General features: G+C 42.2%; 2 protein-coding genes across 14 annotated transcripts; both read right to left on the reverse strand.

The window, feature by feature from the left end:
* Nucleotides 1-69,238: 69,238 nt before the first annotated feature.
* On the reverse strand, nucleotides 69,239-184,183 carry LOC147615224 (uncharacterized). 12 transcript variants are annotated; one of them, XR_015262780.1, is made up of 19 exons: nucleotides 183,981-184,183; nucleotides 183,804-183,887; nucleotides 183,587-183,686; nucleotides 182,851-182,905; nucleotides 182,719-182,761; nucleotides 182,418-182,564; nucleotides 135,869-135,927; nucleotides 108,217-108,324; nucleotides 108,047-108,118; nucleotides 106,232-106,374; nucleotides 105,878-105,974; nucleotides 105,693-105,757; nucleotides 96,696-96,800; nucleotides 96,525-96,600; nucleotides 72,367-72,479; nucleotides 71,826-71,885; nucleotides 71,413-71,557; nucleotides 71,274-71,308; nucleotides 71,056-71,177 (listed from the first exon to the last, which is right to left on the reverse strand). XR_015262780.1 is itself a non-coding variant. In XM_086779269.1 (18 exons), exons 1-17 carry the CDS (start codon nucleotides 184,111-184,113, stop codon nucleotides 71,452-71,454), a joined length of 1,566 nt encoding a protein of 521 aa, XP_086635395.1. In that variant the 5' UTR covers nucleotides 184,114-184,183; the 3' UTR covers nucleotides 69,239-69,686; nucleotides 71,413-71,451. The 12 variants fall into 12 exon arrangements, 8 of the variants coding, with proteins under 8 accessions (XP_086635395.1, XP_086635394.1, XP_086635396.1 ...); XM_086779269.1 differs by lacking the exons at nucleotides 71,056-71,177; nucleotides 71,274-71,308 and adding an exon at nucleotides 69,239-69,686; XM_086779268.1 differs by lacking the exon at nucleotides 71,056-71,177 and having other exon boundaries at nucleotides 71,229-71,308.
* Nucleotides 184,184-235,678: 51,495 nt separating this feature from the next.
* LOC147615225 (pentatricopeptide repeat-containing protein At4g39530-like) lies at nucleotides 235,679-243,809 on the reverse strand. 2 transcript variants are annotated; one of them, XR_015262784.1, is made up of 4 exons: nucleotides 243,116-243,809; nucleotides 237,021-243,018; nucleotides 235,909-236,757; nucleotides 235,679-235,797 (listed from the first exon to the last, which is right to left on the reverse strand). XR_015262784.1 is itself a non-coding variant. In XM_086779276.1 (2 exons), the coding sequence occupies exon 2, from the start codon at nucleotides 242,960-242,962 to the stop codon at nucleotides 239,018-239,020; it is 3,945 nt and encodes a 1,314-aa protein (XP_086635402.1). In that variant the 5' UTR covers nucleotides 242,963-243,018; nucleotides 243,116-243,809; the 3' UTR covers nucleotides 235,886-239,017. The 2 variants fall into 2 exon arrangements, 1 of the variants encoding a protein (XP_086635402.1); XM_086779276.1 differs by lacking the exon at nucleotides 235,679-235,797 and having other exon boundaries at nucleotides 235,886-243,018.
* Between the last annotated feature and the right edge of the window lie 44,549 nt (nucleotides 243,810-288,358).

A 288,358-nucleotide genomic window follows, 5' to 3' on the forward strand; every position in this document is an offset into this window, starting at 1 on the left:
TAATTCACTGCACTGGCTTGGGCTCGCATAACTAGACAGCATCATAATCACATGTCCACCCTCACGGGGTGGAAATCCAATTCCTAGTGGCATAGGAGGGGATTACCGTGGGCCGATTCCCGAGCTTGCCGAGATGTCCTCATCTTGCGAGTTGGGGTAATCTCTAAGTAAATCCTACTCTCTCTCTCTCTCCCCCCCAAAGTGGTGTCCCCACTGGGTAGAAATCTTCTTTTATCTAAACATTGTTCCTAAGAGTCTCTTCTTTCATGTGTCTAGCTCATTTTGTTGAGCTCACAAAATGTCTTCATTATTCCAAAGTTAATTGGCCTTATTATCCTAAGTTCATGCATCCATATACACTCTCATATAATATGAACCTATTTTTTATTATCCCTAATCCTACCTTATGAATTCCTTATTCCATACACCCATGTAATATGGTACTTCACAAATTGTCATGGAAAAATGTAAGGGGATCAATCATCTAACCTATGATAGCAAGATGCATAACCTCAGCATCGTCTCCTAGAATACCTCTATTCATCATGTACATTACTTCACATGAATCTTGCACCAATCCTCTTCTATTTACTTACATAGAAACACTTGTTGAATTCGGCTATCTTTAATCCATAATATGTATAATCGTCTCCTAGAATACCTCTATTCATCATGTACATTACTTCACATGAATCTTGCACCAATCCTCTTCTATTTACTTACATAGAAACACTTGTTGAATTCGGCTATCTTTAATCCATAATATGTATAATCTATATCAAAATTTCTAACTTAATATCTCATTTATAATCCTATCATAATCTCTATAATACTTCCTAACACAATCCCTATGTTAATCTCTAGCATACTTCCTAACATATTCTTAATTAAACTTTGATTAAGAATCAATGATCTCTAGCTTAATTCAAAATAATCACAACTTGGGAAACTACTTCCTATTTTGGATATTCTAGGCTTCGTACTACTGGCCTCATTCTAGCCTCTTGGATTATTCTTCTAATGTGTATTCTTGTTTAGTTGACGGCTTGGTCGTCCTTACACCCTACGGTTATCATTCATGCAATATGTTCTTTATCTATAGAGCACATAATTAGGCTTATATTAGGGAAACAAAACTTTTCTTTATTTATATACAATGGAGAAATCCACCTACAATAGCTCATACAATGTAGCTCATATTTCCTTTTCTTTTATTGCATTGAAAGAATACCAGTTTCTCGACGGTTAACTAGATATAGGACCATTCTATTGGGTTTCCTCTTTCCATGATTTGGGAAGAGGAGGGTCCTTGGTTAGTTAGGGAATTCTTTCCTCAGGTGGCCATGTTGTTTACACTTGTTGAAGCATTTGTTCTCATGGAAAAGCTCATTGCATTGTCTCACAGATTTATTCTTGATATATACTTGAGGGAGAGCTCTTCTTTCTAATCTTGTTGTCTGAAATATTGGTCTTTCTTTTGATCTAGCCAGGCGATCTCGATAGGAAAGGGTAAATTTTCCCTTGACGACCTTGTTGTTGGGATCTAAAACATATTCTTTCTTGAAAACTCATGATGTGATATTTACGAGTCGGAGATTTGCTCTCTAACCTTGTTATCCCTATTTCTTGACCTTGATTTTTCTCTAGCTCACGATTCCTCTTAGCTAGGGGTGGGCTTGACGTTCCTCTTGAATTAGGGGACCTCTTCTTCCTGATTAACATGGAAACTCATGTCCTTCTGGAAACTTTCTATATAAAAAACTTTATCATAGTCTTTGGCCATAATTATGGCTTCTGAAATGGAGGATGGCATTGAGATTTACTGTTGGCAAATGCCAAGCGTTGGATGTGTGGAGATTTACTTTCAGCCTCCCCTCAAAACCATGTTACTTCTGAAATAATATTCAAGCCAGGTCAACTTGCGTATATGGCGCATCTGCCCACTAGGCCCTCCCCACACCCCTGTTACTACACAATGGCTTAGACCGCTCGTCATGTTTTCAGAACATCATATGTACACCTGATCTAAGGTATCATATGCGCCCCCCTTATTGAGAATCTTTCCCATCAAGAAATTTGGTCTAAGCTTCCTAGGCTCTATGCTGTTGGGAAGAGCAAACTTGGAGGTGAAAGGTGATCAGATAATTGAAAGGTGATCTCTTCACCTAGGCTTCCTTCGAGGAAGCCCTTCACTTCACTTGCCAATGATCACTATGGATTCCGAGGAACAGTTTGTTGATCCACATTTATTTAGTCAATTGTTTTTGCATTGCAAAAAATTTACTTGTCAAGCTTGTGTGAATCTATCGGTAAGGGCAATATTGCCTTTGCCGACAAAAAATTGAGTAAATGGAGATACCTATTCTTGTGAGTCATAAAGAATATACGCTTTGGAACTTGCCAAACAGTTGCCTCCTCGACTTGTACACTGTGGTGGTATAAGCCCTAGACACAACAATGTGCATAGGCTATACTTCCCCCAAGTGGATGGTTATGGTTGACTTGCTAAGCAAGATGCGCTGCGATTCGATTCCCCTGACGCATCAAAGGAGACTCACTATAAGTCTTAGAGTAATAAGTGTGGTAAGGTAAGGGTGAAAGCATGATAAGGTGGACTAAAAACCTATGTCCTGGACAATGGTTTACAACTAGTTTGTGAAACACTTTTATGTAGAGTTATAGAATTAAAACATGGTTGTTTAATCTTGTTTCACATTTATTATATCTAAAAGGCCATCTTGGATATATGTCGTTATTCACTAATGGGTTTACCCTTGAAAGGCTTAATAGTATGTTTTTGGGTGAAATCTCTCCATAATCAGGAGGGACAAAGTTGGACTAATTTGAAAACATTAATAATTTACTTTATACCAACTATCTGGTTCCGTTCTTGCTGTCTAATCTGATTTTATTAGTAGCCATGATCGGGGCTATAGTACCAACTATGCATAAAATTACTAACATCAAGAGACAGGATGTGTTCTAGCAAAATGCTATAGATTTTTGGTGGACCATTGGAAAGATGCGCAAAAGCAAATACAAAGTCTTGCTGCTGCCAAAGCCTCATTTTTTCCGGTCTCCACCATAACTTCCATGGGTACTGGTTTAGTCTCCACACCAACTTTCATAGATATCAGAGGCTAGTACCCGAATGTTCATAGTGTGCCACCCATTTGATAAATATGTTTTACTCAATAGTGGGTTTGGAAAGAAGGACTCATCAAGTATGTGTAGTGTCATTGATAGCACTATCGGATAGTTTGGGGATTGACATGACAGGGAGGTAGAGCACGCATTAAGAAAATCTAGTATTTGTAACTATGAGTTTGATAGAATACCACCTTCCATATCAATTTTGATTCCATGTTAGTTGCAACTTCTTCATTTCTAATTTCTTCAAGGGGTTAGATGTCATATCCAAGGGCCTATCAAGCAACATTATTTCATTGACTACTTCTTCCCTTTCCTAAATCATAGAGGGAGAGGTGATAGGGCTAGGGATCTAACTAAATGATAGATTTCATGAAGTTGCACATATTGGCAGAATACAAATGGATATAAAGAATAGATACGTAAGGATGGATAGGTAGCGATAAGGCATGTAGAAAAGCAATGGGAGTAGCAACAATCAGAGTTCTTACTTACTGTTGGGAAGAGGGAAGGATGGAAAGATCTATATTCTTTTTTATGTCAGACAACTAGGGGGGATGGTTCACGGAGCAGGAATGGAGGAAATCACCAAGTTTCTATCCTAAAATTAACCACTTTATAACTTGTAAAAAATTATCATAAATAAGAACAAAAATCATTTACTAGTGCTGCAGGTAAAGTGGCGGAGGTGAAGTGACTGAACAAAGGCAAGGTATGATGATGAAAATTACTTAGATCATTTACTAGATCATTTACCAAAAAATCAACCACAAGGTGCAATACATAAAGATAGACGGTGTTGCAACATCGGTGCACTTTCCACTTTAATAGCGTACCTTTTGCATAATGGGTCAGCGAGTGAATGGGAACAACGGCCTAAGCCATTGGGTGTAGGTGCAACGAGGTTGAATCTTTGGCATTGTTTCTATTTGATCCAAAACCGATTGATCTAGCCATGAGCAGGTTGAATCGAGCTCTCCGCAGAGGCCTTGGAAGACTAAACCCACATATATGGCAAAATACAGGGATGACTTGTGGCTAGGGGTAAATTAAAGAGCTACAACTAAGTTCCTTTTTTTTTAGTTCGAAGGACCACAAGAACCTATGGGCAGAAAAAGGAGTCCTCCTTCAGCCTTTCGCTCCACAAGCATGTGAATGCTTTTTCAATACTGGCTAATAATAGATGTGTCTCCACATCTCTCCCCCATTTTGTCCTTGGTTTTTTAAATCACATTATTTAAACACTAATTAATAACATTTTAAAAAACACTTAATCACTTAAAACATACAAACACAAAAAAATATTACAATACAATGTCGTGGATTATATTATAAATTACATAGTTGCAAATTACAAAAGTTGAAGATGACTACGAAAACTAATTAAATTAATGCATCATCTTCATCTTCATCAAGATTCTCCTCTCGTATCTTCACCACGTGTACCACCACCTTCATCAATGCCACTTTTAACATCGTCTTCCTGTGTGAAATAGTGAAACAATGCAAAAAAGTTAGCCACAAGTAAAACAACATAAGAACTGAGACACTTGGGTGATAATGAAAATTCAAGTTCAACTACTCACTAAGTTTCCCTATTGAGCTTTTTGGATGTCAGCATTGGTAAGACCACTCCCTCATGTTTTAGCCACTCCCAAGTCTTGGCTTCATTGTGATGCTTGTAGTACCTATTCTCGTGAGCCATTGCGGGGCGACCTACTACCCTTTCCTACAACAAATTACAACATGCATGAGATATGAAATTTATGAGGACAAATGAACTAAACTTAGTGATGCATGGCGAAGAAAAAACTTACAAATTGTGCGAGCCAAGATGCCTTTCCTCTGAATCCATACTTTGTCTCATCGTACTTCTATGACAACAGAGTTGGCTCGCAGCATTGCCTTTTGCTGAGGGTGTTGAGTACTCTTCTTGGATTATTTCTTTGCCTTATTTCACTCCTTAATTGTGAAATTGGAGGGCATTTGTGAACCATCTTTTGTGCACCTCCTTGCATGAGACCTCCTATTATTGAGAATCTTTATTATGCAATTCCTCGCCCACTCATTGAAAAAATGCATATGCGGTGGGTTTGAGAACCACTCATGTATGCATTGAACCACATACATAAAATCTCTATCCTTGTGCTCTCCCCATGGTTTGAAGGCATCTTTATAGGTTCGGTTGGCTGATTGATAGAAGGTATAATAAACCTTCCGCCCTGTTTCATCCATAAAAGGCCCGCTCTCCTCATCAAGGGTATAGCCTTATGCAAAAGCCTTATGCATTAAGCTCATGCATAAAACTTAATGCATAAGCCATTTCATTAAGATTCATGCATTAACATGCTCTATACATAAACATATGCATACATAGCTCACATAGAGCATGTTTATACTATATGCATGCTCTATATGCTCACATAGAGCATGCATAGAGCATACATGTATGCATAGAGCATACATGTATGTCCGAAAACCTTAAATCATAAAACTTATACATAATGCATAATACACAAGCTTATGCATTATACATATGGATAAGCTTAATGAATTATGCATAATGCATTAATGCATTATGCAAAAGCTTAATGATTTATGCATAATTCATTAAAGCTTTATATTCATTATGCATACTTCACAATGCATAAAGCTTTATGCATTTAAGGATTTTGTAGAAAGCTTATTTAAAGCTTAAGCTTAATGCATAAAAATATAAGCTTTTACATAAAGCCTTAATTCATAAAGCTTAATGCAATGGCTTATGCATAAGGCTTAATGCATAAGACATGCATAATTAAAGCTTAATACATAAGCCTTATGCATTAAATTTTATGCAAAGGTCTTATGCATAAATCTTAATGTAAAAATCATTAAATTAAGCTTGTGCATAAATCTTAATGCAAAAACCATTAAATTAAGCTTATATATAAAGCTTAACTAGTATTGGACCCGCGCGTTGCTGCGGCCGGCAGGTAGAGTTCTAGAAAAAATAAACTCAGTTTTCCCAATTTAGGTCATGTTTTAAGTAAACACAATACATTATTTCAAGTGACTTCATATATACATATCTCAAAATAACATCCATGTCTCATAGATTTATGGCAAAAACAAAAATATCATAGTAATGTAGCATACGAAGATGCAAAAAAGGACCAATATTACATATTCTCAAAATGCACCACAAAATACGTATTCTCAGTCAGTGATGTCAGAATCAACAAAGTGAATTCTTCTCTTGTGAGAAGGATCATTCAATTGTCTCCTCATTATTGACATGCCAAATGCGAGCCGCACGGGAAACTGTCTCCGCCTCATGGTGAATGGTAGTTGGGCCTCGCTGCATATAAAGGTAATCCGTGGAAGAAATACTCTTTCACCAACTTTAGTACCAGTGATGATTTCAGTCTCCAAGACTTTAGAGTGAAAGGCCTTACATATCATCCGTGTACCATTACAGAGTCCACATCTTGGATCCAAGTTACGAAGCAAAATAACAGGAGCTTCTAACTTTAAAACCAAGCAGTGAGGTGGATATCCGCCCCGAAGGTCGATTGTGTTCAAAAATTTTGTGGAATATAGGAATGAATTTTTATCATTTTCAAGAATTGAATCTGCACTGAAATATTGCTTAGGCTCACTAGGCATTGCATCCAAAGCTGTCTTATTCACAATATCCACTTGACTATTTATCGGAGCAAGAATAGCACGCTCACTAAAGTATGAAGCATATGTCGTAGTGATAGCCAATTCAGAGTATACCCAATGTACCAAGTCTTTAAGAGTCGATCTTTGCAATACCATATTACTTGGTAGTGTCACCATCGTATTATCATCGCTACAATCCACTCCATTCCCAATATTCATGACCCACTGTTTAAACTCATTGCATCCATTAGTATTGCTTGATTGAATACGCATATTTCCAGTTAACTTTAGAACTTTGATAGAGTTCCATAGAAAGGAACGACACAATGCTGCATTAACAATATCCTCACGTCTTCCCTTCATAATAACAGGCAAGATTTGTCTAAAATCTCCTCCCATTAATACAACCTTTCCACCAAATGGCTTATCTGAGAATAATACATCTTGTAAGCTCCTATCCAATGCTTCAAAAGCATAACGATGAATCATTAGGAACTCAATGGAGTCTTTTTGGGCCCTTTAATTTGCCATGAGATTATGGAAACGTTTAACTTTTTGACAAATAGGAGCCCGCCATGTAAGCAAAAACCAATGGTTTGTAAGAGAGGTGTAAGAGTGGTCAAAGGGTGCACTTTTTCCCCCAAAAGGGGAGGGGGCAATTTTACAATTTTCGGACCTCCATAACTTCTACATACAAGCTCCGATTTGAGCGGAGATTACAGATCCGTGATCTACGCATCAAGAGCTTTCCATAGATATGTTACATGATATGGTTTTATCCGCTAGATTTTAAATTCCATTTTTCCCCCAAAATTCAAATTCGAATAAAGTAGCCGTTTTGAAGCTTCAAATTAGAAAACGTTTCTTCTTAAGAGAAAAGGTTTGACTCCCTTAAACTGCCAAATAAAAGGGCCCAAGAAGACTCCATTGAGTTCCTAATGAATTGGAGCCTCATCCCAAATAATGAGCTTACAAACTCTCAAAACCTCAGCAAGTTGTCCATGTACAGGGATTTTGCAAGTTGAAGAATTGTTTAGCTCCAGAGGTATCTTGAATCTAGAATGTGCAGTACGTCCATTCGCCAAGAGTAGAGAAGCAATACCTGACGATGCAGTGGCCAAAGCAACATACCCTTGTCCACGTACTCGCGCAAGCAAGCAATTATACAAATAGGTCTTGCCCGATTCCCCCGGACCATCCAGGAAAAAAATGTCACCTGCATCTGACGCAATTGCATGCATTACAGCATCGAAAGCAACACGCTGGCTATCTGTTAATGTTGACTCCATAGCACTTGACAGGTTATATTGTTCCACAGTATCAAAAGATCTCTCTTCCAAAAGCAATGTATTTTCACCCAAGACTTCCAAATCAGTTCTGTTTAGTTCAGGCATTCCTTCAAAATCTACCAATGTCTGTCTCTGAGCACGAAGAATTTCTTCTAAATGTAGTAGTGCATGAGTTTCAGCTAATTGTTCAATACCAATAAACTGACCCCTGCTTCTCGATAACTGGTATAGAAAATCTTCTATCATTTCTTCTCGAAATCTCTTCCACAATATTCCTGGACAAGAAGGCTCACAAAATAGCAATATAGTACCAAAAAGACATCTCAATTGCAAGGCATTTTGCATAGATGATTCTTCCTCCATACATGCAACCCATTCAGAATCATCTTCCAGTATCCCTCTGGCAATGCAAGCTGCCTTGAAAGAAGGATAGATGTGACCATTGAGCGAACGCAAATCTTCAAATGACTTAGATCCTTTACATATTGTAAGAAGTAGGCGGACATAGTATGCCTCACCTGCCAAAGGAGCTACAAAGTACATGCGCCCTATAGTGTTTCCAATCTTTCTTTTGGTCCATTTCTTCAACCTGGAGTTCCAAACCCATTGTTGAGGGAAATCACTATACAATGTATTGTTTGCTTCAGGATGTTGTTGATTACAGGTAAACCATTCAGTCATAGTAGTCTTGCCCACATTTTCCCTCCGAAAAACATCTGCAATATTATCATCATCTCTGAAGATAACATTATGACCCCCATCTAAGTGTACCTGCAACCGTTGCACATCAGGCTTCTCATTGTGTAAATCATACTCAAAGTCTAAATCATACTCAAAGTCTCTCCAACATGCCTCTGATGCAGAGACGTAACGTGCATCCAAATACCTCTAAATCTCATCGACTACCATTAACATCCCCACCTTGTACAGTGCTAAATCTTATTGTTGCTCTGTCATGCCCCTTGTATATGTACTTGTAAAGATATTTCACTGCTGCTATTGTTGAGCATATTTCCACATTTACATGAGCATTATATGTGACTGAAAGATAAGGGTTATATGGAACAACCCATCTATTATCAACATTACACTTTTTCAATGCCACAGTTCTTCCATCATTTCAACGCATATACACGGGGTAACCACTCTCATCCACAGTAGTCTCTTGTGCAAAGCTTGTGGATAGTTCCTTGTACATTTCCCTTTATCCATACAAATTGCACTTGGATTGAATGGCCCACAGGGCCCATGGATATTGCAATGCAACAAGACATCATGCAGAGCAGGAAACATTTGCTTATCAGGCAATTCGGCACATACTAATCTGTCATAGTCTTGGAGAGTCTTAGGTTTATGGGCACTATCCATAACGTGTGTGAATGAGGCAATCCTCTTTTTTGGAACTCAATGATACTCACATATCCAATCACCTTACCAAAGAGCTCCTTCTTCACGATATTTTTCATCATATCTGAATGTTTTTGGTGAAATACTCTAGTAGTCAAATCAGGCCGGTCACATGCACTTTGCCCCGGGAGTAAAGCATCTAATACCTCTGGCCACTTTGGGTTACAGGTGAAAGTAATGAATAAATCGGGCTTACCCTTTGAACGAACAATTGCCATGGCATCCTGATAAAGTTGATACATTTGTCGTGGCCCACCAGTAAAACTGGAAGGTAACACTATTCTACTTCCCACTGTCCTTCCTGCAATACCACTTCCACTTTCTTCCACATGAAGCATGTCTGCTAAACTACTATAAACCTCTGAACGCAAACTTTTTTGATTATGGCGTAGCCAAGATAATCGTGACTCTTCAACACTGCAATAGGCATCAACCATAAACTGTTGCAACAACCTTCCACCATGTAGCAAGCATGCATTTGTATCTGGGCGAATTTGCAATCGATAAGCATAGTATTGTCGTTGAGTCACACAATGACCATTTCTCAATGCACTCACTTGTGCATCAGCATAAGGGATTCTCAAGTGCCATCCATCCTCCTCTCTTGGAAATAACATGACGTACAAAAGAGGCATATAGCACCTATGCAAATTAGAGATGTGTTTGCATGTGCCTTCTCGAGTATGCAATAAAATATCACGACGACCAACATTATGATCATCACCTTGACCAATCATGATACCAGCAATCTCGGAAGCTGTTGGCATTGAGTACTGCCTAGATGTGGATTTCGTCTCACATATAGTCATTTTCAAATCCAAACTTGGATTGTCACTCAACATTCTTCCCACATACTTAAAAGCTTGTGCAAATGGATTAGAAGTGTGCATCATCGATTGAAGTGCTTCTAGGGTTGTGGATTCCAATCCATTCATGACACCTAGTCGATTTTGTAATTCGTGCTCAGTATCAAACACATACAACTGTGCAAACTGTGGCTTAGGATTATACATATTATTGGGAACCAAGGACCCAATCCGATGATAAACAGTCCCATGCACCTTGAAAGTATAGACACTACTATTGTGAAAGAGAGAGTCACCAATTTGTGCACCCAATGATGAAAAAGCCAACACACTATTATAAGCCCTGATGTTTTCTCGAAATTTTTTACTTGTAGTGTCACTACCAATCAAAAGAGACCTTAATGGCTCAGGTGGTTCAGCAAGTGAAGGAACAGACACACGCCCATGTTTACAACAATATTTGCCAAGAACCTGTCCACAACTCATCTTCTTTTCACTTGCCCATAACTGTGCTCCACAAAACCGACACTCATGTGTCATCCCTCCTAATGAGTGACTTAAAGTGCACGAATATACCAAAGGCCAAGTAGCTGCATGTGTACCTTGTACGGGCGGGAGTTCATGGAGGATAGACAAAATCCCTCCCTTTCTTTTTTCAAATACATAAGAGGGAATTTCTTCGATACTCTCCCTTCTTATTGTATTAGCAAATGGTACTTCTCTCTCTTCATGGGCAAAAAAGGAAGACATTGTAATTGCATTACCCTCATTTACTCTTCTAGCTGCATTATAAGAGGTCCTATTTCTAGCGATGAAGCGACGGTACCTTCTTGTAAGTCTCAAACTTTGAACCAGTGATATCCCTGAATAAACTCCACTTGCCATTTCCCTTGTTATTTCTTTCAAAAGAGTCCTATTCCTAGCAATTTCACGGTGAACACTTCTAGTACTCTTGTTAGATATCCTTTTATCTCCACCCAGGGCAATTTGAGACCTCTTAGTGCTAGATTGAGGTAAATACACCAAAGTTTCTTTTGCTGTAACTTGTTTTTGTGCACAAAACGTATCGTTTTTTGCAAGAATCCTATGAGTCTCTTGCATCAATACATCACCAGTATTACAGGTAACATTATGCATCCTTGCATCACAACAATGAGGTTCACTATCCCTTGACTCCTGTGCACATTTTATTTTTTCATTTCTTCTTCTTTTCCTTGGAGCATTCAAGGAAATGGTCTCAAGAGGACACCTCAAACTACGTGTCTCTACCATTCTTGCTATAAACCTAATTCCATCATAAAATAGTAAAGTCAGTTTCTTTATTATAAAATAGTAAACATTGAATAAAAATAACAATATTTTTTCTATAATATTTGTGTATACACATAATATACATTCCCTCATGAGATTTTCTCCAATCTTCACATACATACTAAAAGATTATAAAGCTCTCTCTCTCTCTCTCTCTCTCTCTCTCTCTCTCTCTCTCTCTCTCTCTTGGGATGGCATTTACCCACCTGGGTTCCCCATCGATTGGGTAGAAATAACCCTCTAAGTCGACGTTAAGCGGTCTAGTCTGAAGTGGGTATATACACATGTATATGTATGTATATACATGTATATATATATGTATAGATATATATATATATACATGTATATATATATATATATATATATATATATATGTATATATATATGTATATATATATGTATATATATATGTATATATATATGTACTGTTGCATGACGAATGAAGATCAATACAAGGATGCAACAAAAAAAGACACTTAGGGCTCTTGAAAAGAGTTCCAAGTTGTAGATGAATGTGGGAGAGGGCTTGACAATAATCCCACATGGGAACTTTTGGGAGTTCTAGAGTTTTTGTATAAAAGGTGGCCCATTTGAGAGCTAGAGGGAACTCTTTGGTCATTTGGTTGAGAGGCTCATAGAGAGAGCTTGCTCCATAGCTCCTTCTCATGTGCTCTCCCAAGGCTCTCCATCTCCATTCATGCTTCAATCTTGTACTCTCTATTCTCTACATTTTCAATGATATGAGGTTATGGTCTACACACTTGCTAATCTAGATTTCTTAATAATGTTTTGATGCTAAAATCTGATTTGTAGAGTGCATGTGATGAAGCTTGTGCATGAAATGATGTGTAGTTGAGGCTTGTGTGATAGCTCTTTGCATGTTAGATTCTTTGCATAAGTTACATTTTTATGCTTAAGTGTAGCCTAATCTTGATGCTTTGATTATGTAAGATTGATTGCTTGAGTGATGAAGAAGGATTGAGTAGGACTAGAAGTCATTAGTGTGTGGTTAACTCATCTTCTCCCATTCGGGATAGCCTCTATGCGCTAACCGGGTTGCATTCACGGATTGACAGTGTGTGGGTTGGAGTGTAGCCTCCGCTATGCTATGATGTCCCTAACAATGGCGTCGCTGCCGGGGAACACACACCTAAGTTAGTGAAGGGTGTTAACCATTACTTCATACTAAGTGCTCCATTGATTGCAAAATCGTGGATTAGGATAGATTAGAGTAGAGTTTGCAAGGGCATTGAGTGTGTGATCTCAAGGGCGCCTTGTGTGTTTTCGGTTTTTTTGATTAGAAGCAAAAAAAAAATTAAAACCCCATTGCGGTAGAGTAATCCCGCCATTAATTAGGTTCAAGTGATTTCTGTTTTTGTATTTTCTGACGTAGGGACTGTAAGAGGTGTGTCGTTGGAGGCGCAGCAAAGAAATATATATATATATATATATATGTATATATATATATATATGTATATATATATATATATGTATATATATATATATGTATATATATGTATATATATATATATCTATTTATACACATATATATACCTTGTAGCGGTTGGGCGGCCGGCTTATATATATATTTAAAGCCACCTCCAATGTTCTACCTCCTCGCTATAAGCCGGCCGCCCAACCGCTACAAGGTATATATATGTGTATAAATAGATAGATATATATATCTATTTATTTTTCTTTGCTGCGCCTCCAATGACACACCTCTTACAGTCCCTACGTCAGAAAATACAAAAACAGAAATCACTTGAACCTAATTAATGGCGGGATTACTCTACCGCAATGGGGTTTTAAATTTTTTTTTTGCTTCTAATCAAAAAAACCGAAAACACACAAGGCGCCCTTGAGATCACACACTCAATGCCCTTGCAAACTCTACTCTAATCTACCCTAATCCACGATTTTGCAATCAATGGAGCACTTAGTATGAAGTAATGGTTAACACCCTTCACTAACTTAGGTGTGCGTTCCCCGGCACAGCGGCGCCATTGTTAGGGACATCATAGCATAGCGGAGGCTACACTCCAACCCACACACTTTGTCAATCCGTGAATGCAACCCGGTTAGCGCATAGAGGCTATCCCGAATGGGAGAAGATGAGTTAACCACACACTAATGACTTCTAGTCCTACTCAATCCTTCTTCATCACTCAAGCAATCAATCTTACATAATCAAAGCATTAAGATTAGGCTACACTTAAGCATAAAAATGCAACTTATGCAAAGAATCTAACATGCAAAGAGCTATCACACAAGCCTCAACTACACATCATTTCATGCACAAGCTTCATCACATGCACTCTACAAATCAGATTTTAGCATCAAAACATCATTAAGAAATCTAGATTAGCAAGTGTGTAGACCATAACCTCATATCATTGAAAATGTAGAGAATAGAGAGTACAAGATTGAAGCATGAATGGAGATGGAGAGCCTTGGGAGAGCACATGAGAAGGAGCTATGGAGCAAGCTCTCTCTATGAGCCTCTCAACCAAATGACCAAAGAGTTCCCTCTAGCTCTCAAATGGGCCACCTTTTATACAAAAACTCTAGAACTCCCAAAAGTTCCCATGTGGGATTATTGTCAAGCCCTCTCCCACATTCATCTACAACTTGAAACTCTTTTCAAGAGCCCTAAGTGTCTTTTTTTGTTGCATCCTTGTATTGATCTTCATTCGTCATGCAACATATACATGTATATATATATCTATACATGTATATATACATGTATATATATATCTATACATATATATATACATGTATATATACATGTATATATATATATACATGTATATATATATCTATACATATATATATACATGTATATATATATATATGTATATATATATATGTATATATATATATACACACACATATGTATATATACATACATATATATATATATATCTATATATTCGTGTGTATATATATCTATACATATATATATACATGTATATATATATATACATGTATATATATATATATATATACACACACACATATATATACATATATATATATATATATATATATATATATATATATATATATACATCTATATATTCATGTGTATATACATGTATATATACATCTATATATACATGAATATAATATATATGCATATATATATATACATATATATATATAGATATATATCCATCCCTTTGACTCAAGCTAGATTGTGCTTATATGTAGGTAAGTAAATGTCATAAACTTATTTGATCTTTGCCAAGTTTCATCTTTTCTCATGAGCATTAAAATCCTTATGCTCATGAGCATGAGCATTAAAATCCTTATGCTCTTATCAAACTATATTGAACTATTCGTATTTAAAAATCATAAATTCTAAAAATAAACATACAATTAAGAAGAAAAACAAAAATAAAGCAAAGTTTTGGTAGCTTACCTCAAAAGACTAAGGAAGACCCAAACTATATGACAAATCAACAATATGGAAGTCCTATGAGCTAATGTACCTACATTGATCCACAAAGTAGAATAGATGAGAGCTCTTTCCATCCCCTTAACTTCATTTCACATTTTTCCTTAAAACTTACATATATAAAAATAACAGACAAAATCTATAATCCTAAAACATTACATATATACTTATAAAAAGATAATAACAATGTGACAAATATTACAAAAACATTATAAAATCAACATCCAATGTCTTCCAATGACCAAACCAAGCTTAGAAATCTCTCTCTCTCTCTCTCTCTCTCTCTCTCTCTCTCTCTCTCTCTCTCTCTCTCTCTTCCCCCCATGTACATATAAGAGACAAAAAGCCATAAAAAGAGAATTTTCTATAAAAAACCATTAAAAGAGACATTCTCTATAATCTCCATATAAATACTAAGAGATTATATCCACATATATAAATCAATCTCTCTCTCTCTCTCTCTCACACACACACACACACACACACACACACACAAACACACACACACAATGATATCTGAGAGACAAAAAGAACCATCATTATCATTCGAGTACTTAGAGCCCAAAGTTACAAAAAGAAAATACTATCATAAGCATTACAAAAGGATCATAACATCAACTTCTAATCGGTGAACCAAATGAATAATTACATTCCACGTGTTTGCAATCTATAACTCATTTTGGTAAGTAAAGGACCATCATTATCATTAGAGTACTTAGAGCCCAAACTTACAAAAAGATAATAGTGTCATAAGCATTACAAAAGGATCATAAGATCAACTCCTAATTGGTGAACCAATTGAGTAATTACATTCCACGTGTTTGCAATCTACAACTCATTTGGGTAAGTAAAGCCCCAAACCTATTCAATGTTACTTTAAGGCTTGATACTTCCATTCCAAGCCTATCAACATGGGCACTTAACTTGTCTTGTTGCTCTTTTATAGCATCAATTGTCTTTTGACAACCAATATCACAAAGGTGTGCTCCGAAAGCACCACATGTATCCATTATGTGGAGGTAGGTAGCTTCGACAATATCCTTGATCTCGTGATTGCCACTTATAATGGCAAAAACTGATTATCGAGTTGAACTGCTCTCCCCAATCCATGATTTCTTATGCACTGACCAAGTCCAGCAATCAAGCTCTCCACATTTAACACATGGGAGTTTGTGTCGTTGACCAAATGGAGTATATTCTCTGATGTTACATTTATTGTCTTCTTTCCATTTCGAGTCTTCTTACCATGGTTACGTCGCACCCACTTAGTAGAGGTTTTTAGTTTCCTCTGGCATTGCTTAAAAGCATGCATTATTCGTTGAGTCTTCTCATTATCTTCTCTTACCTCAGATTGTTGAGGTCTTGAATACTCTGCACAATGGCTTCTATCCTGAACGTCCATGGAACACCTCACAATTTTTCCCTCGTTATCCATACTGTACATCATTAAGAAATATATTAATGAAATATTTTTTAAATTTTATTTAATCTAGAAGAAATTATGGATTATGAAAATAATCGAAACGGTGAATCAAAAACTAAATCACACGTACGTAGAATAGATTAAGACCCAACTACGCTGAAGTGAATGAATGGTAAAAAGGTATCCACATGATGTATATGTATATGTATCTATATGTATATGTATATGTATATGCATATGCATATACATACATATATGGTTGTATATGTATTTGTATATGTATATATATATGTATATGCATATACATACATATGTATATGTATATGTATTTGTATATATATCTATATATGTCTGAAGGCAGTTCACCTAATTTTAGCTTTTAGGAAACTCATTTAAAAAGATGGATGAGAGTGTGGGCCCAAGGGATTCACCTAGGAATATGTAAAATATCATGTGAGTTAAACAAAAGGAGCTTACAACTTTATCGACTTACATAAAGTTTTACATACATCCTCGATTTTTTAAATACAAAGAATGAAAAAAGTTGTAAGTTTAACCGTAGTTTATTACCTTGAAGTTAACAAAATGGGTATATTTAAAACATCAAGCTTCATAGATCAAAGAGTTTTAAACTACTCCTTTAGTGAACTCCCTTACACTTATCGTGAGAACCACTCTCTTTGTCTCAACAACATGCATGTTCCCCATGTAGAGGACACATATTGTTTGAACAACATGCATGTTCCCCATGTAGAGGAGACATACTATGTCAACTTTCATAAAGAAATCTGTTCTTGAAGGCGTTCATGTCAATAATTCGAGCATAAGAGGTATGAGGGGCAATGCAATGCAGAAGGGATTTGGTCCCATGGGCTTCTCAGGTATCACAACAAAAACCAAGACAGTGATCGATTGTTTCCTTCTGCCATGGCGAAGGGGCTACCGTTGGCCGCACCGTTGACATTAAGCCGTTCATGAATAATATGTAGAGGACACATATTGTTTGAACAACATGCATGTTCCCCATGTAGAGGAGACATACTATGTCAACTTTCATAAAGAAATCTGTTCCTGAAGGCGTTCATGTCAATAATTCGAACATAAGAGGTATGAGGGGCAATGCAATGCAGAAGGGATTTGGTCCCATGGGCTTCTCAGGTATCACAACAAAAACCAAGATAGTGATCGATCGTTTCCTTCTGCCATGGCGAAGGGGCTGCCGTTGGCCGCACCGTTGACATCAAGCCATTCATGAATAGCCTCCTCTCCCATCCATGAATGCATCGAGTTCAAGGTATAGATAAATATATATAATACATTTTGTTTGAAATCTTGAGGTAGTCCTCTCTCTCTATATATATATTCTATATAAATAAATCTTTTATTTAAAACAAAACAATCCAAATTTTTATCAAACATTAATCAAAAGTCATCGGTCTTTGACTTTTTAGGAAGGTTTTGAATTGATGTTTATATTAGGTTGAATCATTAATTATAAAACAATTCATTACAACACTCATGTATACAATTGCATCGAGTTCAAGGTAATAGCGGGCCCAAGGGATTCACCTAGGAATATGTAAAATATCATGTGAGTTAAACAAAAGGAGCTTACAATTTCATCAACTTACATAAAGTTTTATATATATCCTCGATTTTTTAAATACAAAGAATGAAAAAAGTTGTAAGTTTAACCGTAGTTTATTACCTTGAAGTTAACAAAATGGGTATATTTAAAACATCAAGCTTCATAGATCAAAGAGTTTTAAACTACTCCTTTAGTGAACTCCCTTACACTTATCGTCGTGAGAACTACTCTCTTTGTCTCAACAACATGCATGTTCCCCATGTAGAGGACACATATTGTTTGAACAACATGCATGTTCCCCATGTAGAGGACACATACTGTGCCAACTTTCATAAAGAAATCTGTTCTTGAAGGCGTGCATGTCAATAATTCGAGCATAAGAGGTATGAGGGGCAATGCAATGCAGAAGGGATTTGGTCCCATGGGCTTCTCAGGTATCACAACAAAAACCAAGACAGCGATCGATCGTTTCCTTCTACAATGGCGAAGGGGCTGCCGTTGGCCACACCGTTGACATCAAGCCGTTCATGTGAATAGCCTCCTCTCCCATCCATGAATGTGTCGAGTTCAAGGTATAGATAAATATATATAATACATTTTGTTTGAAATCTTTAGGTAGTCCTATATATATATATATATATATATATATATATATATATTCTATATAAATAAATCTTTTATTTAAAACAAAACAATCCAAATCTTTATCAGACATTAATCAAAAGTCATCAATCTTTGACTTTTTAGGAAGGTTTTGAATTGATGTTTATATTACATTGAATCATTAATTATAAAACAATTCATTACAACATGCATGTTCCCCATGTAGAGGACACATATTGTTTGAACAACATGCATGTTCCCCATGTAGAGGACACATACTGTGCCAACTTTCATAAAGAAATCTGTTCTTGAAGGCGTGCATGTCAATAATTCGAGCATAAGAGGTATGAGAGGCAATGCAATGCAGAAGGGATTTGGTCCCATGGGCTTCTCAGGTATCACAACAAAAACCGAGACAGTGATCGATCGTTTCCTTCTGCCATGGCGAAGGGGCTGCCGTTGGCCGCACCGTTGACATCAAGCCGTTCATGTGAATAGCCTCCTCTCCCATCCATGAATGCATCGAGTTCAAGTTATAGATAAATATATATAATACATTTTGCTTGAAATCTTTAGGTAGTCCTCTATATATATATATATATATATATTCTATATAAATAAATCTTTTATTTAAAACAATTGCATCGAGTTCAAGGTAACAATGCAGTACCAGTTCTAGTTTGCACTTGGAGGAGGCAAAGGCGGTCGAGGAGCTCGAGGAGGTGAAGGCACGACCACTTGGAGCTCAAAGCTAGCAGACTGAGGTGCCTAGCATACATAGAATAACCAAAATTTTTAAAAATTTGAAGGCTAGCCAAAATGCAACCACTTTTTCTCAATCATTTTTTAATTAAAAAACCCAAATTATTCTACACTTTCTCTCTCTCTCTCTCTCTCTCTCTCTCTATATATATATATATATATATATATATATATATATATATGTGTGTGTGTGTGTGTGTGTGTGTGTGTGTGTGTATAACAAAACAAATCATTTTTTATTTAAAAAGTCCAAAATCATTTTACAAAATACACTTTTAGAACTTTTAGGAAACTAATTTAAAAAGATGGATGAAAATAAGTCTGAGGAATATGTCCTTTGCCCACGTGGAGGGAGGTGGGGTTGTCCAAAAAAAAGAAAAGAAAAAGCGTGCCCAAGATTGCTTTTGCACGTGGAAGCTTTTTGGCAGCCCGCCATGTCAAAACAGAGTTGGACCACCTTGCCAATCCACGTCATACAACATAGACCCCACACGACGGCAGATTGAACGGCTATCTTGCCACATCACCATTCTAGAAAAGGAACTTGCCACATCATCACATGCCTCTCTTGCCATGCTGTCTCGTGAAGGAGCAGGCTGGCGGCTTTCGCAGCACCGACTATCGCCCATAAAGGGTGAAGACCCCGGATTAACAGGGGGGTATTTCATTTTTGTGTGGTCGCTCGTGCCCTACTATTTTATTGGCGTAAATTTATTTTTTCAAAAAACACGCGCTCATTTGTCTTGCCATGTTGTCTCGTGAAGGAGCAGGCTGGCGGCTTTCGTAGCACCGGCTATCTCCCGTAAAGGGTGAAGACCCCCTCGTTAATTTTGATTAACGGGGGGTTATTTCGTTTTCGTGTGGTCGCTCGCGCCTTACTTTTTTGGAACCTTGGTCGGCCGCCCGCAGCAATGCGTGGGTGCAATACTTATTTTTTCAAAAAACACGCGCTCATTTGACTTAATTAGGGATTGTGGATGCTCTAATCACTGCTTTAATTTTTGACTTAGTCGTGGTTTGAACTTTGATTCGTCGGGAAAAAAACGCATGAGATAGTCAAGAAAAAGGCTATAAGAAGGAGAGAGCCTCCATTGTTGTACACCCAGACAGCAAGCAAATCTTTGATTTCTCTTTCTAATTCAGCAGAAAACCCTGGGAAATTCGCAGGTGACTCTTGCTTAGCGGCAATTATCACAATTAAACGCTTGCTTAACAGAAATTTCTCTCCATCGAGCACTTGCTTGGCATAGTAGGAAGAGATTTGTGCATTTGGGCACTTGCTTAACAGGGATTTTTGCGGTATCAGGCGTTTGCTTAAGCAGAGCTAGCCTAGAGGTGATGAAACGACTACCACAATAGCAGGATGCTTTTTTATTGATGCGCAAATTTAAAACAAATTTAAAAAATCTATTGCTACTTTCTTTGTGTTTCTCCTGGTCTCTTTTCTTATTTTTCCCGTTTATATAAAACAAAACAAAAAACATTTCTTTTCAGACAAAACAAAAAAACATATATTTATTTAAAACAAAAGCAAAAATAAATCTTCTCTCTTGAAAATAGTTTGCAAGCAAAGTTCGCCTCCTCGGCTCAAAGGAATTTGGAGTGCTTTTTTAGAAAAGAAAAAATCAAAAATTTAAAAAAAAAATACGAAAAATGTGCGGAGAATTGCCAACCTACGAAAACCCATGTCTTCGTTTTGCATAAGAAAATTGCAGTTGCGCTTCTCTCTCTCTCTCTCTCTCTCGGTTAGGTGTAGGGCAAGGTTGCAAGAACGACGGCACGCTTAGGGTTAGCAGGTTTGCGTGTGTTTTACCTTCGTTGTTAATTTTTCATTCTGCTGCTGGTCTTTCGTCATGTTCTACTCTCACTTCATTGGCCAAGAAGTCCCTTTGGCCACCGTATGGATTGCTGCTCACCTTGAACGCCACTACCAGGCAGTAGCCATGGAAGCATTTAGGAGCAAGCATCAACAAAGGAGGCGCTAGTGAGAGGAAGGGGGCCGGGACAGGGGTAGGTGCGCCCGTAGCGGATGCCGCTGGTGGTCGGAGAGGGCTCATATTATTTCTCGGTGTGCTTTGTACACCTGGCAGTTACCTCAACTGCCAGATGGCGGTCATGCCTTACGCACACACAAATACACGCACACTCTTGCTAGGTGGCGGTCATGCCTTACGCACACACAAATACACGCACACTCTTGCAGCTCGCACGTGCTTTTTTTTTAGTGGAACTTGCAACTCGCACATGCACAGTGTTGCATGCGCTACAGAGGCCACGTCTCGAAGGTTTGGCCGTGTAGATACATGCACACTCTTGCAGCTATGCACAGTGTTGCATGCGCTACAGAGGCCACGTTGCGAAGGTTTGGCCGTGTAGCAGCCTGCGCGGGCTACTCGGACCACACGATTCCCATCGGAGAACACCAACACAGTGTAGAGGAACGATCCGTTAGTGGATAGCTCGAACTTGGAGTGAGATATAAGCTGTTACACAGTGTGATGATAGCGATATTGGAGACCCCTTGAGATGAACGAGATGCGAAAGGAAGCTGTCTCCGCTTGAGAGGCCACGATGCTGGCTTGGTGGAAAAAATGAAGATGCCTTTGTGCTCCACCAGTGCCCAGAGATATGGGATCCAAGGATCGGTGAATGGTCGATGGCGCAGCTTGAGATGTGGAGGGCAGAATGGGAAGGCCAGTCTCGGCTTAGTTTTGCTGTGGTTAAGGGAAGACTGTATGTTCTACCAACTCCACTACAACGACAGCCACAGGAAATCAAGTGGTATGATGAGAAATGCAAACTATGGAAGTCTTTGGGATGTGTTCCAACAGAACTCATACACCGTTGTGCTTCTGCCACTCACTTGATAGGAGTGGGTGAAGAACTCACTTGATAGGAGTGGGTGAAGAACTCTGGGTGATTGTACAGAACGCCTCCAAGCAGGAAGTAGTGGCTCGTCTACCATAGGTAGAAGGAGAGAGAAGGTTTGAAAACAGTGAAAGTAGCCGGCGCGGGCTACTCGGACCTGCCATGGTAACACACGATTCCTTTGGACGCATCGGAGAACATCTGCAGTCGTTAACTATTTGCTATATCGACCTCACAAATAGACAGAATCTAGTGGGTCCATCACCTATATCTTGATTACGTGTAGCAATACATCTCACAGCAATCTGACGCAGTCGTTAACTATTTGCTATCTCGACCTCACAAATAGACAGAATCTAGTGGGTCCATCACCTATATCTTGATTACGTGTAGCAATACATCTCACAGCAATCTGACGCAGTCGTTAACTATTTGCTATCTCGACCTCACAAATAGACAGAATCTAGTGGGTCCATCACCTATATCTTGATTACGTGTAGCAATACATCTCACAGCAATCTGACGCAAGCTTCACAAGAATCAGATTCTGTTGTGGTATCTGTACGCTGAGAGAGAGGTGCAGCCAGTGTGCAGAGACGCAAGCTTCGCAAGAATCACAGCGATTCTATTGTTGTTGCAGTCAGTTGACTGGCGTCGTCAGCTCCGGCTCGAAAACATTAGCTTTACAAATCACATAAGGTTTGCTTACAATGGCAGAAGAAACATACCATGTGGAGCTCGAGGTGGAACGCCAGGCGTGGAGCAGCAGGGAAGCGTGGAACATAGCTGACACTGATGGAAGCATGGAACTGACACTGATGGAAGCGTGAAACCAAGCGTAGCGTGAACATCACGCTTGCAGGAGGGGGAGGTATTTTGAAATAAGGCCCCCTCCTTTGCCCACGTGGAGGGAGGGCCAGTCTCCCTTAATCTTTTATAGATAGATGCATAAGCCATATGCATTAAGCTTTATGCATAAGGCTTTTACATAAATTCTTACGAAAAAAAAGCGTAATAATCATACATAAGCTTAAAGCCAAAATGTATGAGCCTTATGCTTTATTTATAATAAATAAAAGGCTCACAAGCACCTGAGGGTTCACCATAAACAAGTAAATAAATGAATTATGAAAGACAAGTACTCTTACCTTAAGAAGAAGATAAGCTAAGTTTGCATTGTGAAGTTGAGCTTATGATGCAAAGACAATCTGCAAGTTTAAGCAAATATATATGTTAATAAATTACATATTTATTTATGCAAAAGCCTTATGCATTAAGCTTTATGCTAAAGATTTATGCTTAAAGCTTTATGCATAAGGCTTAATGCATAAGCCTTATGCATAAAGCTTATGTATTTATCTTAAGCTTTAAGCTTTATGCAAAAGCCTTATGCATTAAGCTTATGCATAAGCCATTGCATTAAGCCTATGCATTAAACTTATGCATAAGCCATTGCATTAAGCCTTATGCATTAAGCTTATATATAAAACTTAATGCAATGGCTTATGCATAAGCCATTGCATTAAGCTTATACATAAAGCTTAATGCAATGGCTTATGCATAAGCCATTACATTAAGCCTTATGCATTAAGCTTATGCATAAAGCTTAATTCATAAGCTTGCTTAATGCTTAATGCAATGTCTTATATGCATTAATCTTTACGCGCTTATAAATGCATACGCAATAAGCATAAGCCTTATATATAAAGCTTAAAGCTTAAGCTTTATGCAAAATCCTATACATTAAGCTTAAACTTTATGCATAACCTTTTATATAAAGCTTAATGTAAAAGTTTTATGAGTCACATGCCTAAAGCTTAATGCATATGGTTTTATGCATAAGCTTAATTCATAAAGCCTTGTGCTTAAGGTTTCTGCGTGAGCCTTATGCTTTATAAAAATGAATCTAATGCATAATGAAAAAAATGCTCCCAAGCACTCGGGGGTGCTTCATAAACAAGTAAAGAAAGGGATTAAATAAAAGACAAGTACTCTTATCTTGAAGAAGATAAGTAGAGTTTGTGTTGCGAAGTTGAGCTTATGTGTTGAGCATAAAACTACAAGTTAAAGAAAATATATATGTTAGAAAATATGTATGCATAAGCTTAATTAAAACAAAAGCTTTGTGCATACACCATATGCATTAAGCTTATGCATGAAGCTTAATGTAAAAGCATAAGCATAAGATTAATGTATATGGCTCATTGCATGCATATTAGAGCTATGCATGCTTTAATTTACACGTGTAGAAGCCTCTATGCATGCATATTAGAGCATACAAATAGCATGCATAGAACATACATAGGCTCTATATATACATATTAGAGTTACATATGCTCTAATATTAGAGTTACATATGCTCTAATGCATAAAGCCTCTATGCATGCATATTAGAGCATACATAGAGCATGCATATTAGAGCATACATAGGCTCTATACATGCATATTAGAATTATGCATGCTCTAATTTGCATGGATAGAGTCTCTATGCATGCAAATTAGAGCTATGCATACTCTATGTACGCTCTAATATGCATAGAGCATACATAGGCATACTAGAGAGAAATAAACAATTAAAACTAAGAAAAAGAGAGAGGAAAGAAGTATACATAGAGCTTGCATAAAAGATTAAGAGAAAAAGAGATTTTACCTTCTTGTTACAAATAAAGCCGAACAAGCAAGCATCAAAAACCCTAAACCTACAAAACAAGCACACACAATAAAGGTAATTAACAAAATAAATAGAAAAGTGAAAAGACAAGTGAGAAGAAGAAGAAGACAAGAATCAAGACCTAAGTATGCACATAGAGATTGAAATAAATGTGAGAGAATAGAGAGAACAAAGCCTTACCTTCACCATGAAACTTATGCTTTTGGAGATGAAAGCACACAAATGAAGGAGAGCATGAGTTTTATGCTTGAGGTATGGGAGATAAGGAGAGGAAACGAGTTTAACACAAGTTTTGGGAGAAAAGATGGGTAAAGAAAATGAGAATTATTTTGTAATGGTACGTATGGCTATACACGAGGCTATAGCCATGATAGTAGTTGCGTGTATAGCCACATATTGGAAAAAAAATCCTATTGCATGCAGCCACCACTCTCTCACTACTTTCTCTCACTATGTCGCATGGCTACATCACACGATTTGCAGCCATCAAGGCCATTATATGCTACATATGGTCTACATGGTACTTAGAGTTACATTCCATTTCATGAGCTAAATTTTTATGGTTTCGAGGACTAAACCAATGGGAAGGGATGGTTTGTAACATAGTTACTAATGTCATGTATCTAAATGGTATGGGCCAAAGGCCATGGCCATTAACTGAAAAAGGACATTAATAAGTATAGTGTGGAAAGGGACCCAAGTATATATGTCCATGGACATATTTCATTTATTAACTTTTGGAATATACAATCTTCTCTAAAAGCTAATTGCTCAAGGATCCATGGTGGTATGTCTATCCTTGTGTGCATTCCATGTAATGACTGCTAGGATGTATGCACTCCATCCTAATTGAGTGCAACCCTTCTTGTATATGTCTACCATTGTGTGTGCATTCCATGTAATGAATGCTAGGATGTGTGCACTCGTCCATACCAATTAAGTGCAACCCTTCTTGTAGTGAGGTACCTCCTACTTAGGGTAATGATAACCCAATAATCACAACTAAGGCCATCAGGTCCATATCTATGCCAACACAAAGGCCATGATTATATTCCCAGGCTCCATTGCATTCATGCTTTCATTAATCTGTTTATCTTCATGTAGCCTTTCTTTTTCTCATTTTTATATTGTTAAACATAGTTACTAGATAAGCACAAGACATTATGAGCATGTGTGAGCTATGTGACGCAACATAAAGAGGTATGTGATGTAGTTGGCCTTGTCTCTAGCAGAAACCTAGTTAATGTGGTTCTCATTGCCATCAAATCCAGAAGATTTTTATTGTCTTTGTATTGTATGATCATGTATAGTTCTGTCTATGTCCAGCTTTTATTTGTTGGCTTTTAAGTTTTTTCTTAAGTAAATTACATGTAAAAAAGCAAAGTCTTTCATTTTGATGTATTGCAAGTCGGTCAAATTTGAAAATTTGATGTATGAAAAGCACTCTAAAAAAAGTGCATGTCTATGTAGATTTTGGCCCTGATTAGGTGTGCCGTTGAGATTAATCTTCCAGGAAATTGCACGTTGCTCTAAGTTGGAATTACAGGAGGAGACTGAAGAATAAGTACCACGCATTATCACAAATTCCTTGAGAAGAGCAGGAGACTGAAGAGTAAGTACCACCGATAATTGCAAAGGAATTTGTGATAGTGAAGACCGGCACGGTCAGTGGTGAGCAAACTTCAAAACGATGGACGGGCCAATCTCCGCGCATTGCACTATGTGAAGGCGAGGTTAAGTGTATTTATGATCAGGCTTAATTTACCGTGGATTATGAATCTTGGAACTTGGATTCAAAGTTCAAACCCTTACAACTTCCATTACGGCACTGTACTAGCGGTTCGATATGCATCGTCGATAAAACGCATGGCTGCTGCCACCTCTCGACTTCACTGCCCAGTGACCACTGTTTGTTTGTTTGCTGCTGCAACAGTCCATCTACGCATTCTGTCGTAGTGAAACATTTGATCAGAACAGTAACCATGGAGGGAGAGCGGCAGCCGGCAGAGCCGGCCTGGACACCGCCTGTGCCGTTTAGAGCAGCAGCTCAGTATTCCCGCCCAGCTCACGAGCTGCAGCAGCCCCTGGTTGCCCACCACCACAGAAGCGCCGCCCACAACAGCAAGCGGGCGGTCTGCAGCACGGGCTACCGTGGCGTGCGCCAGCGCAGGTGGGGCCGCTTCGCTGCTGAGATCCGCAACCCCGCCACCAAAGAGCGCAAGTGGCTGGGTACGTTCGACACCGCCCTGGAGGCCGCCTTCGCCTACGACCGAGCGGCCCTGGCCATGCGCGGCCGCGACAACGCCCGCACCAACTTCCCCGCCTGGCTCTACATCAACAACTCCGCCTCTCTCTCCAATCCGAACGCCACCTCTGTTTCCAATCCACCTCATTTCAACACCTGCACCACCCAACAAGGTATGAGCTCAGAGCTTCCTCAAACGGCCACAGAGTGTTCTAACAACATTAGCGTTCCCTCTCCGACTAATTATGAAATGTTTTTAACTCATCACCACGCGCTCAGCTGCGTGCATGATCACCATAACCCTATTCCTAACCCTAGCCCTAACCCTAACCCTAACCCCAATCCCTTCTTCTTTTCTTCTCCGCCGACTACCGGCCACCTCGGACAAACTGTCATCTCACCATTCATCCCCCCACCTTACTACAATCTGCAATCTCCCCATTTCGCAACAAACTGCCAACAAGTACCATTTTTGCATGATCAAAATAAATTGCCCCCTCAACCCATGATGAACGACATCACTAGTAACCATGGCTACCCAACTCCTGAACCCTTCGTTAGCCCTCCTTCACATTTGGGATACGGGTTTTCAGAGGCTGAGGGTCATAGCTTCACTAGCACCTTCTGTGAGGGCAGTTTTGCAGGTGTGACTATAAATCATAAGAATTAGGAAATCAACGAGAGCTAGAACAGAGACATTAACAAGCATTTGAAGCAGTACAGGTTCTGCGATTCTCTCAAAAGACAGATGGTATTTCTTGAACGGCAGCTCTACGTCGCCAATTATGGTTGTATCGTTGAATATATCAATTGTTTTTGTGCTGTAATATTATTCATTGTATAATGAGTTGATTTTTGTCTTAATTAAGCTTAAAACTGATTTGATTTTTGCGTTAATTAAGCTTTCGATGAATGATCATAGTATGCTACACTGCCATTGCGTGCTCTTGATGAGGACACTGACGATTGAACAACTGATATCTTTCTCTGATCTTGATGAAAATGAAATCCCAGAACTAATTAACGATGCATCTCGTATCTGATTTGCCTTTTGCATGTAGATTTTCTTACAACTAGCGTCGCCAGGAAGCCAAAAGCAAGAGCCAAGAATACACTAGCTATGAAATGAACTTGCCAACACGCCAGGAATACACTAGCCAAAGGAAGTCAAAAGCCAGGAGCCCAGATCTGAAGATCAACTAATTTGCTTCCTTGATTGTTTGTAATGTGATTAGAGTTAATTGACTGCTAAAAATAAGCTCAAGTAATGTGTTGGTAAGCTACATACAAAGTTTGGTAGGATAATTCCTTACTGCTATGCCAACTACCCCTGAACTTTCAGGAATTGTCAATCACACAAATGGTGCCTAGTTATCCGCCTGCTATGCCTAAACAATGAGATATTTCGTAAAGTGTTGAGAATTATGGCCGGTGACCTAGCATCCACTTACCCTTAGTGTGTGAGTCTTAGTAAAGGTTGCATATTGCTAAGGTTAGTAGGGCCTTGATTTATTATAGTAGACTTAGTGAAACTCCAGGTGGAATCTCTATTGATGTAGGAGAGGGGGAGGAGATTGTGGATCTAGGCACCTCCTTGTAGGTGGCCTATATATGTCTAAGGTTAGTAGAGCCTTGATTTATTATAGTAGACCTAGTGAAACTCTAGGTGGAATCTCTTGATCTTAGGCACCTCCTATTGATGTAGGAGAGCGGGAGGAGATTGTGGATCTAGGTGCCTTCTTCTAGGTGGCCTATATATATAGCTATGTACGCTCACTTAGGTGTGTGAGAGCTTAGCTCATATGTAAATCCCTTGGTGATCTTCTTTGTGGTACTTTGTGAAACTTGATCTTGCCCCATATTATGCTTGTGGTTAAGTATGCTAATGTTTTTATGCTTCATCATTAGCCTAATCCAAGTTTGTTTGCTTGTTCAAGTTAGTCTTAATCTTCTTTATTATTCATCTATTAATTGTATGTGAGCATCATCTATGTAGAGTGTAGTGGTCTATGAATCATCTTGATTGGATCATTACCATTAATCATGAAGTGTAGTGAATCATCTTGATTGGATCATTACCACCATGAATCATCTATGTGAAGTGTAGTGGTCCATGAATCATCTTGAGCGGATCATCACTCACACTTAGTGAGATTAATTCTTAAGTGGGAGAAGGCTTTGATAGCTTGTTACTATTTTTAAAAAGATCAATGTATTCATTCTTTCATGAAAGTCCCTTTCTAGGGCAAGGACTAATAAATAAGAGATGCTTTGTATTTAAATTCTCCACCACAAACGGACATGCTTCTAGGGTAAGGACTAACAAATAAGAGATGCTTTGTATTTAAACAGAAAGGGAAATGCTTCTAGCGTAAATCTTATGAATCAAATGAGACGAGATGGAAAAGACAACCTATGTAAATCATGGTCCTGGTTTAATCACACTCACAAAGTCCTACAATGGCTTATCATGTATACGATCCAAGGTAGGCAATTCATCCTCATTGTACTATCTTGTGTAGAAAATTTTGATGATAACATATATGTTGGGATGTCGTGATAGTGTGCAATAAGAAATGTGTGAAATGAAAGAACAAGACATAGTAAGTGAAATACTTTTATGGAAAATTTTAAATGGTATCATGAACCAATGTAGCTTTGAGAATGTAGATTCCCATAGATTCATAGCAGATGAGGCATCACAGGAGCAATGTATAATGATAATCATGACAAAATTATGAGAGATCTAGAACTCTCTTGTCTCTTTCATTGTTGGTAGTAGAGTCTACAAGAACACGTCAAAAAATATAATGAAGAAAGTCATGTTTCACTAATATGTGAGAAGTGGAGAATGTGTAGGGCCAAGTATGATGCACTAGTTTAGAATAGGCTTATAATGATAGTTTAGAATAGGCTTATAATGATTTGGTGGAGAAGAGGAGCAGTGAGAGATGCTAACATGCTTGCAATGGAAATCCAGTTGTGTTGGTGGTGGAAAGTGAAAATCACGCTTTCCACCAACACTACAAGATCCTTATGACTATGGTGTTAATAACTATTTCCCTTTATGATCCAAGAAATTATGTTGCCAAAATGTGAGCCTCTACCTTGTAACTATGATATTAACTATTGTCCCTTTATTCAAGTAATTCATGTTGTTAAAATGTGAGCATCTATGTATATTTTGGTGCTGTAATTTATTCAATGTAATTGAATAAATGTGACAATCTACTTATATTTTGGTGCTGTAATTTATTCAATGTAATTGAAAAAATGTGACAATCTACTTATATTTTGGTGCTATTCTTTTTTCAATGTAATTAAAGAATGTAATTAAAGAGTATAATAGACAAATCTAGTAAAGAGGATGCATGGGAGCTGATGTAGGCTTGGCATGGTTGGCTCGGCAAGGATACAAGATAAAGATCACTTTGTATAACCCATGTGTGTCTTGATATGGCCAATGCATTGCTACTATAAAGTACAAAGCAACATGCTTACATAATGGGAAAGTATGTGGGAGAGGGCCCTACTTTGGACACCTTGATTAAAGAGAGAATCGAGGAACATACCAACACCACCATAAGTGGCTCATGCTATTTACATGTAATTGCACGAATGCCTATGTACGAGGAGCCAAGAGACCATATCAAGGGGATAGGGAGATAGTTTAGAGAAAGAGGTGTCTGTCAACAATAGAGATAAATCTAGAAAATAATAGCTCCCATCAACTTGGATATATGAATAGGGACCAAAAGCAAAAAGGATGGCTAAGACATATTAACTTTGTTTGTCCTAGACATGGAATCTCCAAGAGAAACACATGAGAGGGCAAGAGCAGAATCTAGACATGGATGCTTCAAGAGAAACACATGAGAGGTCAAGTGCACAATCAATCATAATTGAATAGGCCATCCAAAGAGCCTAGACATATTAACTTTGGTTATCCTACACATGGAAGATTCAAGAGAAACACGAGGACAAGAGAAGAATCAAGCATAATTAAATAGGCCATCCAAAGAACTTTCTAGGCTATACACGTAGAACTCCGAAGAGCTCCAAAATAAAATAGTTTGGTTAGTCATAGGGAAAGAGGAGGCCTAGCCAAGCAAGATTAAGTGTAGTCTCACTACAACACAGTGGAGGCGTGACCGGGAAAGATTGATGAGCTAGTAGTCGAGCACGTTTAGCCCATCTATCAGACCAGCATAGTAGTGGGCTAGCACTTTTAGCTCGTTTATCAGCCCGACAACTACCAAGCGTGACTATTGTTAGTATAATAGTGGCCTAGCAACAATCAGGCCATAACAATATACAACAAAATGGAGGCCTAGTCGAGCATGATAGACAATCTAGTAGCAAGGCATGTCATTAGGGGAAATATTATTTATTGCTTTACTCTAGCTTTATTCCCCTACTAACCTTAATCACATCACCTTTTTTTATCTAATAGCACCCTAGTGCCCTTAATAGGGGTCACATCCACCTTTTTCACCTCCCTTGGGCCCCATAATATTTTCTTGACTAAAAAGTAACCAAGTCCATATTAGGGAGTTTGGGAAAATCCCAATTTCCATTTTTCAAGATCTAAAAATGGGGGCACGGTAAACCATTTTAAAATTTTGTCAAAACCCCTCATGTGATATATCACTGTTAGAAAGCTCTTGAGGAGTAGGTTCTAAATACACATTCTCTGACAAATTTGGAATTGGTATGTATAAGATACACCAAAAAGTAGATTGAGAAAAAAATTTCCAAAGTAATGGATTTTTCCAAACTCCCTAATCTGGTCCTATCCTAAAAATTACAAGTTTTAGTTCCCCTCCAAAAAAGTAATTTTACCTCCAAAAAGGCAAATCCATATTATTCTATAGTGAAAAAAGAATTTTTCAAGCTCTTTAGCCCCTTTCTATGCTTTATAACTAATTACACATGTAAATATTGCCTTTAGTCTTTCTAGAGCTCTCTAATCTCTCTCTTATCTTTATCTAATCTTCTAACCTCTCTCTAATATTCTTGCTCCAACTTTCTAACCTCTCTCTAATCTCATCACAAGAATCTAACCTCTCTCCCTAATCTTGGCAAGTTTCTAACCCTCTTGCAAGCTTCCATATCTATCTAAACTCTCTAATTAATCTCTAGTTATTTCTAAATCTATTTATAGGTTTTCTAAGGCATCATGGGGTCAACCACTATGATACACCCTGCCTGTGAAAACCCCACACAAAACACTCCAAACATATGAATACCAAAATATGAAAAGGAAAGAGAAGGAGGTTCCAAAACCAGGGCTCATTGTGTGTGAAAAGGGGTTCTCAAACCCTAAACTTAGGGGGTGTGAAAGGCTAAGGAGTACAAAAAAGGTTAAAAGAAAAAAAAACCTAAAGTTTGATGCAAATGAGCGCCCTTATTTTTTTTATTTTGGTTTTTGCTCAAGAATTTTTCACATCTCCTTTTTCCTTCTCCTCTCGGTAGCGGCCACGCTTAGCTTACTATTGGCATGGCCAATGATCTTCCCTCTGTTGTGCTTCTATGCTGGCGTTGGTTACCACTATGCTGCTAGTAGTTGCGTCACTTCTTAGAAGCTAAGCGTTGAAGAAAGGCGATGAAGATTTTGTTGTTTTTTAAATTAGAACTATTTGCGTGCACAACGATAATACAAGCATCAGCTAAGCTTGCATGCAAGTGTTGAAACACACTATGATGTCTTACCAAGTCTCTCTGTGCTAAGCCACGAGGATGGGCGATGAATCCTTGGCCTTCTCTATGGTTATGTGATGTCTTGCCAAGCCTCTCTGTGCTGAGCCCTGAGGACGGGTGTGAAGCTTTGGCCTTCTCTACACTTGTTGGTGATGATCCACAATATTTTTTTGTTTCTTCTTAGCACTTTAAACATTTGGGTTTTTGCTTCTGTGCACATGTTGACATTCCCACTCAATGCCACATTGACCAATGCTTGTTTCTCTATTCGCATGCCATGGGAGATTCTCCAACGCATGGGAGGTACCCAAAATTGCCTTCACCTAGATGAAAGTACTCAAGATCAAGAAGTCAAGTGAGGTGTTATGCCTCTAGAAGCTGTGAGGGGAAAGGTCACTTAGTGTAGGCTAGTGATGGATCCTTGGTCTCTTGAATCTAGGGGTGTTGGATCCTCGATCTTTTGAATCTGGGGGTTTTGGAACCTCGGTCTTGTGAATCTGGGGGTTTTGGATCCTTAGAACTACCATAGATTTGCACCTTGCCTCTGACGTAGGGTGTGCTCTCTATTTGCTTAAGTGCTTCTTTAGTAGGAACACCTTCTTGTATTTCACAAAGTCACTCACTCAGGCTTTCCAAAACCATGGGTTTCCCATTGGCTAAGAAGGCATCCCTAAGTCTCTGACGACCTAATGCACCTTCATCTAACACATAGACTTTGAGCTCTCGATCTTTATTGGCATTCTCATTAGCAATGTAAGGAAGCGCTCCACTTTACCTCTGACCTAGACAAGGCTATTTCCATGACAATCTTTTATTGGATAACAAGCCATCTACTTCTCTTACGATGATCTTACTGTGATTTTATTATATAACAAGCCATCTATTTCTCTTACTATGCTTTTATTGGATAACAAGCCATCTACTATGCTCTTCACTACTGTTACCCACAAATCTGCCCTCTTGTGCTGTTGTATACTATGGCTTATGTCAATGTGTTGATGTTGTAGAACTATAGTGTATTTGATATTATTGATGACTCCTTTTCTCATTGCTCACTCTGTTTACTATTAAGCTTTGAGAAAAATTTGCTTTTACAATTTGTTACTAACAACTTGTGTGTAGGTAAGGGACTCGGAGAACCAATTGAGCAATGGTGCTTACACTATTAACCCATTCCTAGGGTTAACAAGAGCTACCACCATTATGTTACATGAAGGATTCAAGGTAGATACACCAAAAGGTCATACATTCAAGATATGAAGCGATAGTGTCCAAAGCTATAACTTGGACGGGCGTCCGTAAAATGATGTGGCTGAATACTTAAGGTAATTCCCGCTTCAAGAGTGGGTGGTGGTAAGTAAGGATGAAGTCCCAAGTGATGTACTTCATGGATATATCATGAGAGTAGTCATTGTTATAGCATTAGGCCTCTTATGCGCCTAAAGTGCCTGGCCGGCTATAGTTTAAGTGAGTGCCAACACTTATGGCCATATATATAAATGAATTTCTCTCAATACAATATACTCTCCCATTGTGCAATTGAGTCTTGCTATTGCTAATGCTAATATCTCTCCCTAATGCATGCTAGTGAGTGTGTGTGAGTGACGTTAGGTGAGAGGAGGGACAAGTACCCGTAGTGCAATGTGACGGTATGACAATGCTCGCGGGAGGTGTGGTGGAATTGCTTCTCAAGGAGTTGTAGAAATTGGAGACCTTAAGGGTTACGAGGTCGGCCATTGGAAAGATCCTCATGATAGTTGCGGTTCACCAGGTAATCTCTTGTTGGATGTGTTTTAAGGGGGGTTAGGATGAACCATAACATTTTTGGTGCCACTATCGTGGAGACATCCCTTGGCTTTTTCCATCGTTTTTCCTCTAATCTACAAATTACTCATTGCCCATTATCTTGATTAATGGTTTTTCATGAAAAAGATGTGGATTTGATGGAGATTTGTGTGTGATTTTATGAGAAATAGCTCTCTTTTTTGTTTTGTAAAGAATGTTTTTTTAATTTAATTTTAGCTTAATTTATTATTTTTGTTGTTGTTAATGTGATTTTTAATGTTCTTAGGGCTCGCACCATATAGTTTGTATTAGGCTTAGTTTGCATCCATTGCATCAAACAATGCAATTTTTAGTGAATGTTAGCTCTCTTTAATGTTAAACATAGAACTAAAATCGTTAATTATAGCTTAAAAATAGAACTAAAATCGTTAATTATAGCTTAATTTGTGTATTTTTTTGTTGAAACTGTTTGCATTAGAGTGTTAGTAAGCATTAAGAGTAACTTAATGCTTACTAACACTCTTTAATGTTAAACATAGAACTAAAATCGTTAATTATAGCTTTAAAATAGAACTAAAATCGTTAATTATAGCTTAATTTGTGTATTTTTTTGTTGAAACTGTTTGCATTAGAGTGTTAGTAAGCATTAAGAGTAACTTAATCCTTCAAAAAATTTCTCAAAACCATCAAAAAAATGCTTGAATTCAACTGATTTCTCTTAATGGACTGGTTTTTGTCATTAAGGGTGATTAATCTTATTCAAGAGGTAAAAAGTTTAGAAAATGTGTTAATTGGGGTCCAAATTGATTATGTAAGTAGTTGAAATTAGTATTTTTAAGTGTTTTGAGAGCATTTACATACTTCAAAACACCTAATTACATTAATTTCTTCATCAATTGGAAGAATTTAACTCTCTTTTGCTTAATTTTGCCTTAAAAGAAGAGACCAAATTAAGAGTCTAATTAATCTCTTATTTTAGATTAATTTACACATTTGTTGATGCACATAGCTTAGCATTCCCTTACTCTATCCAATGATGTGCTCAGAGGTTAATTAGAGTCCTTGATTAGTGTAAAAGAGGAAAAAATTATTGAAAAGATTAATCTTTGATTAATTCTTAATCACTTTTTTTATATAACTCATTAAGGCTAATGAGCACTCAATGAGTAGATGCCCATGAGTTGTCAAATTGTCCATTTTGGGGGTCATTTATGAAGGGTGTAAGGGGGTGTCATAAAAAAGATTGACTTTTTTGATTCCCACGTACCTTTTTGGAAAAATGTCCATATCTCCTTAATTTAAAATTTAAAAAATATCCCCCCCAAACAAGGAAATTCGAATTTCCCTCTAGACTCCAAAAAAAAAATCAAAAACATGGTTCACGCAGCATGAACCATTTTCTATACTCACACCCCTTAAGGGTTCACGCCTTTAAAAAAAAACAAATTTAATTTTTTCGTGAAGTCCTCCGGGTCACGGCGTGGAACCCTAAGCATTTCACGGTGTGAAACACTAAGTATCTCATGGCGTTCAAAAAAAAATCAAATTTATTTTTTCCATGAAGTTTGGTTCACGGCGTGAAACAGTCCCAAAAAATAAATCAAATTAAAATTTTCCATGAAGTTCGGTTCACGGCGTGAAACCCTAAGTATCTCACGGCGTGAAACAGATAAAATCCATGAGGTCCGCTTCACACCGTGAATTGCACCCTGCTAGTTCATGACGTGATAGGGGGTCCGTCGGCAAACAAAAAAAAAAACCCTCTGAAAAACACTCTTGTTTGAAGGCTCGTTATCTCCTAAACTGTGAATCCGATGAAGGCGCTCTAGTGCTCATCGTTGGAAAGTTGACATCGAGCTCTTCAAATTTGGACTTGACCATCCAAAGTCAAAATCGATCGTTTTGGCCTCTAACCAACAGTCTCAAAATTCGACCCGCTAATCGAGGCAAAAAACGGTCCGAAAAGCACTAAAAATCGTAAAAAAAAAAGCACGAAAACGACTTCAAACCATATTCCGGCTACTTTTTGAGGGTCTAAACGACAAAATCACGAATGACTCAAACAGACAAAGTTGTAGTACTCCAAAAATACTACAACTGTCTTATATAGAGTTTTTTCAAATTCTTTTTGGAACACCCTAAAAAATGTGATACGAAAGAGGGAAAAAATTCTCGAAAAAAGAATTCATCTTGAGACAGTAATGGAAAGTAGGTTTTAGAACCTCCTCTTCCATCTGGAAAGTTACTAGCATCATGTACTTTTTTTCAGAAAAATATCCCTAAGGTCCATTAGGGAAAAAGGGAGCTCATTTTGGGGCCTTTTACGGTTTGGAAAAATAAGCTCTCAACCAATGAACAGAGGGCCAACATAACGTTGGAAATTCACAAAAATAAGAGAAAATAGATAAAAGAAACAATATTTTATGTAGATACAAGCGTGCTACATTAATGTGGAGATTGGTTTTTTATTCTCACAAGATCTTTGGACATGAAGATAGAATCTAGTTTGACATTTTCTCTGACAAGGGCCTTCCCGCTTCCACCTTCCTTTGAACTTTGAAATGTTGTGCTGCCTTTCCTTCGAAAGGTCTACCATTCTACACCACTGCCTCATTGTGCAGCAGCCTCTTCTTTTCCAAAACTGCTCCCTTGATCCTGTTTGGCTTAGAGTAAGATGTTTCTTGTCAACTGTCTGTCTGCCCACTTTCTCTTTCTTGAAACTTCACTTTGTTATCTTGTTTACATTACTTTGCTATGGTTACAGATTCACAAGGTCTCCATGGTGAATAAAAACTATGGCCGTTCTTGTGGAAGACGCTCTATGGATGATAATGCTATGAAGGCAGAATTATACCACACATCCTTACCCCGTCGACCTGCTTCTTCTATTTCTTCGGTAGAGAATTCAAGTACAGTCAAAATGGAAGGAACTTGGGAAAGGTTTAGTGTTTCAAAAGGAGCATGGGTGCTCATGCAACCTAGCAAAAGAAAGAGACCCCAGACAAAAAACATTTTCTTGGCATCATGGAAGGGAAGAGTACGAGATTTTAAAATCACCAGAGGGAAGATATCGGTGAAAGAAGTTTTGATTCAGCATGTGTACATGCATAAAGAACTTGTCTTGTGAGACTATCCAAATGATCTTCCGTAACACAGGCCTAATTGTATATTTTTCTATTGTGGTTTTGTTCTTTATGAGGTGTATGGATTTTTAAGATAAAGCTTTCTTTCTTTGCTTTGACATTCTTGTGTTATTTTATTTTAGATTTATACCCTTCATCGTATGCTCGACATGGCAAAACATCGATTGTATTCTGGGATTTATAGATGTTTTGCATGGATCGATAGGAGAACAACAATACCAAGGTCGATGTGCAACAGGAGCTAGCTCAATCCGGTATATTTTTTACTGATCATTTTTATCAGTTGTTGGACAATGCAAACACACATGGTGTGTTAAGAAAACAAGACCTTCCGGCACGGAATTCAGTGGATTGGCCTCTCCCACATTTTAGTGTTACAGAGGCATATAGGGCCAAGCTTTTCAAAGAAGTACAGAAAGCTCTGAGGCCCAATATTGCCACAAGGATAATAAAAATTTCTTTATGCATGCCTCTCACAGTTTTTGTAGACTTGTTTAATACCTTTCCAGTGAAGGTTTCAAAAACAATGTTCATAGTTAAAGCAACAAGTCTGGCATGCATGCCACAATTTTTGGATAAAGGTTGGGATAAGAAGACAAGTAGTTCAGTGTTTTGTGAGGTTGTCCAACCTTCTATGCAACTGAAGTACATGGTTGCATCACAAAATTTCATTTTTTCTTTTTATTATAAGCGCAGTCGAATGCTAGGTACAAAACTAGTCCCAATGGATCAAGATGAAGATTCTTTTGGTGCAGAAAATAAACTTCTTGATATTGATGTTGTTGAGAATGGTGATGTGCTAGTCAATATCTCATTAAGACAATGTTGCTCCCTAGCTCAATTGCGCAATGACATTCTATTTGAGACAGAAGGTTCTATTTCAAAGGACTTTTTATTTATCTACAACAATAAGAAGGTATACCATGTGACTTATCCTAGTCTCATTAAGCACTGCTATTAGTTTACTTTACCCTATTGTTTCATATTGCTTTTTTGCAGGTGCTCAAAAGAAGAGAGAGTTTAATAAAATGCAAAGACATTGAAAATTTGAAAATTGAGATAACACAGACTCTATAAACAAAGGTATTATATTCAATAAAGTAAAATTGTGTACAGAAGTGTTTAATTATATATGTAGAACATATTCTTGACAATAATTTTCTATTTATCTACAGGCTGATCTAGAGGCTGCTCTACATGGTCCAAGCTCACCGTATCATCTTTATTTGGAGAATCTATTTTCTGCTGCTCCATCCTGTCGTGTACAGTCTCTTGGTGCTGCTCCATTGTCTCCTCTACTGTCCCTGGAGCATCTGTTTGCTGCTGCTCCATCATCTCCTCAATAACATCAGCAGCACAGCAGCAGGTCCTTGTTCTTGTGGCTTCTCCTCATCAGCACTAGGTCCTTGTTCCTGTGGCACAACATCTGCATCATCTGTGTCATCAAGGTGTATGACACCTTCTCGGACTTTAGAGCTCTCACCCAACTCGACAGTAGTAGCTGGTACAATAGGTTTGGGGGAGGCATACTTCAAAAACTTCCAAATTATATCAGCTCTGAAACTATATACATAGTTCGAGCTAAAGCTATCTTCTCTCATCTGCAATGAGATATGATGATTTAGAACACTTTGTACCAATATCAAATTTTTTGAAGCTAAATGAAAATTATTTTTTCTTACAAGCTCTGGCTGTCCTATCTCAAAATAGCTTGAAAGTATATATTTGGCACTAATCAGCACTCTCCAGCCTCAGCTACTTGAATCATCTTGTTGTGGTGTCTGGATAGTTGGAAAGATATGTTAGAAACTGTTAATATCTGAACAAAATAAAATTATTCAATAAGTTCAAAGGCATAGCATGAAATAGACATCAGTAGAGGGAACAACTTTCTACCTCTAAATCTATTGGCTCTATTGAATCCAAAAGATTGACATTAGGAGGATAGTGATCCAATGCATCTAGAAGCCTTCTAATACAACTGCAATACATATAATTCAGTTAGTGTGCATTAAATCCAAATGATGAAGTTTAAAGTTAAAAATAGCACACAAACCACTTACAATTTGACCTCTCTGTGTGTGTTTCTAAGAGAGTTAAATAAAAAGCATTGCTTCTGCTGGATGTCAATAGAAGCAAAGCTCCAGTGGTCACTGCATAAGGAAAAAAGCATTAAGAAATCAAAGGCTACAAGAGTTCTCAATCTTGAAGAAAAATCCCAAAAGAAGCAGTCACCCACATACTTGTTATGGTATGGAAGTAGCAAAATATCAACATGATCAAAATCACAGTGTCTGAACCAATTAGAAATATCCATGGGAGTTTCCTTTGGATCTCTTAACATGAAGGAAATTGCAGGATCAATAATATGAACTGTATGCTGTACAGCATGGTTCAGCCAGCTTCTCATCATGCTACATTGGACAAAACAATAATTAGGGTAAGGTGTAAAGGAGGAGGTACAATAAGAATTATTTTGTAAACAAATGTAAAATAAAAGACACTTACTAGGGCATTGCAAGAATGATAGTATTTGAGCAATACTCATTCTTATGAGCCAATGCTGCCAAGCATGGTTTTGTCAAGTCAAAATTATTCTCTGAAGTTTCATCTTCAATATGGACAACTATGTTAGGGCCCAACTCCTGCAACCTTCTCTGTATTTGTAGCTCCATCTGTACAGTCTCCACATCTATAGCAGATTTGGATTCTTCTATTTGCTGCTTCAGTGACTCCTCATAAGCAGCTTTCCCTCTGGTGCTCTTTGAGTGGGTTACTTCAACAACCTTCACCTTATCTACCTTCAATTTCCTTGTAGGTGGAATTAATAATATGTCTCTCATTTTTATGTCCTGCCATTCCACAAGATGGACCAGCTTGTCATACCTCTATCTCACTTTGGACAAAGTTTTGAAGTCCTTGGCCATCAGAGTTACCCTGTGAGCATGGACTACTATAAGCATTGCAGCTTCAAAGTATTTCTCCAAGTAATCCTCTGCCATTTCCTGTAAGGAAAGAATGGCAGTTCTGTTCCACCTGAAACCAAGGTGCCAACTATCACATATTTCTCTCACTAGTCTCTGAAAAGGTGCCTTAGGGATTGCAAAGCCTATAGCTTTTTGTTGCTTTCTGATCTCCTTTAGCACACCTGCAGAATGTTTTAATCTCTTGGACTTTTGCTGGAGCATGCTCATTGGCTTCCCCTTCCTGCCATGTGCAACTCTTCCCTTTGGAGGCACACTAGATTCCTTGATATCTGCCCTAGCTGTTGCTGCTGCAAGCCCTGGCCCCTTGCCAGCCCTCCTTGCAGTTGCCTTGGTTCTTGCCATCACTCTGAAAAGCTGCATACAAAGCAATGGAAAAAGATTACAACCATGGAGAACATGGAATGATAAAAGAAGGCAATGACAAATTGGATAAAGCAAAATTTAATAATTTGTAACAAAATGCAATTATGATAATTTGAAATTTCTAACAGCTCATTATCGCGCTTTCTCCAAATACTTGAAACAACATGCTATTGCATTCCTACAGTGAATTCTCTGTCTTTACAACTACAAACAATATGGATTGAGTTTATGCAAGGAGTATACAGCCTTGAATAGCCTAGAAAGACACAAAATCACAATGATAGGGGTGGATGAAGCAGTAGTTTCAAATTTGCAACAAAATGCGATTCGGGCTGTTTGAGATTCCTAAAGCCCCCTCCTTGCGTTTTACTGCAAATTCTTGAGGCAGCATGCTAGAGCATGCCTTCAGTTATTTCAGTGTGTTTACAACTTGGTGCAAGATGGATTGAGTCTATAAAAGGCAAGAAGTGATCAAGCTCTCACTCAACAAGCCCAATTAAAAAGTCTTCCTGCTTCTCCTTGCAGTGGAAAAAGCTAAGGAATGCATATAATATTTATCATAATATCTAAGCTACATCACATCAATCAGTACCTTACCCTAATATACTATTAAACAAGAAGAGAAGGAAATAGAGTGTCTTACTGACCTGGAAGCTATCTGTAGGTGTGCTGTGCTGGTGATGAGTATCCTGTGCTGGGGATGAACCTGTGCTGCTGGTCAGGATGCTGATGGTGTAGAGTAGGGAGGTAGAGAGGCAAGAGAGCTGAGTTAGGAGAGATTAAACAGGAGTGAATAGATTATTGCAAAATACAAATAAAGTAGCTATTAAATATCACACGTGTGAAATGTAGTCGTTTTTTCACACGTGTGGGTCCCACCCAGATCTTTTGGAATTTGAAATTTGACACGTGTGAAAGTCACTTTTTGCCTTGGAAATTGTGCCAATCATGATTTCATAATCAGATCCATTAACACTCTTCCCTCCCCGTCTTCCATCCCTGCCAGCACCCTCCCATCATCCTTTTCCTTCCCCCTCTGATCACTTCCTACCCAACACACTCCATCCACTTTGGAACCTGTCTGAAGACTACTACCACTGCCAGATCTCCAGGTTACCTAGGCTGTAGCTCAAGTTTGGAAGAGAGCAAGAGAATCACCAGGGAAACTCCAACAGTATGGAAGAGGAAAAGAAAGGTCAGAGATCTATATTCTTTTCAATGTTTTCTGATATATATTTCTTCCATCTATAGAATTCTTGAATCTTACTGCCTTGGAGTCTGGTACATCACCCTAGGATTTGATTAGAGATGGATATGAATAGGACTTAGAATTTTGCAACAAAATGCGAGGAGAGTGCTTTACATTTTTCAAATGGTCCAAATCGCGTTTTCCTACAAATACTTATATTAGATTTAGTTTTTATTTCTTCCTCTTTGTTATGCTCTCTTTTGCCCTGGGGAATTCCTCCTAGTATCATTTACTGTCCAGAACATTGTAAGGTGTTCCTAGCATTTGATTGGAGATGGATGTCAATAGAAATGGAGAATTTGCAACAAAATGCGAGGAGAGTACTTGACATTTTCCAAATGGCCCTGCATCGCGTTTTCTTGCAAATTCTTGTGTCCCTTCTGGTTTTCACTTCTTCCTCATTGTTTTGCTTTCTATGTCCCTGGGGATTTCTTTCTTGATGATGAGAAATGTTTTTGCTTTGGAACAGTTGATTCTCAGGCCCCTCCTTTCAAGAGGAAGCTAGACTTTTCTGCTGCTATACTCAGACCACAGCAATCACCAGGTGATTCATGTGTGCTCATGAAGAGAGTTGTTTGGTGATATCCTATACATTCCCTGATTGCATATGTCAGCATATAGAATTCATGATATATAAATTTTTGTTTAGGCAAAAGCAAGAGATTGGAGCAGAAAGGTGAGTCTTCCCTTTCAAAACAAAGGGAACCAGAAGAGGACAAATCTCCAGATTTGCTCCTATTTGACTTTCTTCACAAGTGCAAGGCTCAGAGGAACTTCCACATATACCACAGTATTTTCAACAGGGAGTTCACTATGAGCTCTATTTTGGAGCATCACAGAGTTTTTCTTTCATACCATTGGGATACCTTCAAACAACTGACAGAGGCAGGAAGAATTGTGGAAGGTGAAAAGGTTTTTGTGCATATAAATCATATTGTCTCCATTGTGACAGGCTGAGGTACCATGTGAATAGAAGATTTGACAGCCTGCCTGAGGAATATAAATTCAGCTGTAACTTGCACACCAGAAAGTGTAGAGTGCTTGAGGAAACCATGGCATTCCTTATGTACATTGTCTTCCATCAGCAATCTCTAGAAGAGCAAGGGCAGGAGGCTGAAGAAGAAGATATATCTGTAGAGCAGAGGTAAAAGAGGATATTCCTGTGGCAACACATATGGCAGAGCAGGAAGAAGATATCAACCTCAAAGATGAGGGGCTGCAAGTGGCTGCTCTTGACCTTGTTCAACTGAGGACTGAAACTCTTAGGGCAGCACAGCCAGTTGAAGATTTTGATGTTCAGAGCAGCAACTATGCAGTGCCCATGCTTCCAGGTGTCTTGATTGGTGGTAAAGATTATGTTTTCCTCCATGATATAGAGTGTATGTTCAATTTGAGGGAGGACTATGCCATTTCCCTTATTGCGCAGGCTTCAAGGCTTGACAAGGAGGTTGGCATAGAGGATGACCATTCACTACTGGCTTTGGAAACAACTTTTGATCCTGCAGAGGCCCTTACTATTTGTTTCAAAGAGGCTGAAAATTTCCAAGAGCCAGATGAAGCTGCCTTCCAGCTCACCCAGGAAGCTATGAATCTCTCAGCACTTCATAAGGAAAAGCTTAAAGAAGAGGCTGGACTGGAGGGGAGAGGAATAAATCTTTGGAAAGATGAACTTCTTGTTGTGTTGATGAAAATGAGAAGGTATGATATTATTACTTCAAATCAAATACTTTATCTTGTGTTTAAATGTTTTGTAGTTATGTATTATTGTCTCACTCCAATCTTTTGATACGTGGCAGCTACAAATTGAGGATGACACATTCCTCCAGAGAACAAGTGGAAGCAGGCCGGCTAGGTTTGGCAAAATGTCAAGCCTAGCTCATTATATTCATGATCTAGGCAATGCTAAGATCTTGATTTACCATAGGCAGTTGAGCAACAATGGAGAAGCCATTGTTTACTTCTTTAAATGTTTGTCTAGGCTTTTAGGTGGACATGATCTTCCATGGCAAAAGGAAAAGATCATTTTAATAGAGAGGTTGTCCGCCACCATAGATATATTTGGGGATTATGTGAATAAGCAGGCCTCTAGGGCCTCTTACTTTTTGTCTTACACTTCTTATGCATTAGCATGTGGTGTTAAGGAGCCCAAATGTCTGGAGGGCTATGGAAAACACAAGCTCATAAGGTTTCAAGAGCCACCCATGATTGCATCAGGCCACACAATCCAAGAAGAAGAACACATGGAGATAGCTGAAGACAAGCAACAGAGGCAAGCATTGATAAACAGACAGTCGACATCAAGCCAACAAGGAAGAAAAAGAGTCCAATCAAGTTCAAAAAGAGAGTTCCGACTGGCAGGCCTTGGGAGTAATAGGATTTAGTCATCAAATATAGCACAAACATTATGTTGGAGTTGAACTGATTTGTACAAAGTCTTTGATCCTCATCAGCTCCTTGTCCGTACGGACGATCAGTACTCTTTTGCATTTGTCCCATCACCGTACGACACTTCAGTACTCTTCCCACACTCATTAGCTTCTAAAAGCGTTTAACACACTCAGTACCTTATTGGTAAGGATCAATAGTGTGTCTAGCATAATTAAGTAGTATTGATTGAATTTTTTGTGTGTAGCTCATGGATGTATTGATGCTTGTCAATATAGATCACATGTTTCACAAAAGAAATACTTTTGATGGAGTCTCAAAACATATAGGCATAACACCAAGAGTCACTTGTTCCACAGAATAAAACTCTATTGATTGAGTTTGAAAACATGTGGACATAACACCAATAAGTTACAAACTGCTATTCATGTTTACTTGTCCATTTATGGTTTCTAAATATCTTCGAATCCCTCCATTGTCTATGTCTCTCTACTGCCATTGAATTGTCCAAAGTTTGTCTTCGTCTTTGCTTTTGGGCTAGAATAAAAGCAAGCTTGACTTTGGAACTAGCAACTTTTCTTTTAGCATGCAGCCTTTGTAGAATGCCTCGGTAAAACCATTGGAAGACTTCCTTCAGACTATTTGCCTTTTGACTCTCTCCATAGTGTTGTGTGTGTCTGAAAAATGCATTACGTGCCATGTAGTGAGACTTCTCCATGCCTTGGGTAGACCAAATTGCTGGGCATCCATAATTTTTGACAAAATAGGGAAGGTGGTTGTAGATGATATGCTGTTTTCACAGAGACATAAGAATGCATAGTAAGTTATAAAAGAAAAGAGGATCACACTTAAGTAAAAGAAGAAGACATCACTTTACCATGTAGTGAGTTATATTGCAGGCTGTCCACGCGTCTTTCATTGACTTCCCAAAATATTTAATTGTCTCTTCAAAGTTCTTGTAATCACTCTTTGTCCATGTTACATTGTCACAGAACATGAAGAGTTGATCAAGAGACCTCCACACCTCTGCCTTCACATTTCGTGCTTCCCCATCTGCCTCATGATCTTTCACGGCATTATGGACTTGCTTCCACAATCCATAACTAATCCTTGAAACTGTTCTACCTTGCCTTACTTGCTTACTACTGTGTTTGGGTCGAGACAAGAATCTTCTTGCCTTAACACCACCAATAGAGGGCTTGATTGGTACCTCCTTGCCATTGGTAGACTTTTTAAAATCCTTTGTGATATGAACATCACCTCCATGCAGACCTATATAGGATAACACTTTTTCCAATGCATGAAGAGCATCCTTTCTATTTCTTTCGGGACGGAGTTTCCAAGCAAATCCAATATACAAAAATACCAATTTCTCAATAATTCGACATAGAGCATGCAATGTGCATATGTGAACATTACATAGTGGAATGTCAAGAATGGCCTTGAAGTCAGGGTCAACTTTATCTCTATTAGGTGCTCTCTTCCACCATTTGGAATCCATTACTTAAGCTGATTCTTTGCAGTAAAGACAAGGAGACTTTGAGTTACTTCCTTTACTAACGTTATACATGCACTTAAGTGTTTTAAGATCCCCCGCCATGTGCCACTCTACTTGAAAATCGCCTTTTCCTGCAACATGGAGATTCTCTCCTTGCACTTGTCTTTTAATTATTCTTGGTATTTTCGTGTGGTGAAACACCCAATCTAGTGTTTCATGGTCTTCTGTCTTCACCTGTGATTATACAAAACAAAAGTCTTACTATAAAAGATTTGAAAACATTGACTAAAATCAAGTGCGAAACAAAAAATGATCATACCTGGAACGAGCCTAACCACCATATGTGTTTCTCTGACTGCACACTAAAATACTTCGAACTCGCTTCAGTCAATGATGTATCAAGTGCTCCATTCATCAATGTAATAGTAATCCTTTCCATTTTCTTTTCCTTTACAACCTCACACTCATCCAGTTTGATAACAAATTTCAAAATGCCTTTGCACTCTTCAAATGTTATTCCATAAAACTCGACCATTCTTCTTTGAAGTTGTTGTAGATCTACAAATATATTGTTCCAAGGGTCATACACAGTGGTTCCTTTACCACCATGAAATTTTTCTTCAATATGGATATATTGTCCAATAAACTCATCTATACTTTCATTCAAATGACCTCTTATCTTCCACACGGTTGCTGGATTTGGCAGTAAAACTCGTTTAATCCTTTGATCTCTCAAAGTTGAGGATATCGCATGGAAAATCGAACTATATCCCTTCCTGCTAACTCCACTAACATCAAGAGCCTCTTGGATTGTAGTACTATCAACTTGATTATTGGATATAAAGTCCTCTACAACATTGCGTTTGATTGTTTTGTATTTTTTTCTTCAATCAAACCTTTTGCTACACCACAAGAAAGCAATCCTTTCATTTGTTTAACTGGAAGAAGGTTGGGATCCATATTTTCTTTTGCAAGCTCCAATAGTTTCCTATAGTAACAACACAATATGCCTATATTATTCAACACTTCCAATCCTGTTTTGCGTTAATGGACAAAATAGATATAGTCATTTGAGAGCATTTTTTAGTATAAAAAATAAAAAATTACAAACTAGCCTTGCTTCCTGAATTCTTCGCTTGCATCCACCAGTCCCAGCCTTCAAATTTACAATGTTTTTAATCTTCCTACTTCGTTGTCTGTCTCCAAGCACGGTTCTCTTCCTTCTTGATCTTGTCAACTCTTTTTTACTCTTTGAATGCTCCTTAATTTCATTCTGCAACTGCTGCTCCAATTTTGCACGAATAGCTATCTCTTGAATCGTGGCCCCCTTTTCTTGTAGGTACATTGTTTTATATGTTTCTGCAAATGTAGATTGTGCTGAAATATAACCAAGAAGTCCATTTTGTCCATCGCCCGTAAACCTCAGTAGTGTGGTTGGATTGACAAATAGAGGTGTAGAGTTTTTTACTAGACATTTTGGATATATGCTTCCATCACACCATAAGTCAATATGTTGGAGCCCTTCTCTTCTCATATTTTCCCGTTGTTGAGCATTCAGCACCGTATCCTTTCGTCTTTTTTGTGCTGGAGCATATTGTTCTTCTAAGTCGATGTGAAGATGGTGTAATCGCTTCTTCGGAGATTGTGACTCACTAGTATCGGCCATTTTTTGTGCTTCTGAGGTTGCAAAGTTTGCTTGTCAATCTCATAGTCTTTTTGTAACATGAATCGTGGAAGTGTGGCGGTATCCATACAATCATTAAGTTTAGTGATGGATTCTTTATGAGAGGCCTGCACACGTCGTCAAAAGAGATGCGAAATCTTCGGGAAACAAAAAAAAACTAAGGAGATATTTAATGCAAAATCGTGTTAGTTAGACAAGAGATTATCTTATTCTTTTCTGAACTGACAGTTCGGTAGTCCTTACTGACAGTTCTGAGCCACGTTTCCATATTTTATTATTTTTGAGGTCTTTTAGGAGAGAAATAAATCGAAAAATAGTGAATTTCTTACAGGGCCCCAAAATGAGCTCCCTTTTTCCCTAATGGTTCACATCGTGTAGCGTCTAAGCTAATTAGGAAAAATAGACACTTGTTTGACCCAACGACGAGTACGCCATGCCTCTTGAGGTTGTAACCGACTGTGAAAAAATATAAAAAACAAAAAGAAACAAAACAGAACACACGTGTGCTTGCTCATTAAGGAGCAATTAGTATGTAATCAGACATGGCAACGGTAGAGGGACTACGTGGGCTGACACCTTTACTGAACCCAATGTGGTTGACATCTTCGAGCCATTGAGATCTATGCCCCAACTGCAACTCCTAATACCATTTGCATGCCAACAATAAGCATGTCATCGAGTTTTACACCCCTTGTCACTTCAATCTCACCAGGCTTTGGTCCTTTACCTAACACTCCCACCAATCTTATAGGCACCAACCCTTTTCAACCCCTGGATACCCACACCTTAGACATATTGACTAGTCTAGGAAGGGTAACCCAAAGACTCAGTGAGTCCCTACCATCAAGAGCACTCACACAGAGATGGCCTCAGTGAAATTGATTCAAAAATATGATCGTACACAGATCTCCAAAATTATGGGCAAATACGACAGAACAACTGATCCTGTTCAATTCATTCAAATGTTTGAATAGAGATGTGAATCCTTTGGAAATCCAAACTGCCCCACCAAGGTACATGCGTTGAACCTATGCTTAGAGGGAAAAGCTAGTCGAACCTTGAAGTCAGCCTTTATCCATAGCTTTTCAAGACAAGGTGATCAATGGAGTGCAACGAAAGAACTCTATTCAATTGAGCATAAACCAAACAAAACCATTAGAGACTTTATCCTTTGGATAAAACTCTTGGACTCATGATGTGAGTCATGGGAAAAGTTAAACGATTCTTAATTGAAGAGATGTTTCATGATGGGCTTAAAGAATAACAACTTACACAACTTGATCATTGTATCTAACCCGGAAACATTCGATCAATGTTGTAAAAAGAAGCAATACAGTTTCCAAAATGAACTGGCTCACACAGTCCAAGATACCCTATTTTGATGCACTTTCCAAGGCTCCAAATTACAATGTAGTGGTGCAATCAAGTATGGGTAACTTGCATTGACACCTAAACAATCTCAATGTTGAATATCAACACCATCCGATGTGTGTACATATCAATTTTGTCAAACCACCTTCTGTGTTATGAGAAAAACCAAAAAAACCAGTAGTAATTTTGCTCTAATTTCTTCAATCCTTGTCCAAATTGAGCAACCAAGCATTCATTAGCTTATCAATGGTGTCCACTAACTCCATGTAAAAGGAATTAGTCCAATTGTTTAAGACCAAAGAGTAATTGATCAATTAATCACACTCTGTTTCTCTGCAACCAGTAGACAGCCTGTTTAATCAGCTCAATTGATGATAATTGCTCAATCCAATCATATAGCCTTCTTCTCAAGTGTGTGTAGCAACCAATTGCTAAGTCAATTTTGGAATATGTCAAGCATCCAAGTGGAATTTGACCTCCTCGTATCAAAAATATCAAAATTCTACCCTGTTTCTTTGTTCAGCCTGCGCCGCCTGCTTCTGAGGAATTTGGGAGTGTTTAAAGTGCTAATTGATGATGTATACAAGTACCCAACACACTAGGTATGTGTGCAATCCATCAATGCTTTGATTTTTGCCAAAAACTTGCTCCAAATGCATCAAAATTTGACTTCCTTTTCTCTGTTTTGTGAGCGCTCAAAAACCAGTAAATTTCACTCATTCAAATGCATGTAAAATGCTCCAAAATCAGTGTAGAGCTTGTACATGAGTTGCCAATACATTCTTGCTTGTCACATACATGTGTCTTTGCTAGATTTATATCTAATTTCACCATACATCACCGCTTCCAAGCTTCAATGGAAAGATTCCAAAAACCAGAAATTTTCTTTGCTTTGGGTTGCCCTAATTTGCTTTGTTTTTGCCTGAATCACCTGCAATCCACTCAAGGATGTTTAGTAGACCTTACCCGATAGGCCAAGCTCTCAGATCTGATAGAAATCGGTGTGCTCCAAGCTTCACAGCATCAATGGCAAGCCATAATCCATAATACACACAACACACAATGAGTTGTGTCCACACACATCTAACCCTAGCTAATGTCCACACACTATGACCAGCTGGACGCAGTCATTTATGTCTCACACATGCTGCTACCTAATATGCCAGCACATAGCATAGCTGGCTCACACTGACATCGAGCTTGAATCTCAACAGCCCCTCTCAAGCTCATGATATACTGCCATAGATGAAGATGTAGATGAGCTTGGGATATCAAAGCTCTCAACACAAATCACTTAACAACTCTCATGCATTCAGCACCAACACAAGAGCTTGTGTGTTTGACCAAACAATCAACAGTCTTTCCTACTGCCTCGACAACACCTGAGCAACAAATTCCAGAATCAATATCCACATCTGCAAAAAACAGAGACTTATGAGCGCATCAAGGAAAAAATAACAATGCTCTTGTGACCCCTCTGGATGTGAGAAAGTGATGACTTAGCTGACCCATAAAACTATCGAGGGGTCAAAACCTGCAATCTCACGAGTCTAGGTTTCTCAAGAAATACAGCCTCACGGCTTACATACCTGTACTTTCACGATTTAAGCCTCATCACATGGATTAAGCCATATCACGCAACAACACTTTCCCAACAATCTTCAATAGCCATTATATATTTGTTAAGTTTATTGCTTACTATTCTTTTGGCTAAATTAATGTAGCAGCTGCTCCATGAGTACATATCCATACTCATGCACTGGAGAACATTTGCACCAAAGCCTCACCATCGACAACTTTTAGATACATCCCTGGATGGGGGGCCATGGTGGGCGAAAGCCTAGTCAATGGTACAACCCATCGCTTAGAATTTTCCTTTAAATTAGAAACCTTTCCAAACGATGCCACAATCTTCACAACTCAATGATTTTCAATCCCTAGTGAAGATCTCTATACTAGCCTTGCAAGTCGACGTAATTCTTTTAATCCTCACAAAACAAGTGGCTACTTCAACATAGAGCAGTTCAATAAGAGTCTATATGACTCAATTCTTGTACTTCATGTAAATCTACTTCTTCATAAGAGCACTTCAATATACATAAAATCATAAAAAGCACATGGGTAGAAGAAGATAGAAACATGTCCTTCTCAACAACATTTGACAAGAATCCTGCCACACAAAGGGACATCAAGAAAGGCCAAATTCTTCAAATGATGAATGTCGCTTTCAATGAATCAAATGAGAAACTGAGAATCACCATCTCGTTCTGACGATTAAGTCTACATTCCTCCGGATCCTTCTCTCTCTTCTCTCCCATTATTAACATCTCTTAGTGTCTCCACTAACAAAAATCACGTGTAAACTTGTCGATGATTACCAAAAACAAATTGAGTCTAAAAAAAAAAGAGGGGCTCACACAAATATAAAAAGGAAATCATTCGCAAAAACCCCACCCCCCACCATATTAGGAATTCCCAATACACTTAACCTCTTCATTTATTAACTAGATTTTCTTATTCCTTCCGGAGGAACAAAGACCATTGAATGTCACTCATCATCAATGCCATTGACAAAGCTTGTTCATTCTCCCCACACAAAGGTCTTCAACGCGATCATGCGGACGTGATCGCCATCAGGAAGGGGGGGATATTAATCCAATTCTAGAATTAACAAGAGAGCTACTGCCATTATCTTACATCAAGGAGTCACGGTAGATACACCAAAGGGTCATACATTCAAGATATAAAGCAATAGTGTCCAAAGCTACAACTTGGACAGGCGCCTTTAATGGTGTGACAGAGTATTTATGGTAATTCTAGCTTCAAGAGCGTGTGGTAGCAAGTTAGAATGAAGTCCTAAGTGATGTACTTCATGGATATATTATGAGAGTAGTCATTTTAATAGCATTAGGCCTCTTATGAGCCTAAAGTGCCCGGTCAGCCACAGTTTAAGTGAGTGTGAACACTTATGGCCATGTATATAAGTGAGTGTGAACACTTATGGCCATGTATATAAGTGAATTTCTCTCATAATACAAGATGCCCTCCCATTGTGCAATTGAGTCTTGCTCTTGCTAATCCTCTTGCTAATCTCTCTCCCTAATACATGCTAGTGAGTGTGTGTGAGTGAAGTGAGGTGAGAGGAGGGATGAGGACCCGAAGTGCAATGCGACGGTGTGACAACACTCGCGGGAGACACAGTGGAATTGCTTCTCAAGGAGTTGTAGAGCTTGGAGACCTCAAGGGTTATGAGCTCAGCCATTAGCACGATAGTTGTGCTTCACCAAGTAATCTCTTTTTGGATGTGTTTCAAGGGGGGTTAGGGTGAGCCATAACAATTTTTTTAAAGATTGGCAATATCTTGATTTGTGTGGATTAAAATTGAGATTAGTGTTATTCATTTTTTAATCTATGCTAGTCACCATTTTCAAAAATCCTATTCTCTGAGTTTAGTGCACAATTTCTTGATTAATGTTCTTTCTTGCTAGATTATCCATAAACCCTATTTTCTTCAACATTTACCTTTTTTTTAAAAGATTCTTAGTAGTTTGCAATGGTAGTTTACAAGATAATGGTGGTTACTGTGAAAAGCTTGGTGTAAAGTTTATCAAGAAAGTGTGAAGATTACAGCTCTTAACAGATTTAAGGAGATCTTTGTGAAGATTGCAATTATGTTGAAGATTTGATGTAGAAATTTATGTGTAGCTAGTGATTCTGTTGTATATTTATGACAAAGTTTACTATGCAAAGTGTTCAGCTTACAAGAATCTGGGTGTAGAAATGCAAATTTTACAAAGACAAGAGTGCAAAAATCAAATCTTGGTGCAAAATATAATACAAAAAAGACTAAACATTTTCTTGAAGCTTTTTGAAAGAATATTACAAGAAGAAAGCTGTGTTGTACAAGGTTTTGATGGAAATCTTAGTGATGAAGTGCAACAGAAAGTTCAAGAAGATTTTCTTAGTGTTTCTTGGATTTTTTCTACAAATCTTGAAGAGAAAAGTCAAGAAAATAGATATTGTGTACTTCACAATAGTTTTAGTAATGAAAAGCTTGATCAAGTTACAAATCTTTGTGTAGATAGAGGGGTGCAAATCTGAAGTATATGATCAATTTATCTCTTTCTTTTGTAGTTCTTGTTTATTTCTTTGCAAGACTTCTTGTACAAGAAGAGTTTTCAAAGAAAGATTTATAAAGGGAAAAAACAACGAACAATCAGTGTTTGGTACATATACTCAATCACAAAAAGTGTAGAATATACAGTTTTAGTGTAGATTTATGCAAAACTACTATGCAGAATGCATTTCAAAGACATTTTGATGCAAGTGTGTGGAGTATTGACATTTTAATACAAGCGTGTAGTATTGAAAGATTTAGTGCAAAAATAGCTGACAACCGTGAAGGGTTGGGAGATGAACCCAACCCTTTTGGTGTATGTTATGGTTCATCCTAACCCCCCTTGAAACACATCCAACAAGAGATTACCTGGTGAATTGCAATTGTCGTGAGGATCTTTCCAATGTGGCTGAGCTCATAACCCTTGAGGTCTCCAGTCCTACAACTCCTTGAGAAGCAATTCCACTGCACCTCCCATGAGCATTGTCACATCGCCGTGTTGCACTATGGGTACTCGTCCCTCCTCTCACCTCACATCACTCACACACACTCACTAGCATGCATTAGGGAGAGAGATTAGCAAGACTCAATTGCACAATGGGAGAGTATGTTGTATTATGAGAGAAATTCACTTATATACATGGCCATAAGTTTTCACACTCACTTAAATTGTGGCCAGCTAGGCACTTTAGGCTCATAAGATGCCTAATGCTATTACAACAATGACTACTCTCATAATATATCCATGAAGTACATAACTTGGGACTTCATCCTAACTTGCTACCACACGCTCTTGAAGCGGGAATCGCCTTGAGTATTGTGTCACACCATTATGAGCGCCCGTCCAAGTTGTAGCTTTGGACACCATTGCTTCATATCTTGAATGTATGACCTTTTGGTGTATCTACATTGACTCCTTGATATAAGATAATGTTGGTAGATCTTGTTAACCCTAGGAATGGGTTAACATTCCCCCCTTCTTGATAGCGATCATGTCCTTGTAATCGTGTTAAAGACCTTTGTGTGGGGAGAATTGACATGCTTTTAGATTGCTTTGATGTTGATTGACACTCAATGGTGTTTTGTTCCTCCAAAAGGAATAAGAAGGTCTAGTTAGTAAATGAAAAGGTTAGTGGTTTATTGGGAATTCTTAACGGGTTCGCGGGGGGTGGGGGGGGGGAGGGAGCGAGGGAGGGAGGGAGGGAGGGGGGGTTTGCGAATGATTACATTTCTATATCTGTGTGAGCATTTTTTGGGGGGTTTTTTGCTCACTTTGTTTTTGGCAATCATAAGCAAGGTTACATGTGATTTGTGTTAGTGGGGATGCTAAGAGATGTTAATAATGGGAGAGAAGAGGGGGAATTATCTGGAGGAACGTAGACATAATCATCAGAACAAGATGCTGTGAGGACCATGGCCACTCCAAACTTGTGGTGGTCAAGTTTGTGTACATGTTGTGGAGTTTGTGATGGAAATGGTTGGCCTAGTTCACTAGTAAACCATGTTTAAGATAGGAGAGGAGAGGGAGAGGTTACACCTACTATACCTTTCTATCCATCTGAGGTTGGTCAACATGGTGTGAACTTGGGCTGGGGCAAGTAGGTCAGGTGGAGAAATATCTTCCAATTCGACTCCATCCTTGTTGATTGACCCCTAATGATGTCCTTGACAATCCCTTGTGCTCTATAGCTCTAAGCAAGTGCAAAGCCAAGTGCAAGGCTTCACTGACAACATCCATAGTGAGGGCCAAGGTCAAGTTAGCACCTATAGAATCTCGGACTATGCCAGTACTGAGGTGGGTGTCATAAGAGGAAATCAATCGCGGAAGCATGTGCTAAGGTTTGGTTTCTTAAGTCTAAAGAGTTGCTAGCCCATTGAGTCTGAGTCTATCCATGTGTTCCATGACTTCTAGTGTTTTGGCAAACCTGGCAGCACTCTTGTGTGTGATAGGCGATCTTGTGTGTGATAGGCAAACCTGGCAGCACTCTTGTGTGTGATAGGCGATCTTGTGCCCCACCTTCTTCTTATATTGCATTCCATTTTGGATCATGTGGTTGTCGATGATTACACAGAGCAACTCCACTCCCAGTGGAGAAAAGTCAATGGTGGCTACCTAGTATTCTAAGAGCTTGGTGACCTTTGTGACCTTCCTCTTCTTGGTGGGTGTGAGCAACACTATATCTGAGGAGGTCTCTGCACTGCTACCTGGTATTCCAAGAGCTTGGTGACATTTGTGGCCTTCCTCTTCTTGGTGGGTGTGAGAAACACTATATCTGAAGAGGTCTTTAAGGCCCCTCTTGTGCACCTACCATGATGACATTGAGGAAGACAGAGAGCTAGGAGGCAGGGAGAATTCTGGATAAATTTAACAAGAGTTTGGCTAGCTAGAGAGTAAATAGTGGAAAATGAGAGGAGCGCCCCTTGTTTATATAGTTTTTTCTTGGAAACATACGTATGTAGGTTGGTATGTATGTTTATAGACCGTTATTGGGAACGTACATACGTAAGGCAATGTACGTGCATTCGTAGCTTTGAACATACTTGTACAAAAGAGATGTGAAAACATGCCAGCACAGATGTAAACATGTATACGTAGATGAAACATGCATGTGCATCTTGTAAAGGAATAATTTTGGAGATTTTGTATGAAGTTCGGCCCTTAGTGTATGTGTAGGTGCAGTGTGGGGTTGTGCCTAATGAAGTGCCTTTATTGATGTTATTTTGATCACTAGCAATTAGGGTGATGCATTGTCCCATGGACTAGGTTTTCACCCACCATGGTCCCCATTCTAATATGTATCCAGAAGGTTAGTGATTAGAGAATATTTTTACATAAATAATATTGGCTTCCTTGCAGACTCTCCTTCATAAGTCTCCATCCCTCTGCTTTCTTCTTTATTCCATCTCAATTGCTTTCTTCAACTCTTTTTATTGGTTTTTCTAATTGGCATTGGCAAGACTGAGGTACCTATTTTTGGCCCATCTAGCGAGCTTAAGAGGGATGTCGGTTGCACAAGGAAATTAGAGGTTCAAGGCCTTCAAGTATATCATAGAATTATGAGCTTAAGGTGGAAGGAGTATCATGTTCATGGTGTATTTGGCAGTGGTTATGGGGCTCCATGAATTCTTTAATTTTTATCTTACCCTTTACTAGGGTTGCACATGGGGTTTCCGTGGTGGTCAAAGCTTTGTCTTGCCATTTCCATCTCTCCTTAGTTCTTTATGTTATGGTTGAAGAGGTTGGGGGTAAAATTGTTGTGTGACTTTAGGGATCCAAATTCTTTCGTTAACCTTCATAATACCCTTAGGCCACCGACTCCTCCTTTTTTACAAACCATGTTTTTAGTTTGGGTTTGGGGTTCAATGTTTTTCTATGTGTTCTAGTTGGTAGCATGGTTGTGATGTGTATGCTCGACTTTCCTCTTGGGTACCCAAATTTTCCTTTTCCTTTTATTAATAACCTTGTGCTTGGAGCATTACTTTTGGTATCCAACACTTTTCACCCTTATTATCATGGAAACATTGGTGTTACTGGTGGGAATTGATGGGTGGCTCCGCGGTCATGATTTTGCAAGGTTATAAATGCTAGCAATATTAGTGTTGTTAGCTAGGTTAGCCTTTGGAGAGAGAGGCCACTTGTGTCGCGGGGGGCTACTTGATGCCAAAGGTCGACCCTACGTGGACGAGGCTTTAATGGAGCTTGGTTACTTACCCCTGCTGCGGATCAAGTATAGAATAAGCCTCTTTTTAAGCGGCATGGTCATCAAATGTGAGCTATCTTTGGATGTTCGATGGGTTGGGCCACTTCTTTGATGGGAGAATGGTTTTCTGGTATTGAAGTTTGACAAGAGATGGGCTCCTCATCTATCACTACGCATCGATTGTGCCCCATCCATCCACGTCCAAGAACTTCACACACATGGTACCTATAGGCATAACATAGAACTTCCCTTCCAAGGTGTTATGTCCAATGTGAAACATAGTAGTGAGAAAACCTATGCATGAGGTTTTGAATTCGTTTACTCCTTCCATTCTCTCTTTTGTGGATGACAACGGTTGTTGTATCACACACCAAGTTGCATGGAACATTACATTACGTCTAGTACCTGTGTGGACAAGCACGAGCTTTTGTTCTAGACCATTGTTTGTGGTCATGCCTAGCCATAGTCTAGCAAGCTTCACTAGTCAATGGGCCATGTTAATAGAAATGTGGTGGTTATGCAACTTTTCTTATCTAACCTTGGCTTCTTGCTAGGCCTCTCGTTTTATTGCAACCTTTTTATTTTCTCCTCTTTCTTTTGATGAATGGCCTTCAAGGCATTCGTAGTTAAAGGGCCATAGTAACATGTAAGTTTGATACCATTGAAGAATCCTTTTGTTTCCACATCATCAAGTGTTTCAATGTGTGTGGATCACAGAGTGAGTTCGCACACAAGGAATGATCCCATTCCTTTGTATTGTACCTTAGGCTTTTGGTTCTTTGTGCTATACATGAGAACCATGTCCCCAATTTTGATATCTTTAACTTTGAGCTTTTCATCGAACCACTCCTTGTGCCTTAACTTTTCAACTATCACTACCATAGATGACACGTAGTCTGGCTTCTTCCAAGCATCAAAGCTCAAATAATCAGTGAGTCTAGACATTTCTTGTCAACATTTCCTTGATGATATTTTTTAGTCTTGGTACTAAGGATTCCATGGCCATGATGGCATTTGTTCTGTATGTCAAGTTAAAAGGTGTAGTGTGGATGGCTATCTTATAGTAGGCGATTCAGTAAGCCCAAAGAGTAGATCTGGTAACTTCTATTCTTAGTCATTACATGAGGCTTCCACTGTCTTGGTCAAGATAGCACAGATAATATTATTGGTGCTCTCAACCTGGCCATTGGCATAGAGGTAGTAGGTGAGTGTTTATGGTGTACTACCATGAATTCACTCAGCAAGAACTTGATTACATCATTTTGATGAAGTGAGACCCTCTGCCACTTATTACTAGTTTGAGTAGGCACCCAAATCTAGTAGTTATATTTTCATGAAGAAATTTTGATTGTTGCCCTAGCACCGGCCTTTGTTTTTGATGACAAAACTTCTGAAGAAGAGAGAAGACCTAATCCTATCCTACAATACACACGTGGAGAAAGATAAAGAACTACACTGTGTGACAGACTTGGAAACCACACAAAATAAGATTAAATGCTTGTTACACTTTCCATTAGCAAAAGGCCTTTTAAATAGGAAAAAGTACATCTTCATTCTATAAACTCATTATCTCATCCTTTTATCCCTTGTTCTTTAGGATTACATTAACATGGGTTCGTGCGCCTTTAACAGTATTCACTCCTAACCCTTCATGCTCTTCTTCAGGTGCTCATTGACACTTTACCTATGCATGCATCTTTGGCACTACCAATTTTTTAACACCCCCTTGGTGGTGGTGCCTTGTCTTATCTTTGAGGCCTAGAGGTCCCACACCTAAGAGGAAGGTCTTACAATAGGCATCTTTGACCTCTTTTACCTTGGCTACATCATCGATGCTAGAAGGTAAGTACATACATTCATGACATAGGTTAGCTTAAGTCCTTTGACTGTATTTCCAACCCACTGAAATTGATTTGCTCAGGTCCTTTTGGCCATATTTCCAACCATACATGACATATTTCAATTTATCTAAATGTGAGCTCAGAGGTTGGCTTGGAACATAATCCGTTTGGGAAACATAACATGATTGGGACGTTGACATGGACACATGAACATTTTTGGGATGTGACATAGGCACTTGGAATTTTCCTTTCATAGGCATATGATACTTCCTTACATACATGACTTTGGCTACTTTGGCCAACATTGTTCTTTGGCATACATTTTTGGGCTTTAGACTTTGATAATACTAGCCTTGGCCGCCCCTTGCTCATACAAAGTGGCGGGTAGTGCAAATGGTCACATTAGGGAAAATTTAGACTCAAATTGGGTCCTTTAAGGATTTGTATACATTCTCTCTCTACAAAAATGGACTCATGGTAAAGTTTTTGTAAATCAACTCAAAAGTGAGCGGAGTTTGGGCATTTGGAATCTACTCTTCGAGCCCTTTCTAATGATTTATAGCATGCCGAGCAATTTTGCATATTCAAGAAGTCTCCAATGTGGTACACGTACTACATGCCACGTCATCGCTAAATTTGGAGACTTCTTGAATATGTAAAATTTTTCGACATGCTATATATCATTGGAAAGGTCTCAACGAGTAGATTCCAAATGTCTAAACTATGCTCAATTTTGAGTTGATTTGTAAAAATTTTACCATGAGCCCATTTTTGTAGAGAGAGAATGTGTGTAAATCCTTAAAGGGCCCAATTTGAGTCCAAATTTCTCCTAATGTCATTTTTGAATTACTATCTCAAGGAGGAGATGCACCCACCTAGGTTTGAGATACCCGGTTCAAAAACCAAAGTGTGCAGACTTTGCAAGGTATTGTACATGCTAAAATAGGCCCCTCAAGCATAGTACCAATGTGGACAGATTCTTTCTTTGTAAAGTATTGGTCATTCTAATAGCCCATCATGCAAATTTCTATATTTTCTCTTAGCGGAGAAGGTACATAATCAGCCTTAATGTGGAAAACCTCATAATGATGGGAAACCATGTACCTTCTTTGAGCAAGGAAGGTACATGATAATTGTCATAATGTGGGAAACCTCATAATGATGGGAACCATGAAGAGAGGCGACAAATAGTTTAGAATTTGAAATAACTGACCTTAGGCGTATGCATTTTTGTTTAGGGATTGAAGTTTTGCAAGATTCAGATGGAGTCCTCCAGCCTAGAGGTACTGCTCTTTGTGTTTCTTCATGTTTCACTAGCAATGCCACTCTCCCCCCCCTTACAAATACCTGCATTGTGACAAGTGGAGTCTAGAGTATGCATACTCTAGGGCTCGAACATAGTGGCTCCACATGGAGGCCAATATTTGTTCCCATCTGGTGCGGCTTCGCCCCATCAAAATCCATGCCCAAGACTCTTCGAGTGGAGGGAAATTCAGACATTTTACTTCCCACTAATCTTAGTTATGTGGACTGTATCATGGAACATCTAGGGTTTAGGGGGCCAACAATGCTTTTAGAGGCATGGTGCCCTTAGAGAGGAGATCCACAAAGCAACAGTTGGTGGATCCATTGACATTCTCTTCATTCAAGACGCACCATCTTTCATAGGGCGGCAGAGTATGAATTTATGTCAATAAGTAGCTATTGTTAGAGTAGTGATTGACTCAGGCACCATTGTCACTAGACAAGCTCAGTGGGTGACCATCAAGATTGGAAAGGATTGTGTGGGCTTCCTAAATGTATATGCGCAAAATGTTGCAGCAAGCAGGGCCACCTTCTGGAGTACAGTTTACCAGCCCCCATAAGTGGATTTTTTGGTGTATGGTGGGGATTTCAACGTGCTAGAGTCAACAAAGGATAGACTCGGAGGTGGCAAAGCTACAGTATTGGTACAGAGTCCTCACCTTGGGAGGAGTTGATTTTGGCTCTCAGGGGACACAGGACCCTTTACATCTTCTAGAGTTTGGACATAACCCTAAGAGTCCATATTTCCCCACATCTGACTGAAGGAGTACTAGCCCTAATCTATCAAGTTAGGCCGATTCTATGTAGATGAGTGGGCTTGTGGCCATGGTGGCATGATTAGTATTTTAGCTAGGACTACTTTCTCTAATCACACATCGATTATTCTCTCCCTGGATGACCTCAGGAGGCAGGATAGACATTTGAGTAATCAGATCCTAGATAGCCATATCTAGGACCCTGAGATTTGCAATAGAATAGAGGTAATTTGGGAGAGGCTAGATTTTCACTCACAAGAAGCCCCCACAGTCGCCTAGGCGCTCGATGTAGGCCTTTGAGAGATTAGCAGTCTATTATAGAAGACAACACATAGCAAATTGGTTGGCTTCCAAGAGTAGGAGAGGAGCATTCGCAAGGGTCTTACTTCTCTAGGCTTCAAGAGAGTGCACCAGATAGGCTATGGATTGAGAGTCAGTTGTGGCTGCTACCCAGAGCTCAGATCCATAGAGGCCTAGTGGGTGGAATAGAGATACCATGTTAGAGCCTCTTTTTAGACATAGGCGGGAGATAGGGTCATTAGGGATTTTTTTAAGATTGCAAACCCACACAGGCAGAGAGAGGATCTGCAAGTTGCGAGGCCAAGATGGATCCATTGTTATAGACCCCCCTCATGTGAAAGCCATCACCATAGATTTCTTCAGCACTCTTCTCACAAGTGTCCCCATTTCCCCACAAGTGTTGGATGCGCGTGAGCAGGTTTGGCAGCATATGAGAGAGGTGGTCCCTCATGGTCTCTGGCCTTTCCTCATAACCCCCTTTACACCTCAAGAACTGGCAAAGGCTATGATGGCATTACCTAGGGACAAATGCCCGAGTGAGAATGGTCTTCCAGTCTCCTTATTTCTCCATTATCTCTAGGATCTCATGGAAGGCGGTAGTTGCCTTCAATGAGATAATATTTATGAGAGCCATGCCGGAGAGGTTATTTGAGGGATTGATCCACTTGACTCCCAAGGAGGGTGGTTGACAGATTGGAGATTCAACAGGCGGAGACACATCACCTGCCTAGGGACTACCTACAAAATTTTGGCCAAGGCCATCATCCGAAGACTACAACCTTTTCTCCTTGACTTAATTCATGGTACACACAGACAGGTTCCGTTCAAGATTGGAGTATTGTGGATAACGTCTTCACCTTATGAGAGGTAATCGCATGTCGGTCAAGATATGCATCAACAAGATTTGATTGTTCTCTCCTTCTTGATTTCGAGAGAGAGCCTATGATAGAATAGATTGGGGATTTCTAGAGGGGACAATGTAAAGGATGGGTTTCCCATAAGAGCGGGTCTAAGGTGTTTCGGGACTCTCCTCGGCTTCACAGAGCCAGTTCTTATTCAGGGAGTGAGAGGTGATAGATTTCTGCTTTCTTGCTCGGTATGGCAGAGGTGCCTTGTACCAACTTATCTCTTCCTGTATGTCACTAAGGCCATGAGTAGTTTTCTCTCCATCTAAGAGACCACACTCCAAGGACTGTGTCTTCCAATCAGCGTCCAAGAGGAGCTTGATTTTGAGTTCACCGATGACACGACAGCATACCTCTCAAGGGACGAGAAAATTTGCTGAGGCAATCGAGATCTTCTATCATACATCCAAAGCACAAATCAATTGGCACAAGTCGTGTGGATTTTGGGTTGGCTCATCACCCCACCCCGACTTGGCATCTGGTTAAGGCTTTTCAGTGGGTCCCGAGGGGCACTCCAATTTGTTATCTTGGATGCCATGTTGGCATCGACATCCCCAGTGAGCAAGAGCAACAGTTAGCTCCTCATCTTCTGAGCGTTTGGAAGAAGCTACTATACTGGAGTTCTACCAAGCTTTTCTTAGCTACTCGGGTTGTGGTGGCAAACCAAGGTATTCTCGCCACCTTGTGGTACATCACTTCCTACTAGTTTTTCTCTTGGGCTTGTATTGGTCAAGTTCAGCATTCGATCTAGAACTTTCTGTGGGATGGGAATGATGGGAGACCTGCCTGGGCCAAGGTGGCCTAAAGAGTGATCATTCAGTTGTGCGCAATGCAGAGAGGGTTTGGGCATCATCGACCCCTACATTTAAATCCGTGGCATATTGGGCGAGTTGATTGTTCAAGGTATTCTTTCAGGTGGTGGGCCTTGAAAAGACTTCCACCTGGCTAGGATCTTCGCCTGCATCGCAATCCTGGGAGGCCCTTAGCCTAAGGGCACGAGATGGATTTTTAGAGAGATGCGGGCATGTGGCTTTAGCCCAACATTTGAGGATAGATTTGCAGCCAGTCGCTTACTTTCTTGGGATCATCTCAAGCCGGCCCTTCAGCAGTCACCTCTAGTAGCCTCCAAGGAGCGTCTCTGATAGTAGCCTCTAATCCAGAACAAAACCATGGTCCGACCGTCTTCCTAGTGGTCACATGCTCATGGCTCACCCGCACGTATCTTAGGGAGCTTTGAGCATGGGCTCTGGTAGGTTACTTGGAGATTGTCTTACATTCAGATAGCTACCTCGAGAGGCCCAAGAGAGGGGCACAGACATACTTAGCCTCATGACATCAATTCCTCCATCCCTCCGGAGTGGTTGGCCCCAATATCGGACCCTCCTCCCTTGCATTGTGGCTGGTAGTGTTCACCATGCATGATATACCTCTTGCAATTCTTGTCGGCACAAATGAGAGTGCCTTTATTTCTCAACAAAAGTATGCATGAGAAATTTTGAAGGCATTTGGCATGGCTAAGTGTAATTAGTAGTTAAACCCATGGAGATTGCTGCACAACTATATATGGAGGATACTTCTCCACTTGTGGATATGAGAGGGTATAGTTAGTTGGCGGGCGGGGAGTTTGATCTTTTCGTGCAATACATTGCCTAACACAATTAGTGTCCTTACTAGTAGGTTCAATCCCGAGAGAACCACTAGAAGTAGAGATGTGGGTATTGAAATACATCACAGGTATTGGCTTATGAATTTTTTTTTTGGGATTAAGGTCTTGCAAGATTCAAATGGAATCTTCACTTCTCAATAAAAGGTTACAACAAGAGAAATTATGAAGGCATTTAGCATGGCTAAGTGCAAATAGTGGTTACACCCTTGGAGGTTGATGCAAAGCTACCTATGGAAGATATGCTTCTCCGCTTGTGGATATGAAGGAGTACATTAAGTTGGTGGGGATTTTGATCTTTCTGTGCAATTCATGGGTGTTAGCCGTAAATTGTGTGCACTCCATGTGAACCACCCTTAACCGCCATAACCCTTCACCTACCCTTAACTGCCCCTACCTTTCACCTACCTTACGCCTTCACTTACCTTATGATGTTTTGTGGGCAATCACGACTATGGATTCTGAGCTGGAATGGAAATCTCTCTCTTCTTTCTTCATCTCTTTCTTTTTTGTGTTTTCTCTTCTTTTGCAACTAGTTCCCTGATTAAAAATCTCTCTTCTTTAAGAAAGAGATGAGTTCCTTGATTAAAGAAAGAGAAAACACAGAAAAGAAAGAGATGAAAGAAATTCCATTGCAGCTCAGAATCCATAGTTAAAAATCTCTCTTCTTTAAGAAAGAGATGAGTTCCTTGATTAAAGAAAGAGAAAACACAGAAAAGAAAGAGATGAAAGAAATTCCATTGCAGCTCAGAATCCATAGTTAACAGGGAACTAGTTGCAAAAGAAGAGAAAACACAAAAAAGAAAGAGATTTTTAATCAGGGAACTCATCTCTTTCTTAAAGAAGAGAGATTTTTAATCAAGGAACTAGTTGCAAAAGAAGAGAAACACAGAAAAGAAAGAGATGAAGAAGGAAGAGAGAGATTTCCATTGCAACTCAAAATCCATAGTCATGACTACCTACAAAACATCATAAGGTAACTGAAGGCCTAAGGTAGGTGAAGGGTGGCCCCAAGGGTAGGTGAAGCGTAGGGTAGGTGAAGGGTGGTTCACATGGAGTGCACGCACTTTACCGCTAACACTTGGCACACCCATTGGGTCAGATTCCCAATCCGACAACTTGAACCCACAAGCATAGGGTCATGCACACAACATGTATCTAGAGCAAGTAGAGTGCAAGGCAACATGCCAGGGCTGGGAACCCATCAAATACAGTGCCATCCACACATGATCATATAGAAGGAAAACATAAAACCATGTTTCCACAAGTATGTCCACACTCCAGTGGCACGGAGTAGACCATGTACCCAGCATCACAACCATAGGCTCAGATCAGCAAGCATTGGCATCCTCCTTAACACACTTCTACCATCTTGAAGTCCCCTGCACGTCCAAGGAGGTCCAGCATGATCATGGATTCAAGGCACTCACAGCCTTCCATGACAAGGCCAGTATGACAGCAAGCTGACAGAACTGCAGTGAATGTTACTTTATCGGGCTCACAAGCTTGCTGACTGCAAACAAACGTGCCAGGGTCTAGATGCACCCCCTCACATGGCAGTTGTTCCAAGCAATCGAATGCTTCCTTACTGAGCCCTTCATTAGCATATGCAGAGATCAAATCATACTGAGCCCTTCATTAGCATATGCAGAGATCAAATCATTGCAAGAGACTGCATCTCGGACTAACAGTTTATCAAACACATCTTGTGCTTCGACAAGTAACCCACATTTGATGAGAACCTTCTCATCACTTGAAAACGGATCATCTTGACTGTCCACCCCATGAGGGAAATCCGATGAAGGGTTACAGGCATCCAAGGGCATCACTGGCTCTTCCGGCCTTCTTGTTCCTTCCATGCTCCCGCAACCCTCCTCATAATCATCCCATCATCATGGCTAGAAATATTGTCTGGATCATCCGTAAGTCCCCTACTCAACATCCGAGCATAAACTGCATACTGGTAATCCACCTGCTCATTCATCTGAGGGGTCTCGACATGTGAGGGGTGGGCTCTCTCAGCCACAGCTCCTCCACTCCCTCACCCTTTTCCTCATCCATGGGTGCATGCTGCAACCCTTCCTGCTCATCTATCCGAGCATCCTCAAAGCAAACATCCTGCGCATTCATGCGAGCATCCATCAGGCAAACAAGCTGCTCCTCGATCTGTGTCTTTGGGATCATGGGGCTGTCCAGCCACCTCTACTCATCTAGAGCGGCATCATCTTCAATCTCAAAAAGAGCTTGCTGCTCCTCAACCGGTTCAAGATCCCATATAGGCAAATCTGCCTTATCATGCTGCTCCAAGGCAGCCATAGCATCCGGTGTAAAAAGAGAATCCCCTCCATGGCCATCAAGAGCCACTGTAGAAAGGATCACAGCCTCATCATCATTTACATTATCTTCATCCTCACCATTGGAACATTGTCCAACTCCACCCGACAACACTTGCTCCAAGGCTAGACTGAAACCCAATCCGGATTGATCATACGGATGTCGGTATGGAGGAGGTACAAAGCCGAAACCTGGAAACATCGCAGCAAAAGTGTTCATGACCTCTACTGCCCAGCTTGGCGAGAGCATGTGCCATACATCTAGTTCATGAGCTTCTTCCTCAAGTGATAAATCAAGAGGAGGGACATGCTGTTCGTTCAGCTTATGCCATTGACCATCATTGATATGTAGGATATAATCAAATTGTTGCTGTTGATCATCACCATGAACTGTAAGAACATTTGGATACTCAATCACAGCCATATCTGCTCCATTATCATGGCAAACATAAGTGGCATCCGGATCAGCATCAGAAGCTTCAGAGTCGCTCTTCGACCTGCTCTCCGAACTACTGTCCTCATCTTCGAAGTTTGCAATTGCATGATTTACATCGGACAACAGCTATCCTGCTGCATATGCTGCCCACTCAATATCCTACAACAAAGCATCTCCTCTTCGAGGGTGTTGGTAGTGCCGTTCCACTGCTTGGGCAGCATCTTTGACAAACTACTTTAGCTCCTTTTTACTCTTCACAAGGCGGTCAATATTGCGTGCATATTCCTTCGCTTGAGCCATCGCCGTTGCACATCATCAAACTGATCCAAAAATGCATTTGGGCACACATGAGAGCTGTGACCCTAGAGTCTGCATTGGCCACATACCTGGTACATGCAGTCATCGGTTCCATGGCCATCTTGGCCACAATGCCGGCAGGTCACACATTCACTAGACAGATGCTCCTTATTGCCACAATGCTTGCATGCTCTCCGACCCATCACCCAATTCTACCCCACTTTACAGTTCAGATCGCAGCACATACTGAATCCACAGAATGTCACACGGATGTCGGACTGGACTCGGATTAAATCAGCACCATCCGACTACTAGGCCGTAAACTCGGCATCCGGATCCGGTCCAATCGGGTTGTCCACCTTTATGGCAGCTCGATACAGCTTTTGGCTTGTTCGGATCTTGTAGGCTCCTTGTCACTTTTGTTGGACAATTTATTGGCCTCAAGGGTAATCCTATTTAGGTAAGCTTCCCACTGTCTAGAGTAGGTCTCATGTGAATCCACGGCCTCAACATAGCGAAGCTAATGAAGCCTCCATAGGGAGAAGATACTTCTTAGGCTTCTTGGTTTTCTCTTTAGCTAAGGAGCTAATGTGGAATTGGCTTCTTCCATGCGAGAGTCATCGCTAGATGAATCACTAGCTACCCTTGGTTCAAAGTCATAGTTGTCTTACAAAAGGGATGTTGCACTAAGAATGAACAATGAAGTTATCTTCATCCCTCATTTTTTCTCCCCAAAGCTTCTCGCTTGAGGTAGATATGAAGGAGACTTGCCTTCTTAATAGGAGAGAGCACTCTATTGAGTGTCGGTTGTTTGATGGGACCGAAGGCTAGGTAGGTTTGAAGAGGTATGATTTGATGAACTACAGTTGACTAGATTGTCATTTCCCATTAGTTCAAAATGATTTTACATCAAAGGGATTCACTCTTTGTGAATCGGTCTATAGCACATATGTTTGAATGGAATCAAACATTATGTTCTACTCAAAGTTACAAAAAAACTAATACTTCTTTTTGTTTTCTAGTTTAAGTTTTTTTTTTAAAAACCCCTTCTTTTCCTAGGCTCATGTCTGTGGGCTCATGTATGTAGGATCACGTATGTGGGCTCACATATGTAGGCTCACATCTATGGACTCATGGCTCACTCTTTGTGGACTCACACATATGAACTCATACCTTTTTTTATGAAATAGGCTCACGCAGGTCTAGTTATGTAGACACGCCTAGCACTCATATCTTATATGGACTCACGTTGATGTCTAATGGCTCACGTCTTATAGGCTCTCACGGTTCACGTCTTATAGGCTCTCACAGTTCACTTCTAGATGGACTCACATAATTATGTAAAACAAACTCAAGAACTTCGATTTTTATGAAATATGCCTACTTAGGCATGGATTCCAATAGTGCACGGAGCTCTGAACCTATGATAGGATTGGTGAGCAATTATTGAATTATTGAGCAAAGATCTTTAAAAAAAGGTAAGAATTTTCCTTGAAATTTGCTGGTACACATTATATAACAAGAAAAACCTTTTTGTGATCGTGTCCTTATAAGCCTTCAAGGCAATATTAATTGGCTTATACAATATTAGGTTTACCTCCCTTTAGACTCATGGCTTACATCTCCAAACTCACGGCTCATGTCTACAAACTCAAGACCTGTCTCCAAGCTTACGTCTTTTTTTCACAAGACTATGGTCTCACATCTCCCAATGTTCAGCCTAGTTTTTAGAGATTTTTTAGACTCGATGAGAAATGATTAAGATTATTGATCCTAATTAATCATGTTAATGCCTGTGATTGTGTTTTTTTATTGTTTTTCGTTGACTTTATACCAATTCCAACAAATGCATAAAAATTTGTGAAATGCAAACAAGAATCAACTTTCTCACTCTAATCCACACTAAATAGAGCTTGTAGCTTAGCGGAACACACTCCTAATCACAAATGCTAACCTATTTCATGATTCAATGCAACAAAATCAAAGCCTTGTGGGCTTCAAAATCGTGCAAATGCTTGGAAGGATAAATTAAGTTTTTTTCCTTCCAAGTATACAATTAGAATGACTGATATTTAACATGCTTCAAAACAAAATAAAAACAACAAAACTAATATATCCAAAGCTCCAAAACCATATGTTTTTTAGGGTGTGACCTCCTAATCAACATCGGGCAATTAGAATTAGAATGACTGATATTTAACATGCTTCAAAACAAAATAAAAACAACAAAACTAATATATCCAAAGCTCCAAAACCACATGTTTTTTAGAGTGTGACCTCCTAATCAACATCGGGCAATATTGGATGATCTCAATGACTTGTAATGGACAAAAAAAATAAAGCAAGTCTTAAGCTAGTTCCTGTCGACATGATGCCAAATATGTTCAAGTTAAGATCTTAGCTTAGCCTTTGCTGAATCAAGTGTCATTTGGTCTTGCCTTCTTAAAGTCACAAATGCAACTTCTCAATGTAAGTGCACTAGCTCGTCGTTCACGTCCTCACTCCATTGTCACACCCAAAATAGCAAAGGGAATGAAGGTAGAGCTTCCTTGCCTCGATGAAAGCAAAGAGGAGATAGCCTTCGTGGTGGTTTTCTCACAAAAGGTGGTAGAGAAGAAGCTCAAGAGAGGGAGAATCCTACACTCAAATCAAATCACATCAAAGCAAGCAAGCCGTTAAGATATGCAAAGATCCAGTACAATAGAGTAGAGAAGAGAGAGAACGCACAAGTATTCTATTGCAAGGAAATTAATGTGTTGCTCAATATTAAAATTGACTTAAATACAAATGACTAGCTTTCAGACTAGGCTTGAGAAAACTTAAAAACAGTCACTCGACACTAGTTTTAGTCTTAAGCAACTATAAACATGAAGTTATCATTTGGTATTTATCTCAAGGTAAGATTGCTTTTACAAAGTAATGTACCATCTTACGAGAATTGGGCTTCTATTACATGCAAGTAAGATGTCAAATCACTTTATGGTGGTAGGTCGAGCGGGTGAAACTATATTAACCTCTAAAGTGGTTAACAAAGACACAGGAGGTGATTATTACCTAATCCTTATCGTAACTTGGGGTTACAAGGACTACTTTCCAATCAATCCATTGAGAGACAAGAACCTTCTCTAGAAAAAGATTGGATCAACAATGGAGAGCAAGGAACTTTCTAATGTAAACCTCTCCAATATTTATGATAAAAACATAAAAAAATAAAGAATTGGGAGGGATAATTTCCTCTCTCAATTAAGTGGGCAATAACTTGATTAAAATATGAATATTTTATCATTTTAGAACTATTTATCAATTACATTATTTGATTAATTTAAATTTTGGCATATATTATGAAAAGTTATGCACTCTCAAGAGAGCCCCACAAAAAAAAAACACAAAGATTCTCAAATATAAAATTGAAGCATTGTGAGTCAGCTCAAAGCCACTCCTACTACTCCACATGGTTGCATGAGGCCTTTTCACTCAATCCAATGATCAGTAATCTTGCATACAAAACCACGAGTTTAACATCCAAAAATTATGTGTACTGGGCATATTTTCTAAGGTGACTTTTAATCCATGCAAGGCCCTCCAGGGAAGAAGAATGCCCACTAATGGTGTCATAACCAATCAATGAAAATGTTGTGTATATTGTTAGTTCACAAAATCAACCTAGATTATTGATTGGAGAAAATCAACATAAAAGATTGAGGCTTTGACCAAAACTAAGCATTGCAATGAAGAGCCTCTTCACAACTATCTTAAGAGCACTTGAGCAAGGACGTGGAATGAACATTCACAAAAGAGTTGCACTACATAGTATGGTGGCTACCTGGCCACTTTCTAAGAACACTTGAGCAAGGACATGGAATGAACATTCACAAAAGAGTTGCACTACAAAGTATGGTGGATACCTGGCCACTTTCTTCATTTTTAAACACAAGAGTTGCACTACATGGTATGGTGGAGAGAGAGAGAGAGAGAGAGAGAGAGAGAGAGAGGGGGGGGGGGGGGGGGGGGGGGGGGAGGAGGGGAGGAAGAGGAAACTTTTGAAATTGTTTCGAGCCATCGGGAGGGCTCACACGTGGGTGGGTGGGTGCGTAAGAATCTCTCCTAAAAAGCATAGGTAAAGCCTGCCTGCTCACGAGGCATAAAAGAAATAATAAGAGCCATATAGCATGCTTCTTTAAGATCTTCCAATATTATTATTTTTTGAAGATTTATTGCACAAACCTATGAGTGGGACCTCCCCCGCTTGACGCATCCAACTGCAGGACGAAAAATCAAAGTACTCCAACTCTCTTGCCATTAAAACCTCTTAAAATAAGTTGACATATTTTATATATTTTACAGACTTGAGCCATCATCTTACTGGTATTATGAAGAATGGAAACAGATGTCTCAACGTTACTCAGAACAAGAATTCACTAAACTGGCTCCTTGCAAGGTTGGACTTGTTCTTTTGAACAAGGCATGCACTATCTCCAGCATCTGCAAAAGGGCAATTTGTCCTATGCCTGCATAAAAAGAATATGATACATAAGGTCTACAACTATTTAGGGAAAAATCAAATTTTTACCACAAGGGTCTTTACAGACAGATGCCTTGCCCAACTGATAGGTGGGATTGGACAAGGGAGACACCCCCCCCTTTCAGCCCCACATCATGAGGGATCAGTGGGTGAGATCTCCCATTTGTATGGGCAGGAATTGTTCCTGCAATTTGGCTGCAAAGCCCCTAAGATATTGGATTCTTAAGATGTATGTGTTTTGACTTGTTAGATACCATGTAAAATGCTCATCACAACAGACTGAATTCCGAATGTACTTGAGGCCCATGCCTTTCCTGCAACCAATGCAAGCATAGCAGTATGTCAATAGAGCTTTGTACAGTCAAATAAAAAAATTACTTCTAGATTATGGAAGTGGTGTGCCCTACGAGCAAACACCTGCACCCACTCGCACATGCACCCACACAGATTTATGCATAGATAGGTAAATAGATAGATATATACATACATACATGCATAATATGTATTCCACTTTCCGACTACAAGTTGTAACACCGTTGGGGCAGGACGTGTACCAAATTGCGACTACAGAAGGATCTACTCAAAAATGTGTGTGTGTGTGTGTGTGTGTGTGTGTGTGTGTGTGCACGTGCATGCCTGTGTGTGTATCTGTGCCAAATTGCAACCACAGAAGGATCTACTCAACAATGTGTGTGTGTGTTGTGTGTGTGCATGGGCGGGTGTGCGCCCCACAAAAGAAAAAAAACATGAAATTATAACCCTTATAAAATGCCATCACAAGGAGTAGAGCTTTACCAGGTGGCCGTATACATGTTGTAATACTTATCAAATGCCTTGTCGAAACAATACTGACAACACAGCAATTCCCGGATATCTGTCACGTTACAAGTGGACTTGCAACATTTGACCTGCAACAACAGGCAAAAGGCGTTGTGAACACAGAGGAACCAAAAAGTTTGCGATTTCAATGTAATCTCTCCCTCTCAAATTGGGTTCAACAACAGGCCCCAACCGGCCATAGGCACTAGTAGCAGTCACACCCACAAATGATGCTGCATGTGATCTCAGCTTGGTGAAGCTAGTGGTTCCAGCTTGTGTGAAGAGAGACCTTCATGGTTTTCATTTTGCACTGGTCCAATGGGTCAATTTCGGTTTTCTGCCCTGTTTTCCCACCCAACCTTGCTCAGGCCCCCAAGGCAGCAACTAGTAGGGGAAAACATGTCTCAACCCCTAGAGGGGGAACAGGATGGTGAGACAACCTTTCACACCCCCACGAAGGCACCAAATGCCTACCACAGAAGACTGAGGGAAGGAAACATGTCCCCTGGCTCACGAAGGATTACGAAGATGGCCCGACGAGATGAGGCCCTTTATGAGGAGCTACAGCTTCACATAAGGACAAAGATGAACACCATGCGACAGGAGCTTGAAAAGGAATGGACCGAGCAGATGCATGCCCAAAGGAAAGTGATATACGAAACGCTGAAGGAAGAGATATATGTCCAATTGAAGGGAGAAATGCAAGCCCAAGTACGAGTTGAGATGGAATTAGCCCAAGCCTTGATGCACACGGAAATGAAAAAAGAGATGCAGAAATGGAAGGATGACATGCTCCGAGAGATTGGCACAATAGTTGCATCGTACGAAGGCACTTTGAAGACATGTATGGCTGACCGCGAAAAAGACATCACAGAAATGCAAAACACTTTGGAATCATGTAAGGCAAAAGTGGCTGCATGTGAGAAGGAAATGCATTCATGGGCTGAAATTGCCAGTGCCACAAAAAAACAAATTGAGGAAGTCAACCCATGGATTGAAGTAGTAAAAAAATAGAAGGATACACCAATCAATAAAGTAGAGGTGATGAATGCTTCATTGGAAGAGGAAGCCAAGAGACGGGCACAAGCCTTACATGTACGTTTAGTTGGGTGGGAAGATAAGGGAAATCCCCAAGAGGATGCAAAAGCTCTTGCAACAAAAATTGAAGCCACTGATGTACCCATTACCGGAGCATGGCGAGTAGGCAGGGTGAAGATATTGATCATCAGGTTTGGTGACTTGGAGAAGAAGAAGGCCTTCCTCTCCAAAAGGATGGCCCTTAAGGGGGAAAAGATTTATTTGGATGAGGACCTTACACTGTGCCCCACCAGTAGTAACCGAGGCCCTATTCCATGTAGTTACCTTTTTACAACGGCTATGGGAGCTCCCTCAGCAGAGGTACTCCAAATTGGCATTGACCTCATCCATACAGTTGGCAGAGGATGGAGATTCTCATTGTTGGTACGCTCAGATGAGATCATGGTTTGACCTACATGGTTTGCGGATAGAGGCACTACCACCCTTTCAGTACAGTCTGGATTGTCCATTTTTGGATCTCACCTGCTCAGAGCAAAACCGCGTGATCAAGATGGATATCATCAGAGTGGACACAAAGAGGACATGGACTAGCCCCTTTGAGCCCTGGGGCACGAAAATGGCTCATTACAAGAGCCATTTTCTACACCTCTCACCGGATGCTTTTATCACCCGCCCAGCATACATGGATGTACACCTATCACATGGGAAACATTGTGCCATTGGACAGATCCAGACCTCATCACACCAGTTGCGGATTGAGACAGGGCGAAATGTGCATCAGATCGTGGATGACCGCATTTGTCAGCTATGCTACCGGGAGGTAGAGACAGAGGAACACTACATGTGCCAATGTACAGTCTATTATGAGATCCGAGGGAGATATCACTGCCTCTTCCGACAGGGGTTTTGGGCTGTTAGGAAGGGTCATGGAGTTTGAGGATCAGAGATGCCTAGGATTGTTTCTACTTGAGCTCAGGAGACACAAAGAGACCCTCTTGGCAGACAGGAGGCCGAACCATGATGTACCGAGACAGAGCACCCTGACAGATTTCTTCGGTACCAACACCAGCAACCCAGCCCACACACCTCCTGATACCTCCTCCATTGGGCCATCAGGGCACCGACCACGCTCCCAGGGAGTCACCACTGATAGAGCAGTTATCTTATGTCGTGCCCATCGGCCACGCCCACCAGGATCCCAACCACGGCATCCTCACCATCGCCAGATCAGAGCCATTATTGCTCGGCATCGGAGGCGCCTACCTCGCTTCTACGACCTCTCCATTCTAGACAGCCCCATGGTGGAGATACTTGATCTAAGGAGAGGGCAACACTTCAACTGATTAGCATACATGGATCTACCTGATATACATTTTTCAGTATTTTCCAATATTTTCTACTCAGTATCATCTCAGAGTCTTACAGTTCTGTTCTTATAACTATAGGACAATCAGTTTATTGTACTTTTTAGTCTCATTTAGTTGTTCTCTTTGATGAGACACCAACTTCAGATGTACTCTCAGTTTTGGTCTCATAGGCCACTATGGCCTTTTAGAGACGTTAATATATCATTTCATTTCTCTCTTTTTTTTTCGTGAAATGGTGTTTTATATTATATGTAAAAATGTACATCAGCCACATGGCTCACACAGAACCTATGGCCCCCCAAAAAAAAACCCCCCACAAAAGATCCTCTAAAGGATCATGACCATGCAAACCTGTACACTAATAAGAAAGCCTCCTAGCCAAATAAGCATCCCAGGTAAAAGCATCAAAGATGAGCCAGCCGAGCCACCGTAGACCATAACGAAATAACATCTGCATCCAGTAGCTGAGCTGAGAGAAGAGAAGAAAACTGCCAAAGCAGCAAACCGCGGATACGTAGAATGTGCCCATGTATTCCAGACAAGGAATCAAAGATGAACCCATTCCGTGTAGTCCAAATATGCCAAAGTCCTGTCCATCTAAGGAAATGGAATATCACAAGGTGACTGTCCGTAGTAATGACTTGAGGACAAATCCCAAATATCCACTGATGAGCCGAAACAGTAGACCTCTCTACGGCCTCCCAAACGCGAGAGACAAAAGACCAAATCTGACGGGCCACTGGACAACTCATGAGCAGATGCATAGCTGTTTCAGTGCATGTCGTGCAGAAGAAGCAAGAGGCCAATGTAATTTTACGACGACAGAGCTGATCCCGTGTAGGTAACCCTCCCACCAACATCCTCCAAATGAAAACCTTACCTTGGTAAGGGAGTTTAGACTGCCAACCACGCATAAGAGTTTTCTGCCACCATGATTTAGACTTGTGCAATCCCCACACCTTATTGGCCTTGGCTGAAACCCAATCTTTCTCTGATACGAGCTTATGATAGACCTGGTTAGCTGAAAGTGATATCAAGTCACCAGATTTACATAGTGCCCAATCAAGCCAAGGCTGATCTGCAGATGGCCGAGGCAATGGAGTAAAAGGCTCAACTGCATGCATGATGTCAACCCATAGTGGCTGAAATGTCCGAGGAACCCTAAAGTGCTGCCGAATACGATGAAACGAATATGGCCTGTCACGACCAGGTATCACAGCATCTCGGATTCTAACCAAGCCTAACCTGACCATGCGGTTGAGTCGTCTGGGTGAAGCATCTCTGTCTCGCCAAACAATGACACGCGACTCCACAAATGTTTCGAACTGCAAAGAGTTCAAAAGTAGTCTTTCATGACCAGGATCCCACCGAGCCAATAGTAGAACTTCATGCCAAGAAAGGAGAATATGCGATAAAATGTGAGATGAGCGAATACGGACAGGATGAGCCGCATTCACAATGTCCCACCATGAAGCCTGCACACGTGTCCGTCCATGTGACAATCCCTCCAACTCAATCAAGTCATGAGCCATGAATACCCAAGGTTGCTCCTGCAAACACATATCCTGAAAAAGCGCCCACCCACGCGCCACCATATGCAAGCAAACATCCAGTAAAAGCAGCCCCACCCATTCTTTTGGGCGTCGTAATGTGATTCCAAGCTATCCATGTTTGACCCATAATATTTCCTTGCCTCTTCCAGAGCATAAACCGAATGGGAGCAACCAAACGGAGAAGAGATTTGTGTGTCCAAGGTAGCAAAGGCAAAAAATAGGAAATCATGCTAAGAATAATAACCTGAGCTACCTTAACCCTCACGTGCATAGGCCACCCTTGAGCTTTCCAATACACAAATTTATTCGAGATCCGAGCAGAAATCCAAGCAAGAAGCGCTTGGGGGTCCACATCTACACCCACCGGATACCCAAGATGACGAACAATGTCTCCTGTATGCACCACGCGGCCTTGCCACCCTAATGCCTCAAGATCAAATTCCGTGCATACAATGAGGGCTGATTTTGTTGAATTTATTTTCAGCCCAGAACCCAATGCAAAATTAGTCCAAGCTTCCATTGCTCGATCTATATTGGCTTTTTCGGCCCTGAGAAACATAAAAGTGTCATCCGCAAGGGCTTGAGCAACCAATTGCTTGCCATGAGGGAGATGCAAACCAACCACTTCACCATGCGATGCCATAGCATCTAGGCGAGATAACATAGGATGAGTGGCGATGGCAAAGAAAAGAGGGCTAAGAGGACAGCCCTGCCAGAGAGAACGGGTGAGAGATATACCATCCGAAAGTCCTCCATTGAGCATAATCCGCGTGATAGAGCCAGAGCCAAGTAAATGCACCAAATTAGCCATTTTGGGACCAAAGCCCATGGCTGTCATTAACTGAGAAAGGAAAGACCAGCTGACATGATCAAAAGCTTTTTCAAGATCCAGCTGCACCATCACAATCTCTTGCTTCTTTGCCTTGGCATAATCCACTCCAATTTGAACATTAAGAATATTATGCAAAATATAATCCATATTGATATGGATGAATAAGAGTAGGAAGCACCTTCTACAAGCGATTGGCAAAAATCTTTGTAAAGATTTTATACATAATACCCATAAGTGAGATCGGGCACCATTGAGCCAAAGAAGTAGGCGAAGGGACTTTGGGCAACAAACGAAGTATGCCCAACTTCCAATCGGCAGGCATATATCCCTCATCCCAAACCCTTTGACAAATAAGCGTCAAAGGCTCTGCAAGCTGATCAGCATATTTTCGGAAAAACTCATTTGTCAAACCATCCCAACCAGGGCTCTTTCCCATGGGAAGTTTGGAGAAAACAGTTTCCACTTCCCCTTGAGTAACAGGAGCATCAAGCTGAACCGCCAAATCAGGGTCAACTTGATATCGTACTTCAACAAACAATGACTCCCTTGCAGGCAGGACAGCCGGCGAGACATCCTCTCGAGGGGCAAGCAAATCTTCATAAAACCTGATGCAATGCTGAATAACCTCAGAAGGTTGAGTAACAAGGTTGCCTTGGGCATCCATCAGCCTAACAATATTCTCACGCATATGTTTTTGATGCAGCTTATCATAGAAGCGATGAGATTGACAGTATTTCATTTCTCTCTCTCTCTCTCTCTCTCTCTCTCTCTCTCTTTCTTCTTTCTTTCTTCTTTCTTTCTTCTTTCTTTCTCTCTCTCTCTAATATGGCACTGTATTGACACCTAGGATTTCTTGCATAGTTTATGTGCGTTTGACTGTGAGATTTCTTGGTACACATTTTGCCAGGAACTTTGGCAATTATGAGAGGAGACTAGCAAGACTAGGAATGGCTCCTCCTTTTGAATGGACAAGGGTTTGAGCTCTCTGGTCACTTTGGACTACACGCAATTTGCTGGCTTTATTGCTACTTCTGTCAGCCCCGATTGACAAGTATTACTACTTCCGTCAATCATTGCACCAATCCTTATATGACTGCCATCGGCTCCAACAGCTAGATCAGATACATCTGGATTTGTTTTTCCATTGTTTTTAGTTTTGTGAATTAATGTGAAACACTCTCATGAGGGTGCTTCTCTCTACACAGTAAAATAATAGAACAGTGGTAGCAAGTGCTGGAAGGTCTCATTAAAGCATGAACACCTTGGGCATTGAGCAGTAGTAATTTTTCTTTTTGCCAAAGTTTTACCAACAGGGGGTACTCCTGCAACATCTCCAAAAGAATACTCGTTGTTTTAATGGCAATTTGCTTTTAAACACTTTCTGCAAAGTTTGTGTCCACCATTTTGCCAACTTATTCATACGCCATAACATGTTTGCCTGCTCTGAGAACCCAAGCTGCGGAATGATCAATCTGTAGACTCTTACTGCTGTGATTTGTGAGAAAGAAAATTTTACTGAAATAAGTCTCCTGTCTTTGTAGTTTCCAATCTTTGCGTCTACTGAGTTGAGGGTCATGTAACACATTCTCAAAGAGCAGCAGTTGGGTTCTAGTTTGTTGCCATGAAAGTTTGTAATGCATACCCAAACCCCATAATCTTTGAGACTCTGGGAAAGATAAACCATGCCCCCTAGGGAATATGACATCTTGCTCAATACATATTCCTTTAATAGACAAGAAATTGTTGGGTAGGAGGGCAACTAGCCTGCACACACACACACACAACCTCAAGCACAGAGAAACGTGAGAGTGCTGGAAAAGATGTACTCAATAATGATATGAAATGAAAGTACAAGTGAGTACTAAAAAGCCTAGGGCTAAGTGCCCAACACACATAAGTGTGTTCACACGGGGAAAAAACCTGTGTCCAGTCACACGGAAAAAGTGACCGTGAGTAAGCTGGGTTCACACCTGAACTAGCCGAGAGTGGACATGACCAACAAATCCCCCTCAAGTGAACGGTGTGAACAGGTAGCAGCAGGGTGATAAAGCTGTGAATGCTGCCCTGCACTATGCTCCACAGTAAGAGTGATCAAGAGAGATCACGATGGCAAAGATGAACTGCAGCGCCAATGGGAAAAGCAAGCACTATATGACAAGGAAAAGGAGAATCCCCAATGTCATAGTGCTAATGCTAGAGCACAGTAGTCCATAAATGCATGTCAAAGATCATGTGGACATCAACTGCATCAAATCAAGAGGCATCACACAATACCTCCCTGAAGGCAAGCATCCAAATGCCAAGCTGAACTGCATGTAATCCACATCAATGACAACAAGAGAGCAAAGCTTAGCTCTGTAACTGCACCAGTGATAAGAATAAGAAGAGGTAGCAGATATACGCATGTGTAAAAGCAACAGGATCCAGAAGTCATGCCTATGAGACATGCAATGTAAGCTGCAAGATAGAAACTCATCAATGGAGGATCCGATGAGGAAAAATCAGCAATGGTAGGGCTGATAAAAGTAAAAATTCAGCAATGGGAAAAGCTGAAAAATTGGGAGAAAAAGTGGGGGCTCGAGGCGGGCATCAGCCAATGCTATTAGAGGATGGGTAAACTCTCAACGATGCCATGATCAGTGGCATGTATGGCAAGCGTAAAGATGCATAATCCCACAATGAGTAGTATACATGTGACATGTCAAAACCATGAGGGCAAGCCAACACTGGCCAAGTGTGTAGAAGACACTCCCAGTAAACATTACATGTGAGAAAGTGACAATGTCAACACTGTAGAAACAATCCCGCTGCAAGGGAAAACAGCATAAAAGGTATCTCTAGTAGACATCACATAAGAGAAAGCGTCTAGCATAGACAAGCATAAGAGTCAACAAGCATAAGTGACCATGACGCATCACCAACTGCATGTGGGCAAGTAAAATCCCCCCCTGAAATGCATCTGCCAGACAATGCATACCAAGGAGTATAGACTATAGAGCATAGTCATCAAAAGCAACGGCATCAGAAGACATCTCTGCAGGTGATGAAGATGTAAGGGTCAAGGTTGATACATGTGTAGCCAAATTGGCATGATCTGCACCTGTGGAAGAAGATGCCAGCTGCTTCTTTTTTTCACTCTCAATACGCTTCCTGCATTCCTCTATGGTGTGCCCTATTTTCTTGCAATAATTACAGCGCTTTTTCTTTTCAGGCTTGTCCTCTGTCTTGGGAGGATCCGATGGGCTAGGCTTAGGCCCAGATCTATTCCCACGAAAGGGAGCAGCCATTGCTGACTCAGCAGACATCATGTTGTTCCTGTTGAAACGAGATTGCTCTTCACTAAGCAAGGGAGTCACAAGGTTGTCAAAAGTGACCGCATTAGGTGCATTGCCAGCCAACAACCGCAAAGTGGTGCCAAATGTCTGATAAGAGTCGGGCAAATTACGCAAAACTGTCTAAACAAGATAGCCATCTGTAACTTGGTTGAACACAATGCTAATCAATACACTTAAATACACTAAGATTTGATGGACACTTCCTCAAATACAAGAAGTAATTTTCTGAATTGACAAGAGACACACAATGAGCCGGAATGGCCAACCCCTCTCTCAAATAAAGTATATTGATCTTGGGAGAATCAAGTACATAGTGTCATGGGCATTTCTGACCAGATTTCCATACCAATGTATATGAATACAGTATTGCAAACAAGTGGTTGTCGATGTAGACTTGCAATCCACACTACCCTCTCAAGTGCCCATGTTCCCTACCATCTGCTCTCTATTGTTCCACCAACACATGGTAGCAACAATGTGCAAGAGAGCACGTAAGACAAGAGCACACTACACAGCGTATGTGATCTTGTAATCCGGTTCCTCCTTCTTGCTACTTGCTTCCATATTAAAGCATAAAGCTTACCAATTGCAAGTAGAGTCGATGACAGCGGAAGTCTTCGCGATGGAAGTCCTTGGAGTGATGAGATCTTCGATTTGTCGCATTTCTTCACGACAAAAGTCTTCAAGAGGATGAAGGGAACCTTGGAAAAGCTTCCCCTATGGTTCAACTTGAGAAAGGAGGACTGAAATTAGGGTTTTCAGCAAAAAGACCAAAAATTACAGCAATAAAGAGAGCCGTTTTGCTGAATTTCAGTCATTGGGAGCGTGTAAGAGAGTGATTAGCATCCGGAAACACTCTTGGAAGCTTGAGAAACTCCTTAGCAAGCTTGGAAATGGAGTTGGGAAGGAGAAAGTGCAGAAAATGCAGCCCAATAGCCCTCATGAAGGAGGCGCCAATCTCTAGAGAGAGAAATGAGGTGGTGAGTTGTCTAGTGTAGGTGGCAGGTAGGTGCTTTGTGGAGCAAGCTAGAGTGGACACATGGCTGGTTACTCCCTTTGTACAAAGGGGATAAGGTGTGGGCGGTGGACATTGGGTTATGTCCACCTCGGGACATCAGTGTGTGTGAACACCGGGCTGGTCATAATTTATAAGTGAGTTTTGGTCGCCCAAAACTTTTAATGAAGTGTGTACACACTCACTTATAAATTAGTGCTAGCTCCTAAGGCTAGGTTTATGACCAGTACTTACCACCTGTCACATGCCACATAACCATGTCAGCAGATAGTTTCACACGCACGGTTCGCCGGCGGACGTCCCCTTACCCAGAACTACACATTAGTCAAGCAAGCATGAAAACAGCATGCAATTTCAATTGCAACAAGCAAGCACATAAAGATGCTATGCAATGCAGCATTGGTATGGACAATCCCCGTTCATGAGACTATACCAAAATAGACGTACTCCAAGCAAGTACACGAGGTACTTGACCCAATGGAACAATCCACCAAGCATTTCCGGGCATGTACACAGGCACAAGTTCCAACGGAAAGCCAAGTCCACAGTATCACATGAGTGGCATCAATCCCCGGCATAAACAAATGCCATGGACACCAGTCCAATGTACATACATGATAAGAGCACGGGTGGACCAATTGGGTGGCCAAATGGTGACATCCCCCCCGGCTTCTAAACAGTTGTCTGCAACTGAAAAGCATCCAAATATGTCTGAAGCACATGCGGGCAATCTCTGAAGAACTCTTCATCTACCCATTTAGCATCAATGGGAAGATAGTTCTTAAACTTCACAAGGTAACGCCTGACAACTTTGCCTGCAGCAAGCTTGCGTTCCTTGTGATACACAATCTGCTCTAGCTGCAAGATCTCCTCAAGCTCATCCACTTCTAGTGGATCCTCAATGACCGTTTCACTGGGCTCCGGCCCTACATACTTGCGAAGGAGACTCACATGAAAAGCATTGTGTAGCTGCCAATGACTAGGTAATGCCAATCTGAAAGCCACTTCATTGATCTTCTCGATCACTCGAAAAGGCCCATAGTACCTGGTTGCAAGCTTAGGATATGCACCCTCTTTGCCAGGCCTCTTTGCAAGTCTTGCTTTCTCAAATTTCAACAATACCCAATCATTCTCTTTAACATCCAATCACCTTCTATGCTTGTTGGCAGCCTTTTTATGCTTGTCTTGTGACCTTGCAATGGCTGTCTACACTTGAGCAAAAGCAATATCGAAGTCTCTTACATACTCATCAGCTGCAAATATCTCATCCTTTGTGCTAAGGATGGGTGGCAAAACCACCTTACCATAAACAATCTCAAACGGGGCCTTTCCCGTAGATGCATGCACCGTGTGGTTGTGTGCAAATTCCACAAGCGGTAAGTGATCCGCCACATAACATTTCAAGAGATCCAACACGGCTGAATTTGCAGCCTCACTTTGCCCATCCGTTTGAGGGTGATAAGCTGATGAGAAGTCCAATTTGGTGCCCATATTATCAAATAAGGCCCGCCAAAAGAGACTTGTAGTCTTGGGATCTCTATCCCCCACAATGGACTTCGGCATTCCATGATGCTTGAACACTTGTGCAAGATATATTTTAACCATATGCTCAGCTTTGATGGTCTTTTTGACCGGCAAGAAGTGAACTTGCTTGCTAAACCTGTCCACAATTGTCCAAATTGCATCATTACCCTGTTGGGTCCGTGGCAAGTCCATAATGTGCCCATGTTATCAAAGAAAGCTCTCCAAAGTAGGCTCGTGGTCTTGGGATCTCTATCCCCCACAAAAGACATGCCATGATGCTTGAATACTTGTGGCAGAAAGGCCTTCACCATATGCTCAGGTTTGATGGTCTTCCTAACAAGCAAGAAATGTGCTTGCTTGTTAAACCTGTCCACAATCGTCCAAATAGCATCATTACCCTGCTGAGTCCTTGGCAAATCCATTATGAAATCCATAGCAAGGCTTTCCCATAGGAAAGGCTAAGGCAATCCGCGGGCCTTTTGTCTATCAAACTTTACCTTTTGACGCGTAACATAAGCACGTACATATGCTTCTATGTCATTGCGCATACCTAACCAATAGAAATAGCCCTCAATCATACGGAAAAGAATTCTATCGAAGAAGACTTTCAACAATACCCCGTCACTCACTGGAGAGAAGCAAACGCGTCTCTGGTGTTCTGGGGTCACACACGACACTGGTGTGCTTATACTAGCGCCTGGCTTGCCCTCTCACAACGCAGGAATGCTGAAAATGGAGAACTCGCAACAGTGGACACTTCCAGGCCCGATTTCAATGAATTTCTATCGAAACCGCCCACGAGCACAAACAAGCACTATGGACGCCCAGAACAGCCCCAAAACAGCACAACCAACCCCTGGAATGGCTTGACCAGCTCAAAACAGGGTATCCAGCAACATGGGCAGATCAGGGCAGCACACAAAAGCCGAACAGCAGCAAAACCAGCCGTTGATGATAACATGGCACCCACACAAGCTGCCCTGATGAAGTAGTCAGAAAGCTAACATGGAGGGGTATAGCAAGACGTTTTTATGATGCTGATAGAGATATGTGCTCGAATTTGCAAATGGATGAGTGTAACACCTGCAACAATGAGCAAAAACAATGAAGATGTAGGCGTGAAGGTGAAAATGAATCGTGCATGGATTATTAGTTTCTCACACCAAACTTTGGCTACATGGGAGGTCACCCCTCACGTATGGCCCATGGGGTGCCCAAATTGGGTGCCCACTAAGTTGGGCCCCATGCACTTTTTAAAAATGTCCACTCATTTTTAAATGAATGTGAACCTGCAAAGGTTATAAACATTACAAAGCATTTCCATAACTAATACAAGGGTTTTTAAGTGCACTTACTACCTTTTCAAAGGCCACAAAACACGTAAACTAAACCTTCATAGCAAGCAAATACATGAAAACAGTTCACACAAAAAATGTTTCAAGCATGCAAACATGTGTACATGTGCACTTTGTTATGAGCACATCTCTCAGATATGGAACAAGTACAGCACTAGCATTTCCGGGCACAAACCTCGCACATCGGAAAGCGCAGAACTAGAACCCCGGGCACTCGGATCCACACACTGGCCATAAACAGACACAAGAAACTGGGATTTCGAACAATTGAATCCACAAACTGGCCATAAACAAGCACGAGAAATTGGGATCCCAGACACTCAGATCCACAAACTGGCAGGCATGAGCTACATAGGTCAGTCTCCAAGCCATAGAGATCAGTCTTGAGTAAGTCCTCATAACCCACTTGGAGAACCCTGTCAGATGAAGTGCATGTAGCACTTAGTCATAGCTTAGGTTTGCATCAAAAGCATTAACAAGTGCATTGCATGCCTATGGGCCAACCAAAGGGCCAGCCCATGGCTACAGCAGCCTGTCAAGCCCTAGACAGCATCTAGGGCCAGTCGACAGCAGTAGGGAGCACCATGCTCCAGTCGGCCAGCATAAGGCAGCATCTAACGTTTATAGGCAACAGTCGGCTAACAGAATACAGTCGGCCAGCAGCATTGAAAGTGGAGGCAATAACATATGTTGCCAGCACTAGCATTAAATGCTATTTTATAGCGTTTTTTGTCCAAGAAGAGCTGGCCGACAAGGCTTCTACTGGCCAACCAACATCCCCAAGCCATATATAAACAAATCGCCTAGCCTACAATAAATCATTCCTCATTCCATCAGGTATTCAGGCATCAAGTCAATCATTCAATCTTCATCCTCTCCAGGCAGCTTCTCTTCAACATTCAGCCAACATATGTGCAGTCCTACAACTATCCTAGACTTGCATAAGTGGCCAAGAAGAGTCTTCTACAGTGCCCCTTGGATTGGTGAATTCTCAACCGACGTACGGTCTTCCTCATCCTTGCGTTGGACAGTCTTACATCTTGTTCTAAATCAATATCAGCCTGCATGCTTTGTAATTTGATTGTTCCACCCTTAAGCACATCAGCCCACAACATCCCAGCATTAACATTTGAAGAGGTGGATGCTTTATCCTGAGATGTAGATGCAGATGACTCTGTCCAAGTGCGTAATTGCAATGTTTGCGGTCTGACATTGATTACTTTTCTTGGAGTCGGGGTCTGAGCCTTGAGGTGCCTCATAGCGTACTTGCAGATGGGGCTGCTGCACAGTTTTGCTTCTTGTCTGCACACCCAATGTGAGAGTTGGACATTCTGAAGCTAAATGCCCAAACTTATGGCATGTGAAGCATGCACCTGCAAACACACCCCATTTCAAGTCAAAGCATTTTTCATCTATCTCAACAGCAATAGACGGAGGAGTGGGTTTATTAGTGTCCCACAAAATGCAAAAACGATAACAATTGCCCATCACACATGGGGTGCAAATTACAGTTTCCAACTATTGAGCCAAGCCTAGCAGTGTTGTCACATGTGTGGAACCTCTGTGTGTCTTCTTTCAGCTCTAAGCAACTTAATAGGAACCTTAATGCAAGTCACCAACAAAGACAAAGAGAGAAGGGAGAGAGATAGCTGTGTTTTCGATATATTATATAGTACACAAAGATGTACAACAAGACTATGTGGCCTTTGGCCTTCCAAAAGAGGAAATAGAAAACACCTCTATCAAGACTCTTGACCTCCCCCAACTATGAGGGGATAGATGAATAATCAATGGACAAAGCCTTTCCTTTTATAGGCTCAACAAATGCTGGTCGGTCTGCCCTTCTCCCTGTCGGCCGCTAACGAACTAAATAAACAGCCTTCAATGAGGCGCCTTCACACATGTGAGCATCCTCCTATGTCAAATCCCCATAGGATCACCTCGTAGAACGTTCCTGGTACAAGACTCAAAACCTGCAAACAAACAAGCAAACGTGAAGGGGGTGCAAGCCTGACTCACCTCCCAACCTTGACAGCCGTGGGCAAGCCCACAAGTCTTGGTTGTCCCCACCGAGCCACGAGATGAGCTAACTAGATGGACGTACCGGCCAATCTCTACCTCATGACGTCCCATACCGCCACAAAGCTACCCTCGCGGGCTCGAGACTGCTGTCGGCCTCGGCTGCATGAAGCAGGTGCATGTCAGCACTAGATCCACGCTCCTAACCATAGAGCTCTCACAAAGACACGCGAGACTCTATGAACTAATGACTAACCTTGGCCACCCTTTTATAGGCTCTTGGCTGGTCATCAAGCGTCCACACTTGGGTGCCCGCCCGTCCATACTTGGATGCCCGCCCGTTAGTCTATCCCTAACTCAGCTCGCCAATCAGCCTGCCTAGCTCCAAGCTTTCCCAAACCTCGAAGCTAGTCTTGTGTGCGTGTAGCACACGGTAGATACACACTGTGCACATGACATACTCCCCTTCCTCTAAAAGCTCACTCCTGAGCTCACTAAAAAGCCAAGGTAATCTCTCTGAAGTGTAGTCAATGTCTCCCATGTAGCGTCCTCCTCAACACGATCCTTCCACTTGATTTTGTATTCCGTGATAAGCATATTACGTAATCGTCTTTCACGAAATCCAAGAATCTTTTCAGGTTCGTGTGGAACAAATGTCATATCCTCGATATCCATGATTTCTTGAGGAGTAACTAACTGGTCTATTCCACCCGTACTTCCTTAAGTCTACTGACATGAAATACGGGATGAACTTTCACATGAGAAGGCAAATCAAGTTCATATGCGACTGAACCAATCCGTCGTGTAATACGAAATGATCCACAGTATCTAGGGGATAATTTCGGAGATCGACGTGTCCGTAAAGTCTCGGAATCTTTCAGAACTCGTAAATACACCATCGTTCCTTCAAAGAACTCTCGAGGTGAACGATGTCTATTAGAATAAAATATGTCTCTGTCTTGAGCACTTCTAATAGATTCCTTCGCAACTTGTAACATTTCTTGCATATCTTGCAAAAAATTACATGCTGCATCATGCTGAAGTCCTGAGAATCCCACTGTAATAGGTGATCGAGGTTGAAAACCATACATAAGCATGAAAGGACTAAAACCTGTACTCGTATGCTTAGTACTGTTATATGCAAATCTAACATAAGAAGATAATCCTCCCATGAACTCTGTCTTTTGGATACATATGCTCGAAGCATATCCTCCAAAATCTGATTCACTCTTTCAGTCTGGTCATCAGATTGAGGATGATCTGAGGAACTCAAATTCAAAGTTGTTTCCAACTTCTCAAAAACAAGTCTCCAAAAGTCACTTGTAAACTTAAGAGTCCCTATCACTGACTATGTCCTGCGTACAATCTAAACAATTGCTCGATAAACTGCCGTGCTAATTGCATAGCTGTAATGGTCTTCCCTGTCGGTAAAAATCTAGCCATTTTTGTCGAGCGATCTACCACAACCCAAATAGCATCGTGGCCTTGACTTGTTCTTGGCAATCCGGTAGTAAAATCCATGGAAATACTTTTCCATTTATTAACTGGGATTTACAAAGGATGCAACAACCCAGTCTGTCTAAAGCGTTCAGCTTTATTTGCTTGACAAAATTGACACTTGAGAACATAATCTTCTACATACCCTTTCATCTTCGGCCAATAAAAAGTGTGTTTCACTAATGATAATGTCCTGTGTACCCCAGGGTGTCCAGCAGAAGGGGCGTCGTGACACTCCTTAAGAATCTTGGACCTAATGTCCGGCATCTGTCGTACACAAATTTTGTCATTACGGAATACTAAACCATTCCGAATCATCCACTGACCTCCTGCAGCCTGAATGGTAGGCTGCTCAGTCATCAAGTCTTGGTCAATCAATGAGCTCCCATCCTGGATCTTCTGCCAAAATGGACCAAAATAACTATCAGTCTTGCAAAGCCCTCGCAATGACTGAAATAAGTCAGTAGAAATCTCGGTGAACGACAAAGTATTCATCTCTCTAATTCGACTAAGTGTATCTGCGACACTATTCATGGACCCTTTTCAATAACGAATCTCAAAATCAAAATCTTGCATTAATTCAGCCCATCGAGCTTTCCTTCCTCTCAAATCATCGGCATCACACACATACTTGATTAACTGATGATCAGTCAATACCACAAACTTGGAGCCATATAAATAATGTCTCCAAACCTTGAGAGCGTGAATCACAGCATAAAGCTCCTTCTCAAGGGTTGGCCAACGAAATTGAGTGTCATCTAGCTTTTTACTTTTAAAAGCAACAGGTCTACCTTCTTGCAATAGCGCAGCCCCGATTGCATAGTCATTGGCATCAGTTTCAAGAACATAAGGCCGACTAGGATCAGGTAATGCTAAGATAGGTGCTTCTTTGACTTTATCTTTCAAAAGTATGAAGGCCATATCCAGAACCTTATTCCAAGTGATACGCTAATTCGACTTACGTCCACGACCTTTCAACAAGTCAGTCATCAGTAGTGTGAGCTGAGAGTACTCCCGCACAGATTTCCGAAGAAAAACAACAAAACCAAGAAAAGAACGAAGTTGTTTCACTGTCTGCGGTATAGGCCAAGCTAGAACCTTCTGAACTCGGTCATAGTCAATGCTCAATCCATCTCTAGTGATCTTGTGTCCTAAGTAAATAATGTCTGTCATGAAAAACTCACATTTACTTAATTTAGCATACAGTCGATTCTGTCTTAAAATAGTTAAGACAATCGTGAGGTGTCTAATGTGATCCTCAAGAGTACGACTATATATCAAAATATCATCCAGAAACACAACCACAAATTTTTCCAAATGTTCACGAAAAAGATCGTTCATCATTTGCTGGAAAGTGGCCGGAGCATTGGTTAACCCAAAAGGTAATACAAGAAACTCGTAATGGCCATACCTAGTCCGAAGGGCGGTTCTTTCGACATGCCTTTCATGAATACGTATTTGGTGATAGCTAGTATGCAAATCTATCTTTGTGAAATACTTTGCTCCGTCTAACCGATCAATCACGTCATTTGATCTAGGGAGAGGATAACGGTTCTTAATTGTCAGCTTGTTCAATCTCTTGTAATCTATACACATTCTCCAGGTGTTGTCCTTCTTTCTCCTAAGCAACACAGGTGCACCCCAAGGTGATTTACTTGGACGGATCTGGCCCATTCTCAAATAATCTTCGAGTTGTTTGGCCAACTCATCTTCCTCAGCTTGGCTCATCTTGTAAGGTGAAATACGAACAGGGTGAGCATCAGGGACCAAGTCAATACGATGATCTACTGCCTTTTCAGGTGGTAAGTCCGATGACAGTTCCTTAGGAAATACAGCTTGAAACAAATCAAGTATCTTCTTTTATTCTTTGCTTTCAAACACACTTAATTCATTGACATCCATAGAAGGTATGAGAAATGAAGAAAGTGGAATCAAGACACAATGGAAAGCAGTATAGAAGGAAGAATCCATTATATTTTCAAAATCAACTGTATTTACAAGAGGTCCCTGAGAGGGATGTATACAATCACCTAAGATACTATACTAGGTGTTCCTATGTTCAAAAGAAAAAGTATGACTAGACCAATGTATCTGGACTTGAAGAGTCTTAAACCACTCAATCCCTAATAATAAGTCTACATGCTCTAGGTGCATAATATAGCATTCCAGAGTATCTTCGTAGTCCTAAATCCAGACCCAAATCCGTAGCATCTCCACCTTTCGATCCCATACTTACCGACCCGCAAGTAGGTGTACCTCATAGGTATGATCGCTGGGTGTTGTGTCAAGACCCAATTTCTGCACAAGTTTGTAATTAACAAAATTGTGTGAGCTACCAGGATCTTAGGGTAGTGTCAATAAAGAGATGGAGTTCTGTAAAGCCTGCATCTGTGCGGCGATTTGTGCTTGACGTTCCGAGGACGAAGCTTCGAGAGCAACTTTAAACTCTTGGAAATCTGATTTTGAAACAAAATCGTTGAAAAGATCGTCATCGGTGGCTTCCGTAGCCGGCAGGTCTTCACGTTCGGGAATGGGCTCCAACTCGGATTCTTGGGTCGACATCTTGAAGAGGGAAAGGTGAGAGAAAAGTTTGATCTTGCACAAATAAGAGTACTAGAGAGCTTGAGAGCTTGAGAGATGTGTGGCAAGAAGCCCACTTAAGAAGAATTTATAGGCTTCCCCAAAAGCTTACTTAGCTTTTGCTTTTGTGTTTTTTTTTGGATAAAAATAATAATTATTATATATTATTATTTATTATTATTATTATTATATATTCTACTTTTCTTTAAAAAAACACTTATAAGCACAGCATGGGTTTTTTAAAACCCCTCTTCTAAGTGTGGGTTAAATAAAACCCTTAGGCGCAGGTGAAAGCGGTAGTGTTTTTTTCTTAAATAAAAAAACAAAAGCTAAAAAAACGCTCAACGACCACGCTTTTCGCGTTTTTTTGCACCACGTAGCACCGCCTACCTGCCACCCGTCTGTCCGCTTTCCCAGCGCTGCCGCCTGTGCGTGTGTACCCGCCTGCAAATCGGTTGTCACCTGCGCCTTCGCATACAGCCCGACTGTGAGACGTGCGCCAGCCTGCCTACGATGCACCACATGCCTCTGGCTGTGCATAGCCGCCCACGTGTGCAAGATGACTTGCCTGGCTGCGTGTACAGGTTGGTTTCTTCGCACATAAGGCTGCCCTACAACCTCACAGGGCAGGCAGGCTTCAGGAGAGCTTTCTCTACCACTGACCATGTATTCACTTTGAGATGTATGATTGATCAGGCCAGAGTGAGGAAGAGAAAACTCTATTGCTGCTTTGTGGATTTCCGCAAGGCATTTGACACAGTACCATGAGAGAGGCTCTTTCAGCGCCTGGAGTCTCTTGGCATACCAACAGATATGACATGGGGTATCTATGCATTATATGAGCAGGTTTTTGGGCGAGTCAGATGCCCAGGAGGTATGTTCGAGACTATTGCTAGCACCATTGGTGTGAAGCAAGGATGCCCACTTTCCCCCACACTATTTGGGTTATACATTGATGAGGTGGCTGACTTCATTACACAGGGAGGCGGAGATGGAGTTGATCTAGCAGGTACCTCAGTACATATTATGCTTTATGCTGATGATATTGTATTAGTATCTGAGTCTCCAGGAGGTCTACAACAGCATCTACATGCACTCGATGATTTCTGCACACAGAGGGGTCTTACTGTGAACCTTGGGAAAACCAAGTTTATGGTCTTTTTCATACATCGAGACACGGCAGGAGTCAACTGACATTCACTCTCGCAGGACGCTAGGTGGAGGTGGTGACATCATACGTGTACCTAGGGGTTACCTTCTCTGCAGCAGCCACGCGCTTCACCATGGGTTCAGCAGCCAGAGCTAGATTGACACGGGGATATGCAGCATTGGCTATGCTAGAGAGACAGTGCCACCAGGCGCATTTTCAGGAGCCCCGGACGAAGGGGTGGCTATTTGACACATTAGTCACACCGGCACTGATGTATGGAGCAGCTGTATGGGCGCCAGGCCTTGCTACCCATTGGTGAACACAGATAGAGAGACCACAGGCCCTCATGATGGCACGCATGATATGCAGCAAACCGTCAGTACCTCATGACATTATCCGAGCAGAGTTTGCTGCGCCTCCTATGATGGTAGAGGCCATATTCCGGACTATATGCCTGCTAGACAGATTCAGAGAGATGCCAGAGGACAGATTGTCATACAGAGCTTTTGAGACATCTAGACAGCTAGCTGAGGCAGGAGACAGAGGATCATGGTATGCACAGGTCACACATTGGTTCTCACAGCATGACCTAGACATAGATCATCTACCACCATTCCAGTATGATAGGGATGCACCAAATATCCGTCTCTCTCATAGTGAGAGGAACAGAGTATTGAGACAGGACCTATGGCAACTCTATACACGAGACATGGATATCGCCTAAACAGCCTCTTCCACCGAAGATGATATACTACAGAGATCACTTCATGAGTATCACTGATGATGGATTTATAGAGAGGCCTGGATACATGGAGGGCTTTTTACCACACGGCTCCCGAGTAGCTATTGGTCAACTTAGAGTCTCATCACATCGATTGGAGATCGAGACTGGCAGAGTAGCACGGATCCCCCGACGAGAGGAGAGGGTATGCAGATTGTGCAGAGAGGAGGTGGAGAGTGAGGAGCATTATGTATGCAGATGCAGAGCATATACAACCATGAGAGAGAGATATCCCATTTTATTCAAAGAGCCACATTCCCTACGCCAGATCTTTGAGGCAGCAGACCAGCGCATACTGGGGAGATTCATTCTAGACATACAGCGTCACAGAGAGACATCATTACAGGCTCAGACAGCTCCAGAGGGGGGACGACAGACACAGATTACTACATTTTTTCAAAGATCCACCCCACTCCCAGCCCCTACACAGCAGGGAATTACTCTCCAGAGAGCAGAGACACTCAGAGCCCGCAGGAGACAAAGGGCACCTGGCTTTCGGACACCACGCTTATACCAGAGAGAGATGACAAAGATCAGAGCTCAGTTTCACAGAGAGGGTGCGGAGCGACTCGCTCGCTTCAGAGCAGACCCAGGCATGTTCTTCAGGGAGCTGTGGACACCCCCTTCATTGATGTATACCATTTTATACCCCCAGTATGGTACAGGATGGAGCTAGCTAGGTTGCATATCATGATTGTGTACTCCATGCATATAGCTTTGCATTCTCCTAGTAGTAGAGCTCCATCCCCTCCCCCACTCATTGTACTTATTGCACACCCAGATTCAGCTTTTTAGTTCAGTACTTTTTCATTTTGTTGGGATGACAGAGGATACCCCACACAGGTACACTGATTTGTCTCATAGGCCGAGTTCGGTCTTTTGGAAGACGTTAATAAAATCTTTCTTTCTTTCTCTCTCTCTCTCTCTCTCTCTCTCTCTCTCTCTCTCTCTCTCTCTCTCTCTCTCTCTCTCGCTCGCATACAGCCGACAGGCTTTTTCTTCTTCTCTCTCTCTTCAAACTGTTCATACAGTTAAAAACACATCTAGCCTTCTTCTTTGGAAAGCAAACAACCCATACTAGACCACAATCTTCATCACGGGTTCCTACGATGCAAAAGCAACATGCTGAATTTGAAAAAACAGCAGTATGAACAGAAAAACAGCAAGCTTCTCTAACTCATACCTTTTCTTAGACCTCATCTTCTCTACCTACCGACTTGCTCGTTCACGAGGCTTGCTCTCATACCACTGTCAAATCCCCATAGGATCACCTCGTAGAACGCTCCTGGTACAAGACTCGAAACCTGCAAACAACCAAGCAAACGTGAAGGGGGTGCAGGCCTGACTCACCTCCCAACCTTGACAGCTATGGGCAAGCCCACAAGTCTTGGCTATCCCCACCGAGCCACGAGCTGAGCTAACTAGATGGACGTACCGACCAATCTCTACCTCGTGACGTCCCATACTGCCACGAAGCTACCCTCGCGGGCCTCGAGACTGCTCTCGGCCTCGGCTGCATGAAGCAAGTGCACGTCTGCACTAGATCCAAGCTCCTGACCATAGAGCTCTCACAAAGACACGCGAGACTCTATGAACTAATGAATAACCTTGGCCACCCTTTTATCGGCTCTTGGCCGGTCATCAGGCGTCCACACTTGGGCGCCCGCCCGTCCATACTTGGGTGCCCGCCCGTTAGTCTATCCCTAACTCAGCTCGCCAATCAGCCTGCCTAGCTCCAAGCTTCCCCGAACCTCGAAGCTAGTCTTGTGTGCGTGTAGCACACGGTAGATACACACTGTGCACATGACATCCTAGCTGACAAGGTCTTGGCCTGCACCTAAGGTGCTACTGCCCAAACCCTAATGTTTATCTACTGCCAACTTCAGGGATTAGCCTAGATTAGGGTTTGGCCTGCACCTAAGGTGCTACTGCCCAAACCCTAATGTTTATCTACTGCCAACTTCAGGGATTAGCCTAGAAAGACAGCCATGTCCATGTGTGCACATGATATCTCCTCCTGCTAAACTTGATGACGGGATTCCAACCATTGACCTTGGATGACTGTCATCATCCCTTGTCTCTTTCTTGGACTCCCAAACTTGTCATCCTTCCTTCGTGGCAACCTTTTCACGCAAAACCTTGCCATGTCAACCTTTGACCTTGGATGATTGTCATCATCCCCTCGTCTCTTTCTTGGACTCCCAAACTTGTCATCCTTCCTTCCTGTCATCCTACCTTCCTGGCAACCTTTTCATGAAAAACCTTGCCATGTCTATGATCCCACTCCAGATCTAGTGTTGAGATCTATGCATCTGTTCCACTTTGTCCCCTTGCCTTCATGCCCTGTCCCTGAACACTTGAATGGTCTCCTTCCCGAGGTTGATCCTAGCAATCCTTGCTCCACCCCCTTGGAACCGTTTTCCCAAAAGCCTTCCTTGGTATGCCACAAACAGCATCTAACTCTCAAGGCTGCCATTCCCTTGGGTTTTGCTGACACCAACCAGCCCAATGGGATTTCTACCCTCACTGTGTTACTCTCCTTGGACCTCTACACCTTCCTGGGACACTTTCAGCACTTTACCTTGCTGAGCCTGATGCTCTGATACCAATGCCCCATACACGGAAGCTCTATGTGTCTTCTTTCAGCCCTAAGCAACTGAACAGGAACCTTGATGCAAGTCACCAACAAAGACAGAGAAAGAAGAGAGAGAGAGAGCTGTGTTTTCAGTATATTAGTTAGTACACAAAACTGTCCATAGGACTATACAAGACTATGTGGCCTTTGGCCTTCCAAAAGAGGAAATAGAAAAGACCCTATCTAGCTCTTGACCTTCCCCAACTATGAGGGGGTAGATGAATAATCAATGGACAAAGCCTTGCCTTTATAGGCCCAACAAATGCTGGTCAGTCTGCCCTTTTCCCTATCGGCCTGCTCACAACCTAAATAAACAGCCTTCAATGAGGCGCCTTCACACATCTCCCTGTCGGCCTACTCACGACCTGAATAAACAGCCTTCAATGAGGCGCCTTCACACATGTGAGCATCCTCCTGGCCGACGGCTCCTTAAGTTGGCCGTCCTAGCCTGCACCTAGGGCTGCTACTGCCCAAACCCTAATGTTTATCTCCTGCCAGCTTCAAGGATTAGCCTGGAAGACAGCCATGTCCATGTGTGCACATGACAAACGCTTTGCTGAAATTCACAGGGAACTTAGCCACCTCCACCTCAACCTCTCTCTCTCTCTCTCTCTCGCATTTTGTTGGGATGACAGAGGATACCCCACACAGGTACACTGATTTGTCTCATAGGCCGAGTTCGGTCTTTTGGAAGACGTTAATAAAATCTTTCTTTCTTTCTTTCTTTCTCATGGACTTCCTGTATCAAAGATGCCTAGGGCTCTTCCTTCTAGAGCTTCACAGACACAAGGAGTCACTATTGTGGCCCAGACCATCAGCACCTACCCGAGAACCAGCGAAGAGAGCTCTCACTAATTTCTTCCAGACCCGGGCTCCAAGGGCAGACCCACCACCCTACCTGGACCCCAGGCTGATGTAGGAGCCCGACCCAGAGGAGTGACACTAGATAAAGCCACCAAGCTATGCAGAGGTTGATGACCTCGACCCAGAGGCCCCTCCCCACACCCACACCACCATAGGAGGATCGAGGGCCATCATCTTACACCATCACAGGAATTCCTCACGTCAGCTCAGCTTTACCACTCTGAGTGCCATGTTGCGGCGCCCCATCGGGGTACTGGGACGATATGCGAGCCTTATGCTCTTTGTACATGGATCAGCCCTAGCATCTCAGCTTTAGCATTTTAGCTTTGTCATTTTCTTTCATTTTAGTACCCATGATGATGTATTCCATGGACATGATGTAATCCTTTTGGTCTCATAGGTCATTTTGGCCTTTTGTAGACGTTAATATATCTTTCTTTCTTTCTCTCTCTCTCTTTCTCACACACGCACACAAGAAAGGAGATAAAAAGATTATTTACACCACAATCCTATGATTCCATAAGCATAACTCGGCAAATGTTTTATAAAGCCATCCATCAATCTAGAAAAAAGGGTAGGTTGAGCGCACCATGCACTGAAGCTTGTATGAGTAAAGTTGGCCGTGCGTAGAATTTGTCAAAAGGTGTCCTGAAAGGTGGCCTGAACTGCACACAATGACTCACAAATCATCTTCTGAAGCATCATCATGATTTGAAATAACTAATCAAAAAAGAACAATAAGCCATAGCTTTTCTATTACCTGTCACAAAAGACGACACTGCAATCCATGCACATTCCGAGATTTGAGCATCTATGGCAAACACTGCATTTTGCATTTGAAGAACCAGCAGCAATCTTCTTGCATCTTTACATGCATAATTCATACAGTTGAGAAAAGTAAGCTCTAGTGTCAATGTGTTTTTTTTGGTGCATGTGCGTGAGCGTGCATGTGTGCATGTGAACTTTTTGAAGGGAAGGGAAAGGAAGGGGGGAAAAAAGGGGGGGAAGGAGGGCGGGGGCATGGTTTCGCCAATCAAAATCCCTTCATATCACAAGCATTCAGAGGGTCTATATACACCAATGCAAAGTTCTGGCTAGTGCAATCATAAACTAGCTTCAAATCATCAACTCTATCATGCATAGTACAGACTGTGTGCTATGACATCGTCACTCATGTCATCAGCATCCGAGAGTAGGTGCAGGTTCATGCTTAAAGACATGTCAGGATGTGAAGGGCAGACTGTGTTTCTATGGCTTCTCCGGAGGTGAAGGGCAGACTCAGCCATGATGAAGGCTAGCAATAAAAAGAACACATGCGCACACGCGCACACTTTTTTTTTTTTGGTAATACTTTATATTACACACACACACACACACACACACACACACACACACACACACAAAAGGTAGTTGATCATGCAAATGCACCACTTAAGATGGAAAGAATTAGCATAAACCAGCTAGCCACAACTTCGACAAAGGCTTCAAAAGAAATCTGCATGTTAGCAAAAACATATACCAATGGAAATTTTGGGTTATTTCCCAAACTTTACAGTTGTAACTCCATGAAAGTCTACTCACAAAGCTTCAAATCATCAACTCCATCATGCCCAAGGGTAGGTGCAGGTTCATACATAAGGACATGTCACGCTTTAGTAGACAAATCTTCATGAATAAAACCACCATACTACGTTTCTTTCACATCTCTGGAGATGAAGGATAGACCCAGCCATGACGAAGGCACACATGTGCGCTCAGTAGCTGGTCAGGCAAATGCACCAATTAAGATAGAGAGAATTAGCATAAACCAGCTAGCCACAACAACTTGCACAAAGACTTCAAAAGAAATCTGCATGTCCGCTAATATGGCAAAAAAGTATACCGATGGAAAGAGTTCAAGTTTTTTTTTTTCCCCGAGAAAAGATCCTTTCATTAGTTTTAAAAAAACGCCCGTTGGGCTACAAAAAATTCTCCTGCTCATAAGAAGGCAAAGCAGAGATCCAACAAGGCAGCTAGGGAGACTCTCCCTAGGTGCAAAAAGGTACAAAGATCAGTACAAATAACTGAGAGCTATATCATACAATAGGAGGGGGGGAAAGCCAAACTGGTGGCCTGTAATGCCAGCGGGGGGGTACCCGCGTGTAATGTATAGAAGGGGCCACTGCGCCAAGTGGTGTGGAAGGCCTGGCGCCGCAAGATCGCCGCATCCGAGTCGCCCCGGATGCGGTCATACTGTCCTCGCAGGGTGTGGATCAGCTCCTGCCAAATCCCCCGAACAGTCTCTGCTGGTGGCTCCAGTCTCCCCTCAAAGGCCCTGAAACACCGGGCTCTCCAGGTGAACCAGATGGTGAGGCTGCTGAGGAGCTCCCATCGTAAATCCCTCTCCTGTGTCCAGACAGTGGACGAGAAATCCGGTGAAGGAACAAGGCGAGGCTAGCCCCTAATGAATCTGATGGCCTGGCTGTCCTGCTCCGTCTCGTATCCCAGAGCAGGCCCTGACGATGTCGACCAAGAAGCGGCACCCCACGTATACATGCCCTCTGGAGAGAGGGGGGCCAAAATGCACAGCATCCTCAGCCAAATCTGTTGCGCCTGTGGACAGTCCCATAGGCAGTGTCTCTGTGTCTCCAATGGGTGGCCGCATCGGACACAGGCCGCCGGAAGACCACTGTAAACAAGCCAGGTGCCAACTGCAGAGCCCCTGTGGGCAACCAGCCACTGGAAAGTCGAGATCCTGCGTGCCTGTCGACTAGCCCAGAGCCTGGCCCAAAAATCCTCCAGGAACTCCTGTGAGAGTCCCTGTAGCCGCCAATGCTCCGATGCAGCTGGAGAGACCATCCTCCTCGCAGTCAAAATATGCCTCCCCAACTGAACAGTGCACTGGAAAGAAGTAATCTCTGGGGCCTCGGGAGACGCATAAGGATCATGCCACTCGTACTCGCCAGGGTCCCACTGGAGCCGGGCCAAGGGGTGCGCAGCATATGCCCAAATGCGCCAATCAGAGTCCACATCTGTAGGGTCTGGATCAATATGCCACTTCCGGGAGGCGGCGACCACTACCCGTATCCTCTGAAAGATGCACTCTGCAACCAGAGGCGACTCCGCCTCCACTCTCTGAAGTCTGCCCTCATCTTGGATCTCATGGTAAAGGCATCTACCATCCTCAGTGCAAGCTCTGACAGCAACCAGGATCTCCAACTGTGTAAAGGCTCCCATCCACCGTGGGGCCGCTGGCTCGAAAGGCGTGAACCACTCCTCAGTGAGTGCCTCCTGAATGTCATCCCTCATAATCAGCCCCCCTCTGAAGTGACTCAGCCTCTCCACTTGGACCTCCTCTGGGAGACTGCAGAAGGCCTGCCAGTCTCCAAAACTGCGTGCTAGGCCTGCCGCCAATGGTCCCCAGGCTAGACGAGGCCGAGAACCCAGCATATGACCCTGCTCAGTGCGTACCGCGGGGCTCCAGATGAGCGGCTATCTGGCCCGCTCCTCATCACAAGTAGGTCTCTGAGAAAGCCCCGGTCTCAGCAACTCCCAAGCTCGCAGGATGCTCAAGGCAAATCTGTCCTCCCATCCTCTACTGAGGCCTATCCTCCTCATCTCTATGAAGATCCATTGTATCTCTGGTGCCCAAGTGCCCCTGCCCAAGTGCCCCCTGCTGGAGGAGCCCTAGCCTGCAGTCGCTGAAAAAGAAGCTCCTTCCAAGGCTCAGCGCCTGGAAGCAGCCCCCGAACAATAAGCTTCCCCGATAAGGCTCTACTCTGATCAATTGGATCTATAATGCCCAAGCCCCCCTGGGCCAGCGGAAGAGTAATAACTGCCCAAGCAACCTTAGCCCGGGCTGGCTGACCGTCCCGCTCAGACCAAAGAAAGTTCCTGATCAGCCTCTGTACCTGGCTGATGCAAGAGCTCGAGAAGATCCAGCAAGACGTGATATACCACATGGTCGCTAAAAGCACCTGATTTGTCACCACCACCCTCCCAGCCAAGGATAGCCGAGCTGTACTCCAATACAAAAGCTTCTTCCGAATGCTCAGAAGAAGCGGGGCGATCTGCTGCTCAGGTGACAAATCAAGTCCAATCTAGCAGCCCAAATACCGCACTGCTGTGCCAGGAGGAATCCATCTAAAACCCGGGTCTGGGCTCCATGCCGGAGTGGGAGCGCTACTGATCCAAAAGGCCAGTGTCTTGCGCCAATTGATCAATGCTCCCGAAGCTGCACCAAAAACCTGTAGCGACTGCTCTGCCCTCTGAAGATTGGCCTCCTGGCCATGCAAAAATAATCCCGTGCCATCACTAAACTCAAAATCGAGCAGGTCCTCACCCCGGACTGCGAGCTAGAGTCCTCTCAAACCAACCTCCTCTGCTGTCAGATACATGCTCATAGCCTCAGCAAAGAAGAGAAAAAGAAACGGGGCGAGAGGACACCCCTGACGGACTAATCTGGTCAACTCAAAACTCGGCCCCCGTCCTCCTGCCATCAGCACCTGGCTACGAGCTGTGGAATATAGAGCCGCCACCCCTCGAATCCAGACTGGCTCAAAACCCAGGCGAAGCATAGTGCCCTCTAGGAAACCCCAATCGACTCTATCGTATGCCTTCTAAAAATCGAGAAGCATAACGACCAGGTCCTCGCCGAGAAATCTAGCTCGGGCCGTCGCCTCCCAGAAGGTGAAAATGTTGTCAAGGATACTGCGCTCCTTGACGAATCCTGTCTGGGTAGCATGAATCAACTCCCCAAGGAAGGGCTGGATCCTCAAACTCAAGGCCTTGGCCAGGACCTTGTAGACAGTATTGAGGATCGTAATAGGTCTCCACTGCCGAATATCATCAGACACTCCCTCCCCCTTGGGGATAAGAAAGATCAAGCCCTCTAAAAAGCTCTGTGGCATCACCCCAGTGTCCAAAACATACTGAAAGCCTCTGCGGAGGCCTGGCCCCAAAATGTCCCAATAACGCATAAAAAAGGCAGGCATCAATCCGTCCTCCCCAGGGCAACTATGGCGCGGAAGGCCCCTCAAAGCCTCAACAAGCTCATCCTCTGAAAGAGGCTCACCCAGAACTGTACGCATACGATCTGTGACCCTCCTCTGCACATGGGCCCACACAGTCTGTCTGCAAGCATCACGTGCCTCCGTGGCTGGCTCCGCTGAGAGCAGGTCTCTATAGAACTCAGTGGCAATGGCTCTAATCTCCCCGGGCTCAGTGGCTAAAGAGCCGTCCTGTCTCCTGAGCTGGCGTACACCTGCTCGAGCGTGGCGGGGTCCGGTAATCTCAAAGAACTCCCCAGTCACTCTATCACCAAGCTGCGTCCACTGTGAGGCCTGGCGATGATAGTAGAACTCATGTCTCTGCTCCTCTGCCTCTCTAACCTCCTGGCGTGCCTGGCTCAGCTGGGACGCCACCCACTCACATGTAGGCTGCTGCTCCTGAAGGCGCTGGAGCAAAGCAAGGCTACGTCTCAAGCGGCGCTCCCGCTCTCGTGTCTCTCCCAGCCGTGTCAAGGCTACAGCATGCAAAAAAGAGCTGAGCTCGATGAGTCCCTGGGCACACTGGCCTGCTGCATCCACGTCAGAGCTCTGGCTATCATGCCATATCCTCTCAATGTCTTCAGAAAGACTGGAATCTGTAAGTATCCTCTCTGGGATCCTCAACTGCAAGCTGGTCTCCCGTGTCCCCTCCTCAAGTGTCAAAATAACTGGCGCATGGTCTAAAAAAGAGGTGCCAGCGAGAATGCCAACGGAGCCCCCGAACCTGTTGCCCACATAGAAGCGATCAATCCGTGATAGATTAGTCTCTCCCTGCCGGCGATCCGACTGAGAAAAACGAAGACTATCCTAAGAGCGAGCGAGAGCCTCATGCTGCCATGCATCAGTGATCCGCAGTGTCATGCAAAATCGCTCCCAAGCTGCAAGCTCCGTGCCGTGCACTGTAACATGACTGCCTCCCACCCTATCGACCGAGTCCTCAAGCATGTTGAAGTCTCCTCCGACACACCAATGTGCAACCTCGGGCAATGCATCTGTAACAAGGGTCCAGAACTCTGCTCTGGCACTAGCATGGTTGGGCGCATAGACATTGAGCACGCCAAAGAGCTCATCGTGCATCCTCAGAATAACAGACTGTGCTCTACCAGGCACGAGGACCCCGCGATCCACAATGGCATGCCGCCATACATCCGCAATGACCATACATACTCCTCCCTGCCCACCCAAGGGGCCAAACCCTGCAGACCAAAATGTGTCCCATCTACCAGGCATCACGGAACCATATCTCCTAATCCTGCTCTCACTCAAATGGTGCTCCTGCATCATCAGAATATCAATACTACCCCCAACCAGGCATCTCTGAAGCTCCTGCCTCAAGCAACCACGATAGCGTATATAGTGTGCGCCGCCAAGGCCCTGTACATTCCATGAGATGATCCTCATGGATGACTTGCTGAGGTGGAGGCTGTCTCAAGCCATACGGCGGGCCTTCGCAAGCGGCTTGGATGGAGAATAGTCCCCATCCGAGCGGCTACGAATCTGCCCACCCGGTGTGCTGCAAGAATCTCGGATCAGGCGCCAGTGGGCTATGTCCCATGGCGATTGCCTCCCGCTCAGAGAGAGCAACCTCGTGTATACATACATATCCAAGGTCGCGTGCTAGATCTGCCACTATGCGAACCACCAAGTGGCGAACCTCGGAGGCATCCGCACTCCCGGAATCAAAGAAGTGAGCCAGAACCCAGAGTCGGCCTATCACGTCTGTCACCTCCAGATCGCTCACATGGTGAGAAAACTCAACTGCCTGAGTCTTCAGTATGCTAAGAGCGAGATCCAGAGTCCACTCCCGGTCGCTAGTGCCACAGAGAGGGAAGGAGAAGGCCACCGCTGAATCAAGTGCCTCCTCCCCTCGGGCCGGAGGTATCACCACATGAACTCTGATGGGTGCTGGCTCATGGGGGCCCTCCGCTCCAAAAAGCCGTGTGAAGGAGTAGTCAAAAACCTTCGAGCGCTGTCTAGTGTCGAGCCTACTCAGCCGACTGCGGATAGAGGATATCCGTGAAGCCCGAATCGGCATGGTAGGTCTCCTCTACGGTGCTCGAGCAAGGTCGGTGCTCAGTGCCCGCCGGACAGCAGGTGATCGCCAGGGTACTGCCAGGGCCTCCCGAGGAGCTGAGGCGAGCGGAGGGGGAGGGGGGGGGGGGAGAAGGGGGTGGGGAAGGAGCCGCTGACAGAACGGGAGCGGGAACAGGAGGCGGCGAACGTGGAAGCGAGGCGGGAGGGGGGGACGGGGGAGGGGCGGTGGGGGCGAAGGAGGGGGTGCTGGCATCTCCAGATCCTTAGTCTGCGCTGGGGTCTCCTCCTGGAGGGGAGCAAAGCTGTTCCTCACTGGAACCCAGTGATGCTGAGACTGACTGCTGCTGCATCAGCCTCTGGGCCTGCTGCTGTGGCTGTCTCCCTCTACGGCGCCCCTATCCAGGCTGCCAATCCGAGGTCTCTGTGGGCTGAGCAGGTGTCCCAGAGGCTGCCTGCCGAGCCGCATCTGTGGGCGGGCCATCGGGGGCCTGCTGCTGCGGTGAAGGTCGGGGTCTCCTGCGAGGGCAGGCCTTGGCCAGGTGGCCGACTTGCCTGCATACAAAACACTGGTTCGGGAGCCCCGAGAACTCCACTCTCTGATCTATCCACCACCCCCCCTATCCTAGGTAGCTAAATGACCTTCGGAAGAGAGGAGATGTCGGGAACCAAAACTCTGACCGAGGGCAGGCCAGCTGCTCTAGCCACCACTGAAGCTGCTGTGGGGCCAGTCTCAAGCACCGAGCCCACCAATGCTCCTATCCTAGAAAGGAGCGGAAGGTACTCGTGCGGCGGAGTCCAGGGAAGCAAACTCTGACATGGAATAGGCGCTCTCCCTGCTCGGCCGCTGCTAGGTCGAAGCCATGCTACCAAGGTCTGAAGAAGGCCCGAGCGCCCCTGATATCAAGGGGACTCATGGCTAGGACCTGGGCCACGCTCTGGGCTGTCTCGAACTCAATCTGGTAATGTCCGCGGCCCAGTAGCTGAAAGTCCAAGATCTTGCCCACATCTGCAAGAAGGCGGGGGCCTGGAGAAGATCCCCCTCTGCTGGGGCGAGTGCCGACTATACGGCAGATGGTGGAATGTGCCTGGAGGCGTTCCACCTCTGCGGCGAGGCTCGCTTCCTCTTCTAGCGAAAGAGAAAGCCTGATGGGGGTATCCTCAGGGGCGGGCGAGGGGGCTGCGGAAGAGTCCCTCTGAGGTGGGGCGGGAGGAGCCTCCATCAGTGTCTGAAGCTTTGTCGAAGGCGAAGCGTAAACGGAAAGCCCTGCAGGAACCGAGCTGCACAAAAGGCGGAGCGGGAGGGGCGGAGGGGAAAAGGCGGAAGACGGAGGAGGAGGGGGAAAACAAAGGGGGGCGGAAAGAAAATGAGGGGAAGGGATTAAAACAAAGGCGGCAAAAAGGCAGGGGGGGCGGATGAAGCACGAAAAGGGGGAGAGAGGGCGGGTCACGGAGAAAGGGGAGAGAGGGCGCGAAGGAGATGGAGCAGGGGGGGGGGGGGCTGGCGCGAATGAGCAGAGGCGGGGGGGGGCTGGCGCGAATCAGCAGAGGCCGGGGGGGGGGGGGGGGGGGGGGGGGGGGGGCGCGAATGAGCAGAGGCGGGGGCTGGCGCGAATGAGCAGAGGCGGGGGGCGGGGGGTGTGCGTGCAGGCTGCAGCGCAAGCAGGGGGGGGGGGGGGACGGAAGCTTCAGCGAGCGCTTTTTTAAAGCTGTAATTATGGCTTGTATCTATAGTTTTTAAGCCTGGAAAGAGTTCAAGTTATTTCCTAAACTTTAACAAAAACCTTCAGCGAGCGCTTTTTTAAAGCTGTAATTATGGCCTGTATCTATAGTTTTGAAGCCTGGAAAGAGTTCAAGTTATTTCCTAAACTTTAACAAAAACCTAAGTGCAATTTTAACTCCATGAGAGTCTACTCAAAGCTTCATAGCATCAACTCCGTCATACATAGCATAAACTACAAGCTATGACATCCCCACTCATGTCATCAATGCCCAACAGGAGGTGCAGGTTCAATGTCCACTTAGTAGACAAATCTCCATACATAACCACCATGAAAGGGTGAAGGGCAGACTCAGCCATGATGTAAGTCTAGCACTACAAAGAGAACATGCACACAAATACACGATAGCTGGTGAGGCAAATCCACCGCTTAAGATGGAAAGAATCAGCATAAACCAGCTGGCCACTTGGACAGACTTCAAAAGAAATCTGCATGTCCACTACCACGTGCAAATAAATATACCAAAGTGCAATCTTAACTCCATGAAAGTCTACTCACAAAGCTTCAAATCATCAAGTCCATCACGCATAGCATAGACTACATTCTACAACATCCCCATTCACGGGGTATTTATAGACCCCTTACCTACATACTTTGGCTCTATAAAATGATCCCTTTTTGCTCACATTTTTTTCCCAAAGTTTCATAACGATACCCCTTATATAAATCTTATATTTCCCTTATATTTACAAATACGTTATTGAAAAACCCCTTTGTTGAACTCACATGCTACCTTAAATATTTTTTTGCTTTTTCACAAAATTGCATAACCCTTATGTAATACATATTTCCATACCTAACCACTCACGTGCTAAGCTTACATATTTTTTGAGTGGACCACCCCGCCACCCACTTCTCACCCCCCAATCCCCTCTTTAAATCTAGTATATAAGAAGCAAGCATGCTAAAAGAGTGTACTTCTTGTATAGAGAACGCAGCCCAAGGCTGATGACACTGCCATCCGGATCTTTGTCGATCGGAACCTATAATATGAGATACACCACATAAGTGCACATAAAGAAATAGACTGACAAGACTGGTACATGATTTCTTGGAGTAGGAACATTTAAAGATAAGCAAACACATCAAGAGACTTGCTTCACAACCTCATAGTGAGTCGGATTGGCTGGAATAGGGGCAGGCAGGGATTTTGTCAACATGCAGTCTGTAGAAAGGTGACCAGCTCTGCCGCACTTCCAGCTGCACAAGATACATTTGGAATTATATTACTAGAAGTTAAAAAACCACTCTTACCACTGACACAAACACACACATGCCGAACATTCACATTCGGTTTTGAGAATAAAACCATCAATATGACAACTTTTTCCTCAGCACCGCAACGATGTGGTGCCGTGTTACATGAGCACGTCAAGTTAAATGATAAATTACAGTGCCTGCATGTATGTGTAACCAGGCGTACAGGGTGCATACAAAACCAAAAAAGAGAAAACAACCATTTATATGTCGAAAGACTGCTGCTTCGAATCGTCCATCGATGCTTTGTATAATCCCACTGCTCAGGTTTTGATTCGGGAAGCTGTAGCGCTCCTCTTGGTTTGGTCAGTGAGACGAAAGAATTTCTTGTCTCTTTGGCTTCCTGTCCCCAACAAGTATCCTTTCTTTTTTCCACTTCTTAGTCAGATAATCCTAACTTGTAAAATTATGTTCAACCTAATCCAAAACATCATTTTTATGCTTCAACATGCGGCATGCCCAAAACAATCTCACATAAAAGAACACTGTAAAAAAAGAGATGGACAAGGGTAGTTACTCACAAATTTACATATCAAATACACTTCCTACAACTGAATTGTAGAGTTACGGTTTGGGTTGAAGTTAGGGTTAGGGTTAGCATTAAGGTTTGGCAGAGTGCTGGCTGTTTGTGAACTGTTTTCTATATAGAGACAGAGGCCTAGAGTCACTCTAGTGTGACTAGAGTTTGGGGCTCTGCAGGTGTGACTAGTATTCCCCATCTCCAGTGTGACTCGAGCTTGCTAGTGTGAGTAGCTCTCTTCTCTCTACCTAGTGTAACTAGATGAGAGGCCACTTTGACTGGCAATAGTGTGCCACCAATATGACTCTGAGCACACACACCAAGGTAGCTAGCATAACTAGAGCCCTGTGAGTTGGTACAAGATCTGAGAACGGTAAATTTCCAAATTACATGTGCATAAACGTAACTCATGTATGCGTGTGCTGGTTAGATGATTTTCTAGAAACATGCCTTGTGTTCGTGTGCTGCATGTGCTGCCGTGGGTCAATCTTCTTGTAGTGCCGGGGATGCCTGAAAAGCCATGTTTTGGGACTTGAACAAATTTTTAACTTAAAAGCGTTAGATGCACGTTGATACTAGCACAGGTTCCACAAAATGCCACATGCATTAGCCCCTAGCAAGCATGCATGTTATGTCTATTAGGGACCATCAGGTGTAGCATTTGGGCCAGGTTCAGGGTTTAGCAAAGTCATAGTTGTCAAGTACGATACCATATGATTCGCACGATATACGACACCGTACGGAAAAATACGGTATGATATAATTGTTTTTCTTATCGTACGATAAAATACAGTGTTTTAAAAAAATACTTATAAACTTACGTATTTCCAATTCGAGATATGGAGTATTTTAAAAAGGAAGGAAGCATCATAGTACAGAGGAAGCTCAAACAGCCATAGACAAGCAAAAACAAGACCATTACCCCCAAAATATGTATATATATATATATATATATATATATATATATTTTTTTTTTTTTTTCTAGAAAAATCCAAACGAGTCCATATGATATCGTGCCGTACGGTATTCCGTCCGATATGGTGTCGTACGCCGTACGGAAACAACTATGAGACAGTGTTGGTCACTTGTGAGGACATATGTGGGCCCTCTTCTAAAACTAGGCCCAAGCCCTCAAGGAAGACCAGAAAAAGGGATGCACATGGGCAGTTCAGGTGCACGCCAGGTATGAGCAAGAGAAGCAAAAAATATCGACAGCAAAGAAAGGGGCTAACTCAGCATGGACAGCATGGAAAAAAAAAGATCGGATAGCAGCCATTTTGGGCATTGGCCTTCCATGAGCAGCCCCAAACCGCTGCAGCCTTGAGCCCAAGAAAAACAGCCCTGGCCTTGTGCCCAGGGATGGACATGTAAACAGGCTCTATGGGGGATATTTATTTACCCCATGAACTTGCCAAGAAAAAGAAACAGGCTCATGTAATTTTGTTGTCAGTATATGTCAAACATTGGCAGTGAATGTACCACATGGAGCACTCACTTGCACGTGTTCAAGGGCATGCACTTGTGAAAGTTCTTCCTTGCATTCAATGCTGCAAATATCCTCCTCTGTCTGCCAAACAATAAACGTTTTCACATCTTCTAAGGCTCGGCTTAAGCAATTTGATAAGACTTACTAGAAAAAGTGAACTGAAGCACAGGTATCACAACCTTATTGCATATGTATGCACCATATCGGCCACAAACCACACAACTTGGTTCCCCAGGTGCTGCAAAGCGCTGGTCGGACTTTCGCATGATTACACCATCATCTGAAACCTATACAAATGCACAAAGAGGTTTAGTGAGATAATCCTCTCTTCTATACTTCCGTTTAGCGTTAATCTCTCTCTCTCTCTCTCTCTCTCTCTCTCTCTCTCTCTCTCTGCCCTAGCAATACAGATCAGACTGCAAGGTTACCCCATGGATGGGATCAACAAGGATTTCCATATGAGACCCTACAATTGACCGATGCCACACCAGCCATCACTTGGGACATAGATGTGTCAAATAGTTGCACTGGACCTCACAAAGGCCATGCAGTTCACGTTTGATACGAGAACAATGAGCTGATTATACTCGGGCAGTCAAAAAACCTAAAGGGCCCCACCCTTTAGATTTCAAAGAAGCTCACATCATAAAAACTCAAACAAATGGGAGCAAAACTCGAGAAGGTCAGCAAGACAGGCAGGGAAATGGGCAGTGCATGAGCCCTTACCAGAGAATTCAAGAAGACAACCATTGGACCCTCAAACTCAAGCTGATGAATGTGTAATCAGGCCCCAACAAGTTTGTTTTGGTTTTTTTCTCAGTTCTTTCTAGCGATGACCAGATTGAACCTCTCCATAGGCCATATTTGGCCTCAGTGGATCTCTCACTTTGGTCTCACAGACCCATTGGGTCTTTAGTAGACTTTCTCTCTCACTTTGGTCTCACAGGCCCATTTGGTCTTTAGTAGACTCTCTCTCTCTCTCTCTTTAGTATTTTCCTTTCATAGCTGTTTAGGACTGTTTTAGGACTTTTTTAGTCCTTTTTGTCTTACTTTTGATGAGACACCATCAGCTGTGTACTATGTTTTGATCTCATAGGCCACTTTGGCCTTTCACAGACGTTAATATATCTTTCTTTCTTTCTTTCTTTCTTTCTCTCTCTGCCCCAGCCAACAGCTGCATTTGAGGCTGATTGAAGGCTGAGAACAACCTTCAAACCTGATTTGCAACTTGAATCTCCACCAAAACATAAAAGATTTTGTGTCTGAGAATTGGCTGGCTAGACCTGCTGTAGAACCTCCTCCAATACCAATGTCAGGGTAGCCTGGCAGAATTTTGTGAACAGACTCATCCAAACAGCACTGATTATTGAAAAAGGATCAATCATACGTGACACTCACATTGACCTGTCCTAATATGACAGTAAACACTTGATGTTTTCCTACTCTAGGCCATGGGGACAGTATTCTGCAATCTTTTGCTCAGTTTTGAAGCTTTCCTCTGCTAAAACCTAGCCCTAGCACCCTACGTGAATATGTTGGAGCTTGTCACCATTTGACCATCCAAATGGTCCACCTCTGCTTTGAGCCTTGTCCTCTGGACTGGTGCCCGTTTGGGATCAGTGGATCCTCGCTTGGATTCTGGACGATACGGCTTTCCGGTGGGCCTAGTGACCTTTGTCCATGCCTGGAAATGTCTGCAGATTTTACAAACTTCACGAATAGAGATTGTCCATGCCAATGGTGCATTGCATACATGCGTGTATACCAAGAAACTATTTTCGCATGCTGTTTTGCATGCTTTCTTGGTTTGTGTATTCAATTCCGGGTGGCACGTGACACTGTTTGTTGACGTGTTTCTGCGGCATGTGAACAAGTGGTAAGTATTGTCTAAACCTTTGTTTTTACATTATGAAGGTATTATATGTGTCTATAACCTTGCAAGTTCACACCTCATTAAAATACAAGGTGCCCAAACTGTAGTGCTTGGGTGCTTGGGGCCCAAACCCATGTCCACCCTGTCTCTCTTTTGCTAGTCGTGTGCCTCTTTGGGAGCATGTTACGTACCTAGAGCTAATCCTTGGGATTAGTGGCCTAATCCGGCAAGGTTAGAGGAGCCCTAGGATTAGGACAAAGCAAGCTAATACAGGTGTCTAAGGTTATTATTAATAAATGCATGTGTGCTCTAACAGAATGGTTATTTATAGCAACAGTGGACACTATATAAGTGAAACATGGGTTATCGTTGTCATGACCTCACTATTGGTCAAAGTTTGACCAAGATTCTGGCCACACGTGTGGCAAAGCATAGATCGGCATGCCAAAGGCCTCTATGGGGCAGACTGGCATGGATCTCTGGGAATTAGACCTTGGCCCCTGGCTCGGGGGTGGTTCGAAGCATAGACCGTACGGCTAGGAGGTGAGCTAGCTTGCACCCCTCTTAGGGGGTTTGTACTAATCACTTGTGTTTTGTGTTTAGGAGATCCGTGGGGTTGTAACACTTGGTATCAGAGCAGCCTAAACGCAGAAAGTATACTCGTTGAATGTGTTTCTATGCCATGCCTAAGTTTTCATCTCAAGAAAAAGTTTGTGCTTTTTAGGGTTTTGCTGACATGTTAGGTTACATGGATTTTGAGAGTGGGGGAAAGATGCAAGGTTTTTTTTTTCAGGAAAGAGACTTCTATTAAGTATGAAAAAGGCATACAAGAATCGGGCAACAATCATGGCCCAAGTAGCCATGAGAGTATGGATGATATCACCCCATATAGTGCTAATGCATTGAGACTTAAAAATCTGGATACCCTCAATAGCCTCCGTGCATCTAGCTCTCCAGATCTGCCATGCTATAATACTGGCAACAATCTCCCAACTCGTGTCAATCCTCTGTCTGGGGGGTGTATAATGTGAGTGAGAGATATCCTACAACAAACCATGCTTGGCAATACCTCTACAAATGAAAATAGCAGTGTCTGTATCACTGCCCTCATAGAAAAGCTGCGGATTAGACTGAGAAAGCCAAGCAACTGCCCCCCAAGTAACATGCATGGCAAGGCCACTCAATTTGCCCATAAGTTGGGCTATAGAACCCCAAATACGCTGTGCAATGTTACATCCCCATAAATAATGTTGTACAGTCTCAGAATTCGCCACACATCTCACGCAGATAGGTGCTACACCGAAAACCAATCTCCACCATGTAAAAATAACCAAAAGAAATGAGAGATCTGGCACTTGAGTCCTTCTGTATGAATGCCAAAGCCTATGCCAATATTTGTGTTGTATCACTGGAGTGATGTCATAACTCTCCCAATGGGCCTGAGAGAAGGCATCCTATGCATCTGTTGAGTGATGAGACGCCTAGCACTCCAGATCGTGAAACTGAAAAAAAGGAAGGCTTTTCAATGGGTCAGAGGCATCAATCCACTCCCACTCACCTAGATCTCACTGACGATATCTGATAGGACTGCCACCATACAGCCACAAACACCAAGAGCCATGAGTCACTATCTAAGGAGAAGGATCAATGAACCAATGCTTCCCCGAACGACCAACAATCCTCACTAAACTAAGCCTGGTATTTGGGATGACCCCTCCATGCTACATCTCCTCAATATTCATCCAGGCATGATAGAATACATGATGCAATCTGTAGCCTCCTAGCCCGGGAGAGCAATGACCTGCAGAGGTGTCAAATCCCCACGGATCTCCTCGTGATCGTTCCTGGTACGAGACTCGAATCCTGCAAACAAACGAATAAACAACAAGGGGGTGCAGGCCTGTCTCACCTCCCAACCATGACAGCCGTGGGCAAGCCCACAAACTTGGCTGTCCCCACCGAGCCACGAGCTGAGCTAACTAGGTTGATGTACCGACCAATCTCCTCCTCGCGACGTCCCATACCGCCACGAAGCTGCCCTCGCAGGCCTCGAGATTGCTGCCGGCCTCGGCTGCGTAAAGCAGGTGCACGTCTGCACTAGATCCAGGCTCCAAGACCATAGAGCTCTCACAAACTCGCGAGACTCTCTATATCTCAATAACTAACCTTGGCCACCCTTTTATAGGCTCTTGGCCGGTCATCGGGCGTCCACACTTGGGCGCCCGCTCGTCCATACTTGGGTACCCGCCCGTTAGTATATCCCTAACTCAGCTCGTCAATCAGCTTGCCTAGCTCCAAGCTTCCCCAAGCCTCGAAACTAGTCTTGCGTGGGGAAAGTACTCTCCTCCTACAACATAGAAAGTGGTCGGCGGTCTATAGTGTGAACCTGACTATATGAGTTGGTGCTAAAACTATGCCATAACTCTAGTACTCCAAAGTGGTTGTCACACAACCTGTCATCCATTGGCGGCATATTGATCATAATATCACCAACCATGCTAGTGACATAAGTGCAGAAGCTATCACCCAGGTGGGTCATCAAAGTCCATCGTAGCACTAGTTGAGCTCGATATCTCAACAATCCTCCATCTAGAATGACCCTTGACATCTCGTTATGGTCACATTTGGAAAGGATGTGTCATAGTCTTGGACTGTTTTAACATTCCTGCACTTTGGATTTTGATTTTTTGTTTCTTGCATCGGCATCTAGCACACGGTAGATACACACTGTGCACATGACATACTCCCCTTCCTCTAAGAGCTCACTCCTGAGCTCACTAAAAAGCCAGGGTAATCTCTCTGAAGAGTAGTCAATGTCTCCTATGTAGCGTCCTCCTCAACATGATCCTTCCACTTGATCTTGTATTCCGTGATAAGCGTATTACGCAATCTTCTTTCACGAAATCCAAGAATCTTTTCAGGTTTGTGCGGAACAAATGTCATGTCCTCGACATCTATAATTTCTTGAGGAGTAACTAACTGAACTGTTCCAACGAGTACTTCCTTAAGTCTACTGACATGAAATACAGGATGAACTTTCACATGAGAAGGCAAATCCAATTCATATGCAACTGAACCAATCTGTCGTGTAATACGAAATGGTCCACGGTATCTAGGGAATAATTTCGGAGATCGACCTGTCCGTAAAGTCTCGAATTCTTTAGGAACTCGCAAATACACCATCGTTCCTTCAGAGAACTCTCTGGGTGAACGTTGTCTATTAGAATAAAACCTGTCTCGGTCTTGAGCACTTCTAATAGATTCCTTCGCAACTTCGAACATTTCCTGCCTATCTTGCAAAAAATTACATGCTGCATCATGCTGAAGTCCTGAGAATCCTACTGTAACAGGTGATCTAGGTTGAAAACCATACATAAGCATGAAAGGACTAAAACCTGTACTCGTATGCTAGTACTATTATATGCAAATTCTAACATAGGAAGATAATCCTCCCATGAACTCTGTCTTTTGGATACATATGCTCGAAGCATATCCTCCAAAATCTGATTCACTCTTTCAGTCTGGCCATCAGATTGAGGATGATCAGAGAAACTCAAATTCAAAGTTGTTTCCAACTTCTCAAAAACAAGTTTCGAAAAATCACTCGTAAACTTAGAGTCCCTATCACTGACTATGTCCTGCGGTAACCCGTACAGTCTAAACAATTGCTCGATAAACTGCCGTGCTAATTGCGTAGCTGTAATAGTCTTCCGGGTCGGTAAAAATCTAGCCATTTTTGTCAAGCAATCTACCACAAACCAAATAGAATCGTGGCCTTGATGTGTTCTTGGCAATCCGGTAATAAAATCCATGGAAATACTTTTCCATTTATTACCGGGGATTTGCAAAGGATGCAACAACCCAGCCTGTCTAAAGCGTTCAGCTTTATTTGCCTGACAAATTTGACACTTGAGAACATAATCTTCTACATACCCTTGCATCTTTGGCCAATAAAAAGTGTGTTTCACTAACGATAGTGTCCTGTGTACCCCAGGGTGTCCAACAGAAGAGGCGTCGTGACACTCCTTAAGAATCTTGGACCTAATGTCCGGGATCTGTGGTACACAAATTTTGTCATTACGGAATAGTAAACCATTCCGAATCATCCACCACTGGCCTCCTGCAGCCTGAATGGTAGACTGTTGAGTCATCGAGTCTTGGTCAATCAATATGCTCCCGTCCTAGATCTTTTGCCAAAATGGACCAAAATAACTATCAGTCCTGCAAAGCCCTCTCAATGACTGAAATAAGTCAGTAGAAATCTCGGTGAACGACAAAGAATTCACCTCTAATTCGACTAAGCGCATCTGCAACACTATTCATGGACCCTTTCCGATAATGGATCTCAAAATCAAAATCTTGCATTAACTCCGCCCAACGAGCTTTCCTTCCTCTCAAATCATCCGCATCACACACATACTTGATTGACTGATGATCAGTCAATACCACGTCAATACCACAAACTTGGAGCCATATAAATAATGTTTCCAAACCTTGAGAGCATGAATCACACCATAAAGCTCTTTCTCAAGGGTTGGGCAACGAGATTGAGTGTCGTCTAGCTTTTTACTTTCAAAAGCAACCGGTCTACCATCTTGAAATAGAGCAGCCCCAATAGCATAGTCACTGGCATTACTTTCAAGAACATCAGGCCGACTAGGATCGGGTAATGCTAAGATAGGTGCTTCCTTGACTTTATCTTTCAAAAGTCTGAAGGCCATATCCAAATCGTTATTCCAAGTGAGGCTGATTTGACTTACGTCCACGACCTTTCAATAAGTCATCGGTAGTGTGAGCTGAGAGTACTCCCGCACAGATTTCCGAAGAAAAAACAATAAAACCGAGAAAAGAATGAAGTTGTTTCATTGTACGTGGTATAGGCCAGTCCAAAACCTTCTGAACTCGGTCATAGTCAATGCTCAATCCATCTCTAGTGATCTTGTGTCCCAAGTAAATGATGTCGGTCATAAAGAACTCACATTTACTTAACTTAGCATATAGTCGATTCTGTCTTAAAATAGATAAGACAATCGTGAGGTGTCTGACATGATCCTCAAGAGTACGACTATATATCAAAATATCATCCACGAACACCACCACAAATTTTCCCAAATGTTCACGAAAGAGATCGTTCATCATTTGCTAGAAAGTAGCTCGAGCATTGGTTAACCCAAAAGGTAATACGAGAAACTCGTAATGGCCATACCTAGTCCGAAAGGCGGTTCTTTCGACATGCCTTTCATGAATACGTATCTGGTGATAGCCAGTACGTAAATCTATCTTCGTGAAATATTTCACTCCTTCTAACCGGTCAATGAGGTCATCTGATCTAGGGAGAGGATAACGGTTCTTAATGGTCAGGTTGTTCAATCTCTTGTAATCTATACACATTCTCCAGGTGTTGTCCTTCTTTCTCCTAAGCAACACAGGTGCACTCCAAGGTGATTTACTTGGACGGATCTGGCCCGTCCTCAAATAATCTTCGAGTTGTTTAGCCAACTCATCTTCCTCAGCTTGGCTCATCCTGTAAGGTGGAATACTGACAAGATGAGCACCAGGGATCAAGTCAATACGATGATCTAATGCCCGTTCAGGTGGTAAACCCGATGGCAGTTCCTTAGGAAATACATCTTGAAACGAATCAAGTATCTTCTGTAATTCTTTGCTTTCAAACACACTTAATTCATTGACATCCATGGAAGATATGAGAAATGAAGAAAGTGAAATCAATACACAATGGAAAGCGGTATACAAAGAAGAATCCATTATATTTCCAAAATCAATTGTATTTACAAGAGGTCCCTGAGAGGGATGAATACAATCACATAAAATACTATACTGGGTGTCCCTATGCTAAAAAAAAAAAATATGACTAGACCAATCTATCTGGACTTGAAGAGTCTTAAACCACTCAATCCCTAATAACAAGTCTACATTCTCTAGGTGCATTACATAGAATTCCAGAGTATCGTTGTAGTCCTGAATCTGGATTGGAAGCATCTCCACCTTTCGATCCAAAACTTGCCTTCCTGGCCGCAGGTAAGCGTACCTCATAGGTATGATCGCTGGGTGTCGTATCAAGACTCAATTTCTGTCAAAGAGAACTGGTTAGCTGCCTTTGACTTGGGTCCTGCGTTAGTCTTTGCACCCTTTTGCTTCGGGCACTCGTTACGCATGTATCCTTTTTCTTCGCAGATAAAACAACGTCCTTCCTTCTTGAGCTTTAAAGCCCTAAGGAGTCCTTTCTTCTTCGCTGGTGTCGAACTTGAATTCCTCGAAGGTTGGTCCAAAGACTTTCCTTCAGTCGTGTTAGCCATAGGTGCGGAGAACTTTCTTTTATGCTTGTTCCCCTGCTCAGTAACGGGTTTCGACTTGGAAGAGACCATTGTATCATCATAGATACGAGCTGAATGAATGGCCTCGTCCAATGTTTTACATTTGTTATTTTTAACCTGTAAACGGTATGAGTCTAGTAAACCAGCTACAAAAAACCCCAAAAGAGTAGTGGAATCCATCTTTGTAGCTTTCATCTGCAAGTCCCTAAACTTCTGGAGATAGACCTCATAAGTGAGGTGCTGCGAAGTCATGGTCAAAGCTGAAAACCGTGTAACAACATCATAATCATCCTCTTTCTTGAGGAATTCTTTCTAAAAGACGTCTTCGAATTGTGCCCAAGTCGTTGGCTTAGGGTTGAGTTCCTTCCACCAAAGGAAAGCTTTGCCGGATAAGAAACCTGCTGCTAACTGGATCTTCTTTCCATCATCATATGGATGAAACTGAAAGTGAACTTGCCACTTATGTAGCCAAGTGTCCACGATCTCCTTGGTGCGCTGCTTTTGCTCGCCCCCGAACGGTTCCGGAGTAATATTGGAGCCTAAAGCAGAGACCAAGGTATCCATACCCGATAAAGTAGAGGGGGTAGTGGTCAATAGAGCGATGGAGTTCAGCAAAGCTTGCATCTGGGCTGCGATTTGTGCCTGACGTTCCGACGAAGAAGCTTCGAGAGCTACTTTGAACTCTTGGAAATCTGATTTTGACACAAAATCGTCAAAAAGATCAGCATCGGTACTTTCCATAGCCGGCAGGCCTTCGCGTTCCACAAGGGGCTCCAACTCCGATTCTTGGGTCGACATCGTGAAGAGGGTACGTGGAGAGAAAATTTGATCTTTGCACAACAAAAGTGCTAGTGAACTTGAGAGCTTGACAGCTTGAAAACTTGAGAGATGTGTGGCAAGAAGCCCACTTAAGGGGGTTTATAAAGGTTTCTACAAAAACTAAAAGCCCCCAAAAGCTATCTTTGGCTTTTGCTTTTGTGTTTATATATATATATATATATATATATATATATATATATATATATATATTCTAGTTTCTTAAAAAAAATAAAACACCTTGAAACCTTAGAGGAGGGGTTTTAAAACTTTAACAAAAAAAATTAAACTCAAAAAAAAATGAAAGCTCAAAAAAAACGTGTGCTTTCCTTGTTTTTTTTTTTCTTTCCTCCTGGATTAGCCCGCCGGGGTGCTGTTGCCGTCACCTGCCTCTGCCGGTGCTTTTACACCAAACTGCACCTGCGCCTGCCTACGTGGGCCTGGGCGCCTGCCTTTCCTGGCCTGAGCGCCGGCCTGGCCTAGCCTGGGCACCTGGATTAGCCCGCCTGGCATAGGCGGCGTGGGCCTGGGCATCATGGCAACGTGGCCCTGGGCGCCTGCCCGCCTGGCCTAGGCGCCTACGTGGGCCTGGCCGCCTGGCTACGCAAGCCTTTAGGCGCGAATCCACCTCTCGCACAAACATGCTCTCTCACTCATTCACGTTCAACCAAAAAAAGCATCGTGCTTTTTTTTTTCTGCTTCTCACCCAACTTGCTCATGCGTACGACTGCACAAGCGACTTCCCTACTTCTTGCAAAGCAATCAACCCTTCCTAAACTACCACCTCCCATCAACATGGGTTTCTTTGATGAAGAAAAAACACATACTGAATCTGAAAACAACAGTATGCACAGAAAAAACAGCAAGCTTTTTTAACACATACCTTTCTTCGACCTCATCTTCTCTACCTACCGACTTGCTCGTTCACGAGGTATGCTCTGATACCACTGTCAAATCCCCACGGATCTCCTCGTGATCGTTCCTGGTACGAGACTCGAATCCTGCAAACAAACGAATAAACAACAAGGGTGCAAGCCTGACTCACCTCCCAACCATGACAGCCGTGGGCAAGCCCACAGACTTGGCTGTCCCCACCAAGCCACGAGCTGAGCTAACTAGGTTGACGTACCAACCAATCTTCTCCTCGTGACGTCCCATACTGCCACGAAGCTGCCCTCGCGGGCCTCGAGATTGCTGCCGGCCTCGACTGCGTAAAGCAGGTGCACGTCTGCACTAGATCCAGGCTCCAAGACCATAGAGCTCTCACAAACTCGCGAGACTCTCTATATCTCAATAACTAACCTTGGCCACCCTTTTATAGGCTCTTGGCCGGTCATCCAGCGTCCACACTTGGGCGCCCGCCCGTCCATACTTGGGTGCCCGCCCGTTAGTAGATCCCTAACTTAGCTCGTCAATCAGCCTGCCTAGCTCCAAGCTTCCCCAAGCCTCGAAACTAGTCTTGCGTGCGTGTAGCACACGGTAGATACACACTGTGCACATGACAAGAGGTACGCCTATCCTAGAAAAAACTCCCAACCATCTCGAATGATAATCTCCATGAAAGGTCCCAGAGAGCCACTAGTGCGGTATAGCTACATCAATCTGATCAATTCGTATGCGAGAGCCCCTAAGATGCTGAATGGATGCACCTCTCCGATCCACCGGAAGATTCTTAAAGGTCTTCCAAGCAAGAACTGAATATGCACCTCTCTCCCATCCTGACCACTGCATGTAACGAGATGCACCAAAGCCTATGTCGCAAGAATGGTCTCATGCTTCTCCATGCTCTGACAATGGCTACAATAAGAGGGGAAGATGGTGCCCTGATATCTCCCTCCAAGAACAAAAACCGTGTGCTAGGCAACCAATCTCTGCAAACACGGGGTATACATTCGAAAATCTGAGATAAGAAAACATCCTTCCAAGGCTCAGTGCCTAGTAGGAAACCTCTAACCACAAGTTTGCAAAGCAACACCCTGCACTGAACATACGGATCAATAATATTCAGCCCCCCCTCTCGTCTAGGCTAAATAACTGTGAGCCAAGCTACCCTGGCACGTGTGTCTTGTGGTGCCATCCAAACCCGACCAACAAAAATTGCGGATCAACCTCCGCAACTGACCAATACACGCACAAGAGAAGCACCAACAAGAGGCAATAAACCAAGCCGAGGCAAGCAATACCTGATTAGCCACACCAATGCTCTCAAGTCTAAATCCAATCTCTTGGAGCTCCAATGAAGAAGCTTCTTCCGAATACTCATAAGCACCGGAGCAAACTGTTGTGCAGGAGAAATATCAACGCCAACCTGGCATCCCAAATATCTAGCAATGCATCCTCTACTGATCCAAGTAAAACCAAGCTCTACACCCCAAGCAACTCTCGGCGAGTCTCGCTGATCCAAAAACCAACAGATTTGTGTCAATTAACGAGGGCCCCTACTACCAAACAAAACTCTTCCAATGCCACACAGAAGGAACATAAACATATATGTGAGGCCTCCAAGAACATGGCTGTGTCACTAGCTAACTACGAAAAATCAACCAGCTTCTCCCGACTATGAAGAGGCAACCTAAATCCAAAAATACCAACAGTGGAGCGTAGGAAAATGCTTATGGCCTCTGCAACTATGATAAATAATAATGGGACTAAAGGGCATCCCTGTCATACTGAGTGACAGATCTCAAACCGCTCACCTCTATCACCGCAAGCGAGCACACTACTGTGGACATCACGATACATGCATGAAACTCCCCTAATCCATCTCTAAGAGAAACCCATATGGCTAAGAGTACCCTCAAGGAAGTCCCAATCCACTCTATCATAAGCCTTCTCAAAATCCAAAAGCAGAGTGGCTAAAGGCTAATTACTCGCTTTGGCCCATTGCACGGCCTCCCAAAACGAGAAAATGTTATCAAAGATGCTCCTTCCATGCAAGAATCCATTCTGAGTATCATGAATGACATCTTGCAAAATTGGTGGCAATCTAATGCTCACTGCCTTAGCAAGAATCTTACATGCAGTCCCAAGTAAGGTGATAGGCCTCCACTGTCCAATCAAGGTCTTATCCCCACTCTTAGGAATAAGGAAGATAAGGCCCTCAGTGAGAGATTAAGGCATAGAACCTGTGTCTCACATCTCCTAGAGAGCCGATGTGATCTCTGCCCCAATCTCGTCCCTAAAAGTAATGGAAAAAATAGGGGCAAGACCATCCTCCCCATTACACTTACCATGAGGTAAGGCATGAAGAGCACGACTGAACTCCTGCATAGAAAAAGGGGAATCCAAAATGGCACACATCTCCTCAGTAATCAAATGTGGCAATGCATTCCAAACCTCCCTTCGTGCCCTGTGTCTAAAGTCAGAATGAGGCTTGGCGCTAAGAAGCTGGCGATAGAAATCAGTGGCAATCTCTCTAACCATAAGAGGATCTGAATAAAGAGTGCCATGTGAATCCTGTAGCTACCTCACACTATCTCTAGCATGAGATGGGCCGTGAGTAGCAAAGAAGGGTTTGTTGCATCTGCCACCCATTTGGGTCCAAAAGGATTCCTGGGCATGGTAGCAGTACTCCGCACGTTGCTCAAGACAGAGATGAAGCTCTGCCCTAACAGTACATAAAGAGTCTGCAATCTAGTGAGCGTGAGGATGTTTCTCATGCTCTCTCTGTAAGGTGGCCAATCTACGTCTAATAGCCCTTTCTAAATCCAAGGCCCTCTTGCCTCTTAGAAAGGGCGCACACGTGATAAAATTTACTAATATCACAAAGAGGAGAGGCCAAGCTTTGCGAGGCCTACAAGAAATCATGAGATCTCCAAATATCAAGCATCTGATGTGATAGCTCTGCATCTGAGAACAAATGATCAGGGATGCGTACATGAGGTGTTGATCCATGGCAACTGGGATCTCTAATGCATAAAACCACTGGGCAATGATCCGATTTTGAAGTGCCTGCAGCAATAAAAGTATGGCCCCCTTTGTCAAGCACCCAATCATCCACATAAAATCGGTATAACCGTGCATAAATACATCTTGCATCCCTTCTCCTGTTAGACCATGAATAAATAAAGAAGAGTGAATGGTTTCCTCGGAATGTCATCCTCATGCCAACAATCTCTACCATGAATGGAGAGTATAAACCTCTCCCAAGACGCTCTCTCAAGAAGATGCAAGGTTTTGCATACATCTATATTCCTATTTGGTGGATTTTCTGCATTGAGGGGAAGCGGCAATTGATTTGAGAAATCAATTACAAGAAGGAAGGAAGATTGAGACAGTGGATTGCGGATGATCGGGAGAGAGTGTCATGTAGTTATGATTGGGTCTATATGTTTTTTTGGTAAGTGGTTATGCTTTGCCAGATGTTGGGTGAAGCTTCTTTGCTTCGCAGACACGGTTCTGAGGGATCTTAGAGCACGCACATATATCCTAAGTTTGGTGGTACAACAATCTCATGACTCTGATTCGAGTTGGTCTGTCTTTAGTTCCACTGAGATAGTTGTAGGAGCAGAGTGGCTGCAAATTTGGTTAGTTCCTAAGGCAGAGTTATGAATGGAAAGAGCAAGCATGGTGAACCAGATTATGGCGTCAGTTGTCGGATGTAGTTTGAGTCCAGTCTTTCATGTTAGTAGACTAAAAAAATTACTCGGACTGAGGATAACATTGTGACTCCTCAAGAGCTTGTTGAGGTTGAGGACTTGTCTTATGTTTCACATGAACCGGAAACGGTGATTGATTTCAAGGAAAGGCAACTCAGAAATAAGTTGATTCCCGAGTATTAAATAAAGTGGAAAGATAGAAAGAGGACTCCTCAATGTCACATGCACTCTGCACTCAGTGCATGGTGACAAGATGGCTCATCATCAGAAGTGCAGCAGTTCTACAGGTTTAGAACCCAATAGGATGATATTTGTCGTACGCCGTGACCCCATTGTACATCCTCAGTCCAGGATAAGTCAGGCACGAGCTACGTAGGTCATTCCTCAACCTTAGCGGGTCAGTCAGTCAGTCAAGTCCCTTAACCCACTTGGAGAGAATCATTCATGCATGTAGAGTCAGTAGAAGCCTTAGGGTTTGCATCAGAAAGCACTCTGCATCCTCCATAATATGCATTCATATGCCTGTGCATCATTTAGAACATCCCCAAAGCCTTAGGGAATTTACTGGGATTTATCTGGTATTTTTCCCATATTTATTAGTATTTATTTATCATTATTTGCATTATTGGGCATTTATAAATATTAACTTTATTAAATGACCAACCTCCAGTTAGTATAAATAGGCTTGCCTAGAGCCTCTTTTATTCATTCAGTCTTCATTGTGCTAAGAGCTCTCCTCCTTCTTGCTTTCAGCCCAAGACTAATCCAGCCCTAGAGCCCATAAGCTTTCTTCTCCAGCCCCTTGAGATCCATAGCTTCAGCCAGCCCTAGGTGCTTGCATTCAGCCCTGATTCAGCATCCATTCAGGCTCAGATTCAGCACCCCATTCAGCTCAGTTTAACGCCAGATTCAGCCTGTAGATACCTGCGTTTTTGCACAGCCGTACAGCAGCAGTTCTGCGTTTCTGTTCCAGCCGTACAGCAGCAGTTTGCAGCCCTGTTTCTCATGCGTTTCAGTCCGCAGCATCCTCTACACTTCAGCGTTTCTGTCCACAGCAGTTTCCAGCCCTAAAGGTTCAGTCTACAGCAGTTTCCAGCCCTGAATCTGTTGTTTGCATCAGTGTCCAGCCTTCTATGCATCATCCACACATGCAGCAGTCATCTGGTGAAGGTAACATAGCATTCATATGTGTTTTCAGCATTCTAACATAGTGTAGAACAGTCCACCTTCTTCTTCTCTCAGCCTCAGGTGTGCAGCCCTTCCTCATGCCCTTGGGAAGAGTGCATAGGCTCGAGATCAAGTCATTGAGGTGTTTCTACAGCAGTGTACAGATCGGCCGCTCTCCGATCCTCCGAGATCTTGCGTTTGGCTTATCTACAGTCCAAAGTCATTCTCTCTAAAGAAATAAAGCAAATACTCTCTCGTTATCGGGATAGGGGGCCCTTCAGTGGGTAATTCGGGACCCAATCTGGTGTACAGTTCTCATATCTCTCTCTCAACTCTTTAAAGTTTGAAGTATTAAAGTGGATTGCTAAACTCACGAAACTCAGGATACAGAAGACGGTGTGAGCATATTGTGTGACAGGATCTTCCAATACAAAGACTTCCGCTGCATATCACATTGGTATCAGATTCAGATTGTCCACACACACCGTATCCTAGCGTGGGGGCATCCTTGGATGGTTAGATTGCGTTCCGGCACGACCACCGACTTCAGCATCATGTCTACAGGAGAGAGTACTCATCAGCCGGAAGACGTCTCCCCCGAAGGAGACCTTGTTCTTCCGCCTACAGCAGACACCATAGCTCTTCTTAGAGCTCAGAACCAGCTACTCATGGAGCGTCTCCAACTCTTGGAGGCAGCAGCAGCACGTCCTTCTACACCTCCAGCAGCACCCGACTACATCTCCCTCTTCTTTCAGATGGAACAACAAAGGAGAGAGGACGAGGCCCGAAGGAGAAGAGAAAAAGAAGAAAGACGGGACTATGAGGAAGCCCAACGCAGGATCGACGAAGACCGGCGTCAGGCTGACCTCGCCGCTCGGGAACACCAACGTGAGCTTGATCGAGAACGTATGTTACTCGAACACCAACGGGAAAAGGAGGCCATACACTTGAGGTATCAGCAGCTCTCCTCAGTCTCCCCAGTCATAGGTGTCACCAGCCAGCAGCCCGCACAGCAGCATCAACCACCACCATTCGCAGTCAACCAAATTTCAGTAAGTATGATGGTAAGTGTGATCATTCTTCAGTTTATCAATTTATTCATCAGTTTAATACTCATTTTCCATTAGCTAAGATCACAGACCCACAAGACAAAGTCCACTTAGCGGCTCCCCATCTCACTGGTGAGGCAGTCACTTGGTGGCAGCATTGGTCTAGTATTCATACAGACCAGGCCACAGGTGTCACAGCCTTTGACTGGGACATCTTTGTCCATGACCTGAAGACCAGATTTCTCTCGTCCCAGTACATGACCGGTCTGAAAGACGAGTTCTATGGACTCAGACAGAACGGATCCCCAGTGCTTCAGTTTTCCGGTAAGGTTATTACTTTAGCACAGCAGTTAGGGTTATCTGAGCAGGCCAAGATGGAGCAATTCATTCGTGGATTGGACTCCAACATTCGGTTCACAGTTCGTAACTTTGAACCAAGTACATATGACCGGGCTCTGACTCTCGCTCAGAATGAAGAAATGAAACTTAACGGGGGCAAGCCCAAGCAGGCATCTCAGTCCAGTACCAAACCCTAGCAGCAGCAATCAGCTGCACAGACAGGGAAAGATAACGCATCTTCTAAAGATGCTAAGAAGGACAGCAGTAATAGCTCCAGTTCAGGGGGTAAGAAGGATAAAGAACCTAAGAAAATCCCTGATGAAAAGGCTAAAGCAGGCATTACTAGAGGTTATCTTCCTCCAGAGGAGCAAAGGAAGTACTAGTCAGAAAATAGATGTTTTTTCTGTCATATTATAGGGCATGGTAAGAAGGATTGCCACAAATGGCAAGCGGCACAAGCTGCCAAAGCTCCTTCTGCCACAGTTGCCACAGCCTCCCCAGCTCCTCCAACCCCGCCTACAACCTCAAATGCAGTTCAACTTTTACCTTCCATGCATCCTATGCCATCCGTGGTATTTGATGCTAAGCAGGAGGGTGAGAGCGATGCTGCTCAGAAGAGCCTCATCCGAGCTTATGACTCTGCCCAGGGCCGACAGTTTGTAGTCCTTTTCGATATGGGCAGTTCTGAAGACGCCATCTCTCCCCAGTTGGCTAATAAATTGAACTACACTTTAGTCCCATATCATCTGGATGTGGACGGGTTTACACCTGGTCTTCGCACCCACATTTCCCAGAAGGCACAGCAGTTTAGGCCTCATTTCAACGAGATTTCATCGTCTCCCCTCTGTTAGGGTGTGACATGATCTTAGGAATTCAGTGGTTCCGTCAGTATGAGCCTATTCCCAATTGGGGGCAGGACACTTTTACTATTTGTAAAGGTTTTCCTGAGCCTGTCATGATTCGGGGGGATAGAAGCATTCTTGGCATCCCATTGATTTCACATCTCCAGGCCAGACGAGCTATCCGCAAGGGAGCCGAAGGAGCACTCCTTTATGTTCGTGCTCAAACAGCCCCTCCCTCATTAGTAGCATCCATTACATCTTCAGTCCCTCAGTTAGCAGACCTCCTATCCAGACACCAGGACATTATGCTTAGGGACGATCTCCCACCCTCTCGCCTCGAGGACCATCACATTGATTTGGTCCCTGGATCAGATCCTCCTAGCAGGTTTCCCTATCATCTTTCCAAGACTTTAGAGGGCGAGTTGGAAAAGCAGTTATCTAAGCTTCTCCGAGCCGGATTCATTCGGCCTTCTTCCTCCCCATTTGCTGCACCTATCCTATTTGTGCAAAAGAAGGACAAGTCTGCACGCCTTTGTGTAGACTACAGGGCATTAAACAAACTCACTATCAAGAATAAGTTTCCTATGCCCAGGATAGAGTACATTTTGGAGCGTTTAGACGGTGCTAAGTTTTTCACTAAGATCGACCTCAAGAGTGGTTACCATCAGGTCCGCATTTTTGAAGCTGACATTCCAAAAACAGCTTTCAGGACAGAGCGTGGTCACTACGAGTTTGTAGTCATGCCTTTTGGGCTTACAAATGCACCCGCAACGTTCAATAAGATGATGTCTAGGATTTTCACAGTCCACATTGGGAAGTGTGTCTTCATATTCCTTGATGACATACTAGTCTTCTCAGCCACTGCGGAGCAGCATGAGAAAGATGTGGAGAAAGTCTTGCAACTTTTGCGAGATAATCAGCTCTACATAAATGCCAAAAAGTCTATCTTTGGTGTTAAGGAAGTTCAGTATTTGGGCTACATCGGTTCCGATGGGATTAGACTGGACCCATCAAAGGTTCAGGAGATCTTAGATTGGGATATTCCTAAGACCGCCCAAGAAATCCGTTCATTCATAGGTCTTTGTCAGGCCTATAGCACACATGTCCATCAGTTTTCCAACCTTGCAGCACCTCTTACCGACTTGCTCAAGGGGGTGAAGACTCGCAAGCAGAAAGTCTCAGTTACAGGTAAGGCACTTGATGCATTCCGTGCACTCCAGAAAGCTGCCTCAGAAGCACCTGTATTAAAGTTAGCATCATGGGACGAACCTTTCGAGGTCATCACCGATGCCAGCAATGTAGCCATAGGAGCAGTCCTCCAGCAGGACAATAGACCCGTGGCATATTACAGCAGAAAGTTGGATGTCGCCGAAAAGAATTATTCGGTATATGACAAAGAGCTTTTGGGTGTGATCACAGCGCTCAAACATTGGAAGCCTTTTCTTTATGGACAGGCTTTCACAGTGAAAACAGACCACCAAGCACTTAAGTGGCTTCAGACTATGCCAAGTGCCCAGTGGAGTGATCGACAGGCCAGGTGGAGTCAAATCTTCCAACAGTTTGGAGGTATGATTGAATACATCCCTGGTAAACATAACCCAGTAGTAGCAGATGCTCTCAGTCGAAAGTCCAGCATCCAAGCAGTCCAAAAAGCTACCATTCTCGAAATCACGGGGAAGGACTTGGATAGTATGAAAGACCAATATGTCGACTCCCCTAAGTTTGGTACTCTGTATAGTTTGGCCCTCACTTCTGAGCCTTGCCACTATTCAGTACAGAACGGTTGGTTGTTCTACAAGAACCGTCTCTGTGTTACTCGGGAAAAGCGTTCTGCTCTTCTCCACGATGCCCATGACTCCTTAGTTGGAGGACATAGGGGTATCAACAGTACCCTCGAGAAATTAGAACATCATCAGAAGTGCAGCAGTTCTACAGTTTTAGAACCCAATAGGATGATATTTGTCGTACGCCGTGACCCCATTGTACATCCTCAGTCCAGGATAAGTCAGGCACGAGCTACGTAGGTCATTCCTCAGCCTTAGCGGGTCAGTCAGTCAGTCAAGTCCCTTAACCCACTTGGAGAGAATCATTCATGCATGTAGAGTCAGTAGAAGCCTTAGGGTTTGCATCAGAAAGCACTCTGCATCCTGCATAATATGCATTCATATGCCTGTGCATCATTTAGAACATCCCCAAAGCCTTAGGGAATTTACTGGGATTTATCTGGTATTTTTCCCATATTTATTAGTATTTATTTATCATTATTTGCATTATTGGGCATTTATAAATATTAACTTTATTAAATGACCAACCTCCAGTTAGTATAAATAGGCTTGCCTAGAGCCTCTTTTATTCATTCAGTCTTCATTGTGCTAAGAGCTCTCCTCCTTCTTGCTTTCAGCCCAAGACTAATCCAGCCCTAGAGCCCATAAGCTTTCTTCTCCAGCCCCTTGAGATCCATAGCTCTTGCATTCAGCCCTGATTCAGCATCCATTCAGGCTCAGATTCAGCACCCCATTCAGCTCAGTTTAACGCCAGATTCAGCCTGCAAATACCTGCGTTTTTGCACAGCTGTACAGCAGCAGTTTGCAGCCCTGTTTCTCATGCGTTTCAGTCCGCAGCATCCTCTACACTTCAGCGTTTCTGTCCACAGCAGTTTCCAGCCCTAAAGGTTCAGTCTACAGCAGTTTCCAGCCCTGAATCTGTTGTTTGCATCAGTGTCCAGCCTTCTATGCATCATCCACACATGCAGCAGTCATCTGGTGAAGGTAACATAGCATTCATATGTGTTTTCAGCATTCTAACATAGTGTAGAACAGTCCACCTTCTTCTTCTCTCAGCCTCAGGTGTGCAGCCCTTCCTCATGCCCTTGGGAAGAGTGCATAGGCTCGAGATCAAGTCATTGAGGTGTTTCTACAGCAGTGTACAGATCGGCCACTCTCCGATCCTCCGAGATCTTGCGTTTGGCTTATCTACAGTCCAAAGTCATTCTCTCTAAAGAAATAAAGCAAATACTATCTCGTTATCGGGATAGGGGGCCCTTCAGTGGGTAATTCGGGACCCAATCTGGTGTACAGTTCTCATATGTCTCTCTCAACTCTTTAAAGTTTGAAGTATTAAAGTGGATTGCTAAACTCACGAAACTCAGGATACAGAAGACGGTGTGAGCATATTGTGTGACAGGATCTTCCAATACAAAGACTTCCGCTGCATATCACACTCAACTTGGAAGCCAGTTGCTAGTTTACAACATAGGTTTTCCCAGTTTTCTTTCTTCGATAGATTGTGTTTCGAAGAGTGGAAATGTTTGAGGAGAGGAAGTGTGTTACATACCTAGTGCTAATCCTCAAGATTAGTGACCTAATTCGGTGCAGTTATGGGAGCCTTGCGATTAGGAGAAAGCAAGCTAATACGAGTGGCTAAGGTTATTATTAATAAATGCATGGATAATAGCTATTTATAATAGGATGGTTATTTATAGCAGTAGTGGGGACTATATAAGTGAAACATGGGTTATTGTTATCATAACCTCACTATTGGTCAAAGTACTAATGGTCAGAGTTCGACCAAGACTCCGGCCACACATGTACCAGAGCATAGATCGACATGCCGAAATCCTCTATGGGGCAGACTGGCATGGATCTGTAGAAGTTAGACCTTGGCCCCTGGCTCAAGGGTGGTTCAAAGCATAGAACCTACAGTTGGGAGGTGAGCTAGCCTACACCCTTCTTAGGGGGTTTGTACTAATCACTTGTGTTTTGTGTTTAGGAGACTTGTGGGGTTGTAACAGAGCCACCCTTCACCCACCTTGATTAAAAGAAAGTTGCCACATATCACCTAATTCTTGGACCCCTCTCTATTATGCTACTGGAACAACTCCATGCTCTCTCTCTATATATATATTACGTATTGCACCTGCTGTGAAAACTGTTGCACAGCACCTGCTGCACTTTGCACTTGCTGTACTTACTGAAAACTATTGCACAGCACCTCCTTTATCTTCTGTACTTGTTGTACTTGTACTTGCTAAAAATTGCTGCACAACACCTGCAGTGCCTACTATACCTTTTGTACTTGCTGAAAACTGATGTACAATACCTCTGTGTGAAGTGCCTGGTAAACTCCTATGAACCCTACGGGGGTGTGAGGAACCAATGTGCTCTGTTTAAAATTTTCATGTGTTCTCCATGCAGTATACCTTGGTCCTATTGCTTTAAGGACTGGTTCGTGCTTGTTGGTGAGTAGAGGGAGAGATACTGTGGGCACTGATTGTTACAGGTATATATATTTTATCATATTTTTGATGAATTAATAATCGTAGAAAAATACGCTTAATTTAATTTGTGCAGGATTCAGCTTAATGGAATGTGCGAATATACACAAAATTATTATATGTACAAATGTGCACAAAGTTATTTTATGTAACAAGGCCCATTAGCAATTATATTTGGACAAAGGTTTTTATTTGTACAAACCTTAGGAGAGTTCATATGGTTTAAATGTGTAAAGCAATATCCCTAAAGTGAAAAAAGCAAGCCCAATTTGTATGCACATCTATTCTCCTTGGGCTATTTTTATGAATAAAATTCTCTAAATACTCAAGTCGTGGAAGTGGAGCTACACACTTGAGGGGGAAGATTACACCCAATCTTGTCTTTTGTGTGGTACTCTCTATCCTTTACTCCTTTTACTCTTAATGGTGATGTTATTTTATTTCTCTTTCCTTGTGTTCTGCTATGTTATTTGGTTTTTTAAATTAATTCAAGTCTTTGTTTCAATTATGATGTAATTTGTGAGTTTTTAAATTATTTTCTTCAAAAAGTACAAAAGGATCCTGTGACAGTGATATCAGAGCTTTGGTTTAATTTAATCTTCTTAAAGCTGGTCAAAAACTTGTGGACAAAGAGGTGAAAGAGACAAAGACACAGGTGATTTTGGTAAATTCTTAATTTAATTTGAAGAAGAATACGTATATGTTTGTGTATGGTTAAATGAAGGCTTGTCTTTAACCATTGGACAACAAATCCCCATCAATCTATTGCCCAGAGGGTAAAGCTAGGTGGAAAACCATTAGTGGGTTTGCAAAAACCACAAAACCACCTTTAATCTCACTAATCCTCTTCGTAATCCGTCCGTACGGATTGAATCAGCAAGGAGAGGAGCATGGAGAGTCATAGCCAGATTACTGAACCGCTGGAACAATAGAAAATCTATCATGGAGGGATAAGAATTTTGCTCAGATTTTTTTTTTTTACTACTTTTGGGTTTTTCTTTTCTCCTCCTCAATTGAGCGATGGGCGCTAATTTCCTTTACCAAAGCTTGTGAGCAAGCTTAAAATTTTATATATATATATATATATATATATATATATATATATTTCTTCTTCTTCTTTTTTCCCTCCACCATGTTCCTAGCAACGCTGGTGAAATCGATAAAGGGAGGGAGGGAGGCGTTGCTGATTTTTTTTTCTTCTCCTTCCCTCGACGATTCAAGCGCTGCACGCTATTTTCGGTTGGTGGAAGCCATAAACTAAGCTTTAATTAAAGCTTAATAATCAAGCTTATATATATATATATATATATATATATATATATATATATATATATAGAGAGAGAGAGAGAGAGAGAGAGAGAGAGAGAGAAAGAGAGATATATATATATATATACATATATAAAACTTATTACTATAAGCTTCAGAAATCTTAATACCAATATAAATATAAATCTAGGGTATTACAAAGTTTAAATTTTCGTAACACCAAAGATATTCATAGGTCCAAAGAGAAAGGAAAAGAAAAGTCTTGTAAAATGACCATCGTAGGGTTAGACAAGTAGTTTAGTGAAGCCTACATCAAACTATCCAGCTTATCACTCTCGCAAAGAAAAACATTTATAAACTTACCCTTAAGATCCCTCAACTTACCCCATCCCTAATTTAATTATACTGACTATTCATATGTCTTATTTTAATAATTTTTCAGTACCTTCTCACTATGTTTAACAGCAAAGCATAGCATATAAATAGGGGTAGATTAACATTATGCTTTTTATTAGATCTTTTTTTTTATTGAATGTTATGAAAGTATTTAAGAGACGCTTACCTAAAATTTTAGATAAAATACGTTTGCTTACAAGTTTCTTTGTTTTATTAAGTTCGACCACTTTGGTTTGAAATCAACATTGGTAAAATGGTTGGGCAACCCTCAATCCGACCGCTTTTATTGGCCCTCAGAGAGACTTCGGAACCACATATATATCTTTTAGTTGAGAAACTCATCGACCATGAGCCTTCTCCATGGCCCTGCTGTGAGGGATGGACTTCTATCATCCTATCGGAACAAAGAATCGTTTGGGACTCAACAACAAAAGTCGTGGATTTCGACATCACGGCAGTTACCCATAATACCTTTCCTGATGCCTTATCTAAGCTGTACATTCTATACTTTTTCGACATGGTTTTTGAGATTCGTATCCACGTACCCAACTATTTGGCAACCAAACGTCATGAATACTTTTTCCCGACACCTTTTTAGATTGTTTGTGCAGGACTCCTAGCATCCTTGGCCCTAGACAAAAGATGTATTTAAATTTATTTTGTCTTGAATTATAGACTTTAGCAAATTGTATTCCTTCCTTTCGTTTCTTTTATAATCTAGATTGTTAAAATTACTATTAGTTTTTTCATTATATTTAAAATTATAATAGTGCATAACCTCTAGACTCTCTCACTAAAACCAAAATTGATTATACAACATCGTACCAACTACACTCAACAAGTCCTCATGTTTAAATTTTTTTTATGATGATTATAGCATTATGACTCGATCATCACCTCATGATCCTCATACGCCTTCAAAGCTCATGCGACTCATGACACAATGCACCCGTTTAGCATATATATCTGAACAAAATCATGCTATTTTTCAACAACTGCTACGAATATTTAACAACCAGCAACAAGATAAATGGTCAAAGATCTGAACGCATGATCACGAAGGATGTTTTGTTTTCATACCCATTGGTAACACTACAGTTTTTACTCCAAATATACGTTTTTGTCTCCTTCTAGAGCGGATCGACATCATACGTGGATATACTATAGAAGATGATTCATCGATAACAGATGAAGAGTTTATGAAATCGACTTCGTTACCTTAGAACCGGTTTATTTCCTTGAGAAAATGATGATACCCGACCATACCCGCATCATTAGAAGAATGTAAATATTGTCCAACTTCTTGTATTCATTTCTCTTGTTATTTTATAACTTTTTTTTTAAGGATGATATCTCTTTATCTTTATGACCATGGCAAATTGTTTCTCCATTTTTTAAAATTTTAATCTTTATAGCAAAATATGCTTGCGGTATTTGTGTCCTTTTTAATAATATATCTTGTAGAGCAGAACTAGTCGACACTTACAAGTAAGTTACTACCCTCTATAACCTAGTAAATAATTCTTCCAATGTTTATATATAAGTTTTATCTTTCTGACAGTGATTCAAATACCGTCCAAGTAAGATTCTCATTTCTATCCTTACGATAATCATGCTTAAATAATTACACATAAAGTTTCAAAATCACACTACTATAAGTTCTATTTCTTATAAAGTTATAATTAAAAATAACCCTAGTTACGTTTGAAAAAATAATTATATTTCAATCCGTTCACATTGTTTCTCATTTTTCTCAATATAGAGCATCATTGCAATCGAATATATAAAAGGTACGACCCTCTTACACTTCAGTTTCATGTTTATTATTTAAGTCTATTTTAACTACAAATGTAAATTAATCTTTCATCATCTAGACTTGTTCACTTAATCAAGATTGTTAGAATCATTACTAGTCATTCGTGTTGTATCAAAATTATCCATTATTCATTTCACATCCTCTCAAACAACTTTTACAACTTTTCAACTCAAGGTTCCATAACCAATTTAACTTTTATTCTTATGATGTTAAGCTTTTCATGAGATTCTGTTTAATAACTTAATACACCCCATCCATAAAAGTAATAACAACTCACGTCTCTTTGAGTGTCAAAATTCTTTGACAGATAATTTCAATGACACCAACGATGGAGGTATGTCTATATATACACTTCTTTTTACTTTTTCATAAATATTTTTCTAATCTAAGAACCTAATTAATAAACCATAGATTCAACATTAAAATTAGTTCAAGCCCAGTAACTTAAATAAAATTTCTAGATAGAGAAAATTTGTGTTGGAATTTAAGTTTCAAAGGGAACTGGCCACTCTGCCTCAAACTTCTAGGAAGTGATGTATGAAATTAATCTAATGGTTCAGATTGGTTTCATATACTTACTCCAGACACATTTATGTCTTCTATCTTTTACCATCCTATGTGTGTATGTGCAACGTGTCTATGTGGTATGGGACACTTAGACTCGTCTTACATACATTCATTTGATTGGTTCATTGCATATACACTATGTATAGATCTATTCTTCCACACCAATCATAAAGCCATCCTCGCATGCGTTTATGTAACTGTATATCGGGGACGCCCGTATATGGCATGCTTGTGGACCTCCACTGGTTGTTTCACTTGCTTCGTATGGAGGGGTGATTCCTGGGATACTTACGCCTGGCAAACATGTGTGTGGCTGCTATTTAAATACTTATGGGTTGTCTATATCTCAAGAGTCAACACGACGTTGGGATTAATTGATGTGTTCAATTAATTGTTTAACTAATGTGGACAATGTCTGAGTATAGCAACGAGAAGTGCAAGGGTACCAATTGTGGTGTCGCACTGCATGAGATGTGCGAGGGTACCGATTGAGGTGTCGCACTATACGAGGGTACCGATTGAGGTGTCGTATGGTCGGTGGATTAAGCGGTGGTGTAAAGATGATGATCATTTTTATTTTATACATGTTATTTTTTATTTGATAATCAGTGTGACGATCACCAATTTAGGTGTCGCACGACTTTTTCTTGTTGGTATTCCATGTCCATAAGAACCTCTGAGCCATGCTTTTGTGTCTCTGAGCCACGTTCAAACCTCTGAGTTTACCTTGCAAGTTATGACATCAATAACATTTTTCTGAACTGAGGACATTTGCTTCCTCAAACGGGAGAACTATTACAGGTATATATATTTTATCATATTTTTTATGAATTAATAATCATAGAAAAATATGCTTAACTTAATTTATGCAGGATTCAGCTTAATAGAATGTGCGAATGTACACAAGATTATTATATGTACAAATGTGCACAAAGTTATTTTATGTAACAAGGCCCATTAGCAATTATATTTGGACAAAGGTTTTTATTTGTATAAACCTTAGGAGACTTCATATGGTGTAAAATGTATAAAGCAATATTCCTAAAGTGGGAAAAGCAAGCCCAATTTCTACGCACATCTATTCTTAGCTCCTTGGGCTATTTTTATAAATAAAATTCTCTAAATACTCAAGTCGTGGAAATGGAGCTACACACTTAAGAAGGGAGATTGCACCCAATCTTGTCTTTTGTGTGGTATTCTCTATCCTTTACTCCTTTTACTCTTGATGGTGATGTTATTTTATTTCTCTTGCCTTATGTTATGCTATGTTATTTGGTTTTTCAAATTAATTCAAGTCTTTGTTTCAATTATGATGTAATTTGTAAGTTTTTAAATTATTTTCTTCAAGAAGTACAAAAGGGTCCCGTGACACTAATGGGGTAGACAAGTGGGACAAATCCCTTGAACGGCGGCTCGTCTCCGACATCACTTGTTTGATATTGTTTTCATCACATTGTTTATGGACATCTCGCTTTGGAAGCCTGTGAAGTTTGTACTCATTTCTCTCAAGTGAATAAAGCTTACTTGAGGGAGGGGCTGGCTGTTCCGGCTCATTATCAGCATACTTTCATTTTCAGCTTTGCAATCTTGTGTTGTGCGGTGGCCTCTTCTTTAAGTGACTAAGTGTATTAATACGCATGGTGAGCCGTGGCCTTTTCTTTAAGTCACTAAGTGTATTAATACGCATGGTGTGCCGAAAGTGCTCAATCCCTACATGGATAGATTACAAAGCTGATGCATGTGACATGTTGCATACGATCCTTGGTGAGACTATAGGCTTGACCTTAATCCTAATCATCCCAGTCCCAAGATAGGTGTCCAACCAAAGCATCCCATGAATAAGCAATCATAACCCAAGGATTTACTCTAAAATTCCTTCCACACTAGGTCCCTATCTAAGGTCCTCAAATCATTTTAAGGACCCAAGTGTGCTAAGGTCACATGTGTCATTAATCTCAAAGTACTGATAGCTCTTTTGTAACTTTGAAAGGACACAAAATGTTTCACCCATTGTTACTCCGACAAGTACATGTGCAATGACATGCCTTACCACTACACTGAAGGAGCCATGCCTAAGCCTCACATCACAGGAACAGAATGTTCCACACCTTGATCATAACCTTGCCTCTTATCATTGTTAGAGGTGATGCTGAGCACTCCCAAGACCCCTGAACCAGGTCTTTTCTTGCTACGTACTTCTAGCTATGCTCTAGGACCTGGCAGAGGCTGCTCTCAAGCTCCAAATCAGGTTGGAATGAAAGAAGATAATATCCATCAGAGAACTGCTGATCATGAGAAAGAATTCTTCCCATAAAGAAGCACAAGTACTTGATTGAACTAAGGTTTCCAACTATGCCCTGCTCTTATACTTTTAATACTCCTAACCTCTTTCAATCCCTCAGAAAGGGGCATCTGTATCAGATACCTCCAAATGTATATGATGTATGAAACAGAGGTTTAATCGAAGGTTTATAGTGTATGAAACAGAGGATACCTTGATAGGAGAGGCATCTGCATCAGCTACTTCCAAATGTTTAAGCTCTGCACCAGAGGCTGAAAACATATGATAAATGGACTTCAATATGAGATTACAAGCATGCCAAGCAAACTAGAAAGAGTAACAACACTTCAATCCACATAGACATTCTCAATTACTATGCACGCATTTTCTCATGTTATAGTAACCTGGGAAAAAAAAACGGCACCACCAGTTCCAACCAGGCTAATCATTCTCAGGTTATAGTAAGCACATTCCCCCTGGGAAAAAAAACGACACCACCACTTCCAACCAGGCTAATCATTTTCAGGTTATAGTAAGCACCATCCCCCTGGGGAAAAAAACGGCACCACCAGTTCCAACCAGGCTAATCATTCTACTATCCTGGATCGTGCACATTGGGTACCCAAGCAGGCTGGCCAATGTAACACCTAGCAAGGACACATTCTGCCCACATGTGGGATGTTACCTGCATCACCCATGTGAGTGCCCCATAGGGATGCTTCCTACTTGCCGCCTCGAGGGCAAGATTCAAGGAGAAGTATGGGCAGATTGGGCCTGTTTAGGGACAGCCAGACACGTGTTCCACAAGGCGGAAAAAAAGGCATCCACGTCCATCAAATGTGGACAGATTGTGGGTGTATTGTATCTAGTCATGCACAATTGGCACAGTTGCACCAGTTAGCATGGTTGGCCAACCACCCAACCCTACCAACCGACCAGCCCCTTGCCACTATAGCTGGGCACCGTTCATGGAATCGTTGCACATCTATGGAGAAAGTAAGAACTTTTGTCATATTTCTGAATGTTATTTGTTCCCTGACAGTCCGATCATGCATGTGTTTGAGGGTGAAGTTCTAGCTCTTGGTTGTTTCTCTGCACATGGGGTTTTGCAGTTGTGGGCTGTATGATACAGAGACCTGGTCGTGTTCTGCAGAAGGCTGAATTCTGTGCGCTTATGGTTGTGCACGGGACTTGTGCTTTTTGGGACTCAACTGCACTCTTTTCCTGTATAGAGCTGATAACAGCACTACCTTGGATGGGCCGTCGATTGAGAGGAGGGGGAGGGATTAAACCCTAACGCATGTGTGTTTAAGGGTGTCTACAGAAAGGTGCAGGGGTGGTGGTAAAGCAGTAGTGTGCTTTTTCTGGCTGTTGGACAGCACTTCCTGCTGTTCAAAAATGGCTAGATTTTTACCGACCCGGAAGACTATTACAGCTACGCAATTAGCAAGACAGTTTATCGAGCAATTGTTTAGACTCTACAGGTTACCGCAGGACATAGTCAGTGATAGGGACTGTAAGTTTACGAGTGATTTTTCGAAACTTGTTTCTGAGAAGTTGGAAACAACTTTGAATTTGAGTTCCTCAGATCATCCTCAATCTGATGGCCAGACTGAAAGAGTGAATCAGATTTTGGAGGATATGCTTCGAGCATATATATCCAAAAGACACAGTTCATGGGAGGATTATCTTCCTATGTTAGAATTTGCATATACAGTACTAAGCATACAAGTACAAGTTTTAGTCCTTATGGTTTTCAACCTAGATCACCTGTTACAGTGGGATTCTCAGGACTTCAGCATGATGCAGCACGTAATTTTTTGCAAGATATGCAAGAAATGTTACAAGTTCCGAAGGAATCTATTAGAAGTGCTCAAGACCGAGACAAATTTTATTCTAATAGACATCGTTCACCCCAAGAGTTCTCTCAAGGAACGATGGTGTATTTGCGAGTTCCGAAAGATTCCGAGACTTTACGAACAGGTCGATCTTCGAAATTATCCCCTAGATACTGTGGACCATTTCGTATTACACGACGGATTGGTTCAGTTGCATATGAATTGGATTTGCCTTCTCATGTTAAAGTTCATCCTGTATTTCATATCAGTAGACTTAAGGAAGTATTGGGTGGAACAGACCAGGTAGTTACTCCTCAAGAAATCATAGATGTCGAGGACATGACATTTGTTCCACACGAACCTGAAAAGATTCTTGGATTTCGTGAAAGAAGATTGCGTAATACGCTTATCACGGAATACAAGATTAAGTGGAAGGATCGTGTTGAGGAGGACGCTACATGGGAGACATTGACTACTCTTCAGAGAGATTACCCTGGCTTTTTAGTGAGCTCAGGAGTGACCTCTTAGAGAAAGGGGAGTATGTCATGTGCACAGTGTGTATCTACCGTGTGCTACACGCACACAAGACTAGTTTCGAGGTTTGGGGAAGCTTGGAGCTAGGCAGGCTGTTTGGCGAGCTGAGTTAGGGATAGACTAATGGACCGGCACCCAAGTATGGACAGGCAGGCGCCCAAGTGTGGACGCCCGATGACCGGCCAAGACCCTATAAAAGGGTGGCCAAGGTTAGTCATTAGTCATATAGAGTCTCACGTGATTTGTGAGAACTCTATGGTCTGGAGCCTGGATCTAGTGCAGACGTGCACCTGCTTTACGCAGCCGAGGCCGGCAAAAGTCTCAAGGCCCGCGAGGGTAGCTTTGCGGCGGTATGGGACCTCGCGAGGTAGAGATTGGTCTGTACGTCAACCTAGTTAGCTCAGCTCGTGGCTCGGTGGGGACAGCCAAGTTTGTGGGCTTGCCCACGGCTGTCATCGTTGGGTGGTGTGTCATGCCTGCACCCCCTTCTTGTTTGTTTGTTTGTTTGCAGGTTTCGAGTCTCGTACTAGGAGCGTTCTACGAGGAGATCTATGGGGATTTGACAACAGCTTTATGAGTTCACATGTTAATAATTATGGATGCAGGTTCACATTCACTTATAAGTGACCGGACAACTTATAAGTGAGTAGAGCAGGACTTATGTAATACACGTGGCGGCCAAAGACCGGGCACTGGACATTATTTGGACTCCCTTCATGTAGGCGCCCCTTTCTGGACCAAAAAAGCACACGTGTGGGCTATTTTCAGCGCGGAAGCCTCTATTATTGACAAAACTCCAGATTGGAGGGGGGGCGCATGCTTTTCAGGAGTGCATGAGGGCTGGTCGGCTGGTTTTCAGCCTGTTGGCAAGTTTCTACAGCCATTCATCGCGACTGAAGTTCATCGGATGCATGGGAGAAGCTGGCCGACTCCTTCTGCATGTTCTCCACTGATGGCCGGTGGATTTACAGCTTGAATAGAGGCTGGACAGAGGTTAAAAACAGGGAGGAAGAGCTGGTCGTGGGCTTCTAGACAGTTTTCCTTCCGACCGGAGTTTTGCAGGCTTGTGCACAACTGCTGGTCGCTTTCTTCTGTGGCTACCGAGGCTGGTCGACTCTGCTGAAAACAGCCTTTGAGGGCTGGTCGACTTGCTTTATGAGCCAGACAAGAGGAAGATGATGATGTTGAGTTGTCCCGGGCTGATGTGGGAGTGCTATGGGATTTCCATAGTTGTCCTGCATGTGCTTGATGCCGGGAATGCTCACTTGTGCTGAAATTGTCAGCAAATTCAGATATTGTGATGTTTTTCTTGTTTTCATATGGTATTGGAAGAAATAGGTGCAGCCAGTGGTGAACCCTGGGCACCCGCAAAATTGTATTGGAAGCAGACTCCTTTTTCGTAATCTAACCATAAAGGGGGGGGTCAGCCCATCTTCTGGCCCCTAGTGTGGTGTATTGTGCAGCTTTGTCGTCTTGTTTTTTCTGGTATGCATATGTGTATTTTCAGATTTCATGATTGATTAGATTTCCCGTGTTCAGTTGCCCCTTCTGTTTACATTGGTATCAGAGCCTGGCTTTCTACACAGTTGTGCCTAATATGATGCTGGATATGGCTGTAAGGAGTCATTATCTGTGAGAGAAGGTTGGGATTCTGAGGTAGCCCTCGTCTTATTGTCGCGCCTCGAAAGACGTTACCTTTGATTTAAGCGGCAGTGAGTGTGCGGAAAGACTTCGTGGCCCTCCTGTCTATGTAGGGGCACTATTGCACCCTTGTAGTCTATTCGGTATCATACTTGGGAAACTGGTAGAGAGCGATTCCGGGGCACGGAAAATTCTTTTCCTTCTGAAAAGCTGAAAGATACATTATGGCCAGCCAGTCTGATCATTCTGTGGAGGACTCTATCACCCGTATTCACCGCATGCGGGAAGAAGATAGAGACAGGGATCATGTTGGAGCTTTGGCGGGTAACGATCCACCGTTATCTGCCAGGGCTGAGGTTGAGCAGGATATTGATGCCTTGATGAATGAGCTTGAGGAGCTCTATGCTTTGCAAAGAGATCCTGATGTACAGAAGGTCATAGAATCAAAGTCTCATGTCAAGGCTGATGTGGTCACTTTTGATGAAATTGCCCAACAGATGGGAATCGGCAAACCTCGAGAGTTGGCTGTTGCTTATCTAAAAAGCCGTGGCGAAGTTGTTTCCGATGATGAGGGCAAGCGGGTCTTCACAACCTCACAGGCTATCCAGTGAAGGGAATTCCGATGATGTTGTGAGAGAGCATGCAGGCCGCACTAGTGATGTGAGAGGGCATGCAAACCGCACCAGTGATGTAAGAGGGCATGCAGCCCGAGCAAGTGATGTAAGTGGGCATGCAGCCCAAGCAAGTTTTTTGAGGGGGCTTGCAACCCATGCAACAGATTTGAGGGGGGGGGGGGGGGGGGGGCATGCAGCCCGAGGAGATGATGTACATCGACATGCAGCTCGTGGGAAAGATTAGGGGTTTTCAGCCCATTTGAGAGATGCAGAAGATCTTCATGCATTGTCGGTGGTATCTCTACCTTCTAGGTATGCTCCTGCTCCTAAAGTTCCATCTAGAGTGGAGGGTGTTACGCGGGAAATCAGCCCTAGACCTGGGCATCGTCTCGCCAACGTAGGCATGACGAGGAGGATGATGCATTAGACCGTCGGGATGCCCGTCATGGCAAGAAGGCCAAAGAGTTCAAATCAGGGGACAAGGACATTAAATTCGAGAGCTATAATGGAAAGTTGGATACTACCAAGGCACTTGCTTTCATAAGGCAATTTGAAATAGCCTTTTGCACTAAGGAATTTACCGAGAAATCTATGCTCAGGCATGTGGGTATGCATCTCAAAGAGACTGCAAGTGATTGGTGGATGGCAAAGCTTTTGGATAGGACAGCTGCCCGTACATGGAGTGCTTTCACAAAGAGCAATTTTATGATCAGTTCCTTCCTCCTCACTTTGAGAAGGATGTACGAAAGGACTGGGATTGGCTAACACAGGATGAAGGCGAATCCGTTTCTTCTTATGTTTCAATGTTTTGCCGAATTCTTCTCAAGGTCACACCTTTCATGACGATTAGTGAGGATGAGAAGAAAAGAAAGTTTGAGTCAGGGCTGCAACAAATCATTCAAAAGAGCCTTGTAGTGTACCCCCACAACACTTTACAGGAGCTCATATACTCAGCAACTATTTCTGAGTTGCATGGCAAGGAAGCATCAAAAAGACAAGAATTCAGCTCATACAAAGGAAAATTCAGAGCTGGAAATGAGCTAAAAAAGGGTGGACAGCCACCTAAGTTTATGTCTCATGAGTCCAAGGATGCAAAACGGGGGCTCAGAAAAGAAGCCGGGGGGTAAAAAGGATGATCCTAGGCTGTGCAGACAGTATATCTTTGATTGCATGAGAGAGGGGGGGAGCAAAGATCACATGAAAGCTCAATGCCCCCAGAATCTCAAAAAGAATAATGTGCAGGATGCCAAACCAAGTGTGAATGTTATACCCGATGTTCAGGGTAACACTGCACATGAACCAAAGAGCAGGATTTTATGCAAAGCTTGGGACAAGTTAAAGGACCAAACAACTTTATTCCTTTTCGATAATGCCTCAACAGATAACTTCATATCCATACAAATGGCTGCTGCTCTTGGGTTAAAGCCTGAGGAATTGGGCATGGACTTTCATGCAGATGCTGCCTTTGAGGGCAAGGAAGTAAAGGTCACTCCCATCATTGGGAAGCTTCGCATACAGATTCAGAGATATTTGGATCATGAAGACTTCCTCATGGCACCACTTACAAGATGTGATAAGTTACTTGGGATGCCTTGGCATTACCATTTGGATCCCAAGATTTTGCACAAAGAAAAGAAAGTTATGTTTACTCATAGAGGTAGGGAAGTTTATATTGATGCGGGTACTACTGGGAGTACCATACCCGTTGTAAGCCATATATCTATTTCAAAGGCAATAAAGAAATCAGCTTGTTCTTACTTGGTCTTTGTACGTGATGAAGTTGAGCATGATGCTATAGCTCCCATAGATCAAGATAAGATTGATTTCTTAAGTGAATATGCTGATTGTTTTGCCGATTCACTTCAAGGACAGTTACCTCCAGACAGACGAGAGGATCATTGTATTGACAAAATCCCTGAGAGCGCTCCTCCTAACTGACCTCCTTATAGGGTGAGTGCTGCCCAACAGGAGGAAATCATCACTCAAGTAAAAGATTTACTTGAGAAGGGGTTGATAAGGCCAAGTTCTTCACCTTATTGTTCTCCACTTTTACTTGTGCAGAAAAAGGATGGGACATACAGGATGTGTGTTGATTATAGGGCCCTTAACAAGATTACTATCAAGAACAGGTTTCCGATTCCCCGAATCGATGATATTCTTGATTAACTTGAGGGAGCTGCTTGTTTCAATCGCATTGATCTTAAGAGTGGTTACCATCAAATTCGAGTGGTACCTCAAGATGTGCACAAAACGGCTTTTCGAACATCATTTGGATTATATGAGTATTTGGTTGAGCCATTTGGACTTACGAATGCTCCCGCCACTTTCAATAGAATGATGGACAGAATTTTTAGACCTCACCGCAAGTTCACAGGAACTTTCTTTGATGATATTATCATTTTCTCAAAGAGTGAGGCTGAACATAAAGAGCATCTTGGCATTGTTTTTGAAGAGCTGAGGAAACATAAGCTTTTCATCAATGGAAAGAAGAGTGAATTCTTCTTGTCAGAACTTGACTATTTAGGGCATATTGTTTCCAAGGATGGAGTATGCATGGATCCCGCAAAGATTCAAGCAATCAAGGATTGGCCAGAACTGCAGAATGTGCATCAAGTTAGGAGCTTTATTGGTTTATGCTCGTACTATCGTCCATTCATTCGACACTTTGCTTTCTTAGCTTCACCGTTACATGATCTAACGAAGAAAGTAGCATTCCGTTGGTCAGAACCCGAAAAGACAGCTTTTCAGAAGTTAAAGGATGCCATTGTATCAGGGCCAGTTCTTATTATTCCAGATTTGCATAGGCCTTTTGTGGTCGAGTGTGATACATGTGGAGATTGCTTGGGGGCTGTTTTGAACCAAGAGGGACATGCAGTGGCTTTCGAAAGCTGCCGCCTGCAACATGCGGAATTGTATTTGCATGTTTATGAAAAAGAGTTGTTAGCCGTTATTCATGCCCTTCAAACATGGAAGCATTGTCTTTAGGGGGCTGAATTTATGGTAAAAACAGACCACTAGAGTTTACGGCTCTTTCTTACACAGCCTAAACTCTCAGAAAAGCAAATTAGGTGGGCAAACTTCTTGTCCATGTTTCATTTTCAGATTTTGCATACCCTGGGCAAGAAGAATTTGGTGGCGGATGTTTTGTCACGCAGGCCACAAGTGCATGCCGTAACTACTACCTACCACTAAGACTTATCAGGGATGCCAGATATGTATGCTTTGGACACAGATTTTCAGCTTATTTGGGCTGATTTGAATCATGGTACTGCTGTCCCATCTTATTCGATTAGAGATGGGTTTTCGATTATGCAGAATCGTATTTGTGTAGTGCGTGAATTACGCCAAAAGGTTATGGAAGAGTGTCATGCTCCGCCATATGCTGGTCATCGTGGTATTCTGGCTACTACACAGGCTTTGGAAAGATATTTTTTTTGGCCAGCTCTACGCAGGGATATTGAAGCTTATGTGCGAGAGTGCATAGTGTGTCAGAAAGTCAAGTTTGACAGACACAAGATACCCGGTTTGCTTCAGCCCTTACCCATTCCACAGGAACCATGGGAAAGCATTGCTATGGATTTCATTATGGATCTTCCAAAATCGGCACATGGAAATGATGCTATATAGACTATTATAGATCGTTTTAGCAAACAAGCACACTTTATTCCTGTGAGGAAAACAATCAAGCCAGAGCACATGGCAAAGTTGTTCTTAGCTCAAATTTTCAAACATCATGGCATTCCCAAGTCTATTGTGGGGGATAGAGATCCTCGGACTACCAGTTTATTTTGGCGCACATTGTTTGATAATATGGGCACAAAGTTGAGTTTTTCATCAGCCTGTCATCCTCAGACGGATGGTCAGAGTGAAATAGAAAATTCAATTGTGCTTGATTTGCTCAAATGTTATGTATCTGAGCAGAAGTCAGATTGGGAAAAGTATTTGCCATTGGTTGAATTTGCATACAATAACACAGTGCATTCTTCAACTAATAAGGCTCCATTTGAGATAGTCTATGGCAAGGTGGTGCTTCCACCTATCTTACGAACAAAAGATGAAATCTTTGCAGCAGATGAGTATGTCCGTGATTTGGATACTGCGTTTGCACAGGTTTGGACAGCCATAGAAAGATCTCAAGCTAAGCAGAAAAAGGCAGCTGACAAACACAGGCGAGAGGTGGTTTTCAAGGAAGGCGATTGGGTATTACTAAAGTTTCAGAAAGCACGTCTTCGGAAGCGGCCAGGTAAGGAAGGCCGGTTTCCTAAGCTTTCAAACAGGTATTACGGGCCATTCCAAATTTTGCAGAAAAAAAATGAAGTGGCATATAGATTGGTATTGCCCGATCAATGGAAAATCCACAATGCCTTTCATGTCAGTTTGCTAAGGCCTTATGTGGGACCACCTCCTATGGAACCAGTTTTGGAAGATCCACCTGAAGTGGATGAACTTGAGGAGGTATTGCAACCTGAGCAGATAGTTTTTCATAAAGAGCGCAAGCATGCAGGTGGCAAGCTAGTGCGCAGGTATCTTGTGAAGTATAAAAACTATTCGGCTATGGATGCAAAATGGATGGACGAGGATTATTTTGCGGATTATCCAGAACTTCTGAAGGCCTACTTGGAAGCTTTTCAGTTGCAGTCAACTGCAAGCTTTTCAGTTGCAGTCAACTGCTTAGAAGCCGGGGGGAATGTCACAAAATTCCTTACAGCTTCTATTTTTCTACTGTTCATGTGTGGCATGTGGAGCCTGACATGACATACATGTATGGTTTGTTGGGGTAAAGGCATTATGCCCACCCTTATAGTGTGTACAAGCCCATAAGTTTTATAGTACATAGTACACTTAGTACTTTTAATGTACTAAGTGCACTATGTGCACTAGAGCAAATATACATGTGTGATAGGGGAGTCACACACTCATACTTTGTGAGTTGACTTATCCCCACATGTCTCTCTCTCTCTCCCTTCTTCTCTGTGTGTGTCTCCCACATGAAACCCTAACTTTCAGCTGAGCTTCTTTAGCTCCCTTCAACTGGTATCAGAGCTACCATCGTCTAGGTCACCAGTCTCTCACTACCCATCTCCTGCATCTAAGTGCACCAAAGAGGCTTCCCTCACAAGCCCATGGCTGCTCGCCATTGTTTGCCTTGCCTCCTCTCACGTCGCCAGACAGCCCCTCCTCCGACCATACAAGCGCAGACGATGGCCCGGGTCGTACTGCCGATCATCACCATCAGCCTGGCTGTACCGTCGTCGAAGAGTTTTATGCCAGCATAAACCGACGTGACCTCGACTCCGTACGCGACCTCATCGCAGAGGACTGCATCTACGAAGACCTTGTCTATCAGAGAAGGGCGCGCTAAACAGCAGCAACGTGGTGAGGCCGGAGGAGTGCGGAGCGGAGGGGTTGGGGCTGGTGACCCACGAGCGTGCCGTAAGCCAAGGCGAGGAGGTGCTTAGTGTCCCGCAGGAGCTGTGGATGAGCGTCGCTGCCGCTCACTCCTCCTCTGACATCGGCCCTTCTGCCGTAACCTCAGGCCGTGGGTTGCCGTTGCGCTTTTCCTCCTCTTCGAAAAGGCCAAGCAGTTTTCAGACAGCAGCAGCATCAGCTCCTTCACGAGTCAGCGAATACGAAGGCCCCCCCCCCCTTTCCTGCAACAGAAATCAAAAATTTCAGAGGTATTTACTTCAATTTTGGGATTTTGCATGTCCATTATCATCAATTCAGCAGGTACAGGTCCTAATGGCTCAGATTTGAGCACAATTGGCAACATTGGGTGACACTGGTCACATTCCGGGTCAATTGGCAGGAAATTGGGTGTTAACATTTGGGGCTTTTGATGTAATTGTGCCATTGGGCATTCATACATGCTGTATGATGTGAGCAATCTCACATTCGGGGCTAAATTGCAGCAAATTGGAGTGCAAATCAAAGGGCTTTTGTGCCAATTGGGTTGTTTTGCATGCAGGCACTGGCATTTGATGCTTTGGGCAATGTGTTGATGCCTGTCAAGCACTCAATGTGCCATTAAATCAAGGGGCTTTTATGTATTGGATGTATATGTGGCCAGGGGGAAGCATTGTGAAGACTCTGGATGCCTTCATGTGCATTAATGTACCATTCATGATCAGAAATTGATCTTGAATCAAGGGGCTTTTCAAGATTTTGTGCTTGTTGAGCTTGGCAAAGCAGCAGGGAAGACTTTTATGCCTTGAACCCTCAGTAATCCACTTGCAGTCAAGGGGCTTTTGCCCAATTTCTGTCCGGGACTGTTGTATGCAGTGGTGGGGACTGTCAAGGTCTGATTTTCACTCATTTGGACAGCCAGGAGAGCATTTATTGCTACTGTACTTGCTGGTACAGATTTGGTACAACTTTGTACAAGTTTTGGCATGGCTGTACATTGATTTGAGTGAGGAAAAGGCTCATTTTCAGCTGCTATACTTGCCGGTACAAATTTGGTACATCTTTGGTGAGCACTTAGTACTCTTGTGCAGTATTTTGGAAGGGGAACAGAGCACATCTAAGGTGGTGTCATAAATCTGCAGCAACCAGATTTTGGTGATTTTATCACATTCAGTGGGAGGAGAGTTGCATTCGTGCTTCCGCAGTGGGAGATAAACTTTGGGAGAACAACTGTGAGCACTTTGTGTGCTTTGGTGCAGTGTTTGCACATCTTGCAGGGAGTCAGGCATTGACTGTGTCAAAGGTTGCATATTGCTATGGCAACCACAGGTGAGAGCTCTTCATTGCTTCACATCAAGAAGCTTGAAGGCTCACATAATTATGACATTTGGCAAACCCAGTGCTATAATGTGTTGCTCCAGAAGAAGCAGCACAAGCCCATCAAAGAAAGGGGTGTAATGCCCGCTTCTCTTACTGCTGAAGAATGGGAAGATATGGATGAGCTGGCAAGATCCACCATCATGTTGTCTGTGCCAGACTCTTTACTTTTCAGCATACGTGAAGAGAAGACAGCTTGGGGAATGTGGCAAAGATTGCAAGACTTGTACTTGTATGCCCAGCAAAGTGCCTCAAGCAAAGTGTATTGGTTGAAGAAACTCATAGGTCTTCAAATGAAAGAAAGGGCGTCTATGACAGCCCATCTAAATGAGTTTAATGGTGTTGTCAGCCAGGTCATCAATCAAAAGTTGGCAATGGACGATGAGTTCAAAGCCACCTTTCTCTTATGCACTTTGCCAGAGAGTTGGGACACATTCAGGACAGCCAATAGCAATTCAAATGCTATGCTGTCATATGCAGATGTGGAGGGTGCTCCCCTTCAAGAGGAGATGAACAGGAAGAACAACTCTGTTGGAAAGTCCAATGCAATGAATGCACGTGGGAGATCCCAGCAAAGGGGTAAAAGCCAAGAACGGGGAAGGAGCAAGTCCCGCTCCAAAAAGGACTTGGAATGCCATTATTGTGGCAAGAAGGGACATTTCAAAAAGCAATGCTACAAATGAAAGAATGATCAAAAGGAAAAGGGCAAAGGCAAAGACAAAGACAAAGATGAAGCCAAAGATGCAAAGCCAAAGGCCAAAAGTGGAGTCAAGATTGAAGAAGTCAATGTGTCACATGCAGGTGACAGTGAGGATGAAGTCCTATTCATGTCTTCACTTGATGCCCATTCACTCCATGCAAGAGATGGTCATGGTATGCACTCATGGATCATTGATTCAGGTGCCTCCTTTCATGTCACAGGTTGCAGAGACTTGTTTGTCAAGTATACTGCTAGCAATGAAGGAGTAGTTTATTTGGACCATGCATGCCAGATTCTCGACAGAGGTGATGTGAGGCTTGTGTTTTCAGATGGCTCACAGCTTATGCTCCATGATGTAAGGCATGTGCCTGAGATCAAGAAGAACATGTTTTCTACTGGACAGATTAATGATGCTGGTTATGTTACCACATTTGGTAATGGAAAGTGGAAGATTAGTAAGGGCTCACTGGTTGTTGCCAGAGGCTCTAAGGTGGACACTCTTTACTTCATGCATGCTGGTGTTTGTCACCATGCTAATGTAAATGCAACCGAGCTGCCGGAAATCTCTATGTGGCATAGCCGGTTGGGACACATGAGTGTCAAAGGAATGGAGCAATTGTCTCGTTTTGGTTACTTGCCTTCTCTAAAGTTCTCAAGTTTTCAGTTTTGTGAGCATTGTATATATGGCAGGCAACTCCAGTGCCCCCACAAGAAAGCTCTTGGACAAAAAGATGCTCAGTTAGAGCTTGTGCATACAGATGTATGTGAGATGCCTCAGCTTTCTTTGGGAGGGGCAATATATTTTCTCTTTTATTGATGATGCCACACGCAAGGTGTGGGTTTATCCTCTTCGTTTGAAGAGTGATACATTCTCAGTGTTTGAGAAGTTTGTTGCTCATGTTGAGAATCAAACTGGCAAAACACCGAAGGCTTTGCGTTCCGACAATGGTGGAGAGTATATGTCCAAACAGTTTCAGGACTTTTGTGATGCTAAAGGCATCAAGAGGGAGCTCTCTGCTCCTTATGATCCTCCACAAAACGGGACAGCAGAGAGGATGAACAGGACCATTCAGGAGAAGGTCCGTTCTATGTTGTCACATGCTGCGTTACCTCATGGTTTTTGGGCTGAAGCTGTTATGACAGCCGTTCATCTTATAAACAGGTCACCTAACACGAGGCTTGGTGGGAAAGTGCCAGAGGAAGTATGGACAGGGAAGCCTCCGTCCTACAAGCACTTGAGAGTGTTTGGTTGCGTTGCATACGTGCACATACGCACCAAACTTGATCCTAAGTCTCACAAATGCATATTCCTAGGATATGGTGACAGAGGTGAAATGGGGTATAGACTTTGGGATCCAGTGAATAGAAAGATTATACGCAGCAATGATGTCGTTTTTTATGAAACATGCATGTATAAGGAGCCTGCAAGGCAACAAGAGCCTGGCAGAGTCATCTTTGATGATGATGGACATCATGGACAACAACCAAGGGCTGTAAATCAGCCATTACAGCAACAAAACCAGCCCTTAAATGGTGCTGAAAATGGTCCAAATGGACAGCCAGAGATGGCAGAAGATATCCCTATGGATATCCCACAGTTAGAGGAGATACCGGGCATGATCTTTCAACCTTATGGCATGGAACAGGAGCCACCAATAGGTGATATGCAGGCTGGACAGCAACCTGCAAATGATGATCATTGGGTACGGAGGTCCACAAGACCCTCCAGACCCCCTGACAGGTTTGTTCCAGGGGTTGACTACTTGATGCTCACTGACTGTGGGGAGCCCTCTTGTTATAAGGAGGCTTTACAGAGGGCAGACAAGGCTCTTTGGGAGCGTGCTATGAAGTCAGAGATGGATTCTCTGCACAAAAATGGAACATGGAAGTTGGTGCATTTGCCTACAGGCAAGAAGGTTTTTCCATGCAAGTGGGTTTACAGGCTCAAAGTTGCACCTGATGCAAAGCCAAGATATAAAGCCAGGTTAGTGGCTAAGGGCTTCAAGCAAGAATATGGTGTGGACTTTGATGAGATCTTCTCTCCAGTGGTCAAAATGACCACACTTAGAGCTGTATTAGCTTTGGTTGCTCATGATGATCTGGATTTGATTCAGATGGATGTGAAGACTGCTTTTCTTCACGGTGATCTCCATGAGGAGATATATATGCAACAGCCAGAGGGTTATGTAGGGAATGGAAAGGAGAAGCTTGTATGCAAGCTGAAAAAGAGTCTTTATGGGCTCAAACAGGCACCAAGGGAATGGTATCATCAATTTGATACATTCATGAAATCCCAAGATTTCAGGAGGAGTGACATAGATCACTGCTTATACACCAAGAAAGCTTTGGATGGCAGTCTATTGATCCTCATCTTGTATGTTGATGATATGTTGATTGCCGGGAAATCACGTAAAGAGATGGATGCCTTGAAGAAGAGGCTGCATCAGACCTTTGATATGAAGGATTTGGGTGACGCAAATCACATTTTGGGAAAGCGGATTGTAAACCAGCCTTCAGAAAGCAAAGGGCGGTGGAACAAACACTCGCACATAAAACACTTCAACACCATTGAGGACCTAGAAAAGGAAAACAAACAGGGGGAGCTAGAGTGCTCCTACAAATAGTACACGGACACCGATTGGCCCCAAATCGCAGTGGCGCCCCTAACGGTATTTCTTTAATTGAATATAAGAGCTTTGATTACAATATAAGGCTGGTAATTCAGCCGTCCCAGTAGAACTCCTGAAGCCTGCAAAGAACCTGCATCTGGCTTCTTGTCCACACGGCATCCCCAAACAAGTCCAGCCATTGTTCATATCGAAAGTCTCTTCTCACATTGAGTCTGCATACAGAAGCTTTCTCCCATGATCAAGGCTGCCACAACCATCCATAGCCCCTCACACTATGAACAGCATCACACCCTGACACCTCCAGTGCTTCTGCATCACAACACAGTCTCCCAAACTCTCTCTCAAAAGAGAACTCGCATCACAGCACAGCATACCATACAGTTGACACACCTGTACCAACCCTCTCTACCTTCCAAGGGTACAATCCATCTCTGTCATGGATTCCCTGTCCCCTGTCCTATCAGTAGCAAGGTTGTACCAAACATGTGTCCATTCCTGTACCTTCTGCCTGCATGTGACCTATCTCCTAGAGAAACCCAAAAAACATGTCTCTTCGAGAAAACCTACGACCTGTTTCCACATGAAACCCTTAGGCCTGTTTCCCTTTGAAACTTCTGTCCTGTTTCCATACATCTAGTTACCTGTTCCCTCATGAAACATCTGGCAACATAGAGATGCCCATAACTGTAGGTCCCTTTGTTCCTTTCTAGCAAGAAGAAAACAATCTGCTCCATGAGCACGCAGCCATGCGAGCTTGCATCACTCCCATGCCAAGAAACATAACCAAAAGATCTGTACTTGTAGCCAGAAACCCAAGCACATAGCTGAATTTGCAGCCAAACAAAAACAGCCCATAAACTGTCCCAAAACAGTCCCGAACCCAAAGCAAAGAGAAGCTGAAAGTTCCATCAGTTGAACGCCATCGACATGATGTCTATGTTCATGAATAACCAGCCTCTGTCCACCTTTGAGTCAAGAGAAACCAACCCTTGTCTTCTGCAAAAACACGCCCCCTCCAAAAAGCACCAGTGCTATTGGGCGTTTCATAGAAAGCAAGGGAGGGAAAGAGAGAGTCAAGGCACATGTGCAGTCCCACTGCTTTCACCCAAAAAGCAAGCACAGGAAGACACTCAGCTGCGCCTATAGACCCTGTAGGGCAGCCCACCAACAGTTCCTTCCTGCTGTCCGTACGGGCCTGCATCTACCACCTGGACCAGCCGCCAGCCAATCTGCAGCAGCCGTACAGATCTGCCACGTGGACTGTACCTGGACATGCGCCGCCTCCAATCTACAGCAACCTGACCTGCGCCGCCTGTACCTGCATCGCCTGAATCTGCATGTACCTGCACAGTAGGCGCCTGCAACAACAACCGCCACCTACTCTGTACGGCCTGCAGTCTTCAGGTCTGTACGGCCAGTTCAGTACCAGTTCAGCACGCAGCAAAAGCCTAGATCTTCAGCGTTGGCCGCCTGTATATCCAGATGAGCAGCCCTCCTGACTGGAAATGCACACCCACACAAAAGATAGGCGCCTCCTTTGCCTGACAGCCCCCCTTTTTCCCCAAAAAGCACACGTGGCCCCCAAAATAGCATAAGGGCCACGTTTCTTTAATGAAAAGCTTTATAAATGATTACAAAGGTTTTTAAACCTTTTAAGCTAAAATCTCTTTGCCCCCTTTCACACATGGGGTTGTCCACACATGGGCTCCCTTTTTGACTCCAACCTGATGCCATTCACACTGTCCACCATGTCCCCGTGCACACCTGCATCTTGTCCAGAGAAAAACACAGGGTCGTGACATACCCCCCTCTTGAAAAATGGCAATTGTCCTCGATTGCACTCAATGGCACAGTAAGGCATCTTCTGAGCAAAGACACCCCATATGGCAAAAACAATGGCCCTCCAATGCATCTGGGTGATAATACAATCATCCTGCACAATAAGCCACACTGTCACACCAAAGTGACAAACACCTCTTGCTTGTTCCTGCAGAACCTACAGCAAAAGTCTAAAACCAAATGGAAACACGTTAACTGTGTTAGCCAAAAACATAACCATGCATCATTCTACATATGGCACACATATGCATGACACATATATGCATTCGCAAACCATATGCTCTTCAAAATGCTCTACCTACTCCAAAGTAACAGTCTAAGGGCTGCTCGCAAGCCTTACGCCCATGGGCATCCCGCAGGACCCATGAATGATGGTACAACATGAGCATATGAAAGCACTCAATGCATCCAAACACTACATCCACTAAGTACTTTCCCACATATGTCTCATGGCCATCCCGCAGGAGTCACACCCAGTGGTGCATCCATGAACATAATAAAGCACTTGATGTATCATACCAACATACATGCAGCACATGACACAATGCAGCACATGACACAATGCAGAGTATTTCCCAATGTATTCTCAATGATACCAGGATCCAATGGCACCAGAATACAAAAATACCTCTACCTCAAAAAGTGTATGCATACATGCACAAATAGAGTTCGATCCATATTTCCATGAACCAAACCAACTCTAGGACTGCTCGCAAGACTTATGCCCTCCATAGAGTTATCCATAGTTGTAGTTAGAGTTCCAGGTGCGCGCGACTGTGAACCATACCCAACTTTTCCATCATCTCATGTGTCTAGAACACAAGATCATAGAAGTCCCATAAGCAGATGTACTGTCAGCCTCCAGTACCTTCGCGTGAATACCAAGATGTCACCAAGCGACTCCTAGATAACAAATGAGCTTGCACTCCACCCAAGTGGTAAGCACAAGTCCTCGATGAAGCATAGTAGATCACCACTGCTAAACATAGAAAGAAACTATCTTCCGAACCCATGAAGCCTCCGTGAAGATACCACCGGTGACAAACTGTCGAAAGCCATAGCCTTCAACGCATCTCCTGCACCATAACACTTCAACTGCTTCTTGTTCCTCGCCGACTACTTCTTGTCCTTGGTGTCTTTTCTCCCGAACTTCATCTTCAACTCTTGCTCTTCACCTCATATAGGCAAAGACACAAAATCCTGTACTGTGTCCTGCACTTCCTTTTCACTTTCCTCATGTTGAAGCTTTTGATGTGACAACCACGGGCTCGCCTCCTTGAGAAAGTCGACGATGTGTCCCAGCGACGGAACCTTGTAAACCAGCCTTCAGAAAGCAAAGGGCGGTGGAACAAACACTCGCACATAAAACACTTCAACACCATTGAGGACCTAGAAAAGGAAAACAAACAGGGAGAGCTAGAGTGCTCCTACAAATAGTACACGGACACCGATTGGCCCCAAATCGCAGTGGCGCCCCTTACGGTATTTCTTTAATTGAATATAAGAGCTTTGATTACAATATAAGGCTGGTAATTCAGCCGTCCCAGTAGAACTCCTGAAGCCTGCAAAGAACCTGCATCTGGCTTCTTGTCCACACGGCATCCCCAAACAAGTCCAGCCATTGTTCATATCGAAAGTCTCTTCTCACATTGAGTCTGCATACAGAAGCTTTCTCCCATGATCAAGGCTGCCACAACCATCCATAGCCTCTCACACTATGAACAGCATCACACCCTGACACATCCAGTGCTTCTGCATCACAACACAGTCTCCCAAACTCTCTCTCAAAAGAGAACTCGCATCACAGCACAGCATACCATACAGTTGACACACCTGTACCAACCCTCTCTACCTTCCAAGGGTACAATCCATCTCTGTCATGGATTCCCTGTCCCCTGTCCTATCAGTAGCAAGGTTGTACCAAACATGTGTCCATTCCTGTACCTTCTGCCTGCATGTGACCTATCTCCTAGAGAAACCCAAAAAACATGTCTCTTCGAGAAAACCTACGACCTGTTTCCACATGAAACCCTTAGGCCTGTTTCCCTTTGAAACTTCTGTCCTGTTTCCATACATCTAGTTACCTGTTCCCTCATGAAACATCTGGCAACATAGAGATGCCCATAACTGTAGGTCCCTTTGTTCCTTTCTAGCAAGAAGAAAACAATCTGCTCCATGAGCACGCAGCCATGCGAGCTTGCATCACTCCCATGCCAAGAAACATAACCAAAAGATCTGTACTTGTAGCCAGAAACCCAAGCACATAGCTGAATTTGCAGCCAAACAAAAACAGCCCATAAACTGTCCCAAAACAGTCCCGAACCCAAAGCAAAGAGAAGCTGAAAGTTCCATCAGTTGAACGCCATCGACATGATGTCTATGTTCATGAATAACCAGCCTCTGTCCACCTTTGAGTCAAGAGAAACCAACCCTTGTCTTCTGCAAAAACACGCCCCCTCCAAAAAGCACCAGTGCTATTGGGCGTTTCATAGAAAGCAAGGGAGGGAAAGAGAGAGTCAAGGCACATGTGCAGTCCCACTGCTTTCACCCAAAAAGCAAGCACAGGAAGACACTCAGCTGCGCCTATAGACCCTGTAGGGCAGCCCACCAACAGTTCCTTCCTGCTGTCCGTACGGGCCTGCATCTACCACCTGGACCAGCCGCCAGCCAATCTGCAGCAGCCGTACAGATCTGCCACGTGGACTGTACCTGGACATGCGCCGCCTCCAATCTACAGCAACCTGACCTGCGCCGCCTGTACCTGCATCGCCTGAATCTGCATGTACCTGCACAGTAGGCGCCTGCAACAACAACCGCCACCTACTCTGTACGGCCTGCAGTCTTCAGGTCTGTACGGCCAGTTCAGTACCAGTTCAGCACGCAGCAAAAGCCTAGATCTTCAGCGTTGGCCGCCTGTATATCCAGATGAGCAGCCCTCCTGACTGGAAATGCACACCCACACAAAAGATAGGCGCCTCCTTTGCCTGACAGCCCCCCTTTTTCCCCAAAAAGCACACGTGGCCCCCAAAATAGCATAAGGGCCACGTTTCTTTAATGAAAAGCTTTATAAATGATTACAAAGGTTTTTAAACCTTTTAAGCTAAAATCTCTTTGCCCCCTTTCACACATGGGGTTGTCCACACATGGGCTCCCTTTTTGACTCCAACCTGATGCCATTCACACTGTCCACCATGTCCCCGTGCACACCTGCATCTTGTCCAGAGAAAAACACAGGGTCGTGACACGGATACTTCGGGACAGAAATCAGCATGTGTTGTATTTGTCTCAGAAGGAATACATTGGCAAAGTTTTGCAGAGGTTCAATATGGAAGAGGGGAAGAAGACTAGTACTCCTTTGCCTCCATATGTGAAACTCAGTGCTATGGACAGCCCATAGTCAGATAGTGACAGGGCTGATATGGCCAAGATTCCGTATGCTTCAGCTTGTGGCAGTCTCATGTATGCCATGGTTGCTACCAGGCCGAACATTGCATTTGCAGTGGGAGTGGTTACTAGATACATGGCCAACCCTGGCAAGAAGCATTGGGAAGCAGTGAAAGGTGTCATGAGATACCTGAAGGGCACACAGGATATGTGCATCTGCTTTGGCAAACAGGATGCATTAGTGCATGGTTACACGGATTCGGATTATGCCGGTCATCCAAATAACCGGACGTCTACTACCGGTTATGTGTTTACATTCACAGGAGGTGCTGTGTCATGGATATCCAGGATGCAGAAGTGCACTGCCTTATCTACTACAGAGACTAGTACTCCTTTGCCTCCATATGTGAAACTCAGTGCTATGGACAGCCCGCAGTCAGATAGTGACAGGGCTGATATGGCCAAGATTCCGTATGCTTCAGCTTGTGGCAGTCTCATGTATGCCATGGTTGCTACCAGGCCGGACATTGCATTTGCAGTGGGAGTGGTTACTAGATACATGGCCAACTCTGGCAAGAAGCATTGGGAAGCAGTGAAAGGTGTCATGAGATACCTGAAGGGCACACAGGATATGTGCATCTGCTTTGGCAAACAGGATGCATTAGTGCATGGTTACACGGATTCGGATTATGCCGGTCATCCAGATAACCGGAAGTCTACTACCGGTTATGTGTTTACATTCACAGGAGGTGCTGTGTCATGGGTATCCAGGATGCAGAAGTGCACTGCCTTATCTACTACAGAGGCCGAGTATATTGCAGCCACAGAGGCTTGCAAGGAGGCGTTATGGCTATCTCGGTTAGTGGTTGATTTGGGTTATACAGGGGATATTCCATTGTTGCATTGTGACAGTCAGAGTGCCATCCAGTTGGCAAAGAACCCTGTCTTTCATGCAAAGACGAAGCATGTGGATGTGAAGTATCACTTCATCAGACAGGTGATAGAGAACAAGCTGATTCAGCTTGTTAAGATTCATACGGATGACAACCCGGCTTATCTGTTGACAAAGAGTTTGCCTCCAGAGCGGTTTGCTCATTGCAGACACTTGATGGGCATTGGATGAGGCCAGTTTCAGCCTTGATATGGCCTTGTATATTATCATGTACATGCTGATTTTTCTTTTCCTTCATTTAAGGGCACTTTGCCTTTAAGAGGGAGGTTGTTGGAGTAAAGGCATTATGCCCACCCTTATAGTGTGTACAAGCCCATAAGTTTTATAGTACATAGTACACTTAGTACTTTTAATGTACTAAGTACACTATGTGCACTAGAGCAAATATACATGTGTGATAGGGGAGTCACACACTCATACTTTGTGAGTTGACTTATCCCCACATGTCTCTCTCTCACTCTCCCTTCTTCTCTGTGTGTGTCTCCCACATGAAACCCTAACTTTCAGCTGAGCTTCTTTAGCTCCCTTCATGGTTGGTGTAGCCTGACATGGTGTGTCTGTGTGGCATATGGAGCCTGACATGACAGTACATGTATGGCTCATGTAGCCTAACATGATAGTACATGTGTTGCTTGTGGGGCCTGACATGGTGTACATGTATGGCCATGGAGCCTGACATGATGAAAGTCTCTAGGACTAGCTATCTTGGAGATCTTGTGTATTTATGTTCTCGGAAGGTTCCCGAAGGATCATGAGCCCTAGACATTTTATCGGATACAACTGAGCAAATGGGTGTTTCTTCCAATATAATTGCACTCATGTGTGTGCATGACTTTGATTTTATCTTGGGATGACTTGTCTTGTTTGCCTGGACAATGCCTGAGATTTCTGCCTGTGTTGTCCATGGGGCCAGGGACGCCTGGGCACCCTGTGGACGTGTATATGCACACTTGTTTGGGACTGACAAGTGGTCTACATGTGTTTTGCAGGTGGTAAGTATTCCCAAAAACTCAATTTACAGCTTTATGAGTTCACATGTTAATAATTATGGATGCAGGTTCACCCTCACTTATAAGTGATCGGACAACTTATAAGTGAGTACACATTGAGCACGACTTATTTAATACACGTGGCGGCCAAAGACCGGGCACTGGACATTATTTGGACTCCCTTCATGTAGGCACCCCTTTCTGGACCAAAAAAGCACACGTGTGGGCTATTTTCAGCGCGGAAGCCTCTATTATTGACAAAACTCCAGATTGGAGGGGGGGCGCATGCTTTTCAGGAGTGCATGAGGGCTAGTCGGCTGGTTTTCAGCCTGTTGGCAAGTTTCTACAGCCATCCATCGCGATTGAAGTTCATCGGATGCATGGGAGAAGCTGGCCGACTCCTTCTACATGTTCTCCACTGATGGCTGGTGGATTTACAGCTTGAATAGAGGCTGGACAGAGGTTAAAAACAGGGAGGAAGAGCTGGTCGTGGGCTTCTAGACAGTTTTCCTTCCGACCGGAGGTTTGCAGGCTTGTGCACAACTGCTGGTCGCTTTCTTCTGTGGCTACCGAGGGCTAGTCGACTGCTGAAAACAGCCTTTGAGGGCTGGTCGACTTGCTTTATGAGCCAGACAGGAGGAAGATGATGATGTTGAGTTGTCCCGGGCTGATGTGGGAGTGCTATGGGCTGTCCATAGTTGTTCTGCATGTGCTTGATGCCGGGAATGCTCACTTGTGCTGAAATTGTCAACAAATTCAGATATTGTGATGTTTTTCTTGTTTTCACATGGTATTGGAAGAAATAGGTGCAGCCAGTGGTGAACCTTGGGCACCCGCAAAGTTGTATTGGAAGCAGACTCCTTTTCGGTAATCTAACCATAAGGGGGGGGGGGGCGGGGGGGTCAGCCCATCTTCAAGCTTTGTCATCTTGTTTTATCTAGTATGCATATGTGTATTTTTAGATTTCATGATTGATTAGATTTCCCGTGTTCAGTTTTCCCTTCCGTTTACAACATGGTAAGGTTAGAAAATATACACACCCAAAAACTCTACAATGCAGCAGATCCCGGCGTCCCATACCACTACGATACACATCATATAAAATTTTCTTAAGCCAAGTCAGGGTGATCAATCCTTTCCCAACTAAACCATTGGAATAACACTGAAATAATTCACACATGTCCACACATCCAACAACTCTCGTTCTAATGGACCTCCCACAAGGAAATATACCATGAGATCTATCCCAATCTTGAGGTATTCCGACTATTGTCAGGCAATCTCCTCCTCCCTCAACTGGCTCATCCTCAAAGGCTGAGACCCTAGGATCAAACAATCATGTGATCAACCAACCATCCAGCTAGAAACCACAACCTAACTCAACAAAGAAAACATCTGCGATTCTCTGCACTGATGCTTCCTAGTCCAATGTTCCCCAAACATCTAACTTAACCATTATAAACCACAACTAACATAAGACAAAAGGGTACTAACACATTTAAACACTACATAACAAATACACACTATATTACAAAGTCCTGTCGAGTTGCAAAAAATAGAGAGTGGGACCCCAAAATCACCCTTCAAAATACTAGAGCATCTTCTATTACTTTATCCTTTATGCATACTTCTATGCATGAAAATAAAAATGATAAAAATAACACTTTTGATATAAAAATTTATCCTTTATGCATACTTCTATGCATGAAAATAAAAATTGATAAAAGTAACACTTTTGATATAAAAATTTATCCTTTATGTATACTTCTATGCATGAAAATAAAAATGATAAAAATAACACTTTTGATATAAAAACTTATCCTTTATGCATAATATAAAAATTCAATTTCTCCATGATTACAATGAAATTCTTTTAATTAATCTAGGATGATAATTCCTAGAATATGGTAGGAAGTCCTCTTTTCATGCTTTAAATGAAATTATTTTATGTGTAAATTTTTACAAAATTTTACCATAGCTCCGCTGTAATGACTGATAAATCTCAATTATTTTAAAAGATAAAGCTAAAAAATACCCTTTCAATCTACATGGACGCATAACTCTGAATATATATCAATAACTGAGACACACTCCTGTCCCAAATCTATCCAAGTCCCACCACCAGGTTCAAACGATACACATGATCACTTGCTTGCATCTTCACTCCCAGCTTCTAAATAAGTTTGGCATTAACGAAGGTCTGAGTGCTACCAGGGTCAAAAAAGGATGTGCAGAGTGTTCCCTAACACCAACCCATACATACGTATTAAGTCGTTAGGACTGAAGACTTCCATGCTGAAAACATATTCCATGCAAGCACTCTGACTTAAAACAATAATATCTACGGTAAGAACTTCAGGTTTACCTCTGACTTTGGTCAAATGAGCTGCCTTGGTCTTTGCCTTCCGCCAACTCGCCTTCATATCCCCCTTCTGACCGCAAGAGAAACACCTACCCTTCCTAATGTTCTAGAGGATCTGTTGATGCTTCTGATCCTTCTTCGGACTGGGTTCACCCAAAGACTAGGCTTGGTTCTATGGATCCTTCTCATACTTAAACTTTCGTTTACGCGTTCAAAGGTTTCTGTGGTTTGAGGTTTCTCAGAGACATTCTTCTACGTCTCTCCATCTCTTTATAAATGCGAGCATACCGGATGGCATCCTCCAATGTCTTGCTATGGTTGTTCTTAACTTGGAGCTTATGTTTCCAAGCCAACCCATGGATAAAAAATACACACAACGTTGTGGGATCCATGTGTGCCACACAGGACTGCAACTCTTTGAATCTATATAAATACGTGTCAAAAGACCAGTTCTTCATGTCCAAATCCATAAACTTGGCCACTATATCAAACTTATCCTCCGCATGGAGGAACTCGTCGCCAAACACTTTCTCAAACTCTGCCCCAAGTACTCGGTTTATTCTTGAGTTCTCTCCACCATGTCAGGGCTTCCCCTTTCAGGAGACCCCTAACCATCTGAATCTTCCGGGCTTCCGAGAACAAGTGAAACTAAAGTGTATGCAATAGTTGAGCCAAGAGTCAACCACCTCCTGGGTCCTCTCCTTTTTCTCACCAACAAAAGCCTCGGGCGCGAATGAAGGAGCTACTACTACTGGTCGAGCAGGGCCGCTACACCAATCACCGCTCTCTGAAGTACAACCATCTCATCCCGCAAAAGCTGGATCTCTTCCCGAAACTCTGCCCGGAGTTGAGCCATCTGCTCCTCGAAGTAAGCTTTCTTAACCACCTCTTGTTGCACCTTCAAGTGTTCCCCTGACCCCTGAGGACGATCTTCCTCATGGTCGGAAACATCATCAACAAAGTGGAGTCGTGCCGCCATGGTGAATGGAGTAAATAGAAAGAAAGAAATGTCTACTGCTGCAAGATACCTATGTGACCGATTCTGAAAATTCAAAGAAGCCGCCCGGGGAGGGGGGGGGGGGGGGTAAAACACAAGTTTCACACAAGAAACTAAAGAAAAGCACAAAAAATAAGGTGACCCACCTGTACTCCATGCATGAGAGATGAAGATCCGGCTGCAAATTCTCGCAACGGCTGGCTTCAATCGATTTCGTCACACGGGCACTATGTCCATGGCAGGAGTAAGCCTCTTGGTCCAAGTCAATAATAACCTAAGACTCACTTATATAGTGCTTATTGCTGCTATAAATAACAATCCAGTCATAAATAGCCAATAACCTTGGATTATTAAATCTGAACCCTAGTTGTCATGCGCATGGACATGGACATGGCTGATCCAAAACTAATCCCTGATTTGCGGCAGATAAAACATCACGATTTGAGCAATAGCAGCTATCTCACAGGCATGAGGAGACCTTGTTGGGTTTTATGCTGTGTATGCACCCAGAGGAGTGCTAGTGATCATCAGTAGGTTACTGGGGCACTTTTTACTTCAGTTAGTGGAGGTTTTTTCCCCCAGTTTAGTTCAGTTTCACTTATATGCAGTTTATAAGTGTTTTGGTCCACCCGGCACATTTATGGCCGGACATGTGAACACTTATCCTTTAGGGGTCACTATCATGTGGCTTGTACTAGACTTTTCATTCAATTGAAGCATATTGGAAGTCGTGTTCTCTCATCTTGGTTTCCACGCTTGCTTGCTTGAACCTGTGTAAACCCTAACCCTAACCCTTGAGTGCCTTCAATTGGTATCAGAGCATTGAAGCTCTGCATTGCTGCTGCCCGTACAGCATACGTACACACCATTGTGCGCCGCCATCAGCTACACGTGCGCATTACCTGCCCATACGTACAGTCAAGCGCCGCCTACAACCTCAGTACCTGGTCGCCTTCAGTCGGGTACTCTGTACCTGCATCGCCTTCAATTACTGTACCTGCCCGTGCCTAGTCGCCTTCAGTCGACCTTCAGCCCGTACACCTGTGCGCCGCCTGCATTGCCTTCAGTGACTGTACCTGCCCGTACAGTCAAGCGCAGCCACCGTACAGTCAAGCGCAGCCATCATTACTAGTGCGCCTTCATTACCAGTGCGCCTGCTGACTGTACACACCTTCTGTATCTGGCGACTGTACACACCTGGCGACTGTACCTTCTGTGCGCAAACTGTACCTGATTCGAAGACGGCGCCAGGACAGTACTGTGGAACTGGTAGTACACGACTGCTTTAGTACAATCTAAGTACATGAACAGTACAGCACCTCGACTGAGTTGCTGAGTACCTGCACAATACAGAAGTGGTAAGCATTACATATTTTGAATATTGGGCATTTTTATTTTCTCTGTGAAAATATACAGGCACAACAGGCAGATTTTCTAGCAAGAAAATATACAGGTTTTTTTGCACAGTTTGGGTGCAGCAAATTTGGGCATTTTTGGGGCATTTTGGCATTGTGTACGCCATTTGCTGCTCTACTCAGTCATTGGTGCATTGAGCTGCACATTCAGAGGATTGAGAGTGCAGGCAGATTTGGGTGAACTGTATTCAGTGGAGTACAGTTGTTATCAGGGTTTTTGCTATTGGGTTTTTTGGTAAACAGGTACAACATTGTGCGTAAAGCATAATGGCAAATCAACAGCAAAGTGATGTATTCACATATTTGTCTAAGGAAGACAAATTGGATGGCACGAACTACTCCTTGTGGAGTTTTATGCTGAAAAATGTGCTTGTGGCAAGAGGTCTTTGGGATTTTGTTAGTGGTGATGAACCACGTCCAGGTCCATTGGCTCCAGAGACTCCTCCCCAAGGGGGTGCTCGTGGACGAGGACAACAGGTACAGGCTCCAGGACAGCCATTGCCTGTTCAGAGAACAAATGCTCAAAAGACATGGGATGCCAGGGATGCACAAGCTTTGTCACTCATTGCATTGTCAGTTCAGAGGTCCATTATACCTCATATTCGTTCAGCTGGCTCTTCACAGAATGCATGGGTGACTTTGGAGCAGATGTATGCTGCTCGTAATGAGGCTAGGATCTCATTTTTGAAAAGAGAGCTGGAAAATCAGAAAATGAATGAAGGAGATGATATGTCTAGCCACTTAAACAAGCTGCAGGATTTGAGAGAGCAACTCATCAATGTGGATGAGATTATTCCTGAGACACAGCTTGTGTCCACCATCTTGCACTCTTTGCCAAGATCCTACTTGGCTTTCCATACCTCTTTGAACCTCAGCATGAGGAATGCTGTTGAACCCCTCAAGTATCAGGCACTTGTTGCTCTCTTACTACAAGAGGAGCAAATGAGGAAGAATATGAATATGAACACAAATGCTGAACAAGCATTTACTACAGGTCAAAAGGGGAAAGGGAAATCTCAGCCAAAGAGTGCAAATCAAAATTCAGGTGATGGTGGTTCTTCACAGGATACCAAGAAAGGTGATGGACAGCCCAAGAAGAAGGGCAAATGTCATTACTGTAAGAAGCCAGGTCACTACATCACGGAATGTAGGAAGAGGATTGCCAAAGAGAAGGCAAAGGAAGCTGGGATGTCTGTTAATGATGCTCCTAAATCTCCTCCAGAGACTGCTTCTTTTGTTGAGGACAGGGATTACTGTTTTTTTACATGCAGCTATGATGCCTCTTGGTCTTCACAGGCACTCAGTTTGACAGAGCATGCATGTACTTGGTATTTTGATAGTGGTGCCTCAAAGCATATCACATCTCGCAGGGATTTGTTTAGTCATGTTGGCCCTGCCCCTGTTGGCAAAACTGTTCAGTGTGCCAACAATGCTTCATATCCAGTTTGTGGCATTGGGGAGATTCAGCTTACAGCCATTGATGGCTCCATTCTTCGCCTTACAGATGCCTTATATGTACCAGGGATAAAGAAGAATTTGTTGTCCATTTCTTCTTTAGCACATTGTGGAATGCAAGTCCACTTTGATGATGATAAATGCATGGTCAGAGACAAAGCAAATGCCTTGACCTTGATGCTTACTGGTACATTATGTCATGGACTTTATGAGTTGGATGCATTTCAGCCAGTGGATCAGTCTGCTTATCATGCATTCACTCTTACTCCAGCTATGGTTGATGCGGAGTTATGGCATGCTCGCATGGGGCATGTAAATTTTGGTAGTCTTATGCTTATGCAGCGACATAATATGTTTACAGATCTACCTCTCATGGAGAAGCCTCCAGATCACATTTGTGAAGGATGTATTTTGGGAAAAATGCACAGGTTTTCCTTCCCACGTGATCAGGCTCTAAGAGCAACTGCAAAGTTGCAACTTATACACAGTGATCTTTGTGGTCCCATGCAGACGAAGTCATTAGGTGGTTGCTTTTATTTTGCAACATTTATTGATGACTTCTCTCGTATATGCTGGGTCTATCCTTTGACACAGAAATCACAGGTATATGATGCATTTTTGGCCTTTGTAGCACTTGCTGAGACAGAATCAGGATGCAAGGTGAAGACTCTCCGTTCTGACCGAGGGGGGGAATATATGTCACATGTGCTGAATTCCTTTCTTGGGAGTAGAGGTATAAAACATCAGTATACTACTCCTTACACTCCACAGCAGAATGGGGTTGCAGAAAGGAAAAATCGGTCACTCATGGAGATGGCCAGATGTATGCTAAAGGCAAAAAGACTACCACATATCTTTTGGGTGGAAGCAGTAATGTGTGCTTGTCATATTTTAAATCGATGTCCCACAAAGGCATTGGTTTCTATTACTCCTTTTGAGGCTTGGCATGGCCGCAAGCCTTCTGTATCGCATTTTCGTATCTTTGGGTGTCTTGCATATGCACACATACCCAAAGAGTTGAGGAGGAAGCTTGATGATAAAGCCACAAAATGCATTTTTGTTGGGTATAGCCGTGAGAGCAAGGGCTACAGGTTATATGACCCACTATCCAGGAAGATATTCATCAGTCGGGATGTGGTTTTTGATGAAAAATCAGAAATATCCATGGCTGGTTATGAGGCAAATCAGGCTGAAAATGATGTGTTTGAAGGTCTACTACCCATGGAGTTTCATTCTACAGTTGGTGATCCAACTCATGTGGGTACTGGACAGCCAGCAAATGATGTAGGTGGTGCAGAAATTCAGCAGCCAAATGAGCCAGAAGCTGAACCAAATATGGGACAGCAGGCACCACAGGTCAGACATATACCTAGATGGTATTTGAGGACATTACAGGACAGCCATTTAGAGGGTCCTCTTGCTGGTCGTACTCGTAGGGAGACAAGGACCAATGAGCATGCACACATCATGGATTTGAATCTGGTTATGGCAGCCAGTTTACAGGATGATGATGAGCCTGATTCATTTGTGGATGCACGAGATATTGTGCATTGGAACAAAGCCATGCAGGATGAGATTGATTCTATTAAAAAGAATCAAACATGGGATTTGGTTGATCTGCCCAAAGGCAAGAAAGCCATTGGTACTAAATGGGTCTATAAGTTGAAAAGACATGCAGATGGATCCATTGACAGGTACAAAGCCCGTCTAGTTGCAAAGGGCTATGCACAGAAGAAGGGCATTGATTATGAGGAGACATTTGCTCCTACATCCCGTATGTCGACACTTAGGTGTGTCATTGCATTGGCTGCACATCGTGGTTGGGTTGTTCACCAGTTGGACATAAAGACTGCATTCCTACATGGGGACCTCGAGGAGGAAGTTTATGTATTTCAGCCCATGGGATTTGCAGAACATGGTCATGAGGGAAAAGTATGCAGGCTGAAAAAGGCCTTGTATGGTTTGAAACAAGCTCCACGAGCTTGGTATGCAAAAATAGATGCTTTTCTACTCACTCAGGGATTTGTGAACAGTCCATCAGAGACCACTTTGTATGTGAAGAAAGAAGAGACAGATCTGCTGGTCATCAGTCTTTATGTGGATGATCTCTTGCTCATGGGATCAAATGATGACAAAATTGCAGCATTTAAGGAGATACTGCAACAGACATTTGACATGTCTGACTTGGGCCTTGTACATTACTATTTGGGCATACAGTTTGTGCAGAATAACAGAGGCATTGGGTTGTTGCAATCACGTTATGTTGCTAAAGACATTTGACATGTCTGACTTGGGCCTTGTACATTACTATTTGGGCATACAGTTTGTGCAGGATAACAGAGGCATTGGGTTGTTGCAATCACGTTATGTTGCAATCACGTTAAGTTTAAATTTCAGGATTGCAAGCCTATTAGTACTCCTATGGAGCCTGGGATGAAACTGTCACTACAAGATGACAGTGTTTCCTTTGATGCCACTACATATGCTCAGGCTGTTGGGTGCCTCATTTACTTGTGTAATACAAGGCCAGATATTCAGTATGCAGTCTCTCAGTTGAGCAGATTCATGCACAGCCCACGGTTGTCACATTGGCAAGCTGTGAAGCGTGTATTCCGTTATTTGCAGGGTACCTCGTCTCTTGGTTTGCTTTATCCTGAGGGGGGTGACATGCAGTTACACGCTTACAGTGATTCAGATTGGGCTGGTGATTTTGATACCAGACATTCCACTAGTGGGAATTGTTTCTTCCTTGGCGCTTCATGCATTTCTTGGCTAAGCAAGAAACAGACCACAGTGGCCACTTCGTCTTGTGAGGCAGAGTACAGAGCAGCCTACACTACTACTGTTGAGTGTGTTTGGCTGCGTCGTCTTATGACTGATATGGATATTTCAGTGGAGGAGCCTACACCTATCTATACTGATAGTCAGAGTGCCATTGCTGTGGCCAGGAATCCTGTGTTTCATGCTCGCACGAAACACATTGAGATTCACTATCATTTTGTTCGGGAGAGACTCCAGGCAGGAGATATCAGTCTGATCTACTGTCCTGCAGATCAGAATGTGGCAGACATCTTCACCAAGGCATTACCACGTCCGAAATTTGAAGCATTCCACAATGCTTTGAATTTGTTTCCTTTTGGTGGATGATGTACAGTGATCACATATCACTCCAGGGGGGTTTGTTGGGTTTTATGCTGTGTATGCACCCAGAGGAGTGCTAGTGATCATCAGTAGGTTACTGGGGCACTTTTTACTTCAGTTAGTGGAGGTTTTTTCCCCCAGTTTAGTTCAGTTTCACTTATATGCAGTTTATAAGTGTTTTGGTCCACCCGGCACATTTATGGCCGGACATGTGAACACTTATCCTTTAGGGGCCACTATCATGTGGACTTTTCATTCAATTGAAGCATATTGGAAGTCGTGTTCTCTCATCTTGGTTTCCACGCTTGCTTGCTTGAACCTGTGTAAACCCTAACCCTAACCCTTGAGTGCCTTCAGACCTAGGTGTGGACTAGAACTCTGTCAGCCAGCAGTTCAACATTCTTCTGATGAAGTCGGCCTATTGGTGTCCATGGAACTGGCCAACAATACGTCGGCCAGTTGATGTTGTAGTCTTCCAAGGGACTATAAAAGACACCCAAATCTGATGTAGAGATCTGTGTATTTGTTCCACTTTGTCCCCTTGCCTTCTTGCCCTATCCATGAACACAAACATGAATCCTTCTTCTTGAAACTAATCCTGGCACTCTTGGCTCCACCCCTTGGATGAACATCCCTTGGAGTGCTCCAAAAGCCTTCCTAGGCAGCCCCAACTGGCTACCAACTCTCATGAAATCCTCCCCTTTGGTTTGCCTCACACCAACCAGCTTCTGGGGGGTCTTGACACGTGCTGAGTTTCTCTCCTTGGACTTGTGCACTTCTTCTAACAGCACTTAGCATAGCTGAGCCTGATGGTGATACCAATGTCACATGCAGAAGCTCTGGGAGTCTTCTTTCAACCCTAAGCCAAGAACAATCAACATAGACAAAGAATATTAGTATATTCATGTGATCCAAAAAGGTACAATAGTTTGTGGCCTTGGCCTTCCAAAAAGGATAATCATGCCTATCTATGACCTAACTCCAAGTGGGAGTGAAATGATCTAAACCAAGCAATGTAGTGGAATCAAAGACAGGGCAAGGTTTATGTAATCCGGGGTGACGCCCCCTATGGATTTTGTGATGTAAACTCAACTCGGGCTTCGGCCGAGGATATATATGAAGCTCTTGTTTATCCAAACTTTGAGTCATTTTGTTGTTTTCATGATCTTTTCAATTCTGAAATTTTGTTAACATCATCTACTTGTGAATGTGATTCAATCTCAAGCAATGAAGTTTCTAAAGAAACAACAATTTTAAGAGAGTTTCGTGATGTATTTCCAAGTGAGTTACCAGATTGTTCACCACCCGAGAGGGGCATTGATCATGAGATTGAGCTATTGCCTCGTAGTTATCCCATCTCCCGGCAACCTTATCGATTTAACCAAAAAGAGGAAGACAAGATTGCTCGACAACTACAAGATTGTCTCAATAAAGGTTTTGTCCAGTCGAGTAAGTCTACATGAGGCACTCCAATTATTCTATCACAAAAGAAAGATGGTAGCATGCACTTCTAAGTGTAGATAACAAAGGCTTGAATAAACTCACTGCTGTCAAGAACATGTATCCTTTGCCGAGGATGGATGACTTTGTAGATCGTCTTCAAGGTGCTAAGTATTTCACCAAGATTGATCTACGTTCAGACTATCAGCAAATAAAGATTAAACCGACGCGTTATGACCACTATGAGTTTTTGGTCCTACCTTTTGGGTTGACGAATGCTTCTGCTACTTTCTGTAGATGATGAACAATTTATTTCGCCCATATCTGGGAAAGTGAATTGTTATCTTCTTAGATGACGAACTGATTTATAGTAGGTCGTTCAAAGAGCACATACAGTCGTCTTGGGGATACTCAGACAAGAGAAGTTGTATGCGAAGGAGTCAAAGTGTGATTTCTTCAAGCAGGAACTCTTGTATCTAGGTCACATCATCTATATCGATGATGTGAAGATTGATCTAGATAAAGTTCGTAAGAACCTAGAATGGTCAATTCCACAGCTGATTAGACAAGTGAAATCATTTCTTGGTTTCACTAGCTTTTTCCAAAAGTTCATCGAGGCTTATGCCAGGATTGCTACCCCCCTGACTCAGTTTTTGAAAGGGGTGAGAAGCAAGAAGGGCACATTAAGTCCTCCGGTGGTTTGGAGTGACAAGCTGGTTTGGAGTGACAAGCTGGATCAGTGTTTTAGAGCATTGAAGGAGCTAGTCACCTCAGCACTTATGTTGTCGATCGTGGATCCTAGTAAACCTTTTGTAACTAAAACACATGCCAATGATGATTATGCAATAGGTTCTACCCTGTTTCCAGGATGAAAGACCCATAGCCTTTGAAATCAAGAAGCTTTCAAAGACGCAGATGAGATATTCCTACCCGAGAAAAGGAGCTTCAAGCTTTTATTATTGCAATGAAAATATGGAGATACTATTTGTATGGTCTCGATTTTTTGTCTAGATGGATCACAACTTAGTGAAATATATTTGTGACCAACCTGACCTAAAGGGTCAGAAGGAGCCAGATTGGTTGACCTCATGCAGGAGTTCGACTTTGAGATCTGTTACCGTAAAGAGGCAACCAATCGAGTTGTTGATGTCCTTAGTAGGATCCCCGAGGTCAATGCTATCTCTTTTGCTGAGATAACGACTGACTTCTATCTCTCTCTCAAAGGGTGTTGCCAACATGATCCATTTTGGCCGATTCCACTCGCAACCCCCACAGTTATGGTTCTAGATTCCATTAGCCTTTGCCCTCCAGGAAGTCCTGGTGTGAACACTCTTACACATGGGCACTTTTTACCTTGTGCAGGCAGGGGTTTTTTCCAGTGTGAACACACTCTCGTGTGTTGGGATTTTTTAGCCTTAGGACTAGTGTACTTTAGTAAACACACTTGTACTTAATCATATCATTATCTTACATACGTTTTCCAGCACACCCCCTTGGTTTTTGCTCTCTGTGTTCTCTGTGTGTGTAGTTGTTGCCATTAAAGGCATTGGCAATGTGGAGTTTGACCTCATGTAGTGGGGACACATTTACTCTTGAATTTACTTTGTATATACATGGAATTCGCAAAAATCTTATTTGTCTCAACACTTGCAAAAGCTGGTCTCAAAATCATGTTTTCTGATCATTCCTGCTCCATTTATGACAGAACAGATTCTAATGCACTTATGCTCTCTGGTACATTGAGCAATGGCCTTTACATGCTTGACATGTATGACAGTAGTTGTGATTCTCATGATGATGCTATGGTTGCTTCCACATCACAGGTTATGCATGACACTCAACTATGGCATGCTTGGTTTGGTCACCTTAATTTCCCTTCTCTTATGCATTTACAACGTCAATCTATGGTTCATGAGTTGCCACCTATGCAGTTCCCACACAAGCATGTATGCGAGAGATGTATATTGGGAAAGATGCATCATCAGTCCTTTCCAAAGCATGGTACTGTGCAAGCTACTAGTGTCACTAGCCTAGACATTTCCTAGTATGAAAGGGGTCTGGTGGACTCTAGGACGTCTAAATATTTGGAAAGTATAAGCTCTAGGAATGGGGGATTATCCTAGAATACAAAGGATCACACTCCTAAAATCTAGGAGGGTTGCTGTTTTTGGCCTGACTCTGATGGAAATTCTATTCGCATCATTACATTTGGAATTGAGCAAATACCAAGAGTCGCCATTACGTTTGGGATATTTTTAGAGAGACAATTTATGGAAAGACCCATCTCTTAGATTGGGACACGTGGCAAGAAAGTAGATCAAAATGAGACAAGTGGCCTCACACTTGTCACTTCAGCTATTGTGTGGCTCTCCACTTGTCATCATAGCCTTTTCTTTCCATTTTCTCTCATGGGAACCCCAAATCTATAAATTGGAGCCCTCTCTTTTTTCATTTGGAGAGGCTCTCTTGTTGCACACTAGCCTCTACCACCGTTACAGGCTGCCCTAATGATGGCTACTCTCTTGAAGGCTGCCCATGAAGAATACTGACTGTTGGGGACTGTTTTGGAGGCTTCCATCGCGAAGAAATACTAAAGGCAAGGGTATTTAATCATTTTATTATGATTTCTAGCCCTTGTACTTGTTGTACCAGCCCTTGTACTTGTTGTACCTACTATACCAACCACTATACCGGCTGTACAACCACTGTATCTGCTGTACCAGCCATTGTACTTGTTGTACCGGCAAAATGGAGAGTTGTAATTGCTGCTCCAGCTCTATTGCATGAAGACCCGTGGTTTTTGGGGAAGAATCAGTACCCACACGGAGGTATATGGATTATATTGTTGGATCGGCATTTCTACAGCTATGTGCCGGCTAAATCTTATGGTTGCCTGGTGTTGGGCTATGTTATGGCATTTGTATATGGATAATCCGGCATCTCCCATGGGAGAGTAAGGCCCTCAAAGCTTGTACATGATATTATTCTCCTTGGGTAATAAAAGACGGGGTCGGCCCATTCCGGCCTCTATGTGGTGCCAGTTGTGCAACTTTTATTTTCAGCTTTGTGGATTGTTTAATGGCTGTGATTAAATGCCGAAATGTTTAATTGTGCTCATGGTCAAAGCGATGCACACCCAGTCCCGCGCATCCCGGGCGAGTTACATTGGTATCAGGGCATAAGGCTTTCTCATTCTTATGTGAGAACGATCTTATTAAGGTGCATACTATGGCCATTGGTAGGATTATACATTGCAGTACCAAGCATAATGGGAAGTGAACATTATGGTTTCTTGGAGTCTGTGAGGAGGCGCCTGTCTGTCAAAATACGCAGCGGGAATGATAACCAAACTTGAGACCACAAGAGCAAGTAGAGTGCAGAAAATAGACAGCACAAGAAAAGGAGAGAGATAGGCGTATAACTCTTCTCTATACACAAGATCCCGAGGAAAACTGAATGAATACAATGTGGGGGCAATGGGGCCTATTTATATGGCCCCATGGGCCAGAAAATGGACAGCCGACTAGACCTGAAATGCCCACGACCTGAAAATACAGCAGTCGGCCAGCATATCAAAGTCGGCCATCACTCGTGTGCAGTCGGCCAGCAGAGCAGGGAGCAACTAGGACTGCCTGTGACCAGTCGGCCAGCATCTACAGCCGACAGGTCCTACACTGCCTCCCACACCCTGGAAAAATAGGGAAAAATGGGGAAAAAATACGGGGAGTGAGGAAAAATGATAAAACACCTATACAGGGCGGGCACACCCACAACAGAGGCCCTGGTGTCTGATAAAGACAGGAGATGACTTCTAACACCCCCTCTCGGCTCCTAGCTGTGAAATCAACCCAAGGGAGCTGGAGTGCCGCTTGAGCGTAGCCTGAGGTAGAGACTTCGTGAAGAGGTCCGCTGCATTGTCCTCCGTCGAACAATAAAGTAGCAAGATGTCACCAGCCAAGATCTTCTCACGTACAAAGTGATACTGTATCTCTATGTGCCTGGTCCGGGCATCCGAGCAATAGCTATACAACTTTGGTTATCGCACTGGATGACTGTGGGCTCCTTCTGTGGAAACCCAATCTCGCCTAGCAGCCTCCGCAACCACACAACCTCACAAGCAGCACCACAAGCAGCCCGGTACTCTGCCTCTGTCGAAGATAGGGCAATAGTTGGCTGCCTCTTACTGCTCCAAGAAACTGCTCCTGAGCCGAGGGTAAAACAGTAACCTGAAGTAGATCTCTCCGTGTCTGGATCTCCTCCCCAATCTGAGTCACTCCAACCTTGGAGTCTGACTCCATCCCCTCCTGTGTAAAAGAGTCCTAGATCCTTTGTACTTTGCAGATACCGCAAGATCCGCAATCCTGCATCCCAATGAGACTTCAATGGCGTCTACATAAAAGAGCTCAACAGCCCCACGGAGAAGCTCAAGTCCAATCTGGTGTTCAGCAACCAGATCAATGAACCAACCAACTTCCGATACTGCGAGGCATCAACTGGCTCACAAGGATCATTAACGGTTAACTTTGTGTTTGGGTCCATCGGCGAAGTAATAGGCTTGATGTTCTCCATCCCAAAGGCCTCAAGCAACTCATGAACATACCGCTGCTGAGAGACAAAAAACCCCCTCTGGGTCTGCCAAATCTCCAATCCCAAAAAGAAGTGGAGTAAGCCTAAGTCGGTCATCTTAAACTCCTTTGACAAGGCAGCCTTCGTCACGCTAATGTGCTCCACATGACCACCGGTGAGAATGAGATCATCCACATAAAGGATGATAATCGTAACCATGCCGCGTTCCCGCAAGAGATACAGGTTAGGATCTGCAACCGATCTCTGAAATCCAGTCCGAACAAAGAAGGAATCAATCTTCTAATTCCAAGCCCTGGGAGCCTGCTTAAGACCATACAAGGCCTTACGTAACCTGTAAACCATCCCTTCTGATCCTGGAACAACAAAGCCTGGAGGCTGCTCAACATACACCTCTCCTGCAGGTCACCATTAAGGAACGCAGATTTTACATCCATTTGATACACGGGCCACCTCTGAGAAGAAGCAAGGGCAAGAACGGTCCGAATCGTGGACATCCGTGCTGTCGGTGCAAAGGTATCCTCGTAGTCGCGATGCCTGGCCGCTGAGCATAACCTTTAGCCACAAGTCTGGCTTTGTGTTTGTCCACCGACCCATCTGACGCATATTTGGTCTTAAAGACCCATTTGACACCAATGACTGACCGTTTCGACGGCCTCGGTACCAACTCCCATGTGTTCTTCTCGATGGCATCAAGTTCCACCTGCATGGCTTTCCTCCAAGTATCTATGAGAGGGCTTCCTTGACGGAAGTGGGCTCCTTGTCCCGCATAATACGAGACATCAGAGCATAGTTTACCTGAAGAAGCTCCGCTGTATTGCTTTTGTCTCGGACTCTGTGTGATCTTCGAGGGCCGTTCTCTGTGGTCCACTCGGAGGGTAACTCCGTGACACCTGACTCCCGAAGGGTGTCCAACAACCACCTAGGTACTCGAACAGATCGTGGAGCCTCCTGCTGTTGCGGGGGCTCTACTCCAGCTGCGGGTTCAACCTCTTGTGTTGACTGAGGGTGATCAACTGGAGCAATGGTCTAGGAATCATCATCAGACTCTTCTGGATCTCCAAGAAGTGGCGGCTCCTCGACAGTGGATACTGGAATATGCTCATCAAAGACCACATCCCGGCTGACAACAATCTCATTCCTGTCTGGATCATACAATCTGTATCCCTTGGAAAGAGAATTATACCCCACGAATATAAGCTTGCGGGACTTGGAGTCAAGCTTCCCCCTCTGCTTCTTCGGAATATGTACATACGCATCACTCCCAAAAACACGGAAGTGCGAGACATCAGGTTTCTTGCCAAAGTATGCCTCAAACGGAGTCATATTAGGTACTGAAGTCGTTGGAGACCGGTGAGGGTATGGACAGCCGTTGCCACAGCCTCTCCCCAAAGTGGACGAGGAAGATCACGATGCTCCAGCATGGTCCTCGCCATCTCCACCACAATCCTGTTTTTGCGTTCTACAACTCCATTCTCTGAAGACGATCCGATATTGGCCAGTTCACTCTTGATGCCATGGTCTGCACAAAATCTGAGAAATACAGTCGAGGAGAATTCACCCCCTTTGTCAGCCCTGAGAGTCTTTACCTGCAATCCAGACTCTTTGTCCACCATCACGTGCCAATCCTTGAACCGTGCAAAAGCTTGGTCCTTCTGTGAAAGAAAGTAGACCCACGTGAATCTGGTACAGTCATCAACAAGCAGCATAAAATAGAGAGATCCTCCCAATGATGGTGTCTGCTGAGGTCCACACAAGTCAGTGTGAATCAACTCCAACGGTTTCGAAGCCCCCCGCCTGGAAGCCTGCTTCGAAAAGGATTCCCTGTGCTGCTTACCACGTATGCAAGAACTGCAACGTCCTTGCCTACTGCCAACATCTGGCAAGCCAACCACCATCTGGTCTCGGAAAGCTCGCCGCAGTGCGTCCACATTTAAGTGGCCAAAACGAAAGTGCCACAGATCTCCAACTTGAGAGCCTGTCAACGACCGTTGGCCAGTTAAGGCCTCCGAACCTCCGCTGTGAGGAGGGTTCATGAAACGTTCCTCCTGGTCCAAGACCATGGGCACAAGCTCCTCCCAAGTAATGGTGCTAAGCCTGCTACTCGTAATCAAAGAGGAGTAGAAAGCGAAATACTGAGCAGGCAAGTGCGACAACAAAGTAATGGCCATGTCTTCAGATGATATCTCCTTCCCAACCTGGAGGACTTCCTGCTAAAGAGCCTACAGCTTGTTAATGTGCTCCCGCATCGTCGATGACTTTGCAGGGTTCATAACCCGCATCTGCACTTTCAAGGAGATCCTCTTCATGGGTGATACCCTATTATAAAGAGAAGCCAAGTGCTGCCATATGCCTCTGGCCAGCGTCATGTGCTTTACGTGATTGATTACTTGTGGTGTGCAATTGAGGAAAATAAATGACCGGACCTTGGCGTTGACACGCTCCCACATCTATGCCTGTGCCTCTCGGTCCTTCTTCATCGACAGTAACTCCCCTTCCTCTGCTTCTGGCCTTGGAACCCCGATAACGATGAAATCAGCAAGGTCATATGACTCCAACACAGACTCCATCATCACCTTCCAGATGCCGTAATTGTTCCCGTCCAACTGACGGTCTACTGGGAACGTGGGGAGAGTCGGGATCTTCACATGCTTCTCAGCCATCTCTAACAAATCTGCCATTGTGGGGATGTAACTGAAAAGGGTGGGTGGGTGGGAAAAAAAAACTCTAAACCTACAAGTGGCTGTCCAGCACTTTAGCCCGCCTTCCTCTTGCAACTTCTCTTCCCGAACAGTCCAAACAATCCACCAATCAGCAACGTAACTATCCCCCTCTTGCTCAGAAAGCTCCCAAGATCTATCAAGAGCCTAGGGCTCTGATACCATGTCATAATACACAGCAGAAATGATAACCAAACTTGAGACCACAAGAGCAAGTAGAGTGCAGAAAATAGACAGCACAAGAGAAGGAGAGAGATAGGCGTATAACTCTTCTCTATACACAAGATCCCGAGGGAAACTGAATGAATACAATGTGGGGGCAATGGGGCCTATTTATATGGCCCCATGAGTGCAGTCGGCCAGTAGATGGACAGCTGACTGGACCTGAAATGCCCACGACCTGAAAATACAGCAGTCGGCCAGCATATCAAACTCGGCCATCACTCGTGTGCACTCGGCCAGCAGCAAGGAGCAACTGGGACTGCCTGTGACCAGTCGGCCAGCATCTGGTAGCCGATAGGTACACTGCCTCCCACACCCTGGAAAAATAGGGAAAAATGGGAAAAAAATACGGGGAGTGAGGAAAAATGATAAAACACCTATACAGGGCGGGCACACCCACAACAGAGGCCCTGGTGTCTGATAAAGACAAGAGATGACTTCTAACACTATCTTCTATCTTTGTATTATGGAAGCTGCTTCTCAAGCTCAAAGCAAGCTATGATGGAGTTCTATTTGTCTCATGGCTTCATGACGTTTTCGGCAAAGAAGAAGAGCTAAATATTCTGTGAGGTTACAAAGCTATTACTTTTTGATTCTTCATGATTTATGTGTTTTGAACACCTAACCCTTCTGTGTAAATGCAAGGAGAAGTGTTGTATGTTTTTCTTGAATGTGTTTCAAGAAAAATTCTTTTCATGGCTGAGAAGCCTAGAATCTAGAGGTCATCTCTATTGTGAGCATGATGCTTGAGGACTGCAATATATGACATGGTAATATATATATATATATGGTCATCTTTTGCATTCTTCAGTTTGATGGCTTTATGGACTTATGGCTCCTTTAATGGGATGAATTCTTTTCATGGCTCCCTTTATTGGGATGGATTATATCTATGGAGATTTCTTTCTTGGACGAGATTTATATTGATATTGGGCTTTGCAATTAATTTCTATGGCCGAATCTGTCCGAGTTTATAGAGAAGAAACATTTGGATATCTCATAGATATGATACTTTTATGGATAAAGTCCACCTCTACTCCAAGGTGTGTGGTCAGCACGGAATATGTGATAAGAGTTATGGTATATACGTCTATAGATTCCTGGACTTCTTTTCTAGGGATTTCGATCCATCCTCAAGTTTATGGATTATGTTTATTGCTCCCTTTTACTAGGAATAGTCTGGGATGAATTATTCTGTTTGGCTCCCTTTATTTGGGATGCATTGGACTTATGGAACTCATAGTTCACATACCCTATGTAGTGTTCTCTTGTCCTACGTGCTGTCTTGAAGATTGTTTCTACCGTGTGTGGGTGGAAAAATAGATAGCAGATGGAAAGGAACATGGGCACTTCAGAGGGTAGTGTCCAAGTACAAAATACCCTGTGTGGTGTTCTCTTGTCCTACGTGCTCTCTTGAAGATTGTTTCTACCATGTGTGGATGAAACAATAGAGTGCAGATGGAAGGGAACATGAGCACTTCAGAGAGTAGTGTGAGTTGGTAGCCGAAATGCCTACAAACTATTGTGGCCGAAATGCCTATAAACTGTGTAGCAGAAATGCTTATGGAACACCAGGCTATCTATGCCTACAAGTGATTGTTTTATCTTATTACTTGAGCCCACCTCTCATCCAAGGTGTGTGGTCAGAGTACCAATACGGAGTGCAAGTGGTAGAGTGGACATGACGCTTGGTTGGCAAGGGACTTATGTCTACGCCGAGAGTCATGTGGACTGACACCTTATTGTTGGCAGGGGACTATGTCTACGCCAAGTGTTAGTAGGCTGGAATCTGGTATGCTGGGGACTTGACGCCCACGCTCAAATCCAGAGGACATTCTACATCCGTGTGCACGATCAATCGGTCTTCTATTTCTCGGCCTGGTATTTGCATGTGTAAGCATGGAAGCCACTGGAGAGTAGCATGTGTTTGACATGACACTGAGGATTGGGGAATGAGAGATTGCTCCTTCGAGTTGGTGGATACGACACCAAAACTTATTTTGTTTGAATATACTCTTGGAGCATGGACATAGAGATATGATCTCTGGACTTATGGGACTATTTTGTCTCGCTCATTTACTTGGGACATGATTATGATATCTAAATTTATGGGACTGTTTTGTCTCACCCATTTATTTGGAACATGATTTTGATATTGGTATTATGGAGACTTGTTTGGTCTTGCCCATTTATTTGGGACATGGATTCTTTCAGTTATATTGGATTTTTGAGACTGACTCGTCTCGCCCACTTGATGGGACAAGATTATATCTTGAATATATCACTTGAAGCTTAAAGTTGCGGACAACTTTTAAGAAGCTGGGGGGGATGTCACCAGCCGAGAGACATTTCCTAGTATGAAAGGGGTCTGGTGGACTCCATGACGTCTAAATATTTGGAAAGTACAAGCTTTGGGAATGGGTGATTATCCTAGAATACAAAGGATCACACTCCTAAAATCTAGGAGGGTTGCTATTTCTGGCCTGACTCCGATGGAAATTCTATTCGCGTCATTACGTCTGGAATTGAGCAAATACCAAGAGTCACCAAAGTACCTATGACAAATGGGCTACCAGTTGGGATATTTTTAGAGACACAATTTATGGAAAGACCCATCTCTTAGATTGGGACATGTGGCAAGAAAGTGGACCAAAGTGAGACAAGTGGCCTGACACTTGTTAGAAAGTGGATCAAAATGAGACAAGTGGACCCATACTTGTCACTTCAGCTATTGTGTGGCTCTCGACTTGTCATCATAGCCTTTTCTTTCCATTTTCTCTCATGGGAGCCCCAAATCTATAAATTGGAGCCCTCTCTCTTCATTTGGAGTGGCTCTCTTGCTCCACACTAGTACCACCGTTACAGGCTGTCCTAATGATGGCTACTCTTTCTCTCTCGCTTGAAGGCTGCCCATGAAGAATACCGGTTGTTGGGGACTGTTTTGGAGGCTTCCATCGCTAAAAAATACCGAAGGCAAGGGTATTTAATCATTTTATTATGATTTCTAGCCACTGTACTTGTTGTACCAGCCCTTGTACTTGCTATACTTGCTGTACCAGCCACTATACCGGCTATACAGCCATTGTACCTACTATACCAACCCTTGTACTTGCTGTACCAGCCACTGTACTTACTGTACCAGCCACTATACCTACTGTACCAACCATTGTACTTGTACCAGCAAAATGGAGAGTTGTACTTGCTGCTCCAGCTCTATTGCATGAAGACCCGTGGTTTTTGGGGAAGAATCAGTACCCACACGGAGGTATATGGGTTATATTGTTGGCTCGGCATTTCTACAGCTATGTGCCGGCTGAATCTTATGGTTGCCTCGTGTTGGGCTGTGTTATGGCATTTGTATATGGATAATCCGGCATCTCCCATGGGGAGAGTGCCCTCAAAGCTTGTACATGATATTATTCTCCTTGGGTAATAAAAGACTCCAAGGAGGGGGTCGGCCCATTCTGGCCTCTATGTGGTGTTGGTTGTGCAACTTTTATTGACTCCTCTACCCTATTTTTAGTTGCATGAGTTGCATGAACAACATGCACCAACCATTTGTAGGCTTTACACACCAACCACTGACCATTAGCCTATCAACCACATTTAAATTGGACTAAGGAGTTGGGATTACATTTATCCAACAATCCCCCCTTAAGACCAACTTCTTACAAAACATGAATCAAGTCTAAGAAACCTCCTTGACACAATGAGTAAGAGTCCCCCCTGAACAACAACATAGGGTAGTGTACTCTCCTCTACAACTCGTCAAGTTGGAACAACATAAGTCTTGACTCAACCACATACATGACATAATCTAAAAAGCATATTCCTCATCTACATCTTTTATACTGAGACTAGAACAAAGATTTGTTTCTTCTTGTTGGTTGACTTCTTCAACCACATGTGCCTTTGCTTGCTTTTGATCTTTTTGGTAGCACTTTGAGGATGGATGATTCGTCTTTCCACAATACTCACAAGGATGTTTAGAGAAACAATCCTTAGTAAGATGATTTGTACGACCACAAATAGTACATTTCTTCTTTGCCGATGTCGTAGTAACAGTATATGCATAAGGATCTATCACATCCTTTGTAATCTTCTTGTCTTCTTCCTGCAAAGAATTTATAATACTTTCCAAAGAAGGGACTGGCTCCTTCTCTTTAAGTACCGTCACAATTTGTCTAAAGCTTGAAGGTAAGCTTTTGAGCAGGATAGCAATAGCATCTTCTTCAGGAACAGGAGATTTAACATAAACTAACTGTGTCATTAAGCTCTTCAACCTGTTAATCAAAGCTGCTAAATTTTCATTACTCTCCATGGTTAGATCAAAGAGTTGCATCTTCAAACTGATCTTGGAATGCTTTGCCTTTGTACCAAAAGTACGTTCTAATAATTCCCAAGCTTCCATGGTTGGCTGACTCAACATCATCAATATAATGAATAAAATCATCTTCTAAAGCAGTAATGATAATACCAAGTGCTTGCTCATCTTTCGCTTGAAGTACAGCCGTTGTAGCTCTTGTAACTGCAGCAGAAATACCAGCTTCATCTTCAGTAAGTGGCTTGACCATACTCCACAGATTTTTCTTCATGAGATAGCCCTTCACCTTGATTTGCCAGGTATGGAACCCAGTTCCGTGGAATTTGTCGGGGAATTTTGAACTCATGATGATAAAATATGATGATGGATATTGAGAACTTGCTCACATAGATGATTTAAGCCCAAATAACAAAAATATCATCAATATAAAGCAAAATTGGTATCACCATATACTTGGAGCAGAAACTGCAGAAAAGAGGCGACTGGAAAAACGGTTCGTGCAGCTGCTACAGTGAACCAAATTGCATAAGATTTGAGATGCACAATCTTCACTTGATGGTCTTGCTACACCTTGAAGGAATTGATACAATTTGTAGCGACGAAGGCGAATGGCTGCGCTGAACAGAAAACGGGCGTTTTAGCTAGCGATGCAAAATTCGAGCTGCTGCGTTGAAATTGGGCGATGAGAGCTGAGTTGTAGCATGCGTGGGAGCAAACCAACAAGGCTATGTGATTGGATTGAAGTATGATGGCTTAGAATGATTGCATGAAGCCAACCTTTGGCATGCTGTCCAAACAGAGAAAAACTGGCTATGGTGGGATTAGGGTTTTTTCTAATAAACTAAATCTAATTGAGTCAAGCTCTGATACCAAATGTTAGATTTGATAACTAAGCTATGAAGATTGATCAAAACATCCTCAAGGTGGATCAAAGATTGTACAAGACATCATGAATATGAGAGACAAAAATTGGTATATGCAAAAAATTGATATGAGATTAACACAAGAAGACACTAATTGTGATTAGACATGAACCAAACTTACATAATCACTTGATCACGACTTGTACCTTATTTAGAGACTCCTCTACCCTATTTTTAGTTGCATGAGTTGCATGAACAACATGCACCAACCATTTGTAGGCTTTACACACCAACCACTGACCACTAGCCTATCAACCACATTTAAATTGGACTAAGGAGTTGGGATTACATTTATCCAACAGTTTACAACTTTTATGCAGACACATGGTATTTCTCATCAATGTACTACTTCTTATACACCATAGCAGAATGGTGTGGCTGAGCGCCATAATCGTACACTTAAGGAAATGGCCAGATGTATGCTTGAAAGCAGAGATTTGCCATCCACATTTTGGCTTGAAATGGTCAATTGCGCTAACTATGTGCTAAAGCGTTTTCCCATTAAAGCGTTGAAGTCTATGACAGCCTATGAGGCTCGGAATGACATAACTCATATGCGAAAGGGTGTCTGGCTTACGTGCATGTACTAGCACAGCAAAGAATGTGCATCTTAGACGTCAAACCTGCTTTTTAAATGGTGATTTGCAAGAGGAGGTTTAAGTATCGCAACCTCCTGGCTTTGGTCAAAAAGGTACACAGCATAAAGTATGCAGATTAAGTAAAGCACTTTACGGCCATAAAAGCTCCAAGGATTATCTGACCTAGAACCAAAATTCTAACAAGGTTTCGTAGACCCGACATCGTACGCATTACATGACCACAATAGATTGTGGCTAGTGACTCACCACCCAACCGTAGGTTCAGTGCCTTGAACCACCCCCAAGCCTCAGGTCTAATTGCCACAAGCCTGCTGAGTACCAATGGCCCCAACCTAGCGAACCATACCACTAGGCTGAACCACCCACCTTGCAGCTCCATGGCCTTTGATTCACTTAAGCTATCAGGGATTGACACACCGAACCCTAGTTATTGATGATGTCCACCGAGACCCATAGTAGTATAAAGCCCTTTCTCAAAGCTCCTAAGGCTTAGACAGCGTTGAATGTGGTCTTATGTGCCAAAAAATTAAGCATTGTAGAAGCAGCCCCAACACACTCAACATCAAGCAAAATAAAACCAGCTCTAACAAAAAGATTGATGGAGTGTATCTGTGATTTTAAAAAACTTTGCCATAGCAAATTTGAAAAAGATGAAACAAAGGCATAGTGAGCTTACAAGCCACAACCATTTTTCCTTGGCTTTGGGGGGGGACGTCATCATCTTCATCTGAGCTTTCCCCATATGCAAAGCTTCCAAGAACACTCGTTGCTAGGTTATTGCAAAACACCTCCACCTTCCCTAAATTTTCAGTTTCATGAGGATCTAGCCAAACAGATGCATTCACAACAACCTTTGAAAATTGGTCTCTCGCTTACTTCATTGCAGAAATTTTAAGACACCCGAAAAAAGCAAGCCTTCTATTAAGAGATGACTAAGTTTGTTGTTTGGAAAAATGAGGAGAAAGAAACCCACTAACCTGTGGATAATTCATAGGGCTCGAAGCCAAGTGCCGATTTTACCTGCATGAATACATACATACACACAACCTAAGAAGTAAGCTCCAAGGTTATGCATAGTCTTATCAAAGGTCGATTGAAGTAGGGTGTACCTTGGGTATAGACTCAATGGGACCAGGTTTGTACTCATCCTCCCATGAATCCTGTCTGATAGAACCATATATGACTCAATTCACTAGTCAGCAAGCTCTTGCCAGACTCAAGTCTGAACTTTTGCAAAAAAATACATGATTATGTGTTAAAACCTCTAGGTAAATCCAACTTGAATTACCTAGAGGTTTTTTTATTAATTGGCATATCTATGAATGTAAGGGAATGGAATGCCATGCACATTGCCTAATTTCCATGATCTTTGAGTTGAAAAGCTAAGAAAAGCATAGTTATCAAAATGTCAAAACATATTCAATACGGCATCATTGCACACTTACGAATACATAAAACAGGAAAAGTGAAAACGATGAGAGTGCCATATGAAATCATACTTTACATAAGTGCCCAAATCTTACTCTCAAGCAAGGTCAACTGTTAAACAATCAATGCACAAACTAATAAATACATAAAACATGACAAACTAAAACAAACGACAATGCCAGTCACATCATCAAATCAGACTTTACATAAATGCCCAAACCTTATTCTCAAGCATGGTTAACTGTTAACAAATCAATGCATATGAACAGCCCTCTTACAATCATATAAATGCCCAAACCTTATTCTCAAGCATGGTTAACTGTTAACAAATCAATGCATATGAACAGCCCTCTTACAATCATATAAATGAGTGTTCATGCAACTATGAAGAAAAAGAGGGATTAGTATGTGTCTTGCCTGGATGATGTATGTGCATGCAAGGATGATGGGGGTGAAGCTTCTCCACTAATGGCATGTTGCTGCTCTGGAGTCTCTTGTAATTTTCTCTTTTTGCCCACTTTCCAAAAAAAAAAATAGCAAAACAGAATAGATAATCATCACTAATTACATGCAAACCATGGAAAGATTAAAGATTTACTAATTAAGCACGGAAGGTATGATGATGGTGCCGTACAATGGGATCTTCGAGATTCCGAATCTTTGGATTCTGGATTCTGAGTCGGAACAAGGGGCAGTTCTCCAGTCGCAATCTGGTAAGCTGCAGTTTTTATAATTAAAAAAGGGACAATTTTTCAAATATTTCCACTGATTTTCACAGAGACAACGTAATCAATTTTGTTAAAAGACCCACAACGCAGGTTCTCGAGAGCCGAAGAGATCCCGAATTCTTTGTCGTAGCTGTAGGCACTGCTCTTGTAGAAATTTGTGCGAGTTCCCATTTTCGCCACAAATACACACACGTACGCATAGATATCTACATACATACATGTGTATATATGTATATTAATCTTTTTCTGGCATATACATTTATATATACATCTCTTCTCTTCTCTTCCCTTCTCTTCCCGAGTTCAAGTCCCACTGTTGGTCGTATATGCCCTCGTGTTGCATTCTACCGACGTTAATACCCCTCTCTCTCTCTCTATATATATATATATATTATCTTAAGGATGAGTTTTACAAAGCTGCCACGTGACAAGAATTTGGAGGTTCGAGATGGGGAGGAGGAGGTTTGAGGCGGTTTGGGTAGAATTTGATTTTGGAAGCCTCAAAAGACGTGGTTCCCAACTAGTACATATAAATGTAATCTGTATATTAGCCACTAGACATCTGTCAATTTATTCCATACCATGTTATGTCTAGCCTTATAACATTTTCACCTTAACCATCTTCGAATTTTCTTCCTTTTGGCAATGCCGTATTATTTAAACTAGTTGATAACTTTGATTCTGAATCATCGTTGATGTGTTAGGAGTACCTATTCTGAAAAAGGAGGGGTGGCCTATAAGATCATTTGATGTGGAAAGAGACAAGGCTGGAATTGTATACAAGCACAGGAGTCACTAGAAGCCACACCTTCTAAGGCTAGAATTGCATATACGCATGGGACTCACTAACGCATGGGACTCACTAGAACCCACCTTGCGAAGGGAGGTTGAGACCATAACATTTCGTAAAAGAATGATTAAAGACAAAGCAACTCAGATTGAAGATCACCATTGCAAGCCCGATAGTTTGGTGAAAGATTAGGCTAATCAATGTACTTTATACACGACTAGGGATTATATCAATTGTTGACACAACAGGTGCATCCGATTTTCTCCAAAATCCAAAGAAGGAAGGGTTTCATACATCACGTTCTCCTCTTTCCTAATATTTGGAACAATTTTGGGTTCACACACATGTATTGAAGTGGTTTGGTTAATGGTCACCACTAACTCATTTCCAAAGAGGTTACCCTCTATTAGTGAATATTCCATGTTTGAAGGTCTACCTTTAGAACTTGGAATCTTTTTAGAAATTGAATTGGTCTAAGGCCCAATCATGTACCAACCTGGCCTCTCTTATGAAAGGTTTTCTAAATATAACATCATACAAATCTGGTTAATGCAAGAAATTCATCACTATGAATGTGTGATGATATCAGAATGAAAAATTTGAGCCATTTACAAGACTCCCATGGGTCTTGCTGATGTTCCATAACCCATCATTTACAGTAAGATCTGTTTGTTCTAAGGTAGGTTTTTTTCATTTTTCCTAGAATTTTTTTGTAATGATGCTCAACTCTTGCTTCCCCATCCAAGATTGTAGTTACGTGATATCAATTATGGTGGATAGAAATGACAGCATTTGTATCATCATTTTCATCATAATGTCCCAATTGATTGACTAGAATCTGGATGAATATAAAAGCATTACTGTCCTCTCTCAAACGTTGCAAGACATCGACCCTACATAGCAAAGTGCATTTTGAATGCTTGTGAATGGCTTAATTTCATGAGATTTCTGTTTTCGGTTTAAGAATGAAGTAGGAAGGAAACCCCCAACAAATGGTATATTTTGTTGCATTGTGGCTACTTTCTGTTACAATTTCTTGTTAATTTCTATTGCAATTCCTTATTAGCTTAGGGAATTAATATTTAGCTTTTTCTTCTTCTAAATTGGCGTGTATTTTAATTTTTGTAATTTCTGTGATTGCTGTTGCAATTTTTGTTTAGCTTAGGGAATGAATGTTTTTTTATTTGGGGTGTCTTTTAATTTTTGCATTTTTTTTGTTTTTTTTTGTTCATTTCATACATTCACAAAAAAGAAAAGAAATAATAAATTACGCTATTTAGAGTAAACAAACCTCAAAATTAGATTTCGGGCATAGGATTTATCCCAATGCAAAGAGATTGGAGGGGAAACAATGATTTAGGGTGGATTTACAAACCAGATTAATTTTTGCATTTTGCCCCTTTTGTATTTTTGCATTAGTGATAACAATATAGATTAATTAGGCTTAATCTCCTTGTAATTTGGGCCACTAGTAGTTGTTAGCCTTGATTGGCTAACCATATTTAATGTGGGCAGGCTTTTAAGCCACAAGTCAAAGGAGACAAATTGGAAAAAGGAAAAAAATCAGAAATCTTGACAACACCCCTTTTGGTAGTGGTGAAACCGGAAACCATAAATCGCAAAACCGCTTAAACAAATGTAAAAAGTTTTTTTTTTAAGGTAGAAAGAAAAAGGAAAGTAAAAATTTTAAAATTTTAAAATTTTAAAAAGAAAAAGAGAAAAGGGAAAAGGGAAAAGAAAATTATGGGAAATTTTAGAAAAACGCACACCTAAAATCTCTAGAAACCCGTTTTAGACCGCAGGGATCACGTTGGTGCACAACACCCTCAAAATTGTGTCTAAAGGATCCCCAGTCCTAAGAAGTGAGAACCCTAACCAGGCCTCACCAGCTCGGCTAGCTACCAATCTTTTTGACCGCATAACTAGCTACCTCAGAGGTTCGGTCTCAGCTTTGCTACTATCTCTAAACCAAACCTTAGTGTATACATACCACATATGATGGAGGAGTTGAGGTAAACTCCTGAGAGACACCATGATGTAGTCTTGTCATTATACAAGCAACAGGGAGCGTTCATGTTGATATCCTTATCCGTGCACCTTCAACAACTGTGACCATTGATCCACCCCCTGTAGTACAAGTGCTTATGCCTAATGTGGCAGAACATTAGAAGAAGTGCAAGAAGTAGAGGCACTAATCAAGGCTTCTAGAGACAAAGAAGAAGAGACTTTGCAATTAGCACAACAAATGATTAGTATCCCAAACACCTTAGTATGCCCAAAGCCAGGAGCACACAAGTAGTGCCTGATAGCCTAGACACGCGCAATAACATTGCATCTACATTGAGGAAAGAACTAGGCATGCAAGTTTTTTACTAACATCTTCTTACAAAAGACTGGGAGTATAATGTGGCAACAAAAACCCTTGTGGTGGATTTTGGCATAGCTCAAATGTATGGTGTAAGTTGGGAAGAGATTATTCAATCATCAGTCTCTAGGACACAACGGAGGAGGAACGCTTGCAGGGCATCTACGATTGCATACATAGGATCATCAAGCATGAAATAATCCAAAGACCTATGATGCAAGTCGCGACATCCAAAGCAAGAGTGCCCTTAATGAGTGAGATGTTAATACCCCATGTGAGCCCAGCGGATCCTACTTTTGTAGTATCACTCGGCTATACCATGGATTCCCACCCACAGCTTCTATCCCACAAGGCCATGTAGGGACTCAAGAGCATGCTAGCATAAGCTTCACATTCTTAGGTCCTAGAGTTGTCCCTACCCAAGACACTACTAGTGCACGGCCTGATTGAGTGGTAACTAACACATCATTATTTCCTCTAAGGCCACAGGCCCACGACCACGGTAGAGGCCGCCCCCACTTTCCACATAGTCCTCCCTATGCCTGGCACATCTACTATGACCATTCTGAGAGGATCATCAACTTCACACCATTCGTCACATCTCATTCTAGTGCACCCATGACATATCCATTTCCTAGAGTGAGTGTGCTACTATGACCATTCTGAGAGGATCATCAACTTCACACCATTCGTCACATCTCATTCTAGTGCACCCATGACATATCCATTTCCTAGAGTGAGTGTGCTACCCACTTTTGTTGTGAGACCGACTACACTTAATGCCCACATGACTGTAGCAACATGTATTGGGGCACCAATAGGACAAATGCCTTATGTTGCACATCTAGCTTTACCTAGATTTAGACCAATGTATCCTCATACAATGCCACATGTTACACCTACACCTGTTGCACTTATCATACCAACACAAGCTCCACCCCATAGGCCCAATTGCTTTTGCACAAGCCCTGGGAAGAGCGATAAAGCTGAGAGCATAGTGAGATAGGGGTCGACATAGCTATGGAAAGGCTGCCTAAATAGCCAAGCTAACTCAGAGATTCACTGGAGATGGTGATCCTAGGAGACATCTGGAGATATTTGATCAAGTATGTGGGGCCTTAGGGGAACGAAATAGGTTACCAAGACCAATGAATTTATTCTAACATTAGACAGTAAGGCTGGGGATTGGTACATAACTCTCAGGGTCAAGAAATGCTTCATGCACGGGCTTTAATATGAAGCAATCTATAATGGCTTAGTCACTACTACAAGGGAGTCCAGAGATTCATAGGCCATGTTAGCTACTACCATTGGTTTATTCTTTTCTATACAGAGATTGCTCATCGCAAGCTTACGATACACTGAAGCAAGCCTTGGAGAGTTCTCAAATCTTGCAAGAACCTGACTAGGACATCATCTTCCATGTGCACATTGATGCCTGAAACATTGTAGTTGGATGCGCTCTAGCATAGTCAGAAGAACACAAGTTGGACTATCCCATTAGTTTTGCAAGTCAACAACTAGACAAGGCTAAAATAAATTATACTACTACTGAGCGTGAAGGGTTAATAATGGTTTATGATGTAAATAAATTTTGGCATTACCTTCTCGCTAATTGTATTTTATGTTGATCATGTTGTATCTTGTGAACAAACTTTGTTCGATAAGAAGAATCACTAGGTGGTTGTTGATTCTTCTTGAATTTGACTTTACAATGGTTTGTGAGGCCTAGTAAGAAACATGTCATGGCTGATCATTTATCTCACATCCTTAATGGTGAACCACCACCAAGAGTCGATGATGATTTACCGGATGCTACACTATTCAAAGTAGAGGCTATTCGAGAGTGGAGCAAGAAAATTGTTGACTTTTTAGCTAATGGTTTTCCAGAAGGAAAGGAACTGAGGAAATATTTAGCAAAGAAGTTGCTAAAAGAGAGAAAGCGAGCCTTACCAGCAGCTTATTGTGCTGAAACTCTTATAGAAGAGGTAAGGATGATATTCTTAGATTTTGCCCATGAGAGGATAATATATCTCATAAGCATGGAGGAATAGGCACACCAGGGAGTAGTAGGTGGACATTTTGATGTAGAGATCACTGCCAAGAAAATACTCCAATCAGGGTACTGGTGGTGGCCCACATTTTTTAAGGATTGCGCACTATTTTTTAAGGATTGCGCACTATTTGTAAAAGGTTGTGATGAATGCCAACATTGTGCCGGGCCATAGAAGGATATGATGCCACTGCATCCTGTTAGATTCAACCAGCTTTTGAAAAATGGGACTTAGCAAAAATGGATGCCATGGCAACGACTACTAAGTTTCTTTATGAGAACATTATTACCCACTTTGGATGTCCATTTGAGCTAATGCGTGATCAAGGTGAGCATTTCATCAAACGATGTTATTAAAAATCTCACTAACACATTCATGATCGAACACTGCAAGTCAATGCCAATGGCCAAGTAGAGAGCATCGACAAGGTTCTTATTTCAATATTGACAAAGACTGTTGAGGCTCGATGCACTAACTAGGAGATCTATGGGCCTATCACACATCATAAAAAGTTATAATTGGTTACACGCCCTTTAAGATGGTGTATGGAATTGAGGCAGTAATGCCTTGGGAGTTCATGATCCCCAGCTTAAGGGTAGCTGTAACTAAAAAGCTTGATGGTAATGAGCTGGCTAGCCGGTTGTTTGTTTTGGAACAACTCGAGGAGGAAAGACAAATAGTGCAAAATATGTTAACAGAGAAGGACTATATAAAGAAGTAGTTTTTCCAAAATCTCAAGGACAAGGAGATCAAGGAAAGGAGAGCTGGTACTTATGTATGGGGTCTATAGTAAAAGAAGAAAGAGCTCAATTACACTGGAAAGGAACCACTTAAGGTTTACGAAGTTACACCACAAGGTACTATACATGTTGAGACTCTTGACGGAGTTGAGACCAAATTGCGGTACTTCCATCTGAAGAGCCAATTTCCAATTTATGAATCTTCATTCTGAATATCAATTTTACTGGTACTTCATAAATTTTTGACATTTCTTGCTTCTTGGTTGATCCACTTTAGCCAATTCGTTCTGATACCAGCTAAAAGATCCCTGCCCCCTCCGCGCAACAAATTCTGGGGTGCTAGCAGTGGAAGTAGCACTTCTTGCAAATCGACAAAGGGAAGAACCAGATCTAAATCGAACCTTCCTCGCTAGCCTCTAAAAAGATTTGGGTTCGTAGGACTATGTTAAGGATGGAATGCACCTTAGGAAGGGGCGAGACCAAACCTTAATCACCAACAAAACATCTAGAAGTGCCTTAACATCAAGCCAGACTTTATCTACACAAATACCTATAGAGAAAGACCACCCATAGGCAGAAAGGACTACTAATTAACAAGTTCTTGCATCAATGCCATCACCTTTCCAAGAACTTGATAGTCCAATCCCTGCCTATCACAGTCCCTTACCACCTTTAATCCTCGATTACCAACTACCACATCAGCGCGATCATATGTACTCCTAAGCAAGAATCCCACATGGATATAATATGGAAAGGATGGCTACAAAAAGCATACACAAGTCTTCATGAAGTCCATGGATGACATGAGACAAGAAGGGAGGAATTTCTATTAACTTCTATATCTGTGCCCCTTAGAATCTTTACTCCTCCACAATTCTTTATGCTCATATGCAAAGAGAGATTTTTGAAAAATGCTGACACCACAAAATGTGGGGTCGTACCTCTATACATATACTAATAAAAAATATACACACAAACAAATCCATACAAAAAATATTTTTTAAAAGAAAGATATGAGAAAGAAGCATAAAAACTAACAATTACAAAGAGAATGTTTACCTCTAGAGAATCGATTTTTTCAAGGATGTTTGAATGTTGCCCTTTCAGATGTTGAGAAATGGATTTCTCTTGGTGTGACACCAGTGTACCCATTTTGGATGTCGACAATACAAAATGGTAATTTCAAGGGGAGTTAAGTATAATTTACTTCCAAACCCACTCACGATATTTTTATACATCCTTGGGTGAGGTCTGTTGTGAGAGTGCACTTGTTGACCTATTTTGTTTATAATTCCACCCCCTTAACCATGTCATGATTGTGAGAATCACGTGCTCGACAACTACATCCTACCTTTGTTGGCAGTGTAGAACCTACTTTAGAAGGTATGGGACCGGACTTCTTCAATTCCTTGTAGGAGTGACCCCACAATAACATCTAATCAAATTGTTCTTTATTCCATTGTGGTGGATCCCATCAAGTGAGGGGTGTCCAAGAGCAAGAGGTATAGCAATGGAGGATGGAAAGTTATGATGACTTAGCCCCATCACTCTATGATATTTTTCTTCCACGTCCTTTTCCATTTTGGACCAAGGTGACTTCATAGTTTTCATGGGGATAGATGTTTGACTCACTTGCCTGTTATCCAAATGCCATTCTATAGTGAGGATGCCCTAAGACCTCTACCAAGTATGCCACAAGCAGCATATGAGCTAGGAGTACCCCATGAAGATAAGGGACCTAGTGATGATGTGTCTGAGTTTGTATTCACATTATCAACCACATTCGAATTCATCATCTCGATAGTATTAATGCTTATAATTTCAAGTCTTAGATTTACTAGTATATACTGCCAGTAAAGAGCTGCAGTTATACCCTCGGTATATACGGGTAGTCACGGTCCTTGGAACTAAAAGGTAAATACCATCATGTCTAGGCCTCAAGCAAGTCAGGGATTCCATAAAATTACGGTACTTCCATCTGAAGACCCAATTACCAATTTACGAATTTCAGTTTGAATATCAATTTGTATGAATTTTACCACACAATTACAACCTTTTACTACTTCTTCATAAATTTTTGACATTTTTGGCTTCTCGCTTGATCCTCAGTAGCCAATTTGCTCTGATACCAACTGTGAGATCCCTATTCCCACCGCGCAATGAATTCAAGGGTGCTAGCACCGGAAGTAGCACTTCTTGCGTGGGACAGGGTCCCACACTCGGGGCCTCGCCCAGGACAAGAGACTAATCCATCCGTTCTTCCAAATCCGAATCCAGAAAAACTTCCCTTGCCCGAAAAGCACGGGCCATTCCTCCAGGATAACTTTTCTCTAACGTAGTCAAAAGCCTGAACTAACTGAACTGATCTGACCGAACTCGTAAGTCCCATAGTCAGACCAGGGAAAAGATTGTACTTGGATCATAGAGACCAACGCTTTTTTCCTCATTGAGAGGCACAGCCGTTGATTCTTTTCAATAGAACAATTTTTATCCAGGATTTACCTCATCTATCGTACTATATACAAAATTTGAGTCTCGTTTTATCCATCAGTCCAGCCTAGTCCCATGGGTTAGCCAACTGCCCAACCACTGTAGTGATGGGATCCAATTAGGAAAAGAGTTCCCAGATCCCCTAGCCGGATATTCATGCAAACATAAAACTAGTCACACCACATACACCTAATATGAACTTGTCTTTTTCACAGATTCAAAAATCTTTAAAACAATCATTTAATAAAACCATAGTGTCACTGATCATAATCCTTTAATTATCTAGTTGAATCCTTATTTCCAAACATTCCTATATCGATGTACCTATGGCATCATTGGCAACCAGAACGCTCACCACCTGTTCACTCAGGGGCCTTTTCGATAGTTCCTAGCTCATAGTAACCGGAAATATATTCTCATATCAAAATGGAATCTCCGTAGATCAGCAAGATCAACTAACGGATCCATATAAAAGAGCCATGGACTCATCCGTTGGACCAGCAAGGTCAACCAACTAGATCCATGCCCGAATTCAGAAAACAACTCTTACTCCTTGTTCCAAAATCTTCCCCGACGTACGTGTAGGTATCTTCGGCGACCCCCAGAGCCCGAGCACCGTATAGTCAGTACCCTCTAGGATCCTTCGCAGGTCACCTAGCGCTTCACTCATAGGCCGGTTCTTTGGTCCCTCATCCACTGTATCGGGGAAGCTCACCATTTAAATCAAACCGAGGCTGGTCAAGACCTCGGCCGACCTTGCTACACGAGACGTCCTCCAATGACTCTCCGTCTCAACAGTTGCAACTTTAACAAATAGGTCTCCACGACCTCATTCGCAAGACGATCAAAATGCTTCCCCAGCATTCTTAGCATAAAACAGTCATTTAAAAACAGATTTCACATACAAATACAGTTCCAACAATATTTCCATCTTTTTTCATTACTCCACATCCTTTCACATTAGTCCCCATCTTTTCTCATCTTCCCACAATTTTATTTTCTTCATCGATCCCTATCACATCACATCATTCCAACATCAAATCACATCCAATCGCATCATCCATGCATCAGTCCACATCATCCATCCACATCAGTCCACATCATTCATACATCCATCCACATCAATCCATACATCCATCTACATCAATCCACATTATCCACACATCAATCCACATCATCCATACATCCATACATCCATCTACATCAATCCACATTATCCACTCATCAATCCACATCATCCATACATCCATACATCCATCTACATCAATCCACATTATCCACTCATCAATCCACATCATCCATACATCCATCTACATCAATCCACATTATCCACTCATCAATCCACATCATCCATACATCTATCTACATCAATCCACATTATCCACACATCAATCCACATCATCCATACATCCATCTACATCAATCAACATCATCCACACATCGATCCACATCATCCATACATCCATCTACATCAATCCACATCATCCATCTACATCAATCCACATCATCCACACATTATCCACATCATCCATACATCCATCTATATCAATCCGCATTATCCACACATCAATCCACATCATCCGTACATCCATCTACATCAATCCACATTATCCACTCATCAATCCACATCATCCATACATCCATCTACATCAATCCACATTATCCACACATCAATCCACATCATCCATACGTCCATCTACATCAATCCACATTATCCACTCATCAATCCACATCATCCATACATCCATCTACATCAATCCACATTATTCCATCAATCCACATCATCCATACATCCATCTACATCAATCCACATTATCCACACATCAATCCACATCATCCATACATCCATCTACATCAATCCACATCATCTATACATCCATCTACATCAATTCACATTATCCACACATCAATCCACATTATCCACACATCAATCCACATTCATTTCATAAGTATTCCCATTCTCTTCTAATCACATCTTTTTCTATCTCATCACTTATTTCCTCATTTATTCTCATCAGATCTCATCCACTTGCATCTACCCATATATCTCATCACTTTCATCTACTCATATATCTCATCACTTCACATACATTAACATCTATCCAGTTTACATCGCATCTTATCACATTCATTTCACATCACATCTCATTCATTCACATCCCGATTCACAAGCTAACACATTCATTCACGTCCCTAATCGTTCATTCACATCCGGATTCACATGCTAACACATTCATTCACATCCTATATCATTCATCCACATTTATCTGATTCACATCACATCTCATCACATCTATTTACCTCTCATCCTCATCACATCTATTCTCATCGCATCCATTCTCTATTCATTTCTATCTATCTGATTCACATCCCATCTCATCACACCTATTTACCTCTCATTCTCATCACTTCTATTCCCATCACATCCATTCTCTATTCATTCTCATCTATCTGATTCATAACACATATCATCACATCTATCTACTCCTCATTCTCATTATTTCTATTCTCATCACATCCATTCTCTATTCATTCTCATCTATCTGAATCATTTCACATATCATCACACCTATCTACCCCTCATTCTCATTATTTCTATTCTCATCACATCCATTTATAGAATGTAAGAGAGTTCTTATTTTTTATATAAAGATTCTTTACACATCTATTTATGCATAAGAACAACTTCAGTGGGAAATAACACTTTTATAAAAATCCGTTTATGCATCTAATTATGCATAAATTTAATTTTAAGGAGAATAACACTTTCGAAATAAAAATAAATCTTTTATGTATCTTTCTATGCATGAATTCAATTTTAATGAGAATAACTCTTTTGAAATAAAAATAAATTTCTTTATGCATCTTTCTATGCATAAAATCAAAATTGATGAGAATAACTCTTTAGAAATAAAAATAAATTTCTTTATGCATATTTCTATGCATAAAATCAAAATTGATGAGAATAACTCTTTTGAAATAAAAATAAATTTCTTTATGCATCTTTCTATGCATAAAATCAAAATTGATGAGAATAACTCTTTTGAAATAAAAATAAATTTCTTTTTGTATCTTTTTATGCATGAAATCAAAATTTGATGAGAATAACGCTTTTATAATAAAAAATTCTTTTATGCATCTATTTATGCATAAATTCAATTTTTATGAAAGTAACACTTTTATAATAAAAAAATCTTTTATGCATAAAAATTAATTTTGATGAAAGTAATACTTTTATAGTTGAAATACCAATATGCATCTTTCTATGCATAGAAATTAATTTTATTGAAAATAACACTTTTATAATAAAAATATTTCTACTGCATTTTTCTATGCCTAGAATGAAAATAACACTTTTAGAATACACAAACGATGGGGATTACTCTTTTTTAATAATAAAATATAAAACTTATTTCACAAAATTTAAGAAAATTTTGCCATAACCTCCTTTGTATGGCTGACCATTTTTTAATTTTTTCTATCCTTAAGTTACTTAAAAATTATCCCCAAATGGTAAGCATTCTAAACTAATCAAATTCCACTTTTAAAAGAGAAATAATATGAAAAGTTTAATTCCAACAATTAGATTACTTATCTAGGATAAAGAAAGACTGAATTTAAGAAGAAGAGAGGGGGAAAGCCTTTCCAACAATGCATAGCATCATTTTACATTTTAAACAAAACAAAAATTAGAAAACCATTAAAAGGAATAAGAAAAAGTAGGATTTCTAGCTTACATGAATTTCTGGGAGCTTTCCTTTGGCTTGATGGTTTGAGGGATCTACTCTTATTTGCAACAAGAGTGGCCACCAATTCTTTAGAAGAGGGAATGGTCAAAAACTAATGAATTATTAATAAATTCACAGTTTTTGGCTCTAAGGAGGAGTAGAGTAACAGTGCATAAAACACTATTAACCATTTACAAAGGAGGAGGCTTCATTTATAGGAAAAAGTGAGTCTTTAACCAAGCAAACTGATTCTAGATTTTTTCACATCAGTTTGGTCAATTTTTGACCATTTTTAGGTCAGTTTAGCTTACTTTTTGGATCTAGTTGAAGCAGAAGAAAGGAGAGATGAAAATATCTCATTATTTGTGAGTTTAAAACTCAACCACACATGTGAAATAGGCGCCTCCTTCATGAGGGGAATTCCCCCACACTAAGGTGTCAAAAATGCATCATTTCTCTAAATATCTCTTCTTTTTTAACTAATATCCTTGTCCTTAGTCAACTCTTCATCTTATGTGAGTATTTACTCATTTTTGGGGGAGATTTTCTTTATTTCTTCAATTTATCTCCTCCCTACATTTAGATGAATCTGATTGGCCCCTTAGAACCTTATCTTAAAATTTTTTAAAAATCTGAACCCTTAGGATAAGGCCTTTTGAACATATTATAATTGATTTCTAATGCACTTTCTGAAAATCTTTTTGAACTTCTGTTTCGGGGAAATTTATTTTAATAAGAAGAGACATTTTTCCATCTAAAAATTGAATAGTCTCTCTCTAGAATATTTTCTCTCTCTAGGCCAAAACATGGTAAAACAAGATCTTTCTTTTATTTCAGAGAGGGGAATAATTATAAGATCAGAAGGGGAGGTTCTTACACCTACACACCTCAAAAGCCGGAGGGAGGAATCGTACATCCTACCCCACTTAAAAAACGCGAGATGTCCTCATCTCGCAAAATTAGAGGAGAACTCTTTTCCTTAAGATCTAACTGATTCTGGGGTTCCTTATAGTCTGGTGAACCCAACAGAATCCTGGGATAAAGATCCGTTATATAAAATTCATCATCAGATAATAATTCACTCAGGTCGTAAAACATTCAAATCTTTATCACAATAATGGTCCATTAGACCAAAATTTCTATCTGAACAGTCCTTCATGGAAATTTTCAATTTTACAGATTTTTAATTTGACACCCCTTAACTTGATCCACTGGGTCAAGTGTTAACAGCAGCAATCTGCCAGCACAATCCACTAATCTCATAGTGATTTGCTGAAGTCATTAACAACATTCCAGTTACGAACATTATCATAGGGACTCGTCTCATTCATCCTCATTGTGGTTTTGTTTAGTTTATTATATTTCAACCAAAATTCAGGAATCTTCATTTTTTAATCAGAATCCAAATCAACTCATCAGTTCTCAACTAGAATTTAAAATCATATAAACCACATTTAAATTCATTATCGTGATAGTATTAATGCTTACAATTTCAAGTCTTAGATTTACTAGTATATACTGTCAGTAAAGAGCTACAGTTATACCCTCGGTATATACGGGTAGTCACGGTCCTTGGAACTATAAGGTAAATACCATCATGTCTAGGCCTCAAGCAAGTCAGGGATTCCATAAAATTACGGTACTTCCATCTGAAGACCCAATTACCAATTTACGAATTTTAGTTTAAATATCAATTTGTATTATTTTATCACACAATTACAACCTTTTATTGCTTCTTCATAAATTTTTGACATTTTTGGCTTCTCGCTTGATCCTCAGTAGCCAATTTGCTCTGATACCAGCTCTGTGAGATCCATATCCCCACCGCGCAATGAATTCAGGGGTGCTAGCAGCAGAAGTAGCACTTCTTGCACGGGACAGGGTTCCACACTCGGGGCCTCGCCCACGGATATCCGGACAAGAGACTAATCCATCGGTTCTTCCAAATCCAAATCCGAAAAAACTTCCCTTGCTCGGAAAGCACAAGCGATTCATCCAGGATAACTTTTCTCTAACGTAGTCAAAAGCCTGAACTAACTGATTTAATCTGACCGAACCCGTAAGTCCCATAGTCAGATTGTACTTGGATCATAGAGACCAACGCTTTTTTCCTCATTGAGAGGCACAGCCGTTGATTCTTTTCAATAGAACAATTTTTATCCAGGATTTACCTCATCTATCGTACTATACAAAATTTGAGTCTCGTTTTATCCATCAGTCCAGCCTAGCCCCATGGCTTAGCCAACCGCCCAACCACTGTAGTGAGGGGATCCAATTAGGAATTTGGTAAGGTTTTGTCTCGGGTACCAGGGAAAAGAGTTCCCAGACCCCCTAGCCGGATATTCATGCAAACATAAAACTAGTCACACCACTTACACACCCAATATGAACTTGCCTTTTTCACAGATTCAACAATCTTTAAAACAATCATTTAATGAAACCATAGTATCACTGATCATAATCCTTTAATTATCCAGTTGAATCCTTATTTTATAACATTCCTTTATCGATGTACCTATGGCATCACTGGCCAACCAGAACGCTCACCACCTGTTCACTCAGGGGCCTTTTGGATAGTTCCTAGCTCATAGTAACCGGAAATATATTCTCATATCAAAATGGAATCTCCATTGAAGATCAGCAAGATCAACTATAATGGATCCATATAAAAGAGCCAAAGACTCATCCGTTGGACCAGCAAGTTCAACTAACCAGATTTCTTATTACTCCACATCCTTTCACATTAGTCCCCATATTTTCTCATCTTCCCACAATTTTATTTTCTTCATCGATCCCTATCACATCACATCATTCCCACATCAAATCACATCCAATCGCATCATCCACGCATCAGTCCACATCATCCATACATCCATCCACATCATCCACATCAATCCACATCATTCATACATCCATCCACATCAATCCACATCATCCATATATCCATCTACATCAATCCACATTATCCACACATCAATCCACATCGTCCATACATGCATCTACATCAATCCGCATTATCCACTCATCAATCCACATCATCCATACATCCATCTACATCAATCCACATTATCCACACATCAATCCACATCATCCATACATCCACCATCTACATCAATCAACATCATCCACACATCGATCCACATCATCCATACATCCATCTACATCAATCCATATTATCCACACATCATCCATATCATCCATAGATCCATACATCCATCTACATCAATCCACATTATCCACATCATCCACATCATCCATACATCCATACATCCATCTACATCAATCCACATTATCCACACATCAATCCACATTATCCACACATCAATCCATATCATCCATACATCCATCTACATCAATCCACATTATCCACTCATCAATCCTCCACATCATCCATACATTCATCTACATCAATCTACATTATCCACACATCAATCCACATCATCCATACATTTATCTACATCAATCCACATTATCCACACATCAATCCACATCATCCATACATCCATCTACATCAATCCACATTATCCACTCATCAATCCACATCATCTATACATCCACTCATCAATCCACATCATCTATACATCCATCTACATCAATCCACATTATCCACTCATCAATCCACATTATCCACTCATCAATCCACATCATCTATACATCCATCTACATCAATCCACATTATCTACTCATCAATCCACATCATCCATACATCTATCTACATCAATCCACATTATCCACACATCAATCCACATCATCCATACATCCATCTACATCAATCCACATTATCCACACATCAATCCACATTTATTTCATAAGTATTCCCATTCACATCTTTTTCTATCTCATCACTTATTTCCTCATTTATCCTCATCAGATCTCATCCACTTGCATCTACCCATCTATCTCATCACTTCACAAATATTAACATCTATCCAGTTTACATCGCATCTTATCACATTTATTTTACATCACATCTCATTCATTCACATCCCGATTCACAAGCTAACACATTCATTCACGTCCCTTATCGTTCATTCACATCCCGATTCACATGCTAACACATTCATTCACATCCTATATCATTCATTCACATTTATCTAATTCACATCACATCTCATCATATCTATTTATCTCTCATCCTCATTCACATCCCAATTCACAAGCTAACACATTCATTCACGTCCCTTATTGTTCATTCACATCCCGATTCACATGCTAACACATTCATTCACATCCTATATCATTCATTCAGATTTATCTAATTCACATCACATCTCATCATATCTATTTACCTCTCATCCTCATCACATCTATTCTCGTCACATCCATTCTCTATTCATTCCTATCTATCTAATTCGCATCCCATCTCATCACACCTATTTATCTCTCATTCTCATCACTTCTATTCCCATCACATCCATTCTCTATTCATTCTCATCTATTTGATTCATAACACATATCATCACATCTATCTACCCCTCATTCTCATTATTTCTATTCTCATCATATCCATTCTTTATTCATTCTCATCTATCTGAATCATATCACATATTATCACACCTATTTACCTCTCATTCTCATTACTTCTATTCTCATCACATCCATTTATAGAATGTAAGAGAATTCTTATTTTTGATATAAAGATTCTTTACTTATCTATTTATGCACAAGAACAACTTCAATGAAAAATAACACTTTTATAAAAATTCGTTTATGCATCTAATTATGCATAAATTCAATTTTAAGGAGAATAACACTTTCGAAATAAAAATAAATCTTTTATGCATCTTTCTATGCATGAATTCAATTTTAATGAGAATAGCTCTTTTGAAATAAAAATAAATTTCTTTATGCATCTTTCTATGCATAAAATCAAAATTGACGAGAATAACTCTTTAGAAATAAATATAAATTTCTTTATGCATCTTTCTATGCATAAAATCAAAATTGATGAGAATAACTCTTTAGAAATAAATATAAATTTTTTAATGCATCTTTCTATGCATAAAATCAAAATTGATGAGAATAACTCTTGAAATAAAAATAAATTTCTTTATGCATCTTTCTATGCATAAAATCAAAATTGATGAGAACAACTCTTGAAATAAAAATAAATTTCTTTATGCATCTTTCTATGCATAAAATCAAAATTGATGAGAACAACTCTTTTGAAATAAAAATAAATTTCTTTATGCATCTTTTTATGCATGAAATCAAAATTTGATGAGAATAACGCTCTTATAAAAAAAGATCTTTTATGCATCTATTTATGCATAAATTCAATTTTAATGAAAGTAACACTTTTATAATTAAAAAAATCTTTCATGCATAAAAATCAATTTTGATGAAAGTAACACTTTTATAATCGAAATATTCGCAATATGCATCTTTCTATGCATAAAAATTAATTTTATTGGAAATAACACTTTTATAATAAAAATATTTTTACTATGCATTTTTCTATGCCTAGAATGAAAATAACACTTTTAGAATACACAAACGATGGGGACTACTCTTTTTGAATAATAAAAGAAAACTTATTTGAAAAAATTTAAAATTTTTTTGCCATAACCTCCTTTGTATGGCTGACCATTTTTTAATTTTTTCTATCCTTAAGTTACTTAAAAATTATCCCCAAATGGTTTAAAACATTCTAAACTAATCAAATTTTACTTTTAAAAGAGAAATAATATGAAAAATTTAATTAGATTACTTATCTAGGATAAAGAAAGGCTGAATTTAAGAAGAAGAGAGAGGGAAAGCCTTTCCAACAAAGTATAGCATCATTTTACATTTTAAACAAAAGAAAAAATTAGAAAAACATTAAAAGGAATAAGAAAAAGTAGGATTTCTAGCTTACATGAATTTCTGGGAGCTTTCCTTTGGCTTGATGGTTTGAGGGATCTACTCTTGTTTGCAACAAGAGTGGCCACCAATTCTTTAGAAGAGGGAATGGTCAAAAACTAATGAATTATTAATAAATTCACAGTTTTTTTGGCTCTGAGGAGGCGTAGAGTGTAACAGTGCATAAAACACTATTAACCATTTACAAAGAGGGAGGCTTCATTTATAGGAAAAAGTGAGCCTCTAACCAAGCAAACTGATTCTAGAATTTTCTAGATCAGTTTGGTCAATTTTTGACCATTTTTAGGCCAGTTTAGCTTACTTTTTGGAGATCTAGTTAAAACAGGAGAGAGGAGAGATGAAAATATCTCATTATTTATGAGTTTAAAACTCAACCACACATGTGAAATAGGCGCCTCCTTCATGAGGGGAATTCCCCCACACTGAGGTGTTAAAAATACATCATTTCTCTAAATATCTCTTCTTTTTTAACTAATATCCTTGTCCTTAGTCAACTCTTCATCTTATGTGAGTATTTACTCATTTTTGGGAGGGATTTCCTTGATTTCTTCAATTTATCTCCTCCCTACATTTGGATGAATCTGATTGGCCCCTCAGAACCTTAATTGAAAATTTTTCAAAAATCTGGACCCTTAGGATAAGGCCTTTTGAACAGATTATAATTGATTTCTAATGCACCTTCTGAAAATCTTTTTGAACTTCTGTTTCGGGGGAGTTTATTTTAATAAGAAGAGATATTTTTCCATCCAAAAATATCTAAAAATTGAATAATCTCTCTCTAGGCCAAAACACGGTAAAACACGATCTTTCTTTTATTTCAGAGAGGGGAATAATTATAAGATCAGAAGGGGAGGTTTTTGCACTTGCACACCTCAAACAAAAGCCGGAGGGAGGAATCTTACATCCTACCCCACTTAAAAAATGCGAGATGTCCTCATCTCACAAAATTAGAGAAGCTCTTTTCCTTAAGATCCAACTGACTCTGGGGTTGCTTATAGTCTGGTGAACCCAACAGAATCCTGGGATAAAGATCCCTTATATAAAATTCATCATCAAATAATAATTCACTCAGGTCATAACATCACAATAATGGTTCATTAGACCGAAATTTCTATCTGTCCATGGAAAGTTTTAATTTTATAGATTTTTAATTTGACCTCTTAACTTGATCCACTGGGTTAAGTGTTAACAGTAGCAATCTGCCACAGCACAATCCACTAATCTCATAGTGATTTGTTGAAGTCATTAACGTCATTCCAGCTACGAACATTATCATAGGGACTCGTCCCATTCATCCTCATTGTGGTTTTGTTTAGTTTATTACATTTCAACCAAAATTTAGGAATCTTCATTTTTCAATCAGAATCCAAATCAACTCATTAGTTCTCAACCAGAATTTAAAATCATATCAACCACATTCGAATTCATCATCTCGATAGTATTTATGCTTATAATTTCAAGTCTTAGATTTACTAGTATATACTACTAGTAAAGAGCTACAGTTATACCCTCGGTATATACGGGTAGTCATGGTCCTTGGAATTATAAGATAAATACCATCATGTCTAGGCCTCAAGCAAGTCACGGATTTCATAAAATTACGGTACTTCCATCTGAAGACCCAATTACCAATTTATGAATTTCAGTTTGAATATTAATTTGTATGAATTTTATCACACAATTACAACCTTTTACTACTTCTTCATAAATTTTTGACATTTTTGGCTTCTCGCTTGATCCTTAGTAGCCAATTTGCTATGATACCAACTGTGAGATCCCTATTCCCACCGCGCAATGAATTCAGGGGTGCTAGGAGTGGAAGTAGCACGTCTTGCGTGGGACAGGGTCCCACACTCGGGGCCACGGATATCCGGACAAGAGACTTATCCATCGGTTCTTCCAAATCTGAATCCGGAAAAACTTCCCTTGCCCGAAAAGCATGGGTGATTCCTCCAGGATAACTTTTCTCTAATGTAGTCAAAAGCCTGAACTAACTGAATTGATCTGACCGAACTCGTAAGTCCCATAGTCAGACCAGGAAAAAGATTGTACTTGGATCATAGAGACCAACGCTTTTTTTCTCATTTGAGAGGCACAACCGTTGATTCTTTTCAATAGAACAATTTTTATCCACAATTTACCTCATCTATCGTACTATACAAAATTTGAGTCTCATTTTATCCATCAGTCCAGCCTAGTCCCATGGGTTAGCCAACCGCCTAACCACTGTAGTGATGGGATCCAATTAGGAATTTGGTTAGGTTTTGTTCTGGGTACCGAGGAAAAGAGTTCCCAGATCCCCTAGCCGGATATTCATGCAAACATAAAACTAGTCACACCACTTACACACCCAGTATGAACTTCCCTTTTTCACAGATTCAACAATCTTTAAAACAATCATTTAATGAAACCATAGTGTCAGTGATCATAATCCTTTAATTATCCAGTTGAATCCTTATTTCCAAACATTCCTTCATCGATGTACCTATGGCATCATTGGCAACCAGAACGCTCACTCACTCAGGGGCCTTTTCGATAGTTCCTAGCTCATAGTAACCGGAAATATATTCTCGTATCAAAATGGAATCTCCATTGAAGATCAGCAAGATCAACTATAACGGATCCATATAAAAGAGCCATGGACTCATTCATTGGACCAGCAAGGTCAACCAACCAGATCCATGCCCAAATTCAGAAAACAACTCTTACTCCTTGTTTCAAAATCTTCCCTAACGTACGTGTGGGTATCTTCGGTGACCCAGAGCCCGAGCACCGTATGGTCCAGCACCCTCCTCTAGGATTCTTCGCAGGTCACCTAGCGCTTTACTCATAGGCCGCTTTCTTGGTCCCTCATCCACTGTACGGGAAGCTCACCATTTAAATCAAACTGAGGCTGGTCAAGACCTCGACCGACCTTCCTACAACCGAAATTTCTATCTGAACTCTCCTTCATGGAAATTTTCAATTTTACAGATTTTTAATTTGATACCCCTTAACTTGATCCACTGGGTCAAGTGTTAACAGCAGCAATCTGCTAGCACAATCCACTAATCTCATAGTGATTTTACTGAAGTCATTAACGTCATTCCAGCTACGAACATTATCACAGGGTCTCGTCCCATTCATCCTCATTGTGGTTTTGTTTAGTTTATTACATTTCAACCATTACATTTCAACAAAAATTCAGGAATCTTCATTTTTCAATGAGAATCCAAATCAACTCATCAGTTCTCAACCAGAATTTAAAATCATATCAACCACATTCGAATTCATCATCTCGATAGTATTAATGCTTATAATTTCAAGTCTTAGATTTACTAGTATATACTGCCAGTAAAGAGCTGCAGTTATACCCTCGGTATATACGGGTAGTCATGGTCCTTGGAACTATAAGGTAAATACCATCATGTCTAGGCCTCAAGCAAGTCAGGGATTCCATAAAATTACGGTACTTCCATCTGAAGACCCAATTACCAATTTACGAATTTCAGTTTGAATATTAATTTGTATGAATTTTATCACACAATTACAACCTTTTAGTGCTTCTTCTCATAAATTTTTGACATTTTTGGCTTCTCGCTTGATCCTCAGCAGTAGCCAATTTGCTCTGATACCAGCTGTGAGATCCCTATCCCCACCGCGCAACGAATTCAGGGGTGCTAGCAGGCGGAAGTAGCACTTCTTGCACGAGATAGGGTTTTACACTCAGGGCCTCGTCCATGGATATCTGGACAAGAGACTAATCCATCGGTTCTTCCAAATCCGAATCCGGAAAAACTTCCCTTGTCCGAAAAGTACGGGCGATTCCTCCAGGATAACTTTTCTCTAACGTAGTCAAAAGCCTGAACTGACTGAACTGATCTGACCAAACCCGTAAGTCCCATAGTCAGACGAGGAAAAAGATTGTACTTGGATCATAGAGACCAACGCTTTTTTCCTCATTGAGAGGCACAGCTATTGATTCTTTTCAATAGAACAACTTTTATCCAGGATTTACCTCATCTATCGTACTATACAAAATTTGAGTCTCATTTTATCCATCAGTCCAGCCTAGTCCCATGGGTTAGCCAACCGCCCAACCACTGTAGTGATGGGATCCAATTAGGAATTTGGTTAGGTTTTGTCCCGGGTACTAGGGAAAAGAGTTCCCAGACCCCCTAGCCGGATATTCATACAAACATAAAACTAGTCACACCACTTCACACCCAATATGAACTTCCCTTTTTCACAGATTCAACAATCTTTAAAATAATCATTTAATAAAACCATAGTGTCACTGATCATAATCCTTTCCTTATTGAAGTTGAATCCTTATTTCCAAACATTCCTTCATCGATGTACCTATGGCATCATTGGCAACGAGAATGCTCACCACCTGTTCACTCAGGGACCTTTTCGTTAGCTCATAGTAACCGAAAATATATTCTCATATCAAAATGGAATCTCCGTTGAAGATTAGCAAGATCAACTAACGGATCCATATAAAAAAGGCATGGACTCATCCGTTGGACCAGCAAGGTCAACCAACCAGATCCATGCTCGAATTCAGAAAACAACTCTTACTCCTTGTTCCAAAATCTTCCCTGACGTACGTGTGGGTATCTTCGGTGACCCAGAGCCCGAGCACCCTATGGTCAGCACCCTCTAGGATCCTTCGCTGGTCACCTAGCGCTTCACTCATAGGCCGCTTCCTTGGTCCCTCATCCACTGTACCGGAAGCTCACCATTTAAATCAAACCGAGGCTGGTCAAGACCTCGGCCGACCTTGCTACACGAGACGTCCTCCAATGACTCTCCGTATAGCAGTTGTAACTTTAACAGATAGGTCTCCACGACCTCATTCACAAGACAGTCAAAATGCTTCCCCAGCATTCTTGACATAAAACAGTCATTTAAAAACAGATTTCACATACAAATACAGTTCCAACAATATTTTCATCTTTTCTCATTACTCCACATCCTTTCACATTAGTTCCCATCTTTTCTCATCTTCCCACAATTTTATTTTTTTCATCGATCCCTATCACATCACATCATTCCCACATCAAATCACATCCAATCGTATCATCCACGCATCAGTCCACATCCATCCATACATCCATCCACATCAATCCACATCATTCATACATCCATCCACATCATCCACATCAATCCACATCCATACATCCATCTACATCAATCCACATTATCCACACATCAATCCACATCATCCATACATCCTTCTACATCAATCCACATTATCCACTCATCAATCCACATCATCCATATATCCATCTACATCAATCCACATTATCCACATATCAATCCACATCATCCATACATCCATCTATATCAATCCACATCATCCATACATCTATCTATATCAATCAACATCATCCACACATCGATCCACATCATCCATACATCCACACATTATCCACACATCATCCACATCATCCATATCATCCATACATCCATCTACATCAATCCACATCATCCATCTACATCAATCCACATCATCCACACATCAATCCACATCATCCATACATCCATCTACATCAATCTACATCAATCCATCTACATCATCCACTACATCAATCCACATCATCCACTACATCAATCCACATCATCCATCTACATCAATCCACATTATCCACTCATTAATCCACATCATCCATACATCCATCTACATCAATCCACATTATCCACTCATCAATCCACATCATCCATACATCCATCTACATCAATCCACATTATCCACACATCAATCCACATCATCCGTACATCCATCTACATCAATCCACATCATCCATACATGTATCTACATCAATCCACATCATCCACACATTAATCCACATTCATTTCATAAGTATTTTCATTCTCTTCTAATCACATATTTTTCTATCTCATCACTTATTTCCTCATTTATCCTCATCAGATCGCATCCACTTGCATCTACCCATATATCTCATCACTTCACAAACATTAACATCTATCCAGCTTACATCGCATCTTATCACATTCATTTCACATCACATCTCATTCATTCACATCCCGATTCACAAGCTAACACATTCATTCACGTCCCTTATCGTTCATTCACATCCCGATTCACAAGCTAACACATTCATTCGCGTCCCTTATCATTCATTCACATCCCGATTCACATGCTAACACATTCATTCACATGCTAACACATCTCGATTCACATGCTAACACATGCTGACCATTTTTTAATTTTTTCTATCCTTAAGTTACTTAAAAATTATCCCCAAATGGTTTAAAGCATCAATCCACATCATCCATACATCCATCTACATCAATCCACATTATCCATACATCCATCTACATCATCCTACATCCATCTACATCATCCATACATCCATACATCCATCTACATCAATCCACATTATCCACACATCAATCCACATCATCCATACATCCATCTACATCAATATACATCATCCACACATCAATCCACATCATCCATACACCATCTACATCAATCCACATCATCCACACATCGATCCACATCATCCATACATCCATCTACATCAATCCACATTATCCACACATCAATCCATATCATCCATACATCCATCTACATCAATCCACATTATCCACATCAATCTACATCATCCATACATCAATCCACATTATCCACTCATCAATCCACATAATCCATACATCCATCTACATCAATCCACATTATCCACACAATAATCCACATCATTCGTACATCCATCTACATCAATTCACATTATTCACATCAATCCACATCATCCATAAATTCATCTACATCAATCCACATTGTCCACACATCAATCCACATCATCCATACATCCATCTACATCAATCTACATTATCCACTCATGAATCCACATGATCCATATATCCATCTATATCAATCCACATTATCCACATCAATCCACATCATCCATACATTCATCTACATCAATCCACATCATCCATACATCCATCTATATTAATCCACATTATCCACACATCAATCCACATTCATTTCATAAGTATTCCCATTCTCTTCTAATCATATCTTTTTCTATCTCATCACTTATTTTCTCATTTATCCTCATCACATCTCATCCACTTGCATCTACCCATATATCTCATCACTTCACATACATTAACATCTATCCAGTTTACATCGCATCTTATCACATTCATTTCACATCACATCTCATTCATTCACATCCCGATTTACAAGCTAACACATTCATTCACGTCCCTTATCGTTCATTCACATCGCGATTCATATGCACACATTCATTCACATCCTATATCATTCATTCACATTTATCTGATTCACATCACATCTCATCACATTTATTTATCTCTCATCCTCATCACATCTATTCTCATCACATCCATTCTCTATTCAATCCTATCTATCTGATTCGCATCCCACCTTATCGCACCTATTTACCTCTCATTCTCATCACTTCTATTCCCATCACATCCATTCTCTATCTGATTCATAACACATATCATCACATCTATCTAGTCCTCATTCTCATTATTTCTATTCTCATCACATCCATTATCTATTCATTCTTATCTATGTGAATCATATCACATATCATCACACCTATTTACCTCTCATTCTCATTACTTCTATTCTCATCACATGCATAGAATGTCAGAGAATTCTTATTTTTCAAATAAAGATTCTTTACACATCTATTTATGCATAAGAACAACTTCAGTGAAAAATAACACTTTTATAAAAATCTGTTTATGCATCTAATTATGCATAAATTCAATTTTAAGGAGAATAACACTTTCGAAATAAAAATAAATCTTTTATGCATCTTTCTATGTATAAATTCAAATTTCATGAGAATAACTCTTTTGAAATAAAAATAAATTTCTTTATGCATCTTTCTATGCATAAAATCAAAATTGATGAGAATAACTCTTTAGAAATAAAAATAACTTTCTTTATGCATCTTTCTATGCATAAAATAAAAATTGATGAGAATAACTCTTGAAATAAAAATAAATTTCTTTATGCATCTTTTTATGCATGGAATCAAAATTTGGTGAGAATAACGCTTTTATAATAAAAAAACTCTTTTATGCATCTATTTATGCATAAATTCAATTTTAATGAAAGTAACACTTTTATAATTAAAAAAATCTTTGATGCATAAAAATCAATTTTAATGAAAGTAACACTTTTATAATCGAAATATTCCCAATATGCATCTTTCTATGCATAGAAATTAATTTTATTGAAAATAACACTTTTATAATAAAAATATTTCTACTATGCATTTTTCTATGCCTAGAATGAAAATAACACTTTTAGAATACACAAACGGTGGGGATTACTCTTTTTGAATAATAAAAGATAAAACTTATTTCATAAAATTTAAAAAAAATTTACCATAATCTTCTTTGTATGACTAACTATTTTTCAAATTTTCCTATCCTTAAGTTACTTAAAAATTATCCCCAAATGGTGTAAAGCATTCTAAACTAATCAAATTTCACTTTTAAAAGAGAAATAATATGAAAAGTTTAATTCCAACAATTAAATTACTTATCTAGGATAAACAAAGGCTGAATTTAAGAAGAAGAGGGGGAAAGCCTTTTCAACAACGCATAGCATCATTTTACATACAAAATAAAAAATTAAAAAAATTAAAAGAAATAAGAAAAAGTAAGATTTCTAGCTTACATGAATTTCTGGGAGCTTTCCTTTGTCTTGATGGTTTGAGGGATCTACTCTTGTTTGCAACAAGAGTGGCCACCAATTCTTTAGAAGAGGGAATGGTCAAAAACTAATGAATTATTAATAAATTCACAGTTTTTGGCTCTAGGGAGGAGTAGAGTAACAGTGCATAAAACACTATTGACCATTTACAAAGGAGAAGGCTTCATTTATAGGAAAAAGTGAGCCTCTAACCAAGAAAGTTGATTCTAAAATTTTCGAGATCAGTTTGGTCAATTTTTAATCATTTTTGACCATTTTTTGGTCAATTTAGCTTACTTTTTGGATCTAGTTGAAGCAGGAGAGAGGAGAGATAAAAATATCTCATTATACATGTGAAATAGGCGCCTCCTTCATGAGGAAAATTCTCCCATTGAGGTGTCAAAAATGCATCATTTCTCTAAATATCTCTTCTTTTTTAACTAATATCCTTGTCCTTTGTCCTTAGTCAACTCTTCATATCTTATGTGAGTATTTACTCATTTTTGAGAAAAATTTTCTTTATTTCTTTAATTTATCTCCTCCCTACATTTGGATGAATCTGATTGGCCCCTCAAAACCTTAATTTAAAATTTTTCAAAAATCTGGACCCTTAGGATAAGGCCTTTTGAACAGATTATAATTGATTTCTAATGCACCTTCTGAAAATCTTTTTGAACTTCTGTTTCAGGGAAATTTATTTTAATAAGAAGAGATATTTTTCATCCAAAAATATCTAAAAATTGAATAACCTCTCTAGAATATTTTCTCTCTCTAGGTCAAAACAAGGTAAAACAGGATCTTTCTTTTATTTCAGAGAGGGAAATAATTATAAGATTAGAAGGGGAGGTTCTTACAGCTGTACACCTCAAAAGCCGGACAGAGGAATCTTACATCCTACTCCACTTAAAAAACGCGAGATGTCCTCATCTCGCAAAATTAGAGGAGAACTCTTTTCCTTAAGATCCAACTGATTCTGGGGTTCCTTATAGTCTCGTGAACCCAACAAAATCCTGGGATAAAGATCCCTTATATAAAATTCATCATCAGATAATAATTCACTCAGATCGTAACATTCAAATCTTTATCACAATAATGGTCTATTAAACCAAAATTTCTATTTGAACAGTCTTTCATGAAAATTTTTAATTTTACAGATTTTTAATTTGACACCCCTTATTAACTTGATCCACTGGGTCAAGTGTTAACAACAGCAATCTGCCAACACAATCCACTAATCTCATAGTGATTTACTGAAGTCATTAACGTCATTCCAGCTATGAACATTATCATAGGGACTCGTTCCATTCATCCTCATTGTGATTTTGCTTAGTTTATTACATTTCAACCAAAATTCAGGGATCTTCATTTTTCAATCAGAATCCAAATCAACTCATCAGTTCTCAACCAGAATTTAAAATCATATCAACCACATTCGAATTCATCATCTCGATAGTATTAATGCTTATAATTTGAAGTCTTAGATTTACTCGTATATACTGCTAGTAAAGAGCTGCAGTTATACCCTTGGTATATACGGGTAGTCACGGTCCTTGGAACTATAAGGTAAATACCATCATGTCTAGGCCTCAAGCAAGTCAGGGATTCCATAAAATTACGGTACTTCCATCTGAAAACCCAATTACCAATTTACGAATTTCAGTTTGAATATCAATTTGTATGAATTTTATCACACAATTACAACCTTTTACTGCTTCTTCATAAATTTTTGACATTTTTGGCTTCTCGCTTGATCCTCAGTAGCCAATTTGCTCTGATACCAGCTGTAAGATTCCTATCCCCACCGCGCAACGAATTCAGGGGTGCTAGCAGTAGCGGAAGTAGCACTTCTTGCATGGGACAGGGTCCCACACGCGGGGCCTCGCCCACCACGGATATCCGGACAAGAGACTAATCCATCGGTTCTTCCAAATCCGAATCCGAAAAAACTTCTCTTGTCCGGAAAGCACGGGTGATTCCTCCAGGATAACTTCTCTCTAACGTAGTCAAAAGCCTGAACTAACTGAGCTGATTTGGCCGAACCCATAAGTCTCATAGTCAGATCAGGGAGGAAAAGATTGTACTTGGATCATAGAGACCAACGCTTTTTTCCTCATTGAGAGGCACAACCGTTGATTCTTTTCCATAGAACAATTTTTATCTAAGATTTACCTCATCTATCGTACTATACAAAATTTGAGTCTCGTTTTACGGATCCATCAGTCCAGCCTAACCCCATCCAGCCCCATGGGTTAGCCAACCGCCCAACCACTGTAGTGATGGGATCCAATTAGAAATTTGGTTGGGTTTTATCCCGGGTACCAGGGAAAAGAGTTCCCAGACTCTCTAGCCGGATATTCATGTAAACATAAAACTAGTCACACCACTTACACACCCAATATGAACTTGTCTTTTTCACAGATTTAACAATCTTTAAAACAATCATTTAATGAAACCATAGTGTCACTGATCATAATCCTTTAATTATCTAGTTGAATCCTTATTTCCAAACATTCCTTCATCGGTGTACCTATGGCATCATTGGCAACCAGAACGCTCACCATCTGTTCACTCAGGGGTCTTTTCGATAGTTCCTAGCTCATAGTAACTGACAATATATTCTCATATCAAAATGGAATCTCTATTTTAAAGATCAGCAAGATCAACTAACGGATCCATATAAAAGAGTCATGGACTCATCCGTTGGACTTGCAAGGTCAACCAACCAGATCCATGCTCGAATTTAGAAAACAACTTACTTCTTGTTCCAAAATCTTCCTCGACGTACGTGTGGGTATCTTCGGCGACCCAGAGCCTGAGCACCGTATGGTCAGCACCCTCTAGGATCCTTCGCTCGTCGTCGCTCGTCGCAGGTCACCTAGCGCTTCACTCATAGGCACTGCTTCCTTGGTTCCTCATCCACTATACCGGAAGCTCACCATTTAAATCAAACCGAGGCTGGTCAAGACCTCGATCGATCTTGCTACACGATATGTCCTCCAATGACTCTCCGTCATCTCAACAGTTGCAACTTTAACAGATAGGTCTCCACGATCTCATTCACAAGACGGTCAAAATGCTTCCCCAGCATTCTTGACATAAAACAGTCATTTAAAAACAGATTTCACATAGAAATACAGTTCCAATAATATTTCCATCTTTTCTCATTACTTTACATCCTTTCACATTCTTTTCTCATCTTCTCACAATTCTATTTTCTTCATCGATCCCTATCACATCACATCATTCCCACATCAAATCATATCCAATCGCATCAGTCCCACATCAAATCACATCCAATCGCATCATCCACGCATCAGTCCACATCATCCATACATGCGTCCACATCATCCACATCAATCCACATCATCCATACATCAATAAGACTTGCCAGTACTTTCATGTTGATATTTGATCCACCATGCTACACAAGAATGTTTGTGCCTATGTAAACACTCTTGAACAGTATGCACATAAGAAATATCATTTCTTTATGGTGTGAGGACAAGAAGAATGTTATATCCATAATCTTCGAAAAGTGTATAGGCCAGATAAGCCTACTGTTGAGGCTATGTTTAAACCTTTACTCGAGGTTTGGAATTAGTGCCAAGATATTTGCAATAAGAAGAATACATTGCTTATTGATGATAGACCTTTCAAGGGATGTGTTAATCCAAAAGACAACTGTCTCTTCCCTGAAAGTTTTCAAGGAGGACATGACTACGTACTGTGCAATGACCTTCTACCCTACCTTTTAAATCTAAATAATACAAATGATATTAAGTCTATTATTTTGCTTAATCGGCTAGGTCAATCTCCTATCACACATCACATCTATTTACCTCTCATCCTCATCACATCTATTCTCATCACATCCATTCTCTATTCATTCCTATCTATCTGATTCGCATCCTATATTCTTATCACACCTATTTACCTCTCATTCTCATCACTTCTATCCCCATCACATCCATTCTCTATTCATTCTTATCTATCTGATTCATAACACATATCATCACATCTATCTACCCCTCATTCTCATTATTTCTATTCTCATCACATCCATTCTCTATTCATTCTCATCTATCTGAATCATCACATATCATCACACCTATTTACCTCTCATTCTCATTACTTCTATTCTCATCACATCCATTTATAGAATATAAGAGAATTCTTATTTTTGATATAAAGATTCTTTACACATCTATTTATGCATAAGAAGAACTTCAGTGAAAAATAACACTTTTATAAAAACCCGTTTATCCATCTAATTATGTATAAATTCAATTTTAAGGAGAATAACACTTTCGAAATAAAAATAAATCTTTTATGCATAAATTTAATTTTAATGAGAATAACTCTTTTGAAAAAAAAATTCTTTATGTATCCTTTTATGCATAAAATCAAAATTGATGAGAATAACTCTTTAGAAATAAAAATAAATTTCTTTATGCATCTTTTTATGCATAAAATCAAAATTGATGAGAATAACTCTTTAGAAATAAAAATAAATTTCTTTATGCATCTTTCTATGCATAAAATCAAAATTTGATGATAATAACGCTTTTATAATAAAAAAATTCTTTTATGCATCTATTTATACATAAATTCAATTTTAATGAAAGTAACTCTTTTATAATTAAAAAAATCTTTTATGCATAAAAATCAATTTTGATGAAAGTAACACTTTTATAATCAAAATATTCCCAATATGCATCTTTTTATGCATAGAAATTAATTTTATTGAAAATAACACTTTTATAATAAAAATATTTCTACTATGCATTTTTCTATGCCTAGAATAAAAATAACACTTTTAGAATACACAAACGGTGGGGATTACTCTTTTTGAATAATAAAAGATAAAACTTATTTCACAAAATTTAAGAAAATTTTGCCATAACCTCCTTTGTATGGCTGACCATTTTTTAAATTTTTCTATCCTTAAGTTACTTAAAAATTATCCCCAAATGGTTTAAAGCATTCTAAACTAATCAAATTTTACTTTTAAAATAGAAATAATATAAAAAGTTTAATTCCAATAATTAGATTACTTATCTAGGATAAAGAAAGACTGAATTTAAGAAGAGAGGGGGAAAGCCTTTCCAACAAGGCATAGCATCATTTTACATTTTAAACAAAATAAAAATTAAAAAACCATTAAAAAGAATAAGAAAAAGTAGGATTTCTAGCTTACATGATAATTATAAGATTAGAAGGAGAGGCTCTTACACCTGCACACCTCAAAAGCCGGAGGGAGGAATCTTACACATTCCGGATAATCCGAGAAGTGTGCATGTTCCAATCAATATCTGGCTAGAAACCACTGAATTTCCAGAATTATGTCTGCTCCTACGAGAGAGGCAACCATAAAATCTCACACAAATTCTCTGTCCTGAATCACTAATTTAGTACCTTGAGCTTCAAACTTGATGCTCATCGTCATTCCTGTGTTAAATCTCTCAACTTTCTTGTCTACCAAAGTAAGGACAAAACAGGTTCACTGAGTGGCCTATTCCGTGACCGCATCCTCCGTGTTGCCGCTATCAAACAAGACAACGACTCTCTGGCCACCTATGTAGCCAAAGTTCTTGAGCAATTTGTTGTGCTCATACTCCTAGTCTTGGGTGCCCTTCTACTTATCTTCAAGCTCTCGGCTAACGATTGCACCAACCAAAGCACTAGGATCTGAAGAACTAGAGACAGTTGTTGGAGTCATTGTGGAAGCTGGGCTCACCACATAAGCCGTGAAGGCTGGGGTGGTTGTCTGTGGAGTGGTAGTCTTCTTTGGACAATCCTTATACGTGTGTCCTTTTGTGTGACAAAAGGAACATCTACCTTCCTCCGTGTACTAAGCTGTCTCCTCAGCACTCAATTTTCCACCGATCTTGCCTGCCTGAGCTTTCTAGTCTGGAGTAAGCTTGGGCGTGTTAGGCGAGTTCTTGGAGCCAGAGGCTCTCGTGCTCTGTCCTGAGGAAGCCCCCGTCTAGTTCTGGCCTTTTTCCATCGAGGCGATTACCTATAGTTGGTCACACTCGTCCAAGATCTATGGGTCTGTTGGATTTCGAGATTAGTTTCTTGACAGAGACACATTGACACAGGGCTAGAGGGCAGACTTGGGCTTTCCGCCATTATACTTCATTTCAGCACTTTGCACAAGTGAGAGTGCAAAGATGGCTGGCCTAAACATATACACCTCCCACTGGATTTGTGTATCAAGACCATAAAGAAATTGCCCTTTCTTGTTCTTGTCAGATATGCCCAATTGCAAACATAAGTTCGAAATCTTATTGACAAACTGTAGGACTGGTTGCGCATTTTGATGCACCCTCCTAAACTCGTCTTCGAGTCGCTGAAGGTAATGGGGCAATAGAAACTGCTACTTAAGGTCAAGGAAAAACTCGTCCCAAACATAAGCCGTCACACCTAATACGGTGTGGGCATAAGCCCACTGGGTCCACCAAGGAATGGCCTCACCTTCCAAGTACCAACTAGCCAAGATCACTCTTTTAGTATCATTTTTTCTCATAGCAGCAAAATAAGCTTCAAATTGATGCAACTAGGAATAAAGAGTTGTGGGGTTGAGTTTACCATTATACTTACTAAATTCATTTTCTTAGGAAAATGAGTCGACGAAGCCGTTGGTGTCATTCTCTAATCTAAAGCTGCAAGATATCCTTCGTGTTCCACGCGTTGCCTAGTGTCGTCTTGTGGAGCAACACGGGCTGTTGACGCACGGTCTTCTATCATTCGAATCTCCATTGCTTGCATCTGCAACTCGAGTGTCGAACTTGATTACAGTCATAACCCTTCAAAAGGGTCATTCCGTAGAGGATCTGTTGTCGAGATTTCAAAAATGGAAGGAGAGAGAGGAGGAGACGGAGAAAAGGGGTTGGAAAACAAGTTCGCTCTTCCAGGGCCAAGATCTGCGCCTTCTGCTCTTCCAAATTGGTGCTCTAGTCTGTGATCGCTCGAATCATCTGCTGGAACATATCCTGCACACTCATGTATGCTGCCCCCGAAGGACTGCCTCGTGCACTTTGTTTCGAAGTTCGTCGTTCTCTCTCTTCGTCGAAGCTCGCCGCAACAGGAAAATGCACTTCCTTTCTGGAGCGCAATCTCACCATCCACTACGCGTGTGGGAGACTTCCAGAGGCTAAAAACCAAGCGTCCTTCTAGGGACAGGAGTCACACCGAAAGGGGTGGTCCGCCGGAGTCTAGAAACCTACCACACAAGCAAGGAAAAAAAAATCTTTCTTTTTTTCTCGTTTTCTGGCTGAATCTTCACACTTGAAGAAGGCTCTGATACCAATGTAACACGCAAAGACTCGGTGGAAGAATCAGTAACTTCAATGCTCAGAATTCAGCAATCATTTACGACGAATATAATGCACAACATACAAGAAGATGTGCAGAAAATAGAGAGAGAGAGAGAGAGAGAGAGAGAGAGAGAGAGAGAGAGAGAGAGAGAGAGAGAGAGAGAGAGAGAGAGAGAAGAGAAATAAAGAAAGAAAGATTTTATTAACGTCTTCCAAAAGACCGAACTCGGGCTATGAGACAAATCGGAGTACCTGTATGGAGTATCCTCTGTCATCCCAACAAAATGAAAAAGTACTGAACAAAAAAAAAGCTGAATCTGGGTGTGCAGGGGATGGAGCTCTACTACTAGGAGAGAGAGAGAGAGAGAGAGAGAGAGAGAGAGAGAGAGAGAGAGAGAGAGAGAGAGAGAGAGAGAGAGAGAGAGAGAGAGGGAGAAAACACAATATTGGGTCCCGAATACCCTCTGTAGGGCCCCCACCACGGCCCCTGTAGACACTCCTCTCATGCTCTCTGAACCTGGTAAGTCGGTCTTGAGCTGGCTTTGTAAAAGGGTGCTAATCTCCCAAAGTCCTAAGTCGAGCGTGGCCACCTCTCCTAGTCTAAAAGTGAGGGACTCCCAAATCTCCTGGACTCTCTTGGTGATCTCAGGGTCTTAGACCAAGCTGTCAAGGATTCGGACATTTTGGTCTCCAAGCAACCTCCAGGAGAAGTAGTACCCATACAACTGTATCTCTGTACCAGCCTCATAGAAAAGTCTATAATCAACTGTGGACTTTATGTACCTGAGGATTCGTCTAGCCGCATCCAAGTGTGGCTTCCTAGGGGCCTGCATAAACTGACTCACAAGTCCAACAGCATAGCTCAAGTCTAGCCTTGTAATGGTCATGTAGATCAAACTATCCACTATGCGCCTATATGTAGTGGGGTCCTCCAAAAGCTCACCTGTATCTGTGGAAAGCTTTGTGTTCTGCTCCAATGACACTGAAATAGGCTTACAGCCTGTTATACCATACTTGGACAACATGTCCAAGCCATACTGCCTCTAGAATAGCAAAATGCCATGAGGTGATCTCACCACCTCTATGCCTAAGAAATACCGTAGCTCACCCAAATCCTTCATCGCAAACTTCTGCTTCAAAAGCATCCTGACATCATAATTAAGTCATCCACATAGATGACTAATAGCATGATCCCTCTATCTGTCTTTTTCACAGATAGTGAAAAATCTGCATTGGATATATGAAATCCAATGGTAACAAGATACTCCCCGATCTTGTTTGACCATGCTCTGGGTGCCTGCTTCAAGCCATACAAGGCTTTGTGTAACCTGCATACAAAATCTGGATGTGCATCACTCTCATAACCTGGTGGCTGCATCATGTACACTTCTTCTTGCAAATCACCATGCAAGAAAGCATTCGTTACATCCATTTGATGTAAAGACCAACCCTTCACTGCAGCCATAGCAATGACAGCTCTCACGGTTGCCATTCTTGCAACCGGACTGAATGTCTCCTCATAGTCTATGCCATAAGTCTGCGCATAGCCCTTGGCAACCAATCTTGCCTTGTACCTGCTCAATGAACCATCAGCATTGTGCTTGACTTTATACACCCACTTACATCCAATTGCCTTCTTTTCCTTAGGCAAAGGCACTAACTCCCATGTTGCATTTGCATCCAATGCTGCCATCTCCTCATCCATGGCATCTTCCTATTTCTTACTTCCAATTGACTGCTCAAAGCAAGTGGACTCAACCTCCTGTATTGCTTTTACCATGTAAGCAATGATGGACTGTATATCCATCATAACTCAACCTGTCTCAATAGGGTATCTAACCCTCGTAGACCTGCGTACACCTGGATCACTTCCAGGTGTTCTCAAAACAGCCCTGGTTCTCCTTACACTAGGAGTAACCACATACGGAATGCCAAGCTCCTCATCAAGGCTCTCCTCAGAGCTACTAGAGTCACCATCCACATACGAATGACCTGCTGACAGATCAGGCACAAAAGGTTGATCTACCTTTTTCTTCCCTTTCCGTGATGTGATACATGTGTACCTGCATCATTCCTCAACCTGCCTGACCATGGGCTAACATTGGATCCACTGCCGAGAACTCCCCAGGTCCGCTCAGCACCTGTAATTGCTGCTCTACATGTGGTGCAACATCTGCATCTTTTGTTGCCTTCACTACTGGTGCATACTAGCTACTCATCTCATCGAAGACATCTCTGCTTACTCGCATCTCACGAGTGGTAGGGTTATAGCATCTATAACCTTTTTGCTCCATAGCATAACCAATGAAGATGCGTTTGTCTGCCTTTGGATCCAACTTTGTTCTCACTTCATCAGGAACATGTACATATACAATACACCCAAACACTTTCAAGTGAGATACATCCGGTCTTATGCCTGTAAACTTCTATTCACGAGTCATACCATGAACAACTGCAGTGAGTGTCCTGTTGATAATGTACACAGCAGTTGCTACTGCTTCTGCCCAAAATTAATGTGGCATATTCTTTTCAGCCATCAAGGCATGTGCGACTTCTGCATTGTGCCTGTTTTTCCTTTTTGTAATACCATTTTGTTGCGGAGTGTACCTGCACGTAAACTACCTCTTGATTCTCTGCTTTCTCAAAAAATCGCTGAACTAATTGGGGAGATTCTCCCCCACCATCTGATCTTAGGCATCGTAAACTATCTCTTGATTCCTTGCTTTCTCAAAAAATCGTTGAACTCATTGGGGAGATATTCTCTCCCACCATTTGATCTTAGGCATTTTATTTACATGCCTTTTTCCTTCTTGACCAAGGCTTTAAATCTCTGAAAGTGAGCAAACACCTCACTTTTCTCCTTCATGAAATAAACCCACACTTTTCTAGTGTGGTCATCAATGAATACCTGCAACCTGCAATTGTTGCAGTCTTGGTCGGTCCCATACATCTGAATGTATGACATCCAATGGCCTTGCACTGACATGCTTTTCATGTGGGAAAGCATGTTTGGCCTGCTTACCAAGTTGGCATGCTTCACACACCTTATGCATATCGTCAACCTTAAACTTTGGTAAACCTGCAACAATATTTTGGGCCTGCATAGACTTCAGTTGCTGTATATTTACATGACCAATGCGCTTGTGCCATATGTCAATATCTGCAATGACACCTATTCCATGCGCAAACATGGCTACCTTTATCTCAGGCATGTTCACATCCAAAGTAAACATCCTGTCATTTCTATTATCCTTTGCAACCAAGCGACACTTATTTTTGAAGTCTTCTACAAAACATCCTTGAGGATTAAACCTCACTTACAGACCCCGCTCAACCATCTGTCCAACAGAAACCAGGTTCTTTGTAATATTCGAAGCATGAAGTACATCAGCCAAGTACTTCATTTTGCCATCTTGCATAGACAATGGCACTTTACCAACATGCGCAATGGGATGCATAGTATCATCACTTGTTTCTACATAACCTGGTTTTTTCATTTTCTGCATATCTCTACACCACTCAGTATGACTGGTCAAGTGGTTAGAGGCGCCAGAATCCACATACCATATATCTTGAGATCTTGACACATCTCTTGTTATGGAACTAAGCATGTGCTGCATCACAAACAACTGCTCACTTTTGTCATCACCTCCATGTTTACTAGATGATGCATAATTGCCTTGCTGCAACTTTCCACTTTTAATGTCATTCTCTTTTTTGTAGCAGTCCTTTGCCATGTGTCCTGGTTTGCCACACTAATAGCACTCTATGCTATTTGCATTTTGATTTCTTTGCCAACCATGTGAGGGCTTTCTAGTCTATTAAGACATGATTAAAATTGAATACAAGAACTAAAGATAATTATAGAGCGGAAAGCTGAGTTGTTTGCATTGAGACACAAGGCCTTGTTAAATAGGACCCGAAGAGGTACAAATGAAGACACATCCGTGTGACGAAAGGGTGTGACTCTTAAATGAATAGTTATGTCTTTTGGACGTTGTCCTTTAATCAATAGATGTGTCCCTTTGAAGAGAAGTGTCCTTTTTGTTGATAATGACCCATGTGACAAGGTGTGACCCTTCACACTGGTGTCCTTTCAATGATTAAGAGTAATTAAGGATAATTAAGGATAATTAAGTCACAATCGTGACATTCCCTCCTACTTAAAATAAGATCCATGGTTATATAAGTGACTGTTGTTGGCGAAAGAACTCTTGAAGTAATTCTAGGTACTGTTGTAGATCTTCGTCACTTTGTTAAGTTGAATCTGAATCATCGAAGTCTTTCCATTGTTCTAAGAATTCTGTAATAATCTTCTGCCGAGTTTCTTTCTGCCGTACATCAAGAATATTTTATGGGATTAAGATCATATGCTCATCTTCAATCTCTGGAACATAATCTGAAATATCTGGAATAGGAGAATCTCCTTGTACAAACTTCTTGATCCATGATATGTGAAAAGTCGGATGAATCTTTTCCCAAGAAAGCGGTGACTCCAACTTATAACTCAAAGGAAAATTCTTCTTAATAATCTGAAAAGGACCATAGTAACGTGGTCGCAACTTTGAAAAAATTGATTTCACTGGTTTATATCGATGAGGAGCCATGAACAAAAGAACCATGTCACCTTCTTTGAATTCATCATGTCGGCGGCGATGTCGGTTAGATGCTTGATAATGTTCTTGAACTCGAATCATCTAATCTCGAACTTGAAGAAGAACATCTTGCATTTCTTGAACTAACTCATCTGCTAATGCCACCTTGTGTTGAAGAACAAAGTTTGATGGCATAACTGGTGTATGACATAAGCGGCTTGAAAAGGACTCATTCCTATTACTGTGTGATGAGAATTATTGTAAGCAAATTCCATCAATGGTAGATAATCTTCCCAAGATGCTAAGCGAGACTGAATATAATGTCGAAGCATCTCTTCAAGAATTTGATTAACTCTTTCAGTTTGGCCATCTGTCTGTGGATGATAGGTTGAACTGAACAATAAATTTGTGCCAAGTGACTTCAAAAGTGAAGTCCAAAAATGTCCTCTAAACTTAGGATCTCGATATGAAATAATGGACTTTGGCAACCCATGTATCTTGAAAACGTACTGAAGAAATAATGACGAAGCTTGAGCTGTCTTCTTGCATGGTATAAAATGTGCCATCTTGGACAATCTGCCGACCACCACCATTATCTGTGTATTACCTTTTGAAGAACGAGGTAAAGATATAATGAAATCCATACTGATACTTTCCCAACGTTCATTTGGTACTGGAAGTGGTTGTAGAAGACTAGCTGGACCTTGTCTACTGGCTTTCATTTGTTGACAAGAAAAACATGCTGTAACAAACTTTATAACATCTTGCTTCATTTGAGGCAAATAATAAGAAGTTGTCAGCAACCGATATGTCTTGTTGATACCAGGATGAGCTGCATAAGGAACCTCATGATGTTCCTTTACCAAGAGTTTACGCATACTTGTGTTATGAGGGACACAAATGCAATCCTAATAATATAATAAGCCATGGACAAGAGAATAAGCTGCATAAATCTTCAAATCAGAAGGACTACAGTGTGGAGTCGTAATCACTCGAAAAGCATTTGCAAAATCTTGATCGTCTGCATAATGATCCACAAAAGCTGCTGGAATGTCGATTTGAACTGTAGAAATTGCCATTGCTAAGGCTTGAGGCATTTGGCTAAGAGCATCGGCAACCACATTGGAAAGGCCAGGAACATATTCAATAGTCATATGGAAGTTTGCCAGATACTCCACCCATCTGCCTTGTTGTGCATTCATAACTGGTTGGGTGAAAATATACTTTAAGGAATGATGATTTGTCTTCACAACAGAATCTACTCCCAAAAGATAATGTTTCCATGCTCGATAAGCATGAACAATTGCCAAGAATTCCTTATCATACACTGGATAACGTTTTTGAATTGCTGAATGCTTATGACTGTCAAAGGCAATGGCTCGGCCTTGTTGCATGAGAACTGCGCCAGTTGCAAGATCAGAAGCATCTGTCATAACTTCAAAAGGAAGACTAGGGTCTGCAAGTACCAGAGTTGTTATCAATGCCACCTTTAGCTTATCAAAGGCATGAGAAGCATCATCTGTTCCATCGGAAAGCAGGTGCTCATTTCAAAACCTCTGTCAAAGGTGTTGCAATTTCTGAAAACTTAAAGACCTTCGTGTGATAAAAATTGGCAAGACCCAAGAATGATCTGACATCATGGATATTTTGTGGTGTGAGTCAATCCTGAATAACTCGTATCTTCTTAGGATCAACAGAAATGCCTTCAGCTGAAATGATGTGCCCGAGGTACTCTAGTGATGCCTTGAAAATTCACTCTTTTCTGGTTTGACCAAAAGTGCATTATCTCATAAAACCTGGAAAACTGGCTTTTTGTGCTCATCGATTGAAGCACTAAATACCAGAATATCATCCAGATAAATAATCACGAACTTGTCCAGAAATGGTCGAAAGATGTCATTCATGAGACTCATAAAAGTTGCCGGGGCATTGGTTAACCCGAAAGGCATGACCAAATACTCATAATGTCCATACTTCGTGCGGAAGGTAGTATTGTGCTTATTACCTTCATGAATACGGATCTGATGATATCCGTACTTTGGCATGAAGCAACTGATCAAATACTTCATCAATTCGAGGAAGAGGATATTTATTTTTGATGGTCAGTTTGTTGAAGGCATGATAATCAATGCAAAGTCGCATTGACTTATCTTTCTTTTTTACGAGCAAAACTGGTGTACCAAAAGGACTCTGACTAGGATGAATATGACCCTTGTCCAAGAGTTCCATAAACTGGCGTTGAATTTCTTGGGATTCAGCAAAAGAGACCCGATATACGGAGCACGAGTTGGTGGCGAATTGCCAGGAAGTAAACCAATCAGATGATCCACAAGACGTCGAGGAGGCAAAACTGGAGGTAGTTCTGCAAGAAACAAATCCAAATGCGGGGCAAAGAAGGGTTGAGCCAAATATGCCACTTTGGAGTTCTGGTCAAGCACCGTCTCCGTAGCAGAGAAATACCATTGAGATTTTTGAAGAGCAATCAGCCTTACGAACCCACCGCTTTGCCTATAATGCAAACAAGGTTGGTGTGGAGGGTTGATTGCGAACACCTTGAAGATCGATGTCCATACCATCTTTGGCAAACTGTAAAGTGTGGCTGCGAAAACTGATGATAGGATCATACTGATATAGCCATTGTTGACCCAAGATCATATCGTATTGGGACAAAGGCATAACCTCAAAATCCATCTTATCACGGTATTGGTGAATGCGAAAGGAAAGTCGAGGAGCAGTCGTATTGCAATTAAAACCCGATCCATCTGCCAACTCAATCTCATAAGTGTGGGTACTGCGAGTGGTGTGTATCTTCAAGCGTTGCTCCATAGTTGTGGCCACAAAATTGTGAGAACATCCGCTGTCAATTAGGATGGTAATGGGACAGCCAGAAATAGAGCCAATTAGTGTCAATACGTGAGTAGACACAGAGGCTGGAATTGGAGAGGTAGGATGTGTTTGAGCCACTGATGTAATAATGCAAGCTTGCGCATGCTGGGATATAACCATAACACGCTTGCTTTTGGAAGTTTCTGCAGATTGGACCTGAGACTTGTCTTCGGAGGTGGAAGGTTCGACATTGGAGTTGCGCCGATTACTGGATCGTTTAGGGCATTCGAACCATCGGTGGTCTCCGGAACAAATGGTGCAGAGACCTGTCTTCTATTGATTGGTAGTAGTAGTAGATTGCTTTGGGTTTCGTGAATGGTCGCGTCCAGAGTTACGACCACGGTCTGATCCTCGTGGTTGATAAGATTGTTAGTGCCATGGTCGGTCAGAAAAGGACCCCTCTCGTTTGTCGAGGCTTCTAGAAGGAGTGCTGCTGCTGTTGCTGCTGAGAACTAGAGCGAGGTTGAGAACCGCCAAAGGATTTAGAACCATCACGAACAAATTTGTTGCCGTTTGCCGAAAGTAGAAGAGCCTGGGCAACCTTGTGACGAAGATCCCCATTGTGTGGCCGGGATGTTGGCTATGCGTTCAGCATAGCGAATAGCAGCTACAAGGTTGACTGGGTCATATTTGTGAAGATCGATGCGCAACGTGGGAGTAAGTCCCTCGACAAAAGCGTGTAGCTTGTCTTCTGGGGACAATGTGGAAATCTCCAGTACCAAGCTGGTAAACTGCGAGATATAAGAGGCCAATGATCCAGTTTGGGTCAAATGGCATAAGCAAGATTGTGCTTGAAAATCTGCATTGGCAGGGAAAAAACTGCTTACGGATGACACACTCGAATTTGTCCCACGTGTTGACGGTCTTCCCATCAGATAGTCGCCGTTGCCACCATAAAAATTGTAGGCACATGCTCACTTATGGTACTGCTATGTGTGAACAAGGCTTAACCAAGGGCACTTTTTCCCATGTGGTTTTTCCCCTTGGACATCAAGTGTGAAAGGACACTCTAACATATAATATTTTGTACTTCTATATTATATGGATGTGGCACACATGCAAGGATTGACTTGCATTTTGTGGATACCACACTTTTGGCTCTCCCTCTCTCTCTCTCTCTCTCATTTACGTGTGTGAGCTTCTCTACCCTGCACCTAACCCTAATGTGCAAGTTTGTGTGTGTGAGTGTGTGAGTCCAACACCCAACAATTGGTATCAGAGCTGGGAGCTGGGAGCTGGCCTTGGTATTCTGCCTGTGGAGAAGCAGCACCTGCGAATTTCCGTCGATTTTGTCCGTCGTCGCTGTGGATTTCCGTCGAGGGACCGCCTTTCGTCCGCCAGACTTGGTCGACTCTGCCGCCTAGAACCGGCGGCACTAGTGGGGAGCCCACTGCCGCCGCCCAGCCCGCGGGCGGCACCGCCCTCTCCAGCCGGCGGCGACAGTGCTGCACGAAGCGCTCCGCCCGTCAGCGCTCCGTTCCAGCCGCCCAGAGCCACGCTCGCCGTTTCAACCACAGCCGCCCTCGCTATTCCGTTAACGGCTGCTCAGACTCCCGTCCAAGGCTCATGACTGCCGTCCTGGTCGGGTCGCCGTCGTCGTCGTCGCTGCTCACGACTGCAGCCTGTTCGAGTCGTGGTGCAGCTACGCGTGTTTGCGCTCGCCCTGCACCTACCGCTCTTCGCGCCCAGCGCCCGCCTCTGCCTGGCCCGACACCCCGCCTCTGCTCTGCCTCGTACCTGGGCCCCGTTTGTAGCTCTGTGCGCTCCAGCTCCACCTCCCCGTTGACCCTGTGCTACAACGCCTCCGCCTGCTCGCCCTGCGCCTACCACCTCCGCCTGCTCTGTGCTCTGTGCTCCTCCTCGACAACATCTGCACGCCTGGCTGCAGGCCCCTCAACTGCCTGCTCCAAGCCTAGCACCTGCTTTCTCACACGTGCTGCCCTTGCCTAAAGGTATTCACTGTACACATTTTTGTTCAAACACAAATACAAATTTTGAAGCCATTTCAGTGCAGGTCACCTACAATTTTGCAGACACTGTAGTGCATGTGGTGAAAATATGCAGATTTTGTACACTTCTGTGCAGGTCAGATTCAAAGGAAGGTTGCAGGTGCAATTTGGGGAATTTCTCAATTTGAGGCAAAATTGAAAAAATTGCAATTTGGGGGTTTTCAAAATTGAGGTCAAAATCAGCAAATTGAACCTCTTTCATTTGCAGAAATTTGGGGCTTTTGTGAAAATTGGCCAATTAGATGCACATTGAAGCGATTGGAGTGCATAAAAATTAGGGATTTTCAGATTGGAGCATGTAATTGGGCATTACAGCTGTGATTTGTCGCGTATGTATACACCGTATGTATACACATTGTGTGTAATTGGACAATTTGGTGCAGGTTTACACTTGCTCTGGTTTGCAGGCATACATTTGCACAGGACATTTGGTTGCCTGGCAGTGCACATTGGTGCTTGGTTTGCTTGCAGGTATATTTTGTTGACATGGCACAGAATGCTACAGATGTATTTGGTGTGCTCACCCACCAGGAGGACAAGTTGGATAGATCTAACTACTCCCTCTGGAGTTTCATGATCCGTAATTTGCTGGTAGCCAAAGGGCTTTGGGGCATCGTGTGTGGTGATGACACACGCCCACTTACCATACAGCCAGCCACGCCTCAAAGAGCTCCTGATGTAGAACCTACTCCCACACAAGAGCAGAAGAGATGGGACTCTAGAGATGCATAGGCCATGTCATTGATAGCCCTTTTAGTGAAAAGGACTATTATTCCGCACATCCGTTCTTGCAAGACATCGAAGCTTGCATGGGACACATTGGAAGCAATGTATCAGGTACGCAACGAGGCAAGAGTTGCTACTTGAAGAGGCAATTGGATCTTCTTTCTATGGATGAGGGTGACTCCATGGCAAATCATCTCACCAAAGTGAAAGATTTGCAGGAACAATTGCTCAACATTGATGAGGTTATCCCAGACAGACAGATGGTCACCAACACTCTTCATTCTTTACCGCCTTCCTACTTGGGCTTTCACACCTCTCTCAACCTCTCAATGAGAGGTTGAGAGAGACAGATGGTCACCAACACTCTTCATTCTTTACCGCCTTCCTCCTTGGGCTTTCACACCTCCTCTCAATGAGAGGAGGTGGTGATCCCGTCACTTTTGAAGAGCTCGTGGGTTTACTCTTACAAGGAGCAAACTTATCGAGCAACCGTGGTGGAGACAAGGCATTTACAGCCAAGGATAAAGGTAAAACAAAGAGCTTTAGGCATGGAGGACAACAGTCTAGCAAGGCTGGTCATGGACAGCCCTCTTTTGGTGGTGAGAAGTCTGACAAAGGGGATGCAAACAAGCCCAAAAAGAAGGACAAATGTCACTACTGCCATAAGCCTGGACACTACATCAGTGAATGTAGGAAGCGGATTGCAAAAGAGAAAAGGAAAGAAGCAGGCAATGCAATAGCATACTCTTCTGATGACAAAGCACAGCAATCAGCTAATGTAATCCAAGAAGAGTACACTTTTTTGGTCACATGCACTAGTGGCACAAGTGCTTCAGACATTGATATGTCTTGCATTGCATCTAGCAGACAGAATGCATCATGGTATTTTGATAGTGGTGCTTCGAGCCACATCACTTCATGCAAAGATGTATTTCAGCACTTGGTTTATGCTCAGCCAATGGTGCCAATATATGTATGAAAAATGTATTGTATGTTCCAGGGATAAAGAAAAATCTGCTCTCCGTCTCAGCCATAAACGACCAAGGTTTAAAGGTTGAATTTGAAGATGGGAAGTGTTTGGTAAAAGACCCATCAAAGGGTTATGAAATAGTCACTTTTGGAACACGATACAAAGGCTTGTATAAGCTGGACAGCTATGACAAGCGTACTTATGATGCAAATACAATGGCTGCCAACACTCCTGCTATGCATGACGCAGAGCTATGGCATGCTCTTTTTGGGCATGTAAATTTTCAGAGTTTGATGCTTTTGCAAAAGCATCATATGGTTGATAATATGCCGCCTCTTGAGTCTCCACCAAGACATGTATGTGAGGGGTGTATTTTGGGAAAGATGCAACGAAAACCATTCCCCAAAGATGGAACTGTTAGAGCTAAAAGTAAATTACAACTCATACATAGTGATGTATGTGGTCCAATGCGGACACCATCCATAGGGGGGCATCTTTACTTTGTCACATTCATTGATGACTACTCTAGGTTTACTTGGCTTACCCCTTGAAAGCAAAAGCAGATGTGTTTACATGCTTTCGACACTTTGTAGCAATAATGGCTGTGTGGATGTAAAGTCCAAACACTCCGCTCAGATAGAGGTGGAGAATACATGTCAAATATATTCATGGTTTATATGCTTCAAAAGGGCATCAAACACCAATGTACTATGCCTTATACACCGCAGCAGAATGGTGTAGCTGAAAGGAAAAATAGCTCTCTCATGGAGAGGGCAAGATGCATGGTGAAAGCACAAAAGTTGCCTCACAAATTTTGGATGGAAGCTATAATGTGTGCAACTCATGTGTTGAACAGGTGTCCAACAAAAGCTTTGAAAACCATAACACCATTTGAAGCTTGGTATAGCCAAAAGCCAACAGCGGATTACATGCGTACATTTGGGTGTTTGGCATATGCACATGTGCCAGAACAACTCCGAACAAAGCTAGATGATAAATCAATTAAATGTATTTTTGTGGGCTATAGCAATGAAAGCAAAGGATACCGTCTTTATAATCCAACTACACGGAGGATTTTTGTCAGTAGAGATGTGGTATTTGCTGAAAATTCAGAACAGCCCATGTACAGCTTGTATAAAAGCAATGATACAGACATACAGGACATGTTTGATGGACTTTTACCCATTGCAATTAGGGGGGATTTAGATCAGCCAGCCCCAACACAAGAAAATCCTCATGTAGAACATGTGGAACAGCCAGCCATTCAGCCCCCTTCTATGGAAGAAGTGGAAAATCTTGTCAGGGAAGAGCAAACAGCCATAGACACAGCCAAGTCAGTGCCAAGATGGTTGCTGAAAACTTTGCAAGAAAGCAAACTTACAGCTCCACTCACAGGTAGAACAAGGGCTAGTTCCAGCCATGCTTTGAATATACATCGTGGGGAGTCTGCATTAGCAATGGGTGGTCTCTTTGATTCAGAAGAGCCTTCTTCTTATGAAGAAGCACATGAGAATGAGCATTGGTTGCAGGCTATGCAAGCTGAAATTTCTTCTATCATGAAGAACAATACATGGAATCTTATGGAATTGCCTAAAGGCAAGCATGTCATTGGAACAAAGTGGGTGTACAAAGTCAAAAGAAAGTCTGATGGTACTATTGACAGGTACAAAGCAAGACTTGTGGCTAAAGGCTACTCCCAGAAAAAGGGAATAGATTATGAAGAGACTTTTGCTCCTACTTCGAGAATGACAACGATAACATCAGTGATTGCATTGGCTGCACATAAAGGATGGAAAGTGCATCAATTGGACATCAAAATTGCATTCTTAAATGGGGATTTACAGGAGGAAGTATATGTAAATCAGCCCATTGGTTTTGTAGTTCCTGGTGAGGAACATAAAGTATGCAGGTTACACAAAGCATTGTATGGGTTAAAGCAAGCTCTAGGAGCTTGGTATGATAAGATACATGCTCATCTAACCATCCAAGGTTATGAGAATAGTCCAGCTGAAAGCACATTGTATGTGAAGAAAACTGATGCCGATATTCTCATAGTCATCTTGTATGTAGATGACATGCTCATTACAGGTACTAGCAAAGCACAAATTTCAGATTTCAAAGCTGAATTTGATGTCAGATTTGGGGCCTTCACACTACTATCTCGGCATACAGTTTATGCATACAGATGATGGCATTGTTATGCAGCAAACTAAGTACATAAAAAGTTTGCTAAAAAGGTTTCACATGGATGAATGTAAGCCCATTTCTACTCCGGTAGAACCAGGTGTACGGCTTACTATGCATGATATTGGAGAGCCTTTTGAGGCCGGCATTTACAGCCAGGCAGTGGGATGCCTCATTTACTTGTGTAACACGAGGCCAGACATATCTTTTGGGGTGTCTTTGTTGAGCAAATTCATGCACAGCCCAGGCACAAAGCATTGGCAAGCAGTCAAACGCATTTTTCGTTATCTTAAGGGTACCTTGGATCTTGGTTTGTTCTATCCTAGGGGGGGCAGCTTGCAGCTTTATGCATACAATGATTCAGATTGGGCTGGTGATTATGATACCAGGCAATCCACCAGTGGGAATTGTTTTTTTCTTGGCAGTTCATGCATATCTTGGTTGAGTAAAAAGCAACCCACTGTTGCTACATCTACTTGTGAGGCTGAGTACAGGGCAGTCTTCACAGCTACAGTAGATTGTGTATGGTTGAGGAGACTTGGCTGATCTTCGTGAGTGTCAGCAGACACCCACCACCATTCTCACTGATAGCCAGAGTGCTATGGCCGTGGCACAAAATCCAGTATTTCATGCACGTACCAAGCACATTGAGATTCATTATCACTATGTCGGAGAGAGGCTACATGCAGGGGAGATCAGTTTATCTTATTGCCCTACACAGGATAATGTTGCAAATCTATTCACAAAGGCTTTACCTCGAGAAAAGTTTGAAGCTTTCCGCAAAGCTTTGGGCTTACTCTCATACAGAGAGTGATCTGCTACCTTGTACAGGTTCACACTTCCACTACAGGGGGGATTTGTAGGCATATGCTCACTTATGGTAGTGCTATGTGTGAACAGGGCTTAACCAAGGGCACTTTTTTCCATGTGGTTTTTTCCCTTGGACATCAAGTGTGAAAGGACACACTAACATATAATATTTTGTACTTCTATATTATATGGATGTGGCACACATGCAAGGATTGACTTGCATTTTGTGGATACCACACTTTTGGCTCTCCCTCTCTCTCTCATTTCTGTGTGTGAGCTTCTCTACCTTGCACCTAACCCTAATGTGCAGGTTTGAGTGTGTGAGTGTGTGAGTCCAACACCCAACAAAAATGCATTGTCTTTTAACAAAGACGCGGCGAAGGTAATCTTTCGTGCATCGGTGAGGTCCATGGAATCGAAGTACAAGCGGAGCTTGTATATCCATTGGTCAAGTGTACGCTTATTGCGTTGGCCGGAAAAGGATTCAGGAGGTTTTATGTCTAGCTTCTTAGTTTTAGATGCTTGTAACAAGCGATAAATTACTTTTAAGTCATCGGCTTCTACCTTTGGAGGTACAATGTCGGTGTCTGGAACTGGTACGTCGATCGAGGCCGTTGAACTCGCAGGTTGAGTGTCGGGACTGCATCTACTGCATCTGTGACGTAAGAGTCTCCAAAGTCTTCTGGAGTTGACTTTGCATAGTTGCCATTTGGTTCTGCATCTCTTGCTGCCATTGGGTGAGAGCAAGTTCGTCTTTAATGATTGGTTCATCCGCCATGGTTAGGGAAGCAACTGGATTACTTTGCTGAAGCTCCTGCTGGCGTTGTTGTGCCCTAGTGAGTCATCGCCAAAAGAGCGAGTGGGTGCCATGGAGGAAGGCTGAGGCGAGGTGGTCAATGGAGGAGCAGGAATAGACCACCTGGTGTAGTGTGGTCGATCAGGAGGAGAGGGTAAGGGACTAGAACTGGGACTGGCAACTGGTGGCAAAGGAGTGGGTGTCCGAGGAGTATATGTGGGTGTGGAGGGTCGAACATTGAATTCCAAAGGGGCCTGCTCAGGGTAAGTATTAATCTCGTGGTAGACAAGAGATGCCTCTAGAATGGCGAGGCCAAGATAAGGGTGTCCCTCCAAGAAGGAACTGTAATGATGTAGGTCTCGGGGCGAGGTATATATCCTGAAAATCCACATGTCAAATTCCCGATCAACGGGATGTGGGTGTGGCAACTTGGATTCGGAAATAGGCTGGAGGAGCAGGAGCTAGCACTGGAGCAGGAGAGGTTATAGGTACGGGAGAGGGTGTGTCCTGCATATAGCTGAACTCGTATGGTCCTTAGTTTAGTTTTTTTTTTTTTGTGTTTGTACACGTGGCAATCAAGGCCTTAGAGGCATAACCCTTGGATAAGTTGATGACATGGGTTTTGCCCCTTTTTTAATTTAAAAAAAAAATCAGCAAGCAAGCGTGCGCTTCGAAACGGCAGCCGACTGGAGAAGTTTCCACGAAGAGGTGCAATTGCTCATAGGTGGGGTGCCTGACCAAGGTGCCGGCTGAAAGATAAGCCTCCTAATTGAAGGCTTTTTTTGTTTTGTCTTGCCTTTATTGAAGAGTGTCCTGCATATGGCTGGCCCAAACTTAATCAGCAAAAATTAGGAGTTGGGGACTGAATTTGATGGAGCATTCTCTCCTGTTCTTCCATACAACTCTTGCTATTCCTAATTCTAAGGTTAATTAGCTAATTTAGGGTTTTTGATTTTTAGGCTTAGGGTTAGGGTTTTTTGGATGTGGACATCCTACAGGTTGGAGCTTATTTGCTCTGATACCACTGTGAGGACTTCCTAGTCTATTAAGACATGATTAAAATTGAATACAAGAACTAAAGATAATTATAGAGCGGAAAGCTGAGTTGTTTGCATTGAGACACAAGGCCTTGTTAAATAGGATCCAAAGAGGTACAAATGAAGAGACACATCCCTGACGAAAGGGTGTGACTCTTGAATGAATAGTTATGTCATTTGGACGTAGAGGTGTGTCCTTTAATCAATAGATGTGTCCCTTTGAAGAGACATGTCCTTTGATGATGACCCATGTGACAAGGTGTGACCCTTCACTGGTGTCCTTTCAATGATTAAGAGTAATTAAGGGTAATTTAGTCACAATCGTGACAAACCACCTCGGCCTCTTTGGCTCCCTCTACCTCTAAACTAGCCTCTTCCACTTGTATATGATTGCTGTTGTGAATCATTGGACTGCTGTTGTCTAGAATTCTGATTTCTTTGTCGGCCACCACCTTGGCCTCGACCACGGCCTCTACCTCTGCCTCTACCTCAATTAGAGTAGAAGGCCTGTTCCGATGTATTCTTACTTTATGAAGAAAAATCCTCACCTAAAACCTTTTCTTCTATGATCAGCATAGATATCAAGTCCCGAAAGTTAAGAATATTCTCCCTAACTACAATGGAGGTCTTGAATGGCTTGTACTCTTTGCCAAACCCATTCAGACAAACACTCGCCAAATCATCATCCTCCACTGATACATTGATAGACCCAAGGGATTCAACAATGTCCTTGATCTTTAAGGCATATTCATTGATGGACACGCTTTTCTTTTCCACACTATGCAACTCTTGCTTTAACTCCAACTTCCTTGTCTTTGTGTTAGTTTGGAACATCTGAACCAGATTTTGCTATGCAATTGCCGGAGTGTTTGCATCCTGTATGTGTCCTATCATAGTGTCTGTGACATTAATTAAAAGCTTGTATATGACTTTTCTTGCATCTTGATTCCAATCCTTGAATGCCTTTATATTTGCAAGAAGAGTGGCATTCTCCTCAGATAACTCTGGAGGCTCCTCATCGTCTCCTTCTACATAATCCCAAAATCCTTTACCCATTAGGAAATTGGTCATTCTGAACTTCCAAGCATAGAAGTTATTCTTATCTAGCTTCTTACTAACAATCTGATTAATTCCGTCAGACATGTTTTCCTGCAGCAAGGGAAGGGAAGCTACAGTCAAAGCTAAGAGCTTCAGGTCCGCCTCTGAAAAAGGCAAGGGACAGCAGCCTTGGCCAGGGATGATGAGCTGCTATGGAGTCCTCATGGAAGGTGAAGACCAGAAGCGCCGACTCTTGCCGACGATGAAGAATAACCTGGAAGCAACCCACCTACGCGAAGGGAGATGAGCAACGGATGAGGGGGGGCTGGAGGGAAGCGGGAAGTGCGGGAAAGGGATGCGGTGAGGTGGTAGGTGGCACACATTGAAAGAAAAACCCTGAAGGGGCAAGGAGGGGCGATGGCAAACTGGAGGAGGCGGCCGGCTTGGACTCATGGGCAGATGAGAGGGGAAGCCCAAGGGGGGCGGGGGCAGCAGCGAAGAGGAAGGGGGGGAGGGGAGCGAAGACGGGGGGGAGGGCGAAGGATGCAGGCGGGCAGCTCCAGCTCGCGAATCCTAGACAACTATTTGATACCTTCATTTTATCCTTGAGTTTCTCACAAAGAACACGATTCAGCTCCTGTACATCATGTTGCACAAAAGAATCATGTGTCCCAGCCAAAAGATTTTGTGAGGTCTTTAGTTGAAACACTCATATCACTGTACTGAATTTTGTAGAAACACTCAAGAGACAGTGGGATGCTGTTTGAAAGTACATCATTCCCAGTCGTAGGCATATGGTACACTGCCTGTTCAAACCAACGAGCAATAAATACTTTCTGGAGCGAATGCTAATGCCTAGAAACTGACAATCTATAAAAAAGTTAATAACATAAATGAGAGAATCATGGCACAGTCACCTTTTAGAAATAAGGGATATGGTACAAAGTTTGAAGAAGTTCATGTAACAAGTTGCCTTTTGATTCTTCAACCCTAAGAAGTCTATCTCCTTTTGAAATCATAAGCCCAGTAATCTGCCATCTTCATAATACCAATGTCTGCTTCTAGTATTCATGTGTAATTCACCAGGTAGCACCGAGATCAGTCATAGAGACCACGCAGAGACATGAAGGATGTGAAACCCTGATCACTTTCCCTTGCTGTAACTGATGCTGAGCATATGAGACAAAACACTTACGGAATGATCAACCATGTTGCCAATTGTTGATGGATCAGAAACAGAAGCTTAATAAAACTAAAAGCCTAGAGGCATGCATAGCTGGCAAGGCTGAGGGAGTTGGTAGAGAAGGACCCAATTGTAAGAGCCACTCTAGAAGAAAGAAAACAAAGAGTGTGTATAGCCGAGGCAAGGGCCCAAAAGACCAGTGTCTTTTCTATCTTTCCTTCTTTCTTGCATAAGAAGGCCCTGCAGGGCTGGCTGATGTGGAAGAGGTACTGGCCTCTTTCTTTCTTTAGCAAAATATCATATTTCTGGCTTCGTAGTTTTAAGTTCACAAAAATGCGCTCAAGAAAAACACACATGCACATCACCAACCGGCCAGAGATGCCGCCGGTCCCTCTCTGGTGAACTAGACGAAGTTGAGCAGGCGGTGGAACATGTCCTGCTGCCACTTGATGTTGTCCACTTGCTGGAGGGCACGCTTCGTATCCATGCTCACCATGGACGCCTCTGCTTGTGGCTCGCCCATGTATGAAGCGCATCGCTGCAGCGGCAGCGTGATGTTGCAGTAGAGGGAGGAAGTGCTGTCCTGGAAAGCCAAAGCACATACATACAAGAGACTCTGTAAGAAGAGAGCATCGTTTGATCGAAATGAGAGAGAGAAATGAAATGATATATTAACGTCTCTAAGAGGCCATAATGGCCTATGAGACCAAAACTCAGAGTACATCTGAAGTTGGTGTCTCATCAAAGAGAACAACTAAATGAGACTAAAAAGTACAATAAATTGATTGTCTTCCAGTTATAAAAACAGAATTGTAAGACTCCGAGATGATACTGAGTAGAAAATACTCAAAAATGTATATCGGGTAGATCCATGTATGCTGATCAGTTGAAGTGTTGCCCTCTCCTTAGATCAAGTATCTCCGCCATGGGGCTATCTAGAATGGAGAGGTCGTAGAAGCGAGGTAGACACCTCCGATGCCGAGCAATAATGGCTCTAATCTGGCGATGGTGAGGATGCCGTGGTCGGGATCCTGGTGGGCGTGGCCGACGAGCACAACATAAGATGACTGCTCTATCAGTGGTGACTCCCTGGGAGCGTGGTCGGTGCCTTGATGGCCCAATGGAGAAGGTATCAGGAGGTGTGTGGGCTGGGTTGCTGGTCCTGGTGCCGAAGAAATCTGTCAGGGTCCTCTGTCTAGGTACATCATGGTTCGGTCTCCTGTCTGCCAAGAGGGTCTCTCTGTGTGTCCTGAGCTCAAGTAGGAACAATCCCAGGCATCTCTGATCCTCAAACTCCATGACCCTGCGTAACGGTCCAAAACCCTCTCGGAAGAGGCAGTGATATCTCCCTCAGATCTCATAATAGACTGTACATCGGCAAATGTAGTGCTCCTCTGTCTCTGCCTCCTAGTAGCATAGCTGACAAATGTGGTCATCCAAGATTTGATGCACATATCGCCCTGTCTCAATCCGCAGCTGGTGTGATGAGGTCCAGATCTGTCCAATGGCACAACATATCCCATGTGATAGGTGTACATCCATGTATGCCGGGCGGGTGATAAAATCATCTGGTGAGAGGTGTAGAAAATGGCTCTTGTAATGAGCCATTTTCGTGCCTAAGGGCTCAAGGGGGCTAGTCCATGTCCTCTCTGTGTCCACTCTGATGATATCCATCCTAATCACACGGTTTTGCTCTGAGAGAGAGAGAGAACAATGTTCTCTCCTGCAAAATTATTTTTCCTCGCTCTCGATATCTTTTCCTGGAAATCTTTCTCCCTTCTTCTGGGCATCTCCATGCTAACCACCACGGTGGTCTTTGGTTTCCATCTTCTTTCAATTTCTTTGCAGTCTTTATTCTTCTTTTAACTGGTCTTGAAATTTCAGTACACGATCTTTGATGCATCTTCCCAAGTGTTCCCATTTTTTATCTCCCTACCTTCTTTCATGTTCTTCAGACTGGTTCCTTTCCTCTTGGGGCTCCATCCAACACTTGCCTTCTCTTTGCTTTGTATCCTCTCTCAACATTCCCCATGCTTCCCACAGTCCCTGCTTTGTTTAATATTACTTCCCAAACTCTGACCTTCTCCAGGATCTTGTCTCCTTTTCCTCTAAAACACTTCCTTGAAACTCACTTTTCTGGAATTCTCGTCCTTGACCTCAGTCGTCAGCTCAGTGGAGTAGAAACTGTCGGCCTCACACTAGCTTGACCAGTTGAGCTACATCCTTGCTATGGGCCAGGCCTGGCTGATCCAAGCTGTGATGCGCATGAAGATCGCCTAGTCCCTGGTTGTGGTGGATAATGAAGAGCAGTCCCACTCGCAGTCCAGAACTACACTTAATGCGAAAGAAAAAACTAATACTCCTACATAGCAACAGGCTGGAAGACCACATAGGGCAGGTTTGTGGAAGACCACCTATATGGGCAGGTACCAGAGAAGGAATAATCCATTTGGTGCCCCATAATCCCAGGGGTTGGGTGGTGGCAGGGCCAGACTCCTAGTCCGGATTCAAGCCCATCATGCTACCGAACTACGTCGAGAGTCCTCGGTTTTGAACAAGGGATAAATGAGCTAGAGCAGAGATGGGCGAGGATGCTATGATGGACTCCACCGGGTCCTGAAGCACTGAACGCACCATCGCCTGGCTGAGAGGGCAAGATCATGGGCGGGTAGGGGAGAGGCACAATTGGATGGTGAGGCGAGCAAAGGGGAGGACAGAGCTCTTTACTAACAGAAGGATCTTTTCTTGATTAAAAAAATGCACAATTCTGCCGGCATCCATCATCGCACCAACTATGTCTTGGCTTCTTACATGCTCTGTTTTCCACTCTCATTACGTCAACCTCATTTGCCATGCAGAATTGCCTTAACCTTGTTTGCCTCCTGCATGGCAGCATCTGCATAGATGTTTGACATGCAGACATAAGCTGCTATGTCGTTTTCATCCCATTGCACTGCATGTTCAAAGGCATGTCTTCCAAGCTCCACATTGCCCCACTTTTGACAAGCCCCCAACACAGCATGCCACACCACACTACCAAGATGGAATGGCATCTCCTTAAAGATTGCTGTGACCTTGTCTATGTGGCCTGCCCGGCCAAGAAGATCAACCATGCAAGTGTAATGCTCAAAAGTTGGGATGAAACCAAAGTCATTTCTAATGGCCAAAAAGTACATCTGGCCCTTCTCCACTAGACCTGCATGATTGCATGCATTAAGAACACTAACACATGTAACCAAATTTGGCTCTACACCTTCTTCTTTCATTCTCTCCAAGATATGGAAAACATTTTCACACTCTCCAAGCTGGGCATATCCTGAAATTAATGCAGTCCATGAGACCACGTCTCGAACTAGAAGCGTGTCAAAGACTTCCTGTGCTTCTGCAAGCAAGCCACATTTGGCATACATATCGACCAAGGTGCTGCCGACAAAGAGGTCTTTTTCCAATCCTTTTCTGGCAATGTCAGCATGTGCTTTGCATCCCATGTGCGTGGATCCTATGCTACCACAAGCTTTCAAACTGCAAACAAATGTGGCAACACCCGAAGAGATACCCTTGTGTTGCATCTGTTCAAAACAGTCTAGTGCTTCCTCACCACGCCCGCATTCTGCATATCCTACCATAAGCACAGTCCATGACAAAACGTCTTGAACTGGAAGCTTGTCAAAGACTTCTTTTGCTTCTTCAAGCAAGGCACACCTGGCGTACATATCGACAATGGTGTTGCCAACAAGGAGCTCTCTGTCCAACCCTTTTTTGGCAATCTCAACATGTATTTCTTGGCCCTTGCCTATGGCTCTTATGTTGCCACATGCTTTCAAGCTGCAAACAAATGTGACAGTGACCGGAGAGACACCCTCATGTTGCATCTGTTCGAAACAATTGAGTGCCTCCTCACCACCTCCGTGCTCAGCATATCCTGCTATTAGTGCAATCCACGAGACTACATCATGAACTGGGAGCTTGTCAAACACTTTCTGTGCTTCTGCAAGGGAACTAATTCTAGCATACATATCGACCAAAGTGGTGCCAGTGAAAACATCTCTTTCTAGCAACCCCTTTCTGACAATCTCGGCATGTATTTCGTGGCCCTTTTCTATGGCTCCTATGCTGCCACAAGCTTTCAAGCTGCAATCAAATGTAGCAGCATCTGCAGAGATGCCCTCATGTCGCATCTGTTCACGATAGTGGAGTGCTTCCTCACCTCGCCCGTGTGCTGCATAACCTGCAATTATTGCATTAAAAGAGACTACATTTCGAACTGAAAGTTTGTCAAACACTTCCTGTGCTTCCACAAGCAGGCCACATTTAGCATACATATCAACCAATGTGCTGCCAACAAAGAGTTCTATTTCCAACCCTTTTCTGGCAATCTCATCGTGAATTTCTTGTCCCTTGAGTGTGGATCCTATGCTCCCACAAGCTTTCAAGCTGCAAACATATGTGACAACACCCGGAGAGACTCCCTCATGTTGCATCTGTTCAAAGCAGTGGAGTGCCTCCTCATTACACCCGTGTTCCACATATCCTGCGATTAGTGCTGTCCATGAGACCATGTCTGGGAATGGAAGGTTATAAAACACCGCGTGTGCATCTGCAAGCGATCCACATTTAGCATACATATTGACCAAGGTGCTGCTGACAACAAGGTCTCTTTCCAACCCTTTTCTGGCAATGTCAGCATGTAGTTCTCGTCCCTTGGCTGTGGCTTCTATGCAGGCACAAGCTTTCAAGCTGCAAACAAAAGTGATAGCAACAGGAGATATGCCCTCATGTTGCATCTGATCAAAACACTTGAGTGCCTCCTCACTACCCCCGTGTTCGGCATAACCTGTGATTAGTGCTGTCCATGAGACTACATCTCGACTTGCAAGCCTGTCAAACACAACCTGAGCTTCTGCAAGTGAGCCACATTTGGCATACATATCGACCAGAGTGCTGCCAACAAAAACGTCTCTTTCCAGCAACCCGATCTTGGCAATCTCAGCATGTATTTTGCAGCCCATTTCGGTAGCTCCTATGCTGCCACAAGCTTTCAAGCTACACACAAACGTGGCAGCACCTGGACAAATGCCCTCGCATAGCATAAGTTTGAAACAGTTGAGTGCTTCCTCACCACACTCGAGTTCTACATATTCTGCAATTAGTGCATTCCATGAGACTACAGTTTGAGCTGAAAATTTATCAAACACTTCTTGTGCTTCTGCCAGCGAGCCACATTTTGCATACATATCAACCAAGGCATTGCCAATAAGAAGATCTCTTTCCAACCCTTTTCTAGCAATTTCAGCATGTAATTCTTGGCCCTTGTCTGTGGCTCCTGTTCTGCTACAAGCTTTCAGGATGAAAACAAATGTGACAGCATCTGGAGGCATGCCCTCATGTTGCATCTGTTCGAAACAAACAAGCGCTTCCTCATAACAGCCATGTTCAGCATATCCTGCAATGAGTGCATTCCATGAGACTACAACACGAACTGGAAGTTTATCAAACACTTCCTGTGCTTCTGCAAGGGCTGCACATTTAGCATACATGTCAACCAAGGTGCTTCCAACAAAGACGTTTTTCTCCAACCCTTTTCTAGCAATGTCAACATGTATTTCTCGACTTCTGTATATGGTTCCTATCTTCCCACAAGCTTTCAAGATGCAAACAAATGTGACAGCATCTGGAGAGATGTTTTCATGTTGCATCTGTTTGAAACAATCAAATACTTCCTCCCCACACCCATATTCTGCATATCCTGTGATAAGTGCATTCCACAAGGCCACATCTCGAACTGGAAGCTTGTCAAAAACGTTCTGTGCTGTGGCAAGCGAGCCATATTTAGCATACATATCAACCAAGGTACTGCCAACAACAAGGTCTCTTTCCAACCCTTTTATGGCAAGGTCAGCATGTATTTCTCTACCCTTGTCTCTGGCACCTATGCCGCCACAAGCTTTCAAGACGCAAACAAATGTGACAGCACCCGGAGAGATGCCCTCGTGTTGCATCTGTTCAAAACAATAGAGTGCTTCCTCACCATGCCCATGTTCAGCATATCCTGCCATAAGTGCAGTCCAGGAAACAGCATTTCGAACTGGGAGCTTGTCAAACACTTCCTGTGCTTTTGCTAGTGAGCCACATTTGGCATACATATCAACCAAAGTGCTGCCAACAAAAATGTCTGTTTCTAGCAATCCCTTTCTAGCAATGTCAGCATGTATTTCACAGCCTCTTTCCACATCTCTGAGGTTGGTGCAAGCCTTCAATAAGGGCACAAAAGTGTATCCACTAGGATGTACAGAACCATCCTCCTGCATTTTTTGGTACAGGGACAAAGCATGCTCTGACTCTCCACATTTAACATAACCTGTAATGAGAGAATTCCACAAACACTCATCGCGATACACCAGCCTGTCAAAGACCTGCTGGGCATGGCACATGCTTCCAACTTCCACCAACATCAAGACAAGGTAGTTCCCAAGTGATGCATGGTCTTCAAGGCCATCTTCCTGAATGTAGGCATGCAGGCGCAGCGCATGGGCTAGGTTTCTCTCCTTTCTGCACTTGTGCAAGATGCATGCAAGGTCCTCAATGGAGGGAGAGGGCAGCATCCCTCCTTCCAAAGAAGGAAGTGCCTCCTCTAAGCTAAGAAATGTCCAATGGGAACTGCGGACACCATTGCTACTGTGGTAGGTGTGGTGATTGAATTGGTTCGATTCTTGATGTGGCCTGATCATGTGGCAGCAGGCTCTGGCATGCCTTGAACCAAGCTTAGATTGTAGCAGCCATGCACCCATAGCGACTCTTGGATGAGGCTATCCTGGAGAAGAAGATGACAGGGACTTGGGTTTTCCTGTAACACTCAAAGGAGAGGGCATTGTCATCAACACAAGCATGGCAGCTTTCTTTCTCTGCAACATTCTAAATCAAAATGGCATACTCCAACTTACTTTACTATTTCGTTTGACCGAAAGGAATCCCTCATGCACTCTCTCCATAAGTGCTCCGTACGTGCTTTTGTTGTTGAGTTGCCCCCCACCACCACCACCTGTTGAGCTCCCTTCTAGCCAAAAGCCATCTCTCGAGTACATTATTTTACTACAGGCTAATTTACTGTATGCCATGGAAAAGTTAATATCAAATAATCAAGAGAGGATGGAAAGCCTCAGAGGATTACGGGCAGAATTCGTAAGCGAATTGCGATACATGCCTTTTTACGGGATTTATAAAGAAATTACTAGATTTATAAGGAATTAATATAGAGTTTAATTTACCATAAACTAACTTACCCAAGTACTAAGGAAATGAAAAAATTTAGTTTATATATCTCTCAAATGAGGTATTGTAATAGCGATATTTAGTGTTTGCAAAGGATTTGGAGAGAGAGAGAGAGAGAGTTGAAGAAAAGTGAATTGTCTCTATCCATGTGAGCTTTGTCTATGAGCATGTTCTCATGTCCCAACAGGCTTTCCATCTGTTTCCCCTGTTGAGCGTCCGACAGGAGCTGATTGGTGGGACCTAAAGAACTGGCCGGAAGAGACAGGCCGACAATAAAAGGCCGGCACACCAACAGTCAGGCACAAACGGCAACACGCACGCACGCCCATTGTAATCATATGTACTTTGTTGTAACACTCTATTAACAGAATGAGTGTGGTAATAGTAGGCAACGGCTAGAAGGGACAAGAAGAAGGACCTTCTAAGATAGTAAAGAAGGAAGAAGATAGATATATAGAGAGATAGAGAGGATCAATAGGCAAAGAGTTAATCTGGAGCACATAGCATTGTACAAGTCTTCGTAATACAAAGCCCTTCAACATTATTTCATTGTGTACTGTCTGAGTGAGCATGAGCAGAGAGAGAGAGTGAGCTTTGTGGTTCTGTGTGCGCTTTCTGTTTAAGCTGATATCTAGTGAGTTTCACACCCGTTGGGCTTAGGCATTGACAAAATTACCTGTGGGACCAGTGGTGATGTCTTGCCCATCGGTCTGACCCGCCGACACTTTGGCGACTTGCTGCTGTCCATCTCACCATTCTCTCACGAAGGCAACATTTTGGCACAACACTTCAAAAGGGGAGAGGAACTTCTTGCAGAATCAATAGCAAGGCAGCTCATCACCCAGTCTGTGCGGAAGCAACTACACCAGTAGCGTGTCCCGCTCGGCCCGGTAAGCACTCTACACCTCCCCATAATCCATCAGCATCAAATGGCTCATCAAGGAGGCAACAACAAGTATCCAACATACAAGGGTAAGAAGTCTAAAGACCCCGACACCCACGTCACAAAGTTCGAGGTTGTCTAGAAGGTAAGTCACACTCGTCCTGATGAAAGGAAGCGGGACCAGTTCCAAGCCACATTCAGGGACATACCCACTGAATGGGTATCCCAGTATAACCCGAACTACTTCCACACCTTCCATGCACTCAAAGAAAGCTTTCCTCAAAAGATTCAGAGCTGTCAAAACTAACTCTGAACTGCAGGATAAGTTGCGAAGCTTGAAACAGAAGTTGCTACCAGTAGAAGATTATGCAGCCAAGTTTTGCACTCTACGTGCACGACTCTCTCTAGCTCACAGACCATTTGAATCAGTTCTTACAGACTAGTTCCTGCATGGTCTTAACAAAAAACTCAAACCAACGGTGGTAGCAACCAACATCGATGCCGAAGGGTTCGATGGGCTCGTGGAAGCTGCTAAGCGAGCGAAAAGAAACATGGGATTGGAAAAGAAGTCAAAGAAAAAGAAGAGCAAGAAGTACAACTCTTCAGACAGTGACACTGGTAGCGAGTTGCAATCAGAAGACTCAGAATCTGAGTTAGAAGCCGAGGAAGAATCTAGATGCAGCAAGAAGAGCAAACGCAAAGGCAAAAAGGACGTGGTGGGTGTCTTGGCCAAAAAGGTGGTGAAGAAGCTCGTTGTGCAATCTGGTAAGTCCTCTACCTCCTCTGACTACAGAACGGGTGTATTCTACCTGACGTGCAAAAATGAAGGCCACCTTAAAGAGGAGTGCAAGATGCAGCCGACCTGCGCAATTTGCCAAACTTTCACACATCTAACAGCCAACTGTCGATACAATGTCAGAAACAGGGAAAGCGCGGCTGTCAATGCAATGTCAATAGCACCACCCATGGCCACTACACCGGCCCCTTATAGACCATACTATGGCCAAGGGCAAGGCCGAGGAAGAGGGGGTGCTGGGCAGTCAGAATGTTATTACTATCGGAAGCCTGGACACCGGCGGAATGAATGCTAATTGTTCCAGAAGCATCAACGAGAGCTGCAAGAAAAGATAGGCGGGGCGGATGCACGAGCAACGTCCATCAACATCATCGACATTAAAGAGCTGGAAGGTGCGCAGCCAATTGGCTGCCGTCACCAGATCCCAAAAGGGGAAAGAGAGGTTGGTTGTGTCAGCAGAAGAACCAGTCAGACAGAAGAAAAATAATGTGGATTGGGGAAAACAAAATCAAGTCAGAGACTTTAAGGTGAAAGAAGCACAAAAGGAGGATGGGAAGCAAACCTTTCAAAGAAAAGCATAAGAAAGCCCGGAGGAGGCGAAAGAACAGATGTCAGAAACTGCAAGAAGATAAGCCTCACAAGGATTCAGATAAAGAAGCAATGCGGGAAGAAAATCCCTGCATAAACCTCGCAAAGAACAGTAACAAGCTAGAGAACCAAAGGAAGAAGAAGAGCACAAGCACATGCAGCCACCGTCAAACAGAAGACACTGTGCTCATGAAACAGGCACAGCCTGCACAAATGCATCAAAATGGAGTGGGAGTGAGCAAGATGGGAAAGCCCACAAAAAGAACTCAGGAAGCATCAAGAAGCAAGCTTGAGGCGGAAACCTCAGGTGCTCCAAATAGAAGACAGCAGCAAGCAAAACAATTTCCTCTGCAAAACAGCAGACCACGGGAGAAAGTAGAACAATATGACATATGGGAGGATATGAAGGGGTTAAAACTCAACATATCCCTGGATCAACTCCTATCCTTAGTGCCCAATTACAGGAAGAAATTGCTAGCAATCTGCTGGGATCCAAGGAAGAACACAGCAGCTTGTCTGACTCCTCCAACAGTGAGTCAGAAGCAGACTGCAAGTCAGTCAAACCAAAAAAAGCCACAATGACAAACAATGATGTACCCCAATTAACAGTAACGTTAAAGGGGTCCAGATTAGCCGAAATATGTCCAACGCCCCCAGTGACCATTAAGTGTAAGCTAGGAATCCCGAACACTCGTAAGTCACTTGCAGGCTAAATGAGCAATCAGGAAAGGCGCACATTGTGCGATGATTTACATCCAGACTGCCCAGACGGTGGCCACTGATTCCGAGAAGTATTTGGCTCTCCATGAAAAGTTCCAGAAGATTTTTCTTCAAGACAATCTCCCTCCCCAGCTCCCCCTGTCCAAACCGGATGACCACAAGATCGACTTCCTCCCAGGCTCCGAAACCCTCGAGAGCAAGTTTCCATATCGCCTTTCCAAGGCACATTAGGGAAAAAGGGAGCTCATTTTGGGGCCTTTTACGGTTTGGAAAAATAAGCTCTCAACCAATGAACAGAGGGCCAACGTAACGTTGGAAATTCACAAAAATAAAAGAAAATAGATAAAAGAAACAATATTTTATGTAGGTACAAGCGTGCTACATTAATGTGGAGATTGGTTTTTTATTCTCACAAGATCTTTGGACATGAAGATAGAATCTAGTCTGACATTTTCTCTGACAAGGGCCTTCCCGCTTCCACCTCCCTTTGAACTTTGAATTGTTGTGCTGCCTTTCCTTCGAAAGGTCTACCACCCACTACTTTGAATTGTTGTGCTGCCTTTCCTTCGAAAGGTCTACCATTCTACACCACTACCATTCTACACCACTTTGAATTGTTGTGCTGCCTTTCCTTCGAAAGGTCTACCATTCTACACCACTACCTCATTGTGCAGTAACCTCTTCTTTTCCAAAACTGCTCCCTTGATCCAGTTTGGCTTAGAGTAAGATGTTTCTTGTCAACTATCTGTCTGCCTACTTTCTCTTTCTTGAAACTTCACTTTGTTATCTTGTTTACATTACTTTGCTGTGGTTACAGATTCACAAGGTATCCATGGTGAATAAAAACTATGGTCGTTCTTGTGGAAGACGCTCTGTGGATGATAATGCTATGAAGGCAGAATTATACCACACATCCTTACCCCGTCGACTTGCTTCTTCTATTTCTTCGGTAGAGAATTCAAGTACAGTCAAAACGGAAGGAACTTGGGAAAGGTTTACTGTTTCGAAAGGAGCATGGGTGCTCATGCAACCTAGTAAAAGAAAGAGACCCTAGACAAAAAATATTTTCTTGGCATCATGGAAGGGAAGAGTACGAGATTTTAAAATCACCAGAGGAAAGATATCGGTGAAAGAAGTTTTGATTCAGCATGTGTACATGCATAAAGAACTTGTCTTGCGAGACTATCCAAATGATCTTCCGCAACACAGGCCTAATTGTATATTTTTCTATTGTGGTTTTGTTCTTTATGAGGTGCATGGATTTTTAAGACAAAGCTTTCTTTCTTTGCTTATTGATATTCTTGTGTTATTTTATTTCAGATTTATACCCTTCATCGTATGAGACATGGCAAAACATCGATTGTATTCTGGGATTTATAGATGTTTTGCATGGATCGATAGGAGAACAACAATACGAAGGTCGATGTGCAACAGAGCTAGCTCAATCCGGTATATTTTTTACTGATCCTTTTTATTAGTTGCTGGACAATGCAAACACACATGGTGTGTTAAGAAAACAAGACCTTCCAGCATGGAATTCAGTGGATTAGCCTCTCCCACATTTTAGTGTTACAGAGGCATATAGAGCCAAGCTTTTCAAAGAAGTACAGAAAGCTCTGAGGCCCAATATTGCCACAAGGATAATAAAAATTTCTTTGTGCATGCCTCTCACAGTTTTTGTAGACTTGTTTAATACCTTTCCAGTGAAGGTTTCAAAAACAATGTTCACAGTTAAAGCAACAAGTCTGGCATGCATGCCACAATTTTTGGATAAAGGTTGGGATAAGAAGACATGTAGTTCAGTGTTTTGTGAGGTTATCCAACCTTCTATGCAACTGAAGTACATGGTTGCATCACAAAATTTCATTTTTTCTTTTTATTATAAGCGCAGTCGAATGCTAGGTACAAAACTAGTCCCTATGGATCAAGATGAAGATTCTTTTGGTGCAAAAAATAAACTTCTTGATATTGATGTTGTTGAGAATGGTGATGTGCTAGTCAATATCACATTAAGACAATGTTGCTCCCTAGCTCAATTGCGCAATGACATTCTATTTGAGACAGAAGGTTCTATTTCAAAGGACTTTTTATTTATCTACAACAATAAGAAGGTATACCATGTGACTTATCCTAGTCTCATTAAGCACTGCTATTAGTTTACTTTACCCTATTGTTTCATATTGCTTTTTTGCAGGTGCTCAAAAGAAGAGAGAGATCAATAAAATGCAAAGACATTGAAAATTTTAAAATTGAGATAACACAGACTCCATAAACAAAGGTATTATATTCAGAAATGTAAAATTCTGTACAGAAGTGTTTAATTACATATGTAGAACATATTCTTGACAACAATTTTCTATTTATCTACAGGCTGATCTAGAGGCTGCTCTACATGGTCCAAGCTCACCGTATCATCTTTATTTGGAGAATCTACTTTCTGTTGCTCCATCTTGTCGTGTACAGTCTCTTGGTGCTGCTCCATTGTCTCCTCTACTACCCTTGGAGCATCTGTTTGCTGTTGCTCCATCATTTCCTCAATAACATCAGCAGCAACAGGTCCTTGTTCTTGTGGCTTCTCCTCATCAGCACTAGGTCCTTGTTCTTGTGGCACCACATCTGCATCATCTATGTCATCAAGGTGTATGACACCTTCTCGGACTTTAGAGCTCTCACCTAACTCGACAGTAGCTGGTACAATAGGTTTGGGGAAGGCATACTTCAAAAACTTCCAAATTATATCAGCTCTGAAACTATACACATAGCTCGAGTTGAAGCTATCTTCTCTCATCTGCAATGAGATATGATGATTTAGAACACTTTGTACCAATATCAAATTTTTTGAAGCTAAATGAAAATTATTTTTTCTTACAAGCTCTGGCTGTCCTATCTCAAAATAGCTTGAAAGTATATATTTGGCACTAATCAGCACTCTCCAGCCACAGCTACTTGAATCATCTTGTTGTGGTGTCTGGATAGTTGGAAAGATATGTTAGAAACTGTTAATGTCTGAACAAAATAAAATTATTCAATAAGTTCAAAGGCATAGCATGAAATAGACATCAGTAGAGGGAGCAACTTTCTACCTCTAAATCTATTGGCTCTATTGAATCCAAAAGATTGACATTAGGAGGACACTGATCCAATGCATCTAGAAGTCTTCTAATACAACTGCAATACATATAATTCAGTTAGTGTGCATTAAATCCAAATAATGAAGTTTAAAGTTAAAAATAGCACACAAACCACTTACAATTTAACCTCTCTGTGTGTGTTTCTAAGAGAGTTGAATAAAAAGCATTGCTTCTGCTGGATGTCAATAGAAGCAAAGCTCCAGTGGTCACTGCATAAGGAAAAAAGCATTAAGAAATCAAAGGCTACAAGAGTACTCAATCTTGAAGGAAAATCCCAAAAGAAGCAGCCACACACATAGTTGTTATGGTATGGAAGTAGCAAAATATCAACATGATCAAAATCACAGTGTCTGAACCAATTGGAAATATCCATGGGAGTTTCCTTTGGATCTCTTAACTTGAAGGAAATTGCAGGATCAATAATATAAACTGTATGCTGTACAGCATGGTTCAGCCAGCTTCTCATCATGCTACATTGGACAAAACAATAATTAAGGTAAGGTGTAAGGGAGGAGGTACAATAAGGATTGTTTTGCAAACAAATGTAAAATAAAAGACACTTACTAGAGCATTGCAAGAATGATAGTATCTGAGCAATACTCATTCTTATGAGCCAATGCTGCCAAGCATGCTCTTGTCAAGTCAAAATTATTCTCTGAAAAATCATCTTCAATATGGACAACTATGTTAGGGCCCAGCTCCTGCAACCTTCTCTGTATCTGTAGCTCCATCTGTACAGTCTCCACATTTATAGCAGATTTGGATTCCTCTATTTGCTGCTTCAGTGACTCCTCATAAGCAGCTTTCCCTCTGGTGCTCATTGAGTGGGTCACTTCAACAACCTTCACCTTGTCTGCCTTCATTTTCCTTGTAGGTGGAATTAATAATATGTCTCTCATTTTAATGTCCTGCCATTCCACAGGATGGACCAGCTTGTCATACCTCCACCTCACTCTGGACAATGTGTTGAAGTCCTTGGCCATCAGAGTTACCCTGTGAGCATGGGCTGCTACAAGCATTGCATCTTCAAAGTACTTCTCCAAGTAATCCTCTGCCATTTCCTGTAAGGAAAGAATGGCAGTCCTGTTCCACCTGAAACCAAGGTGCCAGCTATCACAAATTTCTCTCACTAGCCTCTGAAAAGGTGCCTTGGGGATTGCAAAGCCTATAGCTTTTTGCTGTTTCCTGATCTCCTTTAGCACACCAGCAGAATGCTTTAACCTCTTGGACTTTTGCTGTAGCATGCTCATTGGCTTCCCCTTCCTGCCATGTGCAACTCTTCCTTTTGTAGGCACACTAGATTCCTTGACATCAGCCCTAGCTGCTGCTGCTGCAAGCCCTGGCCCCTTGCCAGACCTCCTTGCAGTTGCCTTGGTTCTTGCCATCACTCTGAAAAGGTCCATACAAAGCAATAGTAAAAGATTAGAAACATGGAGAACATAGAATGATTAAAGAAGGTGATGACAAATTGGATGAAGCAAAATTGAACAATTTGCAACAAAAGGCGATTATGAAGATTTGAAATTTGTAACAGCTCAAAATCGCGTTTTTCTGCAAATACTTGAAACAACATGCTATTGCATTCATATGATGAATTCTCTATCTTTCCAACTATAAACAATATGTATTGTGTTTATAGAAGAACTATGCAGGCTTGAAATGGGTGGATGAAGAAGCATTTTAAAATTTGCAACAAAATGCGATTTGGACTATTTTGAGATTTCTAAAATCCTCTCCTCGCGTTTTGCTGCAAATTCTAGAGACAACATACTTCAGCATGCCTTTAGTCATTTCAGTGTGTATGCAGCTTGGTGCAACATGGATTGAGCCTATGGACATCAAGAAGTGATCAAACTCTCATTCAACAGGCCCAAATAAAAAGTCTTCCTGCTTCTACATGCAGTGGAGAAAATCTAAAAAATGCATATAATATTTATCATAATACGTAACCTACATCACATCAATCAATTCCTTACCCTAATATACTATTAAACAAGAAGAAAAGGAAAAAGATTTTCTTACTAACCTGGAAGCTATCTGCAAGTGTTCTGTGCTGATGATGAGTATCCTGTGCTGGGTATGAACCTCTGCTGCTGGTCTGGATGCTGATGGTGTGGAGTAGGGAGGTAGAGATGCAAGAGAACTGAGTTAGGAGAGTAGATTATTACAAAATACAAATAATGGAGTTATTAAATACCACACGTGTGAGATATAGTCGTTTTTTAACACGTGTGGGTCCCACCAAATCTTTTGGGATTTGAAATTTGTGGGTCACTTTTTGCCTTGGAAATTGTGCGAATCATGATTTCATAATTAGATCCATTAACACTTTTCCCTCCCCGTATTCCATCCCTGCCGCCAGCACCCTCCCATCATCCTTTTCTTTCCCACTTTGACCACTTTCTACCCAACACACTCCATCCACTCTGCAACCTGTCTGAAGACTACTACCATTACCAGATCTCCAGGTTACCAGTGCTACAGCTCAGTTTTGGAAGAGAGCAGGAGAATCTCCAGGGCTATTCCAACAGTATGGAAGAGTAAAAGAAAGGTCAGAGATCTATACCCTTTCCAATGTTTTCTGATATATATTTCTTCCATCTGTAGAATTCTTAAATCTCAGTGCCTAGAAATCTAGCAGATCACCCTAGGATTTGATTAGAGATGGATATGAGTAGGATTTAGAATTTTGCAACAAAATGCGATTATAGAGGTTTATATTTTCCAAATGCTCCAAATCGCGTTTTCCTGCAAATTCTGATATTTGTTTTAGTTTTTATTTTTTCCTCCTTCTTTTAATCTCTTTTGCACTGGGGAATTCCTCCTTACATCATTTACTGTCCTGAACATTGTGAGATATCCCTAGCATTTGATTGGAAATGGATGTCAGTAGAAATTCAGAATTTGCAACAAAATGCGAGGAGAGCACTTTACATTTTTCAAATGGATCTGCATCGCGTTTTGTTGCAAAGTCTTGTGTCTCTTTTGGTTTTTACTGTTTGCTCATTGTTTTGCTTTCTATGTCCATGGAGATGTCTTTCTTGATGATGAGAAATGTTTTTGCTTTGGAACAGTTGATCCTCAGGCCCCTCCTTTCAAGAGGAAGTTGGACTTTTCTACTGCTATACTCAGACCACAGCAATCACCAGGTGATTCATGTGTGCTTATGAAGAGTTTTGTTTGGTGATATCCTATACATTATCTGATTGCATATGTGAGCATATAGAATTCATGTTATATAAATTTTGCTTCAGGCAAAAGCAAGAGACTAGAGCAGAAAGGTGAGTCTTCCCTTTCAAAACAAAGGGAACCAGAAGAGGACAAATCTCCAGATTTGCTCCTATTTGACTTTCTTCACAAGTGCAAGGCTCAAAGGAACTTCCACATATACCACAGTATTTTCAACAGGGAGTTCACTATGAGCTCTCTTTTGGACCATCACAGAGATTTCCTTTCAGACCATTGGGATACCTTCAAACAACTGACAGAGGCAGGAAGGATTGTGGAAGGTGAAAAGGTTTTTGTGCATTTAAATCATATTGTCTCCATTGACAAGCTGAGGTACCATGTGAATAGAAGGTTTGACAGCCTGCCTGAGGAATATAAATTCAGCTGTAACTTGCACACCAGAAAGTGTAGAGTGCTTGAGGAAAACATGGCATTCCTTATGTACATTGTCTTTCAACAGCAATCTCTAGAAGAGCAAGGGCAGGAGACTGAAGAAGAAGATATATCTGTAGCGGAGGTAAAAGAGGATATTCCTATGGCAACAGATATGGCAGAGCAGGAAGAAGATATCAACCTCGAGGATGAGGGGCTGCAAGTGGCTGCTCTTGACCTTGTTCAACTAAGGACTGAAACTCTTAGGGCAGCACAGCCAGTTGAAGACTTTGATGTTCAGAGCAGCAACTATGCAGTGCCCATGCTTCCAGGTGTCTTGATTGGTGGTAAAGATTATGTTTTCCTCCATGATATAGAGTGTATGTTCAATTTGAGGGAGGACTATGACATTTCCCTTATTGCCCAGGCTTCAAGGCTTGACAAGGAGGTTGGCATAGAGGATGACCATTCACTGCTAGCTTTGGAAACAACCTTTGATCCTGCAGAGGCCCTTACTATTTGTTTCAAAGAGGCTGAAAGTTTCCAAGAGCCAGATGAAGATGCCTTCCAGCTCACCCAGGAAGCTATGAATCTCTCATCACTTCATAAGGAAAAACTGAAAGAAGAGGCTGGACTGGAGGGGAGAGGAATAAATCTTTGGAAAGATGAACTTCTTGTTGCTGATGGAAATGAGAGGGTATGATATTATTACTTCAAATCAAATACTTTATGTTGTGTTTAAATGTTTTGTAGTTATGTATCATTGTCTCACTATAATCTTTTGATACATGGCAGCTACAAATTGAGGATGACACATTCCTCCAGAGATCAAGTGGAAGCAGGCCAGCTGGGTTTGGCAAAATGTCAAGCCTAGCTCATTATATTCATGATCTAGGCAGTGCTAAGATCTTGATTTACCATAGGCAGTTGAGCAACAATGGAGAAGCCATTGTTTACTTCTTTAAATGTTTGTATAGGGTATTAGGTGGACATGATCTTCCATGGCAAAAGGAAAAGATCATTTTAATAGAGAGGTTGTCCGCCATAGATATATTTGGGGATTATGTGAATAAGCAGGCCTCTAGGGCCTCTTACTTTTTGTCTTACACTTCTTATGCATTAGCATGTGGTGTTAAGGAGCCCAAATGTCTAGAGGGCTATGGAAAACACAAGCTCATAAGGTTTCGAGAGCCACCCATGATTACATCAGGCCACACAATCCAAGAAGAAGAACACGTGGAGATAGCTGAAGACAAGGATACCCCTCTCAGACAAGCAACAGAGGCAAGCATTGATAAACAGAAAGTCGACATCAAGCCAATAAGGAAGAAAAAGAGTCCAATCAAGTTCAAAAAGAGAGTTCCGACTCGCAAGCCTTGGGAGTAATAGGATTTAGTCATCAAATATAGCACAAACATTATGTTGAAGTTGAACTGATTTGTACAAAGTCTTTGATCCTCATCAGTTCCTTGTCCGTACGGACGATCAGTACCCTTTTGCATTTGTCCCATCACCGTACGACACTTCAGTACTCTTCCCACACTCAAAAGCTTCTAAAAGTGTTTGACACTCAGTATTTTATTGGTAAGGATCAACAGTATGTCTAGCATAATTAAGTAGTATTGATTGAATTTTTTGTGTGTTAATATATGGATGTATTGATGCTTGTTAATATAGATCACATGTTTCACAAAAGACTTACTTTTGATGGAGTCTCAAAACATATAGGCATTACACCAAGAGTCACTTGTTCCACAGAATAAAAATCTATTGATTGAGTTTGAAAACATGTGGACATAACACCAATAAGTTACAAACTGCTATTCATGTTTACTTGTCCATTTATGGTTTCTAAATATCTTCGAATCCCTCCACTGTCTATGTCTCTCTGCTGCCATTGAATTGTCCAAAGTTTGTCTTCGTCTTTGCTTTTGGGCTAGAATAAAAGCAAGCTTGACTTTGGAGCTAGCAACTTTTCTTTTAGCATGCAGCCTTTGTAGAATGCCTCGGTAAAACCATTGGAAGACTTCCTTCAGACTATTTGCCTTTTGACTCCCTCCATAGTGTTGTGTGTGTCTGAAAAATGCATTACGTGCCATGTAGTGAGACTTCTCCATGCCTTGGGTAGACCAAATTGCTGGGCATCCATACTTTTTGACAAAATAGGGAAGGTGGTTGTAGATGATATGCTGTTTTCACAAAGACATAAGAATGCATAGTAAGTTATAAAAGAAAAGAGGATCACACTTAAGTAAAAGAAGAAGACATCACTTTACCATGTAGTGAGTTATATTGCAGGCTGTCCATGCGTCTTTCATTGACTTCCCAAAATGTTTTATTGCCTCTTCAAAGTTCTTGTAATCACTCTTTGTCCATGTTACATTGTCACAGAACATGAAGAGTTGATCAAGAGACCTCCACACCTCTGCCTTCACATTTCGTGCTTCCCCATCTGCCTCATGATCTTTCACGGCATTATGGACTTGCTTCCACAATCCATAACTAATCCTTGAAACTGTTCTACCTTGCCTTACTTGCTTACTATTGTGTTTGGGTCGAGACAAGAATCTTCTTGCCTTAACACCACCAATAGAGGGCTTGATTGGTACCTCCTTGCCATTGCTAGACTTTTTAAAATCCTTTGTGATATGAACATCACCTCCATGCAGACCTATATCGGATAACACTTTTTCCAATGCATGAAGAGCATCCTTTCTATTTCTTTCGGGACGGAGTTTCCAAGCAAATCCAATATACAAAAATACCAATTTCTCAATAATTCGACATAGAGCATGCAATGTGCATATGTGAACATTACATAGTGGAATGTCAAGAATGGCCTTGAAGTCAGGGTCAACTTTATCTCTATTAGGTACTCTCTTCCACCATTTAGAATCCATTACTTGCGCTGATTCTTTGCAGTAAAGACAAGGAGACTTTGAGTTACCTCCTTTACTAACGTTATACATGCACTTAAGTGTTTTAAGATCCCCTGCCATGTGCCACTCTACTTGAAAATTACCTTTTCCTGCAACATGGAGATTCTCTCCTTGCACCTGTCTTTTAATTATTCTTGGTATTTCCGTGTGGTGAAACACCCAATCTAGTGTTTCATGGTCTTCTGTCTTTACCTGTGATTATACAAAACAAAAGTCTTACTATAAAAGATTTGAAAACATTGACTAAAATCAAGTACGAAATAAAAAATGATCATACCTGGAATGAGTCCAACCACCATATGTGTTTCTCCGACTGCACACTAAAATACTTCGAACTCGCTTCATTCAATGATGTATCAAGTGCTCCATTCATCAATGTGATAGTAATCCTTTCCATTTTCTTTTCCTTTACAACCTCACACTCATCCAGTTTGATAACAAATTTCAAAATGCCTTTGCACTCTTCAAATGTTATTCCATAAAACTCGACCATTCTTCTTTGAAGTTGTTGTAGATCTACAAATATATTGTTCCAAGGGTCATACACAGTGGTTCCTTTAGCACCATGAAATATATCTTCAATATGGATATATGGTCCAATAAACTCATCTATACTTTCATTCAAATGACCTCTTATCTTCCACACTGTTGCTGGATTTGGCAGTAAAACTCGTTTAATCCTTTGATCTCTCAAAGTTGAGGATATCGCATGGAAAATCGAACTATATCCCTTCCTGCTAACTCCACTAACATCAAGAGCCTCTTGGATTGTAGTACCATCAACTTGATTATTGGATATAAAGTCCTCTACAACATTGCGTTTGATTGTTTTGTATTTTTTTTCTTCAATCAAACCTTTTGCTACACCACAAGAAAGCAATCCTTTCATTTGTTTAACTGGAAGAAGGTTGGGATCCATATTTTCTTTTGCAGGCTCCAATAATTTCCTATAGTAACAATATAGTAACAACACAATATGCCTATATTATTCAACACTTCCAATCCTGTTTTGCATTAATGGACAAAATACATAGTCATTTGAGAGTATTTTTGAGTTTAAAAAATAAAAAATTGCAAACTAACCTTGCTTCCTGAATTCTTCGCTTGCATCCACCAGTCCCAGCCTTCAAATTTGCAATGTTTTTAATCTTCCTACTTCGTTGTCTGTCTCCAAGCATGGTTCTCTTCCTTCTTGATCTTGTTAACTCTTTTTTACTCTTTGAATGCTCCTCAATTTCATTCTGCAACTGCTGCTCCAATTTTGCACGAATAGCTATCTCTTGAATCCTGGCTCCCTTTTCTTGTAGGTACATTGTTTTATATGTTTCTGCAAATGCAGACTGTGCTGAAATATAACCAAGAAGTCCATTTTGTCCATCGCCCGCAAACCTCAATAGTGTGGTTGGATTGACAAATGGAGGTGTAGAGTTTTGTACTAGACATTTTGGATATATACTTCCATCACACCATAAGTCAATATGTTGGAGCCCTTCTCTTCTCATATTTTCCCGTTGTTGAGCTTTTAGCACCGTATCCTTTCGTCTTTTTTGTGCTGGAGCATATTGTTCTTCTAAGTCGATGTGAAGATGATATAATCGCTTCTTCTGAGATTGTACTTCACTAGTATCGGCCATTTTTGTGCTTTTGAGGTTGCAAAGTTGGCTTGTCAATCTCATAGTCTTTTTGTAACATGAATTGTGGAAGTGTGGCGGTATCCATACAATCATTAAGTTCAGTGATGGATTCTTTATGAGAGGCCTGCACACGTCGTCAAAAGAGATGCGAAATCTTCGAGAAACAAAAAAAATTAAGGAGATATTTAATGCAAAATCGTGTTAGTTAGACAAAAGATTATCTTATTCTTTTCTGAACTGACAGTTCAGTGGTCCTTACTGACAGTTCTGAGCCACGTTTCCATATTTTATTATTTTTGAGATCTTTTAGGAGAGAAATAAATCAAAAAATAGTGAATTTCTTACAGGGCCCCAAAATGAGCTCCGTTTTTCCCTAATGATAGAATCGGAGTTGGTGGACCGCCAATTCCAAGAATTATTGCAATCTGGCTTCATCTGTCCCAGTGTGTCGCCATTTGCAGCACCAACCCTGTGTGTCAAGAAGAAGGATGGGTCTTCTTGATTGTGTGTCGATTATCATGCACTCAATAAGCTGACTATCAAGAGTAGATTCCCGATGTCTCGAATAGACTATATTCTCGAGAGGCTGAATGGGGCTAAGGTGTTCTCAAAACTCGATTTGAAGAGTAGGTACCACCAGGTGAGGATTGTTGAGGGGGACATCCCCAAGACAGCCTTCTGTACGGAATGGGCCCACTATGAATTTGTGGTCATGCCTTTTGGCTTGACGAATGCCCCAGCCACATTCAACCGCATGATGATGCGGGTGTTCCGAGAATTGATTGGAAAGTGTGTGTTCATATTTTTGGACGACATACTAGTATTTTCAGCTACTATTGAGCAGCATGACATTGATGTGGAGAAAGTCCTGAAGTTGCTAGAAGGCAACAAGCTCTACGTCAATGAGAAGAAGTCGGAATTTTATTTGTTTAAGGTTCATTACCTTGGATATATAATTAGTGCAGAAGGCATGAGACTAGATCCGAAAAAAGGTGGCCACCAAGATTGTCAATTGGGAAGTACCACAGACTGCTATGACATCAGATCCTTTGTGGATATATGCCAGGCATACTCCACCCTCATAGACAAGTTTTCTGACCTCTAGGCGGATCTCACCGCGATCTGCTAAAGGATGTCAAGACTAAAAGGCAGCGGATTTGAATGACTCCACGAGCGTTGGAGGCATTCAAGAACCTCAAGGTGGCTTTGTCAGAAGCGCCTTGTCTAGCGCTTGCCTCGTGGAACGAGCCGTTCCAAGTGATCATCGATGGCAGTAACATCGCAATTGGATGTGTATTACAATAGAATGGCCATCCAGTAGCTTACATGTCTCATAAGTTACTGCCTACGAAAAAGAATTACTCGGTCTACGATCGAGAACTCCGCGCAGCTATTCAAGCCTTGAAACATTGGAAACATTTCCTTTATGGCTAGGAATTTTAGGTTCACACGGACCATCAGGCATTACGCTGGATCCAGACAATGTCAAGTGCACAGTGGAGTGGCCGACAACACCGCTGGAGCCAGATATTCGAGCAATTTGGTGGTATGATTGAGTACCTTCCAGGATCGGCCAATCCCGTGGGCCGATGCTTTGAGCCGGAAGGGACAAGTGACTTTGATTCAGACCACTAGACCTTGTTGGTACGGGACTAGACGACATGAAGCACACGTACGCGGATTTCGAGAAATTTGATACATAGTGGGAACAAGCATTGGATGCCATAGGACAATGCCACTTTTTGATACGATAGTTGGCTTTTCTACAAAGACCGACTCTGTGTCATGAAGTCGTTCAGGGCAACTCTTCTCCCCACAACGCCCATGACGCCATTGCTAGTGGTCATCGAGGGATGAATTCGCCTTTGGAGAAGTTAGAATGGCAATGTTATTGGCCAAAGATGAGGCGAGATGTGTTTGCACATGTGCAACAATGTGACATTTGTCAAAAGGTGAAAGCTCCTCGTGGGAAGAAGATAGAGTTGTTACAATCCTTACTGATTCCTGAGGGACCTTTCCAAGATATATCAATGGATTTTGTCGCGAATCTGCCTCCCAGTCCGGGTAAGCGTAATACTCAGTGCTTGGCTATAGTTGATAGATTTAGCAAGCATCGATTTTGCTTGAGGATTTTCAATATCGTAAGGTTGCGTTTCGCTCGTCCGATTTTCGCTCGATGAAGCCTTCGCCCTGCTCGAGCTGCCGTCTGCTCGCACCCCCCCTCATCTCCCTCGTGACCTAGCCTCTCCCCGCCTGCTCGCACCCCCCCTCCTTCTCTCGCCCCCTGCCTGCCTGTTTCTTTTGCGCCCCCCGCTCCCCCCTTCCTCCGCGTCCCGCCTCCCCTACCTGCCCCCGCCCTCTCCCCCTTGCGCGCTTTCCCCGCCCCCCCTTTCATTCCCCGCTGCCCCCCCTCCTCCGCTTCTGCCCTTTCGCTCCCCACTCCCCCCCCTTGTGCGCTTTCCTCGCCCCCCCTTTCGTTCCCCGGCCGCTGCCCCCCCTTTCGTTCCCCCGCCCTCCCCCTTTCTTTTTTTCTTTTCCTTTTTTTTCTTTCCTTTTTTTCTTTTTTTCTTTTTTTTCTTTTTTTTTTCCGCCCCCCTCCCCCCTCTGTTTTCTCCGCCCATCCCTCTCCTCCCCTCCCCGCTCCGTTTTCTCGTGCAGCTTGGTTCTTGCAGGACCCCCCCTTTATCGCTTCGCCCTCGACTCAGCTTAAGACTCTGATGGAGCCTCCCGCCCCACCTCAAAGGGACTCTTCCGCAGCCCCCTCACCCGCCCCTGAGGATACCCCCATCAGCTTTCTCTTTCGCCAGAAGAGGAAGCGAGCCTCGCCGCGCCGCAGAGGTGGAACGTCTCCAGGCACATTCCACCATCTGCCGTATAGTTGGCACCCGCCCCAGCAGAGGGGAGATCCGGGCCGCCTTCTTGCAAATGTGGGCAAGATCCTGGACGTTTAGTTACTGGGCTGCGGACACTAGCAGATTGAGTTCGAGACAGCCCAGAGCATGGCCCAGGTCCTAGCCATGAGTCCCCTTGACATCAGGGGTGCTCAGGCCTTCTTCAAACCTTGGCAGCATGGTTTCGACCGAGCAGGGAGAGCACCTATTGCATGTTACAGTCTGCTTCCCTGGACTTCGCCGCCCGCGAGTACCTTCTGCTCCTTTCTAGGATCGGATCATTGGTGGGCTCGGTGTTTGAGACTGGCCCCATAGCAGCTTCAGTGGTGGCTAGAGTAGCTGGCCTGCCTTCGGTCAGAGTTTTGGTTTCTGACATCTCCTCCCTTCCAAAGGTCATTCAGTTACCTAGGATAGGGGGGGATGGATTGATTAGAGAGTGGAGTTTTCGGGGCTCCCGAACCAGTGTTTTATATGTAGGTAAGTCGGCCACCTGCCCTCGCTGGAGACCTCGACCTTCATCGCAGCAGCAGACCCTCAATGGCCCGCCCACAGATGCGGCTCGACAGGCAGCCTCCGGGACACCTGCTCAGCCCACAGAGACCTCAGATTGGCAGCCTGGACAGGGGCGTCGTAGGGAGACAGCCACAGCAGCATGCCCAGAGATCGACGTAGCACACAGCCTCAGCATCACTGGGTTCTAGTGAGGAACAGCTTCGCTCCCCTCCAGGAGGAGACCCCAGCGCAGGCTGAGGATCAGGAGATGCCAGCACCCCCCCTTCGTCCTCACCCCCCCTCCCCCTCACCCCCCCTCCCGCCTTGCTTCCACCTTCGCCAAGTCAGGACGAAACGGGCACGCTGAGCGGTCTATTTCGTGACCACATCCTTCATGCTGTCGCTGTGAAACAAGAGACAATGACTCTCTGGGCCACCTATGTAGCCAAAGGTCTTGAGCAATTCGTTGCGCTCATACTCCTGGTCATGGGTGCGGGCGCCGTTCTGCTTATCTTCAAGCTCCCGGTGGCTAATGATTGCTCCAAGCGAAGCATTGGGATCCGAAGAACTAGGGATAGCTGTTGGAGTCTATGTGGGAGTTGGGCTCACCACTGAAGCCATAGAGGCTAGGGTGGCGGTCTGTGTGGAGTGGTAGTCTTCTTAGGACACTCCCTAGACGTGTGTCCTTTTGTATGACAAAAGAAACACCTACCCTCCTTCTTATATTGAGAGATCTCCTCAGCAGTCAACTTGCCACCTGTCTTGCCTGCCTAAGCTTTCTAGTTTGGAGTAAGATTGGGAGCATTAGTCGAGTTCTTGGAGGCAGAGACTCCCGTGCTCTATCCTAGGGGAAGACCCCATTTGGTTCTGGCCTTTCCCCCCCGAGGTGTTAGCCTTGGGAGTAGCAGGCTGGGAAGTCGAGGGCTTTCCACCATTGTGCTTCATTTCAGCACTCTGCGCAAGTGAGAGTCCGTCTTCAAAGGTGGCTGGCCTAAACATACGCACCTCCCATTAGATTTGCGTGTCAAGGCCATGAAGGAATTTCCCTTTCTTGTCCTCGGATAAGCCCAACTGCAAACATAAGTTTGAAATTTTATTGGCAAACTGAAGGACTGGTTGCGCGTTTTGACGCAAGTCCCCTAAACTTGTCTTTGAGTCGCTCAAGGTAATGGGGCGGAAGAAACCACTGCTTAAGGTCAAGGACAAACTCATCCCAAACATAAGCTGCCATACCTAATCTGGTGTGGGCATGAGCCCACTGGGTCCACCAAGGAATGGCCTCACCTTCCAATTACCAACTAGCTAAGATCACCCTGTCAATATCACTTTTTCGAATTGCGGCAAAATAAGCTTCAAACTGACGCAACCATGAATAAAGAGTTGTGGGGTCGAGTTTACCATTATACTTACTGAAGTTCATTTTCTTGGGAAAATGACTTGAGGAAGCCACTAGTGTCAATCTTGCGTCCAAAGCCACAAGGTATCATTCATGTTCCATGCGTCGCATGGTGTCGTCTTCACGTTGTCAAATCTTCATTGCACGCATCTACAACTTAAGCATCGAACTCCGTTGCGGTCCCTTTGTGGAGGATCTCGAGTCTGGGAAACGGAAGGAGAGGGAGGAGGAGACAGAAAAAGAGGAGCTGGAGAACGGGTGCGCTTTGGAATGGGTGCGCTCTTCCAAAGCCAGTATCTGTGCCTTCTGCTCTTCCAATTTGGTACCCTGTTCTGCGATTGCTCGCATCATCTTTTAGATCATCTCTGGTACACTCATGCCTGATGCCCTAGATGGACTGCCTGGTGCACTTCGGTGTCCTAAGGTTCTTCTTCTCTCTCATCGTCGTAGCTCGCCATAGCAAGAAAATACATTTCCTTTCCGGAGCACAATTTGACCATTCACTATGTGTGTGGGAGACTTCCGGAGGCTGAAAACCAACCGTCCTTCAAGGGATAGGAGTCACACCGAAAGGGGTGGTCCACCGGAGTCTAGACACCAACCACATAAGCAAGAAAAAAATTTCTGGTTTTTTCTTCTTTTTCTGGCTGAATCTTTACCATTGAAGCAGGCTCTGATACCACTGTAACATGTGGAAGCTTCGGGGTTGATCGGTAACTTCAATGCTTAGAAATCAGCAATCGTTCACGACGAGAATAACGTGCAAAACTGAGAGTAGATGTGTAGAAAAGAGAGAGAGAGAGAGAGAGAGAGAGAGAGAGAGAGAGAGAGAGAGAGAGAGAGAGAGAGAGAGAGAGAGAGAGAGAGAGAGAGAGAGGGGGGGGGGGAGAAGAGGACACACTATTGGGTCCTGAATACCCTCAGTAGGGCCTCCACCACGAATGGTGTATTTGCTTCTATTAGAATGATGCAAATCAGAAAATAAAAGAATGAAAACTTGACCTTCTTGGCTGAGGAAAATCCTTTGCCTTTGACCTTCAGAGTTTACCCTTGTGTTAACTCCTCCTTGGCTGTCCTGGCCCCTTAAGTAGCTTCATCATTTGGTGAATAATCAGATGACTAAAACACTGAGAAGGGCTGGGTATTTATACCCTCTTTCTCATCCAGTCGGCCAGCTAACTGGAGTTGGGGCCTAGCACCAGGCCCAGCACCAACTTCCTCACGACTAGATAACTTATGCAACAAATGTTTTATAAGGAAGCGTTCTCACACCAATATGTTTTATAAGCAAGCGTTCTCACACCAATATGTCCTGGCCATCATGCGCATGTGCTTGATGCTGTCCGGGCTGCTGTCCAGCCTGCGTATTGGTCGTGGGACAGCACTTAAAGTCTGGCCACCTGGCTGGGCAGGGCCCAAAGGCCTGTCGGCTGTATGGCCAGGCCCCTAGGGCTGGCCGATAGCCTGCCCAGCCCATGTTAGAAAACATGGGAGCTCAAGATGGATTGAGCACATGATTAGAGCAAGGATTAAGAATTAGGAAGCAAGACTATGCTTAAGCATGGCAAGATTAGCTGAAGACAAAACATATGAGTATAATGACAATGTGAATAGGGCAAAAGCTTGGTGTCTTCTTCATTAGATGAGGAGCCTTTAAATAGGCTGAAGTACAAAAGGATTAAGGAGGAGATTAGGATCTAATCCTAATCAAGATGCTTATCACTTGCCTAAAAGTGAGCACCCAAAGCCTAGAGTAGAGTGCAAGAAGTAGAGATTCTCCACTAAGGCATATAAAAAGCTGAAAATAGGACCATCCAAAAAAGGTGCTACTAACCCTTAGAGAAATTATCTACTAAGGTCCACTACTAAAGCCATGCTACTAAACCTTAGAGAAATTATCTACTAAGGTCCACTACTAAAGCCATGTAGAGGGGCCATAAATTCCAATACCCTCCCTGGACCTCAACATGGCCAAGAAGTGTGAAGGAATACCAAAATACCCTCCCATGTTCCAAACGCTAACTATGATTTGCCCTCCCAGGAGGCAAATGTCTAAAACGTTACATGAGCTACATCATTTGGTGCTCAGAGGTAACCTACAAAAGTCCCACTACTACTACTAAAAAGTTACATGAGCTACATCATGTGGTTCTCAGAGGTAACTATCCAAAAGTCCCACTACTACTAGTAAAAAAGTTACATGAGCTACATCATGTGGTGCTCAGAGGTAACTATCCAAAAAAGATTTTAAAAAGCCCAATCAGAATCAATAGAAGCAAAATTTGCTTCTTCTTCCTTTGCCAAAACTTCTTTTTCCTCAAGCAAGTGTGTTTTATCCTTCTTTTTTGGTGTAGTTCTTTGTGCTCTTGGTCTTCTTTGTGTCTTTACATCCATGAAGAGCTTTTTCTCTACTTGGATTGTAGTCCTTGTCTTCCTTCTTGTGATGATGTTGACATCTTTTCTTTTCTTGATGAAACTCAATCTGCATGGTGTGCATGCCATCAATGAAGGATTTCAAGATGAATACAGAAATCCCATTGTCCCAAACAATGTTGATACAGATTTATACCCGATTTTGGATTAACAAATTGACCACTCAAATCAAGGAGCAAATTTGATTTGATGCTTTACAGAGGTTTAGCAACACTCAAATGTGAGATATGAACCATTAATGGCCCTAAAAACCTCGGATGATTAGCACTAATCAAGGCATTAGTGAATGTAATTTTCTAGTTTTTGAGCAGAAAATACCCTCATTTATAGAGCACCGTCGGAGGGGCAAATCAAGGGGCTTTCTTGATATGAACCAATGGTAGGTTTGAACCCTCAATGGTCCAAAATCACCTCAAAGATTAGCATTAATCACTTGATTAACAAAGGTAAAAAACTATGTGCAGTGCAAAAGAAGGGGTAACATTGGAGTGAAAGAATGGATGTCTTTCACTAAACATTTTAAAAAAGGCTTCAACATGCCTCAATAGCAATGTGTCCACATGATAATCATCACCCTAAACACTTGATTAAGCAAAGAAATCATTACTTAATCTCTGTTTTGACCAAAGTGCCTTCTGTAGTTGCAACAGTGCTGGAGGAGCTACAAGCAGTCATTTTCAGCCAAATCTGATGCTACAGGCATGTTCGCCATGCCCGAAAACCCCCAGGGTTAAGGGGAATTAGATCAATTTGTAGTGGTTGGCTCAATTTTTACAGAAAACTAGATTTTTCCCTTCATGATGGCGATGGCGATTTCGCCTGCTTTGAGCTGCATTTTGCTTCGAGCCTTCATGTAGAGGGTGGCCTAGGAGTTAGCTTGAAGCCCCTAAGAGGGCTTGATCATTGGTGAAGTGGTTTGTGCACAGCAAGGCAAAGTTCAGCTGTGGGTGCAGATGGGCTATGGTGAGAAGAGGTAAAAGTGACTTAGTTAATGAGGGATGATTAGCAAATGAGATTAGGGACTACACACAGCTTGAGGGTGACTAACTTGGCTCTGATACCATGTTAGAAAACATGGGAGCTCAAGGATGGATTGAGCACATGATTAGAGCAAGGATTAAGAATTAGGAAGCAAGACTATGCTTAAGCATGGCAAGATTAGCTGAAGACAAAACATATGAGTATAATGACAATGTGAATAGGGCAAAAGCTTGGTGTCTTCTTCATTAGATGAGGAGCCTTTAAATAGGCTGAAGTACAAAAGGATTAAGGAGGAGATTAGGATCTAATCCTAATCAAGATGCTTATCACTTGCCTAGAAGTGAGCACCCAAAGCCTAGAGTAGAGTGCAAGAAGTAGAGATTCTCCACTAAGGCATATAAAAAGCTGAAAATAGGACCATCCAAAAAAGGTGCTACTATCCCTTAGAGAAATTATCTACTAAGGTCCACTACTAAAGCCATGCTACTAAACCTTAGAGAAATTATCTACTAAGGTCCACTACTAAAGCCATGTAGAGGGGCCATAAATTCCAATAGTCCACACTTGGGCTGGTGGGCAAGGCCTAGGGCCTTCCTAGCCCTTTGGGGTGGCTTATAGCCTTCCCCATACATAGAAGTCTGGCGCCTGGCAGACCAAACACACAGAGCAACTGACATCATTCCAGAGGGAGACTCATAGCACAGACTGGCACTGCTCCATGTGCAAGACAATGCACACTTGACCTTGGACACATAGAGTGGAACCCTGGCTGAATCGTCCCGGACTAGGCTCACATGGGACCAGTTTCCCACTCGAGGTCCAACACTTTCTTGCTCAGATATGTCTACGTGGCATCCAAGTGCAGGATGCACGTGACAGTCCTGACTGAAAGACTCAACCCTGAGGAATCAGTCACAACACCTCATGGAAATGGAGGAAAGTAGGCTCCATAGTGCATGGGTGGCAGATATCACCCAAAAAAGAAGAAAGAAGTGGGTAGACAGAAACAACAAGCTGAAGATATTTTAAGAGGATGACAAGGTGCTATTATTCAACTCAAATCTCGGACAAGACCCGAGTAAGCTCAAAATACGATGGATGGGTCCATACCAGATACCCGAAAAATTAAGCTCCAGCACATTCAATTTGAAAACACTAAGTGGGAAAATACTACCCAAGCTTGTCAACGGATTTAGACTCGGACCCTATAGAGAAAGAACGGATGAGGAGCAGCAATAAACCGGTCACGTGACCACAGAGGCAGATACAGAAACCCATTTGTCATGTGCATCCCGCACTTGGATGCCACGTAGACATATCTGTACAGAAGGTGCAGGACTTGGGATGGTAAACTGGTCCCATGTGAGCCCAGTCTGGGACAAGTCAGCCAGGGATCCATCCCAGTCGTTCGAGGTCAGGTGTGCATTGTCGTGCACATGAAACAGTGCCAGTCCACGCTGTGAGTCTCCCTCTGGAATGATGTCAGTGATTCTATGTATCTGGTATGGTACTGGATGCCATATCATTGTGTAGGTAGTTAGGGTTTGCTTTTAGGAAAAGGGGCCAGCCCATAGGGCTACCCCAAGTCATTGTGTGGGCATGGGGATAGTGTAAAACCACCCCCATAGTGTCAGACCGCGATGCCAAGTTTACTAGTCATTTTTGGGGGCACTGTTTGATAACTTTGGTACTAAATTGAATTTTTCTAGTGCATTCCACCCACAGACAGACGGCCAGATAGAGATATACAACCAGTTGGCCTTTGATGTGCTGAAGTGTTATGTCCACGATCAACAAGGTAAGTGGAAATCTTATTTGCCTTTAGTTCAAGCTGTTTTGAATGATTCTTTTTCTTCAGCTATTGGCAGGACTCCATATGAGGCAGCATTTGAAAGACCTTGCCAGTCATTGTTGACCAAGACCTCGTCTTCAATACCTGAAGACGAGTGACAAAGTCTTATCAGTACACCTGAAGCGAACAGAGTGACAGTCTTATCAGTCACTCTGTTCGCTTCAGTACCTGAAGCGAACAGAGTGACAAAGTCTTATCAGGAGATTTTAGAGTCAGTAAAACACATATTGGCTAAAGCGCAAGAGGCCTACACTCGACAGGCCAATAAAGACAGAATGCATATGAAGTTTTCGGAAGGGGATTGGGTTCATCTTTGGATTATGAAGCAAAGGTTGAAACAGGTGGGAAGCGATGCCCAAAGTTGTCTTTCAGGAGCTTCGGACCTTTTCCCATCCAGAAGAAGATTAATGAGGTGTCTATGCAGTTAAAGCTACCTCCGAGTTAGACTATGCACGATGTATTTCATGTTAGTTGGTTAAAGCCATATGCAGGTCCGATCCCTTCAGAAGTTAAAGACGAGGTGGAACCAGATATTGTTGAGGGATGAAGCAGAAGTAATGGTTCCAGAACAGATCCTTCTGCACCGTTTCAAGCATGGCTCAGGCCAAAGACAAAGACAAATCCTCACGAAGTTTCAGGACGACCGAGGGACCCATAAAGTGGTATGGCTTGACAAAGAGTTTTTCGAAGACTATCCAACGTTATTGACGGATTATTTAGAGGCTATGCAGCTTCTGTCAAGTTAAGCAGAAGGGGATGTCACGTGCATCCCACACTTGGATGCCACGTAGACATATCTGTACAGAAGGTGCAGGACCTGGGATAGTAAACTGGTCCCATGTGAGCCCAGTCCAGGACGAGTCAGCCAGGGATCCATCCCAGTTGTCTGAGGTCAGGTGTGCATTGTCCTGCACATGAAACAGTGCCAGTTTGTGCTCTGTGAGTCTCCCTCTGGAATGATGTCAGTGATTCTATGTATCTGGTATAGTACTGGATGCCAGATCATTGTGTAGGTAGTTAGGGTTTGCTTTTAGGAAAAGGGGCCAGCCCATAGGGCTACCCCAAGTGTCACGTGCACACCCATCAGGTGTACAAGTGGCATGGCATCATCAAGCATTAAACAGGACATTTAAGTATTATTCAGGCATATATCAGCATAAACATGTATATGGGGATGTTTCAGCACCAACATCAATACTTTAGTCATCATGAGCATATAAGGCATTCATTTGCATCAGGTCGGGACTGTTAGCACCAGCCGACAGCAGTATGACTAGCCGACAGCAGTATGACTAGCCGACAGCACATTATGGGGAGTTGACAGCAGTTGGGCATTTATGGCATGGTCGTGAGCATCCAGGAGCTGGCCGACTACAGCAAAGCTGGCCGACCAGCATCATTCCCACATATAAATAGAAGTGCATCATTTCAGTCCATGATCTCAGATCAGCCACGCATTGAGCATCCTCTCCTCAGCGTTTCCTTCTTAGGCAACAAGGATAGCATCAGTTCGTCATCTGTTCATCAGTTCCACATCAGTACATCAGCGTTTTAGCATACAGATAGCATCGCATCAGTTCCAAGCATTCCCTTCAGCCTTTCATTCCCACTAGGAGACAAGGGAAAGTCAGTGGGACAGCAGTTCATCCAGCATATAGTCATCAAATCAGCATATTCAGAACCATAGGCAGCATATTCAGCATAAAGTTCATCATTCCTATCTCCTACATAGAGGGAAGCCGGCATCAAAGCGTGGACCTCAGCATTGGAGTAAGGAACAGTCCTCATCTTCAGCATTCAGCCCATTCTCTCATCCCGAGAAGGATCTTCATCTAGGACAGCATCATAGATCTATTTAGATCTCATTGTAAACCCATTCATCTAATATACCTGCATTGCATTGCATTGACACTATTTGTCTATCTCTTAAGCATCATTAAGTGAAGTTTAGTTAGCCTAAGGTTGTGTTTACAACGGTCAATCACTCACATGTCACATTGGTATCGGAGCGTTACAGAGGGTAACTAGCCTTAGATTATTTTCATTCCATCAGTCATTCAGTCAGACATCATGTTAATTGCTTCCGCAGAGTTAAACCCAGTTCTCAAAATCTGTTGCCATATATATAGGCAGTGATGTGTGTGAACACACTTAGGACCGCCGGGGCACTTTTTCCCTCTTTAGGAGGTTTTTTTCCTCGGCTTGTATATACGCCCATCATTCTAGGGCTAACTTATCTTTTGTACATTGACACAATCTAATACATTGTGTGTTGTGTGCATTCTTGCTTCTTCCCACAAGCTTTGTGTGCTTTCCTGCAACCCTAATTCTAACAATTGGTATCAGAGTAGGCATTGGCTCCCAGGGCTATGCCGCCAGCACCCTCCGACTCATGTTCTCCGATTGAGGTGAGCTTTCACGAGCGCTTGCAGGTCCCTATACTCTGCGAATTAGCTCGTAGGGATTTGTGTTCTCAGAAATTACATCTGAGGTCGTTTCGGGCTCCGTTTTTGCATTGCACAGGTGTTTCCGTCATTTTGTGCAGAAATTTTGACAGTGTAGTTTTCTGCAAAACAGGCATACGTATTCTATTGTGGACCGTGCTACATAGCACGAGTTGTTTTCTGTTCAGTCTTTGCTTCATTACAGGTAGCTTTTGCATCAATTTCAGTCAGTGGCCATGGCTGATAACAGCAATGATGTATTTCGCATGTTGTCTGGCTGATGACAAATTGGATGGAGACAACAACTACCCACTTTGGACATACATGATGCAGCATGTTTTGGTTACAAAAGGAGTGTGGAACATTGTGCAGGGTATGGATGTACGTCCAGGTTCTGTGGATGTAGGATCTGTTTGAGGATGTTGTAGGTTCTAGCAGCTCTACTGTTGCTGCTATTTTATCCACTGCTGAATAAGCTCGTTGGGATGGTAAAGATGCGCAGGCTCAAGCCGTGATTGCACTTTCTGTCAAACATAACATCACTCCACATATTCGTTCAGTTAAAACAGCAAAACAGGCTTGGGATATTCTAGCTGGTTTGTATGCGAGCCGTAAACGAGGTAAAAATCTCTTACCTACAGAAAGAGCTAGAATCGAAGATTATGCAGGAAGATGATGACATGAATGTTTTTCTTGCTGAGATTAAAGATCTCAAGGAACAGTTGATTTCTGAAGTGAGATTATTCCTGATCATTCTCTTGTGCAGACTGTTCTTGATGCTTTACCTGAGTCATATCAGACTTTTGCTTCCACGTGGAGACTTGTTACTGAGGACAGACCTGATGTTGTCAAGTATGATACTTTAGTCAACAAGCTCTTGCAAGAAGCGCAGTCCAGGCAAAACAGGGCTAGGCAGCGTGCAGTTGATCAGGCATTTGTTGCTGCCCAGCAGAGAAGAAGTGGTAAGGCAGCCCCTTCCACTGTTTCTTCTCCTATTAGTAGGTCTGCAACTTCTTCTCCTTCCACAAGTAGCAACAATAGGTCTGAGAAGGCCCTTGATAAAGGCAAGAAAAAGATCAGGTGCAACTATTGTAAGGCAATGGATCATGTCATAAAGAATTGCCCTAAGCTAAAGGCTAAAGAGGCAAAGAAGAAAGAGTCAAATGCAACCACAATAGCGGATGCTTCTATAAATGCAGATTCTGCAAATGTTGTGCAGGATACAGAATGGGCGTTTAGCGTGTATTGCCAGTTTGACCCATCTGTACATGATGCATGTTTTTTGACAGTTTTTGTTGACTCTGATATATGGTATTTTGACAGTGGTGCTACAAAGCACATTACCTCGCATCGTGATATGTTCACTTGTCTTGAGGCTGTCCCTAATGGGAATACTGTCACATGTGCCAATAATGCCTCTTACCCAGTGAAGGGCGTTGGTAAAATTATGCTTACTGCTGCAAATGGCAGCGCTTTCACACTTTCAGATGCTTTGTATGTGCCAAGGATAAAGAAGAATCTATTTTCTGTCTCTGCACTTGCTAGACTTGGACTTGTAGTCAAATTTGTGGATGACAGATGTACTGTTCATGATTTGACTTCTGGTGATACGATTATTGCATCTGGCACCTTGTTTCGTGGGCTGTATAGGCTCAATTCTTATGACAAGTGTGTGGAAGATTCAGCAAATGTAGTTTCTAATGAAAAGGCAGTTTCAGATGCAAAACTATGGCATGCTCGTTTTGGTCATCTGAACTTTGCTAGTTTACTGCGTTTGCAGAAATTTGATATGGTTGCTTCATTGCCCCCTCTTGAGACACCATTGAAACATGTTTGTGAAGGCTGTATTTTGGGCAAAATGCAGCGTTCTGCGTTTCCAAAGGATGGTTCTATGCGGGCCACTCGCAAATTGCAACTTGTACATAGTGATGTATGTGGGCCTATGCAAACTCCGTCATTTGGCAAACACTTGTACTTCGTGATGAGTGACTTTCATTGTTGATGATTACTCAAGGCATGCATGGGTATATCCACTGAAGGCAAAGTCCGAAGTGTTTTTGTGCTTCAAACAGTTTTTGCTTATGGTTGAAAATGTATCCAATTGTACTGTGGGCACCCTCCGTTCTGATCGAGGGGGGGAGTACATGTCTAAAGAGTTTGATGCATTTCTGGCTAGTCGTGGGATAAAACACCAATGTACAGTGCCGTATACCCCTCAGCAAAATGGTATTGCTGATGAGAGAAAAAACAGGTCACTTATGGAGATGGCACGATGTATGGTCAAGAGCCAAGCTTTGCCACATGCGTTTTGGCTTGAGGCTGTCATGTGTGCTGCATATGTACTCAACAGGTGTCCCACTAAGGCCTTGCAGTTTATTACTCCATACAAAGCTTGGCATAGCAGGAAGCCTTCTATTGGTCACTTGCGTGTCTTTGGTTGCTTGGCCTATGCTTTAGTGCCTGTGCAACAACGCAGAAAATTGGATGATAAGGCTGTCAAATGCATTTTTGTTGGTTACACTGCTGAGAGCAAGGGTTACAGATTGTATCATCCGCAGTCAAAGCGTATCTTGATTAGTCGAGATATTGTTTTTGTGGAAGATGGTGTGCAGCCTTTTTTATCATGTACCAAAGAGACAGGTGTGAGCTCACGGGATGTATTTGATACGTTGTTGCCTCTCTTTACAGGTGGAAATTAAAATGTAAGTCCTAATGAGGTAAATATTCAGCCTATGCAGATTTCAAACGACATCATAGATCAACCTATTTTTGATGCAGATTTACAGGATGTAATTCATGAGTATAGGGTTGAAAATGAGTAGGCTAGAGGTATGCCTAAATGGCTGGTGCAAACCTTGCGTGATAGTAAAATTGATGCACCTATGACTAGTCGTACTCGTTCAGGTTTTCAGTTTGCCTCTTATGCATTAGATTGTTATGCTTTGGCTGTGTCTAGTATGTGTGAAGAGGAAGAACCTCTTTCATTTGATGAGGCACAAAAATCAAAAAATTGGTTGGCTGCAATGCAAAGTGAATATGATGCTATAATGAAGAATGGTACATGGTCTTTGTGTGATTTGCCTATTGGTAAATAGGTCATTGGATGTAAGTGGGTTTTTAAGTTGAAACGAAAGCCAGATGGCAGTGTTGATCACTATAAGGCTAGACTTGTTGCAAAGGATTATGCTCAAGAAAAGGGCATTGATTTTGATGAGACCTTTGCTCCCACTTGTCGTATGACTACCATTCGTAGCATTTGTGCATTGGCAGCTCATAATGGTTGGAATATACATCAGTTGGACATAAAGATTGCGTTCTTGAATGGAGATTTGCATGAGGAGGTGTATGTATCGCAGCCTCGTGGTTTTGTTCAAAGAGGGTAGGAAAACAAAGTGTGCAGGTTGAAAAAGGCTTTGTATGGTTTAAAGCAAGCTCCACGATCTTGGTATGAAAAGATACATGCATATTTGACTGCACATGGTTTTCAGAATAGTCCAACAGAAAGCACTTTGTATGTTAAATGTGTGGATGATGTACATCTAATCGTTGCTCTCTATGTCGATGACATGCTGCTCACAGGACCAAATGAGAGTCATATTGCTGATTTTAAGACTGATTTGAATGTCTCTTTTGAGATGTCAGATTCGGGGCATTTACATCATTATTTGGGGATACAATTTAAGTAGTGTGATGGAGGTATTGCTTTGTGTCAGACAAAGTATATTGAGACATTGTTGCGGAGATTTGGCCTTGAAGACTGCAAGCCTATTGCTACTCCAATGGAGACAGGTTTGAAGTTGAGTCTTCATGATGCTGGAGATCACTTTGATGTCACACTCTATCAAACAGCTATTGGTTGCCTCATTTATGTATGCATTACGAGGCCGGACATTCAGTTTGCAATCTCACAGGTGAGCAGGTTTATGCATAGCCCAGGGTCTCAGCATTGGAAGGTAGTTAAACGCATCTTTCGAGTGGCACCATACATCTTGGGTTATTTTATCCCAAGGGGGGATCGTTGCCGCCAGATTTACATGCTTTTTCAGACTCAGATTGGGCTGGTTGCTATGGTATCCACAAGTGGTTTTTGTTTCATGCTTGGTAGCTCATGCATATCTTGGTTGAGCAAGAAGCAACCTACTGTGGCCACTTCTAGTTGTGAAGCTAAGTACAGGGTAGCTTTCACAGCTACGGTGGAGTGTGTGTGGCTCAGACGGCTTATGGTTGGCTGACTTGGGTGTTGGACAGGAGTCTGCCACCTCTATCTACACTGACAGTCAGAGCGCATTGGCAGTTTTTATGAGAAACCCAGTTTTTCATGCTCGCACAAAGCACATTGAGGTGCATTATCACTATGTCAGGGAGAGACTCTCAGGAGAGATCAGCTTGGCCTATGTGCCAACACAGGACAACCTCGTCGATCTTTTCACAAAGGCGCTTTCTCGTGAGAAGTTCGAAGCTTTTCGCAAAGCTTTGGGCTTGCTCCCCTTTGTGGACTGATCTACTTCGGGCATGGCACTTCCCTATACATGAGTGCTAGCTCTCGTTCACACCATCACTCCCAGGGGGGATTTGTTGCCATATATATAGGCAGTGATGTGTGTGAACACACTTAGGACTGCCGGGGCACTTTTTCCCTCTTTAGGAGGTTTTTTCCCCCGGCTTGTATATACGCCCATCATTCTAGGGCTAACTTATCTTTTGTACATTGACACAATCTAATACATTGTGTGTTGTGTGTATTCTTACTTCTTCCCACAAGCTTTGTGTGCTTTCCTGCAACCCTAATTCCAACAATCTTGCAGGCCATCCTTAGGGATTTCCCCTTAGGCATGCATTAGTAACCCATCCATCTGTTGGAAGATTGGCGATTTCGAGCTTGTGATCTATGGCTAGAAGGTGCCTTGGATTATCCCATAAGTGGAAGCATGGGAAGTTGAAGAGCCATATATAACGCTAGAGTGGCACCTTATCATAATCATCTCCTCTAGCTGGTGTTTTGGGAGGAGGCACCTCACCGGGAGATGGGAGCCCGGTGGAGGGATGCTGCAGTGCCCGTTTGGGGGTGTTCGTGGAGCTCGATGGTGATGCGTCTCCTACGTGCATTAGTCTTCCACTATGCATTCTGACATGGTATCAGAGCCCGGGCGTGTGTGGTCCTGGGTGGCTCAGGCGTGTGTGGTCCTGGGTGGCTCAAGCGTGTGTGGTCCTGGGCGACCCCCTCGCGCCTCGGTGGCTTGCGGAGCTCGAACCGAGGGAGGGTGTTGGAAGGTTGGTGATTTCGAGCTTGTGATCTATGGCTAGAAGGTGCCTTGGATTATAAGTGGAAGCATGAGAAGTTGAAGAGCCATATATAAGGCTAGAGTGGTACCTTGTCATAATCATCTCCTCCGGCTGGTGTTTTGGAAGGCAGCTCACCGTCGGGAGATGGAAGCCCGGTGGAGGGATGCTGCAGTGCCCGGTGGGGGTGTTCGTGGAGCTCGATGGTGATGCATCTCCTACGTGCGTTAGTCTTCCGCTGTGCATTCTGACATGGTATCAGAGCCCAGACGTGTGTGGTCCTGGGTGGCTCAGGCGTGTGTGGTCCTGGGTGACCCCTTGCACCTCGGTGGCTTGCGGAGCTCGAATCAAGGGAGGGTGTTGGAAGGTTGGCGATTTCGAGCTTGTGATCTATGGCTAGAAGGTGCCTTGGATTATCCCATAAGTGGAAGCATGGGAAGTTGAAGAGCCATATATAGGGCTGTAAGGGCAAGTATGGGGCAGTCCCCAAAATAGTCTAAAGACTGTGCCCAGCCCCTAAGGAATCATGTGCATGAAGCCCAGCCAACAAGGGAAGAAAAGCACAGTTTTTATTGAATTTTTCTAGCATTTAATGCTAATATTCAGTCGTGGGATAGGATTATTGCTAGCCGCCTGGCCGACTGTTGTTTATGGAGTAGTATAAATAGTGAGCCCACAATCCCATTGGGTGATCTCATAATTCACCAACAAGTGCTCAAGCAACCAAAGGGCCAGGACAGCCAAGGGCTTGCTAACGCAAAGGGGTGAAGGACTGCAGGTCAAGGGCAGAGATTTCTCAGCCAAGAAAGGTCAAGATTTCTGTATTTTCTTTTTAGATTTACATCATTCTAATAAAGCAAACACACCATTCGTGGTGGGGGCTCTATAGAGGGTATTTGGGACCCAATACTGTGTCCTCTCTCTCTCTCTCTCTCTCTATTTGGGACCCAATACTGTGTCCTCTCCTCTCTCCCTCTCTCTCTCTCTCTCTATTTTTTGCACATCTTCATTTAGTTTTGTGCATTAATTCCGTCGTGAAAAGTGTGCTGATTTCTGAGCATTGAAGTTACCGATCTCCCCTGAAGCTTCTGCATGTTACACCAATGCACAATGATGTTGATTTCCATCTACATAGTGCAACCAGATGAAGACACGTGCACCGATGGGCGACATCAAACAGCAGATGTATGATGAAAAGAAAAGGTATGGGAATGTGGAGCAGATGTATGATGAAAAGAAAAGGTATGGGCGACATCAAACAACGAGCAGATGTATGATGAAAAGAAAAGGTATGGGAATGTGGAGCAAAGAGTAGTAAATATGGCACACAAAATACGGCACACACACGTGGGAATCATGACTTTCTTGGGCAGCTACCTCGCTTTTGGAAAAATCATCATGGGTAAGTACAAACACCTCAAAAAAACAGCCCCAATCAAGGAACCTTACCACAACCAACCTCCCTCACCCTTGCTCTCCCTGAATCAATTGCAAATCGCTCTCCCACTCTTCCCTGCTGCTTCACCTTCTCAAGCCCCCTCGCTATCAACCATCTTTCTCACTTCTTGCCAAAATCAACAACCATAACCTGCCATGGCTAGCAGTAGCAAGACTATAGAGTTCGATTCCTGCAGCACTATCCTAGACCCTGTGCTTCAGCAAGGCTGGCTGCAGAAGGTCGAGTTGTTCGGGTTCGCAGCAAAGAACTGGATGAACCTACAAGAAAACATAGAAGCCGAAGTGCAACTAGTAGAGTTGTCAAAGCACAACACACAATTAAGACGGAAGGATGAAAGGCGGTGCTGGTCACACCAGAGAACATCGCCAAGGCATACAGAAGGCATCAGCAACGCCGACTCCTATGATATGGATATCGAGGTGGAGCTCTCCAAAGTCGTTAAGGAATACTCTATTGCCACATGCTATGATCCAAAGAGGCAAAGACAATTTAGATTTTACCTCGATATGATTTGTTTGCTTGCCAAAAACACCAACATCAGCAGAACTAACTACAGACTGTTGGCAGCAAAACATGGCCAGAAGGTGAATTGGGCAGTAGTGGTGGCTAAAAACATGCAGCAGCAAGCTCAAAAGCTGCAGCTATCCGGAGGTCACACAAAGATGGCGGGACATTTGAAAGCCTTAGCACAGTTTGGGGAGTTGGAGAAGGATAGCTTCGCTGCACAGCTTCGCTGCACACCAGGAAAGTGTGCAGAAGAAAAAGGAAGAAGCAGCAGCAAGGAAGAAACTAGAGGAGGAGTCTCAAATGCAAAGGCTGAAGCTGGAAGAAGAAGCGACGAGGAAGAGACTAGAGGACGAGTCTCAGAGGCAAAGGTTGGAAGAAACAGCAGCCAGAATGAGACAAGTGGAGGAAGCTGACAGACAAAAGCTGGCTGCAGAGGCAGAATAAAAATGCCTTGCAGCCGAATCTGAAACAAGGTTGGCTAAAGAAGCAGAACACCAACACCTTGCAGCTGAATCTACAACCAACGACAGAGCAGACACCGCCACCACAAAAGCTGCCAAAACAACACAAGAAGAAAGCTCAAAAGCAGACTCCCTCAAAAGAAAATTTGAATGGTCTCAGCACGTCACCACTCTCAAACCAAAGAAGCAAAAGGAGACCCAGGCAACCAAGGAGCAACAAAGGCAGCAACTTGAGGACATAGGCAAGCATCTGGTCAAAAGTGGACTGTCCCCAAGTAGTGAGCAAGTGGTAGAAGAATCAGCACAGGGGGACAGCTACAAAGCATCATTGGGTGATAGGCTGAGTAGAATGAGGCAAACATCTGACTCAGCAACACAGCATTCTCACAGCATTGGAAAACATTGCAAATTGTGTCAGGAGAATGAAGAAAGACTTGCCAAGATAGATTAAGTAGAAGCATGCTAGCCACCCAAGTCCAACAATAGAATCAACAAGCAGCCCGCGGGGAGAACAAGCTTCGGCAGCATAGCAGCAAGACATCATCGCAAGGTTGGAGGATGAAGCAACAACCCTACAGAGGAAGGTAGATGAATTAGAGATGGTTCGCTGAGCTCCAGACAACCAATTTGGACATCCAAAGCAAGCTACAACAAGCAAAGCAATCCGCTCAAGCAGCAACACAAAAAGCAGCCTGCATTGTGGACCATGCCACTCAAATGATCCACAATGTGAAGCTAGCAGCAAGAAAAGATCGCAAGGAGCTAGTCCTTGTGAAAGGGAAGCTGCAAATACAAGAGGCCATGGAGGCTGAAGAAGAGCTTCCTATAGTCCAAATGCATGTGGAGCTCATGGAGCAGTGGGAGGAGGGACTGACGGTGACACAAAAAGCATGCTGGGAGGACAATCTACAACAATTACTGAAAGAATACATGATATTGCCAACTCCCACATGTCATCTCCTACTACCACCAATCCCACCATAGGACCAAGACGAAGCTAGAGGAGGCGGAACCGGAGAATCATCCTCTGCACAGCGACATGGAACCACAGCTATAGCAACCACCACCACCTCCATAGCCACCACCTCTGAAGGGAACACTCAGTCAAATCAGCAGAATAAAGAGCTTTGGCACAGAATACATAGTCTGATGGGGTAGATAGAGGGAAAAAACAAACTGGAGATCCGGCTAGAGCTGCTCCAGAAATAGGTGTCAGCCAAAGGCGCTGTAGGAGAAACCCCCACAGATCAGCTGCTTGTGGACCAGCAGAAACAGATTGAAGCACTCAAAAAGCAGCTACAACACGAATAACACAGAGCCAAGCTGGCACTCACCAAGGGCAAAGAACCAATACAGTAGTCGGAGAACACAACAAAAATCGTCATCAACAATCTGCATGCCATCAATCACATGACACCGGCTCAGCTAAAAGAGCAGATAATCATCATGGAGAAGCAGATGTCAGTACAAAAGGACGAAAACACAGCCAAACAAACTGTCCTGGTTGAGCTAGAAGAAGAGTTTAAGAACACAAACAAGGCACTAGGCCAGTCATATGCAAAGATGGACAGGCAAAAAACTAAACTCATTTAGCTCGAAGAGCAGGTGGCGGAAAAAAAGACGTCTCCCAAAACAAGGTCTATAAAGAAGACTAACGTAGCAGCAGCACCCCAAGAGACCATCATGGCCAAAAAATTACAACAACTGTGCAATCTGAAGAAAGAAAACTCCAAGCTGACTTCCCAGCTACTACAAAAAACTCAACAAGAGTTGACAGCTGCCAAGGAAGAAGCCAGCAAACCACAGGAAAAATAAGAGGAGCTAACATAGGCCATAAAGAAACAACTAGTGGACCTGTACAAAGAAATTCAAATCAAGCACACCAGGTTGGAGAAAGCTTCCCAGATGGCGCTGGAGCTACAAAAGCTCCGAACACAACTCATGCAGGAACAAAGCGGACACAGAAAGCTGCATGAAGAACTGTTGACAGTAGAGCCAAACAACAGTTGAGAAGAGCAACTCCGCTAGCTGCCACGAACAATCAAGTACACATCCTCCGTCAACACAGCTGGTTAATCTTTAGGAAGTGCATCAACGAGATAAGGCACAGACAACAGAATAGCTAAAGGCCATAGCACAGAACTTGGAATACGCCGCCTACTTGCTTGCAAAATTCAAACAACAATACGAAGATGAAGACTGGGACCTGCCTATTAACCCCTACAAGCTGGACGAATTCCTCTGCAAGTACAAACCAGAGGAACAATCTGCATCCCAAGTCCTAGGATCCTCAATCATCATCGGATCCAAAATGATGGTGCACAGCTACCTACAGGACGCGAAGAAGAAGAACTGGACATCTGTGAAGAAGAACGAGAGGCCCTATAGAGCAGCTGGACCCAAGCTCACAAATACAAATATCTACTAAACTATTCTTTCATTCTTTAAATTACCAGGCAGCCCATGCTGATGCAAAAATAATTTTTGATCTAATTTGATCCCAAGATAACATGGGGGGTTTAGGATATGATCCACAGGAAGCAAACAGATACTGGCCAATAAAATAAAGGGTTAGCCACATCAACCCCCCAACCACCTCCACCTATTCACCGACAAGAGCTGACTGTCAGGACTTGAAGAACTGGCCGAAAGACACATGCCGATAGTAAAAGGCCGGCTTAACAGTCAGGCAACACAGACGACAACTCACATGCGCACCCATTGTAATCATATGTACTTTGTTGTAACAGTCTGTTAACAGAATGAGTCTTGTAATAGTAGGCAACGGCTGGAAGGGACAAGAAGAAAGACCTTCCAAGATAGTAAAGAAGGAAGTAGTTAGCAGTTAGAAGATAGATATATAGTGAGGTAGAGTAGGCAGAGAGTTAATCTAGAGCACATAGCATTGTAGTAATACAAAGCCCTTGAGCATTAGAGTGAGCAGAGAGTGACAGAGTGAGCTTTGTGATTCTATGTGCGCTTTCTGTTTAAGCTGATAGCTAATGAGTTTCGAGCCGCTTAAGCATTGATAGAATTACCTCTGACCAATGGTGTTGTCTTGCTCATCGGTCTGACCCACCGACATCCCCCAATGCAGTTTATGTGGGGCAGTTTTCTATGATTTGGTTGGATTTTGGTGGTGAGCCTATACTCAACAATAAAAGCACCACACCAACATAGAAGCTACCAACTCTTCTCCACCTTTCTTTGTTAGTGCTATAGTCCTCTTAGTGCTCAATAAAGAAGGGATAAAAACAATAAAATCATTTGAGGGACAAGTTTGTTGAAGTAACAAGTTCCTAAAACGTGGTTTATCCATGAAGAAACCTATCACATCCTTAGGTGTTGCAGAGCGGCGGTGGGTGGATGACCATGCCGCACCCTCGTGACAATCCTCCGACATTTAAATTATGGCAATCTGAATCCTGATATTGCTTTGGCATGTCGAAATCTGGAAAGGAGGTATGCCATACCTAAGGGGTCACCATAGCAGACATAGGGTGTACCCACCCATGAAGTATATAGCAGGCTGAATGTACGTTTGTAATGCAATTCCAGGACACAAGGGCATGCCCTAGAGACACAGTAGCCAAGCGGGGAGAAGTTCCATTTCCCAGCTCAATTAAAACACTTTAACAAAACTTCTATCAGCAGTCAATATGCAAAGAGCTGCCTACCTTGTCAGAGAACACCACTTTTCCCATTCACAGGGCAAGGACCCAACACATCTTTGAAGCCCACGACCTTACCACAGATGCCTAATTTCGCTTGGGCACCCTTGAGAGACATGGATTTCCTTCACATCATCTGGAGCTGGTATGTTGTGTTAGATTACGTCGGCTCTCTTTCAAGTCAGTAGTTTAATATCAGACATGAAAATTGGCAGATATATGTAGAAGATTTCTCATTTCAAGCAACAACTAGGAGTTTATCAGACCCCAAGTCATCAACTCCACAAGTCACCTTAATTGTGCTGAAAGAAGTTGACAAAGTTTCTTTAACAAAGATGAATAACTCAAAAACTAAAAGAATTTGACAAAGCCATACAAAATAATTGGTGAGGCCTTATCTTTGAGACTTTACCCTCTCATGGACACCTTTGTTTGGCCAAAATAAAAAGGATTCATCAAAGGCAGACACATTCGTGAAGCCATATTGTCCCTCTAGAACGGGCTTCTAGACAAAAAGTTTTTTAAATTAAAAGACTTTGACAAAGCATATGATAGTATTGAATGGGACTTTATTTCCCAATCCTTTACATGATGATGGGTTCAACCCTTTTTTTTTCTAATGGTGTGCCCATTGCTTTATGGAGCTGCAGAGTAGTGCAAGTACAAGAAGTGGATGGACATAGGATATATAAGTTTATGCTTAGCTGGCCTATTCATCAAGGATCCTCTATCTCCTCCCTTCTTTTTACAATAATTGCATATCCCTTGGGATGGCTCGTCCAAGAACATATAGATATTAGTAAACTTGAAGGCATATACACTACCTGATATCAGCCATGTCAAAAACCTACTCAATGACCTATTTGCAGATGACTCAAAATTCGCTTTAGAATTTCTTGAAAATTCATTGATACTTTCTACCTAGCTTTAGGTTTTAGAACTTATAAAAAAAAGACCCTATGTGTATTGGGCAGTTGGGGGAGTTGAATGCCCTTATTTTGAAGCACAAGGCTACTAAAGAATCAAAGAGGGTTGAAATTTTGACTACTATGGTTTTTGAAGTCAACCCTAAACAGTTGGGATTGGCTTTAAAAAGGTTTATCACTTAGGTGTGCTAAATGGAAAGGTGTTGAGAAACATGGTGCCATGGAGCACAAGGAAGGTAGGGAGTGAGTGTCAGTCTAACAAACATCCACATGAGCAAGAGTGAAATATCCCACATGAGCTAACAAAGCTAAGTTGTACTCACCTCGTATAAAAGAGATCATTTTCAAGTAATCTCTCAAGTCTTTCTATGAGTACAAATCTCAATCTTGTAACATAATTGAACTTCAGTCTAAGCTTTATTAGTGTTAATCTTTCATCATTATGAGTGTATTTAGGCTGCATCCACCTTAGCTTAGTGTTTTGCAGTATCACATTTATCCATAACTCCATAGTTATCTTGTTTGAGATACTCATGTTTTTTAACATGGTATCAAAGCCATTCCTCTCCCCATAGCTCACCTCACTCCTAGTTCATGTCTACACACCCTCAACTACTTAATTTTTAACATCATTAGCACTAATCACTGTGATTAGTAGAACCTTATCCTCTTGCATAGTGTGTGTAGGAGATTGGAGCATTGAGATCTCACCATTCTCTCCTCCATTCACCTTGGGGACATATTGCCCATATCTAGGTGGCTCTCCATCTCCAATCTCTTAGCCTGATTCACGTCGTTTCGGGAATCTGCAGAAATTTAGTGTAAGGAAAAAAATAACCATTCTCTCTCTGTGGTAAACATTGAGAAAATTTCTCTTAGGGGCTCATAGATCAAAGGTCAAGCATTCTATAGCTCGAAGCACCCGACATTTCGTCCACAAGTAGCAAAAAAACCAATTGCCCATGGTCTGTAGATCTACTGTAGATCTACGCTGATTAGAAGGGTTTGAGCTGAAAATTGTTGCTTGGGCCACTTCCTCCCATCAAGGGCAACATTGCTATGCAAAAAGCCCCATAAAAATCATATTTGATTTGCTCAATTAAGCCCTCCAAATTTGCAACTTACTAATCTCTATTTATAGCTCTTAAACATAGTCATTAACGAATGATTAACAGAAATTGAGGTAAGTGGATTTCAAAATTGGACCATTGGGGATGTATTCAAGCTAGAGAAGCCCTCTATCATCTTCAAATCCCTTCTACCTAGCTACATCAGACAATTTAGGTAAAAAATTCTAGCATTTAAGCACGTTATAGCCATTTTTAGCTATTTCCTTACACTGTTTTCACTACATGAGCATGTTTTCTAGCATTTAAGCACTTTATAGCCATTTTTAGCTATTTCCTTGCACTTTTTGCACTACATTGAGCATGTTTTCTAGCATTTAAGACCTATATAACCATTTTAACCTATTTTCAGCTCATTTCCTTGCACTATTTTCACTACATTGAGCATGTTTTGTAAAGCGACTAGACACTATGTAAACTTGGGTAAGACCTTCATAAATGGCATCAAGAATAATAAATAAATTCATTGGGGAAGGGTTCCATACTTGGGCTACACAAATGAAGTACCTCCTCATACACAAAAAGCTATAGAAACTCATTAAAGACAATGCACCAACTAATCCTAATGAGTGACGAGTGAGTAAAAAAGGATGAGTAATCACTTTCACTCATCAAGCTATACCTAGGGCCTCACCTTATCCATCACATAGACTCCAAGGAACACGTTAAAGATACATGGGAAGAGTTGAGTCAAGTGTTTGGGGCTAAAGCCAACACTCAAGAAATTCATCTAAAAGTGAATTCTATGGGCTAGAAATAAACTTAAGTGAGTCACTAGTAGTAGCTGAAAAGCATAATGACACAACTAGGTGGCATAAATGCCATGATAGGAGATAAATACGCATTAGCTATTCTCTTAAATAGCATGCTAAAAGACTATAATGCCTTGGTGACTACACTACAAAATTTACTAGAACCAACCTTTGAAGGATGTGTCTCCTCTCTTCTTGAAGAAGAAAAGGAGCTGAAGCAAGGAAGCACAACTACGGAACATGCACTCTTTGACAAAGCAACCAAGAAATGCTTCCATTGTGGAAGGATGGGACATTACCAAAGTGAATGCAAACTCAAGCACAAGCCAAAGTGTGACTATAGCAAGAAGCTGGGACATAAAGAAGAGGAGTGCATATTCAAGAACCAAGAAGCCAACTACATGGAGTCTTCATCGAGTAAAGATCAACAACAAACTCTTCTAAGCGCTACATCAACAAACCTCACTACCCAAGCCTATCTTTCAGCTTACGTGTTGTAAAAGGGGTCACCATATGAGTAGACACCCATCTCATTTCATTTCTATTGTTTTCACCATACCTTACCACCTTAAGTTTGCTTACATTCCGGCTGGTTAGTAAATGCAAAAGTTAGTGCATGATGGTTGGCAGGAGTACCTAAACGAGGTGGGGCCCTCTACAAGTGATTACATTTTGCTTACATTCTTGTGAGATTTTATTTTTATTTATTTTTTCTCACTTTCTTTTTGGGAAATCAAATAGGGTCATAATGTTTATTATGAAGTTAGTGAGATTCTGGAGGGTCTAGAGGAACACATGGACATAATCATTCGCGACTAGATAATCTCAGTTTCTCATTTGATACATTGAAGACTTGAGAAATTTAGATATCATCATCTTGGTTGCTAGCTTTCCTTGTTGTTATATCAACTAAACTTGGGGAGGAAATGTCTTTGCATCCTTCATCCCATGTGCTTTTTTTATTTTTTATGTGCTTGAAAGTGCTCTCACAAGTAGATGTACAAATTACATGCATAAAGTTGTGTCCATGTAGCTATTATTGAAGTCAAGACCACTAGAGAGGCATAAAAGAATTATATTGACTTGTAAAGGAACAGTTCTTCACCTTCTTGAGAGAGAAGTGTGGGGTTTGTTACTACATGAACATTTTATTGTAGCAATATTTGGGTTCTTAAATAGAGTATGACAGTGGTGACAATGTAGACAACATATTGTGTGATATACCTTCAAGGGGAATACACCATGGACCATTTTTCACCCACCATGGCCCCCCCCATCCAAAGATGTACCTAAAAGGATGTTGATGAATAAGGCTATGGTGTATACAAACTTGTATTTACATTTCGCCAATGGGTGAATAGGTATTTGTGTTTCACAAATAAATGGCTACAATAAGTAGCAAGCCAAAATAGCTTACCTACTATTGTTGGGGACTGGCTATTGATGGTCAAGGATTGTTGATGAGGATTGGTTGTACTCCTGTTTGTGGGAGGTTCTTGTGGCATTCTACCCTTTTTTTAGATAGACGGTTATTGTGTCTCCCTTTGTATTATCATTTATCTCCTTTTGCAAGCATGTTCTTGTGGCTACCCTCCTTTTTAAGAGAGCATATTTTTATGTATGCCGCTAAGCTTCTACAAACTTTGTGTCATGCCATGATTCAATGGAAAAACTTTGTTATTGAAGTGGATGTTGAAGATTTGATTAGCAACTCTTCAAGTCTCGAGGCAAGTTACATGTTAACTACCTTTGTTCATTGGGTTACAAGAAGAAGGTTCTTGTAGCTTCTTCATTTTTGAGAGTGTGTTCCTATGGTCTTGCTTTGGTCCTTTGATCTCCATACCATGTGAGACTTTGCTGATGGATTCACCCTTTTTGATCAATTTATTACCATTATAATACCCTGGAGCATTTAGTAAGCATGTAGGCACCCACCATTCTGAACTTTGTGGGACTGAGAGTTTGTGCCTTTGTTGTTGAGGTTTCTTTCTTTGTGGGCTTGTGGGCTTCCTAGGAATACACTCTTCAGCATTACCTTCATACTATCCCTAAGCTTGCAACACAAGTGCTTGTAACCCATAACTTTTTAAGTTGGCAAAGGTTTTTGGCAAGCTTGTTTCGGTTTCCATGGAAGGGGTGGTAGGGTACCCTTGTTTTTACACTTCCAAGATGTGTGTGCACCTCCATTGGTGAGATATCTAAATTTTATTGCCAACCCTCTATCATAGTGGCCTTGAGCTACTAGTAAATTGGTTTTTCATTCACCTTTTGATACTTTGCAAATATTTGGATAATGATTTTCGTGGTGGATTTAGTTTCTTTGTTGGGGCTGGTACGCTTCTTGTTATTAGCTTATAAGGAAGCATTTGGTAGCATGTCTGAATAGTGTCAACTATTGAAGAGGGTTGATGAGCTATGTCAATGTCGAGAAAGGTTATTCAATGGAATTACCTTTATCATCTGCAGTGATGACCTTTGACAGTGTTGTCATTGATATGGGGATATTATAAACAAGAGGGGTTATCAATAAAGAGTTTTAGTAAGGAGCCTTTTTCTCCTTTGGTGAGGTTGGTTGATGAGGGGTTCTCAAAGTAGAGGCTTCAACATGGACTATTATTGAGGTAGATTAGATCTTGACTCTCAAACGATAGGCTTGTTGTAGAGCTTATACTCAGACAAAGGGCCTATAATTGTTGTGGTTTGTTTGGTGGAATTACCCTTACGAGAGCAAGATTATTATTGGTGTTGGTGGGGTCTCACAAGGTGGAGAGGATGGACTTGAAGGAATAGGTTTTTGATGGATAAGGCAAGTCTTTAGCAAGAGGGGCTCTTAGTATGGAAGCTAGTAGGCAACATCATAGATTCAGTGTGCAATCCTTTTTATTCCCAAATAGTCTCTATGTTGCAAGCTTTTAGAGCAATTGTGTTGCTATTGAAGCATGGTTTAGCTTTGACAGTAATTGTGTTGCTGGTAAAGCATGGTTTAGCTTTAACAATAATTGTGTTGCTGGTAAAGCATGGTTTAGCTTTGACAATAACCGTGTTTTGTTGGGTGAAGCATAGTTTAGCTTTGATGGTGTAACAATCCATTCACATCCCAAAATTAGATATGCATCCAACACATACATAAGTATAAATTGTACTTCAAGGGGTTAGTGTAAGAAAACCCAATAGCAGAAATAGAATCTTCATAGTACAAAGATTAAATTATAGAAAGAAGTGGAGAGTAACTCAATAAGAAGCTTTGATGGTGATCTAGATAGACTCTAGGGACAAAGGATATCTTGCTTACAAGAGCGCTTGAACACAATGAACGTGATGATGAACAAAGGTTGCCAAAATAACCTATACATAATGCCCAAGGTCGGTAGGTCTCGACCATGTTGTTATGGACTGGTCCAAAATGACCAACCTAGCCATATCATTCGATTGGGAGCATATTAGACTACCGAATAATATCTTGTAGTAGCGACTTTGTATAGCTTCCATGGCCAATATTAGACTACAATAATATCTTGTAGTAGTGACTTTGTATAGCTTCCTGGCCATCTAAGACTGTTTCAACCCTCAAATTGACCTCACAACTCGAGAATTGTGTGTCCTTGGTTTGTTGTCATGGGGTCACATTCCTCGTGCATCCTACTTGGTAGAGTGCCAAGTCTACATAAGTCGTCTCCTAACCATCTGGCCACATTGGCCTCTAAACTAAGAACTGTTGATGAGTACCTAGGTGCTCACCACAACGGTTACTCCTTATATATGGGGCCTTATAGAGCACATCCATCACACCCATAGTGACAACACGAGGGTGAAACGTTAGATTGCATAAGTCGTCTCCTAACCATCTGGCCACTTGGTAGAGTGCCAAGTCTACATAAGTCGTCTCCTAACCATCTGGCCACTATTCAAAGTTGTCTCCTAACCATCTGGCCACATTGGCCTCTAAACTAAG

Source organism: Cibotium barometz, chromosome 40 (assembly GCF_041138505.1).
Source record: "Cibotium barometz isolate CiBa-2024 chromosome 40, ASM4113850v1, whole genome shotgun sequence".
Classification (NCBI taxonomy): Eukaryota; Viridiplantae; Streptophyta; class Polypodiopsida; order Cyatheales; family Cibotiaceae; genus Cibotium; species Cibotium barometz.

Bases quoted from the DNA above. Each gene is read 5' to 3' on its own strand.
- LOC147615225 (XM_086779276.1), bottom strand. From the start codon at position 242,962: ATGGGTGCATGGCTGCTACAATCTAAGCTTGGTTCAAGGCATGCCAGA.
- LOC147615224 (XM_086779269.1), bottom strand. From the start codon at position 184,113: ATGTATGTAGATATCTATGCGTACGTGTGTGTATTTGTGGCGAAAATG. The intron at 182,762-182,850 runs GTACACCCTACT...GTATTCATGCAG, and splicing joins CCATTGAGTCTATACCCAAG to GTAAAATCGGCACTTGGCTT. The intron at 108,119-108,216 runs GTTGTGATACCT...ATTGTTTGGCAG, and splicing joins GTGCATACATATGCAATAAG to ACAGAGGAGGATATTTGCAG.